Genomic DNA, 288,358 nt, shown 5'->3' with positions numbered 1-288,358 from the left:
ACATGAACACTTTAACACAGTGGAGACAGAGCTGACTTCCAAAATGATTTGGCGACCCCCAGAAATCATCTCGCGACCCCAATTGGGGTCCCGACCCCAAGGTTTGAGAATAGCTGATCTAGAGCAAGGTATTAGAATGTGGCATTCATGTGCAGAAGTTCATTCACAAGTTAACTTGAAACTTAAAACTGACTGGAGGTTTCACACAGGATATGAACAGCTTCTCCAAGGTGAAAGTCCGGCATCTTTGACCCATCCAGCCACCCCGACTTCTTCCTGACGTACTGTGATGCTGATTATAATTCGTCACCACCCCGGCCCTAAAGCTTAAGGGTGCAGAAAATGTTGGATTAATGGGTTGATGCACAGGAATGCACATCCAGATCCATGCAGCACTGTAAGAGCGTGTCCCCTGTGTGAAGCCATGAAGCCTCATTCAGTCTCTCACAGCACCCCACTGCTCTGAAGCATTTTAGTTATGTTTGGAATGAGGATTGTAGCAGAATTTTAGAGCATAGTTACCCTTTAAAGCAAGGGGTCTCAAACTCAAATTACCCGAGGGCCGCTGGAGGCAGTATCAAAAAAGACAGACAATGACCAAAAAAGACACAAAATTATTTTAAAAAGATACAAAATGACCAAAAACTACACAGCGTTACCAAAAAAATAATTACACATACACAAAATTATTTAAAAAGACACAAAATTATTTAAAAAAGACACAAAATGGCCAAAAAAGAAACAAAACTACCAAAAAAAGACACAAAATTACCAAAAAAAGGACACAACATTATTTAAATAAGACATAAAAATATTTAAAAAAGACACAAAATGACCAAAAAAGAAACTAAATAACCCCAAAAAAAGACACAGAATTACCAAAAAGACACAAAATGACCAAAAAAAGAAAAAAATGACCAATAAAAGTAATTGAAGGGACCTTCCACACACAACACGGTAAAGTGGCATTCATATAAAACTCACATTAAACTTTCATATCAAGGTGGGGGCCACAAAATATCATCACGAGGGCCGCAATTGGCCCGCGGGCCGCCAGTTTGAGACCCATGCTTTAAAGTAAGGTAATCAATGGATGCTGTCTGACAGATCGCTGTGTACAGGGGTGCAACTGATATATATGTGGTACGGTTATGGAAATCAATGACTAATACATCAAAATTAGTTCAGCCTTCTGTGTTTTACTAAGGGTTGAAACAAATGGAGCACCTAAACTTATATAATTACCTTTTTTCATCAATTTATAGTTATGGCTCAAAAACAAATACAACTCAAACCATACAAACATAGTTAAATACCATCATTTTGTGCTATTATATCATTTATGCACGTTTGGGTAGCTTGACAGCCATGCTATCACAGCCTAATAGAGTGAGTGTAGAAGTCTTGATAGAATTTCTGACTTGGAAAGTTAATTTCTTTCGCAGTTTGGCTTTCACTTGTTTCCAGGGACAAGGAGACAAGTTTTTCATGGCCCATTGGCCTGATCTAATTTGGTGGAAGAGAACACTCTATGTCTAAATTTGTCACTGCGGCCACCAAGGTTGGCACCAAGGATGGATCACTGAGCAGCGCCCCTGCCTCCCATATCAATTTCAAACGAAACCCTAAAAATACACCCAATTATACAGAGGAGAAGCGGCCATTGTGGGTTTCTATATGTCCTGACCCCAAGGTGTCACCTGGATGAGACGCTGTCGCATATAGATGTCCTGGAGTGCTATAACACATGGGGAAACACTTGATTAAATGTCATTCGCTATAACTTACGACTGTATTCCAACACGTGAGTCACAGCTTAAACAAGCAGGCAATTATCCTTTGTTTGTTGAGATTCGGCTTGTTGAGAAGCCGTCCAATAAGGCAGTGTTATTTATATTTATTTATTCTCGATTTATTATTATTTTGGTACTTAAAAACAAATCTGAAATAGAATTTGTTGTCTAACAGCACTATTAAAGTCACAACTTTGATATATGTGGTGGAGATGCAAAGAAAAAGGCAAATTTGTGTTTCTGTAAGCAGAAAAGGTGTCTAGTTTATTCATTTAAAAATAAGATATATCATAAGGTCCACTTGGTCTATAGTATATCCCCCATAATTTTCCTTTTTAAGGATTACTGGCTCTGGGTTCTTATGGGTTAAAATCCATCTTTATAATCTCTGTTTGTCTTGTGTCCTTTCATGATAAACCCGAGAAGTTCTTTGATCAGACAAAGACTAAAAGATGATTGACAAACCAAACAGAATACATATCTATACACTGCAAAAAAAGCCAACTTGTATTTTGTTGCCTAAAACAGTGATTTAAGTTGGTAAAACTAATGTTATAACACATGGGGAAACTCTTGATTAAATGTCATTCGCTATAACTTACGACTGTATTCCAACACGTGAGTCACAGCTTAAACAAGCAGGCAATTATCCTTTAGCCCCTTTTCCTCCAGTCCACCACTAATAAATAAACTGGGAGCCGTGGGATTCACACAAGAGCTCAGCCACTTCCTGGTCGCCATGAGACTGCACAAGCTGTGTACTTCAAAAAAATAAAGCCCAATTATGTCAGCACCTCCAAGCACCAATGGTTGCCCCATCCTCTCTTCTGTCAACTGACAGCCTTTCAGGGCTGTCAAATCCACCCGCTAATCAGCTAATAACACCAACAATTGGTAATTAGGCATCCCCGGAGTAAGCAATTAATTATCGGTTCACAACGTGCCTTCCCCACGCTAATAGTTTGGTAAAAAGACAGCCCGCTTGATGTTATGTTTAATAGTCATAAACTTTTATTGCCTCTCAAACACGAAGAGTCAATTACGTAGGCGAGTGAAGATGCCTGCTGCAGGCCCTGCTGGGGAGAGAGGTTGATTAAGGGTGTTAAAGGCCCTGCAGCTTTAAAGGGATGGATGGAGAGTAAATAAACACAGAGAGATAATTAAGGATTGGCGGAAAACAACAAGCTTTATTTTCTCTCTCTCCATCTCTGTCTTTCCATCTCAGTTTTTCTTTTGATTTCTTTCTTTCTCTCTAATGATTGTTTATTGGTTATCTGGGATTGAGGCTGTGCTATTTTCTCCATTGTACTATTTTTTGTGTCTTCCCAATGATTGAGAGCTGAACATCTTACTGGCTATTACTAATGGTCTGGTTGATGGCTACATTAGAGCACTATTTATCTTCTTTGCATTTTTATGGTCTTGTCACACAATTTCAGAAACTCTATACCTCATGATTTCCAAAATGCACTTGGAGAAACTCCTGTTATTTACCACTGGTTATCCAAAATAGTCTGCAATATACACTACCGGTCAAAAGTTTTAGAACACCCCAATTTTTCCAGTTTTTATTGAAATTCAAGCAGTTCAAGTCAAATGAACAGCTTGAAAGGGTCCAAAGGTAAGCTTAACCAAAACTGAAAGATAATCTACATTTCAGAATTATACAAGTAGGCCTTTTTCAGGGAACAAGAAATGGGTTAACAACTTAACTCTATGAATTTTTTTTGAATTCTTTTCATGTCTTTGTAAGTCATTTTGTGTCTTTTTTGGGTTATTTTGTGTCTTTGTTTGGTCATTTTGTGTCTTTTTTTGGTCATTTTGTGTCTTTTGGTGTCTTTTTTGTCATTTTGTGTCTTTTTTTTTGTCTTTTGGTGTCTTTTTTTTGTCATTTTGTGTCTTTTTTTGGTCATTTTGTGTCTTTTTTTAGTCATTTTGTGTCTTTTGGTGTGTTTTTTTTGTCATTTTGTGTCTTTTTTTTTTAATTTTGTGTCTTTTTTTAGTCCTTTAGTCCAACATAAAATGTGATCTTTTTTTTACTTTCAAAACACTATCATGCTCAATAAAGAATTTTAAATGTTGCAAATGTGCATTAATTTCAGAGTACACTGAGACATTAAACTGCATAATTTCATGTCTCTGGTTCGCACACAGACACACAAGTTAGAACCTCTAACTTCATCTTAATCACTTTACAATCTCTACCACTAGCTGAGCCTCAAAGCTTTCACACCTGTAGTGTGGTTCATTTGGCTCTTTAGTTCTGCTCCGCTTCATATTTACACTGACTTATTATACGAGTGGTAAACATGTCATGTTGACTGACAGGTCACTCATTCATTGAGTGGCTTTGGTGATGTCATCCTGCATCATCAGCGCTCCGTGGACTGGGGTGAGGAAATCATATTGTGATGACTGACAGTAAGGTATGCAGCACATTACGCTGCTTTGTGGGTTTATTTACCTTCTCTGGTGTCAAAACGCTCACCGAAATATAACTGATTATGATAATTTTAACGCAGACTGGAGCTCAACTTGATGTATCATAAATAGAGGGATACTGGTTCTAATCATTTTTAATGGGGAACTGCTAAAATAGATCGAGAAGGACCCACTTCTGTTTTAGCTCCCTTTGCCTTTTTAATTGATCGTGGAGAACCATGCATAAGAATAGTCACATACATGCTCCAGGACAGGAAATAAAGAAACGTGGGATTATTTCCATGGTGGGACCTTCAAGCTGCTCTGGCAGCTCTAATAAACTTACAGGAGTCTTTCCACCAAATGTCCAGGATATGTACAGATAGTATTAGTGAACAGAGAAGGATCTGGAATTACCTCCATCACATTCTGGATGCAGCGATTGGTGGGAGGAGCCAGACGGCTGTGAACGAGACCTGGGAGATCTAGTGATGGAGGAGAACTTTGTGGAAGGAGTAGCTGATGAAAATGTGTGGCGTGAAAACTTCTGCATGCCCAAAGATGCTCTTATGGCTTTAAGTGATGCCGCCTGGCTGCATACAATCACATTCACACACTTTTGCGTCACCGTATGCAGCAGATTTCCTCCTGAAAACGCTCGTCTAAACGAGGAATAAAAAGTGAAGACGCGACGCCACTTTTGCGTCTTCTGTTCAGACCGTCCTCGTGTAAACGGAGCCTCAGACTAAAAGATTATTGACAAACCAAACAGAATACATATCTATACATGTTGTTCCCTGATATCTTCAAGTATTGATCATTAACCTGCAAATCACTGCTTTACATGTGTAGTTGAGGGCAGAGGTGTTCTCCAGTCGGGTTTGTTTGCACTACAACACACACACACACACACACACACACACACACACACACACACACACACACCCAGCTAACCTGTGTGTGTTACGGGTCAGCGGTCCCTGTTGCCGGCTGCTCCGGGGCCAGAGGCAGATGAAAGCGTTGCACAAGAGGACCTGTGGAGTGTTGCTGCACTCGTCGGCACCATTAGCGGAGCGTGGCTGTGCTGTGGCTCACACTGAGTCCTCCACCTCCTCCTCCACCTCCTCCTCCACCTCCTCCTCCATCACCTCCTCCATCACCTGGTGTCTCAGCAGCCTAATGTGGTCTGGGCTTGTTGTGGCATGCAGCACAACTGCCTGCCTGGTCAGCCATTAGTACTTTACCCATTTCCAGACAGCTCTCTGGAATTAAGAGATTGTAACAGGGGACTTCTTGTGATATGATTTAGAGCAGCTATTCTCAACCTTGGGGTCGGGACCCCAGTTGGGGTCGTGAGATGATTTCTGGGGGTCGCCAAATCATTTGTTTTAGTCTTTTTGGTCACTTAATTTCTTTTTTTGTTCATTTTGTGTCTTTTTAGGTCATTTTGTGTCTTTTTTTGATCATTTTGTGGTCAATTTGTGTCTTTTTTGGTAATTTGGTTTCTTTTTTAGTCATTTTGTGTCTTTTTTGGTAATTTGGTTTCCTTTTTTTGTTCATTTTGTGTCTTTTTTTAGTCATTTTGTGTCTTTTTTGGTAATTTGGTTTCCTTTTTTTGTTCATTTTGTGTCTTTTTTTTGTCATTTTGTGTCTTTTTTGGTAATTTGGTTCCCTTTTTTGTTCATTTTGTGTCTTTTTTTAGTCATTTTGTGTCTTTTTTTGGTCATTTTGTGTCTTTTTTTGTCATTTTGTGTCTTTTCTGGTCATTTTGTGTCTTTTCTGGTCATTTTGTGTCTTTTTTGGTCATTTTGTTTCTTTTTTGGGTGATCTGAACTGTGCGTGTGAGATTGTGTTCAGTGAGTGGGGGTCATGGACAACATGCATGTTAAATTGGGGGTCGCGACTCAAAAAGGTTGAGAACTACTGGTTTAGAGTATGTTAGATTTCCAGGTGTGCATATTGTATAGGAGGATACTTGAATGATTTCTGCTTTAAAATCAACAGTTCAGGTGTATGCACATGCAAATGCATGCGTGTCTGCTTCTGTCTATGTTTAGCTTGTATTTTCTTTCAGTGTACTTACTTTCAAAACATTTTTCCTCCTGGCAGTCTGCAGGCAGTAGAAACTCTTCTAGAGATTAGTCCTGTGAGTTTCATAATGCTTTTGTTGCCTTTAGCCTTTTTTTTCCCTTTTGCAGAAGGTGTTATTTGAGCTTTTCTTACTTTTGTTGCAGGGTATTACTTTCGCTATTGCATCAAAGTTCATCTAATTTGTTGTCCCAATTTCCCTCGCAGCCGTCGGTCAATCATCGGGGAAATGTTTCAGAAGAGCTCTAAACATGAGAGAGGAAATGAGCCGAGACGGATGTGCCCAAAAACACACCGTGGGAGATGGAAGCGAGCGAGACAAAGGCAGAAATGAGGTAGGAAGGATGAGAGGGAGCAGAAAGCGAGACGGAGAGGAAGAGAGGAGAAGGCAGGTGAGCTATGAGCGAGATGACCTTCCCCCTCGCTGTCAGAATAAAATAAACCTAGCAGCCCCTGCCCCTCTAGCTGCATCACACTGCCAGTCCATCAGCTGTCCCATTAACATGTCAGAACAAACAAACTAAACAAACAGAAAAAAACACACACAAAGCAGCAGCGAGCACGAGGACGGATAGACGGATGGACGGATGCCTTAGCTGGAGGAGGACTGTGTAGTGAGAGATGTACTGCTGAGCATTGTGGATCTGTCATCAGTCATTTCTCTCTGTCTCGCTGTCTTTTTCTCTTTCTGTCTGCAAACAATGGCACAGCCATGCACCAGCACCCACCAGCCGAGCACAGAGAGGTTAGGGGCATGCATGGAATACTATTCAAGATTTATGAAGAAGCGTCTCCTGAAATATTATTAGAATCTTGCGTCTTTTTAGTCAGCGCCGCATTGAAGTGGGTCACATTTTGTGATCTTATAAGCAGCCCTAAATTATGCTCCAACACTCTTCCCCCGTCTCATCTGCAGTTCACAAGGTGCAGAAGAAGAAGAAGAAGACGGAGGAGGAGGGGAGGGAGGCAGCGCAGCTCGATGACTGAGAATCTGCAAGCCAGGATGCAGATTGTCTATTTGTTTATATGTTTGGACTTTTAATCTTGTCAAGTGGGTTATAGAGCACAGCTGTCGGTATACAAAACCAGTAGGGTGGCTGATCTAATACATTGAGCTCTTTTTACCTCCCCGCATGCCCCCCACTCTCTTTCCCCTCAGTCTGCCTCTCTACAGCAGCACACATGGACCTACAGTGGCTCCTGGTGGAGCTCTGAGGGACTGTGCAGAAGGATCAGAGATGCAGTGGCTCTGTGAGATTCTTGACCTAGTTCTTCTTCTTGTTTACATTGTATGTCTCTTGTTAATCAAATCAATGTTTGGAAAACTGGTAGACCTTTTCTCCAAATGAATAGCGGATGAAGGAGACTAGAGCAGCCTCCTCGGCTTGACAGATTAGCCCAGATCCATTGATTCTGAGTAAGAGGAGCTAGCAGCAGGCTGGCACTGAGCACAACTGCTTTCATGGATTCTGGCAACTGGGCGAGGGTTACATCATGTAAGAAAAAACTCTCGCGCTGTAGATGTGGAAAAAAGATTTCTTAAAAATCTATCCAGAAGGGTTTTTTTCTAGTAGACAGCCCTGCATGAAACAAACAGCGTAGACATCAGGTGTTCTGTGTTCAGTCCCATCTCTCGGGAGACGTATTGTTCGTATAATAAGTCCACGGTGAATGCAGTCCTGCTGAGAGACTTCTTTTACTCACATACAGTATTGATTAAGTCAGTGTGTGGGCAAAATTCCTGCACAGAACGTTAGATCCTTTAGGGTATACAGTAAGTAAAGCTTTTGGTTCATTCCAGGGAGAGAAGTCAGAGCCAGTCACTGTGTTTCTCAGGCTCAGAAGCAGTTCACTCTCTTCATTTCTGCTTTCCCTGCTCTATCTCTGCTGGCCAGAGGTGGGCTGGGGGATTCTGCAGCACCTGGTGGAAGGTTCACATCACAGACTCACAATTACTTAACTGGACACACATAAAGTCTTTGTTCATGCTCTTGGTATTGTGTTTCTACTCAGGTTTACCTCAGCCTTGCCTTTGTTTCTCTGTTGACATTACATTTAAATTTGTCCTTGTGTGCATCGGCTTAAATCTTCAATGTTAGTTTCTTCTCTTCCTATCTTTAGCTGCATATCTCCTCTTCAGGCGGTGTATTTACAGTAAGGACTTCAGTAACTTTCCTCTGACTTCTTAGGTCCAGATACCTGAGCTTTGGGTAGCAGCCAATACCAAGTCCTGATCCAGTATCAGTGTCTAATTAATGAAGTGACTGGGATCGTCTTTTTGGTTGCAAGGCACACTGTAAAAAAGGTTTGTAGAAATAACAGTAAAACTCTGTCAAATACATCAGAAATAGGGCATAAAATGAAAAATTGTATATCACTGTATTAGACGCTTTTAATTACCGTAAATCAAAGAATAGCACAAAACTTTTACTTTTTTTCTGTCATAAACTGGAAGAAACACACAGGTTTTAGGTAAAATATAACATTTTCATGCAAAACTTGTGGAGAAATACCATGATGTGTGAATTAATGACACAATTATCCTAAAAAATAACAGGATTATTCAGACTAAATCACAGTTTTTGCTGATATTTACATTTACATTTAGAATAGAAAATCCACTCACTGTAATTTTTACAGTGAAGTTCTGGCAACCACAGCTTGCCGGTATTTTACCGTAAATTAAACTGATTATTTTTTTCAATGCAGCATCAGCTTTGACCTAAACATTACTTTCCTAACTTTGTGCAAAATGTAAAAAATTAATACATAGATCATTTATAGAATAGTTATTTGTTAATAAAATTATAAATTGTGCAACAGCAACTTGGTAAAACATTTTTTAAATGCAATGTGTACACTATATAAGCATAGAGTTAAACAATCATGTCTGTACGGGAAATATAAAGCAACTGCCTGCAGCCGGTCATTAATAGGGGCCCGGCTTTAAATTGAGGAAATACTGTAACTTATTTATGTTTTTATACGTTACTTCTATGGCTCACGTCACACTCGTAACTACTTAACTTATGGCATTTACGTACATTTATTGACTGTTTATACCAGGGGTGTCAAACTCAATGGGCCAAAATGTAAAACTTGAATAAAATGGCGGGCCAACATTGAACAAATAAACCTTTTAATATATACCAAACATGTTTTGCTTTAACATTAAATATGGAACCAGCAACGCTTATAAACATACAATATATAACTAAATAGTGCAGACATGCAAAATCAAATTTCATATAAAAAACACATCAATGTCATTAATTTATTAAATAAAAATTAAATAAAAATCGTATGCCTCTTTTCTATTTGCATCCTTCTGATTTAAATATCAAAATAAACTTTTTCAACAGGTTAATACATTTAAAAATAGTATTAGCGGTAAATGCGCCGTATAATACTGGCGGGTCAGCTTTTATAGTACAATAATAAGATAATAATTTGGTATTGCCTGTGTAATTTTATTTGGCCCGCGGGCCAGAGTTTGACACCCCTGGTTTATACTGTAATTATAACTGTATAACGCCTTACCAGGACGTTTTTTGCATTAAACCTAGGTCAGTTGTTTTAAAGCTTAAATTCACAGGAACTGCAGCCTTTTTTACAACTGCCAACCGTACATGTATGTATATGTGCTATTATTAGCTCATTTTGACAAATGAAAGGTTAGAGTAGTAGAGGAGTTAGGGAAGGCCAGCTGTTTTTTGTGAGCAGGTGCAGCTACTGAACATTCAGGCATAAAACTGAATGTAATTTATAAATATAATATATAACTAATTTAATTATATCAGAGGACATGAGAGTGGTATCAATCGTCCTCTCTAACTCCTAGCAAAAAAAATTGAATAAGCACTTTTTCAAAAATATCAAATTATTCCCTTAAAAAAAAATCCTTGTATGCGAATCTCTATAACTAAACTCAACATTCTAGAGCAGCTATTCTCAACCTTGGGGTTTGGACCCCAATTGGGGTCGCGAGGTGATTTCTGGGGGTCGCCAAATCATTTTAGAAGTCAGCTCTGTCTCCACTGTGTTAAAGTGTTCATGTGTTAATGTGTTTTAGTCTTTTTGGTAATTTAATGTCTTTTTTGGTCATTTTGTGCCTTTTTTTGGTCATTTTGTGCCTTTCTTAAGTCATTTTGTGTGTTTTTTTTGGTCATTTTGTGCCTTTTTTAAGTCATTTTGTGTGTTTTTTTGGTCATTTTGTGCCTTTCTTAAGTCATTTTATGTGTTTTTTTGGTCATTTTGTGCCTTTTTTAAGTCATTTTCTGTCGTTTTTGGTCATTTTGTGCCTTTTTTAAGTCATTTTGTGTCGTTTTTTGGTCATTTTGTTTCCTTTTTTGGTCATTTTGTTTCTTTTTTGGGTGATCTGAACTGTGCGTGTGAGATTGTGTTCAGTGAGTGGGGGTCGCGGACAACATGCATGTCAAATTGGGGGTCGAGACTCAAAAAGGTTGAGAACTACTGTTCTAGAGGATAAACCCATTCCTCAGAGCATCTTTCTGACCCCTTGAACAACCGTAGAACCGATTCTTGGCGTCAGCGAGAACAAAAAGTATACATTAATAAATAAAAAGTTGAAACCTAACTCCAGCATGCTGAAGATAAAACACCCTCCTGATATGGCATTGGGAGGGGTCAAGGCAGTGGCACACATGGCAGGGAGGTTGATGAAGGGCCCACGGCTCTCTGACAACTTATTTTCGGCGGGTTTATCCGTCAACCATGTTGATTCCATTAGCTGAGACTTGACAGCGAGTGGCTGAGCTCCAAGCTCTATCAGTCTCACATCAGAAGCTAGAGAGAGAAAGAGAGATGGAGAAAGAGACGAGTGGAGGAAACAGCAGCAGTTCCTTTGGTAACACTGTACAATAACTAGCATTTATAAATGGTAAACAGATAGTTTATTAATGTTTAATCATCACTTATAAACTGTATATAGGCCATTTAGAATGGTAAATTCACAGCAAAATCTGTAGTGTTGTTTTTTCAGTGTTAATAATTTTGAGTTGGTGAGTGTCGATTTTGGAGTTGTTTTAACAATTGTAGTGATCAAAAAGCTCTGCCAGCATTGTCACATGTTAAAAGACACCAAAAGACACAAAATGACTAAAAAAAGACGCAAAATGACAAAAAAAAGACACAAAATGACCAAAAAAAGACGCAAAATGACTAAAAAAAAGACGCAAAATGACCAAAAAAAGACACAAAATGACTAAAAAAAGACGCAAAATGACAAAAAAAAGACGCAAAATAACCAAAAAAAGACACAAAAGGACAAAAAAAAGACGCAAAATGACCAAAAAAAGACACAAAATGACAAAAAAAGACACAAAATGACTAAAAAAAGACGCAAAATGACAAAAAAAAAGACGCAAAATGACTAAAAAAAGACGCAAAATGACAAAAAAAAGACACAAAATGACAAAAAAAAAGACACAAAATGACAAAAAAAAGACACAAAATGACAAAAAAAAGATGCAAAATGACAAAAAAAGACACAAAATGACAAAATAGCCCAAGACTCCATAGAGTTAAGTTGTTAACCCATTTAACTGAAACTGAATTAACTAATTTATAATTTTACGATCTCTTACTGTCATGGTTTAGCAGTTTTTCACCGTAAAATCTACAGACATTTTTTACAGTGTACCTCAGCCATGACCACATCAAACAGCAGATACAGCATGACACGGGAGGCGGAAACAGCAGCAGTTCCTTTGGTAACACTTTACAACAACCATCATTTATAAATGGTAAACAGATAGTTTATTAATGTTTAATCATCACTTATAAATATATAGGCCATTTAGAATGGTAAATACACAGCAAAATCTGTAGTGTTGTTTTTTCAGTGTTAATAATTTTGAGTTGGTGAGTGTTGATTTTGGAGTTGTTTTAACACTTGTAGTGATCAAAAAGCTCTGCCAGCATTGTTACATGTTAAAAGACACCAAAAGACACAAAATGACAAAAAAAAGACGCAAAATGACAAAAAAAAGACACAAAATGACAAAAAAAAAAGACACAAAATGACAAAATAGCCCAAGACTCCATAGAGTTAAGTTGTTAACCCATTTAACTGAAACTGAATTAACTAATTTATAATTTTACGATCTTTTACTGTCATGGTTTACATGGTTTATTGTTACATGTTAACACCTGAGTTAGAATCACTTCAGCTGGAGTTTATTTTCAGATTTTGTGACTTGAATGTTCGGCTAAAGACAGAATGCACTTTTAATGTATCGTAAAACAAAACAATGAATGTTAATTATCACATTAGTGAAAGGAAAAAACATGATTTTAGGGTTAAAAATATACTTTGTGTCATAAAATAACACGATGTATGTTAAAAATGACCACTCAAAGTGAAAAGGAATAACACAATTTGGAGTTAAAAGTGCACTTATGTGGTGCCATAAAACAACACCAAGGGTGTCAAATATTCAACACTATTAAAGAGTTAAAATATAAAAACAATTTTCATTGTGTAATTTTAACTCAGAATCCGTGAGAACTATATAAACTCAGAAAAAGTGTTAAATTTAACACTCTGTGAGCTGAATTAACACTCCCGATTTTGCTGTGTACATAATTTATTCATGTTTAACTAACTTCATCATTTATAAATGGCAAATAGATGGTATATTAATGTACGTTTATAGTTACTTTACCATTAACAAACACTTAAATTATAATGAATAGTTTATTAATAGTTGTAGTTGCACTCATTATAACATGTTTAATACTATATTAAGTATGTAAATTATTTTAAAATGATTCATATAAATATGGTGCAATTTTTTGTAACATTACGGTAAAATGATATTAACACTGTTGATTTCACGTTTAAAATTGCCATTTAATTCCATTTTTTACCATAAAAAATAAAACGTTTTTCCATCAAAAGAAACGGTGTTCTGCCATATGATTGACAAGAAACTACTTTATAAATGCTGCCTAAATTAAAGATATTACTATTAAATATCAGTATATTTTTGCTAGAGATATGGTGTTTAGTACATTTAACAGTGAGAAAAAGTATTTTTACAAAAAATAAATGCAAAAATTACAGTGATGCCTTTATATATATATTACAGTATATTTTTGTTACAAACATGGTGCCAGTGTATTTTACACTGGAGTAATGTTTTGTCTTTGTTTTAATAAAAAAAAAAAAATACTGTTTAGGCTGATATATACATTTACGTTGTTTCATTGTTACTGAAACTGAATTAACTAATTTATAATTTTACGATCTTTTACTGTCACGGTTTAGCAGTTTTTCACCGTGAAATCTACAGACATTTTTTACAGTGAATAAGCACTTTTTCAAAAATATCAAATTATTACCTTAAAAAATCCTTGTATGCGAATCTCTAGAATTAAACTCAACATTCTAGAGCAGCTATTCTCAACCTTGGGGTTTGGACCCCAATTGGGGTCGCGAGATGATTTCTGGGGGTCGCCAAATCATTTTGGAAGTCAGCTCTGTCTCCACTGTGTTAAAGTGTGTTTTAGTCTTTTTGGTCATTTAATGTCTTTTTTGGTCATTTTGTGGGGTTTTTTAGTCATTTTGTGTTTTTTTTTGGTCATTTTGTGCCTTTCTTAAGTCATTTTGTGACGTTTTTTGGTCATTTTGTGCCTTTTTTAAGTCATTTTGTGTCTTTTTTTGGTAATTTTGTGCCTTTTTTTAAGTCATTTTGTGTCTTTTTTTGGTCATTTTGTGCCTTTTTTTGGTCATTTTGTGCCTTTTTAAAGTAATTTTGTGTGGTTTTTTGGTAGTTTTTTTGGTCATTTTGTTTCCTTTTTTGGTCATTTTGTTAAAGTGTTCATGTGTTTTAGTCTTTTTGGTCATTTTGTGGGGTTTTTAGTCATTTTGTGTCTTTTTTTGGTCATTCTGTGCCTTTTTAAAGTAATTTTGTGTCGTTTTTTGGTCATTTTGTTTCCTTTTTTAGTCATTTTGTTTCTTTTTTGTATGATCTGAACTGTGCCTGTGAGATTCTGTTCAGTGAGCGGGGGTCGCGTACCTCAGCCATGACCACATCACACAGCAGATACAGCATGACATGGGAGTCAAAAACATGCATAAACAGTCAAATGATTAATTACAGCCTAATAATCTTGGGGGCAGAATTTCACTCATGAATATGATGGCAATGACAGTGAGAATGAAGTTGACAAGGATGATGACAAGGGCCATTATAGCAGCATTAGAGACCAGCAGCATTATTCAGGCCTGCTTGAAGTGGGTGTATGTAATATCCTCCAATATTCTCTTGGGTTGAAATTTGGAATTTTCAATGGTAAAGTATTTCAATGAGTGTCCTATTAAGGGTTAAAGTGGTGAATCTGGGAGAAAAAAGTTGCTTTTTTCCCACTTTTTTCTCATAAATCTGCAACTTTTTTTCTTGTAGATTTGCCACTTTAAATCTAGTAAATTTGCAACTTTTTTCTCAAAATATTACCTGAAGTTACCAAATATAGTTCTTTGCCTGGGGTTAAGGTAAACTTGGGCTCATGTTACCAACCTAAATGAGGCCGGTCATTAATAAGGGCCCGGCTTTAAATTGAGGAAATACTGAAACTTATTTATGTTTTTATACGTTACTTCTATGGCTCACGTCACCCTCGTAACTTCTTAACTTATGGCATTTACGTACATTTATTTACTGTTTAAACTGTAATTGATTTAGCAGTTTTTCACTGTAAAATCTACAGACATTTTTTACAGTGTTCCTCAGCCATGACCACATCACACAGCAGATACAGCATGACACGGGAGTCAAAAACATGCATAAACAGTCAAATGATTAATTACAGCCTAATAATCTTGGGGGCAGAATTTCACTCATGAATATGATGGCAATGACAGTGAGAATGAAGTTGACAAGGATGATGACAAGGGCCATTATAGCAGCATTAGAGACCAGCAGCATTATTCAGCCCTGCTTGAAGTGGGTGAAAGCCCTAATGCCTTCTTTGTGAATGTGACAAAGTGTAAAGCGAGCGGCGCTGCTGCCTTGTTAGACCCTTTTCCCACGCACTGCCACATAAATCTCCTCCTCATTTACTGCTCACACCATTGAAATTCAATTCCCTGGAAACTGGTTCTAAAAAGACACTTCAGGTCCGGCAAGTTATCGGTTTAGGCAATACCCATCCCCATTTAGGCCGAGCTGAATTAGATCTGGGGGAAAGGGAATGGGGTCGGACCGCCATATTTCATCTTTAAACCAAAGCTCATATTTTTGTCTGAGCTTCCTCGCTGCCCTGCTGTCTCCACGAAGTGCATTCGCTGAATTTACTCCCAGTCCGAAATTACCTTTCTTCTGTCTCGCCTCCTTTTCCCGCTCTCAGTCCATCAGCCTAGACTTGTTATTACAATTTCCCCCTCAAAATGTGCCAGGAATGGATCTATCCAGTGTAATGATGATGGAAGTCACACTAAACAGGTCGGCGGTGTCTGTCACGGCCAGAGGGGCAGCTTTAACTACTAAAAGGGGCAAAATGAATAGTAATTTGTTATTAAAATAATAAATTGTGCACCAGCAACTTGGTAAAACATTTTTTAAATGCAGCAAAAATAGGTCAAAACTTAAAATTTTCAATCTGTAATGTGTATACTATATAAGCATGGAGTTAAACAATCTGGCTCAGTCCAAATTTAGTCCAACTACCAGGACCTCTTTAGCTAATTAACATGTTCTTAATTTGATTTTTAACAACAACAAACAGACTTTCCCCCAGAAGAACGAAGTTCGTATTAAAAAACAAAAGTAAACAACTTTTTATGTACCGTATTTCCTCAAATAGTAGTCGGGGCTTTTAATAATAAAAAATCAGTTTGGGACCCGGCTAATAATAGGGGCAGGCTATTATTTGAAGTAGGCTTTTATTAAAAAAAGAAAGAAAAAAGAAAAAAAATTATTCCCTTAAAAAATCCTTGTATGGGAATCTCTATAACTAAACTCAACATTCTATAGCAGCTATTCTCAACCTTGGGGTCGGGACCCCAATTGGGGTCGCGAGATGATTTCTGGGGGTCGCCAAATCATTTTGGAAGTCAGCTCTGTCTCCACTGTGTTAAAGTGTTCATGTGTTTTAGTCTTTTTGGTCATTTACTGTGTTTTTTGGTCATTTTGTGTGTTTTTTTTACTCATTTTTTTTTTTTTTTTGGTCATTTTGTGCCTTTTTAAAGTCATTTTGTGTTGTTTTTTGGTCATCTTGTGTCGCTTTTTGGTCATTTTGTGCCTTTTTTAAGTAATTTGTTTAAACAGAAACTACCTTTCTTCTGTCTCGCCTCCTTTTCCCGCTCTCAGTCCATCAGCCTGGACTTGTTATTACAATTTCCCCCTCAAAATGTGCCAGGAATGGATCTATCCAGTGTAATGATGATGGAAGTCACACTAAACAGGTCGGCGGTGTCTGTCACGGCCAGAGGGGCAGCTTTAACTACTAAAAGGGGCAAAATGACGGAGAAGAATGAAACATTACTCATTTGAGGGGTAATGAATTTGAACATGATTAAAAGTCCCTCATTCTGTTGAGCTCACACCCAAACAATCCAAGCTGGCTCAAAGTCAGGCTTTGACAGAGCAATTTGTATGATGCCTGAGAACTCATTAGCTTGAGAAAGCTAATTAAAGCTTTCTGAATGGTTCTTTGACCTGTGAAATCTGCAGGCCAGGCAACCGTGAGAGAAGACAGAACAAAGTAGAAATCTTGATTAAAACTCAATAGGAACTCACTACTAGAATTGATTGTTTAAGCTCCTTCCAAGTCATGTGGGTTAGACATTGTAAGAGCTAATTGTAGTTTGAACTGCAGCCGTTGAGACGCAAAAAAACACTTGTTACATCTGTGGGCTCTGCGTGATCGATTATTGAAAATTAGGCTACCAGAGAAGACGTTATATCACAGGCTACAAGAGAGGCAATTATTTCTGTTTGATTCCAAATCTCTGCAGATTTTACCCTTTAATTGTAATTTGTGTATTTCATAGATCCTTTTTTCAGCCGACTACATAATTTGATTAGTTTTTATCCTCAACTAAACAGCAGAGATGTCCATACGCTCTGAAGTAGGGTTGAGTTAAATATGTCAATATCCGTAAGGAATTATCGGCTAGCTGAGTTCTGTAAATAGTTCTTTTACTCTTCTGATCAAAAAATGTAATCTGAAGCTCAATTTTGAGTCTGTTCTGTATATACTTTTCTGATAAATGATAAATGGACTCAACTCCAGAAAAAAGTTGCAAATTTACTAGATTAAAGTGGCAAATCTAAGCGAAAAAAGTCACAGATTTACGAGAAAAAAGTGGGAAAAAGGCAACTTTTTTCTCCCAGATTCACCACTTTAAATCTCATAAATCTGTGCATTTTTTTCTCGTAGATTTGCCACTTTAATCTTGTAAAAAAAAAATTCTCACAACATTATTTTGTATGTTTTTTTTTTTTACACATTCTGGCAGTATGTAATATCCTCCAATATTCTGAAATGTGGAATTTGCAAGTATTTCATTGAGTCCCTATTAAGGGTTAAAGTGGTGAATCTGGGAGAAAAAAGTTGCTTTTTTCCCACTTTTTTCTCGTAAATCTGCGACTTTTTTTGCACAGATTTGCCACTTTAAATCTCTTAAATCTGCGACTTTTTTTCTCGTAGATTTGCCACTTTAATCTAGTAAATTTGCTACTTTTTTCTCGAAATATTACCTGAAGTTACCAAATATAGTTCTTTGCCTGATAAAGGGTTAAAAAACTGTTAAGAACACATTGTAGACTCCACACATTCTGGGTTTGGATACAACTAAAGATCATTTAGTTGTTGGAACAGACACAGATAATGGAGTGCTTGCCTTACTAAAAGTACCCTTTCAACAGTCTGCATTACATTTTCATTAAAGGAATTAATGCAAATGCAGCGCAACCGGTGATTAGAGTAAATTGGTCGTTATCCACGACTGTTACTTTGGTTAAATTTGGCTTTGTTTAATCATTATTTCCAAATTGTCTATACACTCAAAAAAATGATTCAAGCCCTTCTTAGATGTGACACATTAATGTATTGTTTGTCTAATGAAAATATATCAATTAAAATCAAATCAAAAGTAGTTTAAGAAGTGTAACCTAAAATATTATTATTAATTGACTCCCCTGTTCTTCCCTTCAACCCAAAAAGAATGACTTTCAGTTTTACAATTCTATGTTTTTAGGTTGAACGAACACAATTTCTTTATTTTAGCTCTCCTCGACATAAATGAGTTGAGGTAACTCAATTTAAATACAATACATACATGTTTTTAGTTTGAGTTCCACCAAATGTAAAAAAGTGAGCTACATTAACTCAAATACATTATATTGCATCGATGCACTTGTTTTGAGTTTGGGCTACATATATTTGTTGGATGGAAATTCTGCCCACAATTTAATTGAGTTCATCCAATGAGTTATTTTTTTGAGTGTACCATCCTTTATTAACCTGATTAGTGATCTTATTTCTATTAGAAATTACTTTAAAAAAAAAAAAAGTTTTTGTATTTGATTTCTCATAGTGTCAAAAACCTCAGTTTAGTCCAATGCAACAAATTCTTCGGTAACACTTTACAATAACCATCTAACTTATGTTTATAGATGGTTTATAAACCAATTAATAACCATTTACAAAGTGCTATATACATATTTAATCTTTAAATGTTTTAAACCAATTTCTTAAAGGCATATGAACCATTTCAAAATCATTAACATACTTAATATGGTGTCAAAAATGTTATAATGAGTGCAATTAAAACCATTAATAAACTATGAGTTTTAATTTAATTGTTTGTTAATGATAAAGTAACTATAAACTTACATTAATATGCCATCTATTAGCCATTTATAAATGATGTAGTTAGTTAAACATTAATAAATTATGTATTTACCATTCTAAATGGCTTATATAGGGTTTATAAATTATGATTAAACATTAATAAACTATCTGTTTACCATTTATAAATTATGGTTATTGTAAAGTGTTACCAATTCTTCAAGAAGATATCACAGCTCAAAATAATGCTCTACTAAATGGCAGGGAAGACCAAAGGCAATTTAAGGTGTGTGATGTGTAAAACATAACTCTGAGCCGCATTGTTGCGCTCCACTGAGGGCGTCACTGTGATAGAATATATTTCAAAAGTCACTTGAAGGGTCAGTCACTCTTCAAGCTGATGTGTCATGAGAATTTCACTTTATAGAGTTCAATCCAAGGTAAATCCTCCCCGAGTGAAAGACAGATGATGTTTTATTCAAAGACCCCCTGCTCTGACATTTTAGAAACAGTAGGAGCTATGGATGTATGAAGCAGCATAAATGCAGTGAAGAACCTTCCCAGGATGTCCATACATTCAATTTCTGCATGACTATTGGGCTTGGGACATAAAACCACAGCCAACAGCAGTGACTGGGAAAGGGGAGTGCCGGTAAAAATATCCTTGACCTTGGCTAAATAGGGGTGGAAAGGAGGGACAAAGGAAAGAAGAATAAGAAAGTAAAAAATGATTTTTTCCCCCCTCCAAAGGGTGAATCCCACAGGTGTTCCTCCTGTCTGACCTCGACAAAATGAAAGAAAATGGGCTATACTCATCTTGGTGCCTGCAGGAAATTCAAGACTGAGACAGAGAGCAGAAGGGGGAAAGGAGGTTAGGACCCTCTGTGGAATTAGAGGCAGTGCTCCCTTGACGAAGGGCTTTGGAAGATGATCACACGGGATTGTCTGGCTAAAAAAACGGGATCCTGATTTGAGATACTGGAATGAATAAAATATTTCATCTGCTGCTGCATGGTATGATTTCAGTATACACACGTTGTCTCAGTTAACCCTTTGTCAGGCAAAGAACTATATTTGGTAACTTCAGGTAATATTTCGAGAAAAAAGTTGCAAATTTACTAGATTAAAGTGGCAAATCTAAGCGAAAAAAGTCACAGATTTACGAGAAAAAAGTGGGAAAAAGGCAACTTTTTTCTCCCAGATTCACCACTTTAAATCTCATAAATCTGTGCATTTTTTTCTCGTAGATTTGCCACTTTAATCTCGTAAAAAAAAATTCTCACAATATTATTTTGTATGTTTTTTTTTTTTACACATTCTGGCAGTATGTAATATCCTCCAATATTCTGAAATTTGGAATTTGCAAGTATTTCATTGAGTCCCTATTAAGGGTTAAAGTGGTGAATTTGGGAGAAAACTTTTTTCCAAATTTTCCAAACTCACTTTTTTCCCACTTTTTTCTCGTAAATCTGCGACTTTTTTCGTGCAGATTTGCCACTTTAAATCTCTTAAATCTGCGACTTTTTTTCTTGTAGATTTGCCACTTTAATCTAGTAAATTTTTCTCTTTGCTGCTTTTCTGAACTTATACAGTGCAGGAACAGGCATTTGTGGCACAAAGTAGGAAGGACAGAGGCAGGATTGTCCCTTTCACATCAAAGTGATTTTGAAGCTGCTATGTGTAAAATAGTTTCCTAATGTTGCTTTAAGCAAGCTGATAAAATACTTACCAGGTGTAGTTTTATATTCAGGACTGAATACACAATGCTGTTTGTCCAGAAGAATCAATAACTGTTAAAACTGCAGGAAAACAGTTTGTCTGTTAAAGTTGCGGACTGTGAAATGTATTGATTGAAGGATGGAGACAATCTGAAATAAATTCAAAGCCCCTCAGAGTCGGGGGACTGTGTTGAATGCCTTACTCTTTTTGCACACTCAGCCTTCTTTATTCGATTTTCACATCTTTTTCATCTCTTTCATATCATATTTATACTGTTTCTATCCTGTCTCTCTCTTTCATTCTGTCTCTCTCACACAAACACACTCACTGTGTGACGAGTTCGACATGATCTTTCATTCAGGCCGGCGGCTGAGCTTAATGTGGTCCTGGGCTCCTGAGTTCCCTTCAAATGAGTTTTTCTATTATGCGTCTCCTCTCCATCCACTGCAGGGCGATTCCCTCTCAGCCTCGTGGTCGTGTGTGAATACTAAGCTGCCAAGAGTGAGCATTAGCATCAGTATGTGTGTGTGAGAGAGGGGAAGAGAGTGGGATTTGCTACAGGCTTGCATGCTACTGTAAAACAAATAATATGATAGGTTCTTTGTTTGCCAGAACTATAGATCTTTTACCGTACTTGCTACTACTCCTCCTATCTAACAACCAAGAATAAGGTCCCTGAACGCCCCCTGAAGAAGAAAAAAGATGAATCCCCCGAGCACAGAACTTCTGCACATCGTCTAATAGAGTTCCCAGTTAAATCACGCTCATTGATCATCGTCCTTCTTTATCTTCTTCCTCTGATTGTGTGTTCTGATCCCCGTCCTGTTGCTACGCTCATTAGCATCCCTGCAACCCGATTCTCCAACACTGCTCAGCGCCCTGGCATTGATCATAGGTCTCCTTTTACAAACAGAGAGACTCAGAAGACATATCATGTGCACATATGAACTCTCACACATGCATGTCACTTAGAATATCTTCCATACCAGAGCAATTATGATAAACCCAGTTCTCTTTTCCCCTTCCTCTATTAAAACCACATCCCATTGTTTCAGGATCAGTATCTGGACAATTGAATGAATAACAAATATAGAGTAGCACTAATGTGTATTTGTATTGTTTTCTTTTTCCTTCCGATGTGAGATTTGGGTGCCAAAGGGCACCTCAGCAGATTTTTTTAATATATTCTCAAAACAGCAGTAATCTCTATCAGGCATCGAGCGCTGATGCTGGAAAGCTCTCCAGCATGACAAATATTCCGGATGAGGGCAAATCATTTATACACGAGCAAGCTGCTGCACAAATCTAACTCGTAGCATTGAGGAGTGCTGAAATGTGCCATCGCAGATAAATTTCAAGTCCATAAGCCTATATTTGGCAAGATTTCCTCTGATCATTACCATCTTATGATCCCCCTCTCACAGTATTTTACGTTATTATGCAATCACAGACAGTGTGACGCAAACAGAATGACTAAGTAGAGGGAGTGTGTGTGTTTGTGTGTGCGCGAATACGTGCAAGAGAGCATTACAGAAGGGTAAAAAGATATGCCAAGTGTGGAATACTGGTTTGGCATGTGTGAAAATGAACACAGTGATTGGGATTAATGACCTTATGGGAGCCTAAAGTGGGCATAATGAGCTGGAAAAGGCATATTCTAGATAAACCCGCTGGAATGGTAATGGAACAAACTGCTGGAGTCAGGGCCCAGTGTTGAGAGATATCGACGCTAGATTTAGACCTGATGGATTTCATTTCGCCGCACCTTAGGGTGATGAAGCTCTCTGATGCTGCATTACAGCCAACTTTCCTTATACACTCGGGCAGCTCAAGTGTTACGTTGGTAGATATCAACCATAAATGCTGTATTATATAGACAGCTAATGGATTTTTTTTTTCTTTTTATCTTTCCAAGCTCTACGCATAATGGATGGCCTCATTTAATTGTTGATTAGCTGTGAGGCAATATATATTTATATCTATATCACCCCAGGACGCTAAAAATAACATTTATACAGGAGAGTTATTTTGCAGTTTGAAATATGTGTAGTTGCACTCCAAAAAAAGAAAAGTTGGGTGAACTCAAAATTTCAAGGCAACAAACTTCGATCAAATTTTAAGTTGGACAATTAAACTAAATATAAGTTTTGTTTTGGAGTTTGCTCAACTCGATTGTAACGCCGCTATGAAATGTCAGCTAATGTTGCGACCACAATTTTGAGTTAGCATTGATACGCTAATGGCTACTCTTGTAGCTGTAACAAGCAGCGCTGCTAGCATCAGTTAGCCGCTAGCATCAGTTAGCCGCTAGCTTTCGATAATGACCAAATTTCCCAACAAAGAAATAAGAGTTATCAGAACTATTGTCCCTTGTTGTGAACCCCAACTTAAAGATATAAGTAACAACAACTCACCAACTTGTTTTTGAGCAGACAACTGGCTTCCTTTGTTGTGCTAACTTACATTATTGCCCTAAATGTCAATAATTTATATTTCCAAGTTTTACCAACTTAAATCACTGTTTTAGGCCAAAAAATACAAGTTGGCTTTTTTGCAGTGTGGAAATGTAGTGCCACCCAAATTACATTTGTTTTAATCAGCATAATAAGGAAATTATGAAAAAAAACCTCTAAATCAAACCTTTGAAACACCCTTTGATCAGCAAGAATCAAGCTTCCTTGAGAACTAAGGGGTCTTTTTTGTGATGTTGAAGCAACGTAAATGTTGCTTTGATGAGTCAAAGTACTGTTGTATTCCTCCCGTTGTGTATATGGTCAGTAAAGCCTGGATTTCCCTGTCTGCTTTATTTTCTTTCATTTTTGTGTTCAACCAATCAACTTACACTTAAGGTTCCTTTTGTGCTGAGAGAACCGACTCAGCCATAAGAATTTTATTTAAGTAAATGACTGTTAAGGAGGTAAAACTATAGTAATCGAGCCTCTGGCCCACTGATTCATTTGCACTTCAGGGGAAAATCACAAGTGCACACAGTTAAGGACCAGTTTCTGGGCATTGGTCAACAGTGGCTGATTGCCAGTGAGGGTAGGAGAAGCTAATGCAGCAACTCGCTCTTCAAATCACTTGTGTGTGAAGAGGCACGCTGTTTTTCCATCTTCTTCTCATGTTGCGAATAAAAGGTTACTACAACTGAACAAAGAAAAGAGTGTAGTGATGACTACAGACAGTTAAACTACAACAACAAGCAAAAGTGTGACAAAAAAACACACCTGTGATCAGTTTATCGCCAAAGATTACTTTAAGGCTACGTTTACATGATGACGGTCTGAACAGAAGACGCAAAAGTGGCGTCGCGTCTTCACTTTTTATTCCTCGTTTAGACGAGCGTTTTCAGGAGGAAATCTGCTGCATACGGTGACGCAAAAGTGTGTGAAATGTGATTGTATGCAGCCAGGCGGCATCACTTAAAGCCATAAGAGCATCTTTGGGCATGCAGAAGTTTTCACGCCACACATTTTCATCAGCTACTCCTTCCACAAAGTTCTCCTCCATCACTAGATCTCCCAGGTCTCGTTCACAGCCGTCTGGCTCCTCCCACCAATCGCTGCATCCAGAATGTGATGGAGGTAATTCCAGATCCTTCTCTGTTCACTAATACTATCTGTACATATCCTGGACATTTGGTGGAAAGACTCCTGTAAGTTTATTAGAGCTGCCAGAGCAGCTTGAAGGTCCCACCATGGAAATAATCCCACGTTTCTTTATTTCCTGTCCTGGAGCATGTATGTGACGTAAACACATACGTGACGTGAGCAGATCAGATCAGAGTTTTGTGTCTTGTCAGTGTAGACGACACGCTACGGAGGAGAGGATTACACTTTTACACTTTGGAGGGTGGTTTCAGATTTTTGCGTCTTTAAGCTCCAAAAACACCGTCACCGTCTAAACGAAAGGCACTTCCGATAAAATATTTTGTCGTTTTTACCCGCGAGCCTCCTCGTGTAAACGGGGCCTAAACCTCCAACATTTGTTATTCAAGAAACCAACCCCAGTATCCATGCCAACCTCTTGTGCTTCCTGACCTCTTCTCTATGAATTCTCAGCAGCATAACAAAGTCACATATATTTTGTATAGGGTTGCCTGTGGTGAAAATTGTTTAGAATATGAGGTGAATAGTTGAAGGACACAAGACAAATGCTTCATTATTTACTATTGCCTATTGAGTATGGAGCTAAAAATCCAGTTAATATCAATGCAGCATGCTTTTATATAAGGCAGCATGCTGTACAATGCTGTCAAACTTGTTTGATGAATTAGATTTGAAGGTCCTCCTCTTGGCTGCTTTGCACTGTCTTTCACTGTGAGGACCTTTCTGTGAGGAGTCCTCTCCAGTTTGTGCTGCCGGCTCTTGGGACAGATGTCTCTGGTTGTCACTCACAGTAGGGGCCGAGAGAGCTGCAGGAGGAAGCAGCATGGCGAGTAAGTGAAGGGTTTAAAAGCAGCCCTCTGGGGGGATCACCTGCTCCGAGTGGAGTGGTGGGGGCAAAAGGAGAAAGGAAAGGGTGCGATGGAGGGCGGAGGAGTGAAATGAAGGGTGAGGAGGAGTGAAATGAAGCAAGGAGAAGAGTTTTTGGTGAACATGTGTCATGCACAGCTGCTGTCTTGGTGCCCGCTGGCGATGCTTCAGGCTTTAAGGCCTCAACTGTGGACACCGCAGTCCGGAGGGGGTCAGGGTAGGAAGGAGGGGAAAGATTCTGTGTGGATGGTGGTATTATTATAGAAAAGAGTGCAAAACAAGGCCGCAGGGTGGTGGGGAAAAGACAATAAGAAAGAAAGATACTGAACATTGCGACACAAAAGAATATCACGTATAGACTGTATATAAATAATGGACGTAGTCACCGTGACGTCACCCGTTGGTTTGTGGCCCGTTGGAAGCCTCGAGTTCAGCGTTATACTCGTCGCCATCTTGTTTCCGATACAGGAAGCAGACCATATTTGGACTGTGGAGGAGGAGAGGGATCTGATCACTGACTACAGCCTCTCTACACCTCAACCTGACTGAGAGAAGCTGCTGCTAATTCATGTTAGCATTAACTGGAGCATTAACTGGGATGTTAGTTTTGGCTAGCAAAAAAACAAAAACAAAATGTATCTTTCTGACCTCAGAAAACTGAGCAGCGACTCCTTGGAGTGTCTGTTAGTCCAACCAAACGCTGAACAAGACATTTACTGAACAAAACGTTCAAATAAACTGTCATTAAGTGAAAATACAGTGAAAGGGTCAAAGTTATGAGACCAAACCGCTAAACGTCCTCTTTTCTATCTATATAACGTTATATATAACTTTATTGACTCGTTGCCATGGATACGCTCTGCTTCTCTCCTGGTGACGGCTCGCCTTGTTAGTGACCTGTCAATCAAAGGTAGCCCCGCCCCAAATCATGCGATTCTTTATCTTCTATTTTCTTCTAAATGGGGCCATTATTAGAACTATTGACATCAAATTGTCTTGAAGATGATTTTTTACTAGTGACTGAGACCGTAGTGTTGTCCTGAAAAACATTTCTGAGGTAATAAATCAAGTGAGAAGTTTTCAAATTTTGCACTGAAATGAATGGGCAGATTTTTTTCTGCAGCCAAACTTAGCACCCCCTGCTGGAATTTTCGATGGATTGCAGGCTTAATGCACTTCCTGGTTTATTGTTTTATTGTATCCTTTGGATCCCCATTAGTGTTCATAGAGATGAAGACTATTCTCCCCGGGGTCCACATTAAATCAAACAATTATTGCACAATTAAATCATTAAATCACAGCATTTATACAGAGAATAACATGAAGTCATTCATCCTAACATGATAATAATGTATATTAACATGATTATAATGTATATTAACATGATTATAATGTATATTAACATGATTATAATATATATTAAGTAGTACAAGGCATGATTATAAAAAGAGTTGCATGATTATAGAAGAGTATACGAGGTAAGCATAAATTTTACCATGACGTTCAATGCAGATGTATTAACATACTTGAGTTCAACTTAACATAATTTCATATTTTCATAGAACACTGGTTGGCCTCCATGCTGCCTCCAGATTGCCGCCTGGTATATACGGACTAAAACAGACACACTCTGCTCACATACAGGCTTCTGAAATCACAGGACTTCAACCAGTCCCACCTCACGAATAGTCTATGATAACTTAGAGGAGTGTCAGCAACATGGGTCCATGGGGAGCAGGCTGGTGAGTTGTGGGGACCAGGTTAGTTAGTGGTAAAGGAGAGGACTCTGGGAATAAGAGCAGGCTGTTTAGGTAAAGCTGCAGCTGCTCCCCCAAAGGTCCTCTTCATCATCACACTCGCCCCCTGGAGACCATGACTCAGTTCAGTGCTCCTCTGCTCCCGTCACATGCTCATCATGTCACAGAGAGAGATGTGGGCGCTGGGGAGGAGCACACACACACACACACACACACACACACACACACACACATTCTTGCACTTCTATCTTTGTGAGGACCCTCATTGGAACAGTGAATTCCCTTGCAAGGTTATAATAGTTTTTAATTATTCATTAGTTTTAGTTTTATTTTCGTTGTGATTTTTTTGTTTTCAAATTCAGTTAGTTTTAATGAGTTGTCGAGTGAGTTTGTAAGTTTTAGTTTAGTATTTATTTTTTTTAAATGCTATAGTTTTAGTTTAGTAGTTAGTTTTAATTTTTTTGTAATGGGTTTATTTGTTGGGTGGGAGATTAAAAGAGGTCATAGTAAAAATTTTCTTTTTGTCCTTTGGTTTATCAATCTTCATTATGTATGAAAAACGTTGACAAAGACGAAAACGAAGGACATTTTCACTATCATTTTAGTTAGTTTTGTGAGGACCGGCCGAAATGTCCTCACTTTGCTAAAATGCTCTCACTCTGTTGGTTAAAAACGTGTTAATAATAATAATAATAATACATTTTATTTGTAATGCACTTTACATTACAGGAAATCTCAAATAAAAGTGCTACAGGTTAAAAGCATAACATTCTAATTATAAAAAGGATAAAAAAAAAAGAAAAACAGAAAACATACATACATAATCTAAAAACCATCTAGATGGGAAGAACCAAAGGTTTTGCTAAAAAGGAATGTTTTTAGTCCTTTTTTAAAAGTCTCTATGTTCCGGTCCTCACTATGTAGGAAGAACAAGTACACACACACACACACGCAGTCCCTTCTGCTTCGGTGTGATTTTCCTTGACATCTGGGCCTGTTCTCATCACTCTTGTGTTCGTGTCATGTTGGGAAATGGCTCGAGTGTTTGTGTATGTGTGTGCACATGTGAGTAGTTATGTGTTTATGTGCCATATGTCTTACAATGTTGGTAAATGGCCCCAACAGCTCTCCAGGGCCCGATTCCACTCTGACAGAGAAACGACCATCCTGACCGTGAGGATAAACCAATAGTCCTTACAGATGGATGTTCACACTCGTGGTGATGAAAGGCCTTCATGACCTACCATGGAGACCGCCAGTGAACATGGGGGCTGGGGAGTCATCTCTGTGTGAAGAAGATTTTTGTTCCTTTCACACCGCCATGAGACCCTGACAAATACAAAGACAACTCGGATCCTAAGAAGCCTTGAAAATGAAAATGAAAAAATTCTTTAGAGTTGTTTATATTTTTTTATATAACAGCCTTGACCATGGCCATAGGCATTATATCCATCTATTCATCCCGCCCTTGTCAGCGTGATATCTTAGGGGAAGTTTTCAAGTTTGGCGAAAACATCCACTTTGACTCAAAAATTAAATAATTATATTTTGGTGGTCAAAAGTCAAAGTCACTGTGACATCACCAAGTCAAGTCAAGTCAAACTTTATTTATAGAGCACATTTAAAACAACCGGGGTTGACCAAAGTGCTGTACAGATATCACAGTTGCAGGAAATACGGTAAAAACTAAAATACTAAAATACATAAACACAGTGCAACAATAGAATAAAATAAATTAAAAATATAAGAAATTAAAAATTTAAATAAAATTTTGTTTTTGCAAGATGTCCACTTAAACTTGATTTAAAGCCAGGGAGAAAAAGTGTGTTTTTAAGGAGGATTTTAGAACCTCAAAAGATCCTGCAGGGCAGGTTATTCCACAGAACACACGTTTTCCGAAAACAAACGTGTGACATCAGTCTATTATTTCAGTCTTTAGAAATATCCCAAAGTTTTATATCCATCACCTTAAAGCCCCCCATAAAAATGGTTTGGTAAAAGGTCCTTGTAATAACCATTAATTAACAAGTAATAAGGCCCTTGTTAGTCCTTACAAGATGCTTATTAACATTATTGTGTGTTTATAAGCTTATATAAGTGTTAATAATGGCATTACAAACACCCATGACCCACCCATTATGTCTTTGCCATGCCTTTATTAATCTTATTTTGTTTGCTTATTGATATTAAAATATACTTTATTGCTCATCTATTATAAGTTAACTATAAGTTAACTATGCTTTTTGCAACTACCGGATCTAAAGCGAGAACAATGCCTTATTACTTGTTAATTAATGGTTATTAAGGACCTTATTATAAAGCGTTACCCATGGTTCTCACCAAAACACTTAGAAACCAAGGTCCTTCTTGAAGGCCAGCACACTGATTTTAGGAAAATAATAATAATAATAATAGTAAATATACTTTCATGTCATTGAATGAGGGCCTGAAAATTTGACTTCTTTCCAAAATAGATGTACAGCGTAGTGCGGCGGAATAAAACTAATCAAATATTCTCATGCAGAGTGTGTTGACAAGCCTGATTGGATTTACTGTTGATGCACATCTCCGAGGCGTTGGGCAATCCATGTCAAACACGCCATGTTTGTCTTCACCTCCCTTCTCAATTTCATGTGCCCTTGGAGAAAAGCCCCGGCTTCTCCAAGACCCCACCTCACCAAGTGCTTGATCCCAACAGTACACAGACAAGTAAAAGTGTGTGTGTGTGTGTGTGTGTGTGTGTTGACCCACTTTCACACAGTGAGAGAGAGAGGTAGAGCTGTAAAACTTCCTCTGCTCTACCTCCTCTAACTGGCATCCCGAGGATGCAGCAGTGACTATGGCAACGCTGCAGTAGTGAGTAAGAAGAGGAGGCTTCTTCTCACTCACTCCCTTTTTCCCGTTTTCTCCAGCATATCTTCACTTTTTTTCTCGCTCTTTATCGGCTGGAGGCTATGTCACGGGTATGCATCTAGATTTTGTCTTTATAATGACAAAGATCCCTATCTTCTGAGTTATTTAGCATGCCTGCATTGGGATTTTTCTCAGCAGGAAGCTTCTCATTTAGCCTAATTTGCATCAAATCACTTTTCTACACTGTTTCATTGGGCGGGTGTGAAAAAAGGCCAATGGTGAAATTGTGCAAACTTTATTTCAGTGCACACAGTTTTTGTTTTAGGAGACAAACACACTGTAAAAAATAATCTGTTTAAATTACGGTAAAACACCGGCAGCTGTGGTTGCCAGAACTTCACTGTAAAAAATACAGTAAGTGTTTTTTCTACTGTAAATTTAAATGAAAATATCAGCAAACACTGTAATTTAGACTGAATATTCCCATTATTTTTAGGGTAATTGTGTCGTTGTGACATCATGGTATTTCTCCATTAACATTTTTACAGCAGAACTGTGTGTTTCCTACAGTTTATGACAGTAAAAGTTAAAGTTTTGTGCTATTCTTTGATTTACGGTAATTAAAATGTTCTACTACGGTGATACACAATTTTTAATTTAACGCCCTATTTCTGATGTTATTTGACAGTGTTTTACTAGCCTGGCTAACACCAGACTATTCTCAAATGAGGTCTAGTCTGGCAACCAGCAATGTATTTCTCCGTAGAGGAGGTGTGGTTTACGATCCTCCAGAGCCGTTTATTGGACACTTAGAATGTCTATCAAAGCGTCTGTAGGTAGCTCTTAGCCAATCAGATCAGTTCTACCAGATGACGTAGTAGAGCAACAGAGATGGATGTTTGTTGTGTGTGTGTCTGTGAGAGAGTGTTGTTTGCTGCTTTGCTTCTCCAGTTCTCGCTTTCTGCAAGATTATTTATTTTCACGCTTTATTCCCCCTCATGTCATTCAGCCACACACATCCACTGATTTTATGGGCAATAAACAAGCTGCTGCGGGTCTCTGGGGGCTCCGCTGTCCGCGGTAGCGGGGCTTTTAGCCGTTAGCGGCTATTAGCTATTAGCCGCTAGCGACGCTAATAGCCGCTAGCGACGCTAATAGCCCCGCTACCATAACGCCGGTGATCTCAGCGGAGCCGCCGAGAGACCTTTCACCTTTCAACTTTCGCTCTAAACTATTTAAAACACCGTCTACAGCTAAAGAGAGTTTTGCGTCTGCAGCAGCCATGTTGGATCCGGAAAACTACAAGCTTCCGTCTGCCGAGTAGTACGCGTCATCGTCTTGCCGTCCCTCCCCGCTCTGTGATTGGATCCCTAAAACAGGGCTAAGAATCCTTCCTGGTTTCCAGACCCCGCAGTCTGGGTATACCCAGGCTAGTGTTTTACTGTAATTGTTACAAACTTTTTTTACAGTGCACACTGCATCAGTGACTGTGGGTCGGTTGTAATAGCAGCCAGTGGAAAAGGATCCAGAGGACTATTAGGATGCTGTCATGAGCTCCTAGTTGTTGTTAAGGGATACTGTTGTGCTGTTGACTCTCCTTTCAGCTCGCTCCTGATTCCTGGATAACACCTCCTCTGGCCCTGCTCCTCCCCGTGCTCCTTATATATGTGTATGTGCCCACCATCTCTTTGCCCCGGCCCGGCAGTTTAAAGCTGAGGACTCCTGGCAAAGACAGAAGGGCTTTTGGGACCTGCAGCCGTATGAATTTTTCATTCACTTCCCTCCGCCAGCTCTCGCCCCCTCTCTCTCTCTCTCTCTCTCCCTTTCTCTACCTCTCTCTCTCTCACACTAGTCCTCTCACCGACAAGTATTGTGTCTTGCTGAGCCCACGATAGCACACCTGGTACCCGGACAAGCAGGTAGAGCAAACACAAAAGCCAGCACCCACACACACACGCACGCATTCACACTTGGCTCAAACACAGCATGTAGCCTGCAGACAGAGTAAACAGCTTCTAGACAACAGTGCTTGCTATTCTTTTTTCCAGTGTTGCTTTCTTTTCTTTTTTTTCTTCTTCTTCTTCTCCATCCTCTCCTTCTTCCCGGGGTCCCTGAGGCTGGGCATGTGGAGAGACGGCAGAGGAATGCAGAGGAATCCTTTCTGCAGGGTAGTGTTAGCGAGAAAACACAGGACAGCAGGAGCCAATACACACTGGAATTGCACACACACACACACACACACACACACACACACACAAGTTCTTGTACTTCTATATTTGTGAGGACCCTCATTGGAACAGTGAATTCCCTACCAAGGTTATAATAGTTTGGGATTTTTCATTAGTTTTAGTTTTAATTTCGTTGTGAATTTTTGTTTTCAAAATCAGTAAGTTTTAATTTAGTTTTTTAGTTTTTGAAATGCTTTAGTTTTAGTTTAGTTTTTATCAGTTGTAGTTTTTTGTAATGGGGTATTTGTTGGGTGGGAGATGAAAAAAGAGGTCACAGTAAATTTTGCCTTCATTTCCTTTGTCTTATCCATCTTCATTATGTATGAAAAAAGTTGACAAAGACGAAAACGAAGGACATTTTCACTATAATTTTAGTTAGTTTTGTAACCACAAAATACAGTGTCAGATAATTATCATTTTTTTTGTAACCCGAAGCCTAAAACAAAGTCTTAAATCTCAAAAAAGCCTTTAAAGAAGTGAGGACCGGCCGAAATGTCCTCACTTTGACACACAGACAGCGCTACACTCAGCACAGCTGCATTAACACACGCAACCTAACCTCGCCAAAACTCTTAAAATCTGTTCCCTTTGTGGTACTTTGTGGTTACTTTGTAGTTATTTAAAGCAGTAGTTCGCAACCTTTTTGAGTCGTGACCCCCAATTTAACATGCATGTTGTCCACGACCCCCACTCACTGAACAGAATCTCACACGCACAGTTCAGATCACCCAAAAAAGAAACAAAATGACCCAAAAAAGAAACAAAATGACCTAAAAAAGGAAACAAAATGACCAAAAAAGACACAAAATGACCAGAAAAGACACAAAATGACCAAAAAAAGACACAAAATTACCAAACAAGACAAAAAAAATGACTAAAAAAAGACACAAAATGACCAAAAAATACAAAAAAGACACAAAATGACCCCAAAAAAACCCAAAATTACCAAAAAAGACACAAAATGACTAAAAGAAGACACAAAATGACCAAAAAAGACAGAAATTGACCACAAAATTATCAAAAAAAGACACAAAATGACAAAAAACACACACAAAATGACCACAAAAAAAAAGACATTAAGTGACCAAAATGAGTAAAACACATTAACACGTGAACACTTTAACACAGTGGAGACAGAGCTGACTTCCAAAATGATTTGGCGACCCCCAGAAATCATCTCGCGACCGCAATTGGGGTCCCGACCCCAAGGTTGAGAATAGCTGCTTTAAAGGAGTTGAAAGTATCAAAGTATCCAAAGTTTTTTTGCTTTTGTCATCTGCCTCGCACATCACTTCTGCATCCGTGCACGCTCAGGAGAGAAACAACGACTGTACAAGACAAGCCCACATGTCCTTTTCATGGGCTAGAAAATAAAGCTGTCAAGTGGCGGTGGCACAGCCGAGCCGTTGAACCCGGACAGATTTCTCAAGCTGAACTGCCTATCAAAAGGCAGTCGGACCCCGAGGCCGTGACATTTTAGATCGCAGCTCCCGAGACATTTAAAATCTCAGTAGATGACATGTTACCTCGGCTGCTGTCTGTGCTTGGATGTACATGACTTGGCAGCTCCTAGAGCTTCAGGTAATGTCAGACATGTGGAGATGTTGTGGTGTTATTGTGGAGCCAGTTTGTGTGTTGGGTGCCTGTGTGATGGCAATTCATCAACTTTTATTTTCAGTTATGATTTTGGCTGCAGAACAAGATAATCAAGGTAAAATGATAACTGTTTTGCAGAGATGCTGAGTTTTGTCTTGTGTTATAAATCCAGTGCACCCCTATCCTGACTGAAATAGGTTGGGTGTACACTGTAAAAAAAAAGGTTTGTAGAAATAACAGTAAAACTCTGTCAAATACATCAGAAATAGGGCATAAAATGAAAAATTGTATATCACTGTATTAGACACTTTTAATTACCGTAAATCAAAGAATAGCACAAAACTTTTACTTTTTTCCGTCATAAACTGGAAGAAACACATAGGTTTTAGGTAAAATATAACATTTTCATGCAAAATTTATGGAGAAATACCATGATGTGTGAATGAATGACACAATTGCCCTAAAAATAACAGGATTATTCAGACTAAATTACAGTTTTTGCTGATATTTACATTTAAATTTAGAATAGAAAACCCACTCACTGTAATTTTTACGGTGAAGTTCTGGCAACCACAGCTGCCGGTATTTTACCGTAAATTAAACAGATTATTTTTTACAGTGTAGATAATCAGAATTTTCAATATATGGTATGAGTTTTAGTAGGTTATATATCAGTGCACAGCATATTTTATCTACAGTATTTTTTTCATTTTTATATATATTTAATATTTAAGTTATCTGTAGTTTTTGGAAGTGCACTAATGTTACAAAAATGACATAATTTTATTTATTTTTTTATAATGTGTAAAATAAAATGTACAGTATAATTATATATTATCTATTTTTAAATAAATTATTTTTTAGATATATTTACTTTTGATGTAGTCACTGTTTTTTAAGATTAGTGGTTTCAGTAGGTTGTGAAAGTGCACTGATGTTACAAAATAGCTGATCTTATTTATTATTATTATTATTATTATTATTATTATTATTATTATTATTTGTGTGTGTGTGGCATTAATATAATTTTTTTTAAAATATTTTTTTATTTTCCAACATAGACAAAATCAACAAACAACACACTGTGGCCACAGAAAACAAATATCCAATTACTTATTACATAATACAGACAATACAATGAAAATGCTCTGTCCCATTACGATTGACTGTGATGTAGCGAATACACATCTGGAAAAAAAGAAGTGAAGAGTCGTTCAAAAAAAATAAAAAAAATAAAAAATTCTCCAAAAATCTCAATTTCCATTTTATTAATATTATTTTTACATTTAATTTTTTTAATTTGCTTTTCAATTTGATTATTTTTAATTATTTTTTTTGACAGTGATGTAGCAAATACACATCTGGAAAAAAAGAAGTGAAGAGTCGTTCAAAAAAAAAAAAAAAACCAAAAAAAACAATTTTTCCAAAAATCTCAATTTCCATTTTATTAATATAATTTTTACATTTAATTTTTTTTCATTTGCTTTTCAATTTGATTATTTTCAAAGTTCAAGGAAATCAAATTAAAAAGACACTTCACATTCACTAATAGCATGATGTTCTCAGAGTCAATGAGTAATGGTTTTGAATAATTGTGATCTCAGTATTGTGATTATCATTTTATTATTATTATAGTAATATCATTTTGAGAGCCCTGTTTGTTTGGACGCTGGTTTCCTCTTTGCATGGATCTTGGGAGAAAGTAAAAATGGTTGCCTCCACACGCTCCTTACACTCTTTGAACTGTTAGAAGATTCCCTTGATCAATTATTGATCAAAGCCATTACAAAGCTCCGCGAAAAGTCACAAGTGTGTAGTGAATCATGGTGTCTGTGCACATTGTGTCTCTGTTTGTGTGGCAGAGGAAGAGAATAGTAGAAACTGAGTGGCATACAGATGGAGAGAGAGAGAGAAGATGAAGAAACAAAGGTAGTAATGAAGGAGAGGAAGAAGTGAGGCATGCAGACAAAAGGAGATTTATTTTTAAAGTATTTTCAGATTGGAGGAAAAGGAATCGCATGGCTTCTCTTGGGGAAATGAAACATTTCTAAGTTTTCTATCTTTTATTTTTTTTGCTACAGCATTTACTAACAGAAATTCACAAACATGAGGTGAATATTTACAGAGAAATTCACTCTGAAGCCTTGATTGATGAAAATCAGAGCAAGAACCGGACTAATGATGTCATCATGTGACAAGTTTTGGCTTTGGTCCACTGACATAGGATTTGTGACCAACTCCCTTTGCCTTATGGCATTTTCTTTTAAGATATATCACATCCAGATGAGTTTTATTTGAATGTAGGGCTGAATCAGAGCATGCTCCTATATCCCAGTAAATCACAATGGGTGCTGTCACACTGTTGCAGGATTTGTTCTATTATTAACTGACTATGGAGCAGCTCCAGGACGTAAATCACACACTGCAGTCTCGTCTCTCTGCTGCACGGCTAAAGCAGACACAATCATTATGGACATGTTTGATTTTTTTATTTCCAAGGCTGAGTTTTGTTTATTAATTTACAAGGGGACTGACAGTGGTAGTGAAATGGACAGATGGAAAAACCTGAACACTGAGTACCAGTGAGTTCAGTTAAAGGTTAAACAGAAGAGTTAGGGAGAAAGCACCAGCTTATTTTTTTTTTACTGAACAGATTTTTTTTTTCTCAAGAAGATTTATTGTTGTTTTAGCAGAATTTACTTGCATTTCTGGTGTCAAGCAAGCATTTATCTACCTTTTTTTTTTTAACATAAAGCAGTAAAAGTAGCGTCTCCTTCCTTATTGTTTACGTTTGCTGCATCTCAACTGATATAAATCCGTCGTGTACGTGACGTCACACTGGAATCGATTACCCGATGATCGAAAACTGCTGTACATGGTCCCAGTGAGTGAAAGGAAAGTGTTTGCAAAAAGAATGAGAAGCATATTTCTCAAAACTTTGAACTGTTACATTTATCCAGTAGCATATTTCAGCTTATATGGATTGAATTATACTTTTAAATGTTCTTTTTGGATTCTGATGACAAAGGTGATCAGAATCTTAAAATAACAGAAAGAGCAAAAAAAGAACAAAAGAGTACATGAGGCATGTTGGGAGTATGGAGCGAGTGGGGATCAGAGAGCTGCTTGGAGGATTGTACAGATTGAAGCGTTGTGTTGTCTCCTTAATAGTAAAAATATAGTAGTTGTAGTAACGGGCTGGCTGCAGCTTCCTCCTAGCAGCTCCTGTTGAAGAGTTTGATGACTCATTTCCTTAAACAAGCCAGAACAACATCTTACCAACACTTACATTTTCTCAGAACCTGAAGGAGGAAATATGTTATTCCAAGAACTAATAATGACTGATCTTCAGAAGCCTTAAACATGTTTTTATAGAGCAGCAGAGTGCTTTAGGTTCTTATTATGGACGTGTGAGGCTGAGTTGTTTACTGCACGTATTTCCAGAACCGCGCCTCGCCTCTTAGCAAACGTTTATCAGCTCCTGTTCAATTATGATTGGCAGTTTTAAACTTAGAACCTGTTCTGTGTGACGCCTGTCAAGAAAAAACACATTCAACATGCCCAGAAACAATGATTGTATAAGTATAAAATGTGATAAAGAGTGTAAGGGACTGAAAATAACAATTTACAGTTATGCATGAGTAGAATAAAGGCTCTGAAGACCACAGTGCTAAATGCTAATTTAAAAATACCAATACAAGTTTCTCTGATTGCTGTGCATGTCTCATTCAGTGTCCTGGTCATTATCCGCCACCATCACGCCTTTTAATTACTGTGAAAATTAGCTGAAGTAACAAAACCACACATACTTATAAAACTTCAGGTGTTTACCACAAATAAAAGAACATAAATCCACCGTTTTAGCCTTTTACACCAAAAAAAACAAACTTGCGGCCCTCATGACGATATTTTGTGGCCCTCACCTTGATATGAAAGTTTAATGTGAGTTTTATATGAATGGAACTTTACCGTGTTGTTTGTGGAAGGTCCCTTTAATTCCCAAGCTGGAGCTTTGTTTCACCTGTTTCTATGACGACGTTAACAAAAAGAAAGGCAGCTGCTACCGGACCGTTTATTATCTGCCGTGTTGTTGTGACTGGAAGAAGTGGAAATGTTATGGAATGTAATTTTGTGTCTTTTTTTTTTGCCATTTTGTGTCTTTTTTTTAGTAATGTTGTGTCTTTTTTTGGTCATTTTGTGTCTTTCTTTAGTAATTTTGTGTCTTTTTTTGGTCATTTTGATACCATCAAGCCTTTTAATTCATGTGAAAATTAGCTGAAGTAACAAAACCACACATACTTATAAAACTTCAGGTGTTTACCACGAATAAAAGAACATAAATCCACCGTTTTAGCCTTTTACACAAAAAAAAAAAAAAAAAAAAAAAGTCCTGTGCAGTGCATTAGTGAGGGACTGGGGTTGTTTGATTGAATTCACATCTGTCTGTGGATGTGTGTTTTGGACTCTGACTCAAGCTGAGTACTAATGGCCAATTCAAGCCAATTACCGCCGTAATTGCGAAGCTCTTGGCATTTGGGCTTATGAAGAGAGAACCCTGTTCTGATTGGTCTGGTCAGGTGGTGAATAGAGAGAGACAGAAATAGACCCATTTGTCACAAAGCCATTTATGTTTGAGGGACTGCCGCTCGCTGTCTCACAAGTCAGATTTGAACCGTTTCTACTGAAGAATTAAAGGAACAATTATCACATTCAGTTCCTTAATGACATAAAAACTGTAATTAACCGATTACCAACCGCATTAATTTAAATAAAACGGGACCAGGCCTTTTTGTACACTGCAAAAAAAAAGAAAAGTTGGGTGAACTCAAAATTTCAAGGCAACAAACTTGGAGTTTGGACAATTAAACAAAATATTTTAATTTTTGTTTTTGAGTTTGCTCAACTCTGAATTTCTCTGGCACGATTGTAACGCCGCTATGAATGTCAGCTAATGTTGCAACCACAATTTTGAGTTAGCATTGATACGCTAATGGCTACTCTTGTAGCTGTAACAAGCAGCGCTGCTAGCATCAGTTAGCCGCTAGCATCAGTTAGCCGCTAGCATCAGTTAGCCGCTAGCTTTCACTAATGACCAAATTTCCCAACAAAGAAATAAGAGTTATCAGAACTATTGTCCCTTGTTTTGAACCCCAACTTAAAGATATAAGTAACAACAACTCACCAACTTGTTTTTGAGCAGACAACTGGCTTCCTTTGTTGTGCTAACTTACATTATTGCCCTAAATGTCAATAATTTATATTTCCAAGTTTTACCAAATTAAATCACTGTGTTAGGCCAAAAAATACAAGTTGGCTTTTTTTGCAGTGTATATGATGCTTGTGAACTTTTGTTCTAGGTGAGCTTATATCCTTGAACATTTCTGCCATGTTCTCCACGGTTCTCTCCCTGTCAGGCTGTGATGGCTCCAGAAAGCACCTCCTCTGTTTTCTTCCCACATACTAGAGGACCTGGCCAGACACACACACACACACACACACACACACACACACACACACACACACCGCCCGAGAGACAAGCTGCCATTCCCACAACCTCCAGCACCCACACAGAATAACTGCATGGACACATACTATATACAGACATATAACGTCTTTGCATATTTAATAAATGCACATTAATAAAGGCCATGCAGGAGTTCATACCAGTTAAATATGCATCCTGTATTTTTTCCCCTGGAGTGAATACTTACACTCAATATAGATTCTTGAATATTTACTTAAAGTTTGCATTTCTTCCTGTCTTGATTTATGAATCATACACACAGTAAATGGTCAAGAGAGCATTGACACTTTTCTGTTTATTTTCAGGAGGAATATCTGATGAAACACATTCCTGAGAACCAAATAGAGGCAGTAGATGTACCTCCACCTTCTGAAACGCTGACACTATTCTATATATTTTGTTATCCTCCCCTTAAAAAACCAAACGCATTAGACCCTCTCTCAATACATTCTGACTTCCCCACCCTGTTTCTAGCTTTCGGCCTAATAGTCGAGACGGAATTGTCCAAAAAGTGAAAGTGAAAAATGGTTCCCAAGCGAAATTTTGAGTTTTTGACCTTCTAATTTGTATATCAAATGGCCACCAAATTGCCCATCTTGCTCAGTCATTGGACCATTTCCCCTTAGTTTTTTTTGTTAGGTAATCAACATGAGGAAATTAAGTTTCTGGATCTATAGTCTAGGGTCAGAGCAAGAATATAGTGGAGGCTCAGTGTCTTTTTTATGCATATATATATGCAAAATACCAACTTTTAAGGTGAAATTAAGCATTATTTGTGTCATTTTTTAAGGCCGACATAAATATTCAATCAATATCACTTTTAAATGTTCCAGTTGGTATTTTGCATATATATATGCATAAAAAAGACACTGAGCCTCCACTATATCCTTGCTCTGACCCTAGACTGTAGATCCAGAAACTTAATTTCCTCATGTTGATTACCTAACAAAAAAAACTAAGGGGAAATGGTCCAATGACTGAGCAAGATGGGCAATTTGGTGGCCATTTGATATACAAATTAGAAGGTCGAAAACTCAAAATTTCGCTTGGGAACCATTTTTTTGGGACTCAGCACCCTTGAGATATGTAAGGTAGGCCGGTTCCTGACTTGTACCCATAAATGCTCCTCACTTCTGATAGGACGCCTTTATTCTGAAATCCGTCTGGACTATAAAGCCAACTCCCACTCGAGACCTACATTGTTGGCTTTAAACTAAGGACTTACTGTCTGATACAAACATTTCTCAAACAGAAGTAAATAGTGAACTTGTTGGGGACTTTTCAAGTGTTGATTTGGTGCTCTAGTAAGAATTTACTGCAGCAGACTGGTCTATGTGGGATCAATTAAAAACACACTACACTACAGTGCACAAAATAATTTTAATGAAGAAACCATAGTGTATAAAAACAATGGACTTAAGTCACCGTGAAATCACAGATTGGTTTGTAGGCTCCAGTCTTGCACTTTATCTTATTGACTTTCTTAAAAGTTGACTTCTTTTCTTAAAAGTTGACTTCTTTTTGCAAAAAGTTGAGCTGCGTCTGCTGGATGTTATTAGAAATAATACAGATTTAAGGCGCTTCCACATTGGCTTCCCTAAGGTTACCACTAGTAAAAAATGTGTCACCCAGTTTAACGAGGTGGCGTTAGAGTTTTCTTTATTCCTCATAGGAATAAACTACTTGAAGTTGTACAGTAGCTACACAACATATGTTAATAAAATCAATTAAATATTAGGTTTAGGGTTACAAAATTCTGGGAATATTTAAGGTGGAAACTTTCCATTGCAATTAACAGGATTTTTTTTAGAATAAACAAGATATAATGGAAATAAAATGAAATATACGGCTTATCTGCTCATGCTGAATTTACCATCTCATATGTTGATAGAAACTAATATTTTACTATATCATAAAATGACATAATCTTTTCATGTGTTGAATTAATCCATTATGTTTGTCAATACATACTTCATGAAATGTGCCATGTGGTGACTTAGCTAGCTAGCAAATGGGAGAAGTACTTTAAAGGTAAATTAAAGCTGACAATGGGCTGCATGCAAACTTATTTAATTTATTGAACAAATGTTTTACAATAAAGAATGAATGGAAACATATTAATTAAAAGTCCTTGATGAGCAATGAAGCAGCATCCCACATGGTAGCAGCTAAAGCTTGCAGAATATATAAACTGTGTACTTTGCTTGAGGGCTGCTATGCTGGTGAACTGAACTATCTTAGAAATTATAAAATCTATTCACTCCAGTAATTTTACATGAGAGAACACAGTGGTTTGGCTCAGACAGTGCTGTAGTGTTGGCAGTATGTGATGGAGGATGTTCGGTGCATGAAGAGGGTTTTAATTTGACTGAATTTCTTCTTAATGGGATGCTGGCAAATTATCTGTACATGTGATGGAAGTGTGCGCCTGAATGCATGGCATGGTTACAGTTTAATTATGAAGGCTTCCTTTTCACCAAAACACAACACCACACAACCTTTTATGTGCACTGTAAAAAAGAAACTGTTGTTTTCAAGGTAAAATACTGGCAGCTGAACTTTACCGTAATAAATATGGTGCAACTTTTTGTAACATTACGGTAAAATGATATTATCACTGTTGATTTCACGTTTAAAATTGCCATTTTATTCCAGTTTTTACCATAAAAAATAAGACATTTTTCCATCAAAAGAAACGGTGTTCTGCCATATGATTGACAAGAAAATACTTTATAAATGCTGCATAAATTAAAGATAAATATATTACTACTAAATATCAGTATATTTTTGCTAGAGATATGGTGTTTAGTACATTTAACAGTGAGAAAAAGTATTTTTACAAAAAATAAATGCAAAAATTACAGTGATGCTTGTATATATATATATATTACAGTATATATTTGTTACAAACACGGTGCCAGTGTATTTTACAGTGGAGTAATGTTTTGTCTTTGTTTTAATTTAAAAAAAAATACTGTTTAGGCTGATATATACATTTACGGTGTTTCATTGTTACTGAAACTGAATTAACCCATTTATCATTTTACGTCTTTTACTGTCATGGTTTAGCAGTTTTTCACCGTAAAATCTACAGACATTTTTTACAGTGTGTGCTACATAGTGAAAACTACACAGAATCCCCAGACTTTCCCTTTAAATGACTTCTGGCTGCTTGTTGCCTCTTAAACAACCTTGAGATCCTCGGAGCACTGACTCAACTCTATTCTGGAAACTTTCCACAGGGATCTTGGCCCATGCTGACTTGATAGCATCACACAGTTCCTGCAAATATTTCCGGGGGCACATTAATGCATCTGATGGCACATTATCCTGCTGGAAGCATCCACTGGAAAAAAGAGTCGACTGCAGAGATAAATGTCTGAACTTGGTCAGCAACAATCTGTGAGTCCACTGTAGAGTTCAAATGGTGCTGTGTGACGGGGTTTCTTGAACTAGGTGACATTTTTCTTTTTTTCACTTTTTAACCCTCTATGGCGGTAGTTCTCAACCTTTTTGAGTCACGACCCCCAATTTAACATGCATGTTGTCCGCGACCCCCGCTCACTGAACAGAATCTAACACGCACAGTTCAGATCACCCAAAAAAGAAACAAAATGACCAAAAACAGACACAAAATGACCAAAAAAAGGAAACAAAATGACCAAAAAAGACACAAAATGACCAAAAAAAGGAAACAAAATGACCAAAAAAGACACAAAATTACCAAAAAAAGACACAAAATGACCAAAAAAAGGAAACAAAATGACCAAAAAAAACACAAAATGACCAAAAAAAGGAAACAAAATGACCAAAAAAGACACAAATTGACCACAAAATGATAAAAAAAAAAAAAACTCACATTGACACATGAACACTTTAACACAGTGGAGACAGAGCTGACTTCCAAAATGATTTGGCGACCCCCAGAAATCATCTCGCGACCCCAATTGGGGTCCCGACCCCAAGGTTGAGAATAGCTGCTCTATGGTACAGTGTTGCCCTCAGGCAACATACCAATTTTTGGCCTGTCACATTTCTACAATGCATGTTTTTGAGTGATGCGATACTTTAAAAAAGAGGGAAGAGTATAGGGAACCAATAGCAATGCTTTAATTTGTCACATGACCTCCAGGAGGCCATATTGAAACCCTATTTTGCAGACTTTTCCAAAGGAAAAAGCTTTGCCATTTTGCGCCACAAAAAATCACTCAAAACGTAATTTCCTGGCCCTTTTAAAAAGAAATAACAAATTAATTAAATAATGGAAACTTGTTTTTAAATTTTAAATGTTTTGTATTGTACCCTGTTGAAGCGACTGACTCTTTAACACATGTTTATTAAATATATAGTGTTCAAATTATGTATAAGTTAAGTTAAAAAACACAAACAAACACTTTTTCAATTACTGTGAACCGTTATGGTACGTTGCCTACGGGCAACAAACCCCAAAAACTTCCACAAAAAAAAAATACAAATTATAAAATTTCTTCAAATTATGTTTATTTTGTCTATTTTAAGATGAAAAAAAAACACTCATTTTTTCCTTACTGGTATCATAATGCGTACCTTAGAGGGTTAAGTTATTGGACATTGCATTGGACGGAATTGTCCAAAAAGTGAAAGTGAGGAGCATTTATGGGTACAAGTCAGGAACTGGCCTACTTTACTTATTTCAAGGGTGCTGAATCCAAAAAAAAATGGTTCGCAAGCGAAATTTTTAGTTTTTGACCTTCTCATTTGCATATCAATATGGCGGCCGTTGGTCGTTGGACCATTTTCCCCAAGTTTTTTTGTAAATAGGCAATCAAAGATGAGGAAATTAAGTTTCTGGATCTATAGTCTAGAGTCAGAGCAAGGATATAGTGGAGGCTCAGTGTCTTTTTTTAATGTATATGTATATATATATATGCAAAATACCAACTTTAAAGGTGAAATTAAGGTCGACATAAATATTCAATCAATATCACTTTTAAATGTTTCAGTTGGTATTTTGCATATATGTATATACTTAAAAAAGGCACTGAGCCTCCACTATATTCTTGCTCTGACTCTAGACTATAGATCCAGAAACTTAATTTCCTCATCTTTGATTGCCTACTTACAAAAAAACTAAGGGGAAATGGTCCAATGACTGAGCAAGATGGGCAATTTGGTGGCCATTTGATACAAATTAGAAGGTCAAAAACTCAAAATTTCGCTTGGGAACCATTTTTTTTGGACTCAGCACCCTTGAGATATGTAAGGTAGGCCGGTTCCCGACTTGTACCCATAAATGCTCCTCACTTCTTATAGGAGGCTTTTATTCTGAAATCCGTCTAGACTAACACTGTTGAACTACACAAGTTTACATTAGCATCCTGTCAGCTAGCAGGAACACATCCTGCCACTCTCCGCTGACCTCTTTCGCCGCCGATGCATTTTTGTCCCCAGAATCTTTCCTTCTGTCAGGATGTTTTTTAGTTTTATTTGTGCTGCTGTTCTTTATAAACTCTATAATGCGTAAATACCCCAGTGTGACATCTGTTTGTCAGATCGTGAAAGCAAAGAGCCTGTAATGATCATACCACATTCAAAGCGACTCACGTCTTGCCCATTCCAACATTTGGTTGAACAGCCACTGAGCCTCTCAACTCTTGTCTGCCTGCCTTATGTCTTATTTACACATCACTCCGTCTGGGAGGGCGTGCTGTTTGCATAAAAAGGGAGGTATGATGTGAGAATGATAGAGATGAAGAGAGCAAAAAACAGAGGGGGGGGGGGGGGGGGTAGATAGCCTGCAAGCTGATATGACAACAGAAATGCCAGACAGTTCCACTGGAGTCAGTTTTATTTCACTTATAATTGAATCCGTCTCTCTATCGGAGTCGCTGTGTTTATTTTAAAGCAAAACAAGCAAAGTTATTCAGCTGTACACCTCATTATGTGGCTGTCAGCTGTGATTTTGATTCCCACGACTACACTTAAGTTTTTTGACAGCTTGACGGCAAAAGGATTCTTTTTTTTTTTTTAAGTCAACAAATGCCTTTATCGAACATGTATTTTCAGCCTTTTTTTCAAAGTCACGGATTGATTTAAAGTGCTTTTCCTTATAAGAGAATTCTCCTCCCTAATGTCCTCTGTAGCCTTCAGTTAACCATCTGCTGGGAGGGAGCACATGGTGGAAGATGTGTTAATGAATGCAGAGTTATATAATCAGACCTGGTGGTGGAGGGGAAGATGGAGAGAGAGAGAGCAGATCAACATCTCAAAAAGTAGAAGAGAGAAAGGTGAAGAGAGTCTTTGTGCCTCTAGTGCCCCCAAGTGGCCAGAGGCGGCATCACCCCCCCCCCCCCCCCCTCCTTCCCTTCACCTTCTCAAACATGACATGACAACTGCTGCTTTGCCTTTTCTCTTTCTATAAAGAACAACTGAAGACACATAGGAGCTGATGCATTGCAGTCAGATGTGAGGATGCTATTTCTTTTCCGATGACCACTGTTAAATCTGTTAAATGTGCTCCGTGCTGCTGACACAGTAAACCACAAAGAAAGGACGACTGTTACAAATCAGAATCAGTCCCCCGGCCCTCCCTCTTTCCCTCCTCCTGCCAAAACGCCATACCTGGCCCGTGCCCTGGCCAGCCATCAGAGCCCTTATGAATCAAAGACACTGGAGCAGAAGTAGGCAGAGACAAGGACTTATGAGCTCTTGGCTCTGCCTTCCCATTTTTGCCTTTCTCTCTCCCGCAGTCTGTACATTTTTCTTTCTCCTCTCCTGCATTTATCTGTCTCGCTGGGTTGCATGATAAATCCTCCGGCGAGGTTTAAAGCACCTGCGGAGCAGAAAGTGCCCAGCTTAGCCTCCCGGTTCACATCTGTTAGCATACATAGCGGGTCAACATGTGCGCTGACACTAGCCGCCCCCGCCCACAACACATTCCTCTTTCTCTCTGTCTCTTTCTGCTAAGTTGAATGGAGTTGCTGTATTGACATAACTATTTGTTAGAAAACATACTGCTGACACAGCATGCAAACCAAGGGCAACTGAACAACAGCTCATACTGAACACTGATGTCTCATTCTGGGACATTATGAAGTCCACATGGTAGCATTATTGGATTCAGATTCCACCTTAACCCATATAGTCAGGCGGCTTAGCTAAATAAAGGGGACACGCTGGACAAAAGCACCACATTTTTTCCACATTCTCTCTATCACCATAAGTTTCAATTTTTGGTAGGAGCCACTTCATCAAGATTGCAGATCGGAGATGGCAACCATATAAAATCTATGAGAACCAGTATATCTTCCAAACCACTTCGAAGGTCAATCTTGGTGTCAAAATATACATTTACTGGGTCAAGGAATCATTTAAAGCTATTGAGAATATCACTAGATGATTATTAAAATAGGTCATATAAAGTCATGTATTTTGAAAAATTTATAAAATGCACAAAATGTGCAAGTGGCTGTGGTGCAAGGTGCTCAGGCAAGAAGGCACACTGGAATTGCAAAGATCTTTGTAGTTGTAAATGTAATAAATAATAAAAGATCAAATGATCAAATAATCACCTTGTGATATTCTCAATAGCTTTAAATGATTCCTTGACCCAGTAAATGTAGATTTTGACACCAAGATTGACCTTCGAAGTGGCTTGGAAGATATGTTGGTTCTCATAGATTTTATATGGGTGCCATCTCCGATGTGCAATCTTGATGAAGTGGCTCCTACCAAAAATTTAAACTTATGGTAATGAGGAGCACATGGAAAAAATGTGGTGCTTTTGTCCGACGTGTCCCCTTTCTTCTTAAATCTGGTCCTAAGCCGCCTGACTAATAAGAACCCAGACCCAGTTATCCTTAAAGGATGTGTTCTATAAGTGGACCACATAGAACACATTTTTGATGTTTAAAAAAAAAAAATACTACCCCTAAATGTAAAAAATCTGTGATGTGACATATTCGTTACAATGGGTGTTTATGGTATTTATGTTTATGATATTTTTTTTTTTTAAATAGAAAAAAATAGACACATTTTCTGCTTACAGAGACATAAATTTGCCTTTTTCTTTTGCATTTCCATAACATATATCAAAATTGTGACTAATTTGTTCAGGAAATATGGTCAGAACAAGTTAAATGCAACACAGGACACAACTATTAATGGATTAGAATTGTTAAATTGGTTTAAACTTAGCCTAGTAACAAAAAAATACGCATTTTAAAAATGATACTTTTACACGTTTCTGTTTCCAGTGACACAGTATGTGTCGCATAAAGCTGAATATGGGAGATTCTAGAAGATTTAAAGTGTTTGTTACACGCGTGTCACCATAGGTTCTTATGGGTTAAAGTGATAGTAAGATGTTTTAGCAAAAGTGCTAATTGGCTTTCTTGAGAGCAGTTAATGAGAAGGTTTATACCACTTTCTTATCTGTGCACTAAATATTAAGCTATAGCCAGCAGTCATTTTTACTTTGTTTTTAATGCAAGAAAAAAAATGCCAGTGGCAATGTAAGTTGATATAAAGATGAGTTTGTGCAAGTTAAAAATGTTTAACTTGAGTGAATAAAATTAAAGAGTCAGTCAGGAGTTGAACTGGCTCACTGCTAGCTCCGATAGCTGCACTTTTGGGACATTCAGAGTACAAATTAACACGGAGAACACAAGGTCACACTTCCCTTCACTTTCTTTCTTTAACTAGGGATGTCAGTTTAAGTTAATTTTGTTTTGGATAGCCTGACAATCAGTAATCAGTAACTACAGAGCCGGTGGTTGAAAGCTCCCTTATAACAGCTATTCTCAACCTTGGGGTCGGGACCCCAATTGGGGTCGCGAGATGATTTCTGGGGGTCGCCAAATAATTTTGGAAGTCAGCTCTGTCTCCACTGTGTTAAAGTGTTTTTGGTCATTTAATGTTGGTTTTTTTTGGGTCATTTTGTGGGGGTTTTTAGTCATTTTGTGTCTTTTTTTGGTCATTTTGTGTCTTTTTTGGTCATTTTGTGTCTTTTTTTTAGTCATTCTGTGTCTTTTTTGGTCATTTGGTGTCTTTTTTGGCCTTTTGTGTCTTTTTTTTAGTCATTTTGTGTCTTTTTTTGGTCATTTTGTGTCTTTTTTGGGCAATTTTGTGTCTTTTCTGACAAATCACAAAGTATCAAGTTATTACTTTCCAAGGAGTCTCTGGCTTGAAGCTGACTGTTACACACTCAAGAGGTCAGAATGGACCTTTAAACTGATAGCAAAGGACTTAGATTAAAAGTAACAATTAAATATAAAAAAAATGTATTAATACACGGACAGAGAGATGTTTTAGTTGTTGTCTGCTTCATTATTTGTCCAAATTGCGTCATATCAACTGAGTTTGTCTGATCTGAACTGTGAGATTGTGTTCAGTGAGACAACATGCATGTTAAATTGGGGGTCGCGACTCAAAAAGGTTGAGAACTACTGCCTTATAAGAGCGGCATGCACTGTTGTGTACTTTTCTTTTTTACCTCAGACTGCTCGACAGAAGCTGTAATGGAGTGTGTAACGTTGAATCATGTATCCAGTTAAAAATCTTCTCCGTGGTTAACTGATTAATGGTTAACTGTGGTAGGTGTATTTTGTCACTTTCCAACTGAGCCGAGCTAGCTGTTTCCAGTCATTATGCCCAGCTGATTGCCTGCTGTCTCTAGCATGTACGGACTTGAGAGTGTTTTTCCATCTTCTCATTTAACTCTCAGTAAGAAACGGAACAAAAGGGGCACTCAGGTAGCACAGACCTCCACCATGGCGAGCCCTATCGCACAATGTTTGGACTCAAGGAGGCATTCATGTGAGTTTTTCCCAGTAAGTAATTATTTTTTCCAATTATTCTCACACCACATTAATGCAACACAAATGCACTTTCTTGCAATGTTGATGTAAGTGACAAATAGCTAGTGTATCCTCACTGTTATTCAGATCAACTCCAAAACTAAATGAGTTCTTCCTTGGCTCATGCTACATCCTTGAACCAAATTTGATGAAAATCAGTTAGTTTTTTCATAATCTTGCTGAGAAACAGACAAACAAACTGAACCAAAAACATCACCTCCTTGGTGAGCACATTATTCTGTTATTATATCCATTGTTTGACACAGTCAAGTACACTGAATATTCTGTTTACAGAGATACCTTCTTTTAACCCTTTATCGGGCAAAGAACTATATTTGGTAACTTCAGGTAATATTTCGAGAAAAAAGTTGCAAATTTAATAGATTAAAGTGGCAAATCTATAAGGAAAAAAGTTGCAGATTTAAGAGATTCAAAGTGGCAAATCTGCGCAAAAAAAGTTGGAGATTTATGAGAAAAAAGTGGGTAAAAGCATATTTTTTCTCCCAGATTCACCACTTTAAATCTAAAAAATCTGCACATTTTTTTTCTCGTAGATTTGCCACTTTAATCTCGTAAACTTTTTTCTCAAAATATTATTTTCGTATGTTTTTTTTTTTTTTACACATTCTGGCTGTATGTAATATCCTCCAATATTCTCTAGGGATTTGCAAGTATTTCAATGAGTGTCCTATTAAGGGTTAATTTTATTTAAGGTTGATTTTTAGATGTGTTTTATGTCACTTCATGAGCAGTTTATGAACTTGTATGGCATATTTTGTAGCTCTGAAACTTTGAGGTCTCACAAGAATTCCAAAGTAAGTCTTGAGCGTTGCTTCTCTCAGAAAACAAGGATTAGTAATGTTGGAGCTGCCAAAGAAAAGCTTAAGTATCAGATTGTAGAAGTGATTACACTGTGTGAGGAGCGAATAGAGATACAAGTCAAATTTGCTTTACACATTCCTTTAAAAAAACAATTTGGCTTAAGTTCACCACCATGAAAACTAACACATGCAATAACAGACACAGACTGATAGCACTGCACTCAAAAAAATAACTTGTTCCCAGAAGGTAATAAAATGATGGAAATAATTTCCACCTAAATAAAATGCTTTAGTTTAGCGAGAAACAATTTTGTTGAGCGACAAAATGTAAATATGTTGGGTCAACATGATGTATTTGCATTACTGTTACTTAATTACCAGGGTCAGTCCAACTAGATTTGTAAGGGTAATTGTAACATACTAACGTAATTTTATTGGGCCATTTAAACGTGTATGATATTGTTAAGAGTTACCTCATTTAATAGGGTAGAAGCCCGGGTTCTTCCCATCTTCACACTGTCTCTCACTATCAATAAACCCTTGAAAATGGCCAAAAAAAACCCCAAAAAACTACTAATTAGGAATGTGCAGATTACTGCCACCTACTGCTCTGGAGTTGTAAGCAGAATTGATTTGAAATCTTAACCCATTAGAATTAGGTTGTTTTAACATAAATTATTCTTGTAAATTTTAAATTATTGCATTTTATGCTAAAACTACCTGTTTTAAAACTGTTTAACCACAAAACATAATTTTATATAGTAGAAGCTACATGTTAGACTACATGTTAGATGCTTTTTTTGAGTGTGTAACTGTTCTGAGGTTACTCTGTCGTTGTCTCTGTGCCTACAAATAAGCCATCTAATAAACAGGGACTGGGAGAAGCACTGCGGCCTAGACTCTGGTCTGCTTCACTGGACCTGAACACAACCATTTCATCTGTTGAGCCAGCAGGCCAAATCAAGTGGTCTTTATTAAAGTCGCTTTGATGGATTCACCCCTGGCCTCCCCCGCTGTGATCTATCGCCTGTCCACCCGTTGGAGGTCGTAATAAACTTGTTTAGCAATGGGGTCACTGCATGCAAGCAGAGCATGTGCGTGTGTGTGTGTGTGTGTGCGTGCATGTGTGTGTGTGTGTGTGCGTGCACGGTATGCTACATAGCTCAGGTCTATTGTCAGGAGCCATGAGCTAGCCATCCGTATCGGAGTTCTGCTGGATCCACTTGGGATGATATTTGTAGATTCTTCACAGATTTGAGCATGATTGCATCCTATATTTATACACACTCACACACACACACACACACACACACACACACATTCTTGTACTTCTATCTTTGTGAGGACCCTCATTGTAACAGTGAATTCCCTTGCAAGGTTATAATAGTTTTGAATTTTTCATTAGTTTTAGTTTTAATTTTGTTGTGAATTTTTGTTTTCAAATTCAGTTAATTTTAATGAGTTTTTTGAGTGAGTTTGCTCGTTTTAGTTTAGTTTTTATTTATTTTAAATGCTTTAGTTTTAGTTTAGTTTTTATTAGTTTTAGTGTTTTTTGTAATGGGGTATTTGTTGGGTGGGAGATTAAAAGAGGTCACAGTAAATTTTGCCTTTATTTCCTTTGTCTGATCCATCTTCATTATGTATGAAAAAAGTTGACAAAGACGAAAACGAAGGACATTTTCACTATAATTTTAGTTAGTTTTGTAACCACACAATACAGTTCCAGTTAATTATCATTATCATGTAACCTTTAACCCTTAAAACAAAGTCTGAAATCTCAAAAAAGCCTTTAAAGATGTGAGGACCGGCCAATATGTCCTCACTTTGCAAAAATGTCCTCACTGTTGGTTAAAAACGTGTTCCGGTCCTCACTATGTAAGAAGTACAAGAACACACACACACACACACACACACACATTAAAGCTGTGGTCAGGCCCAGTAGCACTGCTGTTATCCCTTTGAGTAGTTTTACTGTCGTGAGCAGCTCCTGCATATTTCCTAATAGAGTAGTAAATCAAAGGCAGTTGAGCGTGCGTAAGTCCTTTACACATTCATTGAAGCCTTACACAGAAAAGCTATTTATTTAAGCTATTTATTTGTTAAAATGAATGATCTCCTCCTTGGTTCAGTATATATTTCTTTCTCAAGTGTCTCTGAGACTGATTTGAATAAACAGGATGTGAAAACAGAGAGACTTGGCTCACAGTTCATTACGCGTAATGTCTCATTTCTGCAGTCAGAAGTGAATCACACTTGGGAGATGCATTCGGCAAAGAAGAAGATGAGATCTTAACGTTTTTCTGTCAGTCTGTCCTTCAGTGAATGAAGCAGGACAATTAGCAGACGTGAAAATGGCGAGCCAACATTTGTGTTTTCTTCCAGTTAGAGACAGCTGCACTCAAAAAAAGCAAACTGGGTGTCTGTTACCTTCTCCTTAGTCTAACATGTAGCTTCTACTAAATAAAATGATGTTTTGTGGTTGAACAGTTTTAAAACATGTAGTTTTAGCATAAAATGCAACACTTTAAAATTTACTAGAACACTTTATGTTAAAACAACCTAATTCAATTGCTGAATATAATACTCTGCTTAAAAATTATTTATTTCCTGAATAATTACTATTATGTTCATTTTCATATGATAAAGGTAATCTTTAAATCACTTCAACCTAACTTTGTTTTGTTGGCTCAGCACAATTAATTCATGTACTTCACTATTTTAAAAAAAAAAAGTAGTTGTAACTACCCTATTAAATAAAGTTACTCTTAATAATGTCATACACGTTTAAATGGCCCAAGAAAATTATGTTAGTATGTTACAATTACCCTTATAAATCTAGTTGGACTGACCTCTGGTAATTAAGTAACAATAACACAAATACATCATGTTGACCCGACATATTTACATTTTATTCACTCAACAAAACTGTTTCTCGCTAAATTAAAGCATTTTATTTAGGTGGAAATTATTTCCATCATTTTATTTTGTTCTGGGAACAAGTTATTTTTCTGAGTGTGCTGTTCCTAGCGGACACCGGGACATCCAGGTCAGAGGAAGTGGAGGTGAAACCCGTCCACTTTGTAATGGGGGCCACAGGGAGCCGTGTTATTGGATGATTCATCAGATCAATGGTCTGCAGGTCCCATCTGACTCTCTGAGTCCAGCATGCGGGGCTTGTTGGAGTTTATGTAGCTTACATGGTAACAAGCACCTGGCACTGTGGATTATAGGCACCAAAGACTATCTACGATTTTATTGCATTAACAGAGTAAAAATTGAATTTACAGCTTTGTTCCCACATGTTATTACAAATGTTTCATTTTTGGAAGTAAATCACACCAGTGAAAGTGTATGATGTACTTTTATAAGCAAAATATCTCACAAATAAAGTTTTATAAGAGGGGTGCCTGGAAAGAATGGGGGATATTTTATTGTGAAAAGCCCTTTGAAAGATACAGTAAAGGGCAAAGCCTGTTATTGTTGCTCTTCTTTATGGTGTTGTTTTATTAATAGTGGTAAACCACTGAAGTCATTGTAGGTTATCTTACGTTATATTGTGTATGAACTGAACCACAGTACAAACAAGTACTAATCTTTTACAGGCTGGTGATGCTACTGGAATAAAGTTAAATCAGACCTTTGAGAATTAGAATTATTCTCAATTATCGGAGCAGTTCCAGTTAAACAGTTCACCATTCTAAACCAAGTTTTTATTTACAACACCAGTTTAATCCTGCAGTAGCTCATCCTGTTGGCCGACTGTAACACTGCAAGAATTACACTGCCCCTCTTAATTTACAGCTATTTTGTTTCACATAATCTATTGTCTCACACAAGGTTATTATAGTTAACGAAAAACTAACGAAATAACGAAAACTAGAATTGAAAAAACATTTTCGTTAACTGAAATAAAAATAAAAATGAGAGTTTTTAAAAAACGATAACTAACTGAAACTGTATTTTGTGGTTACAAAACTAACTAAAACTAACTAAAATTATAGTGAAAATGTCCTTAGTTTTCGTCTTTGTCAACTTTTTTCATACGTAAACCTTTTTGGTTGATATGAAATCTATTTAATCTATCTTTTTTATGACTTAATGAACTTATTGGGGCTGAGATGGATCAGACAAAGGAAATAAAGGAACATTTATTGTGACCTTATTGAATCTGGACCCAACAAATACCCCATTACAAAACAACTTAAACTAACACTAAAACTAAGCATTTTCCAAAAAATAAAACTAATCAAAACTAGCAAACTCACACTAAAAACTAATTAAAACTAACTGAATTTGAAAACAAAAATTGACAACGAAATTAAAACTAAAACTAATGAAAAATCCAAAACTATTATAACCTTGGTCTCACATCACATTCTCTACTTTAAACATGGCCTATTGTTTGTTTGGGAAATGATGATTGTGATTTGGGGAAAATGTTGTTTAACATCTTGTCAAATAATATTTACTGTTTGTCAGCTGTAGACATTGTTATCGACTTTGAATCATGCTAGCATAACGTTAGCTTTTGGGTATTAGCTGAGCCAATGGGTTGTATTGGCTGACTGGACTACAAATTTCTCCGTCATGTCTAATCCTATTTACTGGAGGAGTAGACAACTTTACAAGATGGTAATCATCCATCAAACCATCAGTTGGTCCAGGAAAATGGAGGTTAAGCTTGTGGAAAATGTGCATTAAAATATAAGTAGCTGGTCTCAGATTTATTTTTTTTGGCAAGTCAGTCCATGGCAAGAGGTTAATAAACTTTCTGTTATAAAAAAATTGTATTAACCTGGGGTTTTATAAGGTTTTAATCATATTAAGCAAACGTGTCCCTGCCTGCTGCATGTTGAGATGCTGGCTTTGATTACATCAGACCAGTTCCTGCTAAAGCTGAGATCAGGTCAACTATATGTATAGATAAGGGGAAGTACACATGACAAGTGAGAGTCAGACATGGTGAAGACGTTTTTCTGCTGACCATACCATAGATTGGGGAACTGGGAATAACAGCATCTGTGTCAGTCAGCTCATCTAGACCAGCTATTCTCAACCTTGGGGTCGGGACCCCAATTGGGGTCGCGAGATGATTTCTGGGGGTCGCCAAATTATTTTGGAGGTCAGCTCTGTCTCCACTGTGTTAAGGTGTTTTAGTCTTTTTGGTCATTTAATGTCTTTTTTTGGTCATTTTGTGTTGTTGTTTTTGTCATTTTGTCTTTTTTTGGTCATTTTGTGTCTTTTTTTGGTCATTTTGTATCCTTTTTTGGTCATTTTGTGTCTTTTCTGGTCATTTTGTGTCTTTTTTGATCATTCTGTGGTCAATTTGTGTCTTTTTTGGTCAATTTGTGTCTTTTGTGGTCCTTTTTTGGTCAATTTGAGTCATTTTTTGCTTAATTTAATGCATTTTTTGGTCATTTTGTGTCTCTTTTTTGGTCATTTTGTGTCATTTTGTGGTCAATTTGATTCTTTTTTGGGTAAGTTTGTGTCTTTTCTGACAAATCACAAAGTATCAAGTTATTACTTTCCAAGGAGTCTCTGGCTTGAAGCTGACTGTTACACACTCAGGAGGTCAGAATGGACCTTTAAACTGATAGCAAAGGACTTACATTAAAAGGAAGAATAAAATATAAAAACATGTATAAATGCACAGACAGAGAGATGTTTTAGTTGTTGTCTGCTTCATTATTTGTCCAAAATTCGTCGTATCAACTGAGTTTGTATGATCTGAACTGTGAGATTCTGTTCAGTGAGACAACATGCATGTTAAATTGGGGGTCCCGACTCAAAAAGGGGTTGAAAACTACTGATCTAGACGTTGGAAACCGCCCACTATGGGATGCATATAAGCCAACTGTTTTGACTGTCAAATTGAGCCTTTTCCTCTGTAACCTTACTTGCTGTGTTGCATGGTAAAAACATTCCTCTTCTACAAGATATAATTAAATTCAACTTAAACTTTGATACTCTGAATCCAATTGTCTTTATTGAAGGGTCACTCTAAAAAATTCTTATAACACCTTCAAGTGTCCATTATCAGGAATGAATAAACCATTGATTCCTGATAATGGACACCATGTCAGGCATTAACCTTATGACATTGCATAAATCAAATTTACATGGATCCAAGTTATTAAAGCATTTAGTGTGAAAATAAGACTTTATAATAGAGTATACCTTTTTTAATCGGTTGACTTTCTGTAAACTATATACAAGGCTATGGCTGTGAATTATTGGCATTTGATCACATTTATTTACAGCAAAAAGACAAACACACAAAAGTTTTCATACTTTTAATATAAAACTTTTAATATAAAAATAGGTATTGCGATAAAGTGTCTCTAAACATTTATCAGCTATTCAAGTGAATTTAATGTTGAGTTGAGTAACGTCTTATGTAACTGCATAATTTGTTGTGATCTGTTGTGTTTTTTTACCTTCTTCCTCTTTCAGCACAATCCTCATTAAAATACATTCTGAGATCCTTTATGAATTGATATTGTTGGGTCGAATTCATTGCTTAGAAATTCACCACAGTCATTTGCTGAAAGTTCACATATGTCCCCAGGCAATTGCTAAAGCCTTGCTCCAAGATGTCCAGAAGCTGAAACCACCAATAGTTGGATTCAAATTTCCTCCCAAAATATACAATTTCCTGGATATCTTTTCATTTTATTCATCGGAGGCAACATTCGCTTCACAATCTGACATCATGAACGAGCCATGCTGTCAGAAGTTTGCCGGGCGAACCATCATGGTTGTCATGGTAGCCATCAGATTTGGACCCTTCCAATAGTACCACTTGATGCCGTTGTAGCGAACCACGCTAGAAGAGCTGGGGTAATATATGCCATTCAGGTTGGACGGACCACAAGCCTCAAACCACCAACCTGGAGAGGGAATGTGTCAGAGAGTTCAAGGAAAAAGTCAGAATTAATTAAATTCAAGCTCATGAAATGTAATACCCAAATGTACAGCTGTAAGTCAGCAGTAACTTTATATTGGTGCAGAGGGAAAATGAAATGCACTTCAGGACATTTACAAGGGGGTGGATAGAAATGTTTAACAAGATGTGTTATAAGGAGAGACAGATTGAGGCGGCTACCTCCTGATGCGAGCTGGGCGCACTTGCAGGTGCAGCGGTCGTTGTCCCTGTCCTTGGTGCTGAACTGGGTGCCACTATGGGTGAGGCTACTGGTCCGTCCAGCCGTGCCACTGAAGCCCTCTGCATGAAGGCTGCATTTTGAGAAAGCAGTAAAAGAATAATTTAATAATAATACAAAAAAACTTTGCCACAGGCATTTGTATTGATTATATAAAGCTGTATTGGGCAACTTTGTTGGGAGCTCAACTTGGCAAAACTTGTTTTTCTGAGATCATCATGTTAAGTCAATAAAGTGAACACAGAACAATCATGTTGACCAAACTGGTTAGTCTGTGATTCCTTAATACCACAGGATACCAAAAGGGTGAGACATGCAATATGTCTAACTTGGTGCAGGGTTGCCGCCAAGCGACAACCTCCGGGTCTGAAATGTGAAGCCAAAGTGCCTTAACCCTTAATAGGGCACTCATTGAAATACTTGCAAATTCTATTTTTTTCTCGTAGATTTGCCACTTTAATCTCGTACATTTTTGAGAATTAAGGTGGTGAATCTGGGAGAAAAAAGTTGTTTTTTTCCCACTTTTTTCTTGCAAATCTGCGACTTTTTTCATGCATATTTGCCACTTTAAATCTCGTAAATCTGCAACTTTTTTCTTGTAGATTTGCCACTTTAATCTAGTAAATTTGCTACTAACCCTACTTTAAAAAACTTTGCCACAGGCATTTCTATTGATTATATAAAGCTGTATTGGGCAACTTTGTTGGGAGCTCAACTTGGCAAAACTTGTTTTTCTGAGATCATCCTGTTAAGTCAATAAAGTGAACACAGAACAATCATGTTGACCAAACTGGTTAGTCTGTGATTCCTTAATACCACAAAATACCAAAAGGGTGAGACATGCAATATGTCTAACTTGGTGCAGGGTTGCCGCCAAGCGACAACCTCCGGGTCTGAAATGTGAAGCCAAAGTGCCTTAACCCTTAATATGACACTCATTGAAATACTTGCAAATTCTAAATTTCAACCCGAGATAATATTGGAGGATGTTACATACTGCCAGAATGTGTAAAAAAAAACAAACGAAAATAATATTTTGAGAAAAGAGTGGCAAACTACGCATTTTTTTCTCGTAGATTTGCCACTTTAATCTCGTACATTTTTGAGAATTAAGGTGGTGAATCTGGGAAAAAAAAGTTGTTTTTTTCCCACTTTTTTCTCGCAAATCTGTGACTTTTTTCATGCATATTTGCCACTTTAAATCTCGTAAATCTGCAACTTTTTTCTTGTAGATTTGCCACTTTAATCTAGTAAATTTGCTACTAACCCTACTTTAAAAAACTTTGCCACAGGCATTTCTATTGATTATATAAAGCTGTATTGAGCAACTTTGTTGGGAGCTCAACTTGGCAGTGAGGGGTTACTGCCTGAAAACTTGTTTTTCTGAGATCATCCTGTTAAGTCGATAAAGTGAACACAGAACAATTATGTTGACCAAACTGGCTAGTCTGTGATTCCTTAATACCACAAAATAGCTCAAGACTCCATAGAGTTAATGTGTTGCTGCTGAACATTATAAGCTCAGTTTTGATCACTTTTTCATAACAGAAACTTTCGTAGCCTACGATGTGTTCAAGGACCGTCCGGAAAAGTTACAATTCTGATGATAATGCCTGTTTTTACAGTTTCTTTTCCGAAGCTTAAAATGTTGATTTTGTGTCAGAATCTCTTTACTCTACATGTGTCAACTTTTGGGGGGATATTTTAATGTCTTGTTTTGGTCGTTTTGTCTCTTTTATTTAGTATAATTTTTTGAAAATTTTGTGCTACAGATACCAAAAGGGTGAGAAATGCAATAAGTCTAACTTGGTGCAGGGATGCCGCCAAGCGACAACCTCCTGGTCTGAAATGTGAAGCCAAAGTGCCTTAACCCTTAATAGGACACTCATTGAAATACTTGCAAATTCTAAATTTCAACCCGAGATAATATTGGAGGATGTTACATACAGCCAGAATGTGTAAAAAAAACTAACGAAAATAATATTTTGAGAAAAGAGTGGCAAATTACGCATTTTTTTCTAGTAGATTTGCCACTTTAATCTCGTACATTTTTGAGAATTAAGGTGGTGAATCTGGGAGAAAAAAGTTGCTTTTTTTCCCCACTTTTTTCTCGCAAATCTGCGACTTTTTTCATGAATATTTGCCACTTTAAATCACGTAAATCTGCAACTTTTTTCTTGTAGATTTGCCACTTTAATCTCGTAAATTTGCTACTAACCCTACTTTAAAAAACTTTGCCACAGGCATTTCTATTGATTATATAAAGCAGTATTGGGCAACTTTGTTGGGAGCTCAACTTGGCAGTGAGGGGTTACTGCCTGAAAACTTGTTTTTCTGAGATCATCATGTTAAGTTGATAAAGTGAACACAGAACAATCATGTTGACCAAACTGGCTAGTCTGTGATTCCTTAATACCACAGGATACCAAAAGGGTGAGACATGCAGTATGTCTAACTTGGTGCAGGGATGCCGCCAAGCGACAACCTCCGGGTCTGAAATGTGAAGCCAAAGTGCCTTAACCCTTAATAGGGCACTCATTGAAATACTTGCAAATTCTAAATTTCAACCCGAGATAATATTGGAGGATGTTACACACTGCCAGAATGTGTAAAAAAAAAAAAAAGAAAATAATACTTTGAGAAAAGAGTGGCAAATTACGCATTTTTTTCTCGTAGATTTGCCACTTTAATCTCGTAAATTTTTGAGAATTAAGGTGGTGAATCTGGGAGAAAAAAGTTGCTTTTTTCCCACTTTTTTCTCGCAAATCTGTGACTTTTTTCGTGTAGATTTGCCACTTTAATCTAGTAAATTTGCTACTAACCCTACTTTAAAAAACTTTGCCACAGGCATTTCTATTGATTATATAAAGCTGCATTGGGCAACTTTGTTGGGAGCTCAACTTGGCAGTGAGGGGTTACTGCCTGAAAACTTTTTTTTTTTCTGAGATCATCATGTTAAGTTGATAAAGTGAACACAGAACAATCATGTTGACCAAACTGGCTAGTCTGTGATTCCTTAAACAAAATAGCCCAAGACTCCATAGAGTTAATGTGCTGCTGCTGAACATTATAAGCTCAGTTTTGATCGCTTTTTCATAACAGAAACTTTCGTAGCCTACGATATGTTCAAGGACCGTCCGGAAAAGTTACAATTCTGATGATAATGCCTGTTTTTACAGTTTCTTTTCCGAAGCTTAAAATGTTGATTTTGTGTCAGAATCTCTTTATTCTACATGTGTCAACTTTTGGGGGGATATTTTAATGTCTTGTTTTGGTCGTTTTGTCTCTTTTATTTAGTATAATTTTTTGAAAATGTTGTGCTACAGATACCAAAAGGGTGAGAAATGCAATATGTCTAACTTGGTGCAGGGTTGCCGCCAAGCGACAGCCTCCGGGTCTGAAATGTGAAGCCAAAGTGCCTTAACCCTTAATAGGGCACTCATTGAAATACTTGCAAATTCTAAATTTCAACCCTAGAGAATATTGGAGGATATTACATACTGCCAGAATGTGTAAAAAAAAAAAAACAAACGCAAATAATATTTTGAGAAAAGAGTTTACAAGATTAAAGTGGCAAATCTACGCGTTTTTTTCTCATAGATTTGCCACTTTAATCTCGTAATTTTTTTTGATTTAAGGTGGTGAATCTGGGAGAAAAAAGTTGCTTTTTTCCCACTTTTTTCTCGTAAATCTGCAACTTTTTTCATGCAGATTTGCCACTTTAAATCTCGTAAATCTGTGACTTTTTTTCATGCAGATTTGCCACTTTAATCTAGTAAATTTTGCAACTTTTTTCTTGAAATATTACCGGAAGTTACCAAATATAGTTCTTTGCCTGATAAAGGGTTAAACCCACATTCTTTCTAATGGCCAGCAGGGGGCAACTCCACTGGTTGCATAAAGATCCTACTTCTCACTTGATTTATTACATCAGTAAACATTTTCATGATGTGTTTATGGCCTCAGTTGCTAAATTCAAGTCTTTTTGAATACAGCATGATGGCTTATTTAGGAAATGATGGTGTCCTTTAGAGTAAAATAGACAATAAAGCAGAGCAATGTGTGTTTCGGTGTTAGAATTTTGACCCTTTCACAGTGTGTTTACACTGAATTAAAGTTAAATGTAATGTTTTTGTTGCCTACTTCTTCAACATCAGTTGTACTAAAAGACACTCTTACAAATCGGCTGTTGATTTTGAATTGCTGCTGTACCTAGCTAACCAAGCTAGCTAGCTAGCATTAGCTGATAATTTGTCAGCTCTCTGGCTCCTGATCTGTTCTGCAATGGGCTGGTTACAAAAAAAAGCAACATGGCGATGGTCAAAATGGCAATTAGTCCAAATGAGGGCTGTGTCCACTTCTTATATACAGTCTATGTTTTTTTTGTTAAGTCAAAGTAGCGAACAGGGCTAACTCGCCTGATTTTGCTCAGCAGCTGGCAAAGAAGACACAGGAAGTAGGCTTGAGTCTTGAGGAGTTGTAATATCTATTTGCCAACAAAAGTAACAATAAAGTTCATGCTAAGTTCGTACCCATCATTACACACACTAGCTAATGTTATGCACACAACCTACCATGTGGTTATCCCTTAAACTGGTTTACCACATTTTAGATTAAAAAACATCTTAAATGTTTTGTGTTTTTTTAAATGGACTTGCAGAAGCACTCTTCACAAGTCCAACTTTCTTTGCTTTGAGCTGCTGTTTAGGAGAAAGTTTGTTTTTCTTCTTTAATTATCACTCTTTGTCTGACTTGTCAATGCCTGTGGGCATACCTGACATTAGGATTTCACTTGTCAGAGCAAACAGACAGCATCTTAAGTAGGGCAAGACCCAACGCTCTTCTCTGTTGCAGCTCCACCCTGTCATTTAGAGTCTGTGCAGAGCATTAAATAAAAAATAAAAAAATCCCAGGTAAATCAAATCAAAGCTTATAAAGTTACATGGGAATGATAATCAAAGAATATACAGTTGTAACCACCTGTAGACCACTGTAGGAGATCATAGCCTGTTAAGTATGTGTACAATAGTTCTTAATACAAGGTACCATCTCCCCCTGGTTTTCATTGTTGCCAGACATCAATACAAAAAATAACCTAAAGAACATCTCATTATTTTCCTCCATGCTGTGCTTTGTGAAACAACCCAAACAGTCTGAAAAGAAATCTCTGCCAGCGTAAAATAGATTCGCTCAATTATTTTCATACAGCGTCCCCAGCATTGGCGTCCCAGTGTGTGTGTGTGTGTTGGTGTGTGTGTGTGTCAGTAGTGGTTTGAGGAGAGTGGACGGGGAGGTCAGCCCCGCTGTCTGGCCTCTCCTCGGCCCTGTCATCCTGTCTAGTTAGTACTGGACTCTCCCCTTAGTTATGTGACCCCCCCTCGTGGCCCGGGGCACGCTGTCTGTGATGACTAAATGAAGAATCCTCCTCTTGAATGTGTAAGTTCACAGGGCAGGGCAACACATCATGAGGGGGCAGCAAGAGGGGTGTTTGGAAATGACATCGCTGGGGACGGGAATAATGATGGAAGAGCTGATGGAGAGGCTGGAATAATACATGAGGGGATATTTTTGTTAGACAACTTAACTTTTCTCTTCATGATGGATCTTTGATAAAAAATTAGCAAATTTATATAAGAATCCTCCCTCCCCTAACTCTTGGCTAAAGGATCTAATGCGGGGGGGGGGGGCAATTAATTTCCCCAAGGGGCCACATGACCAATACCACGAAGGTTGCAGGGGCCGGACCAAAACTCTGAACTAAATTCTGCTCAATGTTAATGTTATCGCTTTATAAAATACAGTAAATTATCTGGTTTTGAGCTGCTACTGATAGGAACACATGTTATGATAAAACTATTATTGTGGAGTTAATCAAATATAGCAGTAAAAAGTAGTAAATACTCCAATCACTATATCACTAGTCCATTTATTTTAAACACAACTGTAAATGTCCTTTAGTAAGCTTCATATTTATGTTTTTGTATTATATAGCTTGTTTTTCATGTTTGTATATTTTCAAGGTGTTTCACAATGTTGTGATGCTTTTATTTTGAAAAGGTGCCGCCCAGTGTAAAACGGGTGCTTTAATTTTGAAAGGTAGTGACAGGAAATAACCGGTAGAACGGTTAAATGAAAAAACGAACGGTAAATTATAACGAGTGCGTCATAATTCATATAAAGTTGATATAAAGTATCAAAAGGTTTCTATAGTGGCTGACTGACAGGACACAAGGTTTGTTAAAGTTTATTTTCTTCTGTTATATATATTAGTGGCTATATTTGTTGTCTTAACTATAGTAAAAGTGCTTGTTAGCTCTAGTGCTAATGATAATGTTTGCTATTGTTTTTCAAAATAAAAGCACTGCGGTTATATTGATTTCTAATTTCTTGGTAACCTCATGCGGGCCGGACAAGGACAGCCAACGGGCCGGATGTGGCCCGCGGGCCGCCCAATGCCCAGGGCTGCTCTAATGTCATTTCTACACTTAGAAAAAATCAAGTACAGTATCAGGAGGTGCTCCGACAACTTTTATAAAACTTTGACTCCCATTCTTTCCCTAATTGAGTCTATTTCATCGTTAGATGATTAACATAGATGGTTCTAATTAAGATAAATTGATATAACTTTTAAATGGCCAGTAATTGTTTTTAGTATACTGATTTGGTGGTCAAACTCTAGGCACAACATATACAAATTGTTATAGCTATTTTTTGTTTGTTTTTTCCAAGCATTCTGTATATCTCCTCTAAATGTCCCTTTTTATTTTATTTATCTATTTAGTATTATTATTATTTGTTTGGTTTTATGTGTATGTTTATGTATGTATGTATGTATGTATGTATATTTTTATTTTTCGTTTTTTTATTATTGTTTATTTGGCTACTGTTCATCCCTCCTGTTTTTCTTCGAGGGGGAGAGAGTTGTATTTTCTCATTATCATTACTATTTATTGTTTTTTGCTTATTTTATGTGAATGTAACTCTCTGGTTCGGGGGGCGGGGGGTTGTTCTAAAAGGGGGGAAAATGGGTGAATTGTACCCTTTCTGATTGAATATGTATTATGTCCTGACAACCCAATAAAGATATATATGAAGAAAAAAAAAAATTAGCAAATTTAGACAGAATGGCAACCACAGGCTACAGGATATCCTCCTGGAGAGAGTGGACTGTGCCAGCTCTTTTTACTCTGCAAAACTTTTGCATCAGCCATGACTTCCAGATGTATTAGTTCAGCTATTGCAATACCGCAAACCACAGGCTCATCCGTTTCAAGGTGACTGTCTTCTCATATTGTTATTTTATCCTTTAATGACAAATATACTGTAACATTAAAAGGAATGCTTCCATTGGTTTTGCTCTAAGAACGGCTGTTCTTGGCTCCCTCAAAGGGGAAAGTGGTCTGTCATGCTGATGATTAATGTATGAATAATGTTAGAGAGTTTTAGGTGAAGACCTCCATGTTGCTCTAGGGAGCTCAGTGGATGCAGCTGAGGAGGAGGATTGCTTTGGCTGACTGGCTGCATAGCACCACAGCTCCGGCTTGGGAGTTTTTAATATAAAAGCCACAGACGAAGCCAGCGTCTCGAGCATGCTAGTAAAGCTGGTACATATTGAACTAGTTACACAGAACATGATCTCAGAGGTAGCAGGCTACAGAGGTGATTATATTCATTCAGGTGCTTCGCCTCACACAGTGTAGCCTACAGCGAGAATTGTGAAACATTCCCGTTTCATCGCGCTAATTATGTGGAACAAACTCAGGCAAATGCAATTTGCTGCACTATTAGGGATGTTGGAACGCATACACCCACATATGATTATGATTTTTCATCTCTCAAAGCATCAATCTACATAAACTTCCATAAAACAAGGGTGACTTTCTGTGAAACCTAAACTATTTTACTTTATATTTTCTTTCTGTTTTGGAGGAAGCTTCAGCACACCCACGCTTGATCTTGTTAGCGATTGCTGGGTTACTGAGGAGCTTGGTTTGAGTTGTCACTTCCTGGCAGGGGCAGGTATTGTGGAGCGTTGCTGTTATCCTCCAGAGGAGGTGGCCCCCCGTGGGGGTTTTCAGGGGGCAGCGGTAGCCGCAGTGATGGAAGGAGAAAACTGGAGGCGGGCGAAAGTGGCTGCGTGCCCTCCGCTGAGCTCATCATTTTGAATGACATCCTTAAAAACTGTCCAAGTGGTTCCTTAACTTCCGTGCTCGGGGATAAGAAAGCTTAGAAAATGAGAAAATCGGAAGGAGTTTGAACTGTTGATAACAGTTTTTATTCTGTGGTGGTATTATTATGAGCCTTGCACCCAGAGGGAATGATTGAAGGGGTTGTGCTGCATTGCAATTATGCCTTTTACAATAGAAGCTCTTAATAAAACACTTTAGTGAAATAAAGCACCTTCATTATAGTCCTATTCATGTCTGATTTCTGACAAAGTGAAATAATTTAATTGGAACCTGTCTGTATAAGAAGTGTTTTAGTTCAGTTATTTTGTCATATCTCGAGCTATCATGTGCTAATTACAAAACACTTATGGATAATTGGATGATTTAATAATTAAGAGAATGGATTTTGATCTTAGCGTTTCATCATTTGAAGCCGGATGAAACCTGCATGTTCTGTAATGGATTAAAGATGATATTTAATGCTGGTACCTGTAGTTGTTGTCCTCTCCGTCTATGTAGAAGCGATCGTAATGTGAGAATGCTTCGTTCCCCTCTCTGTCTCTGAGCTGGACATGCAGACTGTATTCCTGGGAGCTGGTCAGCTTGTGGATGATATCATTCCCCAGCCAGTGTTCCCCAGACGGCTCCCCAAAGCCCTGGATTAGACACAAAGACGGAGAAACAATGGAGCAAGAACATATACTAACAAGGGGGGTGATTTTACCAAAGACCTGCCAAGTGTTTTTGGAGTTAATATGAAAATGGACCTCAATTTAAGAAGTCACATTCATCATTTTGATGGCTTAAGACAGCCCACTGAGTTTATGAAGTGAAATACTCCACTCCCAAGCAAAGGGGGCCAGTCAATTGAGACTTTAATTTTACCCTAATATCCTACCAAAGCTCCATCTGTGCCTGCAACACTTACAGTGAAATAAAAACTGGCGTCGTGGACGGATCCACTGTTTGTTTGAACTAGAGAGCTGGACGTGAATATAAGTTTTCTATCTCATTCTTGGCAAAGGAAAACACTGAATGATCACCGGAGCTGAACAAACTGTGCAGAGAATAGGAAAGGTTTTTTGTAGAGGCAATTAAATGGTAGGCTACTTAAAGATACAAGCAGGTGAGGCAAGACGAATGCAGCGGTCCTCGTATGAAGATGATGTGAACTCTATGATGAAGCTTTCTAGTAGCGGTTCTAGACCAATTTTACTGTGGGGGCCAAGGAGGGGCCGGGGTTTAATCAGAGGGGCACATTAGCACATGAAAAAATGGCAAAGATGATATTTAAGCATTCAAAATCTTTGAATGTCTTGAAAAAGACACAAAATGACCAAAAAAAGACACAAAATGAGAAGACAGAATAACAAAAAAAAACCCACAAAAGACATAAAAATGACAAAAAAGACACAAAATGACAAAAAAAGACACAAAATGAGAAGACAGAATAACAAAAAACCCCACAGAAGACATAAAAATGACAAAAAAGACACAAAATGACCAAAAAAAGACACAGAATAACTAAAACAGACACAAAAAAGACACATAAATGACACCAATGACAAAAAAGACACAAAATTACCAAAAAAAGACACAAAAAGACTTGACAAAGACATGAAAAGGGTTAAAAAATGGACAAAATAGCCCTATAAGACTCCAGAGAGTTAAAGTATTATACAATGGACACATTCTGGGTTTCTTTTGTGTAATGTAATGAAACGTCTTTGGGAAACCTCTTTGTCTCCCTCAAACCAAGAGTCAGATCAGTGCTGCCAGAGAAAGCTCATCTTTTATTGTGAATTACCATAAACTACAAAATCACTCTGCTGGTATCTGATAAACAATGCCAAAGATGTTTTGTCAGGGGCTAAGATGCCTTTTTGGATCATTCTGGCTGTCAAAATTGATAAATCTTTAACACAAATGCATTTTCATGCCACAAATTGTTGCCACATAGCCTATTAATGAAGGGTAGGGCTGGACAATATATTGAGGCTATATTGATATCATGATGGGAGACTAGATCGTACTAGATTCAGGATATATTAATATCATGTTGTCTTTTCCTCGTTTTAAAGGCTACATTACATTTTTGTCATTTCCTGAAAATACCAGACTGTTCTAGTTGTTCTATTATTTGCTTGTACCCAATTAGTCATTATACCCACAATACTGACGATAAATTATCAAAAATGTGAAAGCACCAATAGTCAACCCTACACTGCAAAAAAAGAAAATATTGGGTGAACTTTCAAGGCAACAAACTTCGATAAAATTTAAAGTTGGACAATTAAACAAAATATTTTAAGTTTTGTTTTTGAGTCAACTCAACTGTAAGTTGTACTAACTTACAATTTTACATTGTAATAACTTTTAATCCTTACTTCTGCTAACTTCTGCAATGTGCTGAATTGGTACGATTGTAACGCCGCTATGAAATGTCAGCTAATGTTGGGACCACAATTTTGAGTTAGCATTGATACGCTAATGGCTACTCTTGTAGCTGTAACAAGCAGCGCCGCATCAGTTAGTCGCTAGCATCAGTTAGACGCTAGCATCAGTTAGACGCTAGCATCAGTTAGACGCTAGCTTTCGCTAATGAATTTCACCGCTTTCCCGAATTTCCCAACAAAGAAATAAGAGTTATCAGAACTATTGTCCCTTGTTGTGAACCCCAACTTAAAGATATAAGTAACAACAACTCACCAACTTGTTTTTGAGCAGACAACTGGCTTCCTTTGTTGTGCTAACTTACATTATTGCCCTAAATGTCAATAATTTATATTTCCAAGTTTTACCAACTTAAATCACTGTTTTAGGCCAAAAAATACAAGTTGGCTTTTTTGCAGTGTACGGTTTTGCTGTAATATTGTTATATCGTTCGGCATTTGGCCATTTTCTCCAGCCTGTGGGTGTTATGATAACCCTTCCCAAAGTCGGATGGCAACTAGTAAAAAATGGATGAAGAATGTGTTTTGAATGGCAAGCTCTGCTGCAGAGCCCTGCCAGGTGGGTGTGTCAACAGGATCAAAGTCATTTGCTATTATTGTGAACTTAGTTACCACCGGGGTACATCTAGTTCTCATTAAGCACAAAGCTAATCCAGACTGCCCCATTCTCCTGGAAACATCTAGCTTGCACTGTGGCAGTTAAAACTTAAGAGGATGTGGGCCCAAGTGAAATAAAGTTACCACCATATCAGAGATAGACAACTTGTATGAAGACTGGACAAGAATCAGAGGAGTTGGGACAGATTATGATGGTTACACTCACTGGAGACTATTGGACTTTATTCAGCAATCACACTTATCTTCATTCAACAGCTTATTTTATTGGCCAGCAGTGGGAAATATCAGTTACTTGAAGTAACTCCAGTTCTAGAAAAAAGGGGAACAGTCCTCTAACTACTGTGTCGTTATTTAATTTCCAATTAAATAATCTACATACATTTGCATTAAAGCAACAGTATTATCTACTTGCTCCCTTTAGGGTTCATTTCAAACAGATAAAATCGTTGTCAGTGACTATCATATCATTTACTCACATAAGTTAACATCACAATAATAGCTCTGCATCCAAATGAGAGGCAGAGAGCTTTCAACAGGATTCATTTAGGTATGTGAAATCTTTGTCCTCTTTGTTGTTTAGCTTTGTCAGATGTCACAGCTGTTTATCATTATCACCATAAGTGGAACACTACATAGCAATCACTACTAAATATGCTACTTGTACGTATAATGATGGCCGATATAGCCTTGCAGCGAGAGAGCACAGGGCTTGAATATTAATCCATATGAATTTTGAATCCAAACGTGTCGCAGTTAAATCCATCCAATATCCTTAACCACTTATCTTCTTTTTTTAAAGATTATTTTTGGGGCTTTTTTCAGGCTTCTTTGATAGACAGATAGAAGGGGGGACCGACATGTGGAAAGGGGACCTCGGGCCGGATTCTAACCCGGGTCCACCGTGGCAAAAAAGTTGCAAATTTACTAGATTAAAGTGGAAAATCTGCATGAAAAAACTTGCAGATTTACAAGAAAAAAGTGGGGAAAAAACAACTTTTTTCTCCCAGATTCACCACTTTAAATCTCATAAATCTACGATTTTTTTTTTCTCGTAGATTTGCCACTTTAATCTCGTAAACTTTTTTCTCAAAATATTATTTTCGTATGTTATTTTTACACATTCTGGCTGTATGTAATATCCTCCAATATTCTCTAGGGTTGAAATTTGGAATTTGCAAGTATTTCAATGAGTGTCCTATTAAAGGTTAAAGGGCTGACAGACAACCATTCACGCTCTCATTTACACCTATGGGTGATTAAGAGTCACGGATTCGTACTAGCAACCACTACACCATGTGTCACACTTCAATCAGTTAACCCTCTATGGTACGCATTATGATGCCTGTTAGGAAAAATATGTTTGGAGTGTTTTTTTGTCTTAAAATAGACTAAATAAACATAATCTGAAGAAATGTCATAGTCATTTTTTTTGGAAGGTTTTTGGGTTTGTTGTCCCAAAACGGTGCACACATTCACATCATTTATTTAATAAACATGTGTATAAGATTCAGTAGCTTCAATGCGTAACATTTTAAATTTAATAACATTATAAAAGGAACTTTTTCAACTGGTTTCCTGTCTGAATGTCTTCAACAGTCTAAGTGGATGAAACTATCAAAAACAAAGGTCACCTACGGTGCAAAGCTGTTTCCTTCGGAAAAGTCTGCAAAAAAGGGTTTCAATATGGCCTCCTGGAGGTCAAATGATGACAAATTAAAGCATTGCAAGTGGTTCCCTAGACTCTCCCCCTTTTTGTAAAGTATCGCATCTTTCAAAAACCTGTATTGTAGAAATTTGACAGGCCAAAAAAATGGGTATGTTGCCTGAGGGCAACACTGTACCATAGAGGGTTAAAATGATAGTACCTTTATAGGAGCAGCCCAGAAGATGATCCCAATATCCAATAATAGAATATCCTTCCATGTTCATTCCTCCAGTAGAGTTGAGCATTGAAGCTGTTTTGGCAGCTTTTACTTTAATTTATTAACCATTTTTACATTAATGCGGAGGCGGAATATAAAGAAACATATATCAAAGAGAGGAGTCAAGGATATAACTCTGCACTGCAAGTCAATGTTAAATGATGTTAACAGGGTGAAGGCACAGTAATATGAACATGATTTCACCACAGCGGCATATGAAAACAGATACAATGATCCACATGGGCGTGATGGCTTTGACAGAACTGTTTTTTTCTGTGGGAATGAGCGTTGCGACTCCGGGGAAATTATAATAACATGCAGCGTTGTATTCAAAGAGACGGCATGAGAGGAAGGACGAAACATGGCTTCTGCAAATGAATTTTACAGAGGCTTGTCGAGCACCAAATGCCACTTGTTTGATTGACAAACTGAAATGTGAGAGGCGGATTGACGGTGTGAAAAGGCCAAATGAAAATGAGAATGTGTTTATTCTCCGACAGTCAATATAGTCCGGCGGCTTAGGACCAGATTTGGGAAGAAAGGGGACACGTCGGACAAAAGCACCACATTTTTTCCACATGCTCTCTATCACTATAGGTTTCAATTTTTGGTAGGAGCCACTTCATCAAGATTGCAGATCGGAGATGGCAGCCATATAAAATCTATGAGAACCAGTATATCTTCTAAGCCACTTAGAAGGTCAACCTTAGTGTCAAAATATAAATTTTCTGGGTCAAAGAATAATTTAAAGCTACAGAGAATATCACTAGATGATCAAAAAATAGATATGTTCATTTTGACCATGTATTTACATAATTATTAGATTCCAAACATTTTCAGCTCAGGATTCTCTGCTGCAGCACTTGAAGCGAGTTGCCTACCAGTCTGGGTGAAAATGAACATTTCTATTTGATCAAATAATCATCTAGTGATATTCTCAACAGCTTTAAATAATTCCTTGACCCAGAAAATGTAGATTTTGACACCAAGATTGACCTTCTGAGTGGCTTGGAAGATGTATTGGTTCTCATAGACTTTATATGGGTGCCATATCGGTCGGATCGGCCATCTTGATGAAGTGGCTCCTACCAAAAATTTAATCCTATGGTGATAGAGAGCACATGGAAAAAATTTGGTGCTTTTGTCCAGCGTGTCCCCATTATTTAGCTAAGCCGCCTGATTAATAAGCATGTAGCCCAGGGGTCTCAAACTCAAATTACCTGGGGGCCGCTGGAGGCAGTATCAAAAAGACCAAAAAAAGACACAAAATCACAAAAAAAGACACAAAATGACAGAAAAAAAACTAAATTACTTAAAAGACACAAATTGACCAAAAAATACACAGAATTACCAAAAAAGTCCAAAACTTTTTTTTAAAAAGACACAAAATGACCCAAAAAAGACACAAAATTACCCCCAAAAAGACACAAAATAACTAAAAAATACGCAAAATCACCCAAAAAAGACACAAAATTATTACAAAAAGACACAAAATCATTTAAAAAGACACAAAATGACCCAAAAAAAGACACAAAATGACTACAAAAAGACACAAAATGACCCAAAAAAGACAAAATTACCCCCAAAAAGACACAAAATGACTAAAAAATACGCAAAATCACCAAAAAAGACACAAAATTATTACAAAAAGACACAAAATCATTTAAAAAGACACAAAATGACCCAAAAAAAGACACAAAATGACTACAAAAAGACACAAAATTCCCCCCCAAAAAAGACACAAAATTATTTAAAAAAAGAAAAAATTATTAAAAAAAGACAAAATTATTAAAAAAAAATGTCAACATTAAACTTTCATATCAAGGTGGGGGCCACAAAATATCGTCACGAGGGCCGCAATTGGCCCGCGGGCCGCGAGTTTGAGACCCCTGATGTAGCCTGATCACATTCTGAAGGCCGAACTCTCCATCTGCAGATATTAGGCATTCTTTGTCCAGTCCAACAGAAGAGAAGGACATTTTCTCCTTGTTTACCTCTGGATTCCAAGTCACTTTGTCTAGCTGTCAAACTCTCTGTTTGTTATTGCTCTTAAGTGAGAGTGAATACATGGTGAGAGCCCTGGAGCATTCATCATCTGACCAGCAAGGCCTGGGTGCAACATTTTAAACAACACTGACCACAGTTTGTGAGAATATAGAGTGTGGGCCGAGGCAGTGAAGCATTTTAGTACATATGTTATCTGCCATCTACAGGGCCCCTGTGCTCCCACGCCCCAACTGGAACCAAATATTTATCATCCACTTGTAAAAATATTGTTCTTAAAAGAGTTTTTTAAGCTTTTTTTCTGTATCTCTCTCTCTCTTTTCCTCTCTCACTCTTTCAGTTTGCAGTCACAGTCGTCTCTGCTTTCTATTTCCAATCCAAGCTGTGGCAATTGATTTGTTGGCGTGGGTGAGAGACAAATTGCTACTCTGCTCAATCCCAAAACTAGCCTCACTCATTTGCTCTGTGTGTAATTTAACACAGTCAAAAAGGCTTGCAAGCATGTGTTTTTTTCTCTGTTTTTCTCTATTGTGCAAATCGAGTATTGATTCTATTCAGAAAAACTTTGCGATGAGGTTAAAAGAGAAGCAGTGTCTGACTGTAAGTCCAAACAAAACGAAAGCTAAAGGTGCTTGATGAGGCCGGAGCACTGGAGCAACTTCATCATCTCTTGTGCATGTTTATATTGTATCCAGTTTGTTTATTTCAGAGCTTAAATTTGGATTTTTTTTTACTTCGATTGGCAATAATTTCCCTACACTGTAAAAAATAAACTGTTAAATTTACGGTAAATTACCGGCAGCTGTGGTTGCCAGAACTTCATCGTAAAAAAAATACAGTGAGGGGGTTTTCTACTGTAAATTTAAATATCAGCAAAAACTATTTTAGACCAAAAAAAGACACAAAATGACCAACAAAAAGACACAAAATGACCAACAAAAAGACACAAAATGACCAAAAAGACTAAAACACATGAGTTTTAGTCTTTTTGGTCATTTTGTGTCTTTTTGTTGGTCATTTTGTGTCTTTTTGTTGGTCATTTTGTGTCTTTTTTTGGTCATTTTGTTTCCTTTTTTGGTAATTTTGTGTCTTTTTTGGTCAATTTGTGTCTTTTTTTTTTTTTTTTTTTAAATATCAGCAAAAACTATTTTAGAGTGAATATTCTCGTTATTTTTCAAGTAATTGTGTCATTCATTCACACATCATGGCAAATCTCCATTAACTTTACATGAAAATGTTATATTTTACAGCAAAACTGAGCGTTTCCTACAGTTCATGACAGTAAAAGTAAAAATTGTGCTATTCCTTGATTTACGGTAATTAAAAGTGTCTACTACGGTGATACACAATTTTTAATTTTACGCCCCATTTCTGATGCAATTTGACAGTGTTTTACTGTAATTTCTACAAACATTTTTTACAGTGTATTCAGGAAAGCTATTGGGATTAATTGTCTCTTTCTTGGTCATTTTGTGTCTTTTTTCGGTCATTTTGTGTCTTTTTTTGATCACTTTGTTCCCTTTTTTTAGTAATTTTGTGTCTTTTTTTGGTCAATTTGTGTCTTTTTTTTGTCATTTTGTCTTATGTGTGTTATGTTCGCTACAACAGCACATTCTAAAAATAGCACACGCGTATGCTCCGGGTTGTAAAAAAAAGTGAGTTAGTTATCAAACAACTGACCCTAGGATTAGCGCAAAACAACTTCCTGGTAAGGCGTTACAAAAGACAGTTTAAACCGTAAATAAATGTACATAAATGCTTGAAATTAAGTAGTTACAAGGGTCACGTGACTGCCGCAAGCTACGTAAAAAACTTTCAAAAATGCGTTTCCTACAGTTCATGACAGTAAAAGTAAAAATTGTGCTATTCCTTGATTTACGGTAATTAAAAGTGCCTACTACGGTGATACACAATTTTTAATTTTACGCCCCATTCCTGATGCAATTTGACAGTGTTTTACTGTAATTTCTACAAACATTTTTTACAGTGTATTCAGGAAAGCTATTGGGATTAAGGATGGATAGAAACAGAAGTGCTCTGTGGGTCATTGCAGTGCATGACGTGTGTGTGTTTGTGCACCAGAGTGTGTGTTTGTGTGTGTGGGAGTAGGACGGGGGGGGATGAGAGCAGGTGCAATAACATGGAGGGTGGTAGAGAACACAAGGGCGGCCAAATAAAACAACCGCAGGTCACCTGGGATCACAGGCGAGCTGGTATCCCACGCCTCCCGCTGCCAAATCACCCGTGGACGGTTATTGGAACCTCCTGTCCACTCCAATACTGATCCATACAACCTATACTGATCATGAAGCTCTCTGAAACTCCAAAACCTGCTGCTGGATTTGAAAAGCATGTTTTACATTAACCCATAAGAACCCATGGTGACACCCTTGTAACAAAAACTTTAAATCTACTAGAATCTAAGATTAAACCCATTTAACAATTCTAATCCATTAATAGGGCGTACTGTATTGCATTTAACTTGTTCTGACCATATTTCCTGTCACAATTTTGATATATGTTATGGAGATGCAAACAAAAAGGCAATGGTTATTTGTTTTTATTTATTCTTATTTTGTTACTTAAAAACAAATCAGAAAAATAATTTGTTGTCAAATAGCACTATTCATGTCACAATTTTGCTAAATGTTGTGGAGATGCAAAGAAAAAGTCAAATTTGTGTTTCTGTAAGCAGAAAATGTCTAGTTTATTTATTTTAAAATTAGGAATATTATGAACACAAATACCATAAACATCCAATGTAACGTTTATGTCACATCACAGATCTTTGACATTTAGGGGTAGTATTTTTTTTAAAAACATCATAAATGTGTTCTGTGTAGTCCACTTGGTCTGTGGTATATCCCCCATAATGTTCCTTTAAAGATATTTGGGTCTGGGTTCTTATGGGTTAAAAGAAAATTACACCATTTACACAAAAAAAATGCCTTTTTTTTTGTCTGATTTGCAACTTTCTAACCAACAAGTTTTCCAACAGAAACGGCAGAAGAGGTCGTGTTTCATGTAGGCCTTCATGTGTCATAGGCATGTTTTCGGAAAACAAGAAAAAACACAATTTTTAGTAAGCCCATTGGTATTCTTAATTGATATTGTAGCAGTAAGTTCAAATAGAAGTGTGAACAAGTTTGCATAAAAAATTAAACACATTGATTTTATAACAGATAAAAGTCACTTAGGCAGAATATGCCCTGACTGAGGCAATTTTTCTCTTACATATAAATAATGTAGTTTGGTTTGTATGTAGCGGCAAAAATGCCTAAGTCAAAGAGATGACTAAGGCAGAAAGTGATTTTAGACTCTAACAAGTGTTCTGATAGGCTGAGAACATATGCAATAAGGCAGAAAGATGCAGCAGTGGCAGGAGAGTAAAGTTAGGCAGATATCACAGTTTGGCCAAAATATGACTTAGGCAATTATGCTATGAGGCTAAGGATATGTGCGCTACAACAGCACATTCTAAAAATTGCACACACGTATGCTCCGAGTTGTAAAAAAAAAAAGGCGTCAGTTTAAGTGGAGTTAGTTATAAAACAACTGACCTTAGGTTTAGCGCAAAAAAACTTCCTGGTGAGGAGTTATAAAAGACAGTTTAAACCATAAATAAATGTACATAAATGCTTGAAATTAAATGGTTACAAGGGTCACGTGACTGCCGCAAGCTACGTAAAAAACTTTAAAAAATGCAATTCACGGAACTTGCGTAAACAACGTAACTTAAGTTAAAAATAGTTTACCGCCAACTGAATGCGTGAATCCGCCCTTTTAACCTGACTTGGCGGTCAATCACTACTATGTCAGCAAGATGATGGCGGGTGCTTTACAGCGGACGGTGAAATAGGGACACATCGTTTTTCGCTGCCTGTATTAACGTTTTTGACAGGAGAACAGGCTGTTCTGACAGATCATGTGTGTCGAATACTTCCATCAGTTAAAAACAAAACAAATTGAAGCTTAAAATAGTCATAGCTCATATCTTTTTGCCTAAAATACACCAATTGGAATAACCAGATCCTGTAAAAAAAAAAAAACACCACTAAACTCTGAACTCCTTGGGCATGAATAACTCAGTTGAGACCAGAAAAAAATGAGCAGAAAATTTAGCAGAAATAGGGCTGAACTGCAAGCTACTTACACAGAGTGGAGTGGAGAGGACAAGACAAGAGATTTTGTAAGTAGAGATTGTTAAAATGTAAATAATTCAATATATATACCATGTGGTGACCCAATTTTATGCCATTTAAACGAAAGGCACATTTCTCCCCTTTTCTAGTCAGGATTGTGCTGTTTTAAAGTGCAGGATTTACACAAAAACAAGGCCACTGTATGTAAAATGTGACGGAAGCAAAAAAAAGAAATGCCCTGAAACTGTTTGGGTTTCAACCCTATCGTCTGCAGAACTCACCATTTTGTAATCTCTCCACCCACGATGGAAGTTAACGGAGCCGTTTCTCCGATGCTGCAGCAGCGTCCACCCACCACCTGTAGTCTTCATATCACAGAACACCTGTGGAAAAAACACCAATTACAAGAGGCTTTACTCCTTGGGGCTGGGTAATAATAATGCACTTTGAGTACAGAGCAAAATGTGTGAATCATAGTCGAGTGTTGCTCATTGTTTGGCTCCTTTAGTTCAGTAGTTCTCAACCTTTTGAAGTCGCGACCCCCAATTTAACATGCATGTTGTCCGGGACCCCCGCTCACTGAACACAATCTCACACGCACAGTTCAGATCACCCAAAAAAAGACACAAAATGACCAGAAAAGACACGAAATGACCAAGAAGACACTAAATGACCAAAAAAAGTACGAAAAATACCCCAAAAAAACACTAAATGACTAAAAAAAGACACAAAATGACCAAGAAGACACTAAATGACCAAAAAAAGTAAGAAAAATACCCAAAAAACACAAAATGACTAAAAAAAGACACAAAATGACTAAAAAAAGACACAAAATGACCAGAAAAGACACGAAATGACCAAGAAGACACTAAATGACCAAAAAAAGTACGAAAAATACCAAAAAAAACACAAAATTACTAAAAAAAGACACAAAATGACCAAGAAGACACTAAATGACCAAAAAAAGTAAGAAAAATACCCCAAAAAAACCACAAAATGACTAAAAAAAGACACAAAATGACTAAAAAAAGACACAAAATGACCAAAAAAAGACACAAAATGACCAAAAAAAGGAAACAAAATGACCAAAAAAGACAAAAAATGACAAAAAAAAAAAGACATTAAATGACCAAAAAGACTAAAACACATTAACACATGAACACTTTAACACAGTGGAGACAGAGCTGACTTCCAAAATAATTTGGCGACCCCCAGAAATCATCTCGCGACCCCAATTGGGGTCCCGACCCCAAGGTTGAGAATAGCTGCTTTAGTTAGTCAATGATCTATATTTACTTTAGAATGTTAATTGATTATTTTTTTTTGCCACATACAGTAAACGTTGACATGTTATCACATTTGCCAAAAATAATTTTACACATTCACCAGATAAAAATCACACATTTGGAGTTATAAACCACTTGGCATAAGTCCAATATTCAACCTCTCTTGGTTTCCACAGCTGCTGAGGGAAATATCTGATTTATCTGGTTAATAATAACACTGTTTAAACCTGCTTGTTCCAGTAGTTTGGGCCAGTAGTATATATAGTGGGTGTATCAGAGCTTTTTCACGAAAAACGGTTACCTGCTGTTGCAAGAAACACGCTTGATGAGACTGAATCAAACCGCAATTGGCTGTAAAGCTGTTTCACCATTTAAAAAAATATAATTGTGCCTGTTCAGAAGGGCCTGATTGTTCAGTTTCCGGCACTTTCTTTAACTCCTCATTAAAAAAAACAACTTCTCACTTAGTTCTGTGCTTTCTTGGGTCCAGGAAATAATGGTACATTCCAAAAGTTCCTTCATCCGTGGATGAAAAGGCTGCTTTTTAAAACAAATGACTTTATTAATGAATATTTAACATTATTATACATTATTATAAATGATAAATACACTGTTTTACTTTGCTAATGAATCCTGGAAATGGATTCTAAGAAAAAAGAGAATTAATGAAAAAAAATAGCAAAATAAACTCAGTTTCAGTCAACTGCTGACGATTTAAATGAAGAATTAATAAAAATGAAATAAATAAACATCAGTACTGTATGTTCATTATCAGCCAGTTAAATAAAAATAATATTAATAGATCGCACCCCCAGCATCATTTCTGTATTATATGTTAAGGGTTAAAGAGTATTTCCTAAATAAAGGTCTGATAAAGAATATAAAGAATATGGTTTTGTTATCCATATCAATATTGAACATGTTTTTAGACAATATCAAGCCTAATTCTTTTTTCCATTTTAACCTTTTGATATTAACCCTTTATCAGGCAAAGAACTATATTTGCTAACTTCAGGTAATATTTCGAGAAAAAAGTTGCAAATTGACTAGATTAAAGTGGCAAATCTACAAGAAAAAAAATCGCAGATTTAAGAGATTTAAAGTGGCAAATCTGTGCGAAAAAAGTTGCAGATTTACGAGAAAAAGGTGGGAAAAAAGCAACTTTTTTCTCCCAGATTCACCACTTTAAATCTCATAAATCTGTGCATTTTTTTCTTGTAGATTTGCCACTTTAACCTTGTAAACTTTTTTCTCAAAATATTATTTCCGTATATGTTTTTTTTTACACATTCTGGCTGTATGTAATATCCTCCAATATTCTCTAGGGTTGAAGTTTGGAATTTGGAAGTATTTCAATGAGTGTCCTATTAAGGGTTAAAGTGGTGAATCTGGGAGAAAAAAGTTGTTGTTTTTTTCACTTTTTTCTTGTAAATCTGTGACTTTTTTTGCACAGATTTGCCACTTTAAATCTCTTAAATCTGCGACTTTTTTTCTTGTAGATTTGCCACTTTAATCTAGTAAATTTGCAACTTTTTTCTCGAAATATTACCTGAAGTTACCAAATATAGTTCTTTGCCTGATAAAGGGTTAATGTCTAATCAATAAACTGACATTATTTTGGAGTGGTTTGCCAGAGAAAAGTGGCAGAAAGTTTCATGAGGAAATAAAACACGCTGTGGTCTCAGTTGTTTGAAGGATGCCTTGGAAGCCTCAGGAATGAATCAGTGGGGGGAACCCAACATTTCAGGGTGTCACACAGTGATATGACCCAGGTGGGAAGGAAAAACTAACATATCAGCATGTTCTAATCCCCCTGAGTGGGGGTTGAGGAGGAGGCATCTGCGTTTTTGGTTACACTCTGTTTTCTTTCTTACTTGGCTGCACATTTTGCCATATGTAGATATGTTTGAGAGAACAAATAGGAACGGATTGCACTAGTTCACGTAGTGACAGAATGTGAAATTCAAACTGGTTAAGGGACTTGTTTTACACACTCGAGGTGTTTAACTGGTCATATTCCAGCTTCCCTTCGGTATCCTGATGAAATGAGTTTCTCCCATGGGTGGTAAGATTAGATCCCGTTTAATTGAATGAGTATTATTCAGTGTGCATACCTCAAGGCTATACAGGGTGGAACAGCTCGCTGTGATTCAAAGAGAGACTTTTTTTGGTCATTTTGTGTCTTTTTTGGTCAATTTGTGTCTTTTTTTTTTGTTATTTTGTGTTTTTTTGGTCATTTTCTGTCTTTTTTGGTCATTTATGTCTTTTTTTTTGGTCATTTTGTGTCTTTCTTGGTCATTTTGTGTCTTTTTTTCGGTCATTTTGTGTCTTTTTTTTGTTATTTTGTGTCTTTTTTCGGTCATTTTGTGTTTTTTTTTGTTATTTTGTGTTTTTTTGGTCATTTTTTGTCTTTTTGTTGGTCATTTTCTGTCTTTTTTGGTCATTTATGTCTTTTTTTTTGGTCATTTTGTGTCTTTCTTGGTCATTTTGTGTCTTTTTTTCGGTCATTTTGTGTGTTTTTTTTGTTATTTTGTGTTTTTTTGGTCATTTTGTGTCTTTTTGTTGGTCATTTTCTGTCTTTTTTGGTCATTTATGTCTTTTTTTTTTGGTCATTTTGTGTCTTTCTTGGTCATTTTGTGTCTTTTTTTCGGTCATTTTGTGTGTTTTTTTTGTTATTTTGTGTTTTTTTGGTAATTTTGTGTCTTTTTGTTGGTCATTTTCTGTCTTTTTTGGTCATTTTGTGTCTTTCTTGGTCATTTTGTGTCTTTCTTGGTCATTTTGTGTCTTTTTTTTGAAAGGAAGAACAGGGGGAAACAGAGGCGGTGGGAGATGGTGCCAACCAGCAAACTAGACTGAAAGTAATGAATAACAGAAAACTGTTCCACTGCTGTCTTTCTTTTTTTTCTGAGCTCAGACAGTGAGAATCCCAGCAACAGCTAGCTGTGATTCAAAGAGAGGCTCAAATTCAAACTGGTTAAGGGACTTGTTTTACACACTCCAGGTGTATAACTGGTCATATTCCAGCTTCCCTTTGGTGATGAAATGAGTTTCTCCCATGGGTGGTAAGATTAGATCCCGTTTAATTGAATGAGTATTATTCAGTGTGCATACCTCAAGGCTATACAGGGTGGAACTGTGTCAGTTTTCTTTGAATTTCCATGCAATGTTGTCACCTCAAATTATAGGTATTTTCAGTGACATTTCTGACTCGATAACAACCCCTTCGACCTGCGCTGCGGTTAATTACTGATGAGAGAAAATTGATTTGTTTGGCTGGTTGCTTGCCTGTTGTCCACCACAAAAAGCGCCCTGACCTGTCTCAAGAGTCGGGTGAAATGGAAGCTGCTCGATGTGAACAGCGTCCCACGGGTCCCTCCATTTCAACAACTCAACTGGCTATTTTCTGCTAGAAATGAAATGAGAGTTTCCAGCACTTTCCCAGAATAGGAAAGCTAAATCAAGGTCAAAAGGCACTCAGGTCTTTGTACCTCAGAAAAACAGAGCGGACTGGCAATATGCTGTGATTATCCCCTGGCACATTAAGCCAATGTTCTGGCCTTAAAGGCATCACACTGAATACAAAAACAGGATCTAGAAATAGATTAATTTAAGTCATTTCCCAAATGGTGCTGTTATTCTGATTTAAACCAGGTCCATATTTAATACTCCAGAATAATTTATTTTTATCCAGCGAGGAGTCAGTTAGGGCCAAATCCATTAGAATAAAATGTAGAAATCCAGACAATTTAAGTGTTATTATGATTTTTGAAAAAGATATGCTGTGGCTATTATTTGTAAAGGGCTTTCTGGGGACACAATAGTTACTTTGCAATATGTGTTTAGAGAGAAGGCCTAATGTGTTTAATGTTATGAGCTCTGTGCATACGTAGCAACACTGTAATAAAAAATAAAAAAACAAGAAGCTGATCCAAACTATGAATTATTTGCTCAGTAAATACCATCATTATTCACAACCACGGTGATTAAAAGTCTCATAGATGGATCATTCGGTCTCATATAGCCTAATCTGCATTCCACAAGAATATGTATGCTTTTTGTCTCTTGTCCAACTGAGGAAGCCCGCTCTCTGCATTGAAAATAGGGCAATTTGTATCTGCCCCACTTTCACGCAGCCACCCAGATTGCCAGCCACATTGGAATTAGATGGCATAGATTGAAAGCAGCAATGATTTGGGGAGTACTAACTCGCATCAGTGGAAACGCACATTGGCCCCAGTTGGCAGGAAACACATGGCACCAGTGGCTAACACCTGGCTGCCTTACCCACAGGAAATGAAGAGGAAGAACAGGGAAAACAGAGGCGGTGGGAGATGGTGCCAACCAGCAAACTAGACTGAAAGTAATGAATAACAGAAAAACTGTTCCACTGCTGTCTTTCTGTTTTTTCTCAGCTCAGAGAGTGAGAATCCCAGCAACAGCTAGCTGTGATTCAAAGAGAGGCTAGCATGGTTGAGGTAGCGAGGGGCTAGCTGCTCCACTGTGTTAAAGTATTCATGTGTTTTAGTCTTTTTGGTCATTTTGTGTCTTTTTTTTGTCATTTTGCGTCTTTTTTTTTGTCATTTTGTGTCTTTTTTTTGTCATTTTGCGTCTTTTTTTTGTCATTTTGTGTCTTTTTTTAGTCACTTTGTGTCTTTTTTTTGTCATTTTGTTTCCTTTTTTGGTCATTTTGTGTCTTTTTTTGGTAATTTTGTGTATTTTTTTGGTCATTTTGTTTCCTTTTTTTGGTCATTTTGTGTCTTTTTTTGTTATTTTGTGGGGTTTTTTTGTCATTTTCTGTCTTTTTTGGTCATTTATGTCTTTTTTTTGGTCATTTTGTGTCTTTTTTGGTCAATTTGTGTCTTTTTTTGTTATTTTGTGGTTTTTTCTGTCATTTTCTGTCTTTTTTGGTCATTTATGTCTTTTTTTTGGTCATTTTGTGTCTTTTTGGTGGTCATTTTGTGTCTTTTTTCGCTCATTTTGTGTCTTTTTTTGAAAGGAAGAACAGGGGGAAACAGAGGCGGTGGGAGATGGTGCCAACCAGCAAACTAGACTGAAAGTAATGAATAACAGAAAAACTGTTCCACTGCTGTCTTTCTTTTTTTACTCAGCTCAGAGAGTGAGAATCCCAGCAACAGCTAGCTGTGATTCAAAGAGAGGCTAGCCTGCTGATGGACGCCATGGTTGAGGTAGCGAGGGGCTAGCTGCTTCAGGTCAAATCAGCTCTGTCTCCACTGTGTTAAAGTATTCATGTGTTTTAGTCTTTTTGGTCATTTTGTGTCTTTTTTTTCTCATTTTGTGTCTTTTTTTAGTCATTTTGTGTCTTTTTTTAGTCATTTTGTTTCATTTTTTTGGTAATTTTGTGTCTTTTTTTGGTCATTTTGTCTCCTTTTTTTGGTCATTTTGTGTCTTTTTTGGTCAATTTGTGTCTTTTTTTGTTATTTTGTGGTTTTTTTTTTGTCATTTTCTGTCTTTTTTGGTCATTTATGTCTTTTTTTTGGGTCATTTTGTGTCTTTCTTGGTCATTTTGTGTCTTTTTTCGCTCATTTTGTGTCTTTTTTTGAAAGGAAGAACAGGGGGAAACAGAGGCGGTGGGAGATGGTGCCAACCAGCAAACTAGACTGAAAGTAATGAATAACAGAAAAACTGTTCCACTGCTGTCTTTCTTTTTTTACTCAGCTCAGAGAGTGAGAATCCCAGCAACAGCTAGCTGTGATTCAAAGAGAGGCTAGCCTGCTGATGGACGCCATGGTTGAGGTAGCGAGGGGCTAGCTGCTTCAGGTCAAATCAGCTCTGTCTCCACTGTGTTAAAGTATTCATGTGTTTTAGTCTTTTTGGTCATTTTGTGTCTTTTTTTTCTCATTTTGTGTCTTTTTTTAGTCATTTTGTGTCTTTTTTTAGTCATTTTGTTTCATTTTTTTGGTAATTTTGTGTCTTTTTTTGGTCATTTTGTCTCCTTTTTTTGGTCATTTTGTGTCTTTTTTGGTCAATTTGTGTCTTTTTTTGTTATTTTGTGGGTTTTTTTTTGTCATTTTCTGTCTTTTTTGGTCATTTATGTCTTTTTTTTGGGTCATTTTGTGTCTTTCTTGGTCATTTTGTGTCTTTTTTCGGTCATTTTGTGTCTTTTTTTGAAAGGAAGAACAGGGGGAAACAGAGGCGGTGGGAGATGGTGCCAACCAGCAAACTAGACTGAAAGTAATGAATAACAGAAAAACTGTTCCACTGCTATCTTTCTGTTTTTTCTCAGCTCAGAGAGTGAGAATCCCAGCAACAGCTAGCTGTGATTCAAAGAAAGGCTAGCCTGCTGATGGACGCCATGGTGGAGCTAGCGAGCGGCTAGCTAGCTGCTCCAGGTCAGCCGAGGTTCCTCCGAAGCTTTTCTGACTTTGCATTCAGCAGCTCACTCTCTCACCATGAAGCCTGCGGGGCATAATGCTCCTGTTGCTTATTATTTTAGCTCTCTGTAACCCAGCATGGCATTTCCATCAAAGCCCCTGCAAATTACCATTACATCAGACTAGTTTGTCCTCCCAGTGTTTACTGCGGTCCAGAAAGTAATGATAAGCCCTCTGAATGTCATTATGTAGTGTTTTTGAGCTTTGGTTCAAAAAGAAATGATCCTGGTACTAATTACTGAAAGAAAAATGGGTAAAATGTCTGACAAAAAGGTTTCATGTCACAGTCAGTTAGGTGATATTTGCAGGAAAAGGCCAGTGACCTTTAAAGTCTTACTACCTTGACAGTCTGCGTGGAGTTGGGGAGGCGTATGCCATATATTCCACTCTCCGTCACTCCAGAGCGCAGGATCTCTGCACAGTCTCTGAAAGTAAGCGGCTCCTCCTTGGGCATACTGGAGATTTCTGAAACAAACAAAAAAAAAAAGCATTTCTTTACAGATGGCAACCTCATGGGTTTTACACACAAATCCCAACCCATATGTGAGTTATCTTGTAATGTTAAGCTCTGGCTTAAGCCTTCATGTCTGTGGTGCATGCATCTAAACCAGGGGTCTCAAACTCAAATTACCTGGGGGCCGCTGGAGGCAGTATCAAAATGACAAAAAAAGACACAAAATTACTAAAGAAAGACACAACATGACAGAAAAAAAATTACTTAAAAAAAATACACAAAATGACCAAAAAAGACACAAAATGATTGAAAAAACACAAAATTACTAAAAAAAAAACAACAAAATTATAACGAAAAAAAAAAAAAAAAAAATATAAGGAAAAAGACACAAAATTACCAAAAAAGACACAAAATTAGAAAAAAAAGATGCAAAAATATTTTAAAAAGACACAAAATTACCCCAAAAAAAGACACAAAATTACATTACATAACATTTCCACTTCTTCCAGTCACAACAACATGGCAGATAATAAACGGTCCAGTAGCAGTTGCCTTTCTTTTTGTTAACGTCGTCATAGAAACAGGTGAAACAAAGCTCCAGCTTGCACAATAAAGGGACCTTCCACACACAACACGGTAAAGTTCCATTCATATAAAACTCACATTAAACTTTCATATCAAGGTGAGGGCCACAAAATATCGTCACAAGGGCCGCAATTGGCCCACGGGCCGCGAGTTTGAGACCCATGATCTAAACACATGTGTCTGAGATTTGAATTACAAGCTGTTCCAGGTGAATATATTATTTTTTTAACCTTAAACACGAATCCTATGCCCACTAAATGAAATATTGTAGATCCCTTTTTTTGCCTACATAAAATTCTGGCATTTATTTATTCTATGAGTCATTCTATTCTGCACAAAGGACATAATGAATCATAGGAGGACATCAGCAATCGTGTGCCAAATACTAGTGAGCGAGTGCTGTCCTCTTTATTATATTGATATTATATTAGTTTGACCACCAAAATAACCAATATTACTTCTCTGTAGCTATTATGGAAGTCCCAGATATGGTAGAAAACCAAACTCGGCTGTGTCTGGGTTCATAACCTCATCTGGAGTTGCAAAGAGTGTGTTAAATTAAACGACTAAATTGAATTAAAATTTGCAGTACTGCAATGGTATGAACCCAAAATAAACAGATTTTGCTGTGATTTAATTGTGGTAAACAGATAAGAAGTATGCCAAAATAACTATATCATGCTGTAGAAATGTAAAAAGTCTGAATTCATGCTTTGTCGGGTGTGTCCGCAAGACAGAGATGCAAAAGACTTTTAAAATGCGTCTGGATTCATCAGAGCTATGAGTTGTAAAAGAAATGCTGATAGTCTTTTGCAACTCATCATTATGGATATTTCTCGCTCAAGTTGAACATTTTCAACTTTCAACATTCTCAAATCCTGCATCTTAACATGTCTTTCCTTTGATTTTTTTATGTAATTGTGTGAAATTTCCTTTGTATTTACCACACCTTGCAACATTTTCCTTATGCAAATGCATATTTTTGATCATTTTGTGTCTTTCTTGGTCATTTTGTGTCTTTTTTTGGTCATTTTGTGTCTTTTTTTGGTCATTTTGTGTCTTTTTTGTTCATTTTGTGTCTCTTTTTGGTCATTTTGTTTCCTTTTTTTGGTCATTTTGTGTCTTTTTTGGTCAATTTGTGTCTTTTTTTTAATTTTGTGTTTTTTTGGTAATTTTGTGTCTTTTTGTTGGTCATTTTCTGTCGTTTTTGGTCATTTATGTCTTATTTTTTGGGTCATTTTGTGTCTTTCTTGGTCATTTTATGTCTTTCTTCGGTCATTTTGTGTCTTTTTTTGAAAGGAAGAACAGGGGGAAACAGAGGCGGTGGGAGATGGTGCCAACCAGCAAACTAGACTGAAAGTAAAGTAAAGAAATGCATATCTTTTGTTTCAAATAGCTGGTGGTAGCAGTAGAATGAGCTCATTCAGCCTTACCATTGCAGTGGTTGACCATGGCCAGCAGCTGCTGCACGGTGTCAGTGAGCACGGCCTGCTGCCTCTGTAGTAAGGTGCTGTTTAGCGTGGAGCTGCCCAGTTCTCCCTGGAGCTGACTGACCAGTCGACTCTGCCTCTCCAGGAGCTCTTGAAGCTGCTGTTTTTCACTCTGCAAGCCCTGCAGCTCCCTCCCATAGCGAGCTTCCAGCCCTAAGAGCCTTTGTTCCAGAAAACTAGCAAAAAAAAAGCAAAAAAAAAATATTATTAGAGTATAGTATTGACTTATTTACCTAAAAATCATGTTTACAGTGCTCCAGAGAAAAGTACGAATCAAAAGATATAATATTATAAGTGTTCAGATTCTTCTTGAATGGTATGATACACTGCAAAAAAGCCAACTTGTATTTTTTGGCCTAAAACAGTGATTTAAGTTGGTAAAACTTGGAAATATAAATTATTGACATTTAGGGCAATAATGTAAGTTAGCACAACAAAGGAAGCCAGTTGTCTGCTCAAAAACAAGTTGGTGAGTTGTTGTTACTTATATCTTTAAGTTGGGGTTCACAACAAGGGACAATAGTTCTGATAACTCTTATTTCTTTGTTGGGAAATGCTGGAAAGTGGTGAAATTCGGTCATTAGGAAGGCTAGCGGCTAACTGACGCTAGCGGCTAACTGATGCTAGCGGCGCTGCTTGTTACAGCTACAAGAGTAGCCATTAGCGTATCAATGCTAACTCAAAATTGTGGTCGCAACATTAGCTGACATTTCATAGCGGCGTTACAATCGTGCCAATTCAGCACATTGCAGAAGTTAGCAGAAGTAAGGATTAAAAGTTATTACAATGTAAAATTATAAATTAGTACAACTTACAGTTGAGTTGACACAAATCTGAATTCAGAGTTGAGCAAACTCAAAAACAAAACTTAAAATATTTAGTTTAATTGTCCAACTTAAAATGTTATCGCAGTTTGTTGCCTTGAAATTTGAGCTCACCCAACTTTTCTTTTTTTTGCAGTGTATTAGAGAGTGGGTGCAGGTGTAGAATTTATCCACTCAGCGTTTATCTCTCAGCAGAGGTTACACAAACTTGCACATTTACATGATGATGACTAATAGACATCAGCGGGACAGTCTCATCGGGCTAACATCATATAAACACCTGTACTGCAGCAGCATTCACAGATGGGCCTGCATGCTAAACCTCTCCATCATCGCCACCAGGCAACAATCTGACAACGTGTGTGTTTGTGTGTGTGTTTGTGTGTGTGTGTGCACAAGTGCCACACCCCCGCCTCCAAATGAAGATCATAAATCCCCGACGCCTGATCTTTATGGCTTTGACTAACGACTGTGCAGCCGTTATTTATTGAAACAATCCAGCCACCCAGATTGAACAAGCTACTTTTCAAACAGCCACCGCACTAAACGTGTCCTCAATCTCCCACTTTAGGCAGCGGCGCAGTATGTGGCCTGCAAGGAAAGTTGGATCAATTCAAATCATTTTTAACATCACTTCCATTTCATATTTGCTTTGTGGGGGAACACTCAATAAAAGTGGCAAAGCAAGCTAACAAATTGTTCTCCATTATGTGTGTTTTACTTTGAGGAACAGTCAAAGTGAAAAGTACGGCGCAGCAATGTTTCAACAGTTAGAGGCTCTGACAGAACAAACATAGTATTTTGGATCAGATTACATACCGGGCAATTAAACTGTTATGCTTATGATCTTGTGCTTTTTATTATTATTGTAATATATATTGCTATTTGACTGCTTCACCCCCTCTCCACAAAATGCTCTGCGTCCTGCCAATAGTATTTTACATGAAATGCCTATGAAAACAAACACGTCTCTGCTCTCTTTAGTTGGCAGCAGTTCAGAAACTGGCTCCCTGCCCTGAAGGATCAGCAGTAGCCCCCTGCAACCACTACAGTTCCCTTTTATTCCACAGCTGCCTGGCTGCAGATCCGCTATGACCTTTCTAATTTCATGCATCCCGTCATGGTGTCTACCCCTGTGAAGATGCATTCATTTATTTGCGTGTCAGAGACTTGAAGGACGAGGGCCAAAAGGGCAGATCGGGGCCAGATGTGTAGCAGGTGTTGGAGCTGTGTTCTCCTGGTCACACTTGGTACAGATGGAGGAATGATAAACAATTAGATAGAAAGAGAGAAAACAGTCCTGTCCTTAACCTCTCCTGGCCCTAATCTGACCTTGTGTTCCTAGAGAGAAGAATAGAAAACCCCTCCTAACACACACTGGCAAACACACACTCTAGCTTAAACAATGTGTATTATATTCAGTGGTGGAAGAAGTAATCAGATCCCTTACTTAAGTAAAAGTACTAATACTACACTGTGAAATGACTCCACTACAGGCTAAAGTCCTGCATTCAAAACTTACTTCAGTAAAAGTCCAAAAGTATCAGCATCAAAATGTACTTAAAGTATCACAAGTAAAAGTATTCGCAATGCAGAATTGACCCACTCAGATTGTCCAAATATATTATTGTATTATTATTTTTGATGCATTTATGTAAGCTTTAAATTTACTGTTGTCAACATAGGGCTAATTTTAACTACTTAATATACTTTTGTGTGGTTTAATTAGTACAAATTTTAAATCTATTATGTTTTATGTTGAATCTCGACCTGAAAAGTAACTAAAGTAACTAAAGCTGGCAGCTAAATGTAGTGGAGTAAAAAGTACAATAGTTGCCTAAAAATGAAATGAAGTACAAGTAAAAAGTGACATAAAATGGAAATACTCAACTAAAGTACAAGTTCCTCAAGACTGTACTTAAGTACAGTACTTGAGTAAATGTACTTAGTTACTTTCCACCACTGATTATATTGTTGTTAAGTGCCCTGTTTACAAAAGTTATTCAACAGATTAATTTCCAACTGTTGCATGACTGGTTTTATACGTGTGCATGTACAGTATATTCAACTTTTAAAGATATTTTGCCAGTACATGTCAAATAACCTTTTTCTGAGAAAATATCATGGACTGTGTAACAAATAATGGATTAAATCTTCGTAACATTACCCATTGGATGCCAATTTTGAAGCCTTAAATTCGGCTTTTTGAACAGATCAGGAAGGATGATATGTTATCAGTTAATGCTAGCACCACTTAGCTAGCTTGGTGAGGGAAGGGCATCCATTATTAAGAATGATTAGATTGTCTAAATGGAAAACATTTAACCCTTTATCAGGCAAAGAACTATATTTGGTAACTTCAGGTAATATTTCGAGAAAAAAGTTGCAAATTAACTAGATTAAAGTGGCAAATCTACAAGAAAAAAAGTTGCAGATTTAAGAGATTTAAGGTGGCAAATCTGCGCCAAAAAAGTTGCAGATTTACGGAAAAAAGTGGGAAAAAAGCAACTTTTTTCTCCCAGATTCACCACTTTAACCCTTAATAGGGCACTCATTGAAATACTTGCAAATTCCAAACTTCAACCCTAGAGAATATTGGAGGATATTACATACTGCCAGAATGTGTAAAACAACATACGAAAATAATATTTTGAGAAAAAAGTTTACGAGATTAAAGTGGCAAATCTACAAGAAAAAAATTCGCAGATTTATGAGATTTAAAGTGGTGAATCTGGGAGAAAAAAGTTGCTTTTTCAAAAGACAAAAAATGTTACAACTACCTTTTCAGTCAACACACTTTGAAGGGGTTAAAACTCTAAGACAAACACACAGTTAACTGTAACAGTGACTTTTTTCTGCCCTGCTTTCATATACCTCTATATAGTCTGACTTCTTTTCACAACCAATACAGTCGCCCTCTGCTGACCATTATACAGAATGCAGGTGTTAGACACTTTAGCACTGGCTTCATTTTCAAGCCTGGCTGTTTCTTTTTGGAAAACACTTATTGGTGCTATTGATGAGATGCTGGTTATTTTTCCTACTCCATCTTATTTGGAATCAGTAAAGAAAAACAGCAAAAACTGTCCCCACCTGCAGTAACCAAAGACTAACTAACAAAAAATTACAAGAAAAAACACCACATTTTGGGAAGCGTAGTCCTTGACTATGAAAGCAGAAAACCAAAAACCTGCAGAAATGACTGCATATCATGACCTTGTGATGAAGTGAGAGATTAAGGCCTCATGAATTACCACTTTAAGTAACATAACGGATCTGAAAATGAAGTGCCTGCACAGTAAAAACCTACCCTTGAAGTCTCGCAGTGCGTAAAAATGCACTTGCCTGAACGCCTGAATAATCTTTTGAAATGTGTGTGTGCTCACCTGTTTTTGTCACTGAGGCGTGAGATCTCCTGAGTCTGCAGGAGAATATGTTTCTCTAGCCGGTTAGTGAAGAGCGAGTACTCCAGCAGCTGGATCTCCAGGCGACTTGTCTGGTTTAACACCTATAGATTGATAAAAAACAGAAGAATCAGAAGAAGACATGAGTGATCAGGCGTACTGATGAAAAGATTGATGGGGCTAAAAAAGAGCTGCCCACCAGCTGAATTCATAAAAAGCCCCCTTGGGGATAAACAATGTCACGCAGCATATTACAAGGCCCATAATGCTTCCTCTTTGATCTTACAATAAAAACCTGAACAGGAATTATCTCACAGGCACCTGTGACATGTTTTGAAGTTGCAGATGAAACAAAAACTTGAACAAAGCAGCTCAGATATTTGTACAGGTTGCGGGTTTTATATATCGGCTTTGATAAGAGAAAAAGAAAGCATGAGGACCAAAACAGCCCAATCTGTAATAACAGCTCTGTGGCATGATTGAAGACACATCTGCGTTGTGCTACTGAGCTTTATGTTTTAATTGGCTTGTTGTCAGACGCAGAGCTCAGCTCATTGTGTCAATCAGAGCCCGTAGAACCAAATACCAGCTGTTTTAAAGCCACCTTTGGGCATGACTTCTCAGCGGGTTACATCTGATTTACATCTAATTAGCTATTCGCCAAGCGGTTTCGCAAGTGACAGCATTTGTTATTGTATAGGTGTGACCCCACAGTTGTTCATTCAGATTGGCTGCTTAAATCCTTCCTGATGGACTCACCTGGGTCTCTACGTCTGTCAGTTTGCGGGTCTGCTCTGCTGATTGGCTGAGGAGGTTGGTTCCCATTTCCAGCATGGCAGCTGTCTGTGTGTGCACCGCACTTCTTTTCATTTCCTCCATCCCAGAGCGCACATTCTCCTGGATGAAGTCCTCCAGCTGCACAGAGGACAAGCAGACTCTGAGAATATTATCCGACATGTCAGATTCCTAACTTTTACTGTGGTGATAATTATATTTTAGGAGGTAATATGTCCACTGACACCTTGATGCAGTGTGAAAGCAGCAACCTTACAGGGATCTGTCTTTTTACCTCAATCCTTTCAGGTACTATGATGAAAGGCATGGAATATATATATATATACCCCTAGGGCTCCTGCAGTCTCCCTCCACCCATCTATCCATCTGCAGGTCTACCTCAGGCTGATAAGAACTGTTGCATTTATAAAAGTGTTCAATGTATAGACTTTTCAGTGGGATTTTCAAAAAAACCAGTAATGATATAAAGCAGGAGGCTGACATCATGATATCCATACGCAGGACTTCAGGGACAGTCGTCTCCACTCTGTAATCAATCACAAGGTCAGAGAAAGAAGCATTGGCAAAACCCATCATATGTTGCAGAGGGAGTAAAAATAGGATGGCATCCATCTTGCTCCAATAAATTGATTTTCTTATTAATGTGTTCGGTTTGAGCAAACGCCATCTGGAAGACAAATTCGGCTTTCCCCGCCGTGAACGATGGAATTTTGTTTGACGTTTAACGGGCAATGGTCTGTGCCTCGCAATAAAGCAAAGTAGAATATCGAACCGGAGAACATTAATATTTATGACTTTTGTGGGGAGTAAAGATCAGACTTTACTCGTTAAACCACATGACTGGAAAATGAAGTCTCTAAGGAGAAAGCATTCAGAAGTATCCAGCTAATGAGTGGCTATTCACGAAAATCGAAGAGAATTCAAATGAGACGACGATTGTTTGTTTTCTTCGATGCGAATGCCCATTTCAGAGAGGAATGGGATTATGCTAATGCCTTGCCACAGGAGAGGGCTTTTTCTATCTTTTATGCAGTGTAAAAATACTGATCCAAGTGGGCAAATAGAGACGAAACTGCAATTAAATTGTTTGTCTGCTGGTAATCTTTCTCTCTTTGTCTCTTACTTCTCTTGATCTCTCTCACTAACTCCCTCTTTCACTCAAACTGTCTCTTCCTCCCTTTTCTCTGTAAATCCATCTCTCATATTTTGCTACTTAAGGACAACTGAGACAGCAGAAAGAATCCCTCCATAGCGAAGGTTATGAAGAGATTACCAAGCGGATTAAAGCCATTTCCAAAGGAGGAAGCAAAGATCCCTGCATCATAATCAGCCGGGTGTATTGAAGCTGCTATCAGCCGCCTGTCCAAAGTGTTCCTATTACAGCTTCTGTGATGGAGCTCCATCCAGAGGTCTTGATACACTCCATCTCACACTGCCAATTGCATTTAATTGCAGCTCAGTGACACGCTGCACTATGCAGCCAGATAAATCACATTTGGGAGCCTAATTCTGTCTTATTGTGTCTAAGAGGGAGCAGGGACTGCTGCTGAGAAAATCATGGGAGTTGTATCACTTGATATCTTAATTTGTCGAGCCAATAGACACATTTGTTCTCAGTTACAATTACAGCAGAGCAGGGAAACATCCATGCCTGCTGTTCTGCTTCATGCTAATGATTGTGAAACACAGGAATTGATATGTTTCCATGAAAATTATGAATTTATTGATGTGCCATTGCAAAACCATTTAAATATACTTTCACCACAGATGAATTAATTCTTGCAGCCACCAAAGTGACTCTTATAACCTTTATTCTCAGGCTGTGTAACTTTGCAGATAACTTTGGTTTTATTTGGATTTCTGCCACCGCTCCAGTACAATAGACAAGATACAATTGGTGTTTTGATTGGAACAACTTTCTGTTGAAGGACTTGCTGATGTGAAAATCATTGAAATCGTGTTCTTGGACTATCCAGCAGTAACCAGAACACTGATTCTGGAAAGAGATTCTGCATAAAGAGATGGTACAGTTGGACGAGCCACTGCTTTAGTATCTACTGAAATTTCAAAAAAATTGGTGCAGACCTTGCCAAGATAAGCCTAGAGGTAAATTGAAAAATATGTTTTTGTTTTTTGGATGGACTCTTATTCTCTTAAAGATGTTTCTAAGTCATGTTTGAGAATGTTAACCCTTTATCAGGCAAAGAACTATATTTGGTAACTTCAGGTAATATTTTGAGAAAAAAGTTGCAAATTTACTAGATTAAAGTGGCAAATCTACGAGAAAAAAAGTGGCAGATTTAAGAGATTTAAAGTGGCAAATCTGTGCGAAAACGTTGCAGGTTTACAAGAAAAAAGTGGGAAAAAAGCAACTTTTTTCTCCCAAATTCACCACTTTAAATCTCATAAATCTGCACATTTTTTTCTCGTAGATTTGCCATTTTAATCTCGTAAACTTTTTCCTCAAAATATTATTATTAATATTATAAACATATGTTTTTTTTACACATTCTGGCTGTATGTCATATCCTCCAATATTCTCTAGGGTTGAAATTTGGAATTTGCAAGTATTTCAATGAGTGTCCTATTAAGGGTTAAAGTGGTGAATCTGGGGGAAAAAAGTTGCTTTTTTCCCTCTTTTTTTTTGTAAATCTGCGACTTTTCTCGCACAGATTTGCCACTTTAAATCTCTTAAATCTGCCACTTTTTTCTTGTAGATTTGCCACTTTAATCTTGTAAATTTGCAACTTTTTTCTCGAAATATTACCTGAAGTTACCAAATATAGTTCTTTGCCTGATAAAGGGTTAAAGATGGAAAAAGGGGTGAATGTTAAAGGAAATAAAAGAAAAAGGAAACCAATATGATGTGAGTAATGTGTGTGACATACTCACTTAATGAAATATTACTGGCCCAAGAAATCAGGTCACCTGAGGGCAGCCTGGCCACCTTGATCTCTACGCAATACTTTTGCATTAGCATAATCCGCACAGGCTCTTTTAAAAACACTAAGAAAAGAAAGGCTCACATCCTCTTGCCAATGGATCAGGGCAGCAGCAGCAGCAGGCCAAAGGGACCAGATGGGGGGCTGCATCGGGGGTTTAGAACAAAAGAAAACAAACACGAGTTTCTTCTTGGAAACACCAAAGAAGGAATCTGGAACATTAATACAGTCCTGTTGCACTCATCCACTTGGAGATTCCTCAGCGGAACATGCTGGATTAGTGTGTGTGTGCTCCTGAGTGTGTGTGTGTGTGTGCTCCTGAGTGTGTGTGTGTGTGTGTGTTTTCTTTCAAGGGGTTTAGGTTGAAGGCTCACAGTAAGGGTCATATTGTCCCGGGGGAGATTTGAGTGAGATCGTACAAAGTTTCACAGACTCACCGACACACAGTTGCCTCAAGCTCTTCCGCATTCACATCACCGGTTCTCCACCGAACTTATGCAGATCGGCTTAATGAGCTCCACAAGGTGTTGAAAAGCCTTTGCCATCTGGGGGTCAAAGGTCAGCATAACCTCGTGCATATCTAAAAGAGGCTCTCCAGGGTCGTGCTGTGTTTGTGAGGAAATCCCACCTACGGTTCCATCATTTATGCATCACTGTGGCCTGCTGGGGGGGACTTGTTGAAATGTTGGATCTGTGTGTTCATTCCAGACGTTATGTGGAGGAAGTTTGGCAACAGTGCAAGATATGTGTCAGTGGAGCTGTTTTTTTTCTGGAGATGAGGGGATTTAAACTGCTTTTCCTTTATGGACGCTCATATCACAGCTTTGGTGTAGAGGGAGCGAGTGAGAGAGAATACATGCTGCACAGAATATGCCCGGATATGTGTGCAATATGTGATGCTCATGCATGAGTAATATACTGTACATCTAGTCCTCTTCTTTACAGTGTCTCCACCACACAGTGTGGCCTCATGGGAAGCTAGATCTCCTGTTCATAGACGTAGCATCAGACAGTGTGCACATGGGAATTGAGTGCATGTTTGTTTTCACACGTGTGTCTCCAGGTGTGTGAGCAAGATCGACAAATACTTTGAGATCTGCTGGTGGAAGAGTCGAGGTGTTAGATGGGACACATTCACCAGCCGAGAGGTGCAGAATGGTCCGGATAGAAGTGGAGTGTCAAATGAAAAAAGGAGATTGAGAGGAGAAAGTTAAAGGGAAAGAAAAGGAGAGAAAATGGAGACAATCTTCTGGCGAAGCAGAGTGTTGAGTGACAGAAGCACAGGAAGCGCTTTAGCATTCATAATACCCCGTTTTCAAATCCTGAAATATAATCAACATGTTTGCTCTCAGCCAGCCAATCTAAACACTCGACACAAACCCTTATAATCGGCCCGAGGATTAGCGTACACCATAAATATTCTGAGTGATGCAGACAAGAATAGAGAGCTGGGTGGAGAGGGGTGGCGTGTCAGTCAGTCTGTCCGAGACAATGGCCCGACACTGATTCTGCGCCCTGATGACCTTAGCAATGAAAACACTATTGTGAAGCCACTTTTAATCGCATCATTTCATTTTAGTCAGTCATAATCCAGGCTAAATGGAACTGCAAAGGCCAACGGCCATGCTGAAATGTGTCTCCAGCAGATAAACACTCTTTTTTTTCACTGTTATATTTTTATGTCAACCGAGTTTGGTACACAAAGTTTTCCCGCGACGAGCTTATGAACGGGCTAAAAGGAGAAGTTTGTGAGTGGCTGCTGCCTGTGGGGACAATGCTCATTTAGAAGGTTTAACTATGCGAGACATATTTGGCACCGTCTAATATTAGCAAACTTATTTCATCTTGTCTTTCTCCTCTCACATGCAACAGGGACTTCTGGCAACCCAGTGGTCTTAAACACACACTAGTACACCAGGCTGACATGGGGCCAGATATGCACACAGCAAGCATCCAGGAAATCCCAGCTAAGCACTGAATTTATCAATAATGACGGCTTGTCAACAGATGTTATAGGTTGGTGTCCTCCGTGGACATCCTATGTTTTTTTCCATGATTTTGTTTGATGGTTTGCAGGCTCAAAATGTGATGTGGAAAGAGGAAGAATGGTTAGAAAAAGGAGAAAGTGTTTTTTTAGTCAACATTGAAGAGGCCTTACCTTCTGCAGCCACTGGGTGTTATTCTCCATGGCACTCTCGAGGTTTTCCAACTTCCTCTCCTGCCAGGAAGGCCTCTCCTTCTGGGCCTTGGCCGGCTTGGGTTGGCTGGTATCCGGGTCGGCCTCGGGCGGGGAGTCCCTCTGCAGCGTGTTGGTGACCTGGAAGTCCTTTAAGGGGCGGCAGTGCTCCACCTCGGGGAGGATGAAGGTGTAGCTGCAGGCGCCGTGCTGCACCTGGTGCTGCTGGCGCTCTGAGCTGATGACGGCCGTCAGCAGGTAGGCCAGGTAGGCGAGGGTCAGCGGGCCCATGTCAGGGGAGGAGAGGGGGAGGGGAGGGAGGGAGGAGAGGGGAATAAGGAGGTGCTCCTCCTGGCAGAGCAGAGGAGTGAGTCAGGTGAGTTGCTCCTTTTGCTCCTCTGTATCTCCTCTATCTGTTCCTGTCTTTTGTTAAAAAGTCCCTCAAGACTTTGACTCCTTTCCTCCTGTCTTCTCAGTCCAACTCCTGCTGCTCCTCTCTCTGTTTTATCACTTTGCCGTCTCCTCTTTTGGCTGGTCCTCCTCTTTGCTGCTGCATCCAGAAGTCTTCTTCAGCCCAGTTCCTGCTCCCGCTGGTCCTCGTGAGGGCGGACGGAAAACATTCACACACACACAGGAAAAGGGGATTGCCTCCTATTGTGACTGTAACACTCCAGTCCAGGAAACCAACAGCAGACTTCCCTCTCACCATTTATCTCTCTTCTGAACAGTTGCCTTCCTCTCTGCCTTCTTTTCAAGCAGCTTGAAGTCCATGCGTTGGTCCGGAGGAGAGGAGGAGGAGAGGAGGAGAGGAGGGGATGTTGGCTGAAGTGGTAAAGCTCTTAAAGTAGAGAGAGAGTGGCGTACCTCTCCACACACACACACACACATGCACCTCCTTAGCACATAATCACTCAACCAGCCTTCCCTTTTTCACTTTCTCCCTCCCTCCCTCCCTCTTACGGTGCTCATGTTTGCGGGGGTTAGAAGAGGAAGCTACAAAAATACACACTGCTCACCACAAGAACTTTCTGACAACTTTATGCCCCCTCCCACTCTCTTTCTCCTGTTGCTTCCTCTATTTCTTCTTATCACTTTCTCTGAAGTTTTAATTTGCTTCACTGGCATGACCATAATGACCTAAAGTAAAGTCCTGCAAAAAAAAACTATGAATAAAATGTATTTTAACCCTCTATGGTACGCATTATGATCCCAGTTGGTAAAAAAAAGGTTTGGGGTGTTTTTTTGTCTTAAAATAGACCAAGTAAACATAATCAAGAGATATTTTCAAAAAATATTATTTTTGAAGTAGTTTTTAGGGTTCGTTGCCATATGGCAACACCGTACGATAGTGGAAAGTAATGAAAACAAGACAGTTTTGTTTAAAATTGTAATAACATTTATTTAAAAACTCATGTTATAGTCTGAACAATCCCCAGCAGCCTGAATGCATGCATGAGATGCATCTCATTTGAAAGTAAAAACTATTTAAAAATACATTTTTCATAATTTAATTCAAATTTTTGTGCCATATCATGAGTAATTGGTTGGCTATTGGTATAATTAGAATCCCACCTCTCTTTTAATTCATTGCATCATAACTGGGGATGTATTGTATTTATGTAGAAGGCTTAAAATGGGTTTGTTGCCGTATGGCAACGTCGTACCATAGAGGGTTAAAAAGGTAAAAGTAAAATAATAACATTAAAGTAATTTAGTACGTAAGTAAAAAAGTAAAATATTTCAAACAAGGTTCAGCTATGTGATTTTTCAACTGTTTCAACTTTACGGTATCTCAGAGAGTTTTCAACTATCATGCAGAAGAAGGTTGTGAAATATGGTCAAAAGCTCTGAAACAAGTATGTGGAACTTGAGAATATATAATCACAGATATGAGTTCTCAAGGTCAAGAGTTGTTGCCACTGATACACTGCAAACAATATATATATATATATATATATATATATAGTATATGAACAATATGCACTAAACTTCACTAAACAACTTCCTTTCTATTGTTCGTGTTCTACTGCAAAGAAAAAATCAATTGTTTCCAAGAAATCATTGAAAATAAATGATTAAAATGAGACAATGTAACAAGTAGTTTAACAGTTGAATATAATAAACGGTGAGAACCATAAAAGCAAAGAGATGACAAAACAAAAAAAGTGTCAGATTTTGAAGGTATTGTTGCTCTGCTGGTTCTCCCTCAGGCTGTGACATGCTCTGACATATTTTGCTGCTTTCATGGCAATGTCAGTTTTTCCCAAAGCAGATATTGAATTTTGTTTCAGTCTGAGTGTGTCGAATCGGTGGTATTGGATAGAACTGGGTTCTTCTTTTTTACACCAGCTGCAGTGTAACAGCCTCTGTTGCTCTGTCTCTACCTATTGTTGTTGGCTGAACAAACACGGTCTGTTTCCTTTGGTCTGCTGTGTCCACCTCTCACTTTGTTTTTAATTAAAGTATTGGTAACACTTTACAAAACCCATTATTTATAAATGGTAAACAGATAGTTTATTAACGTTTAATCATCATTTATAAACCGTATATAGGCAATTTATAATGGTAAACAGAAAATGTATTAATGTTGAACTATAATTCATAAATGCCAAATAGATGGTATATTAATGTCAGTTGATAGTTACTTTACCATTAACAAACAATGACATTGTAATTATTAGTTTATTAATAGTTTTGCACTCATTTTAACATTTTTAACACCATATTAAGTGTGTTAATGATTTTGAAATCATTCATATACCTTGAAGAAATTGGTTTAAAACATTTAACGATTAAATACGTATGTAAATGGTTTATAAACAATCTATAAACATCATTTAGATGGTTATTGTAAAGTGTTACCAAAGTATTTAGTTAAAGTCAAACTGAAATGTGAATTTATGTCATTTGTCGTGGAAGGACATATAACCACAGTGATCTCCCAGCCGTTTGTATTGTAGATTTTTTTTTTTTTTATTTTCAAAAAAGGGAAATCATTCATTCTGTCATTATCCTTATCTGCACTCGGGTCGCTGGAGCCGATCCCAGCTGACGTTAGTGGCCAGACTATCACAAGGCTGACACATAGAGACAGACACACCTCAGTCACACCTACGGCCAAAAGGCATAAATTAAGGAAAAACAATACAAAATCACCAAAGTCACAAAATGACCCAAAATAATCGCCAAAAAGTTACAAAACCACCCAAAAAAGTCACAAAATCACCCCAAAAAAGATCACAAAAAAGTTACAAAACCACCAAAAAAAGTCACAAAATCACCCCAAAAAAGATCACAAAAAGTTACAAAATCACCAAAAAAACACACCAAATAAGTCACAAAATCACAAAAAAAACACAAAAAAAAGTCACAAAATCACCCCAAAAAAGATCACCAAAAAATGTCAAAAAATAAAAAAAAACACCAAAAAAAGTCACAAAATCACAAAAAACACCAATAAAGGTCACAAAAACACCAAAAAAAGTCACAAAATCACAAAAAAACACCAATAAAGGTCACAAAATCACAAAAAAATGTCACAAAATCACAAAAAAAGTTACAAAATTACCCAAAAAATCACCAAAGAGTCACAAATTAAACCGAAGTGCATGTTTTTTGGCTGTGGGAGGAAGCTGGAGAACCCATTTTTAATAGAGGTCATATAGTGTTAGCTATCATCTGTTAGCAATTTAACCCTTTATCAGGCGAAGAACTATATTTGGTAACTTGAGTGGATATCAAAATGGGGTCGAGAAAAAAGTTGCAAATTTCCTAGATTAAAGTGGCAAATCTACAAGAAAAAAGTCGCAGATTTAAGAGATTTAAAGTGGCAAATCTGCGCGAAAAAAGTCGCAATTTTATGAGATTTAAAGTGGTGAATCTGCGAGAAAAAAAGTTGCTTTTTTCCCACTTCTTTCTGGTAAATCTGTGATTTTTTCCATGCAGATTTGCCATTTTAAATCTCTTAAATCTGCAACTTTTTTTCTTGTAGATCTAGTAAATTTGCAACTTTTTTCTCGACTATCCGACTAAATGCACCATTTGTTTTCAGTCGACTAAGCAGCTCAGGTGTGAATGCCCCTTAAAGTAATGAAGCCAGCACTAAAATCAAAGATGGGACTAAGCAACCCCTAAACCCTTCACCCCATCTCAGTTTTTAACGTTCTGTGTGGCCATTGGAACTGAAGCAATTTTATTATGTATCTATTTCTTTTTATTACAAACAATCTTTAGTGCCCACCCACACAGATGTAGCCAATTTAATTAACAGGACGGACTTCGCCAGTTGGCACCAAAGTCCAATCCTTTGAGGAATTACTTGACTTGCGACCAAAAAATTATACAAGTCAAAACCATCCAAAACATATAAAGTGATTTATAAGCAAAAAAAAATGTTTTGCTTCAAAGTAAAATTCTTAAACCTTTAATATGCCACTTGGTATTGTCTGCTCAAGGCTAAATTGCCTTGTTTAGCAAGTTTAACTTGGGCGTACAGAGGTTGATGTAACTTTTCTTTCTTTCCATTTAGTAGGTCCAGACTGTTAGAGGAGATGAGCCTTAAGACCTCCAGGATGAGCTATTTGGTGGTAAGAGTTTGGTTTATTGCTTTTTGAGTGTTTATATCATTTTATTGCTCTTTTTTAGATACTAATCAAAAGCAGAATTTGGCCTGATTCAGCTTGGCATCTGCTGTTTGTTCCATTTCTCTCTTTGAGCCAAACCTGCCTCTTCATCACTTTCCATTTCCTCTTTTTACACCATTAGAGTTCCATTCATATCTCTACTTTTTTTCTGATGCATCCTAAATGCCCTCCCTGCCATACTATAAAAGATTCAATCCACACTACAACACAGATTTTCCACTTAATCAAAGTCTGAGTGGACGTAGTCAAACTCACTTTCAATACATCCTGCTTATTATTTCCACTTCTCTCCTGTGTGATCCAGTTCAACGGACTTAAACAAGCAGAATAAAAACTCTCTGAGGATAGCGAGGAGGAAGTGGCCCTGTCACACATCCCACATGAAGCCTGTTTGTTTACTTCCTGTGATCAATACTCCCAAAGAGGATTATTAGACTTTCAAATTCAACAGTTTCTCTCTTCCTATTTCTTGACTTTTTTGCTTCTTCTTTTTTGTGGTGTTTCCCATGATAACCTCTTGAGAGCCAAGCTTTACTTTGGTAAGTATTGTTAGTTTCTCCTAAATATTTAGGATTAGTAGGACATGATAAGTACAAAAACTAAGCATTATTAAAAACTAAGCATTATTAAAAACAAAGTATTATTAAAAACAAAGTATTATTAAAAACGAAGTGTTATTTTACTGTAGAACACTATTAATTCACCCGTGTGTAAATCTGTTTATTTCCATACATTTACAGCCTCTCTTTGAAAGAACGATAGTAAAATGTATTCGTTGTCAAATGAGAACTTCCTGATTAGCAGTCGTAGCTTGTTGCTATTGCTAAAAATTGTCAAATTTGTACAGAATCTCAAACTACAAACATTATTAAGCACAAATAAACAAGTTTTAACCATAAAATCTGATCAGGTTTTGTACCTGGTCCACTTTTTTCTGGGGATAAGCTGCTGATTGACTTTACCAAGATGCTGCCGTCTGATTTTTACACTCCTTGATGTATTTTCTAGAGCAGCTATTCTCAACCTTGGGGTCGGGACCCCAATTGGGGTCGCGAGATGATTTCTGGGGGTCGCCAAATCATTTTGGAAGTCAGCTCTGTCTCCACTGTGTTAAAGTGTTCATGTGTTAATGTTGTTTTGTCTTTTTGGTCACTTAATGTCTTTTTTTTGGTCATTTTGTGTGTTATTTGGTCATTTTGTGTCTTTTTTTGATCATTTTGTGGTCATTTTGTTTCTTTTTTGGGTCATTTTGTTTCTTTTTTGATCATTTTGTAGTCAATTTGTGTCTTTTTTGGTCATTTTGTTTCCTTTTTTTGGTAATTTTGTTTCTTTTTTGGGTCATTTTGTTTCTTTTTTGATAATTTTGTGTCTTTTTTGATAATTTTGTTTCCTTTTTTTGGTAATTTTGTTTCTTTTTTGAGTCATTTTGTTTCTTTTTGTGGTCATTTTGTGTCTTTTCTGGTCATTTTGTGTCTTTTTTGATCATTTTGTGGTCAATTTGTGTCTTTTTTGGTCATTTTGTTTCCTTTTTTTGGTCATTTTGTTTCTTTTTTAGGGTGATCTGAACTGTGTGTGTGAGATTGTGTTCAGTGAGCGGGGGTCGTGGACAACATGCATGTTATATTGGGGGTCGCGACTCAAAAAGGTTGAGAACTACTGTTCTAGAGTGTGTACTGCTGAGGACAACATGTCATAGTTAAGCAGAATGAAGTATAAAGTCCAGCAAACCTAAAATGTAATGTCCACATATGAGGACGCAGGTTCTCAGGAGGTTAATATTGCATGAGGATACAGTATGGAAGTCTTAGTCTTGCATATGTTTTTCATGCACTGTAGAGCTCTTATCTCTGATCAGCATTCCTCACTGCCACTGTGGTGTGGACGCTTAATGACCCGGCAGCTCTACAGCCCAGTGTGTGGCCCCGTCACTCAGCATAGCAGCGACTTGGATCTATAGCGATCCATTCATGTCCATGCATACACTGTATATACAGCACCCGCCGAGGACTCACAGTGTGATTATTGATTTTCAGTGGGAAATTAATTTCATTGCACAGATGACGGTTCTGATTTCACAAGGAATCGTCTGTGAAAAAAACAAATAATGTTTTACTTCAGCCTCGTGTGGCTTTTTTTTATTCTACACTGTTTAAAATCTTTGTAGAAATAACAGTAAAACACTGTCAAATACATCAGAAATAGGGCGTAAAATAAAAAAATTGTATATCACCATATTAGACACTTTTAATTAATCAAAATCAAATCAAAGAATAGCACAAAACTTTTACTTTTTTCTGCCATAAAGTGGAAGAAACACACAGTTTTGCTGTAAAAAATATAACATTTTCATGCTAAATTTATGGAGAAATACCATGATGTGTGAACCAATGACACAATTACCCTAAAAATAACAGGATTATTCAGACTAAATTACAGTTTTTGCTGATATTTACATTTAAATTTAGAATAGAAAATCCACTCACTGTAATTTTTACGGTGAAGTTCTGGCAACCACAGCTGCCGGTATTTTACCGTAAATTAAACAGATTTTTTTTACAGTGTAGGCAGTGTACACTGTAATAAATTGCTGTAAGAAAACAGCCAAACTGTGACAGTAACATACTGTTTTCCATTAAATAAGTTATTATACTGTAGAAAACAATGCATTCTGGGCAATATTTATAGGTAGCTTGCCGGTTCCCATAAAATATATGATATATAAATTTGATATTTTCTAGTCTAGTCTCTTCTTGTACACATTTTTAATGGCTGTATTTTACTTAAGTAATTCATTCAGTATATGGTATATTAAAATTAGTGAGGTCATTGTGAAGACAGCGATTAATTCATAGTAATTGACTTTCAGACAGTAATATGCTCTATTTACAAAATATGACTGAATTGTATACTGCAACAATATTACAACTAGCTTCAGCACTATACTGTGTTTTAGTCTACTGTAAAAATCAATGAAATGCAGGATTTTACTAATTCAGTATGTGGTTTTATCACAGGAACATATTGTAAAGTAGATAACAGTAGATAACTTTAAAATTAACAGTAGAATGCTGGAAACCCTGCTGCCAGTATTTTACTGTTAATCTACCAGACTTTTTATTATTGTAACTGTAATTGTTTACAGTGTAGTCATTAGTCAGACATCAAATTGACTTGTATGTAATTAAATTAACTGACTTCCAACCAAGGTTATAATATTTTTGGATTTTTCATTAGTTTTAGTTTTAATTTCGTTGTCAATTTTTGTTTTCAAATTCAGTTAGTTTTAATTAGTTTTTAGAGTGAGTTTGCTAGTTTTAGTTTAGTTTTATTTTTTGGAAAATGCTTAGTTTTAGTTTAGTTTTTATTAGTTTTAGTGTTAGTTTTAGTTTTTTGTAATGGGGTATTTGTTGGGTGCCAGATTCAATAAGGTCACAATAAATGTTCCTTTATTTCCTTTGTCTGATCCATCTCAGCCCCAATAAGTTTATTAAGTCATAAAACCAGATAGATTAAATTGATTTCATATCAACCAAAAAGGTTTACGTATGAAAAAAGTTGACAATGACGAAAACTAAGGACATTTTCACTATAATTTTAGTTAGTTTTAGTTAGTTTTGTAACCACAAAATACAGTTTCAGTTACTTATGGGGTTTTTTTTAAACTCTAGTTTTTATTTTTATTTCAGTTAACGAAAATGTGTTTTCAATTCTACACTGTAAAACAAACTTGTTGTTTCAACTTAAATATTTGAGTGTTCATGCTGCGAAATAATTTTATGTCAAGACAACAAAGACAATTGAGTTAACTCAAATTAATCTTGCTATTTGACCCAATATTTTAAGTTAAAATGACTTTTTGCACAAACCTTTGTTGTATTGAAAAGGAAAAACTAGTTAGAATAACAAACAAGCATCATTGGGTTTTACAGTGTAGTTTTCGTTATTTCGTTAGTTTTAGTTAACTATAATAACCTTGCTTCCAACTCCTGTTCACAGCAGGAAGAACTCCCGGTAGCATCTATTCCTGCCATGAAAAAATGAATCAGAAGTCCCTCTTTGTCCGGTGCAGTCCCACTGTTGCGAAAATCTGTAAACTTGTACATGAGCAATGCAAGATAACTGAAAAAAAACAAGTTTTCCCACTGAGATGATTCATGCACAAATACAGGCATGCTGCTGTTTTTATGTGTAGAACATATTTACATATGAGAATTGTCTTGTGAGACTTGATGAAATGAAAGATGGATTGGGCAACAGGACGCAACAGAGTAATGATCTCGTGCAAACTCTCTGACACTGTCCTACCAGAGGGAGAGCGCTCAGCGTTTTCCCCTTGTGGCCTCTTTCTTGAGGATAAAAACAGCACATTCACATTTTATTGCACTTAGTTTTTCATATAAAGACGGACCGAACGGGAAGATGGGATTAGATGTTTTTGGCAGAGGTCGGGACGGAGCAGAAATAAACCAAGTGGCGGTCTGAGCGAGTCTTGTTGGAGAGGGATGTATCGATAGGATTATTTATGGAGGTGGTTGGAGCAATCACACTGCCTCAGGTCTGTTGTATGTCCAGAAATACGCAATGTTTCATCAGACGGTTTCCACTGTTCAATAACAACACAGGAGTAAATATTAAATATTAAACAGAGTCTGCTTTCAGTTACGCAACTGGATGTGAGGGAAAGTGAAAAGTAACTGCTGTCCAGTTTTCTTTCATGAAACAAATATATGCTCACAAACCAGGCTTACATCCCATTTGAAAATAGAATCTCACATAATATATATCTGTGGATGTAGGTAAGCTGTGTGGAACAAACACATCTCTTCTCTTTCCCACATGTTTCACATGTACACTACATGAATGGGTGACACTTTATATTAAGGTCCTTGTAATAACCATTAATTAACAAGTAATAAGGCCCTTGTAAGTCCTTACAAGATGCTTATTAACATTATTGTGTGTTTATAAGCTTATATAAGTGTTAATAATGGCATTACAAACACCCATGACCCACCCATTATGTCTTTGCCATGCCTTCATTAATCTTATTTTGTTTGCTTATTGATATTAAAATATACTTTATTGCTCATCTATTATAAGTTAACTATAAGTTAACTATGCTTTTTGCAACTACCGGATCTAAAGCGAGAACAATGCCTTATTACTTGTTAATTAATGGTTATTAAGGACCTTATTATAAAGCGTTACCCATACAGCCTCAGCTGTATTAGGTGTTCAGTGCTACACTGTACATAAGCTGTCAATCATGATATCACCCCACCTTTTTTATAGCATTTATGAGTAATTGAATTAAAGTTATCACAACGATAAACACTTAAACATATATGAGTGTGGTAAGAACTACCTGAAATTTGGAGGGAAAAATTGTATTTTACATGTACTGATTTTTTAGTTTGGCCCATGTCCCATTTGCTACCACACTGCAAAAAAAGAAAAGTTGGGTGAACTAAAAATTTCAAGGCAACAAACTTTGATAAAATTTTAAGTTGGACAATTAAACTAAATATTTTAAGTTTTGTTATTGAGTTTGCTCAACTCTGAATTTCTCTGGCACGATTGTAACGCCACTAATGTTGCGACCACAATTTTGAGTTAGCATTGATACGCTAATGGCTACTCTTGTAGCTGTAATCTTAATGATCATCAAAATCTAACAAAGGCTATAAAGTTCCAGACATACCAAAATACCCTTCACGTGATGAATTATGTGTTTCCATAAAACGTGTGTTGATATATTTCCATGTCAGTCATCTGCACTATTTTTAGGTTTGTCCCAGAAATTGAGAGGAAACATCTCATATATAAGGTTAAGTGCTTTGTTTATTGAAATGTACATTTCAAAGATAAACACCTTTTCTGCCACATAAAACAAAGTATGATGTAAAAAGAAATTGCCGGGGCCTCATAACTCATAGTGTGCCGCAGTTTAACGCTCTCCCAGGGGAGCGCTAGTTGTTTGGTTTAGTGTCTCCTGTCAGGCGGAGGTATTTCCCGCTGCTCCCCGAAGGCCCTGAATCAATCCGCCTGCTGGATTTGAAGGTGACATTCAGCCTCCCCTCCCTCTGGTCCGGGTTAGCGACTGGATTTCTTCCTTGTCTGCACCTCTTGTCACCCAACCCTGTCCCCTGAGACAAGACCTATGAAAGTGGCAGAAACAAAACTATACACACTACTGGTCAAAAGTTTTAGAACACACCAACTTTTCCAGAATTTAATTGAAAATAATGCAGTTTAATTTCTCAGTCTACTCTGAAATGAATGCACATTTAAAATTCTTTATTGAGCATGATAGTGTTTTGAAAATAAAAAAAAGATTCAAAATCACATTTTATGTTGAACTAAAGGACTAAAAAAAGACACAAAATGACCAAAAAAAGACACAAAATGACAAAAAAAGTCAAGTCAAGTCAAGTCAAACTTTATTTATAGAGCACATTTAAAACAACCGGGGTTGACCAAAGTGCTGTACAGATATCACAGTTGCAGGGAATACGGTAAAAACTAAGATACTAAAATACATAAACACAGTGCAACAATAGAATAAAATAAATTAAAAATATAATAAAATAAATAAAAAATGTAAATAAAATTTTGTTTTTGCAAGATGTCCACTTAAACTTGATTAACAGCCAGGGAGAAAAAGTGTGTTTTTAAGGAGGATTTAAAAACCTCAAAAGATCCTGCAGATCAGATGTGCCAGGGCAGGTTATTCCAGAGCCAGAAAAGACAGAAAAGACACAAAATGACTAAAAAAAGACACAAAATGACCAAAAAAAGACACAAAAATGACAAAAAAGACACCATAAGACACAAAATGACTTACAAAGACATGAAAAGAATTCAAAAATGGACAAAATAGCCCAAGACTCCATAGAGTTAAGTTGTTAACCCATTTCTTGTTCCCTGAAAAAGGCCTACTTGTATAATTCTGAAATGTACATTATTTTCCAGTTTTGGTTAAGCTTACCTTTTTTTATTTACCTCTGGCAGTTCACCACTTACCTTTGGACCCTTTCAAGCTGTTCATTTGACTTGAACTGCTTGAATTTCAATAAAAAATGGAAAAATTGGGGTGTTCTAAAACTTTTGACCGGTAGTGTATATAAAAAAAAACATGAGAGCAATTGTTTTCTTTTCTTTTTTTTATAGACATGTATTTATTGAGTTTTAACAGTGTACAAAAATGACATTTTAATACATTTGACAAAGCATCAAAGTCAAACTATAAAGGAATCCATTCCCCCCACCCCAAAGGAAAAATAAATACTTAAAGAAAAGAAATAACAGAACTAATAATAATAGTAATAGAAAATAAAATTTAAAAAAGTGGGTAACAACATTACATATTCATACACAGCTAGCATCACATGGTTAAGATATCAACCATTTGGGACAACATCACCTTCAGGTTTTCCAAAGTTTCCTCAATTTCACAGTTCTCCAAGAATGCAAGAAAGGGATTCCAAATCTCTTTAAATTTGTCAGATTTCTTTTTCAATGTACACTACCGGTCAAAAGTTTTAGAACACCCCAATTTTTCCAGTTTTTTTATTGAAATTCAAGCAGTTCAAGTCAAATGAACAGCATGAAAGGGTCCAAAGGTAAGTGGTGAACTGCCAGAGGTAAATAAAAAAAGGTAAGCTTAACCAAAACTGGAAAATAATGTACATTTCAGAATTATACAAGTAGGCCTTTTTCAGGGAACAAGAAATGGGTTAACAACTTAACTCTATGGAGTCTTGGGCTATTTTGTCCATTTTTTAATTCTTTATATGTTTTTGTAAGTCATTTTGTGTCTTTTTTTGGTCATTTTGTGTCTTTTGGTGTCTTTTTTTGTAATTTTTGTGTCTTTTTTTGGTCATTTTGTGTCTTTTTCTAGTCCTGTAGTTCAACATAAAATGTGATTTTGAATCTTTTTTTTTACTTTCAAAACACTATCATGCTCAATAAAGAATTTTAAATGTTGCAAATGTGCATTAGTTTCAGAGTAGACTGAGACATTAAACTGCATCATTTTCAATTAAATTCTGGAAAAGTTGGTGTGTTCTAAAACTTTTGACCAGTAGTGTATATTTTAACTTTTCAAGGACAAGACATGCTGATAGTTCTTTGAGCCAGCGACCAACAGAAGGGCAGCAATTGTTTTCTGTTGAACAGGATCAAGAAATGGAAGGAAAAAAACACAAGTTATATAAAACATTTTATTTTGTTTTTAGAAGCCAAACTTGCCGAAAGTTTTCACGATCTTGAAACCATCCGGAGCCTCTCGCAGTGGGACCCATCACTCCACACAGCAATCTCACAATCTCACCCTTCCTCCTGGGCAGGGTGGAAACACCAGAGAGAGAACAGAACTGCCCCAGATTTCCCTTAAACGTTCCTCCTTTAAAAGCCGTCCGGAACACTTAACATCCTCATCCTCTCTCTTCTGCTCAGCTGTCACTCACAGACGACCATCTGTTTAAGATCTGTTTGTTTGGACTGGTAAATGAGAGAAATGTGAGAAGTGCCCAGCACATACACTGCAAAAAAAACAACTTGTATTTTTTGGCCTAAAACAGTGATTTAAGTTGGTAAAACTTGGAAATATAAATTATTGACATTTAGGGCAATAATGTAAGTTAGCACAGCAAAGGAAGCCAGTTGTCTGCTCAAAAACAAGTTGGTGAGTTGTTGTTACTTATATCTTTAAGTTGGGGTTCACAACAAGGGACAATAGTTCTGATAACTCTTATTTCTTTGTTGGGAAATTCGGTCATTAGCGAAAGCTAGCGGCTAACTGATGCTAGCGGCTAACTGATGCTAGAGGCAAACTGATGCTAGCAGCTAACTGATGCTAGCGGCTAACTGATGCTAGCAGCTAACTGATGCTAGCGGCGCTGCTTGTTACAGCTACAAGAGTAGCCATTAGCGTATCAATGCTAACTCAAAATTGTGGTCACAACATTAGCTGACATTCATAGCGGCATTACAATCGTGCCAGAGAAATTCAGAGGTGAGCAAACTCAAAAACAAAACATAAAATATTTAGTTTAATTGTCCAACTTAAAATTCTATCGAAGTTTGTTGCCTTGAAATTTTGAGGTCACCCAACTTTTCTTTTTTTTGCAGTGTACTGGCCTGTAACTGTCTGCAGTGGGTTAATAATAATAATAATATGATAACAATGATGATGATGTTAGTATAGCTTTACTGCCTCCACTCATGCTGTTGCTGGGAGAACAAGGCATCCAGGCAACAGAGAGCCCAAGGGAGCTGTTCTGGAGAGAAAACAAAGTTCAGCTCCACTAATTCGAACTGGAAATAAGATGAACTTGAGTGAACCACGTCTGACAAACCGCAGAGTGAGTCCCGCTTCAGTCCGTGTTCATTAAAGAGACGCAGTGAAGCTTAATCAAACTCCTTGTGGGTCAAATGACTCGGGCAAAGGTGCTTGAAGATGACATAATCACAAATCGACAGGTCCAGAACAAACAAAGCTCTGCATTGAGAGCTGGAGACTGAGTTTTAACTCAAATGCCATTGAGAGTGATTCACCCGCGGACGCTTTTGATTGTGTACACAATGATACGCATTCATTTCCATGGAGACTAAACAAATAGAGCAGTTGGTGTTCCTCTGGTGCAGGATAGTTTTACCTCTCCTGACCTGCCTATCGAAGCAGCCAGGCTATTCCAAAGAGGAAATTCCTGCATTGGCAAGAGAAATCTATTACTGACCATAAAACCCAACCTTGCTGCAATTAAAAAAATGAAATGTAGTTGTGTGTAATTGATTGAGGCTGATGCAGACAGAAAAAATAATGGCGTTGACAAATGAGCACTTGGGAAATAACGGTTTCCCGGTCATGCTCCAGCATCCAGATGAATGTTAAAAGTAGACAGGTAAAGAGTTGTGAGAATGTAGCGATCAGTGTATGCTCGGGCTTGCCAACCACTCTACATAGACAATTTAACAGCCGCTCATAAAACCAGAAACATTAAGCAAAGCAGGTCCAGATCCACGTCTGTCTCCCATCGACCTTTCCTCATCCGTTCCCCATTTGATCCACTTCTCTTGAATGAAAAACGTCCTGACGCCGCTCTCTCCTGCAGCTCTCCCTTTATAAATTTCACCATTTAAATAGCTATTCCTATCCGTCTGTGACACATACAGTCTGCTATGTTACACAGCCCAGAGACCATTATTCATAGCAAGCTGTCTCTTGTAAAACACCACAAGAACCGGTTCAAGCCTGGGTGTGATTAATTTGAGAAATAGGCAGATGAACACTGTAATGTGGCATGTTTTTACCACTGTTGCTTCCTGCCCAGTAGGGGTGGGCGGTATATCCAATATATTCGATTTATCTCAGCTTGAGCTTGATTATAAATTGTTACGCCCCTGCAGATCCAGAACACTTTGGGTTGGGTTGCATGTTTTTGCAGCGAACAGGTAAAGAGCCCTGTGAGAGCAAAAGAAGTGAAGCACCAAAGTGACCATACACTGTAAAAAATGTTTGTAGAAATTACAGTAAAACACTGTCAAATTACTTCAGAAATAAGGCGTAAAATTGAAAACTGTATATCACCATAATAGACACTTTTTATTACCGTAAATCAAAGAATAGCACAAAACTTTAACTTTTACTGTCATAAACTGTAGGAAACACACAGTTTTGCTGTAAAAAATATAAAAATGTTCATGTAAAGTTAATGGAGAAATACCATGATGTCACAATGACACAATTACCCTTAAAATAACGGGAATATTCAGTCTAAATTACAGATTTTGCTGATATTTACATTTAAATTTATGGTAGAAAACCCACTCACTGTATTTTTTACGGTGAAGTTATGGCAACCAAAGCTGCCAGTATTTTACCGTAAATTACACAGATTTTTTTTTTACAGTGAACACTGACAAGGAAAATGCTGGATAGTGATGATGAGGAGTTAGCTTTAGCCTAACATTAGCACTTAGCCTTCTTCTCCTCCATCTTTGTTTCCAGACTCGATGCTGCCTGAACCCAGATATTGCAGATTGATACAGAAGTATATTGCAGGCAGTGGTAGAAGAAGTATTTAGATCCTTTACTTAAGTAAAAGTACTAATACCACACAGTGAGATCACACCACTACAAGTAAAAGTCCTGCATTCAAAACTTCCTTAAGTTAAAGTACAAAAGTATCAGCATCAAAAAGTACTTAAAGTACTTGTCATGCAGAATGCCCCCACTCAGAATTGTATTTATCTATTCAAAATGCATTATTGTATTATTATTTTTGATGCATTTATGTAGGCGGCATAATGACGCCTCAATATACTGTTTGATGGTTTAATAATAATAGCACCTAATCATTTTTAATTGATGCCATATTTTTCATGTTGAATCAAGCTTAAAAAGCAACTAGTAACTAACGTTGGCAGCTAAATGTAGAGGATTAAATAGTACACTATTTGCCTCTGAAATTTAGTGGAGTATAAGTAGAACATAAATGGAAATACTCAAGTGAAGTATGAGTCCAAATTGAATTGAATTGAATTGAATTGATTGTTTTTTTCTCAATAAACTCACATTTATGCTTTGCTCAAATGTTAAAGCTGTAACTGGAGAAGCAGTCGAGACAAAAGAATGTAAAGGTTTTAGGCTGACCCGCAGACTGAATAACAGATTGAAATGTTGTATTACCTTAATATTATGCCTTTTAATGATGATTATTTTACCATACAATATGCCTAAAATTGCAGACACAACACTTTTTGGACAATGTTCAGTGAATGCAAAGGAAATACTGTACGGTGAGACTCTTTACAAAAGGTCTTCTTTCACCTTTTTGCTCCTTTAGAGCAAGTTTAAGAAAATAAATTAATTAAAAAAAAATGTATTTTAATAATAATAATAATAATAATAATAATAATAATAATAATACATTTTATTTGGAGGCGCCTTTCTTGGTACTCAAGGACACCGTACAAAAAAGATAGAAAAGATTCAGCAATAAAATACAATAAAATACACAGAATTAATAACAATACAATACAAAAGATAGATTTTATTATTTGATCTATAGTTTATAGGAATTTTTACTCAAGTGAAGTATGAGTCCAAGTTGTACTTCATTGTACTAGTAAATGTATTCAGTTACATGCCACCACTGGTTCCAGGGACTGCTAGACTCCTCATAGTGTGATTGGATACATCAAAAGGTTGAATTGAGCATTAATGAAACGCTTTAGAGGTGATTTCAGATTATCATAATGGCATGACAATGTTGTAATTTGATAGGCCAACAATGACTTATGCAGGATATTAAAATATTTGGGTGTGATGATGGAACCTGGTCTCACAGGAATCCGTGAAATAGCCACGGATTCGCTTAACTCAAAATCCGTGGAATAGCCACGGAATCACTCACATTTCCGTGAAACTGACACGGATTTGGCTACAATGCAAGTTAATGACAGTCATATCCCGTGGCTATTCCATGGATATTTGTTCCTATTGGTTTGTTCCAAGTCATGTGACTTTTAAGGTCCCAGCGGTCAGAACAAAAAACATGGCGGACAGTTCTGTCATTTTTAGTGAAAAAAATCAATATTTTGACTTAGTTTCTGCATAAAAATGGATTTTGATCACATTTCTAGCGAGAAATACATGTTTTATTTTCTAAATATTCACTCAGTGAATGTACATAATCACTTTGTATGTTGGAATAGCCACGGGATATGACTGGCATTAACTTGCATTGTAGCGAAATCCGTGCCAGTTTCACGGAAATTTGAGCGATTCCGTGGCTATTCCACGGATTTCGAGTTAAGCAAATCCGTGGCTATTTCACGGATTCCTGTGAGACCAGGTTAAAAAAAAGACACAAAATGACCAAAAAAAAAGACACAAAATGACACATAAAAAGACACAAAATGACCAAAAAAGACACAAATGACTCAAAAAAGACACAAAATGACTAAAAAAAAAGACAAAAAATGACAAAAAAAAGACACAAAATGACCGAAAATTACATACAATTAAGCAAAACAGAACTCAAATTGACCACAAAATGACAAAAGATTACCACAAAAAGACACAAATTGACCAAAAAAGACAACAAATGACAAAAAAAAAGCCACAAAATGACTAAAAAACTACCGGGACCTTAAAAGTCACATGACTTGGAACAAACCAATAGGAACAAATATCCATGGAATAGCCACGGGATATGACTGTCATTAACTTGCATTGTAGCCAAATCCGTGTCAGTTTCACGGAAATTTGAGTGATTCCGTGGCTATTCCACGGATTTTGAGTTAAGCAAATCCGTGGCTATTTCACGGATTCCTGTAAGACCAGGTTGGATGATGGCAATAAATGAGCTGAAAATGGAGACGTCACCAACTGTGAGCCATCAGGAGAATCATCTCATCACCTCTGTTCCCATTCTTTCCTCCCTCTGCTTAGGAAGGTTTTCAGTGGCTCCACACGTGATTCAACTATAAAGACCTTTATAATGTGCTTCATATGTGATTTTCAAACTGCGGGGTGTGAGGGTGTGAGTGTGTGTGTGTGTGATTAGGAGGCACCCCTCTAGTTGTGCACTGAGATTAGGTAATACTAAGTATTTTATGGATGAAACACATATTGGAAGCAGCTGCTTTCCTTCAGCTGTTGTGGCACGGCCTTTGTTGTGTGTTTCGGATCAGGAAGTCCACCCTGGTGCCCAATAGCACAACCACTGCAACTTTTCCAAGCTTATTAAAAAAAAAATTGTACGCCTGTGCATGCTTTAATATGTTTGTTTTTACTGAACGTCATGGCTGCAGTGTCACAATACTGCTGCTGGAAAACATCTCCCACGTGGGCACATATGTCACTGTTTTGTAACATGATCGGGCTATTAACATCTGAATGTGTTTGAAAGAGAACTAGAAAAACATGTAAACTGTGTAATAGACGCTGAATATGGTTTTCCATGTCTGCACGTACATCAGGTTTCATGTGGAACACGTGCAACATGACCTCTGACCCCAACACACTCAGTAGTTGACTTCCTTTTCCTGACACCAGCACCTGGGTGCATTTTTACACTTTGCACCATTTCACCCCGGGGGCATCCTCTGTGTGTGTGTGTGTGTGTGTGTGTGTGTGTGTGTGTGTGCGTCTGGTTCTGGAGGTGGTAATGTGGACACTGACTAGAGCTCATTAGTGTGGAGCATTTCAGAAGAACTAAGGTGATTTTGTGATTGTGTGTGTGTGTGTGCATGTGTTATGTTCAAGAGCATCCGTGTGAATTTATTGTTTTTTTTCTCAATAAATTCTTATTTATGCTTTGCTCAAATGTTAACCCTTAATAGGACACTCATTGAAATACTTGCAAATTCCAAATTTCAACCCTAGAGAATACTGGAGGATATTACATACAGCCAGAATGTGTAAAAAAAAAAAAAAAAAAACATACGGACCCGGGGCAGGAGGGTAATATTTTGAGGAAAAAATTTACGAGATTAAAGTGTCCAATCTACGAGAAAAAATGTGCAGATTTATGAGATTTAAAGTGGTGAATCTGCAAGAAAAAAGTTGTTTTTTTTCCCACTTTTGTCTCAGATTTTTTTGGGCAGATTTGCCCCCCTCCTCCCCGGTTTGTATTTTTATTTTTATTCATACTTGGCCTTAATATGCATGGTCAAGTTCTCCTCGTACAAGTCCATGTGGTTCTACAACCAGACAGAGATATGGGGACCCCGTTTTGATATCCACTGAAGTTACCAAATATAGTTCTTTGGCCGATAAAGGGTTAAAGCTGTAACTGGAGAAGCAGTCGAGACAAAAGAATGTAAAGGTTTTAGGCTGACCCGCAGACTGAATAACAGATTGAAATGTTGTATTACCTTAATATTATGCTTTTTAATGCTGATTATTTTACCATACAATATGGCTAAGATTGCAGACACAACACTTTTTGGACAATGTTCAGTGAATGCAAAGGAAATACTGTACGGTGAGACTCTTTACTAAAGGTCTTCTTTCACCTTTTTGCTCCTTTAGAGCAAGTCTAAGAAAATAAATTAGTTTTTATTTCATTTATTTTATTATTTGATCTATAGTTTATAGGAATTTAGCTGTGACTGTTTGTCTATCCATCATCTATATCCATTTTATTATTATTAATAATAATAATAATAATAATAATAATAATAATAATAATAAATAATTGTTTTAAAATGTTATTTAAAGGTTAAACTATCTTGAAATAACATTTTAAAAACTCCAAATTGCGTAAATTCTACTAGAGTCTGTTACTGCTACTCTGTTAAGCTAATTAGCCAAACTTTTAGCATGTCTGTCCATCTTAAAGGCTCAGTGTTATCTGTAACATCTTCACAAATGTATTGTCTGTGACACATATTCAATTAAATACTGTAAAAGACCATATATTTTATGTTCAAACTGATAAACTTTAAAAAAAATCAATTTTAAAATTGGAGAAAGTTTTACACAGCGTCCAAACCTTTTTGAAATAGGTGTTGTAGCTATCAAGACCCAGACCATGATTGTACCAGGCTTTAAACATGTTTATTTCTCCTTGAAGTGGGGAATTTTAACATGGGATTCTATGGTAAATGACTCACTTTTGGATCCAGCCTCAAGTGGCCAGTCCAGGAACTGCAGTTTTTGGCACGTCCGCTTCAATGAGTGACGTTTGGTGACATCTCAAATTTGAGTTTAGCATCCTAGTTTTTGGATTTGATAGAGTTTGCATGTTTATTATTATTTCTGGACTGCCTTAGACTATAGGAATATATGTATGAATATTGAAAATGGCATTCGGGCTGTTTCACTTTTCTCCATCATGATTGGATTTAGCTACTGCTTCATTTTGTTTTTTGGATATAAAAACTGGGTAACGCTTTATATTAAGGTCCTTGTAATAACCATTAATTAACAAGTAATAAGGCCCTTGTAAGTCCTTACAAGATGCTTATTAACATTATTATGTGTTTATAAGCTTATATAAGCACCCATGACCCACCCATTATGTCTTATTTTGTTTGCTTATTGATATTAAAATATACTTTATTGCTCATCTATTATAAGTTAACTATAAGCTAACTATGCTTTTTTGCAACTACCGGATCTAAAGCGAGAACAATGCCTTATTACTTGTTAATTAATGGTTATTAAGGACCTTATTATAAAGCGTTACCAAAAACTGTATTACCAAGATGTTGCGAGACAGATAGAAAACAAAACATATATCACACTTTATCATTTATGTATCTAAATGTAATGCGACATGGTGGGAAGTGGAGGCTGTCTAATTCCTGCCACGCTGAGCCAGAGCATTTACTGCTGTGCTGCATCTTACAGTGAAACTAACAGAGAATGATGATCCTCAATATGTCATTTCTTAATGTAGTGCTGAACCAAAACTGTATACAAAACATCTGAGTAAGATTTTGTTTCTACGTCGTCACAAATGAACATGTAACAGTGAAGCGAGTCCATTCATGGACGTGTGAACAAACACGGATAATCTCACAATCTGACACAAACACACATCCAGGGCCATCTTGAGTGGATCTCACTGAACACTTTGGAACATTATGTCCCCGTGAATTATGGTTTTAATGCTTCATCCATTCCCATTAGGCTATCCATCACACCGGGGCTCGCTTAGTCATGGAGCAGTTTCATCAGGGGGGAGAAGGGCTGAGGAGGGACGGAGCAAAGAGTTGAGAGAAACATGGAGGAGGGCAAAAATGGTGGAAAAAATTTAGATAAGTGGTTGTACACGAAGGGATTAAAAGGAGAAAGGCAGTGTGAGAGATGTTGATATGACTCGCAGGAAGATGAAATGGTAACGCTTTACAATAACCATCATTTATAGATGGTAAACAGATAGTTTATTAATGTTTAATCATCATTTATAAACCATATATAGGCCATTTAGAATGGTGAATAGAAAATGTAATAATGTTGAACTATAATTTATAAATGCCAAATACATTACTTTACCATAAACAAACATAATTATTAGTTTATTAATAGCTTTACACACATTATAACATTTTTAACACCATATTAAGTATGTAAATGATTTCAAAATGATTCTTATACCTTTAAGAAATTGCTTGAAACCATTTAAGGATTAAATATGTATAGAATTTTGTAAATGGTTAATAATAATTGGTTTATAAACCATCTATAAACATCCCTTAGATGGTTATTGTAAAGTGTTACCGATGAAATGTGTGGATAAAACAGAAGAGCAACAGCATCAGGGGGAGAAGAAAGAAAGAGACGGAGCAAAGAGTTGAGAGAAACATGGAGGAGGAAAAAAATGGTGGATAAAAATGTAGATAAGTGGTTGAATACGAAGGGATTAAAAGGAGAAAGGCAGTGTGAGAGATGTTGATATGACTCTTAGGAAGATGAAATGGTAACACTTTACAATAACCATCATTTATAGATGGTAAATAGACCATTTATTAATGGTAAATAGATAATTTATTAATGTTTAATCATCATTTATAAACCATATATAGGCCATTTAGAATGGTGAATAGAAAATGTAATAATGTTGAACTATAATTTATAAATGCCAAATAGATTACTTTACCATAAACAAACATAATTATTAGTTTATTAATAGCTTTACACACATTATAACACCGGAGACGGAGCAAAGAGTTGAGAGAAACATGGAGGGGGGAAAAAAATGGTGGAAAAAATGTAGATAAGTGGTTGTACACGAAGGGATTAAAAGGAGAAAGGCAGTGTGAGAGATGTTGATATGACTCGCAGGAAGATGAAATGTGTGGATAAAACGGAGGAGCAACAGCAGCAGTGGAGAGAGGAGAGAGAGGAGAGAGAGGAGAAAGAGGAGAGAGAGGAGTCATTTAGACAGATTGATGGTGATGAGGGACGCCTCCAATCCTGATAACAAGTCTCGGCCGCTCCGACTGAGAGGAAAAGGCTGCGTGTGGTTCTGTTTGTTTTTCCTCATTTACTCATTGCACGGTCCCTCGCCACAGTAGTAGCTCTGGAAAAGTGGCCTTGACATCAGGTGGGATCCAAACAATATTAAAACACAACATTGCCCTGCTTAGACTTGCATGAACTAAAACACCAATTTCAGCACTAGCCTCTGAATTCAATTCTAGGTCCCAGGTTGCTTAGGAGTCAGTTTGCATTTGCTGGAAGGTGAAGAAAAGAGAGAAGTGCAGCGAGGACAAAATGTTCTGCGAGAGCAACCAATGGTGGGCTGCAAAACACAATTACACGCGTAAATGTGTCCTATAATATAATACAAGCTCATTATAACAACTTGTGCCACTTTGTCCCTGGCCCCTTCATCAAACATGGTATTAACCCTTTTCTACCTTATCAGCACTGATTGAATATTGATTTGCATAAGCCGTTACTACTGCAGGCCTCTATTATATAAAACGATGTTTCTCCGTGACCTTTTGTCTTTTTGTAAGATTGCAACAACATTCAGTGAATATGGATTTTACTCCCAAACACACTTGATAGCAGACCTTGTAATTGTCTTGTTGAAAGAACATCTCACACAGTTGTTTTTGTTTGCCTGGCAATCAATTGCACAAGGACATCACCCGTTGTATTTTAATTTTACCTTTCACATTTCTTTTCACACTTTTTAAATTTAGAAAGCCCTTTGTCCTGCAAAATCAGGTTGTGTGACATCTATTATGCAGTTGCGTATGATATTTAAAGCTGCTGTACACGACATTCAGGAGAAGCAAATATCTCTTATGTAAAGATATAAAAGAGTAATGGAGTTCTGACCAGAGAATGAAGGCTCAGTCCCGCTGTGTGCTGTAATCCAAGCTCCTCTCTTCTTGTTTTGTTTGGCGATCCGGCCGTGTGCGCATGTGAGTGCATATGAGTGAGTCTGTTATTTGGCCTTTGGTGTTTGACAATTTTGGAATAAGAACGGGTTGTTGGAACTTTTGGCTCCAACTGTCATTCGGTGACTTGCTGCAGGTCTGAGCTGCCCAGACCACGATTGTGTGTCAGACTAGCTCTTTCCGCAAAAGTACCGCAAGCTCTGCTGTCATTTCTCCTTAGGACGTCCATACCGATTCCACAGCGGCGTAATATTGGTGTCCCCAGTCTGTGAATTCCCATTTGAATCTGCATCAAGACACGTGTTACAGAGCAGCGGCTGCACATGTACAATAAGCATCTGCAGCAGCGAGTGCGTTCAAAACAATAATGGCGGAAGAAGAAGATCTTACCTCAAGTATTTTTTGTCTTTCATTTCTTGAAACGGCAGTCTGAAAGGGGCTACTGGTGTTCATATGGAGGCAACCTGCTGATGGACCCTTGATGTTACTGCTCCACACTATGATCCTGTCGAAGCCAATCAACCCACACTGCAAAAAAGCCAGCTTGTGTTTTTTGGCCTAAAACAGTGATTTAAGTTGGTAAAACTTGGAAATATAAATTATTGACATTTAGGGCAATAATGTAAGTTAGCACAACAAAGGAAGCCAGTTGTCTGCTCAAAAACAAGTTGGTGAGTTGTTGTTACTGATATCTTTAAGTTGGGGTTCACAACAAGGGACAATAGTTCTGATAACTCTTATTTCTTTGTTGTGAAATGCGGGAAAGCGGTGAAATTCGGTCATTAGCGAAAGCTAGCGGCTAACTGATGCTAGCGGCGCTGCTTGTTACAGCTACAAGAGTAGCCATTAGCGTATCAATGCTAACTCAAAATTGTGGTCGCAACATTAGCTGACATTTCATAGCGGTGTTACAATCGTGCCAATTCAGCACATTGCAGAAGTTAGCAGAAGTAAGGATTAAAAGTTATTACAATGTAAAATTATAAATTAGTACAATTTACAGTTGAGTTGACAAAAATCAGAATTCAGAGTTGAGCAAACTCAAAAACAAAACTTAAAATATTTAGTTTAATTGTCCAACTTAAAATTTTATCGAAGTTTGTTGCCTTGAAATTTTGAGTTCACCCAACTTTTCTTTTTTCTGCAGTGAAGTGAGTGTGAATAACCATGAAGCTAACAGACCTCCATCACTGCTGTTAGCATTCTGTGCAATCCCAGAACAGAATGATTGTTTTGTCAGTATTTAAGTACACCACCTTGAAATAAAAAACTACTGCAGCAGCATGTATACCCTAGTACTCTATTCAGTGTCCTGCATGCCAGGTCAGCAGGACTTTATATGGAGGAAGCATCGAGTCAGACAGAGGTGCTAAAGTAAAATGTTGTCAGCAATATGGATCACTGGCCACAGAGGGTTTCAATCAACCATGCAGTATAAGAGGAAAAGGTATGGCAGCTCTCCCCAAACTGTCAGTGACAAATACACACTGCAAGAGCTGTGAAGGTTGCGTGTTATTGGGAGAAGAGGGAGGAATGACAAGGAATGAAAGAGTGTGAGATAAAGAGATGGATGGAGCTGGACAGGAGACAGGAGAGCTAGAATGGTCCGAGATAACGCAAATGAAGACAAGTAAGAATGGAGAGAGTTCACAGGGTGCAAAGAAGGAAGAAGTAGGTTGGGGTATAAGAGGACACGGAGCCATACACTGCAAAAAAGCCAACTTGTATTTTTTGGCCTAAAACAGTGATTTAAGTTGGTAAAACTTGGAAATATAAATTATTGATATTTAGGGCAATAATGTAAGTTAGCACAACAAAGGAAGCCAGTTGTCTGCTCAAAAACAAGTTGGTGAGTTGTTGTTACTTATATCTTTAAGTTGGGGTTCACAACAAGGGACAATAGTTCTGATAACTCTTATTTCTTTGTTGGGGAATGCAGGAAAGCGGTGAAATTCGGTCATTAGCGAAAGCTAGCGGCTAACTGATGCTAGCGGCTAACTGATGTAGTGGCTAACTGATGCTAGCAGCTAACTGATGCTAGCGGATAACTGATGCTAACGGCGCTGCTTGTTACAGCTACAAGAGTAGCCGTTAGCGTATCAATGCTAACTCAAAATTGTGGTCGCAACATTAGTTATTAGGCTACAATGTAAAATTATAAGTTAGTACAACTTACAGTTGAGTTGACAAAAATCTGAATTCAGAGTTGAGCAAACTCAAAAACAAAACTTAAAATATTTAGTTTAATTGTCCAACTTAAAATTTTATCGAAGTTTGTTGCCTTGAAATTTTGAGTTCACCCAACTTTTATTTTTTTGGAGTGTAGGTTGGTTCTGTTATCGTACGAGATCAGCCTGAGGGATGGATGAGAATCCTCCACAGTGGAGGAAGAGGAGAGGAAGAGGAGGGGATGATGGGAATGTTACAGCTGCTCTGTTTCATAGAAACATTAAAAAAAACTAGATGTACTGTAGCAAGCCATATGCTCATCCTGGCTCACTGCGTTCCCTCTGAGCTCCTATAGAGAAAACCTCAACACTGTTCTCAAAATTAAACACTCTCACTGTTGTGGAAAGCATGTTACAGCTTTCACCACGGGAGGAGTCAGCATCGCAACTTAAATACTCCTTGACATTAAACCGGTCGCGGAGCATCTGGTGTTACTCAAGAGCCTGAATGTGCTTGTGTGTGTTTTGTTTGGGATATGTTGGTTATTAACCACTTTTAATGCGTACTGCATAGAAATTAAATGTCAGGCAATGTCGGCATGGGATCTGTGGCTTACTGAGAGTCTGAAGGTGAATTTATGTGTTTAACCAGGTGCTGCTGGAACTTTTAACTTTGATAGAAAATGTTTTACTATTAGGCGTGATGGTTTCCAACTGTGCCCTATTTGTCAGTAGTGCTTTAAATCATACGTTACAAAGTTATAATTTCTAATTTATAAGTTGGACCGAACACACCGACGTAGTTGTAGCGAGTCCAGATGACTGAAACCAGAACCTCCTGTCCTGGTTCTGGCCTAATGGAGACTGTCGGCCATTGGCAGGCTTGACTTGCATGTCGACACACATTTAGGCGGCCAGTTTATCTGTTTCAGAAAACAACAAATTATAAACTTCACATAGAAAAGAAACAATTTTCAGTGTGCAACACACGTTTACTGAATTAGACTGAATGTCTGCTTTTTATTTGTTTTGTGTTCCACCTTTTTTTTGGACTTCAGTGGAAGTTTCTATCATTGCCTTAGGATAGTCATTGAAATGTTCAGAGACATCAAGACTCAAAGAAGTTGTTGTTTAACCAATCTGTGGTTAGCAGAAGGGTACAGTGCTAACATTTCAGCTGGGAACTGAGCATGGAAGTGCACCTAAATGTTCCCGTATGTTCACCAGCTGATCGCTCACTGTCCCAGTCTGTTCAGTCTGTGGTGGATCAACCACTGTCTGTTGCAGAGCGGGAAATGGCTGGTGGGTTTTCACTGGAAATGGCTGCAAATGGGCTTGTTGAGGGGAAGCAAACAGTAAAAGTGCACCCCCTGAAATCAAAACAAAGAGCTGAAAGATGCTAAAACTGCAGGGTAGCATGGTAATCCTGAGGGGCGCCGCAATATGGGACCTCTCTCACATTACGCGTAGTCATTTGAGTCATAATATGAAAATATTGTTAACCCTTTATCGGGCCAAGAACTATATTTGGTAACTTCAGTCTGCAAGAAACAGTCGTACAAACAGAGTTATTCTTCAATGTACTGGATCAAAGTGGCAAATCTACAACAACAAAAAAAAAGTGCAGATTTGAGAGATTTAAAGTGGCAAATCTGCGTGAAAAAAGTCGCAGATTTACGAGAAAAAAGTGGGGGGAAAAAAACTTTTTTCTCGCAGATTCACCACTTTAAATGTCATAAATCTGCGACTTTTTTTCTCGTAGATTTGCCACTTTAATCTCGTAAACGTTTTTCTCAAAATATTAGGCTACCCCCCTCCCCCGGGTCACATTCTGTAGCAGAAATACTTCTTGACTAAAAATAATGAAGCGAGACCTTTCCTTTCATGATCAGACGATCTTTAGTGAAAAATAAAGAAGAGCAAAAAACATACAGCGTGTTCGTTCATGCCATGGCTCCACATTTCTTGCTAACACAACAAAACTCTGACGTAATCACGTACGTTACATCTGCTCCTAGAGCATCTTGGGAAATGAAGTATTTTTACTGTAACTCCAAATAAATGAAATTAAATGTCTCTTTCTAATCACATATGGCACACATGAACTGTTTTTAATAATATTACTGTTAACTTATATTTTAACCTGTATTGACTTATTTATTCATTTATTCAGTCAAATAAATTCTCAACACATTCTGGCTGTATGTAATATACTCCAGGGAATTTGCAAATATTTCAATGAGTGCCCTATTAAGGGTTAAGTTAAACTCTAATGTTTTTCTGGAATACAGTTGAGAGACTCGTCCCTTGTTATAGCAAGTATGTTTGAATCTGAGGTGTGTGTGTTTGTCTCAGGGATTAGATAATTATTGCATCAGGTGTATTTTTCCATGGCAACTGTTTGTGTATCCTCTGATTAACAACATGATGTACAGGCTTATATCTGTCACTGCAGGCTCAGGCAGCCAGCTGGAGCTTCTTTCTTGTGGAGAATTGTTCACTGGTTCGTCTGAGTGATTATCTGGACCATCTTGGACTAATTTGTTCTTAAAAAGGTGTATGATGAACGCTAGAATATGAATAAGAGCTTGTTAAAAACGAATCATGCTCTGCTTTCTTCTTTGCTTAATCCAATTCAGAGCTGATGTTGAAATGTCACAGCAGGCGTTAGATTTAATTACAGTTCTCTTTAACAGTTTAAATGTGCCATTGTTAACAATCCATTTGTGCATGCCATCCAGATGTAATGCAGTAATTATGATATGTCTTAGCTATTTAGCAACTTTGTACAGCTGAAGCAGAATTAAAGTGATTTATTTTACTGGTAAGTAATCCTCAAGGCATGTTACATGACACAGACATGAAGCACAGATTGAAATAGAGAGCTTCGTTTCTATCTCACACTTAGTTTTCATATCTGTGTGTGTGTTTAAGTGTGGTAATATCCATACACAAACACACAACATACATATAGCCATCTCATCTCTGACCCTGTGGAGAGGATTCAACAGGGTCTACAACTATTTATTTCTCTTCCTTTTCCTTCAATGACAGAATATTCAAATCCCTCAGTCTGTCTGCTGTTACATTAGGTAACATAATGTGAGTTTTTTGTTGTTTGTTACTGAAAACTTCTGTAAATGAGGTTGATAAAGACGATGAGATTGAACCCAAACATCAAGGTTTTGGGCCATAAAACCAAAACAATGAGCCAAAAGAGGCTAAACATGCTTTAAAGAGCTGAAGGGAGCTGCATAGTGATGTGGGTGTGTCACTACATACCTTTCACATTACACATAGTTATTTGGGTTAATGTAAAAATGAACTCAATGTTAGTTTATAAAGTTTACTTCGGAACTTTATACTCATGAATACATAATTACAGCAGCCGCTAGAGCAGCTATACTCAACCTTGGGGTCGGGACCCCAATTGGGGTCGCGAGATGATTTCTGGGGGTCGCCAAATCATTTTGGAAGTCAGCTCTGTCTCCACTGTGTTAAAGTGTTCATGGGTTGATGTGTTTTAGTCTTTTTGGTCACTTAATATCTTTTTTTGGTCATTTTGTATTTTTTTTTGTCATTTTCTGTATTTTTTAGTCGTTTTGTGTCTTTTTTGGTCATTTTGTGGTCAATTTCTGTCTTTTTTGGTCATTTTGTTTCCTTTTTTGATAATTTTGTTTCCTTTTTTTGATAATTTTGTTTCCTTTTTTTAATAATTTTGTGTCTTTTTTGATAATTTTGTGTCTTTTTTTAGTCATTTTGTGTCTTTTTTGGTAATTTTGTTTCTTTTTCGGGTCATTTTGTGTCTAATACATAAATATGGGTCGTGTTTTGCAGCTTGTAGAAACAACCTATTGGGTCATTTTTGAGTGGAGAACAGCCTGTCAAACAGGATGAATCCATTAAGAAGTTACCGTCTTTTTATATTATAGGCTCCTCACACTTCCATAATCAGTTTTTGCCAGTTGTCACGAAACAGCAACAATTAGTTGTCTTTTGGCTCATTACAAACTTTTTCATGCAATCTAGTGCATGTCTGTGTTTTGCTATAGGTCACTCCCAAATATTGACATATTTGACCCCCTATGTAGACTGTTGACTGACCTATAGAGCTGCTGTTTGCACCTTAAAACTCTGACATGTAACATTGTAGAAGCTAAATCATTTTCAAAGCGGGAAAAAATGTACCCTCACTTCCCTTCTCTTTTTGTTCTCATTCCTGCTTTTCAATCTGTGGGCTATTTTCTTTAAAAACTTTTGAATGGGTAAAAGTTATCAGTGCAGTTATATTGTGTTCTACTCTCTGTGTCTATGTGATTATAAAGGGCCAGAGGGCCTGAATGACAACTATAATATACACTTTATCTGACCTACTCAACGCCTGAATGCAGGAAATGGGCTTGATTACAGCAAACCTGCATGAAATTGTTCTGCCTCCTGTTATGTCACGGCTCCACTTCACCACAGTAACATCACATTCATCATCCTACAGGAAGTCATTAATCGCTTTGGAGAATATAGCTGACTATAAAGATAATAAATATAAAACATCATCACTTAAAAAAAAACATACAATCTTTGTGTGATGTGCCCCCTTTCTGTCCCACAGACACATTTACACAGAGCAGATCCAGCTGAACCCTGGTGTGTCCCCTTTATTCATTCCTTAACTCAATGTTAGTTTATAAAGTTTACTTCAGAACTTTATACTCATGAATACATAATTACAGCAGCCACTAGAGCAGCTATTCTCAACCTTGGGGTCGCGAGATGATTTCTGGGGGTCGCCAAATCATTTTGGAAGTCAGCTCTGTCTCCACTGTGTTAATGTGTTTTAGTCTTTTTGGTCACTTAATATCTTTTTTTGGTCATTTTGTGTTTTTTTTAGTCATTTTCTGTCTTTTTTTGTTGTTTTGTGTCTTTTTTTGGTCATTTTCTTTCATTATTGGTCATTTTGTGTCTTTTTTGGTCATTTTGTGGTCAATTTGTGTCTTTTTTGGTCATTTTGTTTCCTTTTTTTGGTCATTTTGTGTTTTTTTTTTGTAATTTTCTGTCTTTTTTTTGTCGTTTTGTGTCTTTTTTTTGGTCATTTTCTTTAATTATTGGTCATTTTGTGTCTTTTTTGGTCATTTTGTTTCCTTTTTTGGATCATTTTGTGTCTTTTTTTGTCATTTAGTGTCTTTTTTTGGTCATTTTGTTTCTTTTTCGGGTCATTTTGTGTCTTTTTTTGGTCATTTTGTGTCTTTTTTTGGTCATTCCTTTGGACCATCCAGGGCCCGGAGCTGGACCCTTCAGGTCCATTGTTTGGTTGTCTTGGCTCATTGTGGGTTCAGGGCCTTTTTGAGACAATATTGGCCAGCACTCAATTGTGAATTTATTTTGCATTCCATCAATGCAATGACACTTTCTGTGCTGCATGGTTGTCAGACTAACAATGTTTTGCACTCGTTTTTTTTTTCCAGTCCAGGTCCAAAGAGCCTGCAGCTCCTTCTTGTTCTTGGCTGGCTGTAGAGAACGGTGCAGACAGCAATCAGCAGGGTGTTAGTGCTGCGTTTTGCTTCGACAGGGCAGAGGGGAGGTAAATTTAGCTTACTGAGTTTGGCTTTTCTACAAGAGAGTGACAGTTCATATTTGTAAGGAATTGAAAAATGGCTGATACTTTTGTTCACATTTCAAACCCAAAGCCAAAGAAAAGGAAGCACGAGTAGATGTACAAAAATGGGAACACTTTTTTAAGAAAGAAAAAGAACCCTAACACAGTGACATTCCTTAAACTTTGTCGAGCATACAATAGGTTCTATAAAAATAATTATTTTAAGTAGGAATACAAACAAATCCTTGGTGGAATAGCTCTTAACTCTGTCCAAAGACTTACCAGGACATCTGAAATATGTTAATTATACCCATTTTCTACCCAAATTAGTGCATGCAGGTTTTTAAAACGTGGGAAAACCTGATAAAACAGGTAATAGACTCCATTCAATGTTAATAAAGCCAGTAGACTAGTTGGTCTTTCTGTTTATTTAGTGTCAACTTCAATGTCACATATGTGCTGGTCCTGTCTGAGGACTTTACAGACTCTGTTGGCATATTGCTCAGTTAAACAGATCTGGGTTCCCAGTTACACAGATAATAATCCTAAATCCTAACATATGACTTTGTATGACTTCTAAAAAAAGACTTGTCATTTCAGCTGATATTTAACCTTAACCCTTCATCAGGCAAAGAACTATATTTGGTAACTTCAGGTAATATTTCGAGAAAAAAAGATGCAAATTTACTAGATTAAAGTGCCAAATCTGCGCGAAAAAAGTCGCAGATTTACGAGAAAAAAGTGGGGAAAAAAGCAACTTTTTTTCTCCCAGATTCACCACTTTTAACCCTTAATAGGACACTCATTGAAATACTTGCAAATTCCAAATTTCAACCCTAGAGAATATTGGAGGATATTACATACTGCCAGAATGTGTAAAAAGAAAACATGAAAATTATATTTTGAGGAAAAAGTTTACGAGATTAAAGTGGCAAATCTACTAGAAAAAATGTGCAGATTTATGAGATTTAAAGTGGTGAATCTGGGAGTCTTTTTCTCGTAAATCTGCTACTTTTTTTCTTGTAGGTTTGCCACTTTAATCTAGTAAATTTGCAACTTTTTTCTCGAAATATTACCTGACTCTAACTACCACTAACTACCTACTAACTTGCCTGATAAAGGGTTAACAGCTTTTCTGTTAACTAAGTTAAGTGAATTAAAGTTTGACGGGCTCTAACTTGCCCACGGAGTTTACCTTTAATCATCTACTCCTATAAAATAATTTCTCATGGTTCATAAACAGACACTAGCTAATGTAAACATTGTTTAACATCATTTGGTATTAATTTCAGCTCTGTGTGAAGTTATTAAACCTGATGTTGAGATGCTCATCTGCCTAAAACGACACAATTTACACATTTTTATACCTGCTGATTTAATAAATAACAGTTATACTTTGTGTGTATGTCATGCTAAACTGAATAATATAGAAAATATGTATTTTTTGTCATAGCATTGTGCCAGAAAGGGGGTGAAAATGAACGTGTCCAGCTGGGTGTCATGTTTCTATCACTGCTGATAAATACCCATGACGACAGCAAAGTCAGGAATGAATGAGATTGTAACTTTTCCAACTGAAGTCAGGTGTCAGTGTCTGCTAGTGAGCTTTTTGTCCAGTTGTTGCGTCAGTGAGCTTTGATCAAACCCAGTATAGTAGTTTCCCTGCTTCCAGACTTTTAACTGGCTCTAGCTTCACTATCAAACTCCTCATCTAACTCTGACCAAAGGGAATATTTTCCAAAATGTCAAACTACTCCTGTCAGCGCCAGGTAAGAGAGCTCCAGCTCAGAATGTGTAACACCAGAGCCGTTAGCGAACTAAGCGACCGCTAGTGGCCACTAGGGGGCGCACAAGAGCAATTAACAAAAAATATCTACATATTTTGTTTAATATTTTGCATGTATGAGTGACGCTTTCTATATGATCAAAGATATATTATTGTACAGAAATACAATTTTATGTCAACAACGCCAAGATAAAGGAATGTTTTCACGTTTTTCAAAAATAATAAACCAGATGACACTTTTACAGTAAAAATAATGCTTTACCATTTGGATTGTTGTGTAAATCAACCCCAAGTCACTCTATAGTTGAATGTGATACACTGTAAAAAAAATTCTGTTTAATTTACGGTAAAATACCGGCAGCTGTAGTTGCCAGAACTTCACTGTAAAAAATACAGTGAGCGTATGTAAATGTAAATATCAGCAAAAACTGTAATTTTTTACTGAAAAATCCCATTACTTTTAGGGTAATTGAGTCATCATGGCATTTCTCCATAAATTGTACATGAAAATTTTATATTTACTGCAAAACTATGTGTTTTCTACAGTTTATGACAGTAGAATTCAAAGTTTTATGCTATTCTTTGATTTACGGTTATTAAAAGTGTCTACTACGGTGATATACAATGTTTAATTTTACAACCTGATGCAATTTGACAGTGTTTTACTGTAATTTCTACAAACATTTTTTACAGTGTACATTTTTAGATTAAAAAAACACATGTGACACCCTGGGCATCATTCATTCATTGGTATCATTTGTATCATTATTGCATTGGTATTATTTATGTAATTAACTGGGCCACCCCCTTAAATGTGTGAAGACATATCAGGCTGACAATAGCATAATGTAACAACACTGCCAGAGCCGCAATGAGTTTATAGTAGGTGTGTGAATGATCAACAATCAATATTATTGGCAGAAATAGAGGGCCCCAAAATTGAATTTTGCTTCGGGCCCCATGGAGGCTTGGGCCGGCTCTGGTAACACGTGGCAGCATAATCCGTAAAAAGCCTGCAAACATTACTTCGACATAATCTGCCTGTGTTCACTTTACATCTGCAACACATATATATTGTGATAACTCGGATTTACTGCTTGTTATTTATGATGTTTCAAGTTTGGAAATCTCACACTAAAAAGCTCAAATAGGATTTAAAGAGCATAGCTTCATGCCAGACCACCTCCACAGGCCACAGGATATATTTCACCAGTTGTGTTTGCTGAAAACAGCGTTTCATCGCCCCGAAAGTTAAATCAAATTCAGGAGAGGAGAGGCTGGGAAAACTTGTGGAGGATACAACTGAAACAGTGTATCTAGCTACCATAATAATGTCAGAGTATGAGATATCCGTATGTGTTTGCCAATGCAAACATATTAAAGCAACGTTAACAATCTGCCCCTCGTCTCTTATCTGTGCCGGTGGTGGAGAGCAGCTCTGGGCTTTGGGTTGACAGCAATGTGTTGCTGTGCTTTGCTGCTTAGAAACACCTCGGCTAGCCCAGACGGGGTCAGCGGCTGCTAAACGGGCTGTTTTTAAATCCCAGCAGCAGTCATTGCTGTGTCAGGCTGTGACTCTGGGCCAGGCCTCGCTGCACAGCTGGGTCCCGCCACTACATCAGGATCAAGTCAGGTAGCAGTTCAGACCTCACACTCTTTGTAAATGCACTTCCACATAAGTGCTTTGAAAACTGAGCTGGATTTACTTTCCAAGAATGTGTTTAAAGGGTCACTCAAGTGGTATAAAATCAGGACTGCGTTTGCACTGTTCGACTATATGAAATCAATCATAGCTCACTCACGGATCCACTGATTTTCTCTTCATTTATTTGAGTGATCAAGAAATCCACAATATCCGTTCAACAGCTCAGTTAAAAACCAACAGACAGAAAAAGTCCTTCACCACCAGCTGCCCATCCTGCCTGATATACTGTACTTACAAAACTCAACCCATAACCAAAATACACAAACTAATTTACTTGTTTTTTTCTTTGCATTTACACATTATACAATTCATAATGTTCTGATTACATGAATTAAGTTTAACTAATAATTACCAAAGCCTTTAAGTTCTTACAAATTAAAAAGGCCATGATAAAAATGGCTTCTACACATGTGTTGAGGTAATAAAACCACATGGTGATTGTAAAGGGACATAGTCTATATTAAATTTAGGCAATACAAATTTGAATATTTAATCGCATACATGAAGAAATTATGTATTTTTAAAACAAGTATAAAACAACAAATATAAAATTAAATATGAGGATTGATATGTACAAACAGTAAGCTAATATAAAGTAACAAAACAGCCACATGTCCAATAATCAATAAGGATGACAGGATAAGTTTATAGTCATTTTTCTCAGTTCTGCACTCTGCGTAGTTACTGCGTTTTTGCTTTGTAGGGCAGTACTCTTAAACTAGACTTAATCTATGAAGGCTAAAAATTACAAAAATTTGACTGAAACTAGTACGTATTTTCATCTAAAGTCTAACACTAAAGCTAAATCTAAAATAGCTGCCGAAAATAACAGTGTATATGGAGATGGGCGGGCTGCAGGGTGGTGTAGTGGTTATCACTCTCACAGCAAGAGGGTCGCTGGTTCGACTCCCGCCTGCAGCTCTTCTATGTGGAGTTTGCATGTTCTCCCCGTGTCAGCGTGGGTTCTCTCCAGGTTCTCCAGCTAACTCCCACAGTCCAAAAACATGCAGCTTAGGGTTAATTGGTGGCCCTAAATTGCCCATAGGAGTGAATGAGAGCGTGATTGTCTGTCTCTACACTGTAAAAAAGATAAACAATAGCTACTCAATAAAATTGAGGCAACAGATTGCATGCAATATTATTAGTTAAATCTAACGACGTTACAAGTTGAGTTAATAACTTAACAGGAAGTGCCTGTCAATTAAAAACGGACTAATTCTATTGTGTTGGATTCATTCAAAATTCTCTTGATTTAGAATTATATAAACATAAAGATTGTATTTAATGTTATCAAAATAAGTAGATTCTATCTCAAACATTTTATATTGAAGCTACTTAAACAACTGCCTCAAAATCAAGGACGCATTTATATTTAATACATTTTACCAAATATATTAAGTAAAATGAAATGACTAGAGAATCATTTATTACAGTGTATGTGTCAGCCCTGTGATAGTCTGGAGACCTGTCCAGGTGTTCCCCTCTCACCCAGCGTCAGCTGGGATCAGCTCCAGCCCCTCGCCACCGGAGTGTGAATAATCGGTTAAGGAGAATGAATGAACGAAGATGGACGACTGGTCCCCACTCTGTGATCTGGACAGACGTTGGTGTAAACAGCCACTTGACTGCCTGAAGGAGCCATACGACCACGGGGCGGTACTTCTAGTTCACTGGAGTCTTTTAGGGTCGAAGTCGTTGAACAAAGAGGAAGGAAACCCTGAAGGCATGTGTGAACATTTATCACATCTGTCACACACACACACACACACACACACACACATGCACACACCCTCAAATAAACTGTGCTCTTAGCTTCATGATGGACAAGCAAATCGCACCGCAAAAAATATCTTCATCTGCTGCATTCCCCAATAATTTCACATGTCAAAGAGGCTTTATCCTTCCACTGACTGGAGTGATTTTCACATCGAGAGAATAACCACGAACCACCCTAATGAATGTGTTTCATAGCAGACAGACTAATATCCTCTGCCTGTATATCATCAGTGTGTCAGTGTGTCCTCGCCTCCCTGCGCTCTGACTGCAGGCTGAGCCTTTCTTCAATGGAAGGCTTGTCAGAGGGGCCGCGGGGTCGGCCTCAGACTCTCTGGGCTCTTAATGGCCTCCTCTCTTATCACTGAGCCGCTACTCCTCACACCTGCACTCAAGAATAATATTTACCCTGTCTGTCATCATTGTCAGCTGGGTGTGTGTGTGTGTGTTTCTGTCTTTGCATCACTCTAATGATGACCTCCATTCTCCGCTTCTCTCTGGCGTCTTGTTTGAAAGGGAACGGACTCAGGCTGGCCGTGTGAAACACATCTTTCTCATGAGAAGTGGGAACAGAGAGCTGAATACCAGCGCAGAACCAAAACCTCCCTGGTCACTCATAATATTTCAATTAGCCGCTGCTTAAATGCATGAGCACGCGTGTGTATATGTGTGTCTGTTTTGTGCATTTGTGCAAAGACTGTGTAATAACTGGGTGTGTATAATATATAATATAATGATCACTTACTGGTTGTATTTGGGTGGCATGTTGCCTCATGCATCTTTTAATACACTGTGATAAGTTTGCTATAAACTTGCAAAACAAGACGTGATTGCTTTCATTTAGAAAAGTAACAGTTAAGTCATATTCCCCTGACAGTTTAAACATGAGCAGGGAGAAAGAGATTGAGAGGCTCTGAGTGAATCGGGAGAGGCCGATGTTTTCCTTGTCTGTTTTTCAGAGTTTGAGGAGGCTGGGGAATCGTTTATAATGAGAAAGACAACAACTGGATGACGATTCTTTTCGGTTTTCACCCGTGAGAAGCTCAGCACAGCAGGTTTTTGGATATGGACGCATTTCCATGCATTTGATGTCTCAATTTCCTGGAATTCAAATAAGAATTGATGGGCCGTGGCAGACTCTCAGCAGCACGGCAGCACTAGTCAGCCAGACTGTGTATCAGACAGTATTCGTTAGTTTATGTTCACTGAAGGTGACCTGATGGAGTTGTTTAATGCCATTCTGTTATTCGACATTTTGGGAAATGAGCTTGTTTGCTTCCTTGCCGAGAGTTAGATGAGAAGATTGATACCACTTTAGTATTTTTCTGCTCGATGTGAAGCTTGAGGCAAGCATGAGCTGCTAATCTTACTTTAGACTAAAGGCAAGAAAATGCACTTACCAGCAGCTTGTTCTAAATTGCATTTGTGTTTTACTCTTAGTATGTACTGCAGTTGACCTTACAAGTACACACTATATGCAGAGTACCTCGTCATCACTGTGCATCTTGAAATCTGTCTGTTTGGCTCATGCAGGCTGTGCAGGGAACTGTGGGACAGCTTGCAGGCTTGCATACTGCAAAATGCAGCGAGATGCGGACATCCTGGTATTGTTGGCATAATGAATTTAACATACTATGCATTTGGACATACTGAATACTATGGGCATAAGGGTAATGGAACACAGAGTATATCTCTATGGACAGAGAAAGTCCAATTGAGCTTCATATTAGACCACAAGAACAAGCATTAGAGTGGTATTAGACTTTTTATCCAACTCTTAGAATAATAAGCATATTTCCCAAGGAGGTAAGCCATTTTTTACCCAGCATCGTACAAGTAAACTAGCCTGCACCATGCCTACACTAAACACACACAGACACAGAATACATTATTCAAAACACAGTAATAAAAAGCAGGCATTTCAGAAAATGTCCTTACAAGGTAAAAGAGACACGTTATACTCATTTTCAGGTTCATAGTTGTATTTTTTTGGTTTTTACTAGAACATCTTTACATGCTTTTATGTTCAAAAATCATATTTTTTCTCATACTGCCTGTCTGAATATTCCTATATTCACTTTCTGTCTACTCTGAGTGACTTGTGAGGAAAACATGTTGAACTTTCAGAGAGGTAGTTCTCCAGCCGTGGGTGGAGATACGCAGTTTATATACTAATTAGCCTGCATGTGACACTGGAAGCAGAGACTATTCTCTATGGCTTGTTAAATCCTATGTTTGTTTGTTTGTTTTTTTATCCAGACAGCCTACAAAAAGACTGGCTTGTCTTATTTCAGAGTGTGTAGGTTGGTAAGTGCACTAGATACCCTAATGTATGTGCATAAGCACTGAAAATGTGCAAATGTGAGTTTTTTTCAGGAAATGCCCCCTTTAAAGCTTTCAAATCCATGTATCAATCCCTTTCTGTGTTTCTTTCAAAGGGTTAATGGGTGAAAACCAAGCTTTTCCTTGATATGGCCATTTTCAGCTGCTTGAAGGAAGTGACTCATGAGGATTACAAGAAAACACTTTTTTGTCATTTTGGATTTGCAGAACTTTGCTGACATTGTCACTTTTGAAACGTACTTGTAGGAGAAGTGGCATCGAGGCAAACACTTCACAGTTCACTGGAGCGTGATGAATTAGAAGATCATTAACAGTGCCTGCTTGTGGTTCCTGCAAAATACAGATTCTGTGCAGTCTTTCAGGATACTGCTACACACAGCACAAATCTTTTTATACATTATCAACCTGAACATATAGCTGATGGGGAGAAAAACAGGGAAACCCTACAATATAACAACAGCACACCAAACTAGGCTTCAGATAATAAGACTATGGTCTTATGTTGTAAGGTATGTCTGTCATTTTTAAAACACTTTTGCATTGCATTACTTTAAAACCAACGGGTATAACTCCTTCTGTGTGTAGAAAATCTTGGCTGAGAAAACTTTTGTTGAAGTAGCTTTCAAATAAGCACAAAAATAGATGGATTGCACACAAAACAGCCCAGAACTACACCATGTTTCTGCACATTTTTAATCCAAATTATTCTATTTAATGACTATTCCCTCTTTTTAAAATAATGACAAAGGAAAAGAAATGGTCACCAGGCAATGGTAAATATTTAATCATTTTGGGCAAAGAATGAAAAAAGCTAATAACATTTTTGAGTTCGAGTATGATAAATGCAGTGTACGTGAAAATGTGCAAAACAAATACAGCATATATGCCACCACCGAGATGCTTTCCTAATTTATTTAATGGGGTCTGTTGAGATTCCCTGTTGTGTGCAATAAATCTCAATTTGGTAATAAATGCATCTCTTCTCAGCATCCTCAGTACTGTCTTTATCATCCCTGAGGAGAGCAAATGTATTATCCCCTGTTGCAGCAGTGGAGGCCTCCATAGCAACTGTTATAGCATCTGTTCATGTGTGTCTGCTGCCATCTAGTGGACACTAATATATAATATCTGCTGTAATGTAATGTCTCTGCAATAGGGGCCACTATACTGTCTTTGTTCACATGTTCATGGGTTTTGTTTATTTAGCCTCAAAAGGACACTTTGGATTATTGTGGGAACTAACTGTTGTTAGTCAGATGACCACTAGATGTCACTAAAGGATCTACAAAGCATAAAGAGGGCAGGTTTGATTAGCTGTGTTGTTTACTATATGTTACTTGTGCCTTTACATCAGTCTTTTTTTTTCTTCTTTTAATTGAAAAGTGAATACTGCCCCCACCTCCTCCTTCCTAATTAGATCATTTTAACCCTTTATCAGGCGAAGAACTATATTTGGTAACTTCAGGTAATATTTCGAAAAAAAAGTTGCAAATTTACTAGATTAAAGTGGCAAATCTAAAAAAGTTGCAGATTTACGGAAAAAAAGTGGGGGAAAAGCAGCTTTTTCTCCCAGATTCACCTCAGATTCACATAAATCTGCGCATTTTTTTCTCGTAGATTTGCCACTTTAATCTCGTAAACTTTTTTCTCAAAAATATTATTTTCATATGGTTTTGTTTTACACATTCTGGCAGTATGTAATATCCTCCAATATTCTCTAGGGTTGAAATTTGGAATTTGCAATTTGAGTGCCCTATTAAGGGTTAAAGTGGTGAATCTGGGAGAAAAAAATAGCCTTTTTTCACACTTTTTTCTTGTAAATCTTCGACTTTTTTCACACAGATTTGCCACTTTAAATCTCTTAAATCTGCAACTTTTTTTCTAGTAAATTTGCAACTTTTTTCTCGCAATATTACCTGAAGTTACCAAATATAGTTATTTGCCTGATAAAGGGTTAATATATGCCATAACCTGAAATGAGCCTCCTAATCTGTGCACTACAACACTCACATGAGAAATGTTTGGAGATATTTGCAGGTGTCAAGGTAAGAAAAAAAACAGTCAAGACACATTTGCAGAGAGAGACAGAAGCAAAGACTGGGAGTTATTTAATGGTGTGTTTGCTGTTTAACACAGATTTCATCCATGTTTTTCCACTCTTCTCGTCAAGTCAAGTCAAAGTTTATTTATAGAGCACATTTAAAAACAACCTCAGTTGACCAAAGTGCTGTACAGTTATTAAAATAGAATAAATCATACACAAATAGGTATAAATAAAAACAATGATAACAATAAAATACTAAAAAAAGAAAAGTAAAACAATAAAATAGAATAGAATAAAATAGTAATAAAAACTCAATCCAAAACAGAGTTAGAGATTAAAAAAAAGACAAATAAAAGGGTAAAAAAAAGAGAGAGACTGTACAAAAATAATTAGGGGTGTTATGATGCATTAATCTGTATCAATACATTGATTTTGGATCATTGATCAGTGAACCAAAGTGAAAATATCAATGCATATCATCATCTTAAAGATCCACTTTTATTTTGAAGTTCCCACTATATATTTACTTGTTTTTAAAACAATAGTTTTATTTTATGTCTGGAGGAGCTCAGTCATAAAATCATATATTAGTTGCTCTTTGTGAGTTGATATAAATGTGATTATGTTGTATACAATATTATCTGATATTGAACTGCATCTCAGAATTGTGCCAGACTTTGTGAATTAATGGAAAGTGCTTATAGTGATCATGATTATCGTGATCAATTACTTATATGGATCAAAAAGTTCTGGACAGAATAATTCCTACACAAATGCTGTTTCAATTATTTGCTTACAGTAATCAAGTAGTTGGCTTACAGAGATTATTTTTGGTCTTTTCACACATGACAATGTGGAAGAAAACTTTAAAACCATGGTAATTCTATTTTTTTTTAACATTAATTTGCCTCCCTGAACCCATCTGCTTTAGGCTGGTGCTGAGTGTATATTGAAATCATGACAGGGAAAAAAAAAAATCTCCTCAGAGTTTATGACAAACTGCAAAAACCAAACCAACAAGATGTAGCAGCAAAACTTTTCCATACTGCGACTCCCTCTCTGTCTGTTTCATTCTTTATAGTCATCTGATAAATATCCTGATTTAACCCTCTATGGTACAGTGTTGCCCTCAGGCAACATACCCCTTTTTTGGCCTATAAAATTTCTACAATGCATGTTTTTGAGTGATGGGATACTTTAAAAAAGAGGGAAGAGTATAGGGAACCAATAGCAATGCTTTAATTTGTTACATGACCTCCAGGAGGCCATATTGAAACCCTATTTTGCAGACTTTTCCAAAGGAAACAGTTTTACCATTTTGCGCCACAAAAAACCACTCAAACGTTGTTTCATGGCCCTTTTCCATCTGGAAAAAATATATTCCTACTGATAGGTGAGTAAACCTTCTTTTTTGATAGTTTCATACACTTAGACTGTTGAAGACATTCATTTCAATGGGTCGTTGGTTCAATGGTACAGACAAGAAACGGGTAAAAAAAGTTCCTTTTATAATGTTTTTTAAATTTTAAATGTTTTGAATCGAATATTTTACACATGTTTATTAAATAAATTATGTTGAAATTAATTTAAAAAACTTTCTTTTTCACTTGTGCACCGTTATGGTACAATGTTGCCTACGGGGAACAAACCCCAAAAAATTCCCCCCAATTTTTTTTTAAGAAAATGTCTTCAGAATATGTTAATTTAGTCTATTTTCAGACAAAAAACACTCCAAACTTTTTTTCCCCAACTGGCATCATAATGCGTACCATAGAGGGTTAAATTGGATGGTAATTTAATAGGTAAGCCTGAAAAATAAAGAAAAACAAAACATTTGGTTATAATAATCAGCCACTTTGTAGTGATCAGTTTGACCCGGACTATAACCAAAGTGTTGTCCATCTGATATAATATTGTATTGAGATTGATCTTGTGTTTGCACCTCTAGTACTCTTTGATTTGTGGACTCTTTGTGGTTCTGGAGCCTTGACTTCAGCAGTCACTGTCATTTCTTGTTTGCAACCAGCACAACTGGTGGCCAGAAGAATGCAATGCTATCAGCTAATGCTAGTGGTATATACGTAGCTAGCTTGGTTAGCAAGGCACCCATCAACTCCTTTAGAGTGTTTCTTAATCCAACCAAATGTTGAACAAGATGCTTTTAACCCTTTATCAGGCAAAGAACTATATTTGGTAACTTCAGGTAATATTTTGAGAAAAAAGTTGCAAATTTACTAGATTAAAGTGGCAAATCTACAAGAAAAAAAGTTGCAGATTTAAGAGATTTAAAGTGGCAAATCTACGCGAAAAAAAGTCGCAGATTTACGTGAAAAAAGTGGGAAAAAGCAACTTTTTTCTCCCAGATTCACCACTTTAACCCTTAATAGGACACTCATTGAAATACTTGCAAATTCCAAATTTCAACCCTAGAGAATATTGGAGGATATTACATACTGCCAGAATGTGTAAAAAAAAAAAAAAGCAACATACGAAAATAATATTTTGAGAAAAAAGTTTACGAGATTAAAGTGGCAAATCTATGAAAAATAAAATGTGCAGATTTATGAGATTTAAAGTGGTGAATCTGGGAGAAAAAAGTTGCTTTTTTCCAACTTTTTTCTTGTAAATCTGCAACTCTTTTCGCACAGATTTGCCACTTTAAATCTCTTAAATCTGCAACTTTTTTTGCACAGATTTGCCACTTTAATCTAGTAAATTTGCAACTTTCTCATTATATTTTTATTACCTGAAGTTACCAAATATATAAAACATATCTCGTCTGTTTTACTCTAAATGGGACCATAACTAACAAAATGAACATTATGCTGCATTGGAAATGATGAGTGAGAAGTAGTTTAATTTTCTTCTGTAGAATCAGACGTCTTTGTGGAGTCTCCCCCTGATGGACATTACAAAAACCACAGGTTTACGGTACATCCGTATGTATTTTCAGGCCTGGAGGTTGGTGCTTGGTCCATCCCACAGCTTTGGGAGGAGCTTCATTTATGCACAAAAATCATAAAGCAACCAATCATGAGAGCCTGTGTGCATATTCAGAGAGTTTCTTCCTGCCCTAAATCTAATGTGAAAACCTGAGGTGTTTTCAGATACTGTGTGTGTGTGTGTGTGTGTGTGTGTGTGTGTGTGTTCTTGTATTTCCCACATAGTGAGGACCAGAGGGCGTTCTTAACCAACAGAGTGAGGACATTTTTCCAAAGTGAGGACATTTCAGCCGGTCCTCACTTCTTTAAAGGCTTTTTTTAGATTCCAGACTTTGTTTTAAGGGTTAAAGGTTACATGATAATGATCATTAACTGAAACTGTATTGTGTGGCTACAAAACTAATTAAAATCATAGTGAAAATGTCCTTCATTTTCATCTTTGTCAACTTTTTTCATACATAATGAAGATGGATCAGAAAAAGGAAATAAAGGCAAAATTTACTGTGACCTCTTTTAATCTCCCACCCAACAAATACCCCATTACAAAACACTAAAACTAATAAAAACTAGACTAAAACTAGCAAACTCACTCTAAAATCTCATTACAACTAACTGAATTTGAAAACGAAATTCACAACAAAATAAAACTAAAACTAATGAAAAATCCAAAACTATTAAAACCTTGCATGAGAATTCACTGTTCCAATGAGGGTCCTCACAAAGATAGAAGTACAAGAATGTGTGTGTGTGTGTGTTTGTGGCTATATATAGTTGTGTGTGTGTGTGTGTGTTATACACACTGTTGATGGGTGCATAGAGTATTTTTCTCCTGCTTTCAGAGGCTGTGGGGCAGGATTACACCTCTCTCTGTCCTCTCCTCCTCCACCCCTCCTCCTCCTCCATCCCTCCTCCTCCACCCTCAGCTCTCTCCTTCCTCCTGAGTGGATTTTTTTCGGGGCTGTGCACATAGCCCCTCCAGCCCCTCCAGCCCCCCTCCACCCACCCCCCACTCCTGCCTCTCGGACAGCTTTGCTCCACCAGTTCTGCACTGTGCCGGCCTGGAGAGGAGTAAAGGAGCGTAAAGAGGAGAGAGAAGAGAGGATTTGGTGAACCGAGGAGAGACAGACAGGGGAGAGGGACCATGGCTGCTCTCTCTGCCTTGCTGAAGACCTGGGTCCTCCTGCAGACCTTGTGCCTGGCTCTGGCCCAAGTGGTGAGTGGACCTGCTCCTTTATTCTGGTCTTCAGGTGGGTTTCGGGCCCCTGGAGGAGATGTTTTAGGTTGTGTTGCTGGTTGAAATGATCCAAAACCTGGTTGATGTTGGAGCAACGCAGGTCTGTTTGTGGTAAACATAAGTTTTTAAAGCATGCATGTAAAAGAAAGAGCTTGAAATGGGTTTTCTGCTGTGGAGAGAAAATGAAAGCGGACTATCTTGTGTGGATTATCAGCCTTATCGTGTACGGACTCTTATCTCTTTTGAAGATTTATCTGAAGAAGAAAAGGAAGAAAAGGATTTGCTGTTACCTGGGTCTCTTTTTTGTGGCCTAGAAGATTTGTATTAATCGAAAAAAAGGAGGAAAACATCAGTGATTCCTTTTTATTTTTCATGGTCCTGCAGAGATGAAGATCAGTGGGCACTGACACACACACACACTTTACACACACACACTACACACACATCACACACACATCACACACACTGACTTTGTCCACTCAGCGTGAAAGCCCCTATTCAAACAGACACCTATGTGTCATCTACTGGACGTCTAGCTGCTTTCAGCTCAAGGATTATAATATTTTTTTTACATTTTTGAACACCTGTTGAACAATGAAAATTCTAAATTGGATTTAAAGTTTCTTTTATCAGCTGATGGACCGTCTGGTCCACTGAGATGGTTTTGGGTGGGTGAGGTGGGGGTGTAGGGGTAAACAGTGCCAGTCTCATGACCCCTCCTCCCACATTCCTCCTCATTCCTTTGTTTTCACCCCTCTCCTACATCAATTTTGTTCAATATTTATCCAATATTTTCTCATTTTGGTTCCCTTTTGTTTGTTTTTTTGGGGGTTTTTTGGTGTGATGCTTTCATGAAGTGGACACATTGGACACTGTATAATATGACAAGTTAATGAATATTGTTTTCCTATTCATTTTTGTATCATTTACACACAGTGACATATTGTTAAGCTTATTTTAATGTAAAATGTACTGATTTATTGATATCATATCTAACAGTGTCACTTTAATACCCATGTTGATTTACAGTAATTGCTTTGTGCATTGTGGTTTTTATTCCAACAGCATTCCAACTTTTCATTTAAATGACATTTTAAGTAAAAAAATATTTGTATAAAATAAGTTTGTAGGAAAAAAAACATATATATATAAATTGTGTTGCAGGGACAGGCGTCACTTTCTACTCATTTTCCATCGAGTCATTTTAGAATTAGTCTTATTTCTATATTTTATTCCACTATTATAAGTATATTCTTACTGTTCTTCGTCTTAACATTTCTTCCTGTGTGTGTTTCAGCGGGGTCCACCTGGACCTCAGGGCCAGCCCGGTCCAGCGGGCCCCTCTGGGACCCCCGGGTCAGACGGCATTGATGTGAGTATCCACACAGGTTTGCCCTGCAGAAACATCACAAAGAGCATCATTGTGCTGCAGAAACATCAGCCCTGTGCTGCTGTGCAGCGCTGCAGTCTTACCTGCAGAGGGCGCTGCAAATAAAAACACCGTGGCACAAAAGAGCTCTGTTCCAGCAGAGAGAGGGGTCTTTGAGACGGGACCCTCGCCTCAATCCTCAGCTTGTGTCACAGTAACGTGATATTTAAGATATTCTCAGGGTTAAACACACACAGGTTGGATAAATATGGTGGAAAAGGAAATAAACCGTCTGCAGAACACCAGAGTTTGCTCCTAAATCAGATGTAATTAGATCTTTGATGTGTTTAAATTAGATATTATGTTTTAACTATTGACACAAGTTTGTGATCAGTATATGAAAATCCATTATGATTTGTGACTTAAGTGGAGTTACTGTAAGTGCCATCAGAATTAATATGGGATGAGTAAGTAAGTAAGTAAGTAAAATTTATTTATAGAGCACTTTTCATAGATACAATCACAAAGTGCTTTACAACAGGGATAAAATGCAGTAAAATATAGAGTTGATAGAAGAAAAAAAAAAGTTGATATGTTAACACCTCCCAAAGTGATAGTAATACAGCAATGTTGTCTGGTCCAAACTGAAAGTGAAGTCTTCCTTCCACTTTCTACACTGAGGCTTTCCCCTTCTGGGTCTCTGCCACAGGAAACGTTTATTCACATCCCTTCCTTCAGTAAAAGTTCTAGTACCACACTGTGAATTACTCCAATTCAAGTAAAAGCCCTGCGTTCAAAACTTACTTAAGTAAAAGTATCAGCATCAAAATGTATTCAAAGAATCAAAAGTAAAAGTACTCGTTATGCAGAATGGACCTGCTCAGATTGTTTTATATATTCAAAATATGTTATTGATGCAGTTATCCAAGCAGAATTTTACTGTTTAATTTTAACTACTTAATATACTTTTATGCGGTTGAATTTATAAACATACATAATCATTTTAAATGTATCATGTTTTTATCTTAAATCTTGACCTGAAAAGTAACTAAAGCTTACAGCTAAATTGTAGTAAAGTAGAAGTAAAATGTTACATAATTAAATTACAAGTACCTCAAAATTGAACGTAGAAGTACAGAAATGAAGTAAATGTACCTTGTTACACTCCACCATTGCCTTACAGAAAAACTTTTCCTCATAATCACTGGTTAAACATTTCTACATATTTCCACCTAGAAGAAACTATTTTTCAAGGCCAAGTTTGTGACATAACAAGTCAGTCAAACAGACAAAACAAGAGAAACTCTGATTAACTGGTTAAAAGTGGCTGATTCATTCAAGTTAAGCTTATTAGCACCTGTCTGCTGTCACATTTATCAGTGATGAAAGACATTACGGTGATATATAGACACAGATATGAGCACATTTAATGAGTTTTTTTAATTTTGTTGAAAAGGTCATGTCATATGTCTCATTCATATTTTCTGTTAATTGAGAAAATATCAAATCAAAAAGAGTTAACAGCTCCACTCTGTCTGTCTCTCTGCAGGGAGACAAAGGACCTCCTGGGTCCCCTGGTCCACCAGTAAGTTTCCACTCTTTGATTTTATGTTATGAAAAGTTTTAATGTTTGATTTATCCAAACTTATCAAACCTGGGACATTAATGTGTGTGTGTTTTTTTTTTAATTAAAGGGACTAAAGGGAGAGCCAGGAGAGCCAGGTCCCGACGGAGCTCCAGGAGAGAACGGCATCGATGTGAGTAGAGAGAGAGAGAGAGAGAGAGAGAGAGAGAGAGAGAGAGAGAGAGAGAGAGAGAGAGAGAGACAGAGAGAGACAGAGAGAGAGAGAGAGAGAGAGAGAGAGAGAGAGAGAGAGAGAGACAGAGAGAGAGAGAGAGAGAGAGACAGAGAGAGAGAGAGACATTTTGTTTCCTTTTTTGGTCATTTTGTGTCTTTTTTTAGACATTTTGTGTCTTTTTTTGGTCATTTTATGTACTTTTTGGTCATTTTGTTACCTTTTTTTGTTCATTTTGTGTCTTTTTTTAGACATTTTGTGTCTTTTTTTGGTCATTTTGTGTCTTTTTGATCATTTCGTGGTCAATTTGTGTCTTTTTTCGTCATTTTGTTTATTTTTTAGGTCATTTTGTGCTTTATTATTTGTACAAAATATGTTATCAACTGAGTTTGTATGATCTGAACTGTGAGATTGTGTTCAGTGAGTGGGGGTCGCGGACAACTACATGTTAAATTGGGGGTCACGACTCAAAAAGGTCTATAGTATCAGCCTGCCAACATGTCTTTGTGTCTGTGAGAGAGAGAGAGAGAGAGAGAGAGAGAGAGAGAGAGAGAGAGAGAGAAATGGTTTTGCAAACACTAATGAAAGAGACATTCTTTCATTAGGCTTAATGTGAAATCAGCTTAAAAAGGAAAACAAACAACAAAAAACCTCTGAGGAAACAAAACAAGACAACAGGAAAAAGACCTAGCAACAGTGGAACAGTGACATTATTTAAGCCTGTCAACCCTTACTTATCATAATGTTTGGAGGTTAATACTAGAGTAAAAGTAGAATCTGTGAAGCTTTTTTTTTTTTAAATTACACTGAACCCTTTATCAGTCAAAGAACCATATTTGGTAACTTGAGCGGACATCTATAACAGATAGTGACACTGTGGCATCTGACCAATCAGTAAATCACAAGATTCAAGCTTTCCTTTATTGTCATTGTATTAAAAAAGTATACAACTAAATTTACATGTGCTTCTCATATATAAGGTGCTTTAAAAAGACATCAGACATTACGCATATATAATAAGTAGTCTAAAAAGGTAATAAATAGTTTAAAGGTAAAAGATAAAGTAGTGATGGATCCAAATGATGTGTTATTGTCTATTTAGGGTTGCTGTGGGAAAGAGACTATAATAAATATAATAATAACAATAATAATTACTCAATTGACTTCAATTTGCAATATAAAAATGAAACATTTAGCAAAAAGTCTTGTCATATCCTCCAATAACACTTCAAGGTTGACATTTTCAATTTCCAGGAGTGCCCTTTAAAGGGTTAATCATCAAATTAAAGCAAACAAGTGCTTATTGTTCATGAATACTATGATAGTATGAAACACAATAGCATAGTCAGGAAGGTGAACATTTTTTTTTGCCTCTTTCCATGAAACTATTGTGACAATGTGATTTATTATTGACAGATAACTATTAATCAATCTCTTCCAAACAGTTCACAATGAAAATGAATCCACAATTAATAGAGGTAGTGTCTGAAAACACATTTATTCAACTTTATGGGCCACCATTTATTCAGATTTTAAAGGTACGCTGCAAAGAAATGTTGGGTAACGCTTTATATTAAAGTCCTTGTAATAACCATTAATTAACAAGTAATAAGGCCCTTGTAAGTCCTTACAAGATGCTTATTAACATTATTGTGTGTTTATAAGCCTATATAAGTGTTAATAATGGCATTATAACACAGCTAATAGCAGGCTATAAGAGATTTATAAGCACTTATAAGAAACTTGTTAACAGTTTCCAAATGCGTAAGAACATTAATAAAAGCCTCATGAGTGTCTTATAATTCTTCATAATAGCATTACAAACACCCATAACCCACCCATTATGTCTTTGCCATGCCTTTATTAATCTTTTGTTTGCTTATTGATATTAAAATATACTTTATTGCTCATCTATTATAAGTTAACTATAAGTTAACTATGCTTTTTGTAACTACCGGATCTAAAGCGAGAACAATGCCTTATTACTTGTTAATTAATGGTTCTTAAGGACCTTATTATAAAGTGTTACCAAATGTTGTGACAGGCTACTCCCTGTCATATGACCAGGACACGCATGACATATTGAATACAGCATGAGTTTGGAGTGATGTGATATAAGTTAGAAATGGAAAGACAATAAAAACAGAGAATTATACAAGGGTGAGTCTAAACAAATGAGTCTTAAGCTGCTATTTTAAAGTATCCACAGAGTCTGCAGATCTAAAGACTAAAGGGAGAGAAGTTTAGGAGCCATAACCACAGAAGGACAGTGTCCCATAGTCCCAAGTCTAGACCAGGGGACAACCAGCAGACCCCTCTATGGGTGAAGAACCCATAGGTCAAGATTTGTATTCTGAATTTAATTGGGAGCCAGTGGAGAGCAATCAGAATCCACCTCATATTACCAGGTGTGATATACACTCCAAAAACAGAAAAGTTGGGTGAACTCAAAATTTCAAGGCAACAAACTTCGATAAAATTTTAAGTTGGACAATTAAACTAAAAATTTTAAGTTTTGTTTTTGAGTTTGCTCAACTCTGAATTCAGATTTTTGTCAACTCAACTGTAAGTTGTACTAATTTAAAATTTTACATTGTAATAACTTTTAATCCTTACTTCTGCTAACTTCTGCAATGTGCTGAATTGGCACGATTGTAACGCCGCTATGAAATGTCAGCTAATGTTGCGACACAATTTTGAGTTAGCATTGATACGCTAATGGCTACTCTTGTAGCTGTAACAAGCAGCGCCGCTAGCATCAGTTAGCCACTAGCACCAGTTAGCCGCTAGCATCAGTTAGCCACTAGCATCAGTTAGCCGCTAGCTTTCGCTAATGACCGAAATTCCCAACAAAGAAATAAGAGTTATCAGAACTATTGTCCCTTGTTGTGAACCCCAACTTAAAGATATAAGTAACAACAACTCACCAACTTGTTTTTGAGCAGACAACTGGCTTCCTTTGTTGTGCTAACTTACATTATTGCCCTAAATGTCATTAATTTATATTTCCAAGTTTTACCAACTTAAATCACTGTTTTAGGCCAAAAAATACAAGTTGGCTTTTTTGCAGTGTAGGACGTGATGTGAAAGTGTCACAATTGTGCAAGATGCAGTCACAAATGAAGGCCTAGTTCAAAGGTCAGTGTGGTCTGATCAAGAGTTCTGGTAGTGCTCCATTTTTTTTTTTTTTTTTTGCTTTGACAGGACAACCCAAACTGAAGGTTCAGTGGTGGTACTATAGCTTTTTGCTGAGCCTTCAATATTGTCACATCATGGATATTGTGCAGTTTTAAATGTGAAGATAGCGTTGAAATATGAGTCAAAACAATCAAACGATGAGACCAACTAATTTCCTCTACATCCTTCATTAGAGATTCTCTATGCAGATGATTTACACCTGCTACACTACCAGGACACGTTCCAATGAAAGATGTTGAATGAACAAAACTATTGACAATAAAAACTCCACAGAGTCATTATAAAGTCAGTAAGGTGGGCATAAACAATTCTATCATTAAAAAAGTCATGAAAAATGTATGTCATTAAAGCTACATTTAGTTTGAGCTTTAATGTAATATTTAAAGCATTTTATGTCTCTCTGCTCCTTTTTTTTCCAATTCATGATTCATAATTAAAACAAGGTCATTAAACTACATAAAGCTGCTGTAGGATTTTCACTTTAAAGCTTTCAGCAGTTCCCTCTGTGTGCTGGGTCCTTATTTTCTCATATTGCTTTATTGCAGCACCGGGACTTAGTCATTAAAACTTATTTCACAGTTTCAGTCTGAAAACTCTACATGATGAGGTTAATACATTTTATGTGTTATCCGTGCTCACTTGTTGATTAAACACTGATTACCGTTAAATCTCAGGTGGTGTGGGGCAGGAGATGAAGACAGTCAGATGAATTATTTTATTTTATTATTATTTATTTTATAACTTTGGGCCATTTATTGATTTACCTCAGCATACTTTAACTGTGATGCAGCTTCAGCTGCTGCTTCAGTCGTGGTTGGAGGTGAACTGAGTGTCAATGCCTCTTGGTCACATGCTAACAGAAGCACACACACACACACACACACACACACACACACACACACACACACACTCACATTCCTCAGAGGTTTAGCCAGTAATCCGCCCTGGAATCCCGATCTCGGGTTTGTTTCCTAATTACTTACAAGAACAGTGTCAGCTTCGATCAAATGTGTGATTAGTCCTATTGTACGGTGAATTCAAGTCCCATAGAACCCAACTAGAAAACACAGTGAAACTGATCATTTCCTTTTCAACTGCTTTGACCTCTGTCTATAGCAGCTATTCTCAACCTTGGGGTCCAGACCCCAATTGGGGTCGTGAGATGATTTCTGGGGGTCACCAAATCATTTTGGAAGTCAGCTCTGTCTCCACTGTGTTAAAGTGTTCATGTGTTAATGTGTTTTATTCCTTTGGTCATTTAATGTCTTTTTTGGGGTCATTTTGGGTCTTTTTGTGGTCAATTTTTGTCTTTTGTGGTCATTTTGTTTCCTTTTTTTGGTCATTTTGGGTCTTTTTTTAGACATTTTGGGTCTTTTTTTGGTCATTTTATGTCTTTTTTGGTCATTTTGTTTCCATTTTGGTCATTTTGTGTCTTTTTTTAGACATTTTGTGTCTTTTTTTGGTCATTTTGTGTCTTTTTGATCATTTCGTGGTCAATTTGTGTCTTTTTTGGTCATTTTGTGTCGTTTTTAGGTCATTTTGTGCATTATTTGTACAAAATATGTTGTATCAACTGAGTTTGTATGATCTGAACTGTGAGATTCTGTTCAGTGAACGGGGGTCGCGGACAACTACATGTTAAATTGGGGGTCACGACTCAAAAAGGTCTATAGTATCAGCCTGCCAACATGTCTTTGTGTCTGTCTCCAGGGTTTGATTGGAGCAAAGGGGGATCGAGGAGCTGTTGGGAGTCCTGGCCCTAAGGCAAGAGATCATCAGAACAAATACACTATCATAATATTATTATGTTATTCTCACCTATTTTGTCACTGCTCTAGTAATATTTTGTTTTCTTTCTCTTGTCTGCAGGGCCAACCTGGGCCAAGTGGCGAGCCTGGAGCTCCTGTAAGTCAACTTTTTATTGTCTGTTATGGCAGAATTTCACACAAACATCTAAGAGGATAAACAGTGACATGGTGACATTCTGTATTCAAAAAGGGCAAAGGTCATTTTTGACATTGTAACATTCTCCAGGAGCAGGTTTATTTTCCACTGCTGTCAACAGATTTTTCAAAATGTAATAACTGTGTGCATTTTAGGAGAGCTAAAGTATGAACATGAGAGCAATGAAAATATGTTATGACGAGTGCTGAGAGAAAATAGGATAAAAATCAATGAGGTTTACTGAAAAAAAAATACATTACAGTTTATTCATTCAATACCTCAACAAAATCTGTCCCAAAGAGCCTTACATTTTTGACCCAGTTGGTCCAGAATTTGATAAACACATTTTCCTGGAGAGAAAAAGTAATCTTTTCAAAAACATAAATCTAATTTACTGTATCTGTCCACTGCTGTATTGTTGGGCCTTCAGGTGCCTTGTGAGCACTTTTTACAGAATATATTCATCAGGACACATTGTCTAAAAATAAAAAAGAATCCTGATTTTTTTGGGGGGAAAACTGCAAAGGCAGGTCAGTGTTTTTATGCTTTTTACTGCCAAAAAAGTAATTATCATTGGACATTCCCCAAATTATATACATTACTGATTGGTAAAAGTACCAATTAAAGAAAGCAAAAAGACTCCTGAACAAACAGAAGTTCTGCAGTCAAACTCCAACTTAAAGTACAGAATTATTTTCAGAAGTTATTGATGTTGATGTGATATCATTAGATTGATCCTCATGTATTGATGCAGCATTTAACTGTTGTGCTAGTTGAGGTCAACCTAGTTATAACTACTTTTTATCCAATTGGTTTTATCCAGTGGTAGGTCAGGTCAGGTGATCAGATTATCTAATTGGCATCAAAGAAGAAGGAAACAATATTCCCCTATCAAAATGATTTTACCTTTGGATATTTTCTCTGAAATATTGGATCATTTTCCTTTTTCAGCCCTGAACATTTATCATTTTTAAGGGATTTATTCAGTTATAATCTGGCAGTGAGCAACTAAATACCCCTTTACTCACCTTTTCAATCATACGGTGGCCTTCAGGTGATGCAAACATGCAAAAAGAGCCAGTGTTTGGTTTGTCCAATCCGGGCAACTGTAGAAACATGACAGTATAACATGGCAGACTTAATATATGCAGTTAAATCCTGCACACCTCTCCTTTACACAAAGCCGCGTGGCTTGAACTGGGGGGTATGAAGCTGTTAGCAAATGTTATTTTTCCACTCCATGCCTGAACCAAAATATGTTTTATTTAAACATTTTTAAATGAACTGTAGCGTAAACAACAACCAACATATTTACATGAATAAAAAGAAGTTTGTACATGAAATTCCCAATGGAGCCAAACACATTTACTGACTTGAAGCTGACTCAATGAAGGATCCAGAAACATCTCTCCTCCTTTATTACCCTGAATATAATACTGGACAATTTCCTGTCTGTCAGGATTTTCTGAAACTAGGATGGGAGGACCCAAACAAATTAGGGGGTCCGGGGCCATGCTCCCCCAGAGAAAAATGTTGCCCTAAAAGCATAAATATGGTTGCCTCTCGCACATTCTAATAATACTATTCCATCTTAATCATTGCATATTTTTCATGAATTATTGTGAAGGAGAATACTGGTTCTATGTTTTATTTAAGGCGTCATATTTTGAAAGTCTTCTTGTAAATTCTGTGGTGGACTCTGCTAACTCATCCAGACAAAATCTTATTTTGAAAGCTACATGCTTTTATTTTGAAGCCGGGTCTAACACATTCTTACGGTAACACCTTTTGGTGTGTTTAATTTACACTGAAAGTCAGAACTTGGAGCTCGAAACAACGTTGAAAATTCGTGTAGACCTTGAACGCACCATTAACAGGAGAAATCTGTTCTGATGAAACTGCCAACAACTCAAAGATTTCTGACAAGAAGCTCCAACTAGCCAAGTTATGAGTTTCTAAGTGTATATACAGTATAAGCTTTATTCTGATACTCAATTGTAATTACTAGATAAATCTAGTAGAGTAAAAAGTACATTACTTTCAGATGAAATGTGGCATAAATACTGTACTTGACTGTACAATATCTAATTAGTCCTACTGTACTTTAAATAAATAATATTTTCTCTAATAAGGCTGACAGGATGCTTATGAAAATGAGTTATGACAGGTTGATTTAGGCATTGTTTAAACCTCAGTCAGTTTCCTAACAAACATATTGTAACCCAGCTGGTCTCATAAGGCAACCTCCTGAGTCCCTTTCTCTTCATGCCTCAATGCCTGACCAGCTGTGCCCCCTTTTGGGTTAAGTCTACCCAGATGTGGCATATGCCTCCTACAGCTGACAGGAGCCTCATTCCTGCAGACAGGCCTCCATATATATATATATATATATATATATATATATATATATATATATAAACAACGTCTGGCTTTATGCACACAGGTAGCAGCACCTCATCTGTAACACAGTCTCTCCACCACCAGGTGGTGCTCTGTGTCCATCTATCAGACTCCTTCCAATATATTCAAACATTAAGTCCAGAGTCATCCAATGTCATGCTTCAATGCAACGCTATTAGCTAAATCCTTTGTTTAGCATTAGCGGGGTCTGTCTGGGGGCTGTGTTGTACTCCCAGATGCCTGGCGCTGCTCCGACAGGAGATCCTGCCCCGTGGGCTGTTCTTCCTCCGAGAAGGCTTACTTACTTAATTACTTTGTTTATAATTACTTCCAAGCAAAAGACACAGCAAACACAGAATGATTGCGTTCTGAGTCTTTGTTCTTCTGGAGCACTGTTTACGTTGACACTGTACACAAGCATTACTGACTCACTGCTGCCGTTATTAATTGGCTTTCACTAATGTTAATTGATACTTTGATGGATTGGTTCCACTTGTCATACAGTAGTTTAACCTCTTGTCTCTCCTGTTCTTGCAGGGACCCGGCCTTCCAGGACTGGCTGTAAGTAGCTCGTATGGTATTACGCAGTTTTGCCTTTATCACTTAATGGCTTTGAGGTGTGGGAATATTTTGGGTCCGCTGGGATGTGTCTGATTGTTCCTCTCTGTTTTCACCCTGTCTAGGGCGCTCCAGGGCCAATCGGTCTTCCAGGTGAGATTGGAGCAACTGGACCAAAGGTAGGACCAGCTTCACTTTACTATCTGACTAATGTCTCATCAACAGGCCATTGTTATTCACAGTTTCTCTACCTTGGCTTCATTTAGGGTGGCATGGGAGCAGCTGGACCTTCAGGACTTCCCGGACCTCCAGGCAAGCCAGTAAGTGTCCGCCAAGGACCGGATGTCCAGGAATGATGTCATCTCTCTGTCATCTTTATGGTTTTAAATGGAACAAAGATGATGTTGGTGGTAAAATGCCTTTGGAAACTTTAGATCAAGAGTTTGGAGTGCTCTTGATCAGTATGTTATTGTAGGACCATCATCCATAGATAGATAGATAGATAGATAGATAGATAGATAGATAGATAGATAGATAGATAGATAGATAGATAGATAGATAGATAGATAGAGTTCAAAAACATGGACAACATCCAAAAACAAATCCACAACTATTAAAATGTACCATGTGCCATGAATACACATTACTACACTTCTATCTTATCATGGGAGAAGTAGCAACCAATCAAGTCGCCCCCTGCTGGCCATTAGAAAGAATGCAGGTTTAACCCTTTATCAGGCAAAGAACTATATTAATATATATATATATATACAAAGAACTATATTTGGTAGTTAGAGTCAGGTAATATTTTGAGAAAAAAGTTGCAAATTTACTAGATTAAAGTGGCAAATCTATAAGAAAAAAAGTCGCAGATTTACGAGAAAAAAGTGGGAAAAAAAAAACTTTTTTCCCCCTGATTCACCACTTTAAATCTCATAAATCTGCGCATTTATTTCTTGTAGATTTGCCACTTTAATCTCGTAAACTTTTTTCTCAAAATACTATCTTTTACACATTCTGGCAGTATTTAATATCCTCCAATATTCTCTAGGGTTGACATTTGTGCCCTTTTAAGGGTTAAAGTGGTGAATCTGGGAGAATAAAGCTGCTTTTTTCCCACTTTTTTCTCGTAAATCTGCGACTTTTTTCACGCAGATTTGCCACTTTAATCTAGTAAATTTGCAACTTTTTTCTCGAAATATTACCTGAAGTTACCAAATAAAGTTCTTTGCCCGATAAAGGGTTAAGGCACTTCTGCATTGGCTTCATTTTCCAGACCAACAGATTTCACTTGTCACTGATATCAAGTTTTTTTTTTAAATACATACGAATACATTTTTGATAAAGATTCTTAAAGATATTTTAATCGTTGCTTTGTAGTTTTATTTCTGTGCTGAACATTTTACAGTAATACAAATAAATTCATAATTTCTCTTTTGTGAACAAACCATGGAACTGTTTATAAATCGCTTCAAACACAATCTTTGGCATATCTTTGCTTTAATTTCTTGTTATATCAGCCAACATATACGCTGATACCAATATATCTGCACTCAGCTATTATTGGCGGATGGATAAACAGTGGATAAGAAATTTGCCGCTTGGATAAACTCAAACTTCACCCACAAAAGAGATGTCATAGCAAATAATCTCCTATCTGAGGAGGGTTTTTTCAGTGAGATCATTGGTGACAGCTGCTGTGAAAAGAAGTGGGAGATAAACGAGCTACTAGAAGTTCATTGGGCTCAATCAAGCATACAGTTACATCAATCTCATTGCAGTTAACTTACATTATTGAATGGGATCACAGTGTAACAGTAAACCAAAGACAAATTGCATCTACTAATGTTAATCTTATACTACACTACTGGTCAAAAGTTTTAGAACACTCCAACTTTTCCAGAATGTAATTGAAAATGATGCAGTTTAATGTCTCAGTGTACTCTGAAATTAATGCACATTTGCAACATTTAAAATTCTTTATTGAGCATGATAGTGTTTTGAAAGTAAAAAAAAGATTCAAAATCACATTTTATGTTGGATTAAGGACTAAAAAAAGACACAAAATGACTTACAAAGACATGAAAAGAATTCAAAAATGGACAAAATAGCCCAAGACTCCATAGAGTTAAGTTGTTAACCCATTTCTTGTTCCCTGAAAAAGGCCTACTTGTATAATTCTGAAATGTACATTATCTTTCAGTTTTGGTTAAGCTTACCTTTTTTTATTTACCTCTGGCAGTTCACCACTTACCTTTGGACCCTTTCAAGCTGTTCATTTGACTCGAACTGCTTGAATTTCAATAAAAAACTGGAAAAATTAGGGTGTTCTAAAACTTTTGACCGGTAGTGTATGTTAAACTGTGCTCTGTTCTGCAAAACCTGCAGCAGCTTTAAAAATAAACTGTATGATAACAAAGCTAGCGCAGCCAGAGCTCACTGCTGCTAGTACAGGTCCCAACAGACGGCAAGAACCCAAACAGGTTTTGGGGAGCACTCTTTAATGTCTGCTTTCCAACGGTGTAGGTAGTCTCCTGTGTGCAGCTCTGAGGAGGAGGGGGGTGTCTTCATTTAGAGTGATGTTTCCAGCCCAGGGGAGTGTATTTGTTTAGCTTTAGTGCTGTCCTAGGGTAAATAAAGCCCCATTAGATCAGTGGGCTGTCTCATCTGACTGTAGCAGGAATACATCAGCCCCTGTTCACATACTTTACTCCCTAACTCAATCTATAAACAGAAAGAAAGAAAGATGGAGGGAGAAGTAGATAGATAAGAGAGTGCTGGCTCAGCTCGTCCAGGTGACTTCCTGTATCCATCTCTGTGTCCATCTAGGGTCCTCCAGGGAAGTTCATCGGTGGAGAAGAGGGCAGTGCAGACTTCCAGGTAACATCTACACACATCCTGCTTCCTACAAATCTGTTTTGACACAACTTCACTTATCACAACGTGTATGTTTCCTCCTCTCCACAACAGTGTCCTCTTAACTGTCCAGCGGGACCTAAAGGCCCTCAGGGTCTGCAGGGAGTGAAGGTTAGTAGTCTGTTACAAGCATCATTTTTCAGCATGTTGCGTTACTAATGGTTACTGACCGACTGTCGCCCTCTAGGGACATAAAGGACGCGCTGGTATCCTCGGAGATGCTGGCAGCATTGGAAAATCGGTAAGCTGCACAATCTGCTAAACCAGACACACAACCACTCAAACAGCCATACATGTACATGTTGCACACTCACCCACCATTCAGGAACAGCAAAGGGGAGGATTAACTCTAATGAAGCCCCCCCCCCACCACCACCACCACACACGTCCTCCAGAGGCACATGACTGGCACTAATCTGGCAGCGATTAGTCAGGCCTGGCCTTGGCCCTGCAGCCAGCATGCAGCGAGCTAGATGAAAGGGGTGGTGAAGAGCCAGGTACATGGAGGAGAGGATGATAGAGTCAGGGTTCCTCAGCCCCCTCACCTCGCTGTATTAAGCACAGCTAATGAGCACACAGTGGGCTCCAAGGGAGCGGCTAGCCAGGCCGGAGGAATTAGCCTCTGATCTCAACCACACAAGGAGCCTCAGATACTCAAAAACACTCAACGCACCAAGTTTCCGATCCTTCGAGTCAGACCTGTGTTTTAAAAACCTGCATGATTCAAGGTTGCACTGTGGAGCTACTCTTTCTTTCTCTTTTAAAAGACAGCCAGCATGAGCTGATTACATTCCCACCAGTTCTACCAGAGAGCAAGACCAGTATCATATTCATTTTTAAACTGCTGAAAAATAAAACTATACTGGTTTTATACAGGCTGATGGCCTAAGCTTTTACTTGCCTTATACTGGGCAGACATGACATGATGCTGGTGAGGGAAGTAAATGAGATCACTGATGCAATAAGATTAGCTCAAAATATCATTTTCTATTTATTCTTAACCCTTTATCAGGCAAAGAACTATATTTGGTAACTTCAGGTTAATTTTTTGGGAAAAAAGTTGCAAATTTAATAGATTAAAGTGGCAAATCTACAAGAAAAAAAGTCGCAGATTTAAGGGATTTAAAGTGGCAAATCTGTGTGAAAAAAGTTGCAGATTTACGAGAAAAAGTGGGGAAAAAGCAACTTTTATCTCCCAGATTCACCACTTTAAATCTCATAAATCCTCATAGATTTGCCACTTTAATCTCGTAAACTTTTTTCTCAAAATATTATTTTCGTACGTTTTTTTTTACACATTCTGGCAGTATGTAATATCCTCCAATATTCTCTAGGGTTGAAAATTGGAATTTGCAAGTATTTCAATGAGTGTCCTATTTATTCTTAAAGGAAAGGGGCAAGTCTGATTCTGTCCATGTTCAATAATATCCCTGACAACACCGTAAAGCTCACAAACATCCATCTCATTTGTTCAATTTGTACACAAAAACAAATAACACGCACAATTTGTTGCTGTTACTACGCCTTGTAACTACACAGCCCGCCTGCACTCAAGTGTATCATGGCAACATTATAATGTGTATAATGTTATAATGTGTCGACATTATACCAGTAACATTACACAACACAAGTCGAAATGACTATACCTTTAGAATAGTTCACAAATGTGAAAATATACAGTACAGGCCAAAAGTTTGGACACACACCTTCTCATTCAATGCGTTTTCTTTATTTTCATGACTATTTACATTGTAGATTCTCACTGAAGGCATCAAAACTATGAATGAACACATATGGAATTATGTACTTAACAAAAAAAGTGTGAAATAACTGAAAACGTGTCTTGTATTTTAGATTCCTCAAAGTAGCCACCCTTTGCTTACTAGAATATAAGACATGTTTTCAGTTATTTCACACTTTCTTGTTAAGTACATAATTCCACATGTGTTCATTAATAGTTTTGATGAATCTACAATGTAAATAGTCATGAAAATAAAGGAAACGCATTGAATGAGAAGGTGTGTCCAAACTTTTGGCCTGTACTGTATATTTTCTCAACACTTCCTGTTTCTGTTGCAAATTAAAAAACTAATTAAACCTCTAACATTTTTGCTGACTGAATCTCTTATTTTACAAGCACAGGGCTTTATGTTTTATATTACTGAATGTCATTATCAAAGGTAAACTCTGTAAAAAGATCAGGCTGCAGTAGCAGTTCAGTGATGTAGCTGTCATGAACAGGTAGATGAGGAGTTAGTTAGCTATCTCATAGTGACAACAAGTGGCCTGACTGGCCTTTACATAGTTACAGCACGTATCCATGACAACCACAGCTTGTTATTCTTAAGTGTGAATTACTGAGCTTTACAGGTGTTTGGTCATGTTTTTTTCTTTGGCAGGAGAGAAGTTAGCTGCTCCCTGCTTCGGTTATTTATGCTAATTTAAGCTAATCACCACCTGTCTCCAGCTCATACTACCCACATGAGAGATCCTTTCATCTAACTCGCCTACAAAACAAAACAATGTGTTTCACAAAATGTCAAACTATTGCTCATAAGCTCATAAGGTTTTGCTTTTTGACCAGTGAGCTGGCTGAGCATTTTGAGCAAGCTTTTTTTTTTCTTGACCAGGAACGTATGACTATTAAAGAACTGTTCAGACATCAATAGACTGGTTTCAACTGAATTTCATGTCCGGCTCAAAGTTTCTTTGGTCAAACTGTGTGAACTTGTAGCCAAAATCAAGAGAGCAGCACAGAAAGAGAATAACTAATCAGCCTGCTCTCTTTCCTTTTCCTCCACCAGGGCCCCAAGGGGGAAGTGGGGATCTCTGGGGAGCAGGGCATCCCTGGACCTCCGGTATGATGGGAATTAAACTCTTTTAGTCACTTGGCAAAGTTAGAAACATTGGCTAATATTGTACTTTTTATAACATTGTTTTGTCTTGATTTGCCTGATTTTCCTTGCTTCCTTCTAAGGGTCCGATGGGTCTGAGAGGCTATCCAGGAATGATGGGACCTAAAGGGGAAGCAGTGAGTTCCACCATTTCGTTTTTTTCCTCACGTTTAACTTTTTTGTCCTCTTTCTCTTTGGGTATGAGTCTGTTCTCATTCTTAGATGAGCAGCAAGGAGGCACAGCCAGACCTGCCCCCACTATACAAACATCATCCATTACCAGCAATGGGGACATATGGAAATGATGCTAACACAAATCTCTCCCCTCCTCTAATGAGTCGGGGTTGTCTGGGTCCACGGTGCCTCCATCTGTAGTTAATGATCCGCTGTAGCCATCCGTCTTACTGTTAACATTAGCCGCGTTAGCCAAGTTAGCGCCCCGGCTTAGTGCCAAAGCAAGAGTGGCTGGCTCTCTGTGTAGCTCCCATTAGTGAAGTGAGTTAAGCGCTAATTACCCCTTTATCACAATGAATAGTACGCTACTGTGCCTTAGCATCCTCTCTGATCTGAAGTGATTGATGCCACTTTTTTATTTTCCCGTAGGGGCCTCGCGGCTACAAGGGCATCAACGGACCTGTAGGACTTCCTGGGCCTCCTGTAAGAACACACACACACACCAATAGATGAGACTGCTCATATAAAACAGGCACACCTTGCCTACTTTGAGTCTGCTTGTTGTTTACAGGGTGAGGAGGGACCTCAGGGACCGCCCGGAGAGGCAGGAGACAAGGGAGACAAAGTAGGTGACTCTCCTCGTGTTCTCCCCTTGAAGTTTATCGTCAAAGGATGACAAACAAGATGAAACACTTCTCACAACTTGAATGGGGACAGTGATCCTGATGTGCACTGCGAATATGCTGACACCTGTTTGGTTATCTTGTGCAGGGCAGCCGAGGCATCCAGGGCCCACAGGGGGCGGTTGGCAAGAAGGGAGAGAATGTGAGTGAACACACTTCTGTTGGTGCTACAGTTGTTCAGACAGCGAGCCAAATCAAGTCCACTGACTCATCCGCCTGCTTTTTCAGGGTCTGCCGGGTATTGATGGGAAAGACGGCACACCTGGTATTCCTGGAATCAAGGTACGGGTTGCCAGCCGCGATAATGATGAGTAACTCCAATCGCTGCTGTGAAATATGGCAATTTATTCTTCTTCTGTTCTTTTTGTGTGCAGGGCGGGCCCGGCCAGGCTGGGATGCCTGGTCCTCCTGGTCCTCAGGGAGCAGCGGTGAGTGATGCTTTAGTGCAGCTGTTCTCAAACAATTGGGTCGGGACCCCAATTGGGGTCGCGAGATGATTTCTGGGGGTCGCCAAATCATTTTGGAAGTCAGCTCTGTCTCCACTGTGTTAAAGTGTTCATGTGTTAATGTGTTTTAGTGTTTTTGGTCATTTTGTGTCTTTTTTTGGTAATTTTGTGTCTTTTTTTTTATCATTTTGTGGTCAATTTGTGTCTTTTTTTTTGTCATTTTGTGTCTTTTTTTGATCATTTTGTGGTCAATTTGTGTCTTTTTTTGTCATTTTGTGTCTTTTTTGGTCAATTTGTGTCCTTTTTTTGGTCATTTTGTTTCCTTTTTTGATCATTTTGTTTCCTTTTTTTGGTCATTTTGTTTCCTTCTTTTGTCATTTTGTGTCTTTTTTTGTCATTTTGTGTCTTTTTTTGTCAATTTGTGTCTTTTTTTTGGTAATTTTATGTCTTTTTTGGTCATTTTGTTTCCTTTTTTTGGTCATTTTGTTTCTTTTTTGGGTGATCTGAACTGTGCGTGTGAGATTGTGTTCAGTGAGTGGGGGTCACGGACAACATGCATGTCAAATTGGGGGTCGTGACTCAAAAACTACTGCTTTAGTGTACTGGTGGAGGTGGTGGTGGTGGGGGGGGGTGTTCTGCGATGCACATGCAAATAAGCTGTCTGTAGAGGCTTATTGTCACTCAGACCACGTAGGGGGGTCAGTCTGTTCTCCTCCTCTACTCAGCGAAGCCAGAACACAGACAGGCGGAGCAGCGTGAAGCAACCTGCACATTTTGGTATGTTTTGTTTTCTGGGCACTCATCCAGGTAACAGTGACCCTGTGACCCACGCTGTTTTAGAATTTAAACCACCTTGAAATAGCATTCTCCCTCCCACTGCGAGTGATTTATCACAATCAGACCAGTGCGTATATTGGTGTGCGTGTGTCTGGTTGTGTGTGTGTGTGATTGTTTTTGTGCGTGCATCATTCTGACTAAGGGCTAATGGAGCATGAGATGCACACTTTGCTGTGTGGTCATTGCACTGACACTAACACTGCTGCAAACTCAAACACCATAACTTACCCTGCTTTATGCCCTACTGTGATATACCATCTCACACACACACACACACACACACACACACAATCACTGCAAGGAAACCTGCAGAGTAAATGCCAGTAGCTGACGCTGCAGCTCGGCCTATTTTCATTGTTCTTATTATATTAGGCATCAGCATTATTACCACCCACTTCCAGCACCCACGTACTAATATCCACTTTCATTACCGGTTGCATTTTCAGGTTTATTCTCTGTATTTCAAACACGTGTAATAAATCGCACATCTTACTGTGAGAAAACAGGGTGCAGAGAACTTTTTTTTCTCCCTTTTGAAGACTTTCTGCAGCCTTTTTCAGCCTTGTTAATCCCTTTGTGCAGGGATTGCCTGGCAGCCCGGGGTCAAAAGGTGGACCTGGAGCTAAGGTAAGCCTTTTCAATTACACGTATTATTGACCTTTGCTTTTTTTTTTTGCAGAATTTTCCTGGTTTTCATTTTAAATAATACACCTTTTTTCTTTTCATCTCTTCTCCTTTGTTAGGGCGAGCCTGGACCGAGGGGTCACAGTGGCACGGCTGGAGCCCCCGGACCCCTGGTAACACATAAACATGCACACTAAATATTAGGCATGCATGATGAGGGTTTATTCCAGCCAATACTGACTACTGGACCATGATCTCACATGTTTAGTTTAGTTCATAACATATCATAGTTTAGGCTGTGATGCAGTGATGGATGATTTAACACTAGAGGTGAATAGGGGACTTATTTTTAACTTATAGATATCACCATGAAACTTCCCCAGTTTGTTATTTACATTAAGACAAGATGTTTTTGCATCTCAAGTTGTTTAGATATGCAAATTAGATGGTAACTCATTAAATGTGTGCTAATTTGCATACACTACCAGTCAAACATTTGGACACATCTTCTCATTCAATGTTTTTTTATTATTATTATTATTTTCAATACTGTAGATTAATGCTGAAGACATCAGAACTATGAAAGAACACATATGGAATTATGTAGTAAAAAAAAAAAGTAAGTGTTAAACTTAAATTTTAATTATAGATTTTGCTTCGATGACAGCTTTGCACACTTGTTATTGTTATTCTCTCAGTCAGATTCATGAGCTGATCACCTGTTTTAAATTCAAATTTAATTTAAATTTTCAAATTCAATTTTAGGTTAATTAATTAATTTATTGCCTTCTATGTATGAGACCATCAAAACAAAAGGTGGCTACTTTGAAGAATCTAAAATATTAAACATATTCTGGTTTGTTTAAGACTTTTTTTTTTTACGACATAAGTCTGTACGTGTTCCATTATAGTTCAAAATAAAAAATAAAAAAATATTATAATATATAAAAATAAATAATATATTTCCAGGACATCCAGCCGGGTTCGAATCCGGCCTGAGCTCCCTTTGCCGCATGTCTTCATCATCCCCTTTCAATAAAGCAGAAAAATGCCAAAAAAATTATCTTTAAAAAAAATGTTTCCCAAGCGAAATTTTTAGTTTTTGACCTTCTAATTTGTATATCAAATGGCCACAAAATTGCCCATCTTGCACAGTCATTGGACCATTTTCCCCAAGATTTTTTGTAAGTAGGCAATCAATCTCACTTTCACTTTTTGGACAATTCTGTCTACACTGTAAAAAAAAATCTGTTGTTTTTACGGTAAAAAACTGGCAGCTGTGGTTGCCAGAACTTTACCGTAATAAATACGGTGCAACTTTTTGTAATATTACGGTAAAATTATATAAGCACTGTTGATTTTTTAAGATTGCCATTTAATTCCATATTTTACCGTAAAAAAAAAAAAAGTTTTTCCATCAAAAGAAATGCTGTTCTGCCATATAATTGACAAGAAAAATACTTCATAAAAGCCGCATGAATTAAAGATTTTACCATTAAATATTTCAGTATATTTCTGTTGGAGGTATGGTGTAACAGTGATAAAAGTATGTTTTACAAAAAATAAATGCAAAAATGATGGCTTGTATATATATTACAGTATATTTTTATTACAAACACGGTGCCAGTGTATTTTACAGTGGAGTAATGTATTAAAAAAAAAAGGTAAAAAAAATACTCTTTTAGCTGATATATACATTTACGCTGTTTCATTGTTACTGAAACTGAATTAACCCATTTATCATTTTACGGTCTTTTACTGTCATGGTTTAGCAGTTTTTCACCGTAAAATCTACAGACATTTTTTACAGTGTAGACTATCACCATCACAAATTATCAGCTAATAATTAATCCGTCTGGTCTATAAAGCATGCATTCCTAGCTTTGTGTCAGGTATTACTAACTACTAATGTGTCCTGATATTGTGCCGTTGGCTGAATAACTTTAGTTGACCTGTGTCCTCCTAGGGGGAGCCTGGTCTTCCTGGTGAGGCTGGTATGGAAGGAGTTCCTGGACCAAAGGTACAAACCCACATTACCACATGAAAACACTAAAAATAGCAACAATGAATACAATTAATTAACAATTAATATGTGACTAGGGGGACCGAGGCCAGCGGGGACCCAGTGGGCCAGTGGGAGTTGTCGGCAAGGCTGTAAGTTGCATCTTTGTAGTTCTTTACGTTTCAGTTCATCTGCAGTGCTACCTGAAATAATTATAATGTCCTTTAACAGGGAAACAAAGGAGAGAGAGGACCGACCGGGGTCCCAGGAGCCCAGGGCCTCAGTGGGACCAAGGGGGACAAGGTCTGTCATGCAGTGGAGGACTCAGACTGTTTGAAGGGGCGAAAAAATAAATAAGGGCACATTCCAGCACACAAAAAGCTATGATGCATGATGTATGATGAAATAGTCCTCATTCTTGATTATGATTAGCATTAAGTTAATTGTAGGGGGTCCGGGGGCCCTCCCGGGAGAAAATTTGTAAATATTTAAGTACAATACATCAATCTAATCCACTTTGAGAGCTAAATGAGAGCAAACAGCTCACATTTTTTTTCCACAGTTGGGTGATACTGTATTATAGAAACTTTATTGATATCCTACTGTGACATTTTTTTAAATCACTGCAGATCATTTTCTTCACTGGGATTCTTTTTCTCTCTCTATTGCAAGGGCACATTATCATGGTTTTTTTTTTACTTGGCAGCTAATTGCGCTTTTCTATTACGGGGACAGGTAGACTATTAATCTGCTTTTTGCTTCATTATCCATTGTGGATTTTAGTAGCTGTCGGTCATTGCCACGCCACATGAAAGCAACGCCTCTTTTGCATTCCCCGTTCGTCGGCTACCAAAGAGAGGCACCATGGCACCAGAGGGGCAATAAAAGGGCACTTATTAAGGCACATTATCAAGTTTTTTTGCTCTAGAGGGCACATCATCATAATTTATTGTATGAAGGGGCACCCTAGAGGACACCCAATCTTTTTTTGCACATGTAAAGGGCAGCCAGTAAGGCACTTCCTCTTGTTTTCACCACTCTAGAGGCACTTTAGCGCGCTTTTTCAACCATGGAGGCATGAGTCCACCACTGTGTGCATGTATATATTGCTTTGTAAATGATTCAAACACACTTGATAATGATCTAGTTCCTCAGAGCTGTCCATGGGGGGCAGTGTTTACCCATGAATACAAGTCACAGCGATCCACAGTAAATCAGTGAATGAGCAAGCAATATAAATAAGCAATATAAATGATAATCTGAGCATCCTCATCTTCCCTGTTTTAGAGATGAGACAACATCTTTCTTACTTTGTGATCTGTGGTGTCACTGGCTTGAATCAATATTTTGTTCTTGCTTTATTTATTATTTTTTTGAGGATATTATAATCTAGATTTAACCACATTTACATGTACTCAGACCATGTTTCTTTGCAGGGCTTCCAAGGAAAAGTGGGGTCAAAGGGAGACGATGTGAGTAGCAGTTTTTTAAACCGGATTGGTGGAAACTTATCTCATGTTGTTGTATTTCAGCTGACAAATACTTTCTACACTTATCCTTCTCTCTCTTTTTTTCCTCTGTCGCTTTTAGGGTGACCCCGGTGTTGAGGGATTGGGTGGCGAGAAAGGTGAAAAGGTAAAAATCATTACGGCACAACCTAAAGCTGTTTCAAAACTTTTGGTTAGAAAGAACCACAAAAAGCTCTGAACCTACAAAATACTGAAACCTCCAAGCTTTAGATAAGGAGGTTTAAACATTTGGCTCAGAAGGCATCAAAGCAAAGTGATATATAGCAGAAAATGTCATAACCATAAAGAAGTTAAGACGAAGAGGAAGTCTGTTTTTGAATTTGCATACAAATCCCCGTAATAGTCCAGATGGCAGATGAGCTATTTACATGACAGTGAAGCAATGATGCACGTTGGCTCTCTGAAGCAGCATTTTTTAGACATTCATTTACAATATTCATTCTTGAATTATTGCTCAATGAGCGTCTCTGAGGCGGAAATGATAGATGGAAGTGATGAATGTGTAAATGACAGAGTGTGTGTTTGCTGTGGCAGGGTCTGTCTGGGGAGCCCGGGCCTAAAGGACAGGTGAGCTCACCTTTTATTATTTTAACATCATTTATGTTGATCTTTTTCTTTAACCCAGCTGTTCTCAACCTTGGGGTCGGGACCCCAATTGGGGTCGCGAGATGATTTCTGGGGGTCGCCAAATCATTTTGGAAGTCAGCTCTGTCTCCACTGTGTTAAAGTGTTCATGTGTTTTAGTCTTTTTGTGTCTTTTTTTGATCATTTTGAGGTCAACTTGTGACTTTTTTGGTAATTTTGTTTCTTTTTTAGTCATTTTGTGTCTTTTTTGGTAATGTTGTGTCTTTTTTGGTCATTTTGTGGTCAATTTGTGTCTTTTTTGGTCATTTTGTTTCCTTTTTTAGGATTTTTTTTCTTTTGTGGGTGATCTGAACTGTGCGTGTGAGATTGTGTTCAGTGAGTGGGGGTCACGGACAACATGCATGTTAAATTGGGGGTCGCGACTCAAAAAGGTTGAGAACTACTGCTTTAACCCATAAGAACCCTCGGTGACACGGGTGTCACAAACATTTTAACTTTTTCAGCCGTGCACCCCCTTCTATGTCCCAACCAGGTTGAAGCACCCCCAATCCCCCACACCTTCAAAAACAAAATGCAATAAGAGTTTTTATAGCCATATTAAAGGTGGAGGATGATGACAGGCTCAGGATCAGAGGCAGAAAGCAGATCAGTTGGGACAAATGTTATAATATTTTGAGCTGCGTTGAACAAAAATTGCAGCAAATTTAAACGAGCGTGGAGTGAACACAACCCCGTCATCATAACACAGGTTGGAAAAATGATACAAGAACAAGATGATAACTTCTTCTACGCTTCATTATAAGATCAAAAACAACCAAAAATAGATGCAAAAATGACCAAAGATGACACAAAATTATCAAAATAGACACAAATTGACCAAAAATACATGTAAAAATTACCAAACAACCAAAAAATAGATGCAAAAATGACCAAAAAATGACACAAAATTGAATAGCCTGTATTTAATAATTAATTAATAACACGTCTTTATTGTGTGGGGGAAAAAAATGTAATTGTGTAATTATCAGAACGCCATTACATTTTTCATCATCTCGCGCACCCCCAGGGGTCCACGCACCACACGTTGGGAATCCCTGTTCTACAGCTACAGTAGCTTGTTGAGAAGCCATCAAATAAGGCAGTGTTATTTATTTTTATTGATTTATTATTGATTTATTATTATTTTGTTACTTAAAACAAATCTGAAATGGAATTTGTAGTCTAACAGCACTATTAATGACACAATTTTTTATAAATGTTGTGGAGATTTACATTTATATTTAGTCATTTAGCTTTGGACGCTTTTATCCAAAGAGACTTACAGGAAGAAAAAAAAGCAAACAATCAAGGAATAGTGCAATAAGAGCTATTAATGCATCAATAAGGTCTAGTGAGGATTCTTTAAGGAGCCTTTTTCTTTGCATTTAAGGATGTTTTTGTAAGCAGAAAAGCTGTCTAATTTATTCATTCAAAAATAAGAAATATCATAAACATAAATTCCATAAACGCCCAAAGTGACATATATGTCACATCACAGATCTCTGACATTGAGGGGGTAGTATTTTTTTGTAGTAATAGTAGTAGTCTGTAGTATTCAATTCAATTCAATTCAATTCATATATATTGCCAAAGCAAGCATCAGAAAAAAGATAACAGTAAGGAATATTGAAAGCAATATTTACAATAAATTATTAAAATTCTATTATTCAGTTTTAAATTATTTCCCCTTTTTATTATTATTTTTTAAATTTAGTTCATAGTTTTTTTTTTACTGTTAACAAACTAGTAATACTAGTACTGCTATCATTTATGGTATTTAATAGTTAATTGTTGCACAGATTAAAAAATCCCATACTATATTAAGTATTTGTTAATGGTTAATAATTGTGTTGTAAACCATTAATAAGCATATCTGGATGGCTTTTTTAAAGTTGTAATGTAATGATTAGGATTTTTAATAATTATGATTGATAAGTGGCATAAAGAAGCATGAATTTTGCACTATCTATCTATAAAATAGTGTTTTTTTGTGTGCACTAATTAATATCTGTCTGAATAATGTTTAAAAATGAACAACTGACCAAGATATTATCAGTTATCAGTTGCGCCGAAACAAGGTTTATAATTAATTTGGTGATCATTAATTAATACTTTCCCTTGGGTCAAATGTTTTGATTATTTTTATTATCAGACATTTGGGGGTCTTTCATCTAATTGTCACAAAATACCATGAATAAATTCCAAAATGAAGCGTTAAAATTGTGCTAATGAGTTGAAATGAAGTTGGGTTAGAAGGTGTAGCAGAGATAATATTTACTCTATGCTTTATAAAAAATCCAACAAAACCTCCAAAAAAGGAGGGCAAACATGTATATTGTGCAACAATAAACCGTTAATTAACATAAATTATAGTGCCAATAACAGTTAGCTAGCATTATTAATTACTAGTTCATTAATAATGACTAATAAAAACGTAATGAACTATCTATTTAACTTTTATTAACCCTTAATAGGACACTCATTGAAATACTTGCAAATTCCAAATTTCAACCCTAGAGAATATTGGAGGATATTACATACAGCCAGAATGTGTAAAAAAAAAAAAAACATACGGACCCGAGGAGGGGGGTAATATTTTGAGAAAAAAAGTTAACAAGATTAAAGTGTCAAATCTACAAGAAAAAATTTGCAGATTTATGAGATTTAAAGTGGTGAATCTGCGAGAAAAAAGTTGTTTTTTTCCCCACTAGCACATTTTTTTCTTGTAGATTTGGCACAACCCCCCCGGTTATTATTTTTATTTAAAAAAAAATACTTGGCCTTAATATGCCGTCATAGTCAAGTTCTCCTCGTACTCGTACTCCTCATGTACGACCAAACAGAGACTCCTTGGAAAGTAATAACTTGATACTTTGGGATTTGCCAGACACAAGACACAAAATTACCCAAAAAAGAATCAAATTGACCACAAAAAAAATAAAAATAAAAAGACACAAAATGACCAACAAAATTACATAAAATTAAGCAAAAAATGACCAAAAATGACCAAAAAAAGACACAAATTGACCACAAAAGACACAAAATTAACAGAAAAGACACAAAATTACCAAAAAAGGACACAAAATTACCAAAAAGACACAAAATTACAAAAAAGACACAAAATTACCAAAAATGACCACTAAAAGACACAAATTATGGGGACCCATTGATATCCACTGAAGTCACCGAATATAGTTGTTGGCCTGATAAAGGGTTAATAGTGATTCATGATGAGTGTTACTATCTGCTCTCACCACAGCAAGGAATCAGGGGTGACCAGGGACACAACGGACCCACTGGGGACCCTGGTAAACCTGGAGACCAGGGACCACCTGGACTGCCGGGACCTCGGGGACTCAACGGGGAGCGAGGAGTCCCCGGCATGCCGGGCATCCAGGGATCATCAGTGAGTCCAGTTCACTCTGTGATCATGGAGATATATAAGGGCTGGTCTGGATGGATGCAGATGTTCTGCTGCTGTCTCTTCTTAATGCTCCTCTCCTCCTCTTCTCCTCCTCTCCTCCTCTCCTCCTCTCCTCCTCCTCTGCAGGGCCGTGATGCATCTGACCAGCACATTATTGAAGTGGTGTTGAAGATGTTGCAGGGTGAGTCTAGACCTGATTATTCCTCTCTGATGTCCATCGGGGAGATTAGATGAGCTCATTTCCCCAAAACTGCTTTCATCTCCTGAGCAATCAGTCGCCGTCCTCAGAGGTAATTTCATCAGAAATAATGACGCTCCCTCATCTCTCCTGTCACAGAGCGGCTAGCTGCGGTGGCGGTGAGCGCCAAGCGGGCCGTGCTGGGTGGAGCCGGGGTGATGGGACCCCCCGGGCCCCCTGGACCTCCGGGGTCAGCTGGCCCTCAGGGGCCACATGGCTTACCTGGGGCTCGGGGTATTCCTGGCATGATCGGAGCACCGGGACAGATCGGAAACACGGGACTGAAAGGTAGAAAGAGACAGAGCAGCATCACCACACTGTAAAAAATGTCTGTAGATTTTACGGTGAAAAACTGCTAAACCATGACAGTAAAAGACCGTAAAATGATAAATTCAGTTTCAGTAACAATGAAACACCTTCAATGTATATATCAGCCAAAACAGTATTTTTATAATAATATTATAAGTCATCACTGTAATTTTTGCATTTATCTTTTGTAAAAAATACTTTTCCTTACTGTTAAATGTACTAAACACCAACAGAAATAGACTGTAATATTTAAAGGTAAAATCTTTAATTTATGCAGCAGAGTATTTTCTTGTCAATTATATGGCAGAACAGCGTTTCTTTTAAAGGAAAATTTTATTTATTACGGTAAAGTTCTGGCAACCACAGCTGCTGGTTTTTTACCGTAAAAACAACAGATGTTTTTTTTACAGTGTACATGCTGATGTGATGATAGTGAAGCTTTCTGGGGCTTTTTCACACCTTTAGTTTTCTGCTATGGTCTGTATCAGCTGAAGATTTTATAAACCTGGGAGTGTTTTCCACTTGGTTAGTTTCCTTCACAGAGAGAAGGCAGTTTTATTTATCGAGCACAATTCATACACAGAGTCAGGTGTGAGGTGCTGTATGGAGATGTTCAAACAACAAAAAGTTATAACTTAGAAATCAATTAAAAGTTTTCAACGTATACTGAGTGTAGCTGCTAAAAAAGCTATAAGAAGGAAATGGCTTAAGCCAGACAGCCCGTCTATAGACGAGTGGTATGACATCATCTATGACATTTTTGTAATGGAAAGAATCACTTTCTCTGTGAGGCTTCAAAAAGCCAAATTTGAGGAAATCTGGGAGAAGTGGAGATTGTACATCGCCCCGAAACGCCCTTCTTTTGTTTAATATTGTGCAACTTTCTTTTAAAAAAAATGTTTGAATCTGTTTTTTACTACTTACTGTAGATGGAAACACCCCCAAGTTCATGTTCGTTCGTTTGTTTGTTTATAAAAATCTGAAAATATGGATCACAGTGTCTATTATCAAAACGGTGATGTGATATTGAAATGTGATTCTAAATAAAGACAAAATGTAAAAAAATAAATAAATAAATAAAAGTTTTCAACGTCAAAATGAATTACAGTTAAAAAAAGAGCAGAAGTTACGCGATCTGCTGCATCCCACAATGCACTGCACATCTCAGACCTGCAGCTGGTAGTTTGGATCGAGGTTGGATCAAACAAACTACACAGAAGAGTAGCAGAGTTAGTTTGGGACCGAGACAACCTGCAGCGGTGTGTGACTGCTGTGTTCACATGAACCACACTAAGACCAACACTTGAGATCGGGTACGGGATGATCCGGACTCTGTCTGGCTCCATATTGAAGCATACAATTTGGGTAAACCGTTGCAATAAGCTAGTCTCCCATTCATCCTGAATCGGAATAAACCAGAGATTGCAGATGGTAATTTCATTGTGAAATCCACACTAAAGGCTTGGGACATGATTAAGAAATGGGAAAAAAGAATTGATGTTTTATCTCCAATTACTCCAATTCAAAGAAATACAGATTTTCTCCCAGGTATGACTGATAGTGGGTTTGCTCTGTGGGGAAATGCTGGAATCACAACTTTGAAAGACTTATTTGAAGGAGACAGAATGATGTCATTTGACCAATTAAGATTGAAATATAAGCTATCACACACACATTTCTTTAGGTTCTTGCAAGTCAGAAGCTTTATACAGAATCCAATTCGGCATAAATTTACTTTGGAAACGTCACCAATTGAACAACTACTATACAAAATACGTAACAATAAAGCTATAGTAAGAAGACTAACACTTGAAATGACATGTAGTACGAGATGTAAACTGTACTTTGGTGTTTCATTTTTACCTCTTCATCTTGATTTCATTCAACTTATTTTTTACAAAAACAAAGACGATCTTGTGTTGATAATAATGACAATAAATATGAATCAAAATTTAAATCTAATCTAAAAAGAAGAAATCAGATTTGAATTGAGATCAAACACTAAGCTTGTTTAATGCTGATCTCTGGATGAAACCAGAGTTAAAACCTTCTTCTGTTGTCTCACCTAGGAAAGAGAGGTGCAAAGGGAGAGAGAGGAGATCCTGGTAAACCCCACCCAGGACTACCAGGACCCCCAGGGATACCAGGTAAGAGCTTGGACTGGAAGAAGTTCCTGGACCAAAGGTGCATAGGGGTGACATCACTTAAATAACATGGAACTCTGCAAGATGCATGCAGATACACAAGAGCTGTAAGAGTGACCAAAGGGTCAGTGGAGGGAGAAACTCAAGGACTGAAGGCGTCCCAGCTCAGCCACAGGAGAGGAGAGGCTGCTTAGAGGCGTTTTTAAAGCATCATTAACTCCAGTCATTGAACAGATGCTGCTGGATGAGAATGTAATAGCATTGCAACAGTTCACACTGATTCACACACTGGGAAACACACTCACACTCTTCTGTGCACACAGTTTAAATATGCACATACAGCACACATGTAATCCAAGTCCAGAGTCTCAACATGAACTTTAATCAACATGGTCTCACAGAAATCCGTGAAATAGCCACGGAATCGCTCAAATTTCCGTGAAACTGACACGGATTTCGCTACAATGCAAGTTAATGACAGTCATATTTTTCTGGCGAGATCTTCACCACAAAGTGATTATGTACATTCACTGAGTGAAGATTTAGAAAATATATTTCTCGCTAGAAATGTGATCAAAATCCATTTTTATGCAGAAACTAAGTCAGAATATTGATTTTTCACTAAAAATGAGAGAATTGTCCGCCATGTTTTTTGTTCTGACCGCCGGGACCTTGAAAGTCACGTGACTTGGAACAAACCAATAGGAACAAATATCCATGGAATAGCCACGGGATATGACTGTCATTAACGTGCATTGTAGCGAAATCCGTGTCAGTTTCACGGAAATTTGAGCGATTCCGTGGCTATTCCACGGATTTTGAGTTAAGCGAAATCCGTGGCTATTTCACGGATTTCTGTGAGACCAGGTTGACTTAAAAAATGTTGCACCCCTCTACCTCCTCCTCAGGTCCTCCTGGTGTCGATGGGGTGGCGAGGGACGGACGGCACGGCGAGAGAGGACCTCAGGGATCGGCCGGAGAGGCCGGTCACCCCGGTAAGGCGGGTTCTCCGGGTCTACCAGGCTTCTGTGAGACCGCCATGTGTCTGGCTGCGTCAGCGTACACCTCCCCCAGACTACAGGAGGCAGGAACCATCAAAGGACCCGGTGTTTAGAGACCTGCCTCCATCAGCAGGCACATCACCTGGGAGAGAGGGAGGAGAAGAAGAAGAAAGAAAGAGAGAGAGAAGGAGAGAGACCACTCTTCTCTGCAGGACAACATCCAGAAGGAGGGGTGGGGGACAATAACTGGATGTAGAGCCCCCTCCTCAAACTGACAACCTGAAGTTCTGACTGGTGGGACACACTCTGATCTTAATCCCCCCACATCACCATGACAACAGCAGCTCACAGCCACCCACATCCTCCTGAATCCTCTAGTGTTTTTGGATGATGTCAGTGTCAGTCCCATCCAAATATCCAGCCCTGCTCCAGCACAAAGAGAGAGGAACAGATTTCTATTGCGTCTCCACCACAATAACAGTATCTGAGCTGAGAGGAGCTGAACCAAGCGTGGTAAAGGTGCTTTTCCCGTCACACCGTGGTCACTTTATATGGTTTTATATATGCAGTATTGTGTTTGAGACGTGTTGTGAAGTCTGAATGCCATGCCTCTCTTGCGACATCACACCTGATGCATTAAAAGTGTACAAAAAGGACCAATAAATGATTGAAACTGAAACTCCGTACTGTACTGTATTGTAAAATGTACCTTCAGCTCTAGTGAAGTCCCTGGTTTACCTCATGTGTACATTGCCCCCCTCCCCTCCCCCCCTCCACGTCCCCGCTTTCTTCCCAAGTCTCATTTTAGAAACTAACGACTAGCTTGATCTCGTCCTCTTGTTGCCTGGCAACAGCATATCCCAATGGGCACTCCCATCTCCCACAATGCAGTGCTGTAAATCTTTGTAAATGTGTGTTGATTATTATGTAGAGAAAAAGGAATGGGTTACGATATGCACCAACAGAAATCCTGTGTTAATGAATTCAGTGAGTAATAAAAAGTTCAGACAGAAATAACGACTTTTTCTCAAGACGAATCGGGCCGAATGTGCTTCCTATGCCACTGTCAACTTTCCACAGGGTGTCGGCTATTTAATGACTGATTTATTTTCATCGACAGAATCTATTTATTGTTCTTTATATAATCATCTGTAAAGAAGGTTTTTTTTCTGGCTGTTCAGGTCAACCCAAACCAATAAAGAGGAACCTTTTATAAAACCTAATGCTCTTCTGTATCATGTGGGGAAGTCTCTTTAGTTTGTCTCGTTCACATTCTTTTTATTTTTCCTGTTTCAAATCTTTAATGGTAGTATAAATTCATGCATGTAAATAAACTCCCATCTTCCAAAGCTGCTTTTCTAAAAATTCCTGCGCCACCAAATTTCCAATAATGTCCTGTACAGTATTTCTTTCATGAAAGGCAACCACACTTGTACAATTCTGCTTTCAAAACGTATGTTTTTCTTAAAAGTTTCATGATACAGTATACGTGAAGCACATAATGGGTTGACGGTAAAGAAACAAACACAGGTTGGAGAGAGTTGAGAGGGACTACCAGGGAACAAGTGACTGATTGATTTTCCAACAAAAATATTAACAAAAAACTCCAAAGGCAGGCAAAAAATGACTACAAACAGACCCTAATCTGTCTAAAAGGTAAATTACAGAGATGCAAAAAAAACTACAAAGATGCTCAAATCAACTAAATCTTCAAACATCTACAAAGTGATGGAAAAAAGACTAAAAAGAAGCAAAACATCACCATGGAGATGCAAAACAACCACAACGGGAGGCAAACTGCTACAAGGAGACAGAATAGTTATGAACGCAACTTCAACTTCAACTTCAGTCTGCATCCATTATTTACAGTCATGGAAAAAAATGTTAGACCACCTTTGTTTTCTTCAAGTTCTTGTTCATTTTAATGCCTGGTACGACCAAAGGTACATTTGTTTGGACAAATGTAATGATAACAACAAAAATAGCTCATAAGAGTTTAATTTAAGAGCTGATATCTAGACATTTAACATGGTTTTATTGATAGTAACCAAAATCATTATCAAGAAATCATCATGGAAAATGTCTAGATATCAGCTCTTAAATTAAACTCGTACAAGCTATTTTTGTTGTTATCATTATATTTGTCCAAACAAATGAACCTTTAGTTGAACCAGGCACTGAAATGAACAAGAATTTTTTTTCCCATTTTTTTCCATGACTGTATGTCTCATAATCCATCCAACAGTATTGGAATAGTGGCTGGCAAAAAAAACAAAAACATGAAACAGCATCTTTGAAAAGCAATTTAATTCAATTTCAACATTTGCCATGGGTTAGACTTGTGAGAAACAAAATTCTGACCAGGGCTCATAGTGTTAACGATGGAGACTTCCAGATATAAAAATGAGGAAAAAAATTACAGAAAACAATCCCAAAATACAGTAACATGTAACATTACAAAAAAAAAAAACATCAGTGAGGCTGTTCAGAATATGTTCTTTATCCTTTCTATGACTGTGAGGGCTTGGTGTGTGTGCTCCATGTGTTGTTACAGTACCTGTGGTAAATGGGCTCAATTATTGCTCTTATTTTCTTAAACGAGTGTCTGTTGAAGCAGACAGATGGCTTTTACAGCTACTTTGGAATACAAAATGAGATGAGATGCTTTAAAATGGATCTATTTCCAAAAACACTGACAGAAAATAAACTTTAGCAACATCATTAAAAAAGCCAATACGCTTTCTTGTGTAAACACAATTTTCTTTTATAAATAATTATGTCTTTAAGTAAACACATTATTCCATTTTAGAAGCTTATAGACCTTAGAAAAATATCCCTTTGGCTATTTTGTTGCTTTATAACCACTGACAATGGAAAATAAGTGGCTACTCATGCATATACCTTGTATCAAATCTGTTGAAAAAGTATAAAAAGCCACTATATATAAATAGAAATATATACAAAACAGTCAATCCATCAAAAAGGGTATGAATGCTTGTTTTTGACATCTCTGTCTACAGAACTGAAATAAAATTCTCGGGATATTCTCTTACAAGTCAAATTCAAATATGTATCACACCACAAGCACTGAGACAGGATATTAGAAATGCATGGGATGCACTCTGAATGTGATTCTGTGAGAAGGGAACAAAGATATGAGAGGTGCAAGCAAAGTGCTACAATAATTGTGTGTATTCTCTTTCTACAGATTTAGACAAAGAAAATGAAAAAACAGAAGAGGCCAGAATTAATCAAGGGGAAGAAAATACAAATTGTGATTCTTGTCGCCTCCCCTGGGTTGTTTGAAAATGTACAAAAGAAGAGAAACACAGTCAGAATAAAGAGGCGAAGCCAAAATAAAAGGCAGTAATATAGCATTGAACTGGCATCCATAGAGGAAAAAGAATGATGCAATAAAAATGTGCTGCTGGTGTGTCTTTGCAGGGCCTCATTCCAGCGGGGCCCTTAGAGAGAAATAGTGGATTTCTGCTCAGGACTACAGCAGAAATCTGTGTGTGTGGGTACATTTGCAATAACAAAAGAGCTCCTTGATTTCATCTTGTGGTCAGATTTATTAACTTTGGATCATGGTCTTTGGCTTTTAGTCCTCTCTGCCCCTCTTCTACCAGGGGCCCTTCATAGGGGGGCCCTTGGGGCTGTACTCTACTTGGTGGCTCATACAGTCTGCAGGATTACAGCGGCCATCGCGGCCCTTGGAGCCAGACTGTCCAGGAGGACCCGGGATCCCAGGAACACCCTGCTGGCCAACAGGACCCGGGGGGCCCATCTTGCCGTAGCCTTGGGGTCCTGGGACGCCTGGAAGAAGGAAAATAAAGACTCTAATGACTGTGGCGCTTATTTGTAAAGGGGATCAATTAAATCCAATACGTACACTACCGGTCAAAAGTTTTAGAACACCCCAATTTTTCCAGTTTTTTATTGAAATTCAAGCAGTTCAAGTCCAATGAACAGCTTGAAAGGGTCCAAAGGTAAGTGGTGAACTATGGAGTCTTGGGCTATTTTGTCCATTTTTGAATTATTTTCATGTCTTTGTAAGTCATTTTGTGTCTTTTTTTAGTCATTTTGTGTCTTTTGGTGTCTTTTTTGTCATTTTGTGTCTTTTTTTGGTCATTTTGTGTCTTTTTTTAGTCCTTTAGTTCAACATAAAATGTGATTTTGAATCTTTTTTTTACTTTCAAATCACTATCATGCTCAATAAAGAATTTAAAATGTTGCAAATGTGCATTCATTTCAGAGTACACTGAGACATTAAACTGCATCATTTTCAATTAAATTCTGGAAAAGTTGGTGTGTTCTAAAACTTTTGACCAGTAGTGTACGTCAAATCTTTGAAGATTTATTTGAATTCATTTGTAAAACAACTTGTGAGTAAAAAATCTTTTTTGTCAATACACAGAGTGAAATATGTCACACATTGCTAACTAGCTAGCTAACGTGTTAGCTACCGTATCAATAAAGGCCAAAACACAATATGGCTGCCACTCTACTGCTACTTACTGTTCCATAGACCAGCTGTTCTCAACCTTGGGGTCGGGACCCCAATTGGGGTCGCGAGATGATTTCTGGGGGTCGCCAAATCATTTTGGAAGTCAGCTCTGTCTCCACTGTGTTAAAGTGTTCATGTGTTTTAGTCTTTTTGGTAATTTTGTGTCTTTTTTGGTAATTTTGTTTCCTTTTTGGTCATTTTGTGTCTTTTTTGGTCATTTTGTGTCTTTTTGGTAATTTTGTGTCCTTTTTTTTGCTAATTTTGTGTCTTTTCTGTTAATTTTATGTCTTTTCTGATCATTTAGTGGTCAATTTGTGTCTTTTTTTGTCATTTTGTTTCATTTTATGTAATTTTGTGTCTTTTTTTTTTTATCATTTTGTGGTAAATTTGATTCTTTTTTGGGTAATTTTGTGTCTTTTCTGGCAAATCCCAAAGTATCAAGTTATTACTTTCCAAGGAGTCTCTGGCTTGAAGCTGACTGTTGAAGTAACAATAAAATATTAAAAAAAGATATAAATGCACAGACAGAGAGATGTTTTGGTTGTTGTCTGCTTCATTATTTGTCCAAAATTTGTCGTATCAACTGAGTTTGTATGATCTGAACTGTGAGATTCTGTTCTGTTCCCAATTGGGGTCGCGAGATGATTTCTGGGGGTCGCCAAATCATTTTGGAAGTCAGCTCTGTCTCCACTGTGTTAAAGTGTTCATGTGTTAATGTGTTTTAGTCTTTTTGGTCACTTAATGTCTTTTTTTGGTCATTTTGTGTCTTTTTTAGTCATTTTGTGTCTTTTTTTGATAATTGTTTTTATTTTTTGGGGTTATTTTGTTTCTTTTTTTGGTCATTTTATGTCTTTTTTGGTAATTTTGTGTCTTTTTTTGTCATTTTGTGTCTTTTTTTGGTAAATTTGTGTTTCCTTTTTTGTCATTTTGTGTCTTTTTTTGGTCATTTTGTGTATTTTCTGGTCATTTTGTGTCTTTTTTGGTCATTTTGTTTACTTTTTTTGGTCATTTTGTTTCTTTTTTGGGTGATCTGAACTGTGCGTGTGAGATTGTGTTCAGTGAGCGGGGGTCGCGGACAACATGCATGTTAAATTGGGGGTCGCGACTCAAAAAGGTTGTGAACTACTGCTGTAGACCAGTAGGGAACATTACCTGGTGCTCCTGGAGGTCCGACATCGCCCATCTCTCCAACACCTTTATCTCCTTTTTCTCCATGTGGTCCTCGTGGTCCTACAGAAAGAATTACAGCACATTTTCACCACATGACAGATGAACCATTCACAGCTGCTTGAATGATTATTGATCAAACTGATGGCTCACCAGGTGGTCCTTGGCCTCCTGGCCGGCCTTGTCTGCCAATCTGTCCCGGTAGTCCAGGTGCACCTGGACCTCCAGGATTACCTGGAGCTCCATCTTTCCCTGGAGGTCCAGGCCGACCTGGGGACGCCACCATCTCTACTGGCATCTGCATGCGGGACATGTAGTAGGCCATTCTCTCTGGGGAGGAGGAACATGCAATAACAAACGATGAGACACAGAGGGGTCCCAGAGGAGAAACTGAATTTCCATTTTTTCCCTTTTTTTACAGAGAGATATGCATCTGGAGAGGAAATGTTACTTTAGTGTAGAAACAGCAGCATTATTCACATCACAATGCACATGGCCTCACCATCAAACATCTTGATGACCTGCTGGCGGATGAAGTTCTTGATTTCATCATAATTGACTACAGCCTGTTTAACATAAGTGAAAAACAAAAGGGCAAACATTAATCTAGGGATATAATTAAAAAACAACATTATTAACAAGAGCAGATGGACCTCTCAAAATATTCAAATATTCAAAATATTAATAAAACAGTATTTATCAAAATAAGAAAACATGGTATATTTATATGTATGTAGTATATTTCTATAGATATATGATATGTGTTATTATAATGTATATGCTGTAGAACGAAGGTGTATATACAACATATGTATTATGTGTTAGTAGATTTTGTAATGATGTATACATATATGTAGAAATGTGTGTAATACGGATTAATATGTGAATAATTTTTGTTTTGTTTTATTTTTTATTTTTATTATGTTTTGTGTTTTCAACTGTATATTTGATACTGTTGGACCCCAGGAAGAATGCTTTGCTGCAGCTAATGGGGATCTTAATAATAAACTAAACTAAACTAAACCTCTGGTTACTGTACTGTGTGTCATCACCTCCTCGACGATGCATTATTTGAAGCCAGTTTAAAGTGAAAAACTAAATAAATGAGGCTGCAGACCGGATAACTGTAGTGAAACACAATCTCACATCATTTCCTGGGGACCCTGCAGCTCCAGGGACTCCGGGGAGGCCGTCTGAGCCTGGACTCCCCCTCTCTCCTCTGGGTCCAGCTGGGCCCATCATGGGCTGGGCATCCTTGGAGTGGTACCCTCCTCCACCGGGGGGCCCTGGTCGGCCCCTCTCCCCAGCAGGACCCCTCTGGCCTGCAGCCCCCGGTTCGCCCTGAGAGACACAAACAGGAAATATTAGCAGGTAAATGAAAATGTCAGTCATGGAGCTTAGAGATGGGAGAAAGTTGATATGTCAGAAAAAGCCAACGTATCATATGATAAGCTTAATTACTTATCATGTAACAGAAATTTGTCAGGTGATTTTATGCCATTAAAAATGTGATGCAATATTATACTGCAGTGTTTTTTTGAGGTGGGGGCTGCCAGGGAGAACAAAGAAATAAAAAGGAAAGGAAAGATGAGGGGGGGAAAGTCATATATATATATATATATATATAAGTCATATATATATGTCATATATATAAGTCATATATATATATATATATATATATAGCTATATAACCAAAAATGTTAAAATAAAAAAAGCCATAACATAGTGTATGAGAGTACTATATTTCCCAAAAAGTAAGGAAAATGTCATAATATAGCATGTCCTAAAATTGGAAATTACTATATACTATAGTATATTGGAAAAAAAAAATGTCATATTGTAATATGATCAAAATATGAAAAAAGGCATAATATAGTATATTGAATAATATAAGAGCACTATATGTCCAAAAAAGAAAGGAAAATGTATTAATATAGTATGTCTAAAAATGCCAAATATTTTATGTTGATTCATAAGAGTATGTCCAAATAAGTTTTTAAAAACCCATCATATTATGCAAAAAATACGACAATTTAAAAAAAAGTAAGGAAAATGTCATATTATAGAATTTAATAAAACTGAAAAAAATACTTATACTATGTCGAAAAAGATTCAGAGTATTACATGTCTAAAAACTTCCAAAAATGTTTCCATTAGTTTGTCCAAAAATTGCAAAATATCGAAGAATGTCAAAAATCCTTTCAGATAGCTTTTATCCAAAAGCTATCTGAAAGGATTTCATCTTCATCATTTTCTACAGCAGTAGTTCTCAACCTTTTTGAGTCGCGACCCCCAATTTAACATGCATGTTGTCCGCGACCCCCACTCACTGAACAGAATCTCACACGCACAGTTCAGATCATACAAAAAAAGAAACAAAATGACCAGAAAAAGTAAACAAAATGACCAAAAAAGACACAAAATGACCATAAAAAGACACAAAATGACCAAAAAAAGAAACAAAATAACCCAAAAAAGAAAAAAATACCAAAAAAAGACGCAAAATGACCAAAAAAAGAAACAAAATAACCCAAAAAAGAAAAAAATACCAAAAAAAGTGAACAAAATGACCCAAAAACGAAACAAAATGACCAAAAAAAGACACAAAATAACCCAAAAAAGAAAAAAATACCACAAAAGGACACAAAATGACCAAAAAAAGAAACAAAATAACCCAAAAAAGAAAAAAAAATACCAAAAAAAGACACAAAATGACCAAAAAAATACACAAAATGACCAGAAAAGACACAAAATGACTTAAAAAAAAAGATGAACACTTTGAACAGTGGAGACAGAGCTGACTTCCAAAATGATTTGGCGACCCCCAGAAACCATCTCGCGACCCCGATTGGGGTCCCGACCCCAAGGTTGAGAACAGCTGTTCTACACAACTAAGCCCTCCGCCAGGTTTTTTAAATACACTCAGAAAACAGCCGTGCTACATTAGCGACAGTGATTTATCAAGGACAAAGCAGCACATAATGGACGTCTAATGTTTACACGTCACCCACAGACAGGCCACTCTTGAAATAGAGAGGAGGAGAAGAATAGAGGAGTCCGTTCTCCTCTTTCTCCTCTGTTCTCCTCTACTGTGCAGCTAAAACCCTGACAATGCCGTCCTGTCACTGTGACAAATAGCCTCATCTAGCATCTCCCCTCAGGCTTAATAGCATTATCCCAGAGGCAGAGAATAACTTTATCACTGATCCACCTACAGTACTGGAAGCTGTGTTGTCTAAGGAGGATCCAACAGGAGGGTTAGCATCAGAGGGTTAGCATGGAGGGGTGAGGTGAGGTGAGGAGGAAGGAGGAAGGAGGAAGGAGGTGTGGGTGGGGGGGTCGGGGGGTTAGTGAACTGATGACTGTGTTAAGTGCAGGTGCTGAGTCGGCAGAAATGTAAGTAGCAAGCCTGTTCAGCACCATAGTGTGCTGGCCTTAGTCTCCCTGAGCTAAAAGGAACAGAAAGAGGGGGCATATACCTGCATTCAGAGGGTCTGCACACACACACACACACACACACACACACACTCTTGTACTTCTATCTTTGTGAGGACCCTCATTGTTATAGTGAATTCCCTTGAAAAGTTATAATAGTTTTGGATTTTTCATTAACTTTAGTTTTATTTTCATTGTGATTTTTTGTTTTCAAATTCAATTGGTTTTAATTAGTTTTTAGAGTCAGTTTGCCAGTTTTAGTTCAGTATTTATGTTTTTGAAATGCTTTAGTTTTGTGCTTCGAAAACGAAGGGCATTTTCACTATAATTTTAGTTAGTTTTAGTTATTTTTGTAACCACACAATACAGTTACAGTTAATGTTTTAAACTCTCATTTTTGAGAGGACTGGCCAAAATGTCCTCACTTTGCAAAAATGTCCCCACTCTGTTGGTTAAAAATGTGTTCTGGTCCTCACTATGTAGGAAGTACAAGAACACACACACACACACACACACACACACACACACACACATTCTTGTACTTCTATCTTTGTGAGGACCCTCATTGTAATAGTGAATTCCCTTGAAAAGTTATAATAGTTTTGGATTTTTCATTAGCTTTAGTTTTATTTTCATTGTGATGTTTTGTTTTCAAATTCAATTAGTTTTAATTAGTTTAAAAACTAATTAAAACTAATTGAATTTGAAAACAAAACATCACAATGAAAATAAAACTAAAGCTAATGAAAAATCCAAAACTATTATAACTTTCAGAGTCAGTTTGCCAGTTTTAATTCAGTATTTATGTTTTTGAAATGCTTTAGTTTTAGTTTAGTTTTTATTAGTTTTAGTTTTTTGTAATGCGGTATTTGTTGGGTGGGAGATTAAAAGAGGTCACAGTAAATTTTGCCTTCATTTCCTTTGTCTGATCCATCTTCATTATGTATGAAAAAAGTTGACAATGACGAAAACGAAGGGCATTTTCACTATAATTTTAGTTAGTTTTAGTTATTTTTGTAAGCACACAATACAGTTTCAGTTAATGTTATAAACTCTCATTTTTGAGAGGACCGGCCAAAATGTCCTCACTTTGCAAAAATGTCCCCACTCTGTTGGTTAAAAATGTGTTCTGGTCCTCACTATGTAGGAAGTACAAGAACACACACACACACACACACACACACACACACGGTGATGGATAATATAGTGTGTCCCCCCGAGTCGACTCGTACCTTCTGCCCCGGCTGCCCGTTGTCTCCTGGTAGGCCGACTGTTCCCTGTCACAACACAGAAAGTTCCATCAGAGGAGTGAAATATGCACATCATCACGTATTTAAAGAGAGTTTAAAATCTGACTTGTTGACATTTATCCTGCCACACTTTTTTTTAATGCCACAGAAATGTATAATGAGCTGTTAAAGGTGCAGTCCAGTCACAACAAAAGAAACCAAACTGTCAACTAGACAGCAACAAGCCCAATGACTAAAGCTACATTTACTTTTTCCACGCAGGTGTAGTTAAAATATATTACCTGGATAAGCAACAGTCAGCTTTTGATTTGAGTTGCATTCGTGTTAAGTTGCAGAAAAATAGGATTTTTGTTTTGTCTCGACAGTAACAGATGCCAGGCTGCAGGTGGGGAGCATTTCGAGAAATTGGCAACCAATTCTTGTCTTTAACATATAAAAAATAGGGACAGAAAATAGCAAAACATGCATGCCAAAATGAACATTTTTTTCAATATATTTTGCATTATTGATATTTGAATATTGCTGTTAGAACACTGCATGTGTATTAACCCGCACATGTACAGGCATTTGTTTTACTTAGACTTTTTTTCCTTTTATGTCACACCTTAAGCTGATGTAAAACTGCATACTATCTTAATTACTCAAAATATTACAATATTCACTGTTTGGAATATTGTAACAATATTCAACGCTTTATGAAATGTGTGAATTTGTGATTTGTATTGTAAAATGATGAAATAAAAAGTAGTTATGAAGCTAAGGCTATCTCCCTTTCAACATTGTTAGTCAGAAAGTTAATTCTACAATCTTGTAAATCTGACAGGGCTCCTACATTTGAAATGTGGTTGAGAGAGCTGGGAAATGTATTACACTTGGAGAAAATCAGGTACATAATATCTACTAAAGAGGATATCTTTTTTAAAATATGAGAACCTTTTCTTGATTTAATGTCTAAAAACTGAATTAGTGTTATTCTGTTGAAGTGCCATTTATGTTATACCCTTGTTTTGTTTGTCTAATGTCAAAAACTCTGTCAAAAAAAACAAAAAAAAAACATGTATTGTTCTGTGTAGCTCCACCAATTATCTCTAATTTGTATATATAATATGTTTTTATTTTTCTGTTATGAAAACAATAAAATAAATACACAAAAAAAAAATGATAAAATGAAGTCTAAATACTTAAGGCTATCTGTTACAGTATATCCAGTCAGTCTGTACACTCTGAACCCATTTGTCTTAGCTTAGTAGTACTTTAACCCATTTAAGGCGGGAAAGCATTATCGCATTTCTACCATGAAAGCGCTGTTGCGTCACTCAACCATTAAAGCCGGGACAGCAGATATGTCGTTTTGTAGTATTTGTAGTTTTTTCCACCTATTTTCGGTCTCTTGTCCAATGAAATGCATCTCAACTTCTCTGGTATAAGCTCTCAAATACTTTTTGAATTTCATTTCTATCGCTCCTCTGTGACAGTCGTCATAGCAACCTCAAGCTAGAGCTGTCTCCCAGCTACCCCTTCCCAAAAATGGAGAAAAGAAAGGCAGAATTTATTAACCTGTTGAAAAAGTTTATTTTGATATTTAAATCAGAAGGATGCAAATAGAAAAGAGGCATACGATTTTTATTTATTTTTTATTTAATACATTAATGACATTGATGTGTTTTTTATTTGAAATTTGATTTTGCATGTCTGCACTATTTAGTTATATATTGTATGTTTATAAGCGTTGCTGGTTCCATATTTAATGTTAAAGCAAAACATGTTTGGTATATATTAAAAGGTTTATTTGTTCAATGTTGGCCCGCGATTTTATTCAAGTTTTAAATTTTGGCCCATTGAGTTTGACACCCCTGCCTTAATAGGTTAATGAGGACAAACCAGGTTTACTCACATCTTTACCAGCTGCTCCGTCGTTTCCTGGCTCTCCCTAAAAGACAATATCAAAGCAGGAGGAAACAGTTAAAGTAAGGTATGTTGGCATTGTAATTACACTTCAGGGGGACAAATGTGGATGTAAACAGAAGTTTAGAGGCCCCAACCATGATCCCTGGGTGCCCCGGGGGTCCTGGGGCTCCTCCCATGCCTGGAAGACCTCTCTCTCCAGCTTGGCCCTTATCTCCTTTTATACCCTACAGAGGGAAGACGGAGAATTCAGACGCTCAGATTCTCTTTTTATTTTAATTATCTCTTGTTTCCCCCCTCTCACACACCCACACACACACTCATAAACAATATATAGTATCGCTCATAATGCAGATTTCTAATACTTTCTTGAGGCACACTGATTTCAACTTATAAATAAATCCTTATCTTTCATCATCATCTATTTTTTTTAGTATGGGTAGCTTCTATAATTATTTATTGTTAATTATGACTATAATAAATATTTTATCTAGTATAATTTGTCATGCTGAGCACTCACTATTTGCTGCATTTTATTCTGAAACACTGAAAGAGCCCATTTTCCCCTAGGGAATTTATTTAGCTAATTTAACCCGCTTCTTGTTTATTAAAAAATATGAAGTTCACAGGATTTTTATTCTTACCACTCCTGATGGACCGGGAGGTCCTGGTGGTCCTGATGGACCTGAAGGACCCTAAAGAGGAACACACATTATTCAGGTTTAACACACTCCAGTATGAAGAGAACATACATGTAGAGTAGAAGGTTAAAGGGGCGGTGAACTTACGATGTTGCCAGGGGGTCCAGGTCGTCCCAGAGCTCCCGGAGTACCAGGATCACCCTGCAAAGGTCACAGTAGGCCTTCAGAGATCTCCAGGATCACACTGATTATGGTTTAGATACTCTTGCTTTCAATGTGCACTTTAATCTCTATCCAAATGCACTTGGGGTGCAAAAAAGTTGAAGATTTATGAGAAAAAAAGTGGGGGAAAAAGCTACTTTTTTCTCCCAGATTCACCACTTTAAATCTACGCATTTTTTTCTCGTAGATTTGCCACTTTAATCTCGTAAACTTTTTTCTCAAAATATTAATTTCGTATGTTTTTTTTTTTACACATTCTGGCAGTATGTAATATCCTCCAATATTCTCTAGGGTTGAAATTTGGAATTTGCAAGTATTTTTTGTGTGTTTTTTCATCTTAGAACTTTCTTGACAGAATGCAGAAATACTCACATCGTGTCCCATCCTGCCTGGTGGTCCAGGTGGTCCTGAAGGTCCAGCTTCACCCTGAAAGAATGAGAAAGTAATAAAAGGGAAATGCAGGAAGAATGAGTGGAATGCATCTTTCTGCTACAAGAGGAGACTCAAAATAATGAGGAAGCACAGTAACAACACACCGACTTGTGTCATGACATAATTATCAGTTTGATCAAACAACTTGGCCTAAGATAGATGCAGCAGGCAGCAATGGTAAACAGACAAACAGACAGACAGAGTGTGATGGTAAAGCAATGAGTGGTTGGCTAACCTTCTGTCCAGGGAAGCCAGCATGGCCTTTAATCCCTTTGAATCCCTGAGGAGAGACATCAAAGAGAATCAGATTGGTACAGTATCAAAATTCACAAAGTCGAGGCTGCCAAAGAACAGGCAGACGTGTCTTTGAAATCCTGAACACCTGCTCTTGGGTAGAACACAAACTAAGATACAGGGAGAAAGAAAAAAGAAGGGAGATACTCATTTCTTCACTGAAGCTGACTACAGTAGAGACTGACTATCTCTGCTGTGTCAGGATACAAGACAGAAAGACCTTAGAAGATTTTAAAAGATCTAAGAAGGAGATAGGACACTTAGAAGTTTCTCTCATCTCCAGTGACATCTACAAAATTAACAAGGCACAGTAATGATTGCACATCCATTCATTGACTTCCTACTCAGAAGTCAAGAACTAAGATGAACAAACCTGTCTTAAAACTTTTCTATACATATGCATTCATTTGAAATCCAAAATGCAAGTCACAATCTAAGGAGAAAAAAAATGCAGCCATCGTTGACAATCCATCTTACCGTTAAGAGCTTTGGATAGGTTTTCTATGAAAAAGGTTTAGTCATGCAGGCTGATTTGCATACTAGTTTGCTGTTTGTGAGACTCAAGGTGAGCCATGTATAATAAAAAAGTATGCCTACCAGATTTTATCTACCAAAGCAATGTGAAAAATAACGAGGACATTGGTGATTTGAATGTTTGGAAAAACACATTTACATATTTCTCTATAGATTTCATGTTTTTTCCACAATAACAGTGTACGGGCTGTTTTTAGACTATGAGCTAAATGCTGTCCAAGGAGAAATCTCCAGGCTTGAAAAGTTAACCCTTTATCAGGCAAAGAACTATATTTGGTAGTTAGAGTCAGGTAAAATTTAGAGAAAAAAAGTTGCATATTTACTAGATTAAAGTGGCAAACCTACTTCTTTTAGGATTTAAGAGATTTAAAGTGGCAAATCTGTGCGAAAAAAGTCACAGATTTACGAGAAAAAAGTGGGAAAAAAGCAACTTTTTTCTCCCAGATTCACCACTTTAAATCTCATAAATCTGCAAAAAAAATTCTCGTAGATTTGCCACTTTTATCTCGTAAACTTTTTTCTCAAAATATTATTTTCGTATGTTTTTTTTTACACATTCTGGCAGTATGTAATATCCTCCAATATTCTCTAGGGTTGAAATTTGGAATTTGCAAGTATTTCAATGAGTGCCCTATTAAGGGTTAAAGTGGTGAATCTGGGAGAAAAAAGTTGCTTTTTTCCACTTTTTTCTCGTAAATCTGCGACTTTTTTCACGCAGATTTGCCACTTTAAATCTCTTAAATCTGCGACTTTTTTTCTTGTAGATTTGCCACTTTAATCTAGTAAATTTGCAATTTTTTTCTCGAAATATTACCTGAAGTTACCAAATATAGTTCTTTGCCTGATAAAGGGTTAAGCCTTAAACCTGCATCATTCTATTGGCCAGTAGGGGGCGACTAAATTGGTTGCAAAAAGAAGTCCTATTGTATAGAAGCCTATAAGAAAAAAAAAACCCTACTTATCACTTAATTTATTAGCTCAGTAGACATTTTCCTAATGAGTTTATAATCGCTAGTTTCAAGTTTTCTTCGATACAGCATGATGATCCATTTAGACCAAAATAAGCTGTGGACTCGTTTCTAGGTATTGTCTATTTTTTTTTCATCTTAGAACTTTCTTGGTGTGTTTTCAGTTCATTAAAGATGAACTTTTCTTTATTTTCTAGGATGTACATTTTGTTTTCTCCAGTCTAAATTGGCATCCTAAAAAATGTCACAGTTAATGTGAATTATGGATGCACCTTGATAATCTAGCTAGGTGGCGCTAGAATTAGCTGGTAACTTAGTAGTAACTTAGCATTTGCTATGCTTATGATACTGGGACCTCCCCTTTCCACCCACTCTTCCAAATATGGTCACTTCTGGCTCCAAAAAAACAAGACGACGACAGCCAAAAAGCCAAACCTGAGGTTTTAAAAACAGTCGTCAACAAATTACTGGGTGATGTCACAGTGGCTATGCCCACTTTTAAAAATGGATATCATTTCGCAGGTATTTGGTTAAATACTAAGGAACCGGACCAATTAAAATCTGACCTGTTGATTTTTGCTCGAGGGAAGGTTAGAGGAAAAGTAAATTATTATAATTAATTCTGAGCCAATCAGTGTCTGTACCTACTTTCATTGAAATCCATCCAGTAGTTGTTGAGATAATTTACTCAAATTTGAACCTCATGGTGGTGCTAGAGGAAAAGTCTGCAGCTTTTCTTAATTTCTGTAGCTATCTATCTCTAAATGCATGCTTTCCCAATGCATAACACAGAACATCGAAAGGCTGCAAGTAGCATATAAAAATGCATTATTTTCCATATCAAGATCTGGTTTGGCATTTAATTTTCAGTATATAATTTCCATACCTAATTCATGTTTTCTGCCAGGATAGATAGAGATTGAATCAGGTCATGTAGCTGTTAGAGGTGATACTTACAGGGATTCCTCGTGGCCCGATTGGGCCTGGAGGGCCGGCCTCTCCCTGACAACAACAATAATAGCAGCGCCAAAGGTCAACAGTTATATGTATGTATATAATGCATGTGTGTGTTTGAATATTCTGCTTGTGCGTGGGCGTGCTGATGTGGAGCCTACCCGCAGCCCTGGTTTACCATCTTTGCCATCCAATCCCTCGATACCAGGGGGGCCCTTTCATTGCAAACACGGACAGAGAGTGCATATGAGGATTCTGGATATTATACAGTTCATTGAATGGGTCAAATTTATTATATAACAATATACCATCATCCCAGGGGAGCCTGGGGAGCCTGGGGGTCCCGTTGGTCCTTGAGAGCCTTGAGTACCATCATTGCCCTTTGAAAACAGGGATGTTCACTACAACACAGTTCACAGTTTTGAAAGCAAAAACATCTGCAAAATTTGTGATTAGTACTCACCTTTTCTCCCTTGAGCCCAGGGAGGCCTTCCCGTCCAGGTTTGCCGGAAGGACCTGGTCCTCCCTTCAAATACACACAATAACATACAAAGTCACTACAACTAATCCAAAGACAAGAATCTGACATGGAGGAGTTAAACATTTACATACAGGCGGTCCTGGGAAACCTGGTGGTCCTGCGAAACCCTTGAAAAAAAAGAATAACATATGAATATGAGTTGGTTTGAGTTAAACTTTTTTAGGACTGCTATACCATTACACTATCAATTTAATTTATAAAAATCAACAGATCATTGGTTCAAATCTAAATTATTTACTCTTCATGTTATGACTGTTAAACAACAAAAAGAAGAGCCATTAGATATCAGAATGGTACTTTAAAACAACAACTTGATGCAGTATGAAGTCGCTTTTATTCAAAACGATTTACACTACACTCTACGCTCATTCACCTGTTCACACACACATTCATACTGGTGGCAGAGGCGACCAGGGCACACTGGTGCCACCTGCCACCATTGGGAATTCATTCACACACCGATGAATGCAGCATTGGGATATATTTTTGTATATATTTTAAGGGGAAACCAATAATTTTATTGAGGGATGACCCATGAAAGACCCATGACCTCACTGAACCCACCGCTAAATGCGTGCAAGTCTTACAGAAAACTTTAAAAAATGCTAAGATTGATAAATAGCAATACATGTAGGAGGAAAAATTTGTTTTTTTGCAAAATTCCAAACAGTTCACTGAGCGTTGTTTCGGGCTCTGTAGGTTGCTACAGTCTCTAAATGTCCTGCTGCCAGTTATTCCATCATTGATGCACTTGTTGTTTAAATAACTAACTGGGAAGGGAAATCTCAGATCCGGCTTTTGTTTTTAAAAAATTATATATAAAAGAACATTTCCAACATTTTTGATTTAGAATTGAAATCATGACACCCCCAATGTTTATGTATGTGTGATACATACCTGATCCCCTTTGGGACCAGCAGAACCAGCTGGTCCTGTTTCTCCTTTTATGCCCTGCAGACACAGGTTGGCTCAAATTATTCTCAGTTATTACAGTTTGTAATGATAAATGAGGAGGCCAGGCTCTAAATATTGCTGAGCAAAATGCAGAATGAAACACTGACCGGTGCACCAGCCTGTCCTTGGTAGCCAGGTGTCCCAGCAGCACCCTGCAGAGGGGAGCGACATGTTAGCTTGCAACACTAGCTGCAGATTCATGATGCAGTTTATAATGAATGAATGCTTTATTTCGGTTAAAAAAAAACACAACAAAAAACAACAACAACAACAAAAACAAACAAAACAAAGACAACAAAATAAAATCATGTTTTTTACAAAAGAATCCATCAGACAGCAACCAAAAAAGAAATAGGCTGAAGCCCCACTAAAGGCTTATTTTTGCCTCTCCTGTACCATCTACATGTATACATTATATACATTACATTAACTGAGTAATTCACATTGTTACAAAACACATGATACCTTAAACTCAAAAATCAAATTCAATCAAATTTCATTGTAACCCTTGATAATTTTAGATTTTAAAGTCTTCTTGAAAACTAACATAGAATTACACATCTTTATTTCATCATTTAGTCCATAATTCCATAATTTTACACCCAAAACTGACACATCTGTATTTGAGATTAGTTCTGACTTTCTGAGTTTCAAACATTAGCATTAACCCCCTTAAGTTATAAATCCCCTGCCTTAATTTAAACATTTTTTGAATACAAACAGGAATTGACATGTTTACCACTCGAAACATAATTTCTAATGTTTTTGAACATACAATGTCCTGAAATTTCAACGTGTGTGATCTTATAACAGTGATAGTCTAATGGCTTACTGGTTCTCCTTTTAGACCATCGCTTCCTGGGCTCCCACGTTCGCCCTTCAGTCCCTGACAGATACATATGGACAGTTAATCAATGCCAATCCCATATTTTCTTCATAATGAGGCAGGTGAGAGTAACTTACAGGCAGCCCAGGGGGCCCCATGGCTCCTGGATACCCGGACGTCCCCGGAGGGCCCTGAGGGGAAGATCACACAATCAATCAAACCTGGAAAGAAATTATTTTTCTCCATGTTCCGATTTCAGGAGGACATTGATTGGCAGATACTTACCTGCTCGCCCTTCAATCCTGGGAGGCCATCTGACCCTCGCTCGCCCTGCTGACCCTGAGAATGACGGGAGAGAGGGATGATTAGAAAATGGAGGAGAGGATGTGATATGTATGCTCCCCTGGTGGAAATGGGGCAAGGACAAGGCGAGTCAATATCAAAGAGAGGAAACAGCTAACTGGCCGGGCCGTCTCCCTTTGGGAGTCCTACATTTGCTTCTGTCCTCTATCAGGCCTCAGGATGGTGATCTGGGTCTGTGATGGTGATATCCTGAGGCTGAACACTGCCTGCTCGGCCTTGCTCGGTGAATTACATTTTTTTATTTTATTTTTTAAATGATAGATTGTCGCTTCCCTCATCTTCCTCATTTATTTGGTTGCAGATTCTAATGAAGACTCTACAAAAGCTGCTGACTCCATTAAGTCATTTGTCTCTTTAACCCATTGAGGCCTAAAATGCCTGTAAAACCTCTGGGCGATTTTAAAATAAGTCCCTAAAAACTGAAGTTTTTCAGGAAATTCAACAGAAGTGTCAACGCTTCTACTAAATAACAGATTTTTCAGCCTCTGTAGCAGGTAGAAATGAAATCAAAAAGTATTTGAGAGCTTATACAAATACTACAAAACGACGTATCTGCTTTCCAGGCTTCAATGGGTTAAAGCAGTAGTTCTCAACCTTTTTGAGTCGCGACCCCCAATTTAACATACATGTTGTCCGTGACCCCCACTCACTGAACAGAATCTCACACGCACAGTTCAGATCACCCAAAAAAGAAACAAAATGACCAAAAAAAGGAAACAAAATGAACAAAAAAGATACAAATTGACTACAAAATGATCAAAAAAGAAACAAAATGACCCAAAAAAGAAACAAAATTACCAAAAGAAGGAAACAAAATGACCAAAAAAGACACAAAATGACCAAAAAAAAAAGACATTAAGTGACCAAAAAGACGAAAACACATTCACACATGAACACTTTAACACAGTGGAGACAGAGCTGACTTCAAAAATGATTTGGCGACCCCCAGAAATCATCTCGCGACCCCAATTGGGGTCCCGACCCCAAGGTTGAGAACAGCTGCTTTAAAGCATCAATCCAACAAGCAGTACAGGGGGGTTAAAGAGACTTAAAGAGACCGACCTGACTTCTCTAATGCATACATTCTAAGTGAATATTGAACATTGTTTTGGCGTAAACATTAATATGCATGTGTGAGTGTGATCCATCGCCTGGCAACAGCTGCTGTAAGCTGAAGACGGATGAACGATGGAACAAAAGAGAAAAATACGAGCGAATAAAAGGACGTCAATGGAAGCTGGGCTCCTTTAAAACTCTCATCTGAGAGTGATATTTAGCTGTTTAGCTAACTGTGTATTAATGTGAATCATCACATCAAAAAAAAACAGTAAGAATATTACTGTGAGATATTGGTTATTAGAGTGATTACAGAGGATTGTAATTCGGAGAAAGTAATTAGTAATTGATCATAGTGAGGAGAAACTAATTAGTAGCAACTTCCTCACCACTGAATATGAGTAATAGATTCAGCAGCAGGGTCACACTTCTCTCCCTCACAAACAGTGTAAACAGATCCAGCACAGCACACAGCGGAGGCTAACACCTGCTGGAGAGTGCTTCCACGCCGCAAATGGATTCCATGCAGCGCTCACACAGCTCATCCATTTAGCATCTCTATTCTCCGAAAACAATAAATCCGTATGAGGTGGAAGAGGGGGAGGGCTCTGCCGGCACAGCGGGCCCACTCTCCATCACTTAGACGGGGGAATAATTGAACAACTGGAGGAAGAGACAACCAAATCGTTTCCTCATCTGAAATAACTTTCATTAAAGAGCCACAAAGAGAGAGAGAGAGGCGGGCAGGGCAGGGTGATGACATAATCAGGGCTGCTTGATATAAAAATTAGATGATCTGTTTTTGAAAAAGCCATACAGAAAGAGAAAGAGTTGATTAGATAAAGATATTACAATCAGAAGTGGAAAATTACTGTTTCATTTTAAGGCGTGATTTACTATTTTTCTCTCTTGCTTTTTGATGCATCAACAGGGTTTTCCCTGCCACACTCTAAAAAATGTTTGTATAAATAACAGTAGAACTCTGTCAAATATTTCAAATAATTGTACATCACCATATTAGACACTTTTAATTATCATAAATCAAAGAATAGCAAAACATTTTTACTTTTTTCTGTCATAAACTGTAGGAAACACACAGTTTTGCTGTAAAAATATAACATTATCATGCAAAATTTATGGAGAAATACCATGATGTGTGAATGACACAATTACCCTAAAAATAAAGGGACTACTCAGTCTAAATTACAGTTTTTGCTACTCACTGTATTTTTTACGGTGAAGTTCTGGCAACCAAAGCTGCCGGTATTTTACCGTAAATTAAACAGATTCTTTTTTACAGTGCATATATGTTCTAGTTGCAGTAACCAAGCAGCTAAGAGCATCTAAGCTGACTCAGTGGACTTCTTTGTTGTACCCTGATGTAAAAACAGTCCAAAATGATGTGAAATCCCATATTTTTTATTGGAAAAACGTACAATTCTCTTGGAGGCCAAATATGTGCACCATAGTCTTATTGTAGGGGAAACACTGATCTACCACAGCAACTTTCAGGGGAAAATGTTGTACTTTACATTTGAGGTGTAAGAAAAGGTCGATACCCTTCAGGGGGCTTTGTGATTCTGTATCGATTGTCAAAACATGACATTGAACAGTTTACTTGCAAAGATTTCTTGCAGACAGACTGTACAAAAGTAATGTTGTGATGTTGGATATTACAGTCCAATGCAGATCCCTGTTCTGGTTGCATAAAACACTTAACTTCTATTGTACTCCATAAAAAAACGCACCATCATAGTCATGAAATCTATAACACTTTTCCAAAAACTAGATTAAACAAGGCAATAAATCCCCATTTTCACAGTATCGCAATTTATCACATTGTAACCTCTGTTTCGTTATCGTATCACCAGATTCTTTCCAATACACAGCTCTACTTTTACTCCAACACATATAATTGGCAGCTGTATCTACTAGTTACTTTTAGATTAAGATTTTATATTCAAAATAAAGAATGCAAAGATAAAATGCATTGTTTAATATTGAACCAGCTGTTTATAGTCTTTAGACTTGCAGTTATCAAAGAGTTATTTCTTGTCTAATCTTTCATTTAAATAACAGTTTGAAGCACAAAACAGGTAAATTATCCAATATTTTACAGAAAAGCAAAGATTAGGAAAAAAAATTAATACAATTTTGTGAAGCAGAACTTTGCTTTTTTCTTATTTTCTATCAAAGTAATCATCTCACAACTAAAGCTGCAACTAACAATTATTTTCATAATTGATTCATCTGCCAATTATTTCCTTGATTTATCGATTAAACGTTTGGTCGTCAGAAAAATATCCATCCAACTTCAACCAAAGTCCAAAGTGATGTCTTTAAATGTCTTGTTTTTCAGTCAAAAACACAAAAAGATTTAGTTCAATATTATTTTAAAACTGAGAAAATCACAAATCTCCCTATATGAGAAGTTGAAAACAGCATTTTGAACCATTATTGCATGAAAAAAAATCATTGAACTAAACTGTAGGAAATTTAGATAAAACTATCTGCAGCTCAACCAGCTACAACAGTAAAGAACTGCATTTAAATATAATGTCATATATCATTGGTTGGGATTTCCAGAGCTTTGACTTCAAGTAGGATTATGAATGGAATTGTTTAACTTGCATTTACATTTTTTACAGTATTGTTTTCACACATTTACTTAATTAAATGACCTGAGTCCTTCTTCCATTACTCATGAAATGAGAAAAAGAAAGTTAAAGTAAGTTCAAATGAAGTCAGATATGTAAATTCAACTTACAGATGCACCAGAGGGGCCCTGAGGTCCTGGGAAACCAGGAGGTCCCTGTAAACAGAACACAGTGGAAGGAACACTTGAGATAACATGAAGTTAAGGATGAACAAAATATATGTAGCACTTTGAGATTACTTTAAGAAAAGTGCTTTACAGATAAAATGTATTGTATATATATATATATATATATATATATATATATATATATATATATATATATATATATATACACTACTGGTCAAAAGTTTTAGAACACACCAACTTTTCCAGAATTTAATTGAAAATGATGCAGTTTAATGTCTCAGTCTACTCTGAAATTAATGCACATTTGCAACATTTAAAATTCTTTATTGAGCATGATAGTGTTTTGAAAGTAAAAAAAAGATTCAAAATCACATTTTATGTTGAACTAAAGGACTAAAAAAAGACACAAAATTACCAAAATAAGACACAAAATGACAAAAAAAGACACCAAAAGCCTTAAAAAAAGACACCAAAAGACACAAAATGACTTACAAAGACATGAAAAGAATTAAAAAATGGACAAAATAGCCCAAGACTCCATAGAGTTAAGTTGTTAACCCATTTCTTGTTCCCTGAAAAAGGCCTACTTGTATAATTCTGAAATGTACATTATTTTCCAGTTTTGGTTAAGCTTACCTTTTTTTATTTACCTCTGGCAGTTCACCACTTACCTTTGGACCCTTTCAAGCTGTTCATTTGACTTGAACTGCTTGAATTTCAGTAAAAATGGAAAAATTGGGGTGTTCTAAAACTTTTGACTGGTAGTGTATATATATATATATTTGTAATGAGAGCACCTTTAAACTCTCTCCTCACGATAAAGTGAATACTAGAAGAATACAAGACAACTGGTGCTGCAGCATCAAAGTGGAGAATCAGCAGCAGAATCTAAGATGTTTCTGTGTTTCAGTATCTCTCTGCCACCAGTAGGGGGCTCTGTGAAGTCACAGAAAGGGCCAAACACAAGCTCCTCTCAAGTCACTTCAAATCTAAAGCGTTGATACAAAAACCCAACGGTGCTATTCCAAAATCATATATAAAAAAAGAGGAATGCATTGAATGTCTTCCATCTAAGAAGTCCTGACTAACTCATATAAGAGACAGTGATCAGAAGGCACTTTATAGTTTTCATGCATTTTTGGTTGATAAAATCTTCAGAGTGGCAAGTTGGAAAAATCATCAAAGTACTGGGGGAAAAAACTGCATTGCATGAACATCCACAAAGTAGATAAGGATTTCAGAATAAGAGTCCACCTTTACAGCTTTCTGGTCTTGCTATTAACAGGAAATGTGTGTGTCTTGAATTAAACCATGACAAAATATTTAGGTTTCAGATATGTTGAGTTCTGTTTGCAGAAGAAAACATGGATGAAGGAAAGGTTTACATGGGGCAGATAAACTCACTATTATTAAGGCTGCTATTATGATTTTCGAATTATCATTATTATCATTATTTTATTTTTTTCTGATTTTCAAGTTGCCTATCAATTTAGGTGTAAGTATGTCTTTGTAAGAGTATTGTGATAGAGTTTAAATGCTTTTGCAAGGATGTGATTTTGATTTTATTTATATTATTTTATTTATTTTTATTTTTTAAAGTCATTTATTTCTTTTTATGTTTTGATGAAAAGACTTGACATGTTTACAGGATGTAGAGCAACATGTATGTGCTGTTTTGTTTTTCTTCAAATAAAAAGTTTAATAATAAAAAAGATCTAACCATGGTTCCTGGTTGTCCTGCTTGGCCTCTATCTCCTGGTATACCCTGTAGCAAAAAAACACAAAAAATAAAGTTGGACCTAAATTCTGTGAATTCATTTTGGTACTTAGACAAGTACCTAATCATCAGCATGTAAATGGAAAAACCACTCACTGGCTCTCCTCTGATTCCTGATGATCCAGGCGTTCCTGGAATTCCTGGTGTTCCTCGTCGGTCATCCTGTTAGTCAGACAGAAGACATAAATCAGTCAGGAAATGTGCACATATGTCATGTGTGTGTGTGTGTGTGTGTGTGCAGGTCCTTAGACTGACCACTGCTTGTGTTGCCTGCTCTCTCTGCAGTCTCTCCAAACACTGGAAGCAGAAAAGAGAAGAAGTTATCAGCCATGATGTCACACTGATATCTACTCACACCAAGCCATGCGAACTTGACAAACTGGTCTCACAGGAATCCGTGGAATAGCCACGGATTTGCTTAACTCAAATTTCCGTGAAACTGACACGGATTTGGCTACAATGCAAGTTAATGCCAGTCATATCCCGTGGCTATTCCAACATACAAAGTGATTATGTACATTCACTGAGTGAATATTTAGAAAATAAAACATATATTTCTCGCTAGAAATGTGATCAAAATCCATTTTTATGCAGAAACTAAGTCAAAATATTGATTTTTTTCACTAAAAATGAGAGAATTGTCCGCCATTTTTTAAATTCTGACCGCCGGGACCTTGAAAGTCACGTGACTTGGAACAAACCAATAGGAAGTTCCAGAAAAGTGCTGGATCCTTCATTCCCATAATTCAACGCAAAGTTTCCCCCCCCAAAAAGACACAAAATTACCAAAAAAAGACACAAAATGACTAAAAAAAGACACAAAATGACTATAAAAGACACAAAATGACTAAAAAAAGACACAAAATGACCAAAAAAAGGAAACAAAATGACCAAAAAAGACACAAATTGACCACAAAATGATCAAAAAAAGACACAAAATGACCAAAAAAAGACACAGAATGACCAGAAGACACAAAATTGACATGGACGCGGATTTCTCTACAATGCAAGTTAATGCCAGTCATATCCCGTGGCTATTCCAACATACAAAGTGATTATGTACATTCACTGAGTGAAGATTTAGAAAATAAAACATATATTTCTCGCTAGAAATGTGATCAAAATCCATTTTTATGCAGAAACTAAGTCAAAATATTGATTTTTTTCACTAAAAATGAGAGAACTGTCCGCCATGTTTTTTGTTCTGACCGCCGGGACCTTGAAAGTCACGTGACTTGGAACAAACCAATAGGAACAAATATCCATGGAATAGCCACGGGATATGACTGTCATTAACTTGCATTGTAGCCAAATCCGTGTCAGTTTCACGGAAATTTGAGTGATTCCGTGGCTATTCCACGGATTTTGAGTTAACCCTTTGATGCACAACATGGTCTAAAGTGACCCGACTGAGTTTTTAATTTTCTATATCTTTGCAATAAATTAATTTCATCATTCAGTATTCCAGGTTTTTCCATCAATTTGTTTTTGATTATCATACATCCTAATTTTTCTGTTTTTCATTTCTTACTTTTTGCATAAAAACTCCTTTTTTTATCACTACGCTTCTAATGCACAACATGGGTCAAAAATGTCATTATGGGGTATTGTGTGTATAATTTTAAGGAAAAATGAATTTAATCAATTTTGGAATAAGGCTGAAACATAAAAAAATGTGGAAAAAGTGAAGCTCTGTGAAAACCTTCCAGATACACTGTCTGTGTGTGACAAAATGATACATAAACATGTTAAATATATTAAATATATGAGTGTGGAAAGTAACTATTTGAAACAAATTACTCTTATTATAGTATTACACATAGTATTACACCAACTTTTCCAGAATTTAATTGAAAATGATGCAGTTTAATGTCTCAGTGCACATTTGCAACATTTAAAATTCTTTATTGAGCATGATAGTGTTTTGAAAGTAAAAAAAAATATTAAAAAAAAATATTTTATGTTGGACTAAATGACTAAAAAAGACACAAAATGACCAAAAAAAGACACAAAATGACCAAAAAAAGACATAACATGACCAAAAAAAGACACAAAATGACAAAAAAAGACACAAAATGACCAAAAAAAGACATAAAATGACCAAAAAAAGAATTCAAAAATGGACAAAATAGCCCAAGACTCCATAGAGTTAAGTTGTTAATCCATTTCTTGTTCCCTGAAAAAGGCCTACTTGTATAATTCTGAAATGTACATTATTTTCCAGTTTTGGTTAAGCTTACCTTTTTTTATTTACCTCTGGCAGTTCACCACTTACCTTTGGACCCTTTCAAGCTGTTCATTTGACTTGAACTGCTTGAATTTCAATAAAAAACTGGAAAAATTGGGGTGTTCTAAAACTTTTGACCGGTAGTGTATGTCATTTAATTTTAAATCAAATTTGGATGAATTAGTCATTTTTGACCCATGTTGTGCATCAAAGGGTTAAGCCAATCCGTGGCTATTCCACAGATTCCTGTGAGACAAACTTCAAACTTGAATACAAAGCAAAATGAAGGATTGTCTTTTTACTTTCACCAAAGCACAACAAAATAACAGCAGCTGTACTATTTCAGCTTTGAAGCTCCCTTCAGTGTCACCTTGTCACAGCTGTCCACCGGGTTGACTCCAGGCTTGCCGTCTTCTCCTTTCTCTCCCTTTGCACCGGTTGTGCCTGGCACCCCTGGTAATCCTTGGGAACAGTTCCCATCCTCACAGCCCGCCTGTGTTGTAGAGCATGGATACAGCATGCACACTTATCAATAGTTTTCATGCCAAGCAAGCTTATTATAGTTAACGAAAACTAACGAAATAACGAAAACTAGAATTGAAAAAACATTTTCGTTAACTGAAATAAAAATAAAAAGTAGAGTTTTTAAAAAAAACGATAACTAACTGAAACTGTATTTTGTGGTTACAAAACTAATTAAAACTAACTAAAATTATAGTGAAAATGTCCTTAGTTTTCGTTTTTGTCAACTTTTTTCATTCATAATTCAGTGTTTCTATTAGAACATGCAACACATGGTGAATATGTTTACTGAGACTGGGATGTTTACACTAGAACCAAAATACAAAACACCCAGAACTGTAAGAGTTAATAACCTTATTGGGGCTGAGATGGATAAAACAAAGGAAATGAAGGAAACATTTATTATGACTTCTTTGAATCTGGCACCCAACATATAGCCCATTACAAAAAAACTAAAACTAACACTAAAACTAATAAAAACTAAACTAAAACTAAGCATTTTCAAAAAATAAAAACTAAACTAAAACTAGAAAACTCACTCTAAAAATTAATTGAAACTAACTGAATTAGAAAACAAAAATTCACAACGAAATTAAAACTAAAACTAATGAAAAATCCCAAACTATTGTAACCTTGATGCCAAGAACCTGGCAAAGCTACAGCATACCATAAAAGTCCCCAAACAGCATTTTTTTACTCTTTAACTTACAGCATCCTCCACATCAGGGTTGTCTCGGGGCAGCTGGTTCGGTCCAACAATGCCCTAGAGAAACGGCAGGGAAATAGAAATAAAATTAATATTCATTTTATGGCATCAAATACAATAATAAATCCAATCCAATCCAATCCCCTTTATTTATATAGCACGATTTTAGCAAACACAAGGTTTCCAAAGTGCTGCACAAACAATAAATACATAACACAACACAAAGAGATGTAGTAAACAATAGAACAGTAAGATGCAATAAGATAAAATAAATTAAAAATGGGATAAAAATAAATAAAATAAAATGTAAAATGTACTGCACGCACAAAATAAAATATGCATGAATACAATAAAAAACTAAAAATCATAAAATCAACATAAAATCAACACTCTACGTGGTGTTAAAAGCCAACGAGAAGAGGTGGGTTTTAAGAAGAGATTTAAAATCACATACAATAATAAAGGAAAATGCTGATTATAAAAAAATCAGTAAAGAAAGTTTCCCAATGTTCTTCTCCAGACAGACTTCAGGGAGAGCGTTAGCATAAAGTATGCTTCCTAATTGCACGTTACAGTGACCTACATTTCTTATTGTATAACAGTCTGTCATTAACACTGAGATGGATTTCGTGACTCATGATAAACCAGTTGAATGCTTCCTGCCAAGTCACAAAATTAAGTACACTAATCGTGTTTGTCTGTCAAAATCACACACTAAATTGGATACACTCGACAAAAGCTGCAAAAAAAATAAAAAATAAAAAATGTCACAACCTTTCCAAGCAATATGTCTTTGAACCGTCTCACTCAAAACAAAATATATTGCTGAGGTTGCAGAATTCAGGAGGCCTGTTGAGTTTGTTGTCTGTGGTTATTGCTCTTTTCTTTCTTTGTTCAGTCATAGCAACAGTGTTCTCACAATACAAATGAGTTGAAGAGTTCAAGAACTACACTGTAAAAAAAATGTTTGTAGAAATTACAGTAAACCCCTTCAAATTATATCAGAAATGGGTCGTAAAATTAAATATTGTATATCATTGTAGTAGACACTTTTAATTACCTTAAATCAAAGAATAGCACAAATTTTGTGCAAACTTTTACTGTCATTAACTGTAGGAAACACAAAGTTTTGCTGTAAAAATATAACTTTTTTATGTAAAATGAATGGAGAAACACCATGATGACACAATTACCCTAAAAATAATGGGAATATTCAGTCTAAATAACAGTTTTTGCTGATATTTACATTTAAATGTACAGTAGAAAACCCACTCACTGTAATTTTTACGGTGAAGTTCTGGCAACCAAGCTGCCGGTATTTTACCATAAATGAAACAGATTATTTTTTACAGTGTACCCTTTCTGCTGGGATGGAAAACATATCACTAACTGTGCACCACTTGTGTTTTTTGCAGGGATTTCACCACAGACACCATCTCGTAGCGTTATATTGCAAATGCCAGATCTGGTTCTGTGCGGAGCTGTCTTCACTTCCTGCCCTCATGGGTTTTCCCACCTGTGTTGATTTCCTGCCCCGCCCTTGATTAGTTTACCCTTTCCTCATTACCCAGCTTCCCTTGTGTATTTTGTCTCTGTCTTTCTCTTTGCTCTTTCTGCATATTCCCTCATGTATAGACTCTTTATTTATTTTTTTTAAAAACAAATTTTGTGTTATCAAAAACGGTTTTTGCTTGGTGTTTTTTCTCTGCACCTCTGCGTGGTTATTTTATTTGAGTTATTATTATTTATTATTTGAGTGGCAAGCAAAGACTTTAAACTTTCATCTGTGTCTGGTTTGTTTCATTTCTTGTCTCCAGTGCTTTCATCACAGACGTATATTTAAGTGAAAATCTTACTAATTTTCACCCTCACTGTACCACGTAGAACCATGTATTTGTTGCCATTAGGCTACATGCTACATGCTACCTGCTCCTACAGGCTCTATGGAGTCGGAGGTTTTTGGTATAAAATATTTTACTCATGTCAACAAAAGGTTTTGTTTACGTCCCCAAGAAGCACCATATTCTGATACATGATCCTAATCTAAGGGACAGATACGTATACGACAGCTATACAATAATACAATACAATACCAGACACACAAGAGAATAAAAACAAGAACCTTCATTACAGATTATGATTGTGAAGCTGTTGAGAATCTGTTGGGAGCTCAAGTCGGCACCTCAAAACTTTTAAATTCAAAGAATAAAATGTGGCACCAAGTAAGCAGGACAGACACACACACACTTACTGTACATACACACACACACACACATGCTAGATATGTGCAAAATACTCAACAAATGCCTCAGTGGAGTGAGATTGCCTGTTTATACTGATTTCTAAGATAAAAGTACTCACTCCACAATCACATGTACTATGAAAGGTGGTCTATCAAAGCAGTTTCCACTGAGAGAGTCTGTCAATAGGACCTGGCCTGGTTTCACAGTCATTACAAACCCATTTTACATTGTTCAACCTGGAGCCATTAGCTAGAAAGGCTATTTTATGCTGCATGCTATTGGCTGTTTTACAGGCACAAGGCTTTGTGCATTAAAATACTTGCTCAAAAGGAAGGCTCTCTATAATTGTATGTCACTGTGCAATGTTCGCTTCTGCCACACTTAAAGGGATTTTTAAATTGCTAACTTTGTGATTTCTCTGGCAACATACTGTTAAGGCAAATCAATTTGTGAGGCTTTGATGAGCTATGCTGCTACGCTAAGTGACATTATACCTGCAGAAAAATGGAAGAAAACAGGCATCTGACATTAAGGAAATGGAAATATTGATTATTTAGAAGTATTTATCACTTTTGCAAAGGCTAAGAGCTAGCACTCCCCCCCATTTCTCCACTTTGATGCTGCACTTACTTTCAGTAAACTAGCTTTGGACACATGAGACCCTCTGATATTACCAACAGATCTGAGGCCAGATGCACAACAGGCCAAATATGCACATGTAGTGTTTTCAAAATTCAAGTTATAAATCTCAGTCCCCATGAAATATGCAGGCTTAAGCACCAGCCTTATGTCCACTCCCACAGTTATCCATAAATAGATTTCAACATAATATTGTGTGACATAAACTTTCTCTGTTCCTTGTCTGGGATCAGCAGCACATGCTCAATGTTTATGACTCAAGCCTGTATATAATATAAGCTCATAGGTCATTTGTACAAGCAGCTAATATGACCCATATTTTTAGTTTCTGATGATGACCTCTAGTGGTCATAGCAATTATAACAGGAGCAAAGTAAGGGCGACTCAGTATAAAGAGCAACAAAGTCCATCTCAGGGGGAGATCAGGCATCATTGACTTCTTTTAGCTTAATTTACCTGATTTAACCCATAAATCAGGTAACTATGATTGTTATAAAGTACAACTGTTTACATATCTGTGAAATTTGTACCAAATGTTACAAATCATACCTTGTATTACTTTGTTCCCTGAAAAAAACAAGTTGTGACTTCAAATACTAAAATCAAATAAAGCAAACATTCAAGTACAGGACCTTCTTTCTGAAGAATAACACTTCCTGACAAATGCATTAATTTTGTGCTCTTGAATGATTTAAACACAAGGCCCGAGATCTCAGATCAGCAGATAAGAGCCGCCTCTCCTCCTTTTCTCTCTAGTTTTACTTACGTATCCAGGCAAACCCGCTTTCCCTGGTATCCCGTCGTTTCCAGGGATACCCTGAAAGAAGGAACTGAGGTTGTACTGGTTTGTTGCCAATCAAGGGCTAGCCACTCCCATCTCCACCAAGGGTCAAGGGTCAAAAGGTCACCAGCAAAATAGTCTAACCTGATCCTTCTTTTGCCAAGTCTTATGAAACTTGCTATTTTGCATTCAGCCATTCTTACAAATGCACCCTTGTCAAAGACATGAGCTCATCCATCACCACCTTATAATGTCCTTCTGACACCTCTGACTCAACACAGATCACCTTATTTGAAGGTCTGCTCAAATTATAAACTTTAGAAATGGATTAAACTTTAACCTTAAATTAGCGTTATGTTATTTTTTTTATACTTTAGACCTTCAAATAACTGTTCATGTCTTGACGGACATTCCCAAAGCTTGCTCTTCCCACATGGGTTAAGCTTGAAGCACTGGATGTGTTAGTGCATTTATCTTTTGATAAATTAATTATTGAAGCCTAGTTTAAACCAAGATATTGCACATATTCAGTATATCATGTTGCTCAATTTCCAACATGCATATTATGAACTTTATCATCATGTCATGCCTTCTTAAGTACCCAGTAGCCCAAGCTGAAAGCCTTAAAAGAAGTAGCTTGTAGTTTAAAATCCACCATCCTGCTGCCCCGTTCTCTTACCTGTGGTCCTTCCAGTCCATGAACACCCTGAGGCCCCGGTGGACCAGGTGGGCCGGGAGGTCCTGGTGGGCCCTACAACACATAAAAACAAGTCAAACACAAATCAAAAGTTCTGAAAGTTCAATTTTTGCAAGGTAACAAGAGGAGCAAAGCTTGCAGATGAAGCCAGAGTTATGAGACAGGACTGCTGGCTGATGGATCAGACCTGAGGCCCGGGCTGCCACGTGTTTATTGGAGTTCCTGGAGCTCCCTGGAAGGCAAAAGCAGTCAAAATCAGAGCAGCACCGGAGCCTCAAGATTTACTCAAAGCTCACAGTGTGAAAATAAGAATAATACAACAAATGTCAAAGCACAGAAAGATGCAAAGTGGAAATAACTGAGCATGAACGTACATTTTTCTCAATATGCCTCCTGTGGAGTCATAATACACCCCCTGAGTGTGTGCTTAAAAAATCAATATGTATTCAGACGCCTGTTGCGAGGCAACAATTCTCTAGATTAAAGTAATTGCACGTCTACATGTGTTTATTTTACTGTGTGTGTGTGTGTGTACTCACAGGTCCACCTATGCCAGTGTGCACGGGGATTATGCAGTTACACTCTCCAGGTTCACCCTGAAATATACATCAAAAAAAGACCTTTTAAAAAAAAAAGCTAAAGTGAAACTCTTTGCAAAAATTTCTGCACATGCTGCAAAACTGAGACCTCATTCAACATTAAAACTCTCGTTACTGTAAGAAAGTCAGAGCTCTTTGAACATTCAGGACTCTTATGTGCAGTTTGTCCTGAATCGTATGCTGCACAAAATGCATTCAAACTGCTCTGATATAATTTTTTTTTTTAAATACTACTTCGTAAACATATGATGTTGTCTTACATTAATTAATTTGTCCTTAAAAATGTAATAAAGTGTAAGAATACAATGATTGTATTGTACTATGATACAAAGAAATGTATTGCATTTAATGCATTTAATTTAACATCTGTAATAAAAGGCGCCGCTAACATCCAAATCATGATTAATAATAGTTATTTTACTATTAACAAACAGTGAAATTATCATTATTAATGTTTCCCAATTATTATTAATGCTATCATTTATGTTATTGAACCATTGTTGCACACATTATAACATTTTCTTTACTATAATAAGTATTCGTAAATAATTACAACATGATTTGTAAACTTTCTATAAACATAGTTTGGATGTCTATTATAAAGTAATTATAAGCAACTGATGATAACAATACTAGGTAACGCTTTATAATAAGGTCCTTAATAACCATTAATTAACAAGTAATAAGGCATTGTTCTCGCTTTAGATCCGGTAGTTGCAAAAAGCATAGTTAACTGATAGTTAACATATAATAGATGAGCAATAAAGTATATTTTAATATCAATAAGCAAACAAAATAAGATTAATAAAGGCATGGCAAAGACATAATGGGTGGGTCATGGGTGTTTGTAATGCCATTATTAACACTTATATAAGCTTATAAACACACAATAATGTTAATAAGCATCTTGTAAGGACTTACAAGGGCCTTATTACTTGTTAATTAATGGTTATTACAAGGACCTTAATATAAAGCGTTACCCAATATGCTTTACAAAGTATGTATTAACGATTTAACAAGGTATTATAATTAGAGCCTGACTGATATTGGATTTTTGGGGCCAATAGTGATACCGATATTCCCCAAATATAAAATATATTTAATTTATTTGCTGTGTATTTTACCAGAGTGACGCCGAGTTGTCCTCCGTGTTGACTGACACTATATATACTACATACTATATACTATATACTATATACTATATACTATATTCTATGTACTATATACTATATACTATATACTATATACACGATAGAGTTAACATTGTTGACAGTAATGTCAGAGCATGCCCTGCTGGACATACTATGTTATGACACTAATTTTAAATAACCAAAGTATGTTTTTCTGCATTGTGTTCTGAAAGAACAGGCTTTTATATCATATCAGAAACATGTACGCCAATACCGATATATTACCGATATATCTATCTCTGATCTAATATCAGCTGATACTACCTGCCAATCACTTTATCACCCTGATCATGAGTTGCAACTTTACAACATTAATTGACCATTTACAAACAAATCCGTGGAATAGCCACGGAATCACTCAAATTTCCGTGAAACTGACACGGATTTCGCTACAATGCAAGTTAAAGACAGTCATATCCCGTGGCTATTCCATGGATATTTGTTCCTATTGGTTTGTTCCAAGTCACGTGACTTTCAAGGTCCCGGCGGTCAGAACAAAAAACATGGCGGACAGTTCTCTCATTTTTAGTGAAAAAAAAATCAATATTTTGACTTAGTTTCTGCATAAAAATGGATTTTGATCACATTTCTAGCGAGAAATATATGTTTTATTTTCTAAATATTCACTCAGTGAATGTACATAATCACTTTGTATGTTGGAATAGCCACGGGATATGACTGGCATTAACTTGCATTGTAGCGAAATCCGTGTCAGTTTCACGGAAATTTGAGCGATTCCGTGGCTATTCCACGGATTTTGAGTCAAGCGAATCCGTGGCTATTTCACGGATTCCTGTGAGACCAGGTTGGAATAATAACATTTCTGAACCACCTGCAAAATCGTACCTGTTTTATTCAACCTCTATCCTGTTTTTTTTGTTATTTTTTTACTTTTTCCTCTTTAACTATGGGCTCCTGTCCCACATTTCACACCCTCCCGACCCTTGAGCACTGCCTCCTCCACTTCCTCATCTCTCCAGCCTCTCAGTGACAGTCTGGCCTGGTGGCTCTGATGAATGCGGTAATTAATAGTCCCACACTCTCTCCCTCGTAAGGCCCCGAAACTCCTCTTGTCTGCCAGCAACAGTACACTCGTCACCTCTGCTGCTACTCTATCTGTGGCCCCAGGCAGGTGTGTGCATGTGTGTGAGAGCATATGTATATGTGTGTGTGTGTGTGTGTGTGTGTGTGTGTGTGTTTGTGTGCGTGAGATGAGGGGAACCATCTCTTGTGATTACCATCTGTTCCACCCCCTTATATTCAACCCCCTCCAGATCCCTTCATCCAAACAAAACGGTAGACTTACCTTGTCCCCCTTAGCTCCATCAAGTCCCTGGAAAAGAAGGAGACAGCACACACACACACACACACACACACACACACACACACACACACACACACAAGTGCTTAGTTACTCTTGCTTTGTTGTTGCAGAAGAAAGCTCAGGGGGCAGTGAGCTGAGCGTAGATCAGGGGACAGAGGATGAGATGGGAGCAGACATTGCCTCTGTTATGGATCCAGGCAGACATCCTTGGTTACAAATGATGCCTAAATCAAGGACAATTCCCAAAGAAGCTCAAAGAAAATTAAAACTCCTAACAAACGCTTACACTGATGCAACAACTCAAGTTTTTTACTGGAATATATTTAACATCTCTTCAAATTGTTAATGCATATGTACAGCACATGCAAATTCAAGAACAGGACAACTCACATGTCTGCCATCAGCTCCGTGAGACCCGGGGACACCATCTCTACCCTGTGTGGGAAATAGGAAATAGGAAGTAGGAAATGTGTTTGACAATACAACAGTATGACATTATATGCTCATATGCACATGCAAAAAGATGCATTTATGTCCTACCGGAGGTCCTGTTGCTCCGACGCCCTCAGGCCCTCGTGGTCCTGGAAGCCCAGCGTCTCCTGGGGAGCCCTTTAAACAGGAAACACACATTATTGAAGCGTAATGCATTCGCTTAAGAAAAAATATTAGCCCTGCTTTTCTGAATTATTTAGATAACTATCTCAGAAACTTCAGAAAAGTTTATCTGGAAAAAAAATGTTGGCCCTATTAATAAGAAACTTGAAGAAAAAACATCATTCATTCAGAAAAACATCTGCAAGTTTTCTCCCATGAAAACTTTTCTGAGAATTCTGATATATATATATATATATATATATATATATATATATATATATATATATATATATCTTTTATCAGAAACCGTTATCAGTAAGAGATAATTACTCTATTTAATAAAAAAAAAAACAGGGTCAGAACAGAAATGATCTCATTATTTTAGAAAAACAGTGTAAAACATTTAAAACATAAATAGATAAATAAATAAAACAAAATAAATACATAAATATACTATAATATATATACAATTTAAAATTTCTCAGGCAATTATCTTATGAGTTCAGAAAAATAGGACAGGTTTTTAATTAGATAAGTTTTTAATTAGATAGACAAAAACTTTTCTGAGAATTCTGATATAGATATATATATATCTATATATATATATATATATATATATATATATATAGATAGATAGATAGATAGATAGATAGATAGATATAGATATAGATATATATAGCTTTCATCATACACCTGAGATAATTAATTACATTAAAAAAACAGGGTCAGAACAGAAATTATCTCATTATTTTAGAAAAACAGTGTAAAAACATTTAAAAAATGAATAGATAAATAAATAAAACAAAATAAATACATACATATACATAATATACATACAATTTACAATTTCTCAGACAATTATCTTATTAGTTCAGAAAAATAGGACAGGTTTTTAATTCAAGTGAATGCATTACGCCTCCGTAAATCTAATTGCATACTGCAAAAACAGAGTTCTGCTACCTTTTCCCCTGCAGGGCCGACAGATCCAGTCAGTCCTCTGGCTCCAGCAGGTCCCTGCACAAAACACACAGGTTAGACACAAATCTGGTTATGTGGTGTAGAAAAAAAAAGACTTTCAAAGTGTGAGTTTAACTTACAACAGGTCCTGGGAGCCCTCTCGGCCCCTCTTCACCCTATGACATGAATGAAAAAGACAAAAGAGAAAGTAGGCAGGAGGTTTAGATGATCTGTTGAGGAAACAGGAAGTGATGTAATTCCCCTGTTGACAATAGAAATGAAGATTACACACTGACTGAGGGGAGGCAGCCCAGAGTTATTTTTAGATAGTTATTTACAACTTTATCATGGATTTATCGTTCAAGCCAAGAGGCAGGAAAATGCTGAGTTGATGACTGAGATCACAGCAGGACCTCGTCCACCTTGCAGCTGTGTGTGTTTGGTATGACATCAGCTGTCCACATTAAACTCCAGATGTGGTTTTTTTTTAAGGACATCATTCAAGTCAAGTCAAGTCAAGTCAAACTTTATTTATAGAGCACATTTAACTTAATTTAGTTGACCAAAGTGCTGTACAGATATCACAGTTGCAGGAAATACGGTAAAAACTAAAATACTAAAATACATAAACACAGTGCAACAATAGAATAAAATAAATAAAAATATAATAAAATAAATTAAAAATTTAAATACATTTTTTGTTTTTTGCAAGATGTCCACTTAAACTTGATTAAAAGCCAGGGAGAAAAAGTGTGTTTTTAAGGAGGATTTAACCCCATTGAGGCCTAAAACTTCCTGTAAAACCTCTGGGCGATTTTAAAATAAGCCCCTAAAACCTGAAGTTTTTCTGGAAATTCAACAGAAGTGTCAACACTTCTACTAAATAATAGATTTTTCAGCCTCTGTAGCAGATAGAAATGAAATTCAAAAAGTATTTGAGAGCTTAAACAAATACTACAAAACGACATATCCGCTTTCCAGGCTGCAATGGGTTAAAAACATGCAATCAGTCTTACTTGTGGTCCTGGAAGGCCGACTCCTGCAGCTCCAGATTCTCCCTACAGGGGGCACAAGACAACACAGATTACAATCCATCAGTGACACACGCTTAGACAAAACCCTCTGCATAGATATTTATAAATATGATAATAGAATAAATGGAAATTCACACCTTGTTGCCTTTGGGACCGGCAGGCCCCTGCACACCTGGTAAGCCTGGTTTTCCCTGGAGGGAAAACATGTTAGATGATATTCAGCAATTTTCCTTTTATAGAGAGTACAACACATAAACATATGTATATCATACACTGTAAAAAAAAAATGTCTGTAGATTTTACAGTGACCGTAAAATGATAAATGGTTTAATTCAGTTTTAGTAACAATGAAACACTGTAAATGTATATATCAGCCAAAACAGTATTTTTTACAGTTTTTTTTTTTAAAAATACATTACTCCAATGTTAAATACACTGTAATATGTATTAAATATTAAATATATGTATATATAAGCATCACTGTAATTTTTGCATTTCTCTTTTGTAAAAAAATACTTTTTCTGAATGTTAAGTATACAAAACACCATATCTCTAACATCAATATACTGTAATATTTTATGGTAAAATCTTTAATTTATGTGGCATTTATAAAGTATTTTCTTGTCAATTATATGGCAGAACAGCGTTTCTTTTGATGGAAAAACTTATTTATACAGTAAAAAATGGAATAAAATGGAAATCTTAAATGTGAAATCAACAGTGCAAATATCTTTTTACTGTAATATTTAAAAAAGTTGCACCGTATTTATTACGGTAAAATTCTGGCAACCACAGCTGCCATTTTTTTACCGTAAAAACAACAGGTTTTTTTTACAGTGTACATAAAGAAATAAATACGCAATTCCCCTTACATTTCTGCCAGGCTTCCCATCTCCGGGAGCACCAGGCTCTCCTCTCTCTCCTTTGGGGCCTTGCACAGCCACCCCATCCCCCACTGCAGGGCCCCCAGAAGGACAGCTGGTACAAGCTTCACCCTGAGAAACCACAACAGATCCAAACCGTGACCCACAGACCGTTTGGAAAAGCACAGATAAAAATGATAGTGTCCCCATTTAGCCATCAGTGTCTATTTTTAACCCTATAAAGCCTGAACCATGAAATAATTGCCAGAAAATTAAATTTTTATAAAAACTGAGTGCTTATTAACCTGCTGACGAATTTGAAAAAACAAATAAATTGCATATATGAATTCTTATTTGTATCATATTTGATACATCAGGTCTTTTTGTGCAATTTGTTGCTCACAGATTGTTTTTCTTGAACTAACAAAAACATATAAACCCTAACATTTTTAACCTATTAAGACTTTGACTTTTCCTTTTTCCTCAAACATGCAAAATACATATTTTTTCCATATAACACAACATCATACATCTGCAGATATGAAGTTTTTTAATGCAGCAATGACTGATCCATTCGTGGAACCTGCATATCATTTTTGCTACATCTGGTATTTTTGTGCAATTTGTTGCTCAGTTTGTTTATCTTCAACACATGTATACATCAGGTTTTTGATGATGTAGAAGTCTCAAAAATTACTGTATCTAATATGATACACTTGGCTTTATAGGGTTAACCACAGGAAAACATCAATGCTCCCAAAGTGATATGAGATATCACCTCTATTATGTTGTCAGAGACAATAGCCACACCCAGCTAAAAGTTACTCCCTGTAGATCAGGGGTGGGCAATTAATTTTCCCAAGGGGCCACATGACCAATACCACGAAGGTTGCAGGGGCCGGACCAAAACTCGTAAATTATCTGGTTTTGAGCTGCTACTGATAGGAACACATGTTATGATGAGACTGTTAATGTGGAGTAAATCAAATATAGCAGTAAAAAGTAGTAAATACTCCAATCACTATATCACTAGTCCATTTATTTTAAACACAACTGTAAATTACCTTTAGCAAGGTTCCTATTTATGTTTTTGTATTATAGAGCTTGTTTTTTCATGTTTGTACATTTTCAAGGTGTTTAACAATGTTGTGATGCTTTTATTTTGAAAAGGTGTCGTCCAGTGTAAAACGGGGGCTTTAATTTTGAAAGGTAGTGACAGGAAATAACCGGTAGAACGGTTAAATGAAAAAACGAACGGTAAATAATAACGAGTGCGTTGTAATTCATATAAAGTTGATATAAAGTATCTAAAAGGCTTCTATAGTGGCTGACAGGACACAAAGGTTGTTAAAGTTTATTTTATTCTGTCATACATATTAGTGGCTATATTTGTTGTCTTAACTATAGTGAAAGTGCTTGTTAGCTCTAGTGCTAATGCTAATGTTTGTTATTTTTTTCAAAATAAAAGCACTGCGGTTATATTGATTTCTAATTTCTTGGTAACCTCACGCGGGCCGGACAAGTCTGATTTAGATCTCTATCATATGTAGTGTGCAGGAAACACACTGCTACTTTTTAGACTCCTTTAGTCTCCTTTAGTCCTTTACAGGTGATGCAATAAACGTTGGCAGATGCAAAATAAAATGCAGCAAAGTTGATGTGACTTTCCAGTTCAGATGCTCGGTACCTTTTCTCCCTTCAGGCCTGTTAGTCCGTCCCGACCCGGCTCTCCAGGCAGTCCCGGGACTCCAGGAGCTCCATCCAGCCCCTTATCTCCTTGATCTCCATCTTCTCCCTTGTTACAATGAAATATGATTATACATTAGTAAAATTAGTTAATGCTTCATCCCCACATAGCGTAGGAAATAAGTGGCAAATTTTTCAGCTGAATTTCTGTCACCAGAGTAGCATTTTGGCTAATAGCGCAGACGCCAGAAAAGTAGCAAAAACAAAAACTTTGTGTCTGCAGTTGGCTGTGTATGGGTCAGCTTTGAAAGTATAAACAAAGCTATTTTTTTTTTAAAACATTATTAAAAACCTATTTATTCTCCTTGGCGTTCAGTCCCAGCTAGGCAAGAATCCTTGGCTTTCTTTTTTACTTTTTTACCCTTTTATTTGTCTTTTTTATCTCTAACTCTGTTTTGGATTGAGCTTTTATTACTATTTTATTCTATTTTATTGTATTGTTTTACTGTTTTTAGTATTTTATTGTTTTCATTGTTTTTATTTATACCTATTTGTGTATGATGTATTCCATTTTAATAACTGTACAGCACTTTCGTCCACTGAGGTTGTTTTTAAATGTGCTCTATAAATAAACTTTGACTTTGACTATGGTTTTTGACCAGGACTAGTGGCGATACGAAGCAATGTTTTTATCAATAGTGGACACCATTAGATGCTCCATATTCCACTAATCAACAGTCTGTAGCCGTAATGTGCCAGAAAACAAAGGTAGTTATGAATAAAACTGTTGCAGAATTTCAAATATTCAAAACATGAGCTTGGCAAATGTTTTCTGAGGAAGGAATGTACTCGTTTGTTAGACGTCAAAGACACAAAAACACTGGTGAGAAACACTTAATGTAAACATAACTTGTTGTTGTTTGTTACCAAGAATACTCCACGGGGTACCATCAATTTTCTCTACATGCTGTTCTGTAGCTGAGTTGTTGATAGAAAACTAAAGCCACTTTTATTATAATTGGCTGTTTTGAATTTTTGTGTTTTATTATTTGATTTATTCAACTGTCAAATACTGATAATAGTATCAGCCTTAAAAATCCTCCGTCGTCCTGGCTGCTGCTTTGAAGTCCAAAGCAAAGTGATTGTGGGAGAGCTTCAAGGTAATTCAAAGTAGCTTGTCTGGGCTGATGGCAGATTTATTTCCTAGTTTTTTGGGGTAAAGTGATGTGAACGTTCCAACAGGCAGACTCGGTGACCTTAAATAAAGTAGAGTGCCTCGGCTCCTTTGAAATATTACTCCACACCATGTGCAGTGATTTTCCTGCAGACACCATTGGTCCCAGTAGATGTCAGATTAGTTAAGAACGTCTAACTTTCTCTAAAGGCAACCAGTGACTCTAAATCAGTAGTTCTCAACCTTTTTTTCGAGTCGCGACCCCCAATTTAACATGCATGTTGTCCGCGACCCCCGCTCACTGAACAGAATCTCACATGCACAGTTCAGATCACCCAAAAAAGAAACAAAATGACCAAAAAAAGGAAACAAAATGAACAAAAAGACACACAATTACCAAAAAAGACACAAAATGACAAAAAAAAAACACCAAATGACCAAAAAAAGGAAAGAAAATGACCCAAAAAAGAAACAAAATGACCAAAAAGACACAAAATGACTAAAAAAAGGAAACAAAATGACCAAAAAGGCACAAAATGACTAAAAAAAGGGAAAACAATGACCAAAAAGACACAAAATGACCAAAAAAGCCACAAAATGACTAAAAAAAGACACAAAATTACCAAAAAAGGAAAGAAAATGACCCAAAAAAGAAACAAAATGACCAAAAAAAGACACAAAATGACAAAAAAAGGAACAAAATGACCAAAAAAAGGAAACAAAATGAACAAAAAGACACACAACTACCAAAAAAGACACAAAATTACTAAAAAAAGACACAAAATGACCAAAAAAAGGAAAGAAAATGACCCAAAAAAGAAACAAAGTGACCAAAAAGACACAAAATGACTAAAAAAAGGAAACAAAATGACCAAAAAGACACAAAATGACCAAAAAAGCCACAAAATGACTAAAAAAAGACACAAAATGACAAAAAAAAGGAAAGAAAATGACCCAAAAAAGACACAAAATGACCAAAAAAAGACACAAAATGACAAAAAAAAGGAAACAAAATGACCAAAAAAAGGAAACAAAATGACCAAAAAGACACAAAATTACCAAGAAAGACACAAAATGACTAAAAAAGGACACAAAATTACCAAAAAAGGAAAGAAAATGACCCAAAAAAGAAACAAAATGACCAAAAAAGACACAAATTGACCACAAAATGATTAAAAAAAAGACACAAAATGACCAAAAAAAGGAAACAAAATGACCAATAAAGACACAAATTGACCACAAAATGATCAAAAAAGACACAAAATGACCAAAAAGACTAAAACACACTAACACTGAACACCCCAATTGGGGTCCCGACCCCAAGGTTGAGAATAGCTGCTCTAAATGATCCAACTCCTTCAGGTTATCCAGCAGGTTATTTAAGGTCGTCTGTTTGGCTATGATTTATTTAAAAACCCTCCAGAATGCCCAAGAGACATTGAATAGTTGGTTTTAATTTCTCACCTGACATTGAGGGTGTTTAATGTGGTGTGAATTTGTCACAGGGTCAAATACATATATAGAGCAGTTTCTATAGAGAAGAGCTATAATTACCTTTTCTCCTTTTGTGCCAGCGAGTCCTGGTGGGCCCTGTGGAAGGAAGTAGAAAGTGATGTACAAACCCAGATACATGATACACAGATATAAAAAATCTTTCCTGCCACATGCCATCACACTGTACAATAACAAATAATAACCTGGTTCATTACATACTGTCTATGCACTTTATGTGTTTTTTATGCACACTGTTCATTGCACCTTATTTGTTTCATAGCACCAACATTTTTATACTGTATATTCATATTTATTCTGCACTGGAATTCTATTCTACTCCTTAATACATACTCCTTCTTTAGACACTTTATATTTTATTGTATTTTTATTGTATTTTTATATTTTATTGCTTGAAGTATGCCTAGGTTGTTCTTTTTATTTAATTGTGTTGTTATTGTCTCTGTGTGTAATGCTGCTGCTGCACTGTAATTTCCCAGCTTGGGATAAATAAAGTATATCTATCTATCTATCTATCTATCTATCTATCTATCTATCTATCTATCTATCTATCTATCTATCTATCTATCTATCTTTCTATCTTTCTATCTATCTATCTATCTATCTATCCATCTATCCATCTATCTATCTATCTATCTTTCTATCTATCTATCTATCTATCCATCTATCCATCCATCCATCTATCTATCTATCTATCTATCTATCTACACATGCAAGTGTGTAATGAACGCACACACATCTATGCTCAAACACATGCGCAGTCATCTGAAAGTATCGTGCGAGCCCCTTTCTTCCTTGTTCAGGTAAAAATAACTGTTGACATAAACTAACCGCAGAGGCACACGGCATGTAATTGGGAGTGGTGACAGAAGCCAACAGAGATTTATTACACTTAGTAACAATTGTGCGGTAAGAGGAGAATCCCTGCATATCCTATTTGTACAATAAGCATCATGCTTGATTCGCCCTTGGGCTGAAATCTTTCAGCATCTCAAACTTTTCGCTCATCCAGATGCTGCTTAATCGGTTTTGCCATGGCAACAAAATGGGATAGCATGAAGCAGCCTTGGTTTTGTGGCATTTGGATGATTTAATTTCTATCATTAATTCAGATAAAGACAAATCGTTGTGGCAGTAGTGGTTTATGCAGTGTGAGTTTCTACTATTTGATTTAACTGTCAAGGATTTTATCGAATAATGTTTCTGGTTCTACAGCTTGGCTGGAAGCTGCTGTTGTTTTGTCTCAGTCAGGTTTTAAAAGGTATAATGTGTAACTTTTTGTCAGCTGTAGCATTTTAAGTTGGCTCAATAAGCCAGAGAGAGAGAGAGAAGTAGTGGTCGAGCGAGCTGGACAGCCAATGAAGAGAAGATGCAGCAACAGCTAGAACAAATCAGTTAATCTGAGAAATATAAAGTTCATTTCTAATTGTTTCATTGCAGTTATATTCAAAAGCACAAATATACAGCCCCATACCCCTGCACAACCCTGCAATAAGATGCTGCATTGTCAGATTTTATTGATTTTATTTGACCATCCTTGATATAAAAAATATGAAACAGCAACCTGTGTCATACGTAATATAAATAGATAAAAAATAGTCAGGAATGACACAATAAAGCCCTAAGGCTTATTTCCATTGTGGTCCCTATAAGGCAGGAGACTGGGGCAAGTAGCAGCATATCTTACATAAATCAAACAAGTGTCATTCTTACATACATACATGCATCAATCATTCATAAGCCACATACAAACATAAATTACAGTTTCAAATATACACGACAGATACAGATTGCCAACATTCTAAGATTGGTGTCTAAACCATTTTTTGAAGTTTTGTTTAAAACTGCGTCTGCTTCTGATTGATTAAAGTAACCAGGTAACCTGTTCCAAAGATTAGTTCCAGCATAAAGAAAGGACTCTTTACCCATGTTTGTCTTAACTCTAGGTGGTACAAAATCTGTTAAGCTTCCCCTAGTGCAGTTATATATACGTATATGTTATAATAATTTGAGCCACGTTGAACAAAAATTGCAGCAAGTTTAAATGAGCGTGGAGCTAACAAACACAACCCCGTCATAATACAGGTTGTAAAAATGGAAGAAGATAACTTCTTCTATGCTTCAATTTAAGATGAAGTGCATTTTGAATAGCCTGCATTTATTAATTAATAAATATTACAGTTTTTGATTTTACATTTTACAAAGGAAATGTTTATTTACATGTCTTTATTGTGTGTGGGGGAAAAAATTAAATTGTGTAATTATCAGACCGCCGTTACATTTTTCATCTCACGCACCCCCCTCGCAGCAGCTCCTGCACCCCTGGGGGTCCACGCACCACACTTTGGGAATCCCTGCCCTAGTGGAATAGCGGTGAACTTCATTTACTCTATTTAAATATTTTTTTTAAATAATTGGGTACAATAATTTTGTCTGAATGTACTTGAAATGCGAGCTTCATCTTGTCCACCATGCCTATCTGCTGATCGTACCTGTTTGCCTTCAGCTCCCAGACCTGGAGGTCCGGCTGGACCTGGTAGACCTGGTTCTCCTGGCTTGCCCCGTGCTCCTTCAGGCAGTTTGATGCCGGCAGGTCCACTACCGACCTCGGCCGGCTGACACAGACCACACTCGCCCTGAGGGAAGCCAGAGAGGAAGGTGAGTTGGCGTGACAATCTAGTGAAAGTGATGCAAAAAAGCAAAACATATGTCTGAGCTTACCTTCTCACCCTTCAGGCCAGGAAGACCAAGACCAGGCAGACCTTGCTCTCCCTGTCAAAAGATAAACTGAATATTTAAGTGATGTGCAGTTATTGTGAAAACAGAAATATCATACTATGAAAAAACATTTAACCCATAAGAACCCAGACCCATTAATCCTTAAAGTACAATTATGGGGGATATACCACAGACCAAGAGAACCACATAGAACACATTTATGATGTTTTAATTTTTTTTTTTAAATCTACCCCTAAATGTCAAAGATCTGTGATATGACATATATGTTAGATTGGGCGTTTATGGAAGTTATGTTTATGATATTTCTTATTTTAAAATAAATAAATGAGACACCTTTTCTGCTCACAGAAACACAAATTTGCCTTTTTCTTTGCATCTCCACCATATATATCAAAATTGTGACAGGATAGGATAGGATTATTTTTTGTTTATATTTGGTCAAATGTACTTAGATTAGAATTAGAATTGTTAAATTGGTTTAAACTTAGCCTAGTAACAAAAAAAAGCTTTTTGAAATTAGCTACTTTTCCACATTTCTGTTTCCAGTCACACACATATTTTGAAGATGTCACTTCCTGTCACAGTGACACAGTCTTGCTAAGGGATTTAATGAGTTAAGGTGAAGCATAAAGCTGAATATCGGAGATTCTAGAAGATTTAAAGTGTTTGTTATGGGTTAAACGTAAAAAAAAAACCACCATTAGAAGAGAAATTAAAGCTAAAATCAAAGCTTTTAAGCATTCCCTTACCTTTAAACCTTTTAGTCCATCCTTGCCCGCATGTCCCCTTGGTCCAGGCTTTCCCTATTACATGGACACATTTCATTGAATAAAATCCCTGAAACAATATGTGAAGTGAGACATTGTGCTTCAATTGAATCTGAACTTACCGTCTTACCATCACCTCCTTTGCTGCCTGCGCTACCCTGCAGACAAGCATTTAAAAAAAAAAAATCACTCCAGCATCTGAATTTTGCAAATTGATAAAAATGGATGGGTCTTTTAAATTCACATTTCATAGTAAGGTGCACCCTACAGGCATCCATGTCAAATGATTTTGGTTCTTCACTACCTAAGCTTTCACTAATAAGTTCCCTGCTGAGTAAACTCCCGATGGCAGACAGTTTTGGGTCCTAAAATTAGCACACCGCTGTGATTATCTTCCTCATGAAGTCTATTACGAGCCCCATTCTGCAGCCTACTGAGTGAGTTCCCCTTATGTAAGCTTCGTCTGCTATCCAGGTCACTGACAGTCAGTGCTGTTTCTGTTTTATGTTACTTACCTTCTCTCCTCTAAGGCCAGGTGAGCCTACATTTCCTGGCTCCCCCTGTGGAGCAGAAAAACATTGAACGATTCATCATTTTAATGATGCTGCTTATCTTTGCTCAGAAAATGCAAGCAAACACACTGACGTTAACAAAATCATAGAAACAATTAGTTTCCTTCTACAGTATATATTACTGTTTCCTTTCAGTGAGAGCCAAGTCTTCCAACTATAACAAGATAAAACTGTTTGTTATTGTTCTCACCTTGGTTGTGTTTCTGAGTAAACGTCTCTGCTTTTCATTTAGCACAAGAATCACATTAATTCTCACTCCAGCAGATTTACCTGCTCTCCTTTCTGTCCCATCCCAGGCTCTCCCTTCGCTCCTTTCTGCTTCAGGGTTTGGCTCTGGACCCCGGGGCCGAGGGGTAACTCTCCCAGGGTGGGGCACACAGAACATGACTCTCCCTAAAGCCAGAAGAAGAATAAAAGCAAACTAAATTAACATGGTTAGAAATCTTCTGGTGTAACTAATACGACATGAGAAATTACAAGTCTCGCAAGAAATAAAATGTAAAGCACACTAATTGGGGTACTCCATCTAGCTGACAGCTGAATAAAGGAGTCTAAACAAGAAATTGTTTAACCTCAAATCTAATAAAAGCTGACCTTTTCTCCTTTGACGCCACTTGATCCTGGTTCCCCCTGCCAGAACAGAAAAACAAACATCCAAGATGGCAAATTAGCTCACTGTGATGAACGTGCTTGTTTTGAGACAGCATTGGTTCAGTATATTAGATATATATATATATATATATATATATATAGGCAGGTTTGAGTGTGTAGACTTGAGCAACTTGACATTCTTGTACATGTGGGTACAGACTTACCAATGAGCCTGCATTTTTTTAAATGGTCTGCAGAGACGTCTATTATTACTATTCAAAAAAAGAGAGGGTACCATGAAAGTCAGAGTTCGGCTTCATAGAAGCAATGGACAATGGGGGGGTCGCCAAAGTTTACAATTGAAAAAATTTGGGTCCCTCAAGAAAAAGGTTGGGAACCACTGCTCTACAGCACCACTGTCTCATCCAATATAAACACCAAAGACTTACTAAGGTGGCCATTTGTAGGCGTACTGAATGTGTGTGTGTGTGTGTGTGTGTGTGTGTGTGTGTGTGAGTGAGTGTGTGAGTGAGTGTGCATTTTGGTCTCTTCTGGAGTTTAGTTCAGCTAGTTTGCTTGCATCTGCTTTAAGGAAGTCTCTGCCCTGCTGATGTTAGCATATCTGAATGTGTAGGAATGCTGATGAGCGTGTATAGGTCACGCTTCCTCAGAATATGAATGAACCATAAGCTGTAAATGAATGAGGAGGGAACTCTGTACCTTCTGTCCTGCCTTGCCATCTGCACCCGACAGGCCCTGGTAAATTTCGGCAAAGAAAGGAGAAGAGAGGGATGAGCCAGAAGTATTGTTAGTTCAACTTTGATAGAGCGAGGTCATATCTCACTCTCTCTCTCTCACTCTGCCTCCTTCTCCCGCTGCCCTAACCAGGTATGACAGATGGATGCTGGCATTATTGGAAATCGTTGCACAGAGAATCTCATAAGGCTCGAGATTTATATTCCTTTTTTTTTTTTTTTACCCCTACAAATCAGTCCCTGTTTCACCTGCTGGGGTAAGTGGGAAGATGCAGAAAGAACGGAGAGAGAAACACAATGCACAGAAGATCGCATTAACAAAATGACCTTTGCCTTGGAGAATAAACTTTTGACAGCATATCACGCTTTCTCTCCTTGAGCTGCTGTGGGAATTACAAGGGCAAATACAACCCCGAGGTATAAATAAACGCCATAGCTTCACTGAGAATGATAAGAAAAATAAAATATATACACTATCAAACAAGCGCTCAAGGTTCAATCGTCAGCTACAGCTCAGACTGAGTCTACGACTCCCTAATAAAACATGTGGCAAGATCGTAAAAATGTTAAACTCAACACTCAGGGCAGGTTCAGAATACATTACAGTTAGACATTACATTCAAACTGCTGTACTTACAGCCGGTCCTCTCTCTCCTATCCCCGGTACTCCCGGCTCTCCTTTAGGGCCCGGCTTCCCCTGCAGAGCCACTGTGTTCCCCATGTCTGCAGGCAGCACGGGGCAAACTTCACACGGGTCACCCTGAAGATTCAAACATGCAAAATGTGCATGAAAGAGCAAACAGACATGTACATGTGGGTCCCGACTTACCAATGAGCCTGCATTTTTTGAAATGGTCTGCAGGTGGGGGCTTCACTGGTTCCAAAAAGAAGTCTATAGATGTCTATTTTTACAACGTTTATTTTTTTTAATATTTTTTTTTATGCACACTGTTCATTGCACCTTATTTGTTTCACAGCACCAACATTTTTATACTGCATATTCATATTTATTCTGCACTGGAATTCTACTCCTTAATACATACATCTACTCCTTAATCTATCTATCTATCTATCTATCTATCTATCTATCTATCTATCTATCTATGACCCTACTTTTCCCTTGATTGATTACCTCAGATTTTTTTTTCCTGATGAGTTTATGACCTCAGTTATGTTGTGTTTCAAGTCTTCAATTTCAATTTCATTCTGTAAATCACGGTCCCACTTACAGTAAAACAGACGATAAAGCAGGTTAAGCTACCACGGGGCAAACTTCACACGGGTCACCCTGAAGATTCAAACATGCAAAATGTGCATGAAAGAGCAAACAGACATGAAGATTACAAGATTAAAGACAATGTTTACGGTACCTTGTCTCCTTTAGGCCCCCCTGGTCCTCTTGGTCCCTATGAAAACAGCATAATTCTAGTCAAACATTGATGTATTAGCGTAGTTAGAATACTGTATAATGGAAGCTCATGTATACGTCGCTGAATATCAATTAATGTTTAAAAAGAGCCTCACTGGATCTCCAGGCAATCCATCTCTTCCCTGAGGTCCTGAATCTCCCTGTTAACACAAATCACTGCATTTGACTTAAGAATATTATTACAGTTACCATGAAAAGTTTGTTTTTGGCTTGTCTAGTATGTCATTTTGGGTTTGTAAATGGCATTATTGCTGTATCCACAAAAGATCATGAGTAATGATGTTAATATGCTGGTCCAGATCAGTGGTTCACCCACATTCCTACCAGATGAGTTGACCCACCTCACACATCATGATCCAAAAATGTTGTTATAATATTATATACAATATTACATACACTACCGGTCAAAAGTTTTAGAACACCCTAATTTTTCCAGTTTTTTATTGAAATTCAAGCAGTTCAAGTCAAATGAACAGCTTGAAAGGGTCCAAAGGTAAGTGGTGAACTGCCAGAGGTAAATAAAAAAAGGTAAGCTTAACCAAAACTGGAAAATAATGTACATTTCAGAATTATACAAGTAGGCCTTTTTCAGGGAACAAGAAATGGGTTAACAACTTAACTCTATGGAGTCTTGGGCTATTTTGTCCATTTTTGAATTATTTTCATGTCTTTGTAAGTCATTTTGTGTCTTTTTGTGTGTTTTTTTGGTCATTTTGTGTCTTTTTGTGTGTTTTTTTGGTCATTTTGTGTCTATTTTTAGTCATTTTGTGTCTTTTGGTGTCTTTTTTTGTCATTTTGTGTCTTTTTTTGGTCATTTTGTGTCTTTTTTAGTCCTTTAGTCCAACATTAAATGTGATTTTGAATCTTTTTTTTACTTTCAAAACACTATCATGCTCAATAAAGAATTTTAAATGTTGCAAATGTGCATTAATTTCAGTACAGTGAGACATTAAACTGCATAATTTTCAATTAAATTCTGGGAAAGTTGGTGTGTTCTAAAACTTTTGACCAGTAGTGTATATCATATAATATATTACATATAGGCGCTCTTGTGTCAGACGGTGAACCTACCGTGTCTCCCTTGGCACCACCCGGTTCACCAGGAAGACCCTGACAGGAAAACAAAGTCCATAAATCTTTTGAAACACAACATCTGAAGATGCTCTTACGTTTCTGTCAAGGGCAATGAATGCGGCACCAAAAGAAGGAGTTCTGCCAAGGAGCACTTCTGAGAGCAACATCTAATAAAAGTACTTTTTGGTCAAAGTGAGACCTTTTCCAAGAAGAGTATAAGAACATTAAGATAATCAGTGACACTATCTAATAAGTGCATATATGTTTTTTTTATTCCCTCCAGAGTTCTTTAACATGAGCACCACCAAGTTGTTTTGACTGTTTGGGTTTTTACAAAGCAAATAACTCACAGGACTCTTTCTGAATGTGTTTTTGATGTTTTCTGATGCCTAAAAGGAACAAAAAAAAATAAAAAAAATACCTTGACGGTCATATAGACCAAAGCTACTAGAGGCTGTGTGTGCATATGAGTTGTCTGTTGGCTAAGTGAAGCTGCCATTTTATATGACATCACTATCAGTCCATTTCCATGTCAAAAATTCAAATACAATAAAAAACAGAATAAAAACTATCCTATACAAGCTCAATTCTCCAAATATTGGGACACCATGTACAATGGAAATAAAACCAGAATGCTTCAAATTGAGAATTTGTAAAATAAATAAATTAAATAAATAAATAGTTTCCCACTTTGAGCAGTAGATATTTTGTCATTCAATTGTATTCAACTAAATGTAGGTCACATAGGATATGGAAGTCAATGCACTCTGCACTGTTATAATTATGTTTCCACAGCATCTCAACGTTTTTGGAATCAGGGTTGTATATCCATCCATGTTGTTCCATTGGGCACTGCATTTAAGATCAGAGCTGTCTTCCTCACTTGTCGACCAATCAGAGCTGCCCCTCAGTCAGAAACGCAGCCTCTGATTGGTTGACAACCCAAGGCATCATGGGATTGCTAGTGGATGGCTAACAACAACACCAACAACAACTTTTTAGCAAGAGAAAATGGATAAATAATCACAGAAGACAGAGAAGACATTCCATGACCAAGTCAAGAAGACCCTGCAGTATTTTGTTTATTTGCCATGATTTCTGGTGAACTCATCAAACAAATGCATAATTAATGTGCTGGTAAACACCAACGATGGAATGACTTGGTGCCTGGAGGGGATGGTAGCATGTTGGCTCTCCTCGTGTTTATTTAAAAAAATAAAAAAAACAACAACAACAACAAAACACACTTACTGGTGGTCCTGGCTTTCCAATTCCTGGTGGGCCTGGATATCCAGGCTTCCCTGGCTCCCCAGCCAGCCCCTCAGGACCCACCATACCCGGGGTACCCTGGGAAAACAAGTTCACAGCTCTATTAAATCCAAACTGAACTGAATATACGTGACAGACAGGCTGATGCTAGATAGAAACTCCCAGACTTAATGCACACAGACCTTCTGTCCCTTGGGGCCGACTACACAGATGGACCCCGCTCGACCCTGGAAATGGTGACAGACAGACAGGAAAGTGACAGCCATCAGGTCAGTGACATCATCAGCGTCAGCCCAGAATAATCAAACAAGCTCGAGAGAAATATATCTTCCAAATGTCTTCATAAATTGTTAAAAGACACTTGTTGATGTCCCTCATTTCTTTGACATTTCACAATTGGAAAAGGAAAGAGTCTGTAAGATGTATTATCTTCAGCGGTGCATATGCAATATTTTCTGGCTGCCTGATTCAAGTCACATCAACAAGCACATTCATATTCACAATGTCAGATGGATGGAAGGCTTAAGAAAATCTATCCTCCACCAAATCCATCTGTCCACGACAAGCACTTAGCCTGGTGAACAGCTAAATGTGAGTGCCGTCTGATACCGGAAACCAGGGGGAATATCCCCGAGCACACACACGTCGTAATTTGTTCCTCAAAACTTTTCATGCGTCTACAGGATCACTGCACTGAACAGGGAAGATTAAAAGGTTTAAGTCTTCCTGAATAAGCGGCTGCCTGTGTGAGAGGCGAACAGCACAGTCAATGAGGCAGCATTGATTGTGCAAGCTTTGTTGCTCTAGCCTAATCTAACAGGCATTAACGGGCCGACTTAACGCCATGGGAGAGAGGAGGGGGAGAGCAGATATCAATGGGAGTCTTAGCTTAAAGAGTAATACCGTATAAGTTTCCTGAATATCCGCTCTTAGCCTGATAAAAGTGCCTGTGAACATGGCTGTGTTGGTATGTTTGTGACTGGATGCTCATTTTAGCTTTTGTGATACAGAAAATATACATTTCAAGCTGACTGAGTTAACCTCAAAGCATATGTGCATGGATGGAGACAATGGGCGCCATGGAAACGGCCCCAGTACCTATGCTGAGTAGGAGCAAAACATACATATTCTATAGTTATTTAGCCTCTGTTTGTTGTTGTTTTGTGTCTTTTTGTAGTCATTAAGCATGATTCTGTGGTCATTTTGTGTCACTGTATAATTGATTTGGTCCTTTTGTAGTTGGTTTGTGTCTCTTTGTAGTTGTTATTTGGGTAACACTTTACAATAACCATCATTTATAAATGGTAAAAAGTTTATTAATGTTTAATCATCATTTATAAACCCTGTATAGGCCATTTAGAATGGTAAATAGATCATTTATTAATGTTTAACTAACAATTTAAGAAATTGGTTGAAAACATTTAAAGATTAAATATGTAGTAAATGGTTAATAATTGGTTTATAAACCATCTATAAACATAACTTAGTTGGTTGTTGTAAAGTGTTACCGTTATTTGTCTTTTGTGTGTGTGTGTGTGTGTGTGTGTGTTTGTGTGTGTGTGTGTTTGTGTGTGTGTGTGTTTGTTTTTTGACGCTTTTTGTAGCCATGTTGTGTCTCTTTTTGGTCATTTTGCATCCCTCTGTAGTAATTTTGTGTCTGTCTGTGTTTATTTTCTGTCCCTTTGTAATCATTTTGTATGTCTTTTGGTCTTTTTGGTCTTGTTTTTTTGAAGTGATGTGTTGTTTGTAGTAATTTTGCCCGGTTTGTCATCATGCGGTATCTCTTTGTAGTTGTTTTCTGTCTCTTTGTTGTCATTTTGAGTCTCTTTGTGGTTATTCTGCGTGTTGTAATGTTCTCTTTGGAGTCATTTTGTGTTCTCTTTTAACCATTTTTTGTTTCTTTGTGGTCATTTGTACTCTCTTACTGTTTGGTACATCTCTCTTTGAGTGACATGTTGTAGTTGAAGGCCAGTGGGGCCCCTGACACTTTGGGCCCCTGGGGCTGTGCCCGGTAGGGGCATTCAGTAATCCATTCATGCATTGTCATGCATGAAGGACATATGCATGGCTGGATTTATATTACAGAAAATCTGAGAAAAAATGACAAATATTAATAATAATTATAAATAAAAGACCCTTACATCCTTCCCTGGAGTGCCTGTGAGACCCTGAGTACCGATCTCTCCCTTCTGACCTTTTTCCCCCTAGACAGAGCCCAAAAAACAAAAACAGAGAGACAGCAGGTGTAGAGACAAGTTAAATTAATAAGGGGTTAGAAATGAATTAGATTACCATTAAAAGGTCATATCTTCATTATTCATCACTGAAAGTTTCTTAAACCTTTCACCTTGTACCCTGCTGCGTCGCCCCAGTTGCCAGGCAGCGCCTGTGGAGAGGAGGGATGAGACAAGAGCCAGATCAATGACCTGGCTCTAAAGAGACATCACGCACACACCAGTGGAGCACAGCAAACAACAGTGACCAGTCAGCAACCCGTATGGACTGCCAGCAGGACCCATATGCTCCAAACACACACACACACACACACACACACACAACCTTAGAAACACAGTCATGCAGGTAAATACAGATGCATCAAATGATACTTAGAAAGGCACATATGCTTTCAAAGAGACCGGCACAAATTAATTCATGCATGCTCACGGGTAAATAAACATACAAAGCACACACTCATTCCCACTGCATTATTAATATCACGACTAGATGCTTTAAAACATGTTTCTGAATATGGATCAAACCACATAGCTGAAGGGTAGGCGAGGTTGGGAGGCAGTGGGATGTGGAGCTGTAACCTGTAGCCAAAGATTGACACTCACCGACTCGCCCTGCTCTCCCTTCTGGCCCTTGGGTCCCTCTGCACACTGAGGTTAGAGACACTTGGTTGGCATGTATTATCACAGAGCACTTTTTGGCCAATTTTCAGGTTCGTACTGTGCTGCATGCCAAATATCGAGACAATGCTTTTTCTGCAAAACGAAGGCACAAGGCGCAGTGGAAAAAAGTTACTTACTAGACCTGAATGGGAGCCAGAACAGCTATCACCCTAAGATGGAGAGAGAGAGAGGAAGAAAGGAAGAATGATTGCTTGTGGATGAGGAGTAGAGTCAGCGAGCGACTGAAGAATGCATATTAGCTTGCTGGTGGATTGGTCCATAGCCAGCATCATTAGACTACAGCAGCATCAGAGTGGAGTGTTTATGTGGACAGGTATTGGCTCTCAGTGCTGGGCTTGTCTGGGCACATGTGATGACATCACACATTCCTCTGATATTAGCCTGACACACTGAGATTTGTGTTTGTATTTAGTCTTTCACACTCACCCGGTCGCCTTTTTCTCCTTTCAACCTGGCAGCCGCCTGCAACACACACACATAGAGTCACACACACTCTGCAGCAGGATACTTCTGACATGTTCTAATGGTAACGAAGTGAAAGTAAAGATCAGTGACCCTTACATTTTCTTCCCTATTGTGGAATAAACAACCACCACACTACAGACAGACAGACAGATGGACAAAGAGAAAGAGAGAATTATTAATAAAATGTATTTATAAAACACTAAATGAGTTGTGAGTTTATGAAGGAATTAAAATGAGTTGTAGTTTCTAAAGTGGCCATGTGGTGGCACTGTTACACAAAACTAGACTGAGCTGAGCCCAGAGCTGCTACAGTATGCAGTTAAAAAGGATGGGAGGTGGGCAAGTGGGCACACACACACACACACACACACACACACACACACACACATACACAGCTCCCATGGGAGATGGAGATCAATAGGAATGTCTGATTCCCACAGCACAGGAGTGAGGAGACCAGCTGCTCCTCACAGGAGGGCACACACACCCACACACTCACACACATACCAAATAAGGATAACCATTATAAATAACTCAAGCATTTTTAGCGGAAGCGAGTAATTAAAGCCGAATCCCCCACCCGGTGTTTCTGGGAGTCATGCTTTCACACACCGGGAAGTTTGCATATATTGAAGCTGCGTCTTTGGGCTTGCTGAGACAACGAAAGGAGAGCTGCTAGCAGCACAGAGACAATGTGTAATTCTCCCTCCACCCTCCCTCCTACAAGCTACAAATCTATCAATGGCTGGCTCCACCAGCTGCAGTGACGAGTCACTCTTTCCGAGCTCTTGTCTGGCCGTGGGCTTAGTCGAGTCCTCGTATAGTTCCAGTTCAAACCTCAACAGCCTTGCCTTTTTTTGTTTACTCTCTGCATTCAGCTCTGGAATGGAAAGTCAGATTGCTGTAAAAGAGCACCATACTTTGTCTGTGCAATGAAATGAAATGGCACTAAAATATCCTGGTAATTAAGCACACATTGCCGTCATTACTACTCTCAACTAAGTGAGCGAAATTGAGAATCTCTGAAGATCATAAACAGTACGCTTACTGCATATTAAGTTGGTAGAGCCAGTTTGTATTCATACAGTTTGAGATGCAGTCGTTTTATGAAAGCCTCTCTAACCTCGTGTTCATTTGTTATCTCACAAGCACATAAGCGTCAACATTGTCCCTACTTTTCTTTCTCTCTCCCTCTATTTCCTCCATCTCGTCCTCTTTTTACTTCTCTGTAAGGACCATCAGTCACTCTCTCTGTCTCTCTTTCCTGCCTCTTTCCAGATGTTTAGCAGGAGCTAAATAAATAAAATTGAGTTCACTTGTATTCAGTATGATCGCATCTCTGACTTGAATCACAATTTGATGACTCTTGACATGACAACTTGTGTGGACTCCAACACTAGTGACTCTTGACTTCAATTGGACTTCAGCCTTTTGACTTGAAAATAGTTGATATCTTCCCTCAAGCCATGCTGAATGTTATAAAAGTGCAATGTCAAGACTTGTTTTTGTATGATTAAGTTCAGCCGCACTTCTTTTAAACAAATAAATACAAATTTAAAAAAAACGAATGCTTTTTGTATATTGAAATATATATAACTTCTTCAATGTTTAAATGGCATTAGAGTTGGTGAAGAGTGTCTTATGACTTGTTTAGGACTAGAAACTAAACATTTAGGACTTGGACTCGACTTGCAAATACTTTAGACTTGACACCTCTATATCTGTAAACATACATAAGTTATGGTTCCAGATAAATGTATATTAATATTGCCAGTACAATTCATAGCTACTAGACAATAAAACACCCCAGTAACAAGCCCAGTTTTGCTCTCTTATGTACGCTCTAGTCCCTAAAGCTCTCTGCAGAGCTGGGAGAATCTTTGTCAGTTCATCACTGTTCATCAACACAACCGACCTTTTAAATTTTACACATAGCCATTTTAAAATATAATAATGATAAATATTTATTAGTGCAGCTTAAAGTGAATCTGCTTTCATAACTGTCATCCTGGTACAAAGTTTGGCATGTGTATCCTAGTTAGGAGTGTCACATTTGAGTATTTAACACCCAAATAAATAGGCTTGCTTTTTGACATCTAACATCCCAATACACAGGCTCTCGTTCTACATTATGCATGCCAACATCTATGCTCACTTATTAGTTTAAACATCTCAAAAGACAGGCTGATTTCTTGGCACCAACATCCTGTCAGCGAGCCTTGATGTTGTGGTATTAAAAATCCCACTGGGCTCATTTTTTGGCATTGTCTCTGTAGCTGCCAGGACTTGACAGAACAAGGTCAACACCCAGAACATTAATGAAAATCTAATATTAGTAAAAACATACATTAGCACTCGCCTGGTTTGTAATTTTCAAAATGTGTCGATTATATTTGAGATTTACTTGTAACTTCCACTTTCTCAAATGCATGATACTCTCGTGCACAATCTCATGGCAGAGACAGGAAGTAGATGCTGAGATTTTATTTCTGGAATAGTCATTTGTGTGAATTGATACCTGCAGAGCCTTTTGACTCTCATAACAAAGAAGCTACTGATGTAGCAGGGACAAGCAATAGAGGAATAGCTGAAGCAGCACGACATGAACACTGGGATGAAAATTGGTTTCTGACTGAGCTTTACGATTGTGCAGCAGAGGCCAAATCTACCTCATATTCAAACCATTTATTACCATAATCACATTAATACATAGGCCTGCTTGGCATATTTGTTGGCACTTGTGTTGCAGTGCATAATATCAGCTTGTATTATCAATGGATTCCTCTGGGTACTATGCCTACTTTTGTCGGTAAAAACTGTCGCCTGTTTAATTTGACCAAATTAAATTCACAGTGCGGAAGTAAAGTCACTTTGTTTCTTTGCCCCCCAGTGGCAGGTCGGGCCGTGTGCTCCTACCCAGGTAATAACCTACATTGAGGAAGCCAGGGGAGGCGGCCAGCTGCATTAGTAAGCACACACAGGAGCAACATAATGAAGCGTCTGGAGTTTTGTATTCTATTTGTGAACAGAACATGCCCATTGTAGGTGAATGACAAAATTAATAGGCAGCAGCAACTCCCGGCTGAGACTCGGCACATAATGAGGTGTAAATCAGTCCTCGGTCAGTCAGCAAGCTGGGTACATGTGAGGGAGGGAGGAGGAAATATAGATTCCTTTTTTTAACCTCATGCTCATGCAGAACACACAACATAAAGGTGTACACTCACACAGCCTCCAAATTGTAATCCTATTTGATTTACATACATGTTTATCTTCCCATATGCCTACTAATCCTACTGACACTGGACCATCATAGAGTCTGAGCCTGCATGTGTTTGGACTGTGTGAGCTCCAGGCTTGCTTTGAGGTGACGGTCTTGGTCTGAGCCACCGTGCCGTCCCATAAGTCTCATTAGACATTAAATACTGTAAAATCAAATGTGTTTCTGTGTGTGTGAATTATGAGGCTTACTTTATCTGCCAGGTCCTTTGATGCAAAAATCTCCTGTTGGTGGATGGAAAGAAAAGGGAGGGAAAAAAAAGAAAGAAAACGTTTTAAATTTCACAACACATCTGAGTGTGACCTCAATATTGCTACCATTTTTGGCTCCACATTGGTCCAAAATTGGTTTCCGTCTATGTTTAGACACTAATGTTGACAGTTTCATTGCCAAAAACTGGCTCAAATCATATTCAGACATGCTGAATGCATTTGCTTTGAAGAGCATTCACAGAAATATTATTTTTTTCTACTTTTCTTCATTTTGGCAACAGTGTAACCTACTTCTTGCTTCAGCCCTAAAATCTTCCTGAAATTGTATCAAGAAAAGAATCTACATTTTCGGTATTCTTCTCAAATGTTTGAGCATAAGGTATCATTTATATTCCCAGTCACTGGCAGTGCTGCTGTAGTTCATAGCGACTGAATCTCTTGAAGATGTTCCCAGGAATGGCAGCAATTGCATTTGAAAGTCTCCATAATGTCAACATTGTATGACATCTGTGGCATAGGCAAGCTGTTGTTTTCCTCTTGCATGTGCAGCGCATCTTTTAAACCTTGTTTCCATTACAATTCATTGCATCAGATGCACAAAACAAAAAAAAAAGGAAAAAATAAGGGCCAGCTTGAATTCGCAAATGGGTCATTAAGAGTTATTCTTTATTCAGAGTAAAAAAAGGAGATGAAAGAGGATATGCAGAGAAAGAAAGAGAAGTACTGTACCCCATGAGCCCAGAGGCGAATGGAGAGATGGACCCTGCTGTGCACAGAGTTACACATCAGACAAAAAAAAAAAGTAACCGACAAGAAACATGAAGGAAAGACTGGGAAGCTGAACGGAAACAATTTGTTCATGGCGGCGAGTGGGAAGGAGAGAAATAAGGAAGAGTTTGGGCACAGAGAAGAAGGGGGAAGACATTTTACAGCTGGTTTTGGACTTCAACATAAAAAGTCAAGTAGAAACACACTGAGAGCGGGGAAACAAGACACAAAGAAGCCTTTGGGTCCTCTGAGGACCAGATGACCTTTCAGCTGGGAGCGGGGCTGAAAGCAAGAAAGAAAAAAAGAGGTTTACAGTGGTGGGAGATGAGAAACAGTGTGGGTGAGATTTGTCATACCTCAGGAAGGCAGTAACTGCTGTGACACAAACACACACACAAGGAACAGTACACAAACCTCTGCACTAAACCTGAATCCACTAGTAATTCCCAAAACAACTTGTTTAACATGACCAGAAGATGTTTTTTACTGGTCTGATAAGCAAATTAATCCCATAATCCTTATTGACCAGCTTGAGGGGACAGTCATTTCAAACTAATGTTCCCAAAGATATCAGGTATGTCAGGCTGAATTTAGGGGGAAATGTGTATAAAATAATGAACAAGGCTTGTAGAATTATTCAGTGAGATGGGAGGGTGCACACTTATAAAAACATGTCCTGGTTGAATATTTCACTCAGAGCAAGCATCACAAAGCTTGAATGGAGAATTGGAATAAGTTGTGACAGAATATGTATGCAGCATTTTTGAGCGTGGCATAAGATGTTTTTTCTTTTGATATATGGGAAATACATTTATTAGCTTAGCAACGATCAGCTAATTTGGTTTAGCTAACTCAACCCGCCCAGCTAACTGTTCCCCCTGTTGCTAGTGTTTGTGTTAAGACTGAAAGCAGTTTCTCTCCTTAGCTAAGCTACCTGACTGTTAGCAGTAGCTTCATTCCTAAAGTACAATCATGTCAGTAAGAATGAGTGAATGAGAGTGTTTTTGCAAAAGCATCAAACTATTGCTTTAAAACACCACTTAGCATTGCAGTTAGGGTTGCCAACCGCCCCTTGAAAAACGAAACCGTCCCGTATTTAGAAACAAAAGCACCCGTCCCGTATTGAGGTGAAAAGGGACGCAGTTTGTCCCGTATTATTGAGACAGTCAAAAAATAACAGGGCGATTTAAATGTAAACTTACGGTAAACTTGTTCCCATGCCCCGTCTTGCTCTGTGACCAATCAGCTGACAGCATATTCACACACCAGTATGACGATACAGAATAGCAGCAGGGGGACTTTTTATTTTGCAATATCACGAGTAATAATAAATAAAAATAATACATCCATGTTACAGACCCAACTAACACTAAGGGTGTTTCCACTACAGCCCAATACCCGGAATGAGGCCGGTCTCACTCGCCGAAACGCTACCCGAAACCCTAATTTGAACATGAGCCGTCCGGAGCAGACTTTTGAACAGGCTTTTTTCGGCCCTGTGGAAGAGCAGGGCCGTTTTTCTCCCCTGAAAAAAGCCTGGTTGCTGATTGGATAGAACGCTAAGCAGGATGGGACGTTGTACTCAACGCCACAACAACACAAACCATTTGTAAAAGCCGGCAGAGCAGGGTAGCCAACTAAGCGACTTTTCAGACACCCTTAGCGACTATTTTTCCGAAAAGCGACCGGTGACAAATCCAGCAACTTTTTCTGGTGTTATTGGAGATTTTTGGAGACTCGTTCTTACTTTTCTTAACGAGCTGCGGCGGCGGCGGCTCGTTAAGAAGAGAAAGAACGAGTTGAAGCGGCTCAGTCCTCCTGCAGCAGTCTCTCTCAGCTGCAATCACAGAGTCAGAGGGGATGTTAACCCCTTAGCGTCCAGTCTATAAATTGCTAATAGGCTAACAGTTAGCTCTATAGCAGTACAGTGTTAATGTGCTGCTGCTACCGCTAGAGATGCCGGTTAATTCAGGATCACTATGTTTATGATCAGCGGAGATGCTGTGCATTGTTAGCCATGCTGCTTTGTTTGTTGTTGTCATGATCAGCTGCTGACGTTGTCCACAGTTAGCGACGGCGGCCACAGTTGCGTCTCCAGTGTTTAATCCGTCGCGTATGTGATCACGGTCAAAACTATCGATAAGCGATTACTCCATGTCCGAACAGCCCCCACAGTGGAGTGTTTTAAGTCTCGTCTCAAGACCCATTTTTATTCTTTGGCTTTTTAACACTGCGTGAGTTTTGTGGTCCTCTGTGTCTTTTATTTCTTTTACTACTTTTAACTGCGTCTTTTATTTTATTCTACTATGTTTATCTGTTTGATTGTATTGTTTTATTTATGGCATCATTTTAGATTTATACACTTTTTATTTATTGCTGATTGGTATATGGAATTGTTTGTTTTATTGTTGATTTTATGTACAGCACTTTGGAGACGTTTGTGTTGTTTAAATGTGCTATACAAATAAAGGGGGATTGGATTGGATTGGATTACTCGACGAACGAAAACCATACGTCACCTCCGGAGTCTTATAAATCCCTCTGGGGGCCTTTTTTGTAATGGAGACACTCTGAGTGAGCGGACATTTGAGAGGGCGTGGCCTGAGACTTTCCCGGTGGCCACTCTTCTGCCTAAAGGAAACACGGCTACTGACTCAACCTTTCATGTGTAAAACTTTAAGTTGTGGAGATAAAAGGGGGGCAACTGTAAGTTAGCCAAGGAATATATATCCCATCACCAATGGCTGACCCCAGTTTACCCTGTGATCACTCCACAGGAATAAAGCAGAGTACTCCTTCCATATAAAAAACACATGGCATACTGTTACTCAGTGAGGCCTGGTTTAATGAAAGCAGCACTATGACTGAGTAACATCTGGCTCGCACACTGGAATCTTGGATTACAGGACTCATTTACTGTGTACAAATATTACATACAGATGAAAATAGAAACAACTCAAGTTAATCTGTGCATGTATGAGCATGTTGGCAAATAGGGCAAAAGATAAAGGAGACAGCGTGGGGATAAAAATGGGAAATGAGGACAGAAATGTGTCTGGGCTGCATTCATGGCTGTTACACATCTGTATGGAATATAGTGGTAACATTACTAGGCATGGAATACTGCCCTATATATGACTAAACATCATGCTACACATGCTAAATCAGTCAGTCTGCAACTGATAGCAGAAGAGAAAGAGAGGAGGAATGTCAGTGTGATAGAGAAAGAAACACAGAGGGAGATGGCATGCCTGAGTTATTGTAACTGTGCCTGGCTCAAACCATCTCTGGGATTGATTACTGTGCCTGAAGTCTGCCAGAGCTCTAAGTTAACACCAGCTCTCCACAAGACAAACACCAGGCCCTAATGAATAGATAATTGGATATAGATCCCATTAATATGAATGATGGAACAAGCGGCTGTGGAAACAAAAAATAAATTGCCTTTACGTTATACTGGACGAACTTCATGTATCACGCAACACTGAAGCAGCCATAAAAAACACCATGGAAGTTTGTGGAGAAACTGCTCCCATGTGTTGCATATAAGGCTCTATTTGTCATGCATTCGACACTTTGAACGATTGCTACCAGCAGATTTAACTGAACTGAAGTCACATAAAACTCAGAAGTACTAAAGACTAGGAGAGGAGAAAACATGTTTTCCACAGCAGAGTTTCAAAGAAGAACAACGAAGCATTGAATTTGGTAAAAGTCCTGAAGGCCAGTGTTTGCTTGCCAGCAGGAGCATCTAAGACAACTCAAACTGTCTCAAGAACAAAGCCGTTTGAGGCCAAGTCCTTGTCTGTGTACAGACATTATGTCTGTGCCTGATGGGAGCTGTGTGTAGTGGTACATCATGATGGAAATGTCTGTGTAAGATTCAATTACATAAAATTTTATCTAATTTGTTGCTAGATTTCAGAGCTTATCATTGTATCTCTAAGGCAGTGATTCCCAAAGTGTGGTGCGTGGACCCCCAGGGGTGCACTAGCTGCCGCTAGGGGGTGCGCGAGATGAAAAATGTAATGGCGGTCTGATAATTACACAATTACATTTTTTCCCCCACACACAATAAAGACGTGTAAATAAACATGAAGCGTAGAAGAAGTTATCTTCTTCCATTTTTCCAGCCTGTGTTATGATGACAGGGTTTTTTCTTAGCTCCACGCTCATTTAAACTTGCTGCAATTTTTGTTCAACGCGGCTCAAAATATTATAACATTTTCCCCAACATTTTTCTGATCCTGAGCCTTCATCATCCTCTTTGCTCTTAAAAGTGGAAGCTTGCACATAAATTTGTTGCATTATATTGAAACTGTGTTTCAGATTAATTCAAATGCGAGACTGCATTGTTGTGATCGTGATTATTTTATTATATGTGTGTTTTGGTCATTTGAGCATGGTTAAAAATGCTGCCTTTATAGAAGGGGGTGCACGACTAAAAAAGTTTGGGAACCGCTGCTCTAAGGCATAAGAAGTGTATTTGTATGATAATATGCTGTATTTGTGCATGATGCTTTTGTGAGCTTGTGTGTGACCACATATGTTTTACATTGTTGAAATGTCTTTCTTTGTGTGCTGTTGTTGATTTACCTGGTTAAAAGTATTTTCCAACAGGTCATTCTCAGCAGCACGGCGGCTCTTGGGAGCATCTGCTGGGCACTGCATCACACAATAGATATGATTTAGGACAGGGTAAAAAAACATTGTTATTTCCCGCCTGAACCCTATAATTCTACACTGAGCAGGATGTAAAAATCCACAGATGTGAGGTATTTCTTGAATTTGTCTTTTATTAATAATTCATATATTTGTAATATTGTAAGAGACATTTTTCTCTGGGGTATGTCTCTTCCTGCAGAAATAATAAAAACAGTCGAATCATAACATAATGGATAACAGGATAGCTCCCCCAAAAAGAAGCCAAAACAACATGCTAAAAACTCAAAGTACACATCAAATAAATTCTTCCAAAAGATGTTTTCTGTCATTTTAGATTTGACATTAGTCTTTATCATTCTGATGTATGTTCTAGTGTATTTTTCTGTTAAGCTTGGCTTAAATTAGTTATTGAATGTTTCAAAACAGGGCTTAAACACCATGATTGACAGCTGTGACTGGTTGGGCGGGACCTTGATATTGTGATTCCACCAACTGATGATGATGTCTGTATGACGTCACCATGGCAAGATGTCAGTACACATATCCAGGATATTTAGCTTCATTTTCGTACAGTAGGACAGTTTAGATGTGTCATCCATCTCTATGTACAGTCTATGGTCTATAACTGTGCTAAATGCTAACGTTAACATGGTAGCATGCTCACAGGGACAATGCTAGCATGAACATGTTGAGCAAGTCTAATGTTTACCATGTTTCCCATCTTAGTTTTGAATGCCACCATGCTAACATTTACTAATTAGCATTAAGCACAAATTACAGCTAATATTGATGGAATAACAGTGGTGGATCAGCTGGTAATACTATCCAACAGTAGCATAAAATGGTAATTATCCAGAACATAGTTTTTAAGAAATATTTTTCCAATTTAATTAGGGTATGTTGAACAAAATAAGACAATCTGTAACACAATGAGCTAATGAGCTAAATGTCATGTTCCTGTACCATGTAATGTTTTAATATGTATAGATTTTCTTTATTGGTTGATAGAGATTAAATGCACTGAAGCAGTCAGACCAGTGTCAGAACAACTGAGAGCAAGAAGTTCTATCTCTTTTCTTTTGTGTTTCAAACTGCAGCCTTCACAGTTGTGTGAACTTGTGTCTACATACAGTATGTGCACACATGCTACTTCACTTCTCATTTTCAAACTTAAACGCAGCTTGCAGGAAGCCCTGCAGCACACATGCCTTGAGCAAAGGAGAAGAGGTTTCCTCCTTCAAACCCTCTAATCAACTATTCTACAGCATTCAGTCCTTCCTCCAGAGGACTCCATACTTTCAAACTTCTGAAGTAACTTCTCACCCTATTTGTATCCCTCTCAAAAATTCATTTGGTAATGAAAAATACACGTAGGCATGCACACGAAAGCACCGACACCCTGGAGAATTCTGACAAAAAGTTGGCTGAGCTCGAAAATACCTTCAGCTTAAAACAGCCAAGAACTGGCTGTTTGCAATTCTTCCCATACCTGAACAATCACTTGCTCTGTTTTCGTCTGTCTAACCGAAACATGCTGCTGTATTAAGGGCCAATGAATCTGTTTTCTATTTCTCTGAAGCCTGCAAAACAATAACTGCACAAAAGTACGCTTTAAGAGAAGAGGTAGATAGGCAAGAGAACGAGAGAGAAATATAAAGAAAAATAAATAGTGTTGAGAATGGTATTTCTCAGGCTGCAAGACAGAGCAAGTGATACTTTCAATTAAGCTTTTAGTCACACTTCAGGAGTACAAACATTATTGGCAAACCGCATTTGATGTGACATAATTGCACACAATGGAATTACTCTAAGCTCCAGTCAATTTGTATACATAATACCCCATGTTAAAGACAGCCTCTGAAGAATATTGTGTTAACAAACATAAGACAGGCTCTTTCATATTTGTGGAAGCCTAAGCCAAGAAACCGATAGAGTGCTATAAAGAAAAGGGCTCTCCGTGCAATTGTTTTTCCTTCTTTCTGACCACTTTAAATGAGTTGGAAGAAAATAATTCAGCATAACGCATTATGAAGTCAAAGGGTTGCTGATTAACAAGAATAAGCCTCCACAGCAAATGCAGAGACTATGGTAATTCTGGTAACGCACACTCAGCTTTTCTTGCAGCTGTTGCACAGAAAATAGCTAAATTAGGTCTAGATTAGGTTTCACTGAGGAGAGGAGTTGTTCCACATGTCTCAAAGACACAGTGGTGACTGAAGCGAAGATATGAGTGAGCCTGAAACCTTTAAAGACCTTTTCCCCTAATGATGCTGCTCCGCTTCCTCCTACTGTACAAAAATAAAGTCAAAATATCCCAGATACAGGTGACATAATTATGTGAAGCCAGGGTCTGCTGGCAGCGAGCTACACCTGCCCGATTTTCCAATTTGAAAATGAAAAAAGACATATTTTATGGTCAAATAGATAAACTTTAGGGGTTTTTTTGCAAACATACCTCTGAATTCTTAATTTAATGCAGTCTGTTTAAGTTTTAGACAGTGCCCCAACTGTTTTAGGAGTCAGGGCTGTAAGTCAGAAAGGATACGCAAATTATAGCATTTAGTTTGATTTACATTTTAGAAAACATCCTAACTTTTTTGGAACCAGGATTGTATGCTCCACACTTACACCACTCCTTATTATCATGTGAAGACTAACCTTAGATCAATTAATTGGGGTGGCAAGGGGCCCAGCTGTATAAGAGGTTCAGGCACTTTGTTGTTAAACATCAGATTAAAAACAACCATCAGGTATAAATAGAAAGCTACATCCAGCAACCAGTTAGCTTAGCTTAGCACAAAAACAATAGGACACATCTAGCCTGGTTAACCAGCTGCTGCCTCAAGATTCCTATTTACTATTCTGACTCAAGATTGGTATCTTTAGTCTCATCTAACTCAAGCAAACGAGAGTATTTTCCCAAAACGTCAATTTTTCCTTTAAATTTCCAGTATTTACATTCAAAAGTCATGAAATACATACAAAGTCATTGTAATCATTGTTTATCAATTAGTGAGGGTTGCCAGTCTCACCCGTGCTCCAGGTATTTCACAGCAGGCCTCCTGAATGGCGAGAAAGGGGTCACAATACAGCATCACCTGCTGAATGTCCATCTAAGAAAGAGAGGGAGGACCAGGAGAAAGGGAAAAGAGATTAATATATTTAACATGCTGCTCTCCATAAGTCCTCCGTTTTGTTTGTCTAATAATGTAAAAAATGTTTAAATGAGGTAGTAAACAAGGCTGAGAGCCAATTAATTTCTCATTTATATAAAGTATTAGGAAGGCACTTTGTCAGGAGGTTTGCCCGTGTGTGTGTGTGTGTGTGAACAACACTTCCTCCCTGCGCTAACAAAATAGCCGGCCTGCTTTCTAACCAGGCTGGTAAATTGATCGTCAAACTAAGTGCCTGGATTACTGGATCTATTCAACATTAATAGTCCGGGCTCACTACCGGCCCACTCTCCAGGTAGTCCGCCTGCTTTTTTAATCAGGACTGAATGAGATTTCCTCAAAGACAACAGCACCTGAGGAGCGTAGTCTATCTATGGTCTAAAACACACACATACACACATAAATGTTAACAAATGCATGAAGAGGATGACAGAGTTCCTTTAAGTGAGGTTGGTTCACTAGAAATATTTCACTCTGTCATTCCTATTAAAATGCAATTCTCTATTGCAGTGAATCAGGGTTACTGGTGCCTCAGGTGGCACTGCTGTTGTCAGGGGATACATGAAATAACTGTAGAGTAAATCAATGTCATTGAAAAATAGAAATTATGATTTTACTGTATTAGAAGAATACAATATATCAATATATTAAAATTAGGTTAAATGTTACACCTGAACACTAGACAAATTTCCAGTATGTAAGAGTGTTAAAAACTAGTTAGCAAGCAAGCACAACATTTTAAACACATAGCTACAGTCAAGGTAATAAATAAATAATGCAATAAGAAATAGCTAAGAGTAATGACTTAACAGTTCAAATGATTAGCTAAAATAAATCAACAAATGCCTAAAATAGTTAAAGCATAAATGGTTTAGTAGTTTGCTCGATATAACCTACTGATTAAACAGTTCAAATAATTAGCTAAAAGTTATGGATAAATGATCAAAATAACCTAAAGCACCGAACAAAAAAAGTTTCAGTTTGTATTGGATGAACAGTTGAAATAGACAGCTAACATTAACTGAAAACCTGATGAAATAGTTAGCTAACATTAACTGAAAACCTGTTGAAATAGTTAGCTCACATTAACTGAAAACCTGTTTAGCTAACATTAACTGAAAACCTGATGAAATAGTTAGATAAAAGTAATGGATAAATGGTTTAAATAGTTAAAAGTACTGGGGGAAAAAGAGTTAACTAAAAAATATTAAAACCTGTTGAAATACTGAAGTTAGCATAAAGGTATTGGATAAATATTTGAAATAGTTAGCTAAAAGGGTTTAAATTGTTATTATATTAATATTGATAAGGAGTACTCTTTTGGAGAAAAGTTAAAATAATTTGCTAAAAATAATCTGTGGAAACATTCAGTTTTGTAGTATAGTAGTAGTAATAGAATAGCTGAAACCAACATACATATTGACATTTCAAAATAACATTTACAATATCCACTTTTATAAAATAAATAGTGTTATACATGTGAAACATATATTAGGGATGGATGAAGGGGTACAATAGTTTATCTGACAGGACCCAAGAAAGGAATTTGGTTCATTCAAATAACAGACAAGAACCAGTTTGTTCTTTATACAGAGGGAGAGTAAAGGTCACCAACCTTTTAAATAGTAAGTTTAACTGACATTTACATTGCAGAGCTTAAACTATCAAAAGCTTTTCAATAGCTTAGATAGGGCAGCCACACGCTGCATATTTAAATGGTAAATGGTAAATGGACCTGCACTTATATAGCGCTTTTCTAGTCGATTTTGCGACCACTCAAAGCTCTTTACACTACAGACTGTGCTCATTCACCCTTTCACACACACATTCATACTGGTGGCAGAGGCTACCCTAAACGGTCCCACCTGCCACCATTGGGAATTCATTAACACACCGATGAACACAGCATCGGGAGCAATCTGGGGTTCAGTATCTTGCTCAAGGATACTTCGACATGTAGGCTGCCATGGTCAGGGATCGAACCACCAACCCTTCGGTTGGGGGCCAACCAACTCTACCAACTGAGCCACAGCCGCCCATTTAATCAAAAGCTCCCACCAATTCTCCTCTCAGTATTTTCTTTCCCAGTTCTCCACAGATCCATACCTGCACAGGCCCAGCATCTGAAGCCCGAATGCCCAGCAGAGTGTGTCCGTCAGTGGGCACAACTCCACGGGGCTCCAAGGGTTTGGTCTCGATGGAGTTGCAGTCCACGTGGAGTGAGGCGGCTCCCTGTTGCACGCTGAGGGCCACCTTATGCCAGCGCAGGTCCATCAGGGCCTCCACACCTTCCCCGGTGAACACGCAGCTCACCTGGTCAGCTACGGGGTCTACCCCCCTGGCACGCAGGGACAGGGTGCCTTCAGGGCCGTTGAGGTCTACAGAGAGCTGGGTTTTGACACCAAAGACATCAATTAAACACTGAAATTAACAAGTTGTGGCTTTAACAAAGAGTGATATGTACATTCTGCGCCCGCTAACAAAGCTGTAGAACACAGTAACAGAGATGAGCTAAAGGGGAAGACATATTAATTACACACGCAAGCAGTACAGCCAATCAATCACTCCTAATGAGGCGACCTGGCCTTCATCCATCATACACATTGAGTATTTAAATCTGGCCTCAGACTTTTAGTGATTATGGGGACTCTGAGGGACTCCAGTGCTTCATCATGGAACACACATGAATAACAATGAAGGTGAATGAAAGAGGAGAGCAGAAGATGATGGAGGGAAGAGCGACAGAGAGACGGGGAGCTGGAGAGGGAGGGGGTCGGATGAAGAATAAAGAGAGGACAAAAGGCGTGCTGAATGAAAGGGTGAGAGGATTGAAAAGGTGTCACGAGAGAGAAGGAATCGAAGGGGAAAGTGGATGACTGTGCAAAAGAGAGATGAGAGACAGGAGGAATGACAAAAGGCATGATGAATAAAAGGTAAGAGATCGAGGAAGAGAGGGTTAGAATGAGGAAACAAGAGTGAGCTGCACCTGTGGGTATCCCTGCTGGTCCGATATCTGGAAGAGGTAGATGGTGTCCCTCAGGGCCGCCTTCTTTAACGCGAGGGTGAAGATCAGGGTGAACTCCTCAGGTAAGCCATGAGGGAACACCTGACTGGAACACAGAAAGGGTCACGGACATGTCAGTCCTCCATACGGTGAAACAGGAAGCTTTACTGGGGAACTCCTGATGATGTTATGAGGATTATCTTGGCTTAGGCTTTAAGACTACAAATTATTGACATTAGGCTTTACAAACTGGGAGCATAGAGTTTTAACACAGTGGGTTTTTCTTATGATTAGACACAGCGCCAGCTTTGTTGCTTCTGACACAGCAGACCCAAGTAAATACCTTGATGTGGAGATTTTTTAAGTTGGGTTGTATGAGGTAAGCTCTTTATACTGTATATAAATGATATCTGTAATGTTTCTTGTAAATTTAAATGTGTTTTATTTGCGGACGACAGTAATTTGTTTTGTTCCGGCAAACACTTAGAACATCTTCTGAATACAGTGGAAACTGAACTTAAAAAAATAAAAAGATGGTTTGATGTGAACAAGTTATCTCTGAACATAAGCAAAACTAAATTTATTATTTTTGGAAATCGTTCAATTAATCAAAGAGTGCAAATCACCATTGATAATGTGGAAGTGGAAAGAGTTTATGATAATAAGTTCCTTGGAGTGGTTATTGACCATAAACTATGCTGGAAGCCACATATCAACCTCTTAAAGAATAAAATATCAGAAACTATGGCAATTCTATATAAATGTAAAAATATCTTAACAACAAACTCATTAAAAATGTTGTATCAATCCCTAATAAAACCATATATAACCTATTGCATAGAAGTGTGGGGACACACATTTAAGTCAATCACCAAACCAATTTTTCTACTTCAAAAAAAAGCAATTAGACTTATAAACAAAGTCAATTATGAGCATCCAACCAATCAATTATTTATTCATTTAAATGAACTCAAATTCAATGAACATGTGGATTTCAAAACAGCACAGTTTATGTTCAAAATTAACAACAACATGCTGCCTGACTGTATTCAGAAAATGTTCAATCTAAGACAAAGCCATTATAATTTCAGAGGGGAGTGTATATTTAAAAAGTTAAAAACCAGAACCAACACCAAATCACGATGCACCACGGTAACAGCTGTTAATTTATGGAACAAATTGGAGAAAGACTTGAAAACTTGCAATACCATTAACTTATTAAAAAAATTACCGTACTTAAAAATAGGATGATTAATTTATATAAGTTAGAGTAATGAGTAATAAGCTTCTTTCTTTTCTCTCTTTTGTGACTGCTTATTTCTTTTGTTGATAAATAACAGATTGTACATTTCTAAATTTTAAATTTACTTGAGTTGTAGCAGGGTAATAAGGCGTAATAAGCTATGCTTCAGCCTAAGCCGTTATCTGTGCTCTCTTCAAAGCCACCAGACTCCCTTGACAAAAACCAACCTGGTCTCACAGAAATCCGTGAAATAGCCATGGATTTTGAGTTAAGCGAAATCCGTGGAATAGCCACGGAATCGCTCAAATTTCCGTGAAACTGACACGGATTTCGCTACAATGCAAGTTAATGCCAGTCATATCCCGTGGCTATTCCATGGATATTTGTTCCTATTGGTTTGTTCCAAGTCACGTGACTTTCAAGGTCCCGGCGGTCAGAACAAAAAACATGGCGGACAGTTCTCTCATTTTTAGTGAAAAAATCAATATTTTGACTTAGTTTCTGCATAAAAATGGATTTTGATCACATTTGTAGCGAGAAATATATGTTTTATTTTCTAAATATTCACTTAATGAATGTACATAATCACTTTGTATGTTGGAATAGCCACGGGATATGACTTTATTTTTCTTCATTAACTTGCATTGTAGCGAAATCCGTGTCAGTTTCACGGAAATTTGAGCGAATCAGTGGCTATTCCACGGATTTTGAGTTAAGCGAAATCCGTGGCTATTTCACGGATTTCTGTGAGATCATGTTGACAAAAACAGTCATTTTACCTGACAGAACACCAAAGCCACTAGTTTACCACTGCCTTCATTGGTAAGTTTGTTTGTGTTATCATGTGACTGTAGGGTTAGTTCTGATCCACCAAAGTCACACAACACAAACAAATCAAGGCAGTGCTAAACTAGCAAATACTGTGTTCTGCAAGTTAAAATGACAGCTTTTGTCCATGGACATTGGTAGCTTAGACAAGAACATAAACAGCTGCAATCAGCTCGCATAAACTTTAACAGGGTGGTTTAGAAACAAAGACGGCTGCAGAATCCTTTGCAACATAAAAGCACAACCCTTGAAATTCCTGAATGAATACTGTCTCGACACTGATGACATGATCAGCAAAGCTACGTTTGTTCAGGGCATCTACATCCTTCAAGTCCTTTTTAATATTTTAAAATTAGGCATTAGGCATCGTCAAGATTTGGGGAGCTGTCGAGTTTCTCTTCAAACACACAACAGGTCAGTATTTTCTACTTGTCTTTTAAATTTGATCATAATTTGATACAAAGTTTTAATTAGCTGTCAGCTCCTTGTTTACCTGTTGCTGTCTCAAATACATTCTGGATGTTTATTCCCACAATTAATCAAGTCATGTCACCAAAAAAATCCCTAGTTGAAAAATCATTTACATAATATGTCTAGACACTTCTACTTATCTGTTTCTTTTTTAGTTTTTAGTTGTTTTTTTAGGGTTGAGGGTTTATCTTCCACAGCAGTACATTCCTTAGCTTCCATGCTGACCACCATCTACTGTAGCTAATACACTGATTATGGATAAGTACATCAAAACCCCTACTTCAAAAAAAAGCTTAACCATAACCCTTAACCTTTAATTTAATTTAATTTATTTTATTTGATAGGGACAATGCAGTTAGCATAGATACAGGACATGCATCTGATGTGCTGCATATAGAGATATAGCTTCAGCTCATTTTCAACTCCCGTCCCTAGTTGGGCTTTTACAACTACATACAAAATCACAATACTATAAAAATCCAATATACAATCACCCCATCTACAAAATAGAATAAAATTACAAACAATTACAATATACATTTACCCTGAGAAAAAATAAATAAAAAATAAACCCTGTATAAATATAGCTTTTAGAGTTTAAAATCATCATGAATCTATACAACAATAAGGAGAAAAGGAAGAAAGAAAAAAAAAACATCTTACATACCAATCCAATGTAACCACTCAAACAAATATATACAATAATAATACAAAGGATAAAAAGAACAACATTACAGCCCAATCAAAAATAACTACTTAGACTATAAGACTTAAAAATTAACCCCTCTAATGAATGAATAATGCTAATGCATGAATGCATGTGTGCAGATGTGTCACTGTCCAGGTATATAATGTGTGCATTTCTATATTAGTCATTGGAGACATGTGCGTGTGCAAGCTGTGAAAACTAATTTCACCCTGGGACAATAAAGACGATCTGTCTCCCTTGACATAAATGCAGTTGGTAGCCAGCGAGCTAACATCACATGCAATTAAGCTTTGACAAATTAAGACAACTATTGGCTTCACATATCTTTCTTTGTCCTTTCCTTGTGAGCACAGTGACAAAGTAATCTAACGTGTGTTTCCTGTGTGAGCATCTTTATATTCAATGCATTGTTTTCTTTCCTCCCCACATTCCGTGACTGCAGCCGGCAGCACAATGCAAAGCTGTGTCTAACCCCCTAGCATTAATTTTCATAGCAGATACAGTCCAGCAAGCCTCATCCCTCAGTTTTGGTCAAGGGCATCTAAGCACACAAGCACACACACACAAATATTCACTGCATGGATGTGTGTAGATGTATTGAGAGATGAAGGGTTCACAAACAAGCCCAGTGAAATGCATGCTCACTGAGATGGTGAACACTTTGAAATATTCTCTCTTGCTCTATTTCTCTCTCTATCTCTCTTTGCACGCACACACACACATACACATACACACACACACACACACACACACACACACAGAATTGTTGATGCTGGCAGCTGGTTTCCCGCTCCTAGAAGTGGGGTGACAGTGATTTATGACTAAGGGATGATCCAAGGGAAAGCAGCCAACTACAGGACGTCAAAACAAAGAGAGGATGAGTGGGAGAAAAGGTGAGGAAGAAAAAACTTCACCCGGAGACCTAGAGAGAGAGAGAGAGAAAGAGAGAAGAGAAACAGAGAGAGGGAGAGAACTGTGGCGAGGGACAAATACATTCTGGGTATAATATGAAAATGCATTAGAATTTGATATGAACAAAACCACAGAAAGCATGCAGGTAGACTACACGGAGATGGAGGAAGAGGTTCTGTGCAAGACGGACAGATGGACAGAGAAAAAAAGAGAGAAAGTGATGTTGAGAGTAGAGTTGTTTTGCTGTCGATTAGTGACACGAGCTGCGGGGCACAAAACCACTCACAAACTATTGACTTTTAAGTTGGAAGTACCTCACCTTGCCCTATTACATTCAGAGTCCTGGAAAAGAAACACACAAACACACACATATACACAAACATGCAGGGGGGAGATAAATCACTCAGTATGGGCCAGACAGATTCAGATCTAGCCTCTCCCAACTCTGAGAGAAAGTTACTTCTGCTTCTCTTGTTTTTTTGTATTTTTTTTTAAAGAGAGATGTAGAAGAAAGTCAGTGCAAGCCAGAGAGGCACAGGGGAAGAGGGGGAGAGGAAATCTAATGTTGAAAAAGCAGATCTCAGGTTTAAGATGGGAATATCACCTGGAGAGGTGTGTAGGCACCTCTACACACACTTCTAACTGAGCTGGAATCAATTGCTTTCAGTGGAGAGGGTTTCTATCCCTGAATGCATTATATACACACCTTAGTGAAAGGAATGTTAAACAGCTAGGAGCTAGGACATGTAAAAGGAGCTACAGTGGCCGAATGTTGTTACACGTTGCTATTCTTTTCCCTCTGGCTATCTTCTATTTTTTGCATTTTAAACAAAATGTATGCAACTTTAGGTCCGAATTAACTGTGCTGACAGCAGCATATAGTTCGACAACTATTGTAAAAGAAAATATACTTTCTTTCCTGCTGATGGTGCAGTTCAATGGTTCATATCAGCATTGTAAAGCCTTCTTGGGGTCATATGCAGAATTGAATTCGCTCATCAAACACTGGATAAGGTGACTAGTGGGTCAAACTCTCAACGAGGCTAGAGGTCTCCACAGTCTGAAGCAGCACGGTGTTTTCAGCTAAATGTTGATATCAGCATCCCGACGTGCTCACAGTGACAATGGTAACATGCTGATGCTTTGCAGGTAAAATGTTGCCATCTTCGTTTAGCATGTTGGTATGCTAACATCTGCCAATTAGATAAATACATGATACAGCTGAGAATGAATGTAATGTAATCCGTTTTGCAATTATCTAGTGATGTGCCCTGAAGCGAACATTTAATGGAAATCTCTTCAATGGTTGTTGAGACTTTTCAGTCAATCTCATGGTGGCTCTAGATGAAAAGGCATGGAATTACCAATGTCATTAGGGTTTATCCTCTGGGGACCATTAATGTGTGCACAAAATGTCATGACAATGACAAATAGTTTTGCTTTGGACAGATTTGTGTATTTATACTGAACAACAAGACCTCCACCAAAGAGACTGTTTGATAAATACCACCCTTAATGACATATATTTGCCAAAATGAGCATTTTGTTGCTCACAGTATTGCAGAGCTTTCTAAAAAAACAAACATACGTCATTATACATACATGTACGGTTCTCGGTTGAAAAAAAGGCAGTTTCAGTAAATTTAGGCTACAACCACTGACCTAAGTTTAGGGCAAAAAAAACTTCCTGGTAAGCTTAAAGAGTAAATAAATGTACTTAAATGCCAGGAGTGAAGCAGTAACAAGGGTGACGTTAGCGAAAGTTGCGTAAAAGATGGAAGTTACATAAAAAGTAATCTACTTCTGTTTCCACACAGGACACAAACTCCATTCTCCTGGGTGAAAGGGTTAGTTGTGTGTTAATGATACATTTGATTTTTATAGTGCTTTTTAAAGGTACTCCAAGTTGCTCTACATAAGGTTAGCGTTGAGGTTAGCTCGTATGATGGTGAGCATGAATAAAGTGGCAGAGGTGGAAGACATGCAGATGTTAATCCATATGACAGCATCACTCGGATGTGCCAATCATCAGGATGATGAAAAGTATTTTGTATTTTCAATTTCAAAGTATAAGTGATGCTTTTCAGCCTTTTATAATCTTTTGTGACCTTTTGCCTTCTGGGAAAGTGTTTGTTTAGTGTTGGTACACTGTGATACAGAACTGCTTTAATTGTTCCCTATATTTATAATGAAAAATGTTAAACAAAGTGGGGAAAAAATGCCTTAATTCACAACCAGAATAGGAATTGTACACTGCAAAACCCAAACTTGGTGAACTCAAAATTTCAAGGCAACAAACTTCGATAAAATTTTAAGTTGGACAGTTAAACTAAATATTTTAAGTATTGTATTTGAGTTCGCTCAACTCTGAATTCAGATATTTGAACTTATAATTTTACATTGTAATAACTTTTAATCCTTACTTCTGCCAACTTCTGCAATGTGCTGAATTGGCACGATTGTAACGCCGCTATGAAATGTCAGCTAATGTTGTGACCACAATTTTGAGTTAGCATTGATACGCTAATGGCTACTATGTAGCTGTAACAAGCAGCGCCGCTAGCATCAGTTAGCCGCTAGCTTTCGCTAATGACCGAATTTCACCGCTTTCCCGCAATTGACAATAAAGAAATAAGAGTTATCAGAACTATTGTCCCTTGTTGTGAACCCCAACTTAAAGATATAAGTAACAACAACTCACAAACTTGTTTTTGAGCAGACAACTGGCTTCCTTTGTTGTGCTAACTTACATTATTGCCCTAAATGTCAATAGTTTATATTTCCAAGTTTTACCAATTTAAATCACTGTTTTAGGCCAAAAAATACAAGTTGGCTTTTTTTGCAGTGTATCACTAAACCCATGTTTTGGACCAAATTGCTGGAACAACTGACCAACGGACCAAATGATTGACAGACTGCCATTGCCTGGAGCCCAAAGCATGACAAAGAATTGTGTTTCTGTGCTCTCATCTGCCAGACACAGTTGAGTTCCTGATCACTGCGGTTATAGCAGCTCCAAGGTTGCAGCAGCTCCCAAGTTAGAGATGAAAAAAAAAGAGCATGCACACTCAAAAAACATTCACAGGGTCAATAAAAATTGATATGAATTATACAAAAACAGCCCAAAAACAGCAGTGGGTTGATATGGTTAATGCATGCAGTCTGGACAGACTTACCGTAGCACAAATGCTACATTAGTCAGACCGAACATCCTCCTTCCGCTGATGTAAGCTGAAATATTTTTGTAAGAAGTACATGGCTCACTCCTCATTGACTCATATCTCCAATCTGCCTTCTGCATTTGCTCTTTAAAAATAAACCACTATTTCTCTCTTTAGCTTTTCTTTTATTTCCCTCCACCTACATGTTTGCTCATTTATGACCCTTCCATGGTCACATAGATATTTTAAGAGCATCAGTGCACTCATCTTTGCTCTCTATATCTTTGGATGCATATAATTCTTTTAATCCTTCAATAAAAACTGAATGTTATGCTTATTAAGCAGTTCACAGCAAAATGCCCAATGTGTAAACAAACTGTACCACATGATAAAAACTGCTAAATTCATCAAATGCCTTTTAATTCTGTCATAGATGTCTTGGCTTCATGCCATAATATCACATTAATGCTTCTCCTCTCTCCTATACACTGATGCAGCATAAAAGAAAACAGGCCCAAAGCAATCAAATCATATTTTGCTGAAATTAAAATGCATTAGACCAGCTGTGACTGGTGCCCATTTCACTGTCAGCAGACAAGTAGCTTCATGTGCTGTCACTCATCTGTGTTAGCTTGGATTAGCTGAATGAATTAGCCTCTGATACAAAGCAAAACACTGCTTTCCAATTACTATACGTACCACTCACACTTCAGTCAACCTTACCGGCAATGAATTAAAAAGAGGTTTGACTGACAGGGAGTTTATGAGGAGGATGGGAGCTCTGTCTTCTTCAGCTTCAGAAATATACACTGTATACTCTGGGTAGTGATGTCACAATCACAGATAAGTAGTAGATACCCATAACAGTGAAAACATTTGATACCACGGTGAGCTATGCCATGCTGAGATGTTTTATTTGCCTGACAGCCAAACTCACTTGTCCAAAATAGAAAATGTAGGTCACTGGGCAGTAAGTTTGAGATCAGAGCTGCCACACAGTCAGGAACACAGAATCTGCTTGGCAATAGTGGAACAGAATTTAATGAACTTTACTGATGAGACATTTGAGGTTTACATTTAAAACAACTAGTTAAAAAATGTAAAGTAATTTCCATTTTCTTCTACTCTACACTGTCTCTCAGAGGGGAATTTCCATATTTGCATGTTAATACAAGATATATGCTCACTGGCTACTTTATTAGCTAGCAAGGTGTACCTAATAAAGTGGTGGTGTGGTCAATCTGCTGTTGTAATCGATCTGCTTCAAGGTTAGATGTGTTGTGCCTTCAGAGAGGCTCTTCTGCAGACCTTGGTTGTAACCAGTGCACTGAAAAAAAGCCAACTTGTATTTGTTGGCCTAAAACAGTGATTTAATTTGGTAAAACTTTTTGGGCAACAAAGGAAGCCAGTTGTCTGCTCAAAAACAAGTTGGTGAGTTGTTGTTACTTATATCTTTAAGTTGGGGTTCACAACAAGGGACAATAGTTCTGATAACTCTTATTTCTTTGTTGGGAAATTCGGTCATTAGCGCAAGCTAGCGGCTAACTGATGCTAGCGGCTAACTGATGCTCGCGGCGCTGCTTGTTACAGCTACAAGAGTAGCCATTAGCGTATCAATGCTAACTCAAAATTGTGGTCACAACATTAGCTGACATTTCATAGCGGCGTTACAATTGTGCCAGAGAAATTTAGAGTTGAGCAAACTCAAAAACAAAACTTAAAATATTTAGTTCAATTGTCCAACTTAAAATTTAACCGAAGTTTGTTTTTTGAGTTCACCCAACTTTTCTTTTTTTGCATTGTGGTTATTTGAGTTCCTGTTGCCTTTCTATCATCTCCAACCAGTCTGGCCATTCTCCTCTGACCTCTGGCATCAACAAGGCATTCAGGCCCACTGGATATTTTTTCTTTCTCGGACCATTCTCTGTAAACCCTAGAGATGGTTGTGAGTGAAAATCTCAGTATCAGCAGTTTCTGAAATACTCAGATCAACAACCATGCCATGTTCAATCACTTAAATCTCCTTTCTTCTCCATTCTGATGCTCGCTTTGAACTTCAGCAGCTGTTTTCACCATGTCTATGGCTAAATGCATTGAGTGGCTACCATGTGATTGGCTGATTAGATATTTGCATTATAGAGCAGTTGCACAGGTATACCTAATAATATGACCGGTGAGTGTAAATCAACTCAAAAATTATTATGCGTTATTATATATTATGCAGCAGTATTTAAAGCAATTAATACTAGTTCCACCTCTGCAATGATAGAGTGATGAACACATTAATGCATCAATAATCATAATCCAATAATTAATTAACAATTATTCTGATATGGGCAATCTGCATAATCAGGAAGGATATTTTTTACTTTTGGTGCTTTAAGCATATTTTAATTCTTATACATTGTAGCTTTACTTGGGTAAAATTTTAATCCAGGAGTTTTAATGCAGGACTTCCACTTGTCAGAAAGTATTTATACTTCTACTGAATAATGGACAAGCCATGATTGGTTGACAGAGACAGAAAATGTATCATTAACAGCAGAATATATTCAGTGTTGGATTTATCATAATGGAGTTATTTTACAAATTCTCCAAAAATGACGCGACAGTTCGAAGCATGGCGGTTAGCTTCTGCACAAAAAAGGAGTTCTTTCCCATGCATATTAATTGTTAGTAACTTTATGTTGAAAACATGTCCAGATATTTATGATCAGTTCTGTTCAAGTACTGTTTGGTGGTGAGACAGACAAAAGCTCCATCGACAGTTTATTTTCAGACACCACATTCATTTCATTTTACACTTATTTTTCACCTCCTGTCAGGTCAGCGCCAAAGAATTTCATTCCTCATACCTGGAACCTGCACGACTATAGAAAAACAGGTACCAACATATTTTTGAGAATTGTGGCATCGACTTGGTGCTGAAGCATCGGTTCTCGTGACATTATCCCTAAATCTGGGACTGGAAAAAAGGGGAACATCTAATGCAAGATGCTGCAATTGCACACATACTGTACACCCACAGGGACATATTTAAGCAAACACACACATAAGTGCACACATGCTGAGCACATACACACACACTTGTACTGTTACTGAGAGAGAAAGACAAAGAACAAGCCTGAGGGTTGATTCTGATGCATTTACTTATCGCCTGGATTTAAACCTTCACCCCTCTTTTCCCCTCAGTACATCTCTCAATCGCCCATCTGTTATCCGCCTCCACTCTTATTTAAATGCGTGAAACCCTTCCATAGAAGCAGACAAAAGTGAAACAAAATTAAAGAAATAAAGGGAACATTATGACTGATGGATGCAAATAGACAGCCCTCTCTAATTTGCACTTTTCTGTGATGCGAGGAGGCAAAAGGAGGAAAGGCGATTGCAAAAGAAAAGCATCTCCTCTGATTCTGTTGAGTCATTTTGAGAAACACGTATACGAGACAGTGAGTTCTATGTATAGAGAGGAGCATAATGAAAGGCAGCCGACAGGCAAAGCTGATGTGCTGACAGTGATTATTCTGTGTCTGAGTTACAAGAGAAGTCACCCAGGTAGCATTGTTCACTGATAAAACTGACAGCAGAGCTCTCGATGGCATCAACATTTCAATAAACGCCGCGCCATAACAAAATCCCAAACCAGCAGCAGAGATGAGATAGAGGATGGTGTTCCCGTCCCCTCTCTGTATGGTTAGAGGCAAAACAAAAACATCTTGGATTTTTCCCTTTGGCTCCAAAGATTCTGATTTCCTGAGAAGTGACATTTTTTTTAATGTTCCCCTTCTTTTTTTTCCTAAGGACTAGTACTCTCTAAGCCTGTGACAAACAATATATGTGACACTTTTAGAACAAAATGTCTCTTCCGAAAAAAAGAGTGTTTTGTAGACAGATTTATCTGGCCTTCAAGCAAGTGGAGCTCACAGCGCTGGACAGAGTGATAAAATACTCTGGGCTGACCCAATTGGCAAGTTCTGAAAAACTGCTTTATCGGTGGCTAGAAAGAAGCTCAGCCGTCAGAAAGAAGCTCAGCCGTCTGAAAACTGGCTATAATTCTCAAGAACTGAGAAAGACAAAAAAATCAAGTGAAAAACAGCCCGCACATAACCCTAATAAGCACTTGTCACGCAATTCCAAACACAATCTAAACCCAACTACTGTGTAATAACAACATGAAAACCCAGGAAAGCATAATTACACCATGTCAAGCTGCAAAATCATGTTGTGCGAGGAAGCCGTGCTCTGTTGGATTTTATGGCTGCAGGTCTCTGCTGCCCAGAAACAAGTAAAGAACAAGCAGAGGCTCTAAAATGCAGCTATTAAATATCCTTCTTTACTGGCAACTGCATCACGCCTACTAATTAAGGCATCACTTCTATAGTTTGTGCTCGGGTAAAAAGGCCACATTTCACATTTCATATGAAAATTAGTTACAATAATTACATGCGGTCACAACCGGAAAACCAAAAGGCTGTTCCAGTTCAGTTTTACAAGCCAGTGTCAGTGGTGAGGGAAATGAAGTGGTAGATCTGGAAAAGCAATCAGAGATTGACCCGTGCTGTTTGGTTTGCCAAGTGTCTGCTTTTACACAACAGCCATTGGACCGCGCTGACATGTTGAGAGAGAGTTCAGAGGCTGCTTAGCCTTCGGGGGTTCAGTCTCTCTGCGTTTCTCTTTGTTCAGACATGGCATGAAAAGAGAGAGCCTGTCGACATCGGCCTACGGAAAGGGAAAATCTAGCAGAAAATGCACTTCATTTTCACTTCCTGTGATGCATTCTCTATCACCTTAAGCTGTGCACAATGTGCTTGTGTGAGATGTGTTTGTCTGTAGGTTGGTGGAGAAATGAGCAAACAACAAGTAAGAGGCATGTTCTGTAAACTTACTCGGTGGGGCGTAGGAGTGCTGCTTTGCCCAGGCGGAGGATGATGGGTCCTCGAGGGTTGCGGATCTTCTTGACATCTGTGCTCTTGAGCAGGGAGAAGCGCCTCACCAGATTAAAACCTGACAACAAACAGCATTCATCAGCAACCCACATAAATAAAAAAACTCAGAGAATGATACGAGTCTGTTTGAGCTTGTCTTCTTCACCTGTGATATTGTGCCGGGCAGTCTGAGGAAACTTCCACTCATCCACTTGCAAGGATGGGCATTGTTCATCTGCGGAGACAGATAGATGACACAGAGGAAAATCAAGAAAAGAAGTCAAAGAGTGGGTGCAACAAAAAAAAACTTGAACTCTACGGTAGCATTCATGAAAAGTCAAGAACAGCGCATTAGTCTTTGGAGGAGTTATTTCAAAAGTAACCTTTCACGTCCTCTGCTGGGTGAAACGGACAGAGTTTGTGTGTGAGAGAACAAGCGAGTGCAACATACATACATTTGAGAGTAACACAAATATTGATCCGGAAGAAAGAGAAGTAGAGTGTCGGGGTGAAAGAGAGTCAAAAACAGAGTGTAAAACACAGAGAGAGAGATGAAATGAGGGCAAAGCTGTGCGGAGAGGAACACAGCCCGGTCTGACAGGCTGTCTTGCACCACGCTTGTCTGTGGCGGTAGCCTCTGTTTGATGGATATGTTCTCACCCTGTCAGGGGAGGTTACAGAGAGAAGTGTTGGCTGTCAGAGCGGCCTGCCTCCCTACAGAAGGGAGATGTGAGATGTGTAGAAAAACGGGGCTTGTACAGGTAGACATGGACCCTGTGAATCACTCTGATCCACACTTAATTGATCTCTTTGGGGCCAAGGACCAAGGCCCCGAGCAAGTTCTACAGGGGCCAGTTTTTTAAAAAGTATTGTTGTTTTTTTGACTATGGCTGCACTGTGGAAACAGGTGGTGCCCCGTGTTAACCACAACTAAAACTTAATGATTTTCTTTGGGCTGTGTTGCTGTCAGTAATATTCTAAATCATTAATGCAAGGCATCTGCCAGAGCTGAAGGTTAGATATTTTAATTCAGCCTCATTAAATGCTGCCCTGTGCACACCATGTGGACCTAATAATGATTTTCTGTATCTTAAGAGTTTGGGGGGTGGTGTCTTTTCCAAAACCAATATAATCACTGCCTCAAGTCAAGAATCCAAGGATAAAGAATGTTTACTACACAGATTGTGAAGCCCCTTAATGGCAAATGTTCTAATTATAGGGATATGTAAATAAAATTGATTTGACTTTACTTTGCTCAGCTTTTGTGTTCTTGTTCTGTTATTTATCAATTGAAAGGAGAAAAAAAAAACATTGTGATGTCACAGTTAAGTTGACCTTTGACTTATCCGACATTTGCGTGAAATGTTGTCATAATTAGCATCTAAATTATGGTTCAAAACATGTTTGTGAGGTCACACGGGCCTTTGACCGACATAATATAATCAGTTCATCCTTGAGTCCATGTGGACGTTTGTGCCAGATACAATACATTTCCTCCAGGTGTTCCTTGAACATCACATTCACAAGAATGGGACCATCGTAAGGTTACAATGACCTTGATGGAAGACCTTTGACCACCAGAATATCAGTTCATCCTTGAGTCCAAGTGACGTTTGTGCCAAATTAAAAGAAATTCCATAAAGCATTCCTGTGACATTGTGCACGAGAATGGGACGGACAGACAAACCATTTTATGATATCATGTTGGGAAATAACACAACGTCGGGTAAATATGGACTCCATCCATCCATCTATCTATCATCTGTCCATCCATCCATCATCTATCCATCCATCCATCCATCATCTATCCATCCAACCATCCATCCATCTATCATCTATCCATCCATCCATCCATCCATCATCTATCCATCTACCATCTATCCATCCATCCATCCATCCATTATCTATCCATCCATCCATCCATCCATCCATCCATCCATCCATCCATCCATCCATCATCCATCCATCCATCCATCCATCCATCCATTATCTATCCATCCATCCATCCATCCATCCATCATCCATCCATCCATCCATCCATCCATCCATCCATCCATCATCCATCCATCCATCCATCCATCCATCTATCATCTATCTATCCATCCATCCATCCATCCATTATCTATCCATCCATCCATCCATCCATCCATCCATCCATCCATCTATCATCTATCTATCCATCCATCCATCCATCCATCCATTATCTATCCATCCATCCATCCATCATCCATCCATCCATCCATCCATCCATCCATCCATCCATCCATCCATCATCCATCCATCCATCCATCCATCCATCCATCCATCCATCTATCATCTATCCACCCACCCACCCATCATCTATCTATCTATCTATCTATCTATCTATCTATCTATCTATCTATCTATCTATCTATCTATCTATCTATCTATCTATCTATCTATCTATCTATCTATCTATCTATCTAGCATTTATTGTTGACCTGCTATCTCCCCCTGAACATCCACTCTACATTTATTAAAAAGCCACGGAGTCATCTGACTGAGTTTTAGAAATTGCATTAGCTTACGCTAGTTACAGCTTGTAAAATCTAGCTACAGTTGACATTTCAGCCAATAAAAATCACGAGCATACATTTGTTTACCTCTGTGTGAAATTGAAGACCCTCCTTGTAAATTTAAAGTAGAAAATCTGTCACTGTAAACTGCATGTGCTTTGCAAGAACGGAAAGGTAGGTAACGATGAATTGTGTATGCAGGAATATAAACTAAAGATCAGCTGCTAATTGAGATGTAGAAATTGTTTGAAGGTCACCATTGATTGTTGCTTTGAAAAAGAACGCTTTTTCTTCTGGCTTTCTTCTCCTGCTCATTCAGACATTGAGTATAGTAATGCACTTCAAACAAAAGTGATGTTTTTGTCTCTCCTAGCTTTATGGATTGAGTTGTTGCAGACGTCTTCTTGATGAAACAGTGAGTGCACTGCAGAGAGAGAGTGGCCTTGCAGCTTGCAGCGGCAACACATTGTCTGTGTTTCCAACCATAATTTAACTTGATCCAGACTGGAAGTCACATCAAAACAAGTGGAAATTGCCTAATATAATTACTTAAATAATAGCATCCAACTGACTTTAATTAAGAGTTAGGAATTTAATTTCACGGAGGGCCGGCTCAAGAAAGAATTAAATCACATTCAGCGCTTCATCACCTTTTATCAAGTTCATCAATTGACACCCTGCAGCTTTCTGCTCATCTTGGTTTCAGAACACAAAGACTGTTTGAAAGCACAGCACATTTCAGCCTGTCTGCCTGCAGTGTGTCATTTTCTTATTGCTGTCTGCAAGTACAAATCAAGGTATGGAAGAGAGATGTCAAACAGCGGTGTTGTAGTACGCTGAGATGAAAAGTCAAAAGAAATTGTATGAATTGAATTTGACTTCTGAACAAAGTAACAGACGCAGTGGAGAGTACAGGAAGTATCAAGCAGCATCAGAGTCCTCTGATACTCTCTCACATCTTACATACTACTATTTTCTCTCTCACTTTATCTCTCTCTCTCACACACACACACACAATCACACATGCTGTATTTATAACTTGACTGGTCCATCCGGAAACCTTATCCGCTGACTCAGCACAAAGTGCACTCTCTGCAGCCTCACAAAGACACTGCTGCCTTAATAAAAGTAACATTCACATTCACCCAGAGCTGATCTTCATATCTCTATTGCAGGGTTTTTTTGAAGTCAAGAGATGGGAAGATCTACCTTTCCTCATTTATTTTTTCTGGGTTTTTTTTCCTTCCCTTTTTTGTTTTTCATCACCGCCCCATTTCCATCAGACAGAATCAAGATGAAGGCTTTGTCAGGAGTAATCCTGGCTGGAGGCAAGGAAGCAACACAATGAAAAGTCAAGCAACAGACGAGATGAGAAGGTGGAGAGAGGAGACACAGGAGAGAGGTAAAGAGAATATGTTCAGTTATATTAGCTGTTTCTTAAGCTAAAGGTGGAGTCATCTTTCCAGAGGCCATTTAAGGACATCTCACACTCAGTTTGTAAAGCCCACTTGACTCAACTAGAGCTGGGCGGTATGGCCAAAATCTTCTATTATCTAAAATCTTCTATGTAAGTAATTTAACATCTCAAATAGAGCATATTTTCTGGTAATTTAATAAATAAATAGTCTATATGAAATAATCACATGGTAAAGCCTTTGTTTTGTATGTTATGAGTGAAGTAATTTTTATTGTTTACTCCAAATTGTTCCCATATAGGGGAGGATCAGAATTCAAAGCATTGTCCAAATAATGGAAATGTTGCTTTGATCCTACAAGTAGAAAATTATATACGATAGACATTTTTATAAGGTATTGATTATATTCAGTGCTTAAATGTATATAAAAACGCAAAATGTACATATTTTTAGAAATCTTTCAAAAGATGGTTTAAAACTAAAATGTTATTGTTATTTATTTGGCAAATAACAACCTTTTAATATCCAAATTTGAGCCAGAAATTTTTTGAAATTTGCCAGAAATGTAATTTTCTGTACAGGCTATTATCTGACATCTTAATCAAGAAATAATAATGTGCTTTACTATTTTTACTTTTTTTTTAATTCATCAATAACAATAATCATATTTTTGCATTAAAAATATTTTGGTTAAAGAGCTTCTACATGCCCATGTATTAACAATTCCAGAAACATAAAAAAATATTTTGCTAATTACTAATGCTGTTAATTAAGTACAGCTGTGCTATAAACCGGTGGTCTAATAAATTTGATAAGCACTGTACATTGTCATTTCACACAGCCATAGCCTCGACTCAAATGTGTTTGTTTTTATATGCTTATTAATCTTAATTTTTTCAATAACTACTGTGTCGAACGGACTGAAACCATTAGCATAGCCTGCTAATACTGTACAGCTACACAATACAAAAGACTTGCCAACTTGAAGACTTAGCATGCTAACATGTAGCCAAGGTTAATGAAATAGGCTAAAGCCAGGGCCGGCTCTAGGCATAGGCGACATAGGCGGTTGCCTAGAGCGCCATCTGCTGGAGGGGCGCTGCCAGTCACCCTCGAGGGAGAAAAAAAACAATAATAATTTTCGAAGCTCACTGTCGCCCTTGCTTCTTGTTCTGTCTTGAAAATAATAAATATTAACAAAAAAAGAAACAGATAAAAAAATGACATTTTGTCACTTGTGGTGCTGAGTCACGTGACGTGTAGTCACTGCCTTGCCCCCCCTTTAGACGGTCAGATCGGTGTCATGTTGTCCGCGACCCCATTGAACACAATCTCACACGCACAGTTCAGATCACCCAAAAAAGAAACAAAATGACAAAAAAAGACACAAAATGACTAAAAAAAGACACAAATTGACCCAAAAAGACACAAAATAACCCAAAAAGACACAAATTGACCGAAAAAGACACAAAATAACCAAAAAAGACACAAAATGACCAAAAAAAGACACAAAATTACCAAAAAATACACAAAATTACCAAAAAATGCCCACATTGACCACAAAATCATAAAAAAAAGACACAAAATGACCCAAAAAAAGACACAAATTGACCAAAAAAGACACAAAAAGACTAAAACACATGAAGACTTTAACACAGTAGAGACAGAGCTGACTTCCAAAATGATTTGGCGACCCCCAGAAATCAACCCCAAGGTTGAGAATAGCTGGCCTAGGGCACCAAATGGGCTAGAGCCGGCCCTGGCTAAAGCTAACAAAGTACACCTTTTATATATATATATTTCAACCTTGATTTTAATTCAATGTTCTTATTGGACCATTTGGTGACAATGCACTTGTTGTAAATGCACCATACTATCAACTTATGAAATTCATATGATAAATGTCACCGTATGAATGTAAGTCTAATATTCACTTGTTTTTGCTAGGTTTTGGTCCAGCTCATCGCTAACTTTGTCTTTCGTTTGGTGTTTAGACACTATAGTGGGTTTATCAGAGGTTTTTCAATGTAAACAACTGCGCCTAGAGCTCATTTTGTAGACTGGTTACTTTAAGTAACCCTGTTCAGGTTGTCAATTGTCGCTTGATCTGTTGTAATATAAAAATATTGACTAGTGCAGCTTTAACATAAAACAGCTCTTAAAGGAAATTAACTACTAACAAGCTCTGAAAATGAAAAAGCATGAGGCTGAGGCTGTATTTGTATATGGGTAAATCACATTGGTAAACAACATAATGATAGCGCTTTTAAAACCGTGAATCAAGCTAAATGTTGTGTTCACTTGTAGGAGCACAGGTCTTTTGCTCGCACTCATGGGATAAACAAGCTATTCCCACATAACTCAAAGGATGGATAATATTTTAGTGGACTGTGCGTACTCAGACACTTGGCAGTTGGGCAGAGGACATACTGTGAAACTTGAACCCCATTTTCTCTCATGCTGTGATCAAAGGAAAGTGTTTGCTTGTTGACAAGCTAATTAGCACATAGAATGAGTGCCACTCCAGGATCCTGCTAGCAGCTGCATGTAGCTTTAAAGAGATTGGATGGTCTTGGCTGGGTTCACTTCCTCTTTGATGGGTTGTGTTTGAGTCTTGCCAAAGCAGGTAATGATACTACTGTACACTGGCAGTCCTGCAGCACACTGCTGTGAGTGTTTCCCCATATTTCCACTTTGCCAAAGATAAAAATTCAGGACATTTTGGCTCTTTAGGGAAGCAAAACACTACTTTTGATGTAAACAGACTTACACTTAACTTGGAGGTTGTACAAGTGAAAGGTGTCAGACAAGGACACACCAGAATGATTTGATTATGATAAATGCATCAATATACAGGAAACAGAAAGTTCTAATATAGCTTGTCCTTAGGTAAAAAGTCTACCACTCAGGCATTTATTATGACTAAAAACAATGTACAGTATCAAATCAAATCTAGCTGGTCCCTCTGGAATATCCCACATGATATTTCACAACCTTTACACTGGTGGACTCAGAAAAGGGGCAGGGAGGGACACCATTTTGGAATAAAAACAATAATTGCCCTCTTGGATGCCCCTGGCAAAATGTGACAAAGTGCCCCTTTGGGTGCCCTTAAATGGAGAAAACAAAGTGCCCTCTAAGGTACCCTTGAATGGAGAAAAGTGCCCTCTCGGATGCCCTTCCAGCTATGAAAACGTGATGAAGTGCCTTCTTGGGTGCCCTTCTGGTGAATAAAAAAGTGATAGTGTGCCAATTAGGTCCCATTTCCAGTGGGAAAGAAAGAGGTGTTATGTACAAATGGGTGCCCTTAAAGGGAGTAAATGCAATGAAATGCCCTTTGGAGTCCATTTTCCTTGAAGAATGTGATCAAGTACATTAATAGGTCTTCCTGGGTGTAGTAAAAGCCATGCAATGCCCATCCAGTGTAGAATATGTATGCCCTGCATGGTGTACTTAAAGGGATATTTAGGGATTTTGGACATTAAGTTGCATTAAAAACGTGTCAGTAGGTTACATGCAGAGCGCTGGTGTTCTAGTTCTGGCTGGTCCAGATCCTAGAATAGCTAGCAAGCTGGCAGGGTTGTGAAACTACAAGGTTTTACTCCACAAAACTACACTAAAAGGTCACCTATTCCACCACAAAACAATGGCCCTCGTGCATATTAGAAACCAACCTCACTTGGCACTAATTTGTTTCATGAAAAAGCCAGTAAATACAATGACAGCTCGCTGTAATATGACCACCATGCTTACAACTGGAACCGGCCAGAACTCCAACACAGGAGCTCAGCAAGTACGCTAATAGCTTTGCATCCACTACACCAGCTATTCTCAACCTTGGGGTCCCGACCCCAATTGGGGTAGCGAGATGATTTCTGGGGGTCGCCAAATCATTTTGGTCATTCTGTGTCTTTTTTGTGTCTTTTTTTGGTCATTTTATGTATTTTTTGGTCATTTTGTGTCTTTTTTTTGACATTTTGTGACTTTTTTTGGTCATCTGGTTTCTTTTTTGTGCTTCATTATTTGCCATGTGTTGTATCAACTAAGTTTGTATGATCTGAACTGTGACATTCTGTTCAGTGAGTGGGGGTCGCGGACAACATTCATGTTAAATTGGGGGTCGCGACTCAAAAAGGTTGAGAACTACTGCACTACACTACTGGCAAGTATTTCTCACAGCTGAATGTCCAAAATACCAAACTATCCCTTCAAAATTAAGAAAACACGATGCAGTGCCATACATGCTAGAGTACTCTCTACACACTGGGCCTGACCACATGCAGCTGGTGGGACAGTCTGTCCACCACTGAACCTTTTGGTTTAGGAATCAGTGGCCTTATCTAGCAGTGCCTTGTTGTGGCCACGCTCTGCTGAAACCAACTGCGCCTGATTTTTAATTCTATTTCTGTAGCAGCAAACACTTGGCAGAGTGCTTTCATTAGGGAGAAGAGGTCACAAGTGTGCTCACAGTGTCAGACTGTTGTGGTGTGTGGTTTGCAGTAAGACAGGGTATGCTAGTTATTGAATGTGCTTTACAATTCCAAGATAATTGGACTGGGCTGCTGATCAGCAAAAAGTCAGACTCAGAGGGAGCCAGAGTTATTATTAGAGAGGGGCATGCTGGGTGCTGTAGTTGACTCAATATGATGACTCAAATATGATGATTCACCTTAGCCTATGTAGGGTTAAAGAGTGGGGAAATGACAAATTTGGAAGATGATAAAAGAAAGGAGGGATTGAGACAGAGGGGGGGTGTATCACTTGCCCTTTCGGCCAAATGAGACAGACAAGAGAGAACATTCCTCTTTGTTTTTTTCCTGAGATAAAACTGCAGCATGGAGGAGTGGAAAGACTTAAAACGCTGCACTTTAGAGGGATGAGCTCACTCATTTCCCCCTTTGTAGGCCTCTGGCCCACATTAAATACACACTCACAAGTTCACACAGACACAGACTGGGCCCATGACACATCATTTACAAGCCTTCACATCAATGGACTGAGACAGAACATGCAGATGTCTCTATCTCAAATAAGATTGTGTTGTTTGGCATGCTGTTTGGAAACTGTGTTTGTGTGCAAAGTATGCAGATAAATATTCATAAGTGAGGCTGGATTGGACCATCAGAGAAAAAGGCAACATACACTTTAAGGAAACTGATTGCTTACATGTCATTAGGTTTAACATTTGACTGATCATGTTGGTCACCTGTTGGTCATTAGCATGAAATATACAGTACTAAAAGTTATGGCATGCGTTTTGTTTGCAGTTCTGTTGAAACTCCTACAACACATTTTCTTTCTGTAGAGACAAAAAGACATTAGAGGGCAGGTTCCTTCATGAAGCAGCCTCCCTAAAGCACTTACAACTTTAAGTGTTTTGCTCAACTTTATTTCTTGCCAGTGATGTTCAGGCACTGTCCATAAAATGTACCCAATAAAGACTTTGTTTGATCTTCGCTCCCTGGCATCCTGTTTCAACTGGAATAACATCATATCAGCAGATTAGTTCCAGTTTTGTAAAGCATTCACATATGTATTAAATTTTGCTAACTCGTGAAGCTAACAAGAGGCTTTAGCATTTTAATTATTTGTTTGTTTGAACATAACAAGGACTTATGTTCCTCCATTCCTTACAGTGTTGTCTTTCTTGTACATGTGTGCATTTGGCAGGAGAGTGTTGAAGACCCTCTCATGTCTATGCATGACAATTTTGGTACGAGTTTGGTGGTAAATGGCTGAACACACAGCAAAAGTGTTATGAGGCTCCGGCCTTGTTTACATTTTTTAGGGTCAAATGAGGACCCAGCGGCCACAGCTGCTGCTTCTACAGCAGTGTAGGCCTATTTTTTCTGCCATTTTCTTTCATTTATACTGCTCATCATTTAATTTCATTTTATTTAATCGGCCTACTGAACTGCTAACAGAACTATGCTAGTTCAGAGCTATATTAGCTCTGTTAGCCTCACTCAAAACTTTATGAACCATACAATTCCAATTGTGCTAATTCAGCTACCACTGCTAGCAACTATACTACTTTTCTTTTGTCACGTTTTAGATAGTCTACGAAAAATAAGTGAAATTAAAGCTCTAGACCTGTGGTAGTACCGTTAGCATAACCGTACTGACGTTCTATTATCAACGTTTACTGACTTCTACAGGTCATAAAACTTAACTTCCAACATAAACTGAACAGAAATTAATCAACATATTAGATTGAGTTACAATTTTTTTATTTTTTTATTTGACTTCCACCCACCTGGAAGAAAAAAAAAATAAGATGAAATGAAATGGCTGGTAAATGCTTCTCAAAAAAGAAATGTAAGAAAGTGAATGGATGGTATCTGTAAAGCATACAATTTTGTGCCTGCTTATATATAAATAGAAACCTTTATTCCACAATATTGATGGTTCTGTGGTGGCATTTCAGATCTTAAGCCTGCAGTGCACCATAAGAGCATCAATTGATGTGCGTCAAATGTGGCGGGTCAATTATCGCTTTCAGAGCATTTGGCCCTTCTGATTCGGTACAAATGAGCTTATAACTACTACAGTTCATTGGCACCAGAAAACATACAACTTAGCTCAGACCCAGACAGAGGGAAACTGAGTGAAAACAAATCAATACACAAATCCATTACTTCAGACTGTGTAGGGTCCGTGGTGCACAAAAAAAACCCTATCAGCAACACTTTACCAAAGGCAGGGAATCTCAGCAGTTTAATTCAACTATTGGGACTAGTCTCTGTGGCTGATACACTGCAGAACTGCAGTGCAATCACCCAGCTCGACTCCTCAACACTAGTTTTACTTAAACCTGCTTTCCTGCTGTTATGTCAGCAAATTACCAGTAAGTAGAGATTTGGATGAGTCAGAGGAATGTGTGTGTGCGGTGCTTGCTGTGACAAAGTGTTATAGCTGCACTTGAGAAAGCACTTTCTTCCAACCACTGGGGGAGAGGACTCAGGGGAGCTGCAAGCTGACTCAGTCTCATCTGAAAAGCTCTGACTAGGGTCTCCCAAGAGGGACTCCCACCTCCACAAAGCTCCCTTCGGAGCTGCAAGAGCTATGGAGGATTGCTCTGCCCCCCCAAGTGATATCACAGAGCGGCCCCTGAGAACACACTGACAGTGATGAGGGAGTGTGACAGTTGGGAACGGAATAAATGAATAGACAAAACACTAAAATAGATTCCGCTTCACCTCTCTGACTCTTGTTTTCTGTCACACACACTTACACCTGCATCCAAATATCTTCAACACACCAACAGACAGTTAAACCAACATTTAAAAATGCTCATAATCTATAATTTGTCCTACACAAATATACAGAAACTCAGTTTGACATGGCAGATGAAGAGGAGCAGAACCGCAAATGGTAAACACACGCGCCTCCTTGCCACAGCCTGACCACCGTTCCACCAACAGCCACCGGCAGGAAACGCACACAAGCTGTGATTACAGTCCATTTTCATTGTAGCCTTGGGCCCCATCACACACACAGGGCACACACACACACTCAGACACAGACGGACACAGTTTCATCAAACTCAGATGGGTTTCAAAGCGTGACGAGCTGGTCAAGCATACGACCCCAGATTGAAAATTTGTCTCAGTTATAACTGTTGGAATGGTTTCTTGACTTTGTCTTTTTAGCATTTCAGTAAAGGCACAAGGACTGTTCTGAGAAGCAGTTGGTTGAAACTAATTAGTAATTTTTTTGCGGGCTTGACCATTTAACATCTTTATTCACAGCTTCAGTGATGGGCACTTTAATAGTGCTCCACAGCGACTATTAATGTGAAGCAATTATTTTTTTGGGACTCAAGCTATTTGTTTTCTTGCCTTGAGTTAGATGAGAAGATTGAACTGTTATCTGTGGTAAATATACAGCAAGCAGCATTTTAAGTAGGGTGTTCTTCCTTAGTTTTATTTACGAGTTCATATGTTAAAACCAATAAAGCTTAGACGACAAGTTACAGCTAGCAGCTAGCTAGCTTAGGTTAGCATAAATCCTGGAATAGAGGTAAACAGCTAGCCTGGGTTCTGTTTGAAGTCATCCTCCTACCAAGTGTAAAAATTACAACCTGTGGTGAAGGTGACGTTTGTGTCATATTTTTTTTGGTTGACGAGTTTCCCAAGCAACCAGTGGAGACTAACCAACTCCTTTGAAGCTCACTAAGTTGCTAAGGATCCTGTTACAGAGCCCTAACCAGCTAGCTGCTTTCATGCTAGGCTAAGTTAACTTGCTGCTGGCTGTGACCTCATTTTTATCTATCTATTTTTTAGATTCTCATCTATTTCTCAGCAAAAAAAGCGAATGAACATACTAGGGTTGGGCGATAGGACTTTATATATCATGCAACAGAAGAAACGTGTTCGTCGGTAGAGATTTGGCAGCTAATCAGAGCTGGATGATTGCGTGATTTCTTGAATCCAACTGCCGAACAAGGTAAAGATCTGTGCACATATGTAGAAAGAAAATAAAGGGCGTGGCATCCTATTATTCTTCAAAACAACTTGTTCTTGGGAAGCTTCCTTTTTAAAAGAATTTCAGTTTTACTGAATTGAGTCTTGTTTTTAACCTAAGTGTTAAAGTTGCATTAAATATAACAGTTTTCAAGTTTTCACTTGAGTGTCTCAAGTGAAACAGTTTGTATTGGTACGGAAGTTCCAAATAAAAGATGTAGAGTACAGTATGGTTGTTTTAAACCATGTCTTAATTTAATTTATAGAATAATTACTGTGTTATGATCGCCCCCCAGAGCCCACCACATGCTGCACTATTCCTTATTTTAAAGCAAGATATTATTGTTATGTATCTCACATATTTTGCGATACATTGGCACTACTGGAGTAAAACTACAGCGGGGAAGCAAAAACTCACCTTGCTCTGATGTCAGTGTTTCACATGATCCAAAACTGAGGGCCAGCAGAGTCACGGAGCAGCCGAGCAGCCACATGTTTCCACTCCACCGGAAAACACCTCACTCACCTCAGCCACCAGCTGATGGACGGACAAGCAGAGAAAGACAAAGTCAGAAAAGTCAAATCCTTCCTCCATTCTGTCAGAATGCCACCCAGTCTGCTTACTGTGCCGACAGCTGCACATTATGCTTGACTCCTAAATAGACGTTGATGTATATTTATGAGTCAGTCACAGTTGATGTGTTAATTATGTGGTATGATGCAGGCTTTGTTAGTGGCATATGAATTAACCAGAATGTCCCTCATTAAGAAGTGTAACTCTATAAAGTCTGATCATAGTCATTATCCTGTCCATCTGGTTGGCCTTTTGACTGGGCAGCTGCTACGCACACACACACACACACACAATCACACAGGCATGTGAATATGTCTGAGAGTGCATTTAAGTGCAAACACACACGTGACCATATCTAGGAAAGAAGTCTAATAGTAAAAAAGACATTTTTTACATGCTGCTGCAAACAAATACCGAGACAACAAAGCAAAATGCACACAAGAGTAAAATGACTTCCATGCAGGCTGGTTGGTCCTGAGTCAAACACACAGTGGGGCCAAAACACACAAACACATCTGGAGACTATTCCACTGGAGCCATAGTTGTGTTGCACCAGATGCTTCCACGTGGCCCAACAACAAGCACACACACAATCAGCACAGATGCAAATACGTGCCACGTCTAAATAACCATTATAATCAGTCTGCACAGTCCCCTCTCCCTTACTACAAGCCCTTGTTCATAAACACACACAAGAATGCACGTAAATAAACACACCAGCACCGCCCACTCCCACTCGCATAAACACATCCCAGCTGACCTGGACTTGCCCTCAGCATGTGTGCGGACCCCATAACTCTGCAGTGTTTACAGGTACAGAAGGGCCCTCTAGGCAGGCAGACGAGCAGACTGTGTCTCTGTACACACACCTGTCCCGTCTGCCAGGAGAAATGACCCCCACTCTCCCCCGGGGGTACACAATGTGGTGCTCCTGCCCAGCAGAGGACACTGTGTGAATACAATCGAGCCCGACCCGATTGCCTGCAGCTTGCTGCTAAACAGACAGTGTGGTGGAGGACGGTGTTTTAAATTATGTTCCGAAATAACAAGGACAGCTTGACATGCTCCACGTTGTGAATTATGCATTGAATTTTGGGGGCTCAAGGTGTGGTTGCTTCCCTTGTTTTCTTCTATCTCTAAAAGGCCAGGTTACCATCTCACTAAAGCAGAAGGAGTCTGTCTCTCTATTTTTCTTGACAACTGTTGTTTCAATCGACTTCACACTGGGTGGGTGTATTGCTGAGGATCCAGCAAAGCGCATGGTCAAGTGAAAGCTCTTCAGATCTACAGGACGTATTTATTAGTAGTGTGTTATGTACGCACCATGTGGTATATAGCCTCTTTGCATATAAAGTCGTACATCAGAGTACGTTCCAGACCGATGGGATGCAACTGGAGGCAGGCTCTGGGGCAAAAACTACCACCACTGCACAAATGCCTGTGATTTGCACTGTTATGCAGCTGTTCCAATAAATCACATTGGGAAAAAAACAAGGGCTGCTTTTGGGTCTCGAAAATAGTAGTACATAAAAGGAAGACATAACAAAAACCCTCAGAGAAACAGCAGCAGATGTGGATCAGAAACCTCCCTCTTAAGTCTTGAGGCGTGGAGTTCAACTAATGTCAGACTTAAAAAATTTACCTTAAAGCGTTGTGTTAAACATGTCTCAAAGTTGATATTTCTATGCAATTACAATGTGCTGTAGTAACTTCAAACTAGGCTTTGAAAGGCTGTTCCACAGACCTTTGGGAAATAGAAACAAAATTTACCTCGCTAATGTTAGCTAGCTAATGGTTTTGCAAACAAGCTTTTTGAGGAGACACCTGTTAAATATTTCTCTGCTGACCAGCATGCTGGGTACACCTTGCTCTCTTTTACTTGCTATACAATCAAGAACAGACAAAGACAGAGACACCAGAGATGTTACATTGTGGCAAACATTTCAAGCATCCGCTATGTAACTTTCACAATTAGCCATGTTGTTCCTGGAAACAGCCTTATCCCAAATAGTTTGCTGTTAGCAAATGGTGTCTATACTCTAGCATAGGGGATGCAACTGTGTCATGGCTGGTGTTCCCAAGAAAGTGCAGTGTTGAGTGTCAAGTTGTTTGGATAAGAAGTTCTTGAGAAATCTGCTAAAAGCAATACCAAGGAGGCCAAGCAATAAAAGCATGTTCTGAATGGCCACTGCACTAGTTTTATGAAAAGAGCATGATCTTTGCATGCCACTGTATAATCATATTTGTTGAAAACATGGCAACATTTTATGCAAAAGTAGCTGCAAGCTCAACAAAAACAACAACAAACCAAAAAAAAAGGTTTCCCCAGCAGTTGGATGGGTGGAAGGTTAATCAAAGCCTTAGACGGCTGAGTTTGAGCACTCTAAAGCTGCAGCCATTATTATAAGCTTCATGCCACATGATCACAATAATAAGAAAGTTCACACAGTACATAATACATAATGCATCACAGTCCAGAGAACACAGGCTGAGGGAAAAGTTACAGCTCATTGCTATTATTATCTGGCCATAATCCAAAACAATTTAATAGGCTTCCTAATATGTGTTGCTATGGATGTCTCTCTTTCTCCTTCTCTCTCTACACTCCATCTGCAGCTTCACGGGCCACCCGGCTGGCTCCAGCAGATAAAGCCAGTATGGGGTTAGGCCACTGGGCTTGGCCGCTGGGCTGGCCATGAGCCCGGTAAGCAGGCCTGCGAGTGATCGGTCACTGAGTACGAAGCCAATACAGGAAGGAAAACAATGACAGATTTGATAGTCTTCCAGCACTAAAAGCCTGAAGACAAGCACTGGCGGACAGAAGTGGTGACCAATATCCACAATCACAACACATGCATCATCATTTCAGTTTGGACGTTTTTTTTCTTACAACAATGTGTTTCCCACGAAAATACAACCCTGCTTGGTAGTTCCAGGGGTCATTTTGGTTTAAGGTCCACACCTGGTGCCTATTTTTCCATTTCCATTACAGCTACCAGCTCCAGTACATTTTATGGCTTGAATAAATGGACAAAAGAGGCACTGATATTGTCCTATATAACAATGGAGGTAATATCTGCTCAATGCTTAGCAATTTTTGTTGTCATACATTTCATCATCATTGCCACCGCTTACAGATGGAACAACAGCCCCAACAGCAGCCTGTTTGGAGGAACACACTCTGACAGAGTTAAATGAAACATGTCCACTCTATGGCCTGACAAGAGAATTGCTTATTAGCCACCCGGACACGGATGATTAAACAACAGTGAACCAGTTGCCCACTGTTTAGACTACTTTCCATCTGTTTAAATGGGAAAACCCAGCATAAATGTGTCGGTCATGTAATATTTGAGGGTTCACTGCCTTTCCAGCTGTCTCTCTCAGCATTCTGTAGAAAGAAGATTGATGGACAACTCGCTCACAGGGTATCTGTTTCCAATTTACCCCGCTCTATCTCACACATACAAACACACAGTGTCAAGAGTGGTTTAGATGCTGGGCAGTGATAACAACCTCCTGATCTGACTGTGGTGCCGTGACCCTGACTGAATCCTCCAGAGAAAGTCTTTTCTCAGCAGAGTTGTGAAGGAAAGTCCACATAAAGTAGACTTGAATGCAACCATAATACAAGAGACCTGCATAAAAAGTAGACTTGAATGTATACATTCACATAAAAAAACCAATAATAGACAATACAGCACGTTTGCAACAGAAGACAATAGGGGGCAGAGATACAAATATGTGGTCACAGACAGAATGAGGTGGCCAGACAGATATATAGGTAGAAAGTTGTTTATGAATATAGGCTTACACACATTGATGCTGGCAATTGTCCATCATCCACTACTGGGGTAAGCAGCAGCAAACATCCAGGAAGACAACCGTTAGGTCAATTGCTGTTTACAAAATGCTGGAAAATGAACTCTTTGGTAAGACTCTTATTGTGAAGAGACCTGAAATGATTGTTGGACTGTGACCACAAGAAGGACAGCAGTCTACAGTCATGCTGGCAGGTCCCAGAGGCAGTACTTAAAGCAAACTCTTGGTTTCCACATGGCCATGAGCATTATGTATGTTAAGTCATGTACCCAAGTTTGGGAGGATCAGTGTGAGCCACTTTGGGAACATCTGCCTGTTCACACTACAAGTGTGCCAACTTCTTGTCAAGTGGTTACACACAGTTTTCTTTATTTAAATTTCTCTTGTTCTTTGACCAAATACGACCAACAGGAGGTCGCCATAATGTTGTTTAGTGCATCCATCTATGCTGGAATATGATCAATGTCTAAGGCAGGCTGATGTAAAAACCAACTTAAAGCTAAACTAGTCCACATCAAGTCCAAGACCTGTAACAGTCAGGTTTGAATCAAGTCCAAAGGAAGATTAAATTTAGTCAATGCTGAGCCCGGAGCAAACTGAGTCCTGTTCAAGACTACGATAGCGTCATAAAGATTAAGATGAACAAGATGAACAACAATAATCTGTCTATGATCATTTTTCTATCTTCTTATATCAAATTTATTTAATCTAATCTGATGACACCTAGGCACAAGACCAAGACAAGTGCAAGATTTCAAAATACTGGTTAAGAGATTGGAGACCCCCGGCCTTTGACTAAAAATGACCATGCCAACAATTCGATGTTATGCAAGCATCACAACACAACTTCACAAAAAGTACAGCTGTTGCTGATGGCAATGTCATGAGTTATTAAGGGATTTGGTCATAAACCAAAGTACAAGACAAACTGTCATTTTCGATGATGGCACTAGGTGAGTTAGCAATTTCTACCAATGGGAACATGAATGTTTGTTGCAAATTTATGACAATCCCACCAATAGTTGTTGTTTCATGCAAAACCATAAATGTGAGGTTCATGGTGGTGCCAGAAAAAAAGTCAGCAAATCACTTAAGTCAGTCGACCTATCTCTGTGCCACATTTTGTCCCAATCCATCAAACAGGTGTTGAGATATTCCACAGGATAAGTCATAAATCTGACCTGCTGATGTCCCTATAGGAACAGTTAGAGATCACCTTGGTCAAAAGGATCCGGCCTCAGCAGAGCATGTATGCCAGTACCAGATTTAATGGCAATCCATCACATAGCCATTTGGATATTTCTGTCTGCACCAAAGTGGTAAACCAACAGACTGACACTGCCATTCAAAAGAGATGGATGTTGACACCAGTCAATATGCTGCCATCTTTTCTGTCATGGCCAGAGTTCTTTTTGTAAGATAGTAAGAATCAGAGCATTTCTGTCAGAAGCTTCGATTTGCTCTGATTCCAATATGTCAGCATGAACATAACAACTTGTCCGTGTACACTCATGGCTCTCGAAACTTTGGTTGTGCTTCAGGCCAAACCTGAGAGTGCATTTACAGGCCTGTTACAACTGGGGAACTTGGAATGAATAAAAGTAACTAAAGAAGCCCCAAGGCTTTGATAGACAACCCAGAGATCCACTGACCGGGAGCCATAGAAACTCACACACTAGTGAAGGCAATATCCCAAGCTGTATGACACTCGAGGTATACTGAGGCAAGTTTTTACTAGTCTTACATACTGCGCTGTGTTCATGGCCTTTACATGAATATCTGTGAATGAGAAACAGGTCAGCACAGTTGCAGATTGTGAAAAAAGTAGGGAGTGTTCAGAGTTTCCTCAAAATGACACTGTCACGGACACTTTTGGTCCACTTACAGAAGTAATGATCTAAAGTAATGCTACTCTGATGGCATTAACTGGTTGGCCTCGAGCCACTGCTATGCATGGCTGAGTCAGTCTTGAGCAGGCAGATGACCAGCTGAAGGCTGACCGTTACTGATAGCTTAATGTTCACTTCACTGCAGAACTTAATAAGCAAAGAGTTGAGTGGATGATACAATTAGCTACCAGGATAGAATTGGAAGCAGTAAATGAAACAGATACTGCATGGCCCACAGCTAAACGCTGCATGAGCAGCCTGCAGCAGGTTAAGTGAGCAATGCTTAATGTGTAGTAAAATTCAAGGACACCAATTTGTAATGTTTACAGGGCTTAAATCCCCCATGGTCTGAAGAGGGAGGAGAACCTGTTACTGCAGGGCTGAAAGTGTCCCCTTGAGATACTGAGGCATGCAAGGGTTTAAAGGCTTTTTAGATTGTGTTGTTGTTGTTGAAATAACCCTTCAAAAAGATACCTGTTGTTTACTGAGTGTGAGGAGGTAACCGTGGAGAGATTGACACTTCTGATCAGACAAATAAATCTTATTTTCTTTCAAGAGGCAGCTCTCTGGTGGATTAAATATGTGCAACAAAAGCTGTTCCACATACTGCAGGAGGGAGGGGGGGGGGACTAGAAGAAAACTTCCAAGATAGTTGCAGGCATGATGCAAAAACCAGCAAACATGGGATGGCTGAGTAATGAGGAAAACAGATGTGGCTCTGGCATTCAGGCTTTCTCCTCCTCTTCCTCAGCACTTTTCCTTTTTCCCCCCAGGTAAAGGCAAAAAGTGAAGTTTCTGGATGCTGATCTCCAATCAGTGCAGCTCAGTGCTCAGACATTACTCAGTCTAAATGATATGCATGCTGCAGATCCAAACACAGTGCTGCTCTGAGGCTTTTCCGTGCCACAGGGGTTGGATGAAGCCTCGAAGATTTACAGTAACTCAGACTATGATGTGTTGTATTAAGGCCCGGCTTTGGATATGAAGCGAAAATCAGCATCACTTTTTGCCAGCGGCTATACTGACTCGATGTGATTTAAAAGTTTCTCTCCAATACAGAAAATTCTACCATGTATCAGGGTTACTCAGCAGAAATAACTTTAATGATCCCCACTGGGAGAAACTGGGTGCATCATGCTTTCATTTATGTTTTTTTTTATCTACTAAACTCATGAATCTTTGCTTTAGCATCACTATGATGATCAAACAGGGATTTGCAGTGTATCTGCAGTGCTCAATAGTGACTTTACACTTAGTTTGCGGTAGGCTGTTCATTTGTCATCTACTGTATAATATCTAATATTCCCATGTGATACTGTTGCAGTACAGCAAAAGTTATGTTACTGACTCTACTATGAAAAACTTTCCAAACTTGCATCGCTCCTACACATTTCAAGCATCGCCATAAAAGTCCGCAAATATACCATACCTTCAAATATTGATAAATCCACAAATTTGCGACCACATTAATCCGGAAATAAACGCGTCTAGGTATCCAGGGGAATCCTGCAGCGCGATGCAAATGCAATACAAATGTAATCCAGTGTGTCTTTTGTCCCCTTGACTTTTTTTTTCTTGAGGCTTCTTCCACGGAGAAAGGAAAGAAGAAAAAAAAAGTTACTGCAAGATTGTCCGTGTCCAACTTTTCCCCTCCCCTCTCACTCCCGCTGCTGCACAAGCCAAATCCCTACTCTCTCTCTCTCTCTCTCTCTCTCTCTCTCTCTCTCTCTCTCTCTCTCTCTCTCCCTTTGCTTTCTCTGTCGTTCTCTTCTTACTTTTCCCTCCCCTCAGTCTATCTCCCCCCGCCTATCTCTCTTCCTGTGTCTTTTCAACAGTCCTCTCCTCTCTCCCCTGTGTTTCTCCCTGTCCTCTCTCTCTGTGGGAGATCCCACAGTGAAACGTGTAGTGACATCACCTTGTCCACGGTGCATGGTGGAGAATGAGCCTGGGGCATGTCTCTAATCTATCTAACCAGTTTTTTCCAGGCCCCTACCCTCTCTGTACCCTCTCCCCCCCCTCACGGCTTCCTGGAGGCTGAGGAAAACTTCTCCTCCGTCTGGGTTAAAGCATAGTAGTACACAACGGCTGCTGCATTATTTAGAAGAATTTATTCCATTAAAATTAATGAACTTGCTTATCATACTTACCTTTGATTGACGGCTGGGTCCACAGCTTCCATATTGTTTTATCACTGGGTTTTATTGCATCCAATCCATAAAGTGGCCTCGGTTGCAGCCCCTGACCATTCAGAAACACTCGTCTTAATAGCCACATAAATTCCACCTTTATTGTCAGTAAGTAAATAGTTGAGGAGGCGAATAAATATCACTTTGGCATTTGATTTATGCATGCCTCCCTCCTCCGCTGTGGCTGGATAGGTACTAAGGAGTGCGCACATCTTAAAGATATTTATTCCTGTCCTCTGCTCAGAGGTCAGCTGCTGCACCAAGACATTATCTTTCACATTCTCATTAGCTTCAACCTACAGCTCAGAGAGAGAAAAAAGTTCAAACAGCATAATAAAGAGAGGGCTTAATAACTGGGTGAATCTCAACAATGTTTCTCTTTGAGAGCAACAAGATGCTAATGCTCAATGACTTCTGCAGGTGTCTAACCAGGCTGTAACCTTTATACTACACGTTGACCCGGATGTGACCTTTTTGAACTAACAGACATTTGGCTGCTGCCTGTGGGAGGCTGGACACATGTGTTCATGTGTACTGGTGGCACAACAATATAGAAGTAAAGAACGTCCTTAATTTTAGGAGCAATCAACAACTTTTGAAATGTACCCACCAAGGTTATTATAGTTAACGAAAACTAACAAAATAACGAAAACTAAAATTGAAAAAACATTTTCGTTAACTGAAATAAAAATAAAAACAAGAGTTTTTTTCAAAAACGATAACTAACTGAAACTGTATTGTGTGGTTACGAAACTAACTAAAACTAACTAAAATTATCGTGAAAATGTCCTTAGTTTTCGTCTTTGTCAACTTTTTTCATACATAATTCAGTGTTTCTATTTCAACATGCAGGAACACATGGTAAATATGTTTACTGAGACAAAATACAAAACACCCAGAACTGTAAGAGTTAATAACCTTATTGGGGCTGAGATGGATAAACCAAAGGAAATTAAGGCACATACCCATTACAAAAAAACTAAAACTAACACTAAAACTAATAAAAACTAAACTAAAACTAAGCATTTTCAAAAAATAAAAACTAAACTAAAATTAGCAAACTCACTCTAAAAACTAACTAAAACCTAAAAACTAACCCTAACTGAATTTGAAAACAAAAATTCACAACGAAATTAAAACTAAAACTAATGAAAAATCCAAAACTATGATATCCTTGGTACCCACTGCTGAATACTTAGGGTGTTTTAGCACCAGTCGTTAGTTAATTTGCTCTGGTGCAAAATTGTAACAATATTGGTTTGTCTTCACACAGCAGCATTTGCAAGCAGGGAAAAATTTGTGGTGCACGACAAAGCTGCTGTCCAATGGGTAAAAATTTCCATTTTGTCATTTACCCAAGGCATATAATACAGCCACAGATGGGTTTACATTACAATCAGCTGAAAGCCTGGTGCATCTTATATGTCAGGTTGTTAGGAGGCGTATGGGACACAAGCTAAACTAATAGTCAAAGCACACATCAATGTCTATCATTTTATGTTGTTTTAATCACGCTGGTGTATGTTCAAGTGTTGTTTTTTTCTGATAACTTTGGTTTTAATTAGTTATTTTACATGGTTGCTCATTAAGTTGGAATACACATTTTTTTTTTACCTCTTTACATGAAATGATTATGACAATGTGATTTATTAAAGATAAAGAGTATATCTTCTCAAATCTTTATTAATCAATCTCGCAAAGAACTATATTTGGTAACTTCAGGTAATATTTCGAGAAAAAAGTTGCAAATTTACTAGATTAAAGTGGCAAATCTACAAGAAAAAAAGTTGCAGATTTAAGAGATTTAAAGTGGCAAATCTGTGCGAAAAAAGTTGCAGATTTACGAGAAAAAAGTGTTTTTTCACCACTTTAACCCTTAATAGGACACTCATTGAAATACTTACAAATTCCAAACTTCAACCCTAGAGAATATTGGAGGATATTACATACAGCCAGAATGTGTGAAAAAAACATACGAAAATAATATTTTGAGAAAAAAGTTTACGAGATTAAAGTGGCAAATCTACGAGAAAAAAATGCATAGATTTGAGAGATTTAAAGTGGTGAATCTGGGAGAAAAAAGTGGCTTTTTTCCCACTTTTTTCTCGTAAATCTGCGACTTTTTTCGCGCAGATTTGCCACTTTAATCTAGCAAATTTGCAACTTTTTTTCTTGTAGATTTGCCACTTTAATCTAGTAAATTTGCAACTTTTTTCTCTAAATATTACCTGACTCTAACTACCAAATATAGTTCTTTGCCTGATAAAGGGTTAATATCTCAGGTTCTTTTGATGCCCTGTTGGTTCCCTCACCCAGACTAACCTAGAACAGTGTTTCCCCAAACCTCTATAGAGTACACACTCCTTGTCCAACATGTTTTCCATCCAGCCAGATGGTTCAACCACATCTGGCTCAAATCAGTGCAACTCTGAGCTCGGCACAGCAGGTTAGATAAGGCTGTTTTTCAGGTGGAGAATGGTTGGATTGACAGGTGGGAGCCAGAAGAAGAGTAGAGAGGAAGTCAGTAGGCCAAAGCTATAAGACCCTTCATTTCTATTGCAGACAGGCATCACAGTGGTGAACAACAGTAATACCTTATAGAACCTGGTCTCACAGGAATCTGTGAAATAGCCATGGATTTGCTTAACTCAAAATCCGTGGAATAGCCACGGAATCACTCAAATTTTCGTGAAACTGACACGGATTTGGCTACAATGCAAGTCAATATTTGTTCCTATTGGTTTGTTCCAAGTCACGTGACTTTTAAGGTCCCGGCGATCAGAACAAAAAACATGGCGGACAGTTCTCTTAGTGAAAAAAATCAATATTTTGACTTTGTTTCTGCATAAAAATGGATTTTGATCACATTTCTAGCGAGAAATATATGTTTTATTTTCTAAATATTCACTCAGTGAATGTACATAATCACTTTGTATGTTGGAATAGCCACGGGATATGACTGGCATTTTGCATTGTAGCGAAATCCGTGTCAGTTTCACGGAAATTTGAGTGATTCCGTGGCTATTCCACGGATTTTGAGTTAAGCCAATCCGTGGCTATTCCACGGATTTCTGTGAGACCATGTTGTCTTATATCATGGGAACAGAGAAAGAAACAAAATGAAAAGTGGCACACTTTGCTATGGGAATACAAATATTACTTATGAATGTTTGCTAATTAATTTGAAAAGAGGCCTGTGAGTACTACTGCCACTCAGGGCCATATAGTATAGTATAGCATAAATATAATAAAATAAAACATACTTCATACAGATTTCAACCAACAATCGTGTTTCGTGTGTCCCTTTTTCAGTGGATTTTTCCGCTACTGCAGCTAATTTTGTCAAATTGTAATGTATATTAATTTTGTGGGTATGTTACAACGTGCTTTCTCAACTTCTAAAATTTTAATTTGAGGGGGCAAGACATTTATTTAAAGGGACTCGGCCCCCTGTTGCCCCAGCCTAGAGCTGGCTTCGCTGCCAGAGAATAGTGTACGTCAAGCATTTTCATTGACTATTAACATTCAAAGAAAAATGTAAAGCTCTCCTAGTAATTATCAATCAAATACAAGTGCAAGCAGGGAAAAGGCAGGGAAAAGACGAGTGGAGCTGCAGAGAATTAAAATGTCAATAAATATAGATGGCTGATTGTTTGAAAATCCTGCCATATTCCCCTGAAAACAATCCAGTTTTACCAGAAAGTGAACCTTATCATTTATGTTTAAGTGCTGCTCATTTGGCTCGAGGTATAGTTTCATTAGTTTTAACGCCTTGATAGTGCAGGTAATGGAAAAACGGCATGAAACTCTTAAGTGCAGGATAAGTAAAATAGTTAAGGCTTAGGCCCATATTAGTTGAAAGATGTATGATCCCAGCGAATAGGCAATGTCGTCTGATAATATAGCCATTCTTTTATTAATAATATTCTGTCCTGATCCACCTAATTATATACAGTTCTTCATTCATTCTTAGTTGTTATAGCACCTTCAAATAAATGAATCAAGGCAGTGTAAGGGTCTATTTCTCCACTTAATCTAATTGGTGAGGTGGTGCAGAAATGAAGGGAATTTGTTTTAAAATATAATTTACATGTACATCAATTTACTCGAACGATATAACCATGTCATTCTGAAGGGCTGCAGGCTATTATAAAAAAAAGAATATAGGATGCTCAAAGGCACCTTATATGCAAGTTAAGATGATGATAGAAAACAAAACACTAAAAATATATAACTCAAAACATGTGTTACAGATTAAAAGCAATCCAGGAAAGGCCAGTTTTGTGTTGGGATCTGAACATGACAGATTGGTCCAATATCATTATCATTTCATACATTATGTGATCAAATCCTTGGTATTAAAACAGTTGATTGACTGAAATCATTTTTAATTGCCGTGACGACTGTTGAGACTCACATGACTTTTATTTTAATTCCTTACATTTATTTTCTTGGTTGGAAAGCTTTAAGTGGTTTATGATTGGAAACCCATGTAGGTTGATCGTCTCAAAATATTAAATATAGAGTAAAATAATAAAAAAGGGAAAAGGTGACACTCCCCTACACTGCAAAAAAGCCAACTTGTATTTTTTGCCTAAAACAGTGATTTAAGTTGGTAAAACTTGGAAATATAAATTATTGACATTTAGGGCAATAATGTAAGTTAGCACAACAAAGGAAGCCAGTTGTCTGCTCAAAAACAAGTTGGTGAGTTGTTGTTACTTATATCTTTAAGTTGGGGTTCACAACAAGGGACAATAGTTCTGATAACTCTTATTTCTTTGTTGTGAAATGCGGGAAAGCGGTGAAATTGGGTCATTAGCAAAAGCTAGCGGCTAACTGATGCTAGCGGCGCTGCTTGTTACAGCTACAAGAGTAGCCATTAGCGTATCAATGCTAACTCAACATTGTGGTCGCAACATTAGCTGACATTTCATAGCGGCGTTACAATCGTGCCAATTCAGCACATTGCAGAAGTTAGCAGAAGTAAGGATTAAAAGTTATTACAATGTAAAATTATAAGTTAGTACAATTTACAGTTGAGTTGAGCAAACTAAATAAAACTTAAAATATTTAGTTTAATTGTCCAACTTAAAATTTTATCGAAGTTTGTTGCCTTGACATTTTGAGTTCACCCAACTTTCTTTTTTTTTGTAGTGTACATGCAAAAGTAGTAATTACAACAAAAAAATCATGTCCTTTTTTTCTTACCTTTAAAGGGATAGTTCAGAGTTCTGAAGTGTGGGTTGTAGGAAGTTCTTACACTTTTTCTTAACTGTATTCTTATGCATTTAAAAGGTGCTCTGCGGCAGCACGTAAAGCATATTATTGCGCTAATACGTAGGAACATGGGAGTTCTACGGTTGAGAAAAATAGTGCCAAATGAAACGGCTTTGGATAGCAACAAAACTGGTGGTCAAAATGTGCTTTGTGGCAATCCCTGTCTACAGCAATACATTAATTTGTTTCCTGCCTGGAGTCGCATCTGATTCTCCAAACGTGTAACACACAGACAATCATCTGCTGCAGGTAATCACTGAATGTGAGAACCTCATACAACCTCACTTTAAAAAATCTAAACTATCCCTTTAAACACTTCATTTTGTTGTCTAAACCTAACCAAGTAGTTCAGTGTCACTACATTAACCATGTGTTTAAAACAGCAGCCATTTCTGATCAGCTGATCAGAAAGTAGGAGTATCTTTGGGCAAGATACCAAACACCAAACTGCCCCTGATGCTGTGTTTATCGGTGTATTAATGAATTCCTGATGGTAGCCTCAGCCACCATGAAGGGCAGCCTCAGAGTGAATGAACGCCGTCTGATGTGTTAAACCACTCTGAGTGGTCGCAAAGACTAGAAAAGCGCTACAGTCCATTTAACATTTACTATCATGTTCGAATCACGATCCAAGACGAGGAGCAGCTTTCTTGTCTTTTCATCTCTTTGTAGTCTTTTTTTACGATTTTTTTTTGTTGTCAGTGGTTTAATCACGGCAAAGAGAAGTTAATTGTAAAAATGAAATCAAACACCTCAAAAGAATGGGTGTGCACTACAAAAGTGAATGGAATATTAAATGAGACTTGCAGGATGCACACAACATGGCGCTGGTCAAAGAATGGACAAAGGCAGTATTTATGGATTCTAGGTAGTGTGAAGTGATGCACCTGAGGGGGCGTGTCCTGTTTAGGCATTAGTGCTTGTGAGGCCAGACATGCCACTGGTGTGATCAAGTGATGTTTTCTATATGAGCTTTTACTTTATTAGCAGCTCTCTCTGCCTCCATACATTAAACCAGTAGTTCTCAACCTTTTAGAGTCGCGACCCCCAATTTAACATGCATGTTGTCCGCGACCCCCGCTCACTGAACACAATCTCACGCGCACAGTTCAGATCACCCAAAAAAGAAACAAAATGACCACAAAAAGACACAAAATGGCTAAAAAGACACAAAATGACGCAGAAAAGAAACAAAATGACCAAAAAAAGACTAAATGACTAAAAAAGACACAAAATGACAAAAAAAAAGACACAAGATGACCAAAAAAGACACAAATTGACCACAAAATGATCAAAAAAGACACAAAATGACCAAGAAAAGACACAAAATGACCAAAAAAAGACACAAAATGACAAGAAAAAGATACAAGATGACCAAAAAAGACACAAATTGACCACAAAATGATCAAAAAAGACACAAAATGACCAAGAAAAGACACAAAATGACCAAAAAAAGACACAAAACGATGCAGAAAAGAAACAAAATGACCAAAAAAAGACAAAATTATTAAAAAAGACACAAAATGACAAAAAAAGACACAAGGTGACCAAAAAAGACACAAAATTACCAAAAAAAGACACAAAATGACAAAAAAAAAAATCGAAATGACCAAAAAGACTAAAACAAATTAACACATGAACACTTTAACACAGTGGAGACAGAGCTGACTTCCTAAATGATTTGGCGACCCCCAGAAATCATCTCGCGACCCCAATCGGGGTCCCGACGCCAAGGTTGAGAATAGCTGCATTAAAGGTTCAATCTGGTAGAATGAAAGGACAAGACGTTTCCATCTGCAACAAAGAAAAGGCTCCTTGAATGCATCTCTATGATAATGTGACACACAAACACAGTCTCAGGTACACTTCGTCTTTGCCGCATTTCAAACAGCCTTTCATCATAATCCACTTGTAGCTATTTGCCTGATCCACTTTGTCAGCATCGATAAATGTCATTGATTAAGAAGCAGAGATAAATCTCTCTGCCAAAGTTTTCTGCCTTATCGTGCTCTGTTCCAAAGTTGCCAATGCGGAGGAAAATTGCATATAATAATCACTAGACCTTTCCTTCAAAGGTGCTGTGAGTGTTTGTGTGAGATGGAGAGGGGAAAAAGAGAAAAGGATTGACAAGAAAGAGGCAATTATTTTGAAGGTCTCTGTATTATACATGAAAGGATGCTGTTTCAGAGGCCTCCTGAGAGCTACATACGGGTAACAGATTTGTCTTCTCTTCCAATTCTTCACAGCTCCTGTCTGTGTACAAGGAAATCAGGCCACGCAGCGGCATGCGACTGCAGTTTCAATGAGAATTGATGTAAATGCTCCAGTTCACATGCATATGAGCCATTCATATCCTCGCCTGGTGGGACTAAATTGTGATGACAACCCTGAGAGACACGATCATAAATGCTTCATCATAAAAAATAAAAAAAAGGGAAACGAAAAAGAATAAAACAAAGTAAAAGATTGCCGTGAAGGATCGACGACTGAGATATCGTCGTAAAAATGCAGAGCCTTGGGGGACCCGGGCTGGAACTGGCCTCATCTCAAATGAGTCTCGCTGTTGTTAAACAAATTGACAGCGAACACACGGCGTCTAAACGTGGCCTGGTTAAAGCGGTCCAAGTTTTACAGGCTTGGTGTGTGTATTGTGTACATATATGTGTGTGAGATGGTGTGATCCATTACAATTACACATGCTGTGCGAGGTTGGTGGGTTTGGCTGGGCTCCAGGTCTCAGCAGGGGACCCTCTCTGAAAAGGAGGATCAATGACTTAGTCAACCGGCATCGTATGGAGGTCTGAAACCGCTCCATGATTTACGAGACGCGAGGCCTCGCTCCAACCAGCTCGATGCTGTCAGCACCCGAAGTTTCGCCTCACCTTCTGTTCAACTCTAACTCTGCTCTGCCCTTCTTCTATTTTTCCTTTTTTTTTAATGCACCTGCTCCATATTTGGACACCACTTTCAAAATTAAGTAGGTCTTCTCCATTTAAGCTCTCTTAAGATCCTATAATTAAAAATGAGTAGAAAGGCAATCCAGTCTGATTACTGCTGAGGACTCTTGAGCTCGCGGCTTCCAAAAAAATATGTACAAGTGGAGTGGGACTGCACCTGTTGCGAGGCCCTCTAGGGGGTCCTCCAAGACCGGCACAGGTACCCTGGGCTTCATTGGAGGGGGGTCCATATGTGTGCACACATATTCCCTCTCAGAATTATTATCCTGCTATCCAAGTCTCTCCATCTTCATTCAAACCTGCCCTCCTTCTACATCCTCCCTCATTCATCTTCCCATTGCAGGCCCACGCCTCCTGCATCCTCTCCTCCACCACCTCCTGCATCCTCTCCTCCACCACCTCCTGCATCCTCTCCTCCACCACCTCCTGCATCCTCTCCTCCACCACCTCCTGCATCCTCTCCTCCACCACCTTCTCCATCCATAGCTGTGTCTCAGATGGACTTTTCTCCCTTTCTCCCCCTCCTTTACTCCCCTTCTCCAACAACCCCACCACTCTTTCTCTCCCTCAGCAGCTACGTGAGGCGCGGGGAGTGGATGGATTCTGGCAGTGTCTTTATTGGCTCTGTTATTTCCACTGCATGCTCCCGTGCTCCCCTAAGAGGATGAAGGATGGGGGAGCAAGGGAGCACTGAAAGAGGGGAATACACGGGATGGGTGGGTGGGTTGTTGGTTAGCTGGGGCGGGGTGGGTGAAGAGAGAAAGCGGGGGGACGGGAAAGAAAGAAGCGTCTTTTTTTTTTGCATCACCTTAGAGTTTCAGGCAGTGAACCTTTACATCTGACACACACACACACACACGGAGAGAAGATACACTTGGCCAGTCTCTGCATCTTCGCCGCAGACAGAGGAGTGGATTCTATTTCAAGCATGAGTGCCGATATAAATCAGTCAATCAATGAGGAAAGAGATAGCCACACATGCTTATAGATGGGCAGCTGCACAGAACACAGCCGAGCACACAGCAGTGAGTTACAGCGGGGCACTCCTGTTTTGATAGTCATTAAAAGCTTCGGTACACTGGTGTGTACCAGTAAATTGGCTTAATACCCAACACTGGCTCTTGTCGACTGATAATGTAACCGAGGCTTCAGCTTAGCATGAATAAAACACCGGATATGTGTCTGTGCGTGCTGGCTGCTCTGCATTATTGCTGCAATAAGCCGTGGAATAAAGTCAGAGTCCCACTGCTGCAGCAAACCGGCAACTTAAGTTACAACACCGCCGCACACCAAGCGAGCGCACTTTGGATTTAAGACAGGAGTGAGATGCTGTAATACGTTACTAAAGTCTAATTTGCCTGTCTTGTCATCGGGTGGAGGCACAAAATAGAGCACAATAAAGAGAAGGAATGAGATCCATAAAGAAAAGAGGGAAAGATAGTTACTGAGGGAGATGGAGGAAAGGAGGCTTGGGATGAAAAAGAAAAAAGATGAAGGAGTAGATTATGTCTGCCACATCCTAAGCATGTGGAGCCTATTTGGCCAACTGACACATATTCCCCTCTCCCTCCTCTCACTTTTTCCATCCAAAAGAAAGGTTGGAAAGGCGGAGAAAGGGGGGATGGGTCTGTGGAATATGCTGACACAGGCTTATGAGGGAAAGAGTGGGGAGAAATACAAAGAGACGTACACACAAAGAAGGAGACAGAGCTAAATGTTGTGGAGGAAATACAGTAGCTGCGGCAGTAGTTTTCCATTGGAGTTTGGAAAGAGTTGGTGTACTCTCTCTCTGTGTGGTCACATGATCACCAGGCCACGTTATGCAGAAGTGTATGGGAGCTCACTGCTTCAAGGACTTTTTGAAAGAGGAGGACTTTCTTCCTGCCAGGTTTTCCAAACATGCTGCATATAATTAACATGAGTCTCACAGCAGGCCAAATGTATTTTCCACATTAAACACAGACAACCTTCTTGTTCAGATTTGTCCCACTCTCTCTCTTCTCAGAACTAAATCAGAATTACTCCTCATCCCCCTGAATGGCTTCATGAGGCCCAGGGTCCCAAAGAGTCCTTGGTCTTTCCCTGCAAAATGTCACTCAAAGAGACACATACAAAATAGGACAATTTCCAAAATGACCACAAAGGAACATAAAAAGGCGCCAACAGGAAACAGAAATTATGAAGAACTACAAAGAAATGCAAAACAGCTGAAAAGAGACTAACAATGACTATGACAATGGGGGGAACACACCCCAAAGAGACACAAAATGACCACAAAGACAGAAAAAAACAACAAAAAAGGGACAAAACATAATAAACAATAACTGCAAAAAGACTAAAACATTTACAAAGTGAAACAAAACAACTATCGAGAGACAAACTACCTCAAGGAGACACAAAATGACCCCAAAGAGATATTAACTTACAACAAAGAGACACAAAGTAACTAGAAAAACACATTACAACATGACCACAAAGAGACTGAAGATGACAATAAAAGGACAAAACATCCACAGATTAAAATAACTGCAAAAAGACAAAAGCATCTACAAAGTGACACAAAACAACTAAGAGACACAACATTACAACAAGAAGTCACAAAATAACTACAAAGAGAACAGAAATGACCCACAAGAGACACAAAGGGAGCATAATGAGACACCAAACAACTTTAAAGAGGAACAAAACCACAACATGAAGAGGCTAAACAACTATTAAGGGGAGGTGGGGGGGCTTGGCCCCCCCTCATTACCTCTATTCCAGCGGTTCCCAAACTTTTTTAGTCGTGCACCCCCTTCTATGTCCCAACCAGGTTGACACACCCCCAATCCCCCACACCTTCAAAAAATGCAATACATTTTTTTTTTATCGCCATATTAAAGGCGGCATTTTTAACCATGCTCAAATGACCAAAACACACATAAAATAAAATAATCACCATCACAACAATGCGGTCTCGCATTTGAATTAATCTGAAACACAGTT

General features: G+C 37.8%; 3 protein-coding genes across 3 annotated transcripts; 1 reads left to right on the top strand and 2 right to left on the bottom strand.

Annotated features, from left to right (window-relative positions):
* Positions 1–56,208: 56,208 nt before the first annotated feature.
* angpt2b (angiopoietin 2b) lies at positions 56,209–97,782 on the bottom strand. Its single transcript, XM_059350194.1, has 9 exons — positions 96,731–97,782; positions 91,595–91,750; positions 90,818–90,939; positions 86,551–86,783; positions 84,419–84,543; positions 76,682–76,783; positions 65,751–65,917; positions 57,036–57,166; positions 56,209–56,820 (listed from the first exon to the last, which is right to left on the bottom strand). The coding sequence occupies exons 1-9, from the start codon at positions 97,037–97,039 to the stop codon at positions 56,660–56,662; spliced, it is 1,506 nt and encodes a 501-aa protein (XP_059206177.1). The 5' UTR covers positions 97,040–97,782; the 3' UTR covers positions 56,209–56,659.
* A 43,936-nt stretch (positions 97,783–141,718) lies between these two features.
* Positions 141,719–174,185, top strand: col9a2 (procollagen, type IX, alpha 2). Its single transcript, XM_059350174.1, has 32 exons — positions 141,719–141,831; positions 143,150–143,224; positions 144,771–144,806; positions 144,916–144,978; positions 149,926–149,979; positions 150,085–150,120; positions 153,097–153,120; positions 153,243–153,296; positions 153,384–153,437; positions 155,947–155,997; positions 156,088–156,144; positions 156,221–156,274; positions 158,838–158,891; positions 159,011–159,064; positions 159,531–159,584; positions 159,673–159,726; positions 159,873–159,926; positions 160,013–160,066; positions 160,159–160,212; positions 161,650–161,694; positions 161,811–161,864; positions 163,658–163,711; positions 163,792–163,845; positions 163,925–163,996; positions 165,130–165,165; positions 165,284–165,328; positions 165,757–165,789; positions 169,106–169,252; positions 169,397–169,451; positions 169,608–169,796; positions 171,887–171,964; positions 172,870–174,185. The coding sequence occupies exons 1-32, from the start codon at positions 141,760–141,762 to the stop codon at positions 173,073–173,075; spliced, it is 2,076 nt and encodes a 691-aa protein (XP_059206157.1). The 5' UTR covers positions 141,719–141,759; the 3' UTR covers positions 173,076–174,185.
* Positions 174,186–175,252: 1,067 nt separating this feature from the next.
* On the bottom strand, positions 175,253–276,591 carry col16a1 (collagen, type XVI, alpha 1). Its single transcript, XM_059350193.1, has 71 exons — positions 276,380–276,591; positions 269,084–269,203; positions 256,415–256,483; positions 256,210–256,327; positions 243,982–244,105; positions 243,102–243,383; positions 240,855–240,935; positions 237,754–237,822; positions 232,369–232,401; positions 228,994–229,029; positions 228,859–228,894; positions 228,549–228,581; positions 228,355–228,399; positions 227,865–227,903; positions 227,659–227,721; positions 225,700–225,744; positions 225,500–225,595; positions 224,246–224,284; positions 223,270–223,314; positions 223,116–223,151; positions 222,383–222,505; positions 221,711–221,746; positions 220,994–221,029; positions 220,670–220,792; positions 220,343–220,387; positions 219,950–219,985; positions 219,810–219,863; positions 219,043–219,093; positions 218,814–218,957; positions 216,364–216,399; positions 213,637–213,744; positions 211,959–212,081; positions 211,224–211,277; positions 211,069–211,110; positions 210,193–210,228; positions 210,056–210,109; positions 209,042–209,110; positions 208,892–208,936; positions 208,484–208,510; positions 205,928–205,984; positions 205,576–205,620; positions 205,371–205,442; positions 204,677–204,727; positions 201,032–201,085; positions 200,171–200,293; positions 197,829–197,870; positions 197,670–197,735; positions 197,517–197,561; positions 195,779–195,823; positions 191,878–191,931; positions 191,730–191,783; positions 191,599–191,652; positions 190,874–190,918; positions 190,710–190,763; positions 189,884–189,919; positions 189,735–189,797; positions 189,580–189,651; positions 189,433–189,486; positions 189,275–189,319; positions 186,757–186,801; positions 186,462–186,515; positions 186,015–186,068; positions 185,871–185,921; positions 185,364–185,453; positions 185,216–185,251; positions 183,304–183,348; positions 179,783–179,977; positions 179,139–179,202; positions 178,790–178,966; positions 178,622–178,699; positions 175,253–176,778 (listed from the first exon to the last, which is right to left on the bottom strand). The coding sequence occupies exons 2-71, from the start codon at positions 269,157–269,159 to the stop codon at positions 176,585–176,587; spliced, it is 4,821 nt and encodes a 1,606-aa protein (XP_059206176.1). The 5' UTR covers positions 269,160–269,203; positions 276,380–276,591; the 3' UTR covers positions 175,253–176,584.
* Between the last annotated feature and the right edge of the window lie 11,767 nt (positions 276,592–288,358).

The sequence above is a fragment of the Centropristis striata genome, chromosome 14 (genome assembly GCF_030273125.1).
Source record: "Centropristis striata isolate RG_2023a ecotype Rhode Island chromosome 14, C.striata_1.0, whole genome shotgun sequence".
Lineage (NCBI taxonomy): Eukaryota > Metazoa > Chordata > Actinopteri > Perciformes > Serranidae > Centropristis > Centropristis striata.
This window is presented reverse-complemented; position numbering and strand designations above follow the sequence as displayed.

Coding starts and splice junctions, on each gene's coding strand:
- angpt2b (XM_059350194.1), bottom strand. CDS start 97,039: ATGGGCCCGCTGACCCTCGCCTACCTGGCCTACCTGCTGACGGCCGTC. Junction 65,918..76,681: donor GGTGGAGAGATTACAAAATG/GTGAGTTCTGCA, acceptor TGTCTAATCCAG/GGCTTTGGGGAGCCGTCTGG. Junction 56,821..57,035: donor CGCCCAGCTCGCATCAGGAG/GTAGCCGCCTCA, acceptor TTCCCTCTCCAG/GTTGGTGGTTTGAGGCTTGT.
- col9a2 (XM_059350174.1), top strand. CDS start 141,760: ATGGCTGCTCTCTCTGCCTTGCTGAAGACCTGGGTCCTCCTGCAGACC. Junction 153,121..153,242: donor CCGGCCTTCCAGGACTGGCT/GTAAGTAGCTCG, acceptor CACCCTGTCTAG/GGCGCTCCAGGGCCAATCGG. Junction 155,998..156,087: donor AGGGCAGTGCAGACTTCCAG/GTAACATCTACA, acceptor TCTCCACAACAG/TGTCCTCTTAACTGTCCAGC.
- col16a1 (XM_059350193.1), bottom strand. CDS start 269,159: ATGTGGCTGCTCGGCTGCTCCGTGACTCTGCTGGCCCTCAGTTTTGGA. Junction 195,824..197,516: donor CAGGACAACCAGGAACCATG/GTTAGATCTTTT, acceptor TTCTGTTTACAG/GGACCTCCTGGTTTCCCAGG. Junction 191,653..191,729: donor TGGGGCCCCCTGGGCTGCCT/GTAAGTTACTCT, acceptor TGTATCTGTCAG/GGACTGAAGGGCGAACGTGG.